Source organism: Lagenorhynchus albirostris, chromosome 3 (genome assembly GCF_949774975.1).
Source record: "Lagenorhynchus albirostris chromosome 3, mLagAlb1.1, whole genome shotgun sequence".
Lineage (NCBI taxonomy): Eukaryota > Metazoa > Chordata > Mammalia > Artiodactyla > Delphinidae > Lagenorhynchus > Lagenorhynchus albirostris.
In genome coordinates this window covers 158,950,463-159,231,589 of record NC_083097.1, presented here as the reverse complement: position 1 = coordinate 159,231,589, position 281,127 = coordinate 158,950,463, and the positions used below count along the sequence as shown (strand labels likewise).

The 281,127-nt window shown below is 51.6% G+C and overlaps 9 protein-coding genes, 4 long non-coding RNA genes and 1 pseudogene across 22 annotated transcripts in view; 4 read left to right on the top strand and 10 right to left on the bottom strand.

Annotated features, from left to right (window-relative positions):
• Nucleotides 1–19,797, bottom strand: part of FCHO1 (FCH and mu domain containing endocytic adaptor 1) — a 22,490-nt gene extending 2,693 nt beyond the window's left edge. Inside the window, exons 1-23 of the mRNA XM_060144727.1 lie at nt 19,711–19,797; nt 19,238–19,308; nt 14,614–14,705; nt 13,476–13,550; nt 12,180–12,321; nt 10,635–10,787; nt 10,290–10,394; nt 9,146–9,244; nt 8,957–9,053; nt 7,826–7,870; nt 7,634–7,712; nt 6,877–6,901; nt 6,428–6,485; nt 5,766–5,944; nt 5,659–5,683; nt 5,233–5,284; nt 4,579–4,670; nt 3,913–4,188; nt 1,931–2,043; nt 1,735–1,822; nt 1,474–1,582; nt 607–762; nt 157–289 (exon numbers count right to left, since the gene is read on the bottom strand). Coding sequence (XP_060000710.1) covers nt 157–289; nt 607–762; nt 1,474–1,582; nt 1,735–1,822; nt 1,931–2,043; nt 3,913–4,188; nt 4,579–4,670; nt 5,233–5,284; nt 5,659–5,683; nt 5,766–5,944; nt 6,428–6,485; nt 6,877–6,901; nt 7,634–7,712; nt 7,826–7,870; nt 8,957–9,053; nt 9,146–9,244; nt 10,290–10,394; nt 10,635–10,787; nt 12,180–12,321; nt 13,476–13,550; nt 14,614–14,705; nt 19,238–19,264 — 2,220 coding nt within the window. The 5' untranslated portion in view covers nt 19,265–19,308; nt 19,711–19,797. The remainder of the gene's footprint in view (nt 1–156; nt 290–606; nt 763–1,473; nt 1,583–1,734; nt 1,823–1,930; nt 2,044–3,912; nt 4,189–4,578; nt 4,671–5,232; nt 5,285–5,658; nt 5,684–5,765; nt 5,945–6,427; nt 6,486–6,876; nt 6,902–7,633; nt 7,713–7,825; nt 7,871–8,956; nt 9,054–9,145; nt 9,245–10,289; nt 10,395–10,634; nt 10,788–12,179; nt 12,322–13,475; nt 13,551–14,613; nt 14,706–19,237; nt 19,309–19,710) is intronic.
• A 14,880-nt stretch (nt 19,798–34,677) lies between these two features.
• On the bottom strand, nt 34,678–64,575 carry MAP1S (microtubule associated protein 1S). The gene is made up of 7 exons (XM_060144726.1): nt 64,444–64,575; nt 63,102–63,203; nt 61,529–61,611; nt 60,573–60,713; nt 57,625–59,980; nt 39,073–39,308; nt 34,678–38,117 (listed from the first exon to the last, which is right to left on the bottom strand). The coding sequence occupies exons 1-7, from the start codon at nt 64,562–64,564 to the stop codon at nt 37,962–37,964; spliced, it is 3,195 nt and encodes a 1,064-aa protein (XP_060000709.1). The 5' UTR covers nt 64,565–64,575; the 3' UTR covers nt 34,678–37,961.
• On the top strand, nt 42,873–44,242 carry LOC132518656 (serine/threonine-protein phosphatase 2A catalytic subunit beta isoform-like; annotated as a pseudogene).
• Nucleotides 64,576–85,127: 20,552 nt separating the features above from the next.
• On the top strand, nt 85,128–148,029 carry UNC13A (unc-13 homolog A). 4 transcript variants are annotated; one of them, XM_060144720.1, is made up of 44 exons: nt 85,128–85,149; nt 94,336–94,365; nt 94,962–95,061; nt 96,933–97,050; nt 98,702–98,825; nt 99,511–99,584; nt 100,489–100,543; nt 102,414–102,449; nt 106,217–106,424; nt 112,695–113,231; nt 113,743–113,851; nt 115,646–115,692; nt 118,144–118,222; nt 118,387–118,392; nt 118,877–118,948; nt 119,223–119,442; nt 120,025–120,252; nt 121,161–121,302; nt 121,579–121,748; nt 122,713–122,828; nt 124,143–124,306; nt 124,677–124,827; nt 125,138–125,206; nt 125,526–125,615; nt 125,842–125,976; nt 127,534–127,667; nt 128,775–128,860; nt 129,054–129,180; nt 129,839–129,935; nt 130,311–130,454; nt 131,341–131,424; nt 132,006–132,083; nt 132,339–132,427; nt 132,866–133,018; nt 134,012–134,135; nt 135,212–135,217; nt 136,754–136,792; nt 137,930–137,959; nt 139,349–139,405; nt 139,787–139,867; nt 140,769–140,916; nt 145,063–145,155; nt 145,871–146,030; nt 147,729–148,029. In XM_060144720.1, exons 1-44 carry the CDS (start codon nt 85,128–85,130, stop codon nt 148,027–148,029), a joined length of 5,133 nt encoding a protein of 1,710 aa, XP_060000703.1. The 4 variants fall into 4 exon arrangements, with proteins under 4 accessions (XP_060000703.1, XP_060000702.1, XP_060000701.1 ...); XM_060144719.1 differs by lacking the exons at nt 118,387–118,392; nt 135,212–135,217 and having other exon boundaries at nt 131,341–131,421; XM_060144718.1 differs by lacking the exons at nt 118,387–118,392; nt 135,212–135,217.
• A 14,405-nt stretch (nt 148,030–162,434) lies between these two features.
• Nucleotides 162,435–183,496, bottom strand: COLGALT1 (collagen beta(1-O)galactosyltransferase 1). The gene is made up of 12 exons (XM_060144723.1): nt 183,161–183,496; nt 181,741–181,851; nt 180,909–181,026; nt 175,620–175,754; nt 174,271–174,475; nt 172,712–172,831; nt 167,524–167,600; nt 167,345–167,451; nt 166,945–167,077; nt 165,301–165,428; nt 164,277–164,483; nt 162,435–164,049 (listed from the first exon to the last, which is right to left on the bottom strand). The coding sequence occupies exons 1-12, from the start codon at nt 183,421–183,423 to the stop codon at nt 163,782–163,784; spliced, it is 1,872 nt and encodes a 623-aa protein (XP_060000706.1). The 5' UTR covers nt 183,424–183,496; the 3' UTR covers nt 162,435–163,781.
• LOC132517463 (uncharacterized) lies at nt 178,076–179,322 on the bottom strand. Its single transcript, XR_009539748.1, has 2 exons — nt 178,445–179,322; nt 178,076–178,410 (listed from the first exon to the last, which is right to left on the bottom strand). It is a non-coding gene; the product is annotated as an uncharacterized LOC132517463 (long non-coding RNA).
• Nucleotides 183,497–184,983: 1,487 nt separating the features above from the next.
• NIBAN3 (niban apoptosis regulator 3) lies at nt 184,984–202,355 on the bottom strand. 2 transcript variants are annotated; one of them, XM_060144725.1, is made up of 15 exons: nt 202,280–202,355; nt 200,846–200,976; nt 197,739–197,864; nt 196,996–197,110; nt 194,964–195,131; nt 194,248–194,363; nt 194,060–194,164; nt 193,675–193,837; nt 192,872–193,062; nt 191,265–191,423; nt 190,101–190,217; nt 189,913–190,020; nt 189,003–189,114; nt 186,875–186,958; nt 184,984–185,384 (listed from the first exon to the last, which is right to left on the bottom strand). In XM_060144725.1, the coding sequence occupies exons 1-15, from the start codon at nt 202,332–202,334 to the stop codon at nt 185,320–185,322; spliced, it is 1,815 nt and encodes a 604-aa protein (XP_060000708.1). In that variant the 5' UTR covers nt 202,335–202,355; the 3' UTR covers nt 184,984–185,319. The 2 variants fall into 2 exon arrangements, with proteins under 2 accessions (XP_060000708.1, XP_060000707.1); XM_060144724.1 differs by lacking the exon at nt 189,913–190,020 and having other exon boundaries at nt 202,280–202,334.
• A 3,095-nt stretch (nt 202,356–205,450) lies between these two features.
• PGLS (6-phosphogluconolactonase) lies at nt 205,451–211,408 on the bottom strand. Its single transcript, XM_060144717.1, has 5 exons — nt 211,050–211,408; nt 207,371–207,478; nt 206,812–206,913; nt 206,370–206,510; nt 205,451–205,809 (listed from the first exon to the last, which is right to left on the bottom strand). The coding sequence occupies exons 1-5, from the start codon at nt 211,335–211,337 to the stop codon at nt 205,672–205,674; spliced, it is 777 nt and encodes a 258-aa protein (XP_060000700.1). The 5' UTR covers nt 211,338–211,408; the 3' UTR covers nt 205,451–205,671.
• Nucleotides 211,409–214,635: 3,227 nt separating this feature from the next.
• On the bottom strand, nt 214,636–217,182 carry LOC132517458 (uncharacterized). The gene is made up of 2 exons (XR_009539747.1): nt 216,647–217,182; nt 214,636–215,628 (listed from the first exon to the last, which is right to left on the bottom strand). It is a non-coding gene; the product is annotated as an uncharacterized LOC132517458 (long non-coding RNA).
• Nucleotides 217,183–217,374: 192 nt separating this feature from the next.
• On the bottom strand, nt 217,375–248,706 carry SLC27A1 (solute carrier family 27 member 1). 6 transcript variants are annotated; one of them, XM_060144716.1, is made up of 13 exons: nt 246,855–247,096; nt 246,574–246,741; nt 230,809–231,203; nt 230,521–230,682; nt 230,356–230,425; nt 229,515–229,567; nt 229,333–229,442; nt 222,341–222,550; nt 221,059–221,185; nt 220,832–220,969; nt 220,595–220,759; nt 220,045–220,191; nt 217,375–218,795 (listed from the first exon to the last, which is right to left on the bottom strand). In XM_060144716.1, the coding sequence occupies exons 1-13, from the start codon at nt 246,866–246,868 to the stop codon at nt 218,638–218,640; spliced, it is 1,917 nt and encodes a 638-aa protein (XP_060000699.1). In that variant the 5' UTR covers nt 246,869–247,096; the 3' UTR covers nt 217,375–218,637. The 6 variants fall into 6 exon arrangements, 5 of the variants coding, with proteins under 5 accessions (XP_060000699.1, XP_060000698.1, XP_060000694.1 ...); XM_060144715.1 differs by having other exon boundaries at nt 229,515–229,606; nt 246,855–247,095; XM_060144711.1 differs by lacking the exon at nt 246,855–247,096 and adding an exon at nt 248,565–248,706 and having other exon boundaries at nt 220,595–220,969; nt 229,515–229,606.
• Nucleotides 248,707–252,390: 3,684 nt separating this feature from the next.
• Nucleotides 252,391–253,370, bottom strand: LOC132518655 (uncharacterized). The gene is made up of 3 exons (XR_009539926.1): nt 253,266–253,370; nt 252,633–252,725; nt 252,391–252,525 (listed from the first exon to the last, which is right to left on the bottom strand). It is a non-coding gene; the product is annotated as an uncharacterized LOC132518655 (long non-coding RNA).
• A 2,399-nt stretch (nt 253,371–255,769) lies between these two features.
• On the top strand, nt 255,770–259,246 carry NXNL1 (nucleoredoxin like 1). The gene is made up of 2 exons (XM_060144709.1): nt 255,770–256,111; nt 258,916–259,246. The coding sequence occupies exons 1-2, from the start codon at nt 255,786–255,788 to the stop codon at nt 259,244–259,246; spliced, it is 657 nt and encodes a 218-aa protein (XP_060000692.1). The 5' UTR covers nt 255,770–255,785.
• Nucleotides 259,247–264,517: 5,271 nt separating this feature from the next.
• On the top strand, nt 264,518–270,719 carry TMEM221 (transmembrane protein 221). The gene is made up of 3 exons (XM_060144708.1): nt 264,518–264,845; nt 267,119–267,204; nt 270,250–270,719. The coding sequence occupies exons 1-3, from the start codon at nt 264,526–264,528 to the stop codon at nt 270,717–270,719; spliced, it is 876 nt and encodes a 291-aa protein (XP_060000691.1). The 5' UTR covers nt 264,518–264,525.
• Nucleotides 270,720–280,562: 9,843 nt separating this feature from the next.
• The window catches only part of LOC132518654 (uncharacterized), a 736-nt gene continuing 171 nt past the window's right edge, over nt 280,563–281,127 (bottom strand). The window contains exon 2 of the long non-coding RNA XR_009539925.1: nt 280,563–280,945. This is a non-coding gene — a long non-coding RNA (uncharacterized LOC132518654). The remainder of the gene's footprint in view (nt 280,946–281,127) is intronic.

The window sequence follows — 281,127 nt, the reverse complement described above, 5'->3', positions numbered from 1 at the left end:
ACTAGTGGGGGCCAGGCCCCCCTACACTGCCCACCCCGCCTACAGCTCACCCCACGGTCATTGCTATCAGCCTCCATTTCTGCTGCCTGCTCACCCTGTCCCCGTCCACCATCCCCTCCCTGCCCCCTCTGCCCACCCCCCATCCACCTGGCCCACCTGGTACCGCAGCAGCACTACGTTGTAGTAGGAGGCAGCTGGATTCTGTTCTGCCTGACGCTGCAGGGCCTCAGTCAGAGCCGCCATGTTGAGCCAGAAGTCTTTGGTCTCAGGGTCGCTCTGGGAGGGGTCACTGCAGAGACCGGGAATAATCACCCCAACCCTCGGGAGACGCCGTCCCAAGGGCCTCCAGCATCCAACCTACACCAAGGGCTTCCTAAAGATGCAGATTCCCAGGCTAACCTTGGGACCAATAAAGCATAACTCCCAGGGAAGGGCAAGGGTGGGAAGCAAAAGACAGAAGGAGAGTGAGTTTCAGAGAGGGAGAGCAGCTTGCCCAGGGTCACACAGCAAATCCCGGGAGGCAGAACAGGAATTCAGAGCCGGGGTGCTCCTCGCCCCCACCAGTCCCTGGAACCCCCTAACTTTTCTCCCTTTCCTCAACAGTACCTGAAGAGCAGGTCAGCATTGGGGTGGAAGTGCTCAATGGGGGCTGTGTGCACGAGGCGGAAGCTGAGGACCGGTGGGGGTGGGGTTCCGCTGAACACGCGCACGATACCAGCAGGGAAGGTCATGGTCAGCTCCCCAGTTACTCGAGCCAGGCAGCTGGTGGGGGCGGGTGGTGAAGGCACTGGGCGTTGGCTCAGGGCTGTGCCTGGCACCTCACGCTCCCCTCTCTCCTAGTTTCACTGTAGCCTGTGGTTCACCAGGTCCCTCAGAATCAGCAAGGCTCTGACCATGGCCAGCCTCCCAGCCCCAGCCTCCACCTCTTGTGTCCCTGCCTGGACAGCAATCCAGACACCAGGAAGAATCCACACTGGGCTGAAGGAGACAGGAACACCCCCTTCTCCAGTTCTCTTTTCCCCAGGCCACCAGGAAGCTCAAAGCAAAACATTCAGTTTTGTAACTGTCCTCAGCTTAGGTTTCCGGTCCAATACTCTCCTCCTCTTTGTGGCTTGATCTTAAGGTCTTTTCGGCTGGGCACCGCCCCCAGATTATCCCTGGTCCCTCAACTCACCCTTAACCTGCCCCCTCCACGGGCCTGGCCTCTGGTCTTGCTCCCTTCAGTTTGACGCCCACAGCAGCCTCAGAGGAGTTCCTCTAAACCGTGGCTACATCAATGCCTAGCCCTGCTCAAATGCCTTCCATGGTTCCTACAGCCCTCAGGATGGGTCTGGTTGTTTAGCTCAGTGTTCCACGGTAAAGCAGATCATGAAACCCATTTGAAAGCTGTCCCTGCCGGAACCTAGATGCACAGCCCCCAGGGAGCCCTATGTTTGCCTGTCACCATCTGCACTGTGCCCCACCACTGTGTACCTGGGGTTGTGGCCACGGAAGTAGGCGTGGACATACTCAGTGAAGGCAGTGGCCACGGGCAGGGCATCCTGGGAGCCCAGGACCACAGGGCTTGGGCCCCGGGAGACTCCTGGGGGTGGCAGGGAGGGAACGAGGGACAGGCAGAGTGAGCACAGGTCCCAGGCTCCAGAACCCGCCCTCTGCCGACACGGCCTCCATTGTATCACTAAGCCACACACCCGGATCAGAGGTGAAACTGAGGCCCAGAGAGGACCCACGTACCATGTCCTGTCTGGGATGAGAAGCTGGGCCGTTCTGGGATGGTGCTGGGGGCTGAAGAGCCCAGTGGGGATGGGCTCAGGGAACGAGACTGGAAGGGAAGAAGATAGGCCAGCCTGTGAACACCCTAGCAGCAGTGCCCCGATGCTGACCCTGAAGGCGACCCCCAGCCCGGCTCCTGCCACCCCCCCCACCCTACCAGGTCCCCGTTGCTGCGCATGAGGGGACAGGATGCTTTCCTGGAGCGAGGTCTCCGGGGTGGGGCTGCCAGGCCCTCCCTGGCTGCAAGGTCAGCAGGTACAGGCATCAAGTCTGGGGAATGAGCATAAGAACAGACACGGCTGAGCTGCTGCCTGGGCCTCTCCAACCTCCCCAGGGGAGGAACTCAGCCCCAAACTGGGAGTTGGGCTTATAGGAGGAGACCCCCTGATGGTTGGGAGTCCTAGGGCTACAGAGAAGGTGCTGGACAGGACTGTAGACACCATCTGCAACCCTGAGTCTCCCAGACACTACACTGGTGGCTCAATAAGGGGTGAGCTCCCCATCACTGGGGGTATGCAAGCAAGGGCTGGATGCTCAGGAGGTAGGCACTCTACCGGGGGGGGGGGTGAGGATTTGGCAGAGGCATTTTACCCAACATTCGGCAGTTCCAAGGGTAGTCTCCCACCCTGGCTTGCGTCTGAGTCACACCCTTCTAAATTAACTAATCATGGTGTAACACCTAGGTTCCCCTCGCTCTCTTGCTTCACTAGTGTCCCTGCTTTGCTCCATCTACAAACGCTTACTCGCCCATCTCCCCTCCTACCTACACCCCAGGCTGTGCCAAGGTTCTCAACAGGGTTGGATCCTTCATGATGCTGGGGCCGCCCTGCATACTGTAGGGTGATGAACAGCCTCCCTGGCCTCCACCCCTCAGACGTCAGGTATACCCCGCCCCCAAGTGGTGACAATCAAGTAACAGTGGTGACATTGCCAAGTGTCCCCTGAGGGGCATAACTGGCCCAGTTGAGAACCTTAGTTCTACAGTAAAGCGCAGACAACTTTATCTGTCTACACTCATGGTCTACACTCACTCCCCTGAGCCCTCCCTTGAACCAGCTCCAACCAGGCTCTTTCTTTAACCAAGGATGGTACCAAGCCCCCCACCCACCCCGTCACCACTGCTGGGGACCTCATGTGGTCACAGCCCACAGTCCCTCTGACTCAGGCCCCCAGGAGCCAACCAGTAGCCAATGCCCTCCTTCCTCCCCCCCCCCAGCCCTGCCCCTGCTCCAGCCTGGGCGCTCTCCTACCCTCTCCCTGGGCAGCCTTCCATCCCACTTCAGCTTGATGATGTCTTCATACAGCTGTCCACAGGGTGCTCCAGCCTGGCCTCCCCCATCCACCTGCCATCTAAAGGCCCAGCCTTGACACGCCCCCACCCCAGCTTCTTCCGCCCCATCTTCCCTGCTCTTTCTGCCCTTCCCTCTCCTTTCAGCTGCCCTCAGGCCCTCTGCCCTGATTCCTCTGTTCTCTGGGTCCCGTGACTGTCTTCTGGCCTTCTCCCCACTGTTACCCCATCACCACTTACCTGGACTCACCTCCCTCGTCTCTGGCTCTCATCCTTGCCTACCAAGCGGTCAGAGAGAGCCTTCAATCCGAGCAGGTCCCACCCCTTCTTTGCTCACAGCCCTCCCTCCTGTGGCTCTGACCCTGCTAGGGGTAAAACTCACATTCCTCCCTGGGACCACCAGCCCCCACCTGATCCCATCTCCCTGCCGACATCTCCCCCTCCACTCCCTCCTTCTCCCTTCATCACTCTGCTCCACCCGCACTGGCCTCCTAACTGTTCCTCAAAGGGTCTTGCCTGCTTCCACCCCAGGACCTTTGCACAGGCTGCACCCTCTGCTGGGAATGCCCTTCCCCCGCCATGTCCATATGGCTGCGTCCTCACCTCCATCAAATCCCAGCTCAGATGTTCCCTCCTCAGGGAGGCCCTACCCTTCTGAGTCCTCACCAGGCACCTGCCACCTCCTGCCTTGTTAAATATCCGTATCACTATTGTCCCTGCAAGAGTGAGGGTTTCTGCCTGCCTGGGTCCCGGCTGTGTCCCCAGCATCCTGTTCAGACCCTGGCCACATTAGGTGCTCAATCCTCCCCCAGGACTCAGATAACTCTCAGACTAGGGGTGGAGGAACTCACCTCCTCCAGCCACAGCCTCCACCCCCCAGGGACCCGGGGATGGTGCGAGGGGCTGTGGTGAGTCTGATGGCAGCAGGGGCTGCGTCCCCCTCGACTCTGGGGGCGGCACCCTACAGGTAGGTGGGCTCTGTGGGGTGCCTGGGCGGGGAACCCAGGAATCCGGGGAGGGGCCGGGTGCCACGTGGGACGGTGAGTCCAGGCCAGAGTCCTCCACGTTCTCGGGCGACGAGGAAGAGAAAGGCGAGGGGCTGGAGGTGAAGCCGAGACTGCTAGAGCCTGGGGGAGGGAAGGGGGCAGCCAGCTCCAGACCCCACTCACACGGAGTCCCGTCCATCCTCCCGCAGGCCACGCCCATGTCGAGGAAGGTCCGCCCCCATTCGATGTCTCCCCCACCCCCCTCCACCCCAGGCCACGCCGTCTGGCTACTTTCACCTCCACTGATGCCTGCCTATCCACTCATTGTCATCCTCACTCCCACGAAGGCCACACCTTCTCGCCGGCTCCGCCCATTCGTGCCATGGCCCCGCCCACCCTCACTTTGACCCACAAAGGACCCCCACAGTCCTCCGTCCGGCCTGGCCCACGGTCCTGAGCCTCCTATCCTTGCAGTGGCCCCACCCTTCCTCCTGCGGGCCGCCCGTGTCCCCGAAGCCCCGCCCCCATCACCTGTAAAATCTTCATGGTCAAAGGCGGACTCTAGGGGAGGCCCAAAGAGGTTCTTGGAAACCTGCTCGTCCGATTGCAGCTTCTCTGCACAGCTGGGGACAGGGAATGGACAAGAGGGGCGTTTCCATGCCTCCTCCCACTTCGGGACCTTTGTACTTGCTGTTCTTGGTCTTGAGCTCTGTCCCCCACGATCTCCCTGCGGCCACCTCCTGCTCCTTTTCAGGGCTCAGCTCAGAGTCCTCGCACCTCCCCTGCTACCCCTCCACCACGGCCCCAACTAAAGCCACCCACTCCTGTTTTCCATCACATTGCCTGCTTCAGTTTCTTCACAGCACTTGGAAGCATCGAATATGCTCTAACTTATTTAGTATTTAAAAAATCTGAGCCTCTAGAGTGGGACTCTGAGGAGCACCTGTCTTGGTCATTTATCTCCAGAACCCAGCATAGCACAAGTACACATAAGGTGCTCAATAAATGTTCATCAAGTGAATGACTGAGTGGTCCCTCAAAGACGGCACGCCCTTAACTCCCTGCCAGGATAAGAGAAGGGGAGTCAGAGACATGGGGAGGCAGCAGGGGAGGAGGAGAGAGGCAGGGATGGCCCTCACCTGCCCACTCACGTGGGCCCAGTGTCCCATCTCCCATGGAACCCACCTGCCAGCCCTTGGGGCAGATCGAGGCCTCTGTAGTTTCCCAGCGGTGTCCCCTGCAAGAGATGCACCTCCTTGAGCCCTTCTGTCGCCAGGCCTGCACTGCTTCCCACTCCACACACCAAGGAGACCAAGGTTTGGAGCTGTCTAGTCAGCTGCCCAAGGTGACCAGCAAATCAGGCAGAGAGGGGTTCGAACCTGAGCCCACTTGTCTCCAGTTTCTGGCTTCTTTCCCAGCCCCAGCGATCCCTTTTGGCTCTCATTTAATTCTCATAATGACCCCATTTTATAAAAGGAGATCAGAGTGGGTAAGCAGCCTGCCCCAAGTTACACAGCAGAGCTGGAATTCAAACCCACACCCACACTCCAGGCCCAGTCTCCCTTCCACGTGCTCCTCGTCAAACTGAAGACCCCTTAACAGGCTACTCACGTGAAGAATGGCGTTTCATGGTGCCCTGTGGACAAAGGGGTGGCATCAGGTCGGTGGCATCCAGCCAGCCCCACCTGCCCCACACACAGCACCTCCCCACGCCTCACCCCTGGGCCAGGAGGGAGGATGAGGCTGCCAGCTGTGGCCCTAAGCTGTGCTGCGGCAGCCTCGGGGCTGCAGGTTGGGGCCCGGGCCGGGGCGGGCTTGATGTGCACGTAGAATTTGCGGGGCTCGTCATCATCGAAATCGGAGTCGCTGGATGAGAAGCGGGAGGGCTCCGCTGTGCGTGCACTGCAGTCAAGGGGCCAAGCGGATTCTAACACGGGGTTTCCCTCCAGTCAGCCCTCAGATCCATCTCTTCCTGCTCACATCCCTTCGAGGCACTGCACAATTCCATCTCTCACCACTTGCCACCCTTGCCTTGACACCATGTATTTGCCATTCTCCTCCCCCCACAAGCCTTCATACAAGCATGCCCTGTCCTAACTAGTAAACTCCTATTCAGCTGCTAAACCCCAACACCGGTGACCCCCTCCTCCAGGAAGTCCCCTTGGCTCCCCCTCTGGGGTAACCAAGCTCCCCTCTCTCCCTCTTGTTCAGCCCTGATCCCGCAGGGGCGAGTGTCTGCATTTGAATCTGCTTGGTTCACAGCTGGAGGCTCCCCTCAGGATGTACACAGAGAGGGTTGCTAATGGTGGGCGGATCACTGTGGACAGAGCTCTGTCCTTGCTGTGCCAACAACTGCCCCCAGAAGGCGCCAGGAGGATATTGTTCTGGGTCACATCAGGCCGGACAGTGAAACCTTCTTCATCCACCTCTGGACATGTCTGGGGGGACAAGTGGTGAGTTAGTCTCTCCGGCACCAAACCTCCCATCTCACCCTGCCATGCCCCCCTCCACCTGTGGGCCCTGACTCAGACCGAGAAACAACCCCAATGGCAATAACGATCTTCTCGCAGTTCGTGGGCAGGTTCTTGGAGGAACAGAACATGCCGCAACCTGTCCTGAGGGGCAAATCGAGGCTAAGAGGGGACATTGGTCCCTCCCACGTGGTCCATGGGAGTTTGCAGCCACGGTGGAATTTGAACCTGGTCCCTAAGCTGTGCTACCTCTTGCCCCTTGAGCTCCAGGCTTGGCTTCCAGGTCTGGGCAGGGGGGCCAAGGTGGGATGGACCCCTCCCACTTGCAGCCCGGCCTGGCCCCTCCCATGGCACTCACCCCTGAATCGGGCTCCAGGGAATCTCTGGGAATGCAGAAGGAGGTGTCAGTGTCAGCTCCCCCACCTCCTCTGGCCCTCCCCTCCGCCCCCAACACCAGACACGGAACCTGGGGCCAGCCCCTGGGCTGCTATGTTGTCCTGAACTAGCCCTGCAGGTGGTGGGAACTTGGGGCTTGCTTGGGGCCGGGGCAGTGAATCTGGAGTTAGCTGAGCACAGGGTGTTCTCAGTCAGCTTGGAAGGGGAGGAACCCTGGAGTTAGTCTGAATGTAGGGCTCACCTTGGCAGGGGAATAATGGGGCTAGCCTTGGCAAAGAATCCTGGGCTAGCCTGGGCAAGGGTAATCCTGGGCTAGCCAGGGAGACCATGGGCATAGGGAAGAATGTGATACCCGTCTGGGCAGGGAGACTCTTGGGCTCATCTTAACAGAGCAAGAATTGCCAGGCTAGATTAGGTGGGGAAACAGTAAGCCTAGCCTTGACAGAGGGAGAAATCCTGGGCCAGCCGGGAAGGGGGAACAGGCAGGCCCTGGTCTAGTCTTGGCAAAAGGAGGATCCTGGACTAGCTTGGGCAGTGGTAATATTGAGCCAGTCTGGGACAGAGGAGCTCCTGGCCTAGCCTGGGTAGAGGGACTCCTGGGCTAGCTTGGAATACGATTCTCCTGGGTTACCCTAAGCAGGGGCCTTCTGGGATACCCTGGGCAGGGGGAGGGATCTTGGGTTAGCCTGGGCCAGGGCTGGGTTGGGGTGCTTCCTCACACAGCTGCAGGTGGCTCCCGCTCCCGCCGGCTCAGTCCTGGGAGACGAAAGGCCTTGGCTCCCCGCAAACGTTTCATTGCTGAGGACAGATGAGGGGGATGCAGCTGAGCCCTGGGGGGTTCCCTTCCCATTCAGCTCTGTCTCCCTCATCCCTGTCGTCCAGCCTGGGCATCCAGGCCCAGACGTACTTGCCTTCCTGCAGGGCAGCCGCACTGTACGTCTCAAAGTCCAAAGGCCCTGAGACAGAAAAGATTGAGAAACTCAGCTGGGCGGGGAGACTGGGCCTGGCAAGGGTAGCAGTATACCTCTGGCCACACAATGGCACCTGGATTTGAGCTCAAGACCAGTCAGGGTCCAGGGCCTGAGCCAAGATGCTGAACCAGCCCCAGAGATGGTCATGAGTGGGATGGGCCAAGTGTTCTGGTCCTGCCTTGGATGGTTGCCACCTTGGGATGGACCGGAGGGGGCACTGCCTGAGTTACTTCTTCTACCTCCAGCATTTCTGCGTTGGGTGGTTCAGGGGATGGACCATAAGTCTATGAGATGGGCTGAGCCTCAGGTGCCAGGATGATGACCTGGGACTCACTCTCAAGGGTGATGGGGAGCCATAGAGGGTATGTAAGCAGGAGCAGGGCATGACAAACCTGGAGCCAGTGAAGGGCAAGAGTGGGGGCCCACACAAGGAGAGGTGACCTGAGCTGGTGCTGGGCTATAGAGACAGGAGGGAGAAAAGACAGACCCTAGTGGTTGACTAGAGCTAGGGACGTAAACTGTGTACCAGCATCTACTGAGTGCCTACTATGTGCCAGGTACACATTTTGCCCTTTATCTGCATCAAATTACTGAACATTCACAACACCATTAGGTGGAGGTTATTATCATCCCCACTTTACAGGTGAGGAAACTGAGACTCAGAGAAGGCAAGACAGACGTCCAAGGTCACACAATGAGCGACAAAGAAAAGACACAAACCCAGATGTGACCCCAAAACTTTTGCTCTCAATTCCTCCTCAACTCTGTATCTGGACATTTTCAAATTGGTCTTTTGCTCAACAACCCTCAATGGCTCCCTTGGGCCCTCAGGGAAAAATCTGAAAGGCTGAGCTTGGCATTCAAGGTCCCTCTGGTATCCAGTTGTAAGAGATTTACGCATAAGATCAGGCAGCAGATCCTCTTCCTCTGTGGGCTACTGAGTTAGATTTGTCATCAGCCCATTTTTCTGATGAGGAAAACGAAGCCCAGAGAGGTTCATTCTCTTCCCTCTTGAGTCCTGTTCCTTCCCTACAGCTCCACAGCCCAACCCCCACAGATACCCAGACTCACCAGGCTTCTCCTGGCCTGTGCCCTTGCTCTCTGCAAACTTCCTCAGCAGCATCTCCACGCTGATGTTTTCTATGTTCTGCTTAAACTCCTCATGTACCTGGGCCAGGCGGACGAAGTGTGTAATCAGGCAGGGCCAAGGCCCTCTTTCCCAGAACCCCAGCTTCATTCCCCACCCCTGGCCCCACTCACCTGCCCAATCTGCACATGGGTGTCCTCCACTGAGTGAGCATAAGAGCCCAGCAGGGCCTTCATTTGCCGCAGGTGGGTCTCCTCCATGGCTTGGAAGCGCTGAGGCAGGAGGGGAGGGGCAAATGGGAAGGTGGGGCCACAAGGAGTGGCTATGTGACCCAGCTTGACCAATAAGGATGTTCCAATCCCCTGGCCTCAGTGATTGGTTTGGGGAAGAGCTCTGGGACTTCTGCTGGAACCATGGAAGAAAACACTTTCATACCCTAAGTCAATGTGTTGGTGGATGCATGTGGGGGCTGCTGGTGGCTACTTTGCAACACACACACACACACACACACACACACACACACACACACACACCCGGGAGGGTATGTCTGCCTGGGAGTAAAGCCCTCAGGGAGAAAAACAGACTTGAGAAGCAGAGAGGCACAACTTCCTGTCAATGCCATTGGAGCACCTGGATCCAGCCGTACCTGAAGCTCTGCCCCCTGAACTTTTCAGTTCCCTGAGCCTATACGTCTCCTTGTCAGTTTGAATGAAGATTTCTATCACTTGCAACTTTCTATCACTGCAAAATCAGAAAAAAAAATCTGATTCTTAATCCTGAGATCCCAATCTGCTTTTCAAACATTTGGGTAGACAGAGACCCAGAGAGGTGCAGTGCCTTGCCAAAGGTGGCAGAGCTGGGGAGAGATGGAGGCTGGACCAGGAATCCAGGCTTTTCAGCTACCATGACATGTCAGGAGACTCTTGGCTTCTAAACTCTGCACTGTCTTCTTCAAAAACCTCATCAGTGATAATAAAAATAATAATACTAATACTTCATAGAGTGGTTTCTATGCACCTGGTACTGTCTGAAAACTTCACATATGGTGACTCATTTAATCTTCACAACAATTCTATGAGGCAGGTACTATTACTGCCCCGATTTTACAGGTGGGGAAACTAAGGCACAAAACTGACTTGGTTTTTGAAATAATAATAACAGTAACAATAGCTAAGTGGCTCTAGAATTCTACGGCTTTAAGCCTGTGATTCTAAGGCTTCTGGAGTCGAGGGTTTGGAAGGTTCTGGACTTCTGGGGCCAGAGCATCCTGGGCCCAGGAATGTGTAGGTCTCTAAGGTACCGATGCCTGGTTCTTACCAGAGCTGAGTCCAGCATCTTCTGCTCGAAGTCGGCACGGGCTGAGTTGTACTTCTCCACTGAACGCCGCAGGCTCTCTGCTGCCTTCTTGGTCTTGGTCTCTGCCTAGGAGGCACAGGGAGGGGACAGAGTTGAGAGGGTGACACTCAGGGCACTTCCCCCGGCCCCATCCCCCAGCAGGTAGACTCCTTGGGGTGCCCAGCATGTATGTGGTTCATGCAGGTTCAATGACCATCGCTCTGTGATATGTTTTCACTCTCCCAGCAGGCAGCTCCGTCACCCCCGGCAAATTCCTCTGACCTGTGTGGGCCAGCGGTGGCTGGGGACCTGCAGCTGTGTGCCCACCTTGTCCATCTCCTTCTGGCTGGTGCTCTCCCTCCGCAGCCGCTCCTGGTCCATGCAACGGTTCAGGTAGTTCTCGCGGGACTTGGGCAGGAGCTGGCTGACGCCTGCAAGGACCTGCACAGCGTCCAGGGTGCCCACTGCTTCCTCTTTGCACTGTGGGAGCGGAGAAGAGCATGCGGGGCTTCCACCTGAAGCCCCTGCTGGGGTACAGGACCTGAGCAGACCCCAGGTGTATGCCATGAAATTCCCAGCTCCCCAAACTCTGTGGGATTCCAGGTCCTAGAGAATACTTTTTCTGAGTATTCTATGAATTTCAAAAATGTTAACTCTTTAAATAGGTAATATTTACACATAATTCACATTTCAGAAAGTTTTAAGGGATGAGTTCAGGTAAAAACCTCCCATTATTACCATGATACTTCACCAGAAATAACTGGCACATGGACCATCAAATGTGCCCATTTTTTATGACAAATGGCAACAGTCCATACTGTTAAACTCACTGCTTTTTCCACTTAATAATTCATTCCCAAGACTGTTCCATATCAGCCTGTAGAAAACTTCCTTGTTCCTCAATTTTTTAAAAACTGTGGTAAAATACATATACAATAAAAGCGGCCATCTTAACCATTTTTAACTGTACAGTATGAAGTACTACCAACTCCCTTTTTTTTTTTTTGCGGTACGCAGGCCTCTCCCTGTTGTGGCCTCTCCCGTTGCGGAGCACAGGCTCCGGACGCGCAGGCTCAGAGGCCATGGCTCACGGGCCCAGCCGCTCCGCGGCATGTGGGATCTTCCCAGACCGGGGCACGAACCCATGTCCCGTGCATCGGCAGGCGGACTCTCAACCACTGCGCCACCAGGGAAGCCCCCAACTCCCTTTTTAACGGGGGTTAAAAACCACAGACTCAAGACTTCCCTGGCGGTCCAGCGGTCAAGACTCTGCACTTCCACTGCAGGGAGCGCAGGTTCGATCCCTGGTCAGGGAACTAGGATCCCGAATGCCGCACGGTACGGCCAGAAAACGAAACAAAACAAAACAACAAAAAAAAACCCTGCAGATTCTAGGGATCTGTAAATGCAAAGCCTTTATGACTCTAGAATTCTAAGCTTCAAATATTTTGGGATCCTGAGAGTCTAAGGTCTGGCTCTTCCAGAGTCTAGAAACGTCAAATAACAAGATCTGTAGCCCCTGATGCTCTAGATCAGGGGTCATTTTCACACATCACAAAATATTCTTCTTTTGGTTTTTTTTTCAACCACTTAAAAATGGAAAAACTATGCTTAGCTCGAGGGCTGCACAAAACAGGTGGTGGGCTGGTTGTGGCCCGCGGGCCGTAGTTTGCAGATCCCTGCTCTTGAATTTTGAGACTGAAATTCACCAATGCTCAGGTCTGTGAGATTCTGAGTTTGATGTCGTGGAATTAACAGAATTCTCAGAGGCACACACCAGGGGCTAGAGGTTCCAAGGCCCCAGAAGTCCTGGGATCCTGGGAGCCGCTGGCATCCCGCATCCACCAGCCTTGTGGTACCCACAGCACACACCTTCTTGTGTGCCTTAAGCTGTTCCTCGCCGTAGCGGAGCACGTCCTTGATGAGGTCCTGCAGCTTCCGTGTCAGCTCCAGGTGGCAGAGCGCCAGCTTGTCTGAGGAGACTCGGAAGACCTCCCAGAGTGGGGCGAAGGTCCTGGAAACAGGTGGGGTCACACATCCCGGGCCCAGCAGGCCCAGCCCCCCAGGGACCCCTCATACAGCATGGCTGGCATTGGCTCAGGCATCTAATGTGTGCCGGGCCCTGCTAAGCATGAACACATATGAATTCATTTAATCCCCACTGCAGTTGTGTGAGGTGGGCCTGTGGCAGATGGGGAAACTGAGGCATGGGAGGCTCCATAACTCACCCAAGGGCCCTCAGCAAATGAATATCAGAGCTGGAATTTAAACCCAGGCCGAGGCCCCGCAGTCCTCTGTCTGGACTCCAGGCCCCGCCTGATACTCACAGGCAGCTGAGACTCAACCTGCCCAAATCAAGTTTGAGGGGCTTTCCCACCTCGACAGAAGACCCCTCTGGCCTCCCCACTGCCTTTGCTCTCTGCTGCCGCCATTTCAGCCCCCGACAGAACCTTTGCCCCACGGGAGCCGCAGGGAACTTTGCAATGCCAATGGAACCACATCACATCCTGGTTTAAAAGTCACCTGTGCGTTGGGGCCCTGTGGCCCCTTCCCTCTATTTCTCCCCTACTTCATCTCCACTTTGTCCAGGCCCTGCAGCCATGCCAGCCTCTTTGCTCTTCCTTGAACATGTACGGTGCGTTGCTGCCTCAGGGCCTTTGCACTAGCTGAGCCACCTGCCCGGGTCTCTGTCCCGCAGACACCCCCATGGCTGATTCCTTCGCATTACTGAGGTCTCGGCTCCAGAGATAGCGGCCAGCCTCTAAGGCTCCTATTCTGTTCTCTTCCTAGCACTTTTCTCCCTGGGAAAGGACTTTGTTCATGTTTGTGGTTAACAACCGTCTCGTCACACATCCCAGATGTACACCTATGAACAGGGCATGAAGGTGACTGGAGGCTTTATCTGTCTTGATTGCCCCGGGCCCCCTGGTGCCTTGAACAGTGCCTGGCACACAGTAGGTGCTCAGTAAATATCCAGTGAATGAATGAATGAACTAGTGAATGAATGAACTATATTCCTCTGTCCAATCAGCCCCATAAGCAGGGGGATGACTCCCTGTTCCACATATCACAAGCGTGAAGAGATGTCCACCCAAGGGCAGGCTCCTGTTGCCCCCCCGCAGCGCACCACACCCTTGGCCACTCCTGCCCCACCCAGAGCCCACTCACCCCACCGAGGTCCCGTTGCTGGCCAGCTTGGAAAGTTTTGCCATTGCCTTCGAGTAGGTCTCTTCGATGGTGGCCCTGGGTAGGAGGACAAGGCAAGGATGGGGAAGGTTCTGAGCACACTTGGGAAAGGCCCCACACCCCTGGGCCTCAGTTTCCCCATCTCAAGCATCTAAGCAGTATCTCTCCAGGAGAATGATACAGTCCCCTGACAGGGGGAGGTGTTCTGGAAATTCATGGGAGAGGTTTTAATCCTTAAGTAAAAACATCAGTAGTAGTAGCAGCAGTAGCAACAGCAGATAAACAAATTTTGAAGCACATAATATAAATGTTTTATATGCTTTGTCTCCTTTAATTGCAGAAGACAAACTCATATTTCCTCTTTCCCTCTAGACACTGCTAAATGCCTACCTAATATCCACTCACATTTTCATCCTAATAGAACCTCAGTTTTGTTTGGGGTAGCAGTGTGCCCAGTTAAAACCAGTTACCCATTGGGGTATTTTCTGAGAGAGGCACCCGTGGGGTAGCATAAGCAACAGTGGATGGATCCAGGGTCTGAAGGCCCATAAAATAAAGAGTGGCCCCTGTCCTGTATGGCTGCAACAGGTCCCACGTGACAGCCACAAAGAGAAAAACCTGGTTAATAATCCTTTGGACTTTCTGCCCAGATTTAACGGGCGTTCAGCTGCTGAGAAGCTGGGGAGCAGAGGCTGCCTTGCCATTTGAGTTTATTATGTTTTCTCAGACGTCGGAGCATTGACATGCTGAGATGCAGATTATTTCATTATACATGATTTTTCTTTTATCATACTCAGGGTCCCGAGATTGAGTTTTCAAAATTCTCCTTGTAAGTAGGTCATATTAGCGTCTCTTCAGGGGGAGGCGTTAGAACCTGGTGATCGTCATTTAAGATGGGGCATGGGGCTGATAGTGTTGAGAACCATTGGTTTGGAGGGTCTTCAAGCCCATTTGGTTCCTGGAGACCCCAGGGGCCTGGATCCTTTCTGGCAGGTGTGGTGTGGTGGAAGGATGGAATGGGCAAGGGAAAAGGGGGGCACCAGGGTTGGGGCACAAGATGAGCATGGCTGTGTGGACTGTGGGACATGGCCATGGGGTGGATGGGGCTTGGGGACCTCACCTCTCCCGGATGAAGTCAGCCAGCTCCTTGGTGGAGATGGGCCCCTGCTTCACGCTGTGGTACAGGACCTCAAAGCCATGGTTCTTCTCTCCCTGCAGGGAATGGGGGTGGAGATTGAGAAAGGGGATGGAGAGGACATCAAGGTTACCTAGCCACAGGGGCTGGGCTGACGAGCTAACCAGAAGTCCATCCTCTTGGTTGTAGGGATCGGTTCAGGCCTGAGCCAGTCAACCTGTTGCATTTCCCCCTCGTCACAAGGATTGGTTCATGGGCCTTAATTTGGTCCAATCAGAAAGAAGCCTGGGAGAATTCCCTGGTGGTCCAGTGGTTAGGACTCTGCACTTCCACGTCAGGGGGCCCGGGTTCCAACCCTGGTCAAGGAACTAAGATCCCACAAGCCACGAGGCGTGACAAATAAATAAATAAATAAACAAAATTTGAAAATAAATAAAATAAAAATTCAAAAAAAGAAAGAATCCTGGGATTTTTCTCCCATAGTTGAGGGAGAGACATTCTCACTCGCTGGTTGTCTCTCTCTGTCACTATCTTTCTGTCTTTGTGTGTGTGTGTACCTCTGCCTCTGTTTGTTCCTTTCTCTATCAGTCTCTTCCCCTGTTTTTCTCTCTCTCTTTCCATAAATGATTGTGTGGTCACAGGAGATACTGGAAACCAAGTGGAAACCATGAACTTTGGAAAGAAGCTGAACCTGAGAGGGTCTGAATAAAAAGTGTGTTGAGGAGAGTTGCTGGATCAAACCAACCCTGAAAGCCACACTACTGCACAACTTTTCCATTTTATGAACTAATATGACCCCTGTTGCTTAAGTCACTGTAGTTGTGTTTTCTGTTCCCTTCAACATGAAAACTCCCTCTCTGAGAACCCCACAAAGCAGGATGCAGGTCTGACACCTCTCTCAGGACCCAGCAATATCCAGTACAGGGTGGGGCACAGAAAGGGCATTTCAGTTTGTCGAACAGATGGACAAAGCTATTTTGCTCTTACCTGGGACTGGTGGGAACAGAGCCTCTACCCTGGTGCCTGCTGATGCCTTGCACCAAACCTCTTTCCTCCTAGTTCTGGGGTCACCATGGTGGGAGAGGCCAGGCCTGTGCTGTGTGATCCAGATCAGTCACTGTCTCTCTCTGAACCTGTAGTGGCTCCTCATTAAGATGGGGGCAGGGAGTCACCTACCTCTCATATGGGGATGAAGTAAATACAAGATGATCCACATCACGGTCCCCTAAAGCCCCAAAGGCAACCCTAGTTTCTGCTGATTCATGGTATTACTTAGTTATCATTGCTTTAAGGTTGCTCTTGTTTCTTCTCCAAATATATTGATTTAAAAGGGCAATGCTTACCACTATTCTCTTTTTCCTTTTTTTAAAAAATTTTTTTCTTATGTTTAGGCCACACCACACGACATGTGGGATCTTAGCTCCCCGACCAGGGATCGAATCCATGCCCCCTGCAGTGGAAGTGTGGAGTCTTAACCACTGGACTGTCAGGGAAGTCCCTACCACTATTCTAAGTGGAAAGCCAGGACCCCTTGCCATAATGAAGGGGACGGGAAAAAATAAGGCAACGACTATGTTTTAATGCCAGCCCGATCCTGTCACACGTGAAAGGCAACATGTCTGAACACTGAGCTGTCAGTTAAAAAGGGTGATCAGCTGTGGTCGGAGGGAAGTCGAGATATTTTAGCACCAAATGGGGCCTTGTAATTAGACTGAAAGAGGAAGCTCATGGAGGGATCCAATGTTATTTAATTCCCGACACAAATCTCTAAAGTGATCCCTTTGGGAGCACTTCACAGACCCTCTGGAAATGATGGTTTCCTCCATCCTCCTCCAACCTGAGGGGTTCACCCTCCCAGTTACCTGGCAGCTTGAAGGATAAAGCCAGAAGTCACCACCAGATGATCCCTCTTGCTGTGCAAATGGAAAAATGGAGGCCAAGACTGGGGAAGACCCAGGACAGCCTCTTGGCCTCGCCAGCAAATAGCAAATGGTGCAGACATGCTGCTCTTTCCCACCACGGTATCCTTGCTGGGGCTGTTACTGTCACCTGGCTCACTAGCCTGCAACTTCCTCAACCCATCCAAATTCTTCCACCTCTCAAGGATCACTGCCAGGCCCTCCTCCTTCAGGAACATTCTTAGACCCTCCTCAGACCCCCACTTCCCAACATGCATTGTTGATCCCTCCAGCTCCCCAGGAATACATTTTCTCTTATACTTCTTTTTTTTTTTAATTTAATTTTATCTTTGGCCTCGGCTTACGGGATCTTAGTTCCCTGACCAGGGATTGAACCTGCACCCTCAGCAGTGAAAGCACACAGTCCTAACCACTGGACGGCCAGGGAATTCCCTAGAAACATACTTTCAAGGCCCAAGTGTCAAATCCTCCTCTTATGCACTGGGTCACTCTGAGCCAGTGACTTCACCTCTCTGGGTCTCAGTTTCCTCATCTGACAAATGGGGACAATGACAGCACTCACCTCCCAAAGGTCTTGGTGAGATGAGGCTGGTACAAGACACAGGGCCTCCTGCACAGTGCTGAGGGCTCAGCAAACAGCCCCAGCAGGCCTCCGCCCACCCTGCCCAGGGGATCCTTGGGTGAGGCTGCACCAGGCACCGCCGCCCAGGCCAGCATCTGGAGCTGACTCAGAGCCAACTGCTGGCCCGTTTCCCAGACCTGGCAAAGCCCCCAGCAGTGTCTGGCTCCCCCAGGCTGGGCTGGCAGCCGAGGGTCCTGGGAGGGGCTGTCTCGGGCCTGTGTCTTCTTTCAGAACTTCTGGACTCCAATCTTGCTCCCACGCCAGCCCCAGAGAGATCTTTCTAATACAGCTTGATCATGTCCCTCTCCTGCTCACACTTCCCCCGTGGCTCCCCAGTGCCGTCCATGCCTCCAGACCTGACTTGGTCCAACAAGACTGGGGCATCCCTGTGTGGCTTGATTTCCCCTGACTGGAGCCCCCTTCAGGCCAGTCAGGGCCCCAGCGTCACCCAGCAAAGAGTCACCAATACTAACAATAGATTAAAAAAGAAACATTAATTAAAAGAAACAGACATTCCAGGGGTACTACCTTAGTCCTGGGGAAGCAGGAGTTTCATCCCTCTTTCCCAGATGCAGAACCTGAGGCTTTGAGATGCAAAGCCACCTGCCCAAGGGCTCCCAGAAGAGCCCAATTCAAATCCCAAAGTCAAAGCTCTTATCCACTGTGTACCAGGCTATCTTTGGAAGGAGGATTTGGGGGTGGCTTCTATTTTCTCTTTGCTGGTCTGAATTTTCTGCAGCGAACTTGCATGCCTCATACAATGAAAAAGAATTTAAAAGAAATGTAGGTGCCGCATGCCATTAAGAGAAATTTAAAATAAATGTAGGTGCCGCTGTCAGGGCTCCAATACTTGGGCGACCACCGATCCTCAAAACGGTCAACCCCCACCCCTTACACAGATCACCACCAGGGCCTCTGAGAGTGGCAGCACTTTGATGGGGTCACACAGCCATTCAGAGGCAAATCCAGGGACTCTGACCCTTGGGAAGGAGATGGAGGTCCGTTCCCCCGCCACCACTCCGCAATTGGCAAGGGGATGCAGCCCCTTTAAGAAAGCAAGTGCTAGTAAGAGGAGCCCCAGCTGGGGAGGGAGAAAGGCCTGTTGCCATGGGCAACGGGTTGCCTAGCAACTGAGCTTCCTCTGCAAGCTCTGGGCTTGCAACTGAGGAAGGGGCTTTCTGCCCTGGTCCTTGCCTGATTCTCCTGTTCACACATCCTCTGTGGCTCCCCATTAGCCTAGCTCTGCGGGAGGAGTCCTTGTGCCCTCAACTGGCCACCCAGTGTCACATCTCTGGATTTCTGCCCAGGCTGCTCCCCCTGCCCAGAATGCCTTTCTGACATCCTGGAAAATCAGCCTTCAAAGCCCATGGCAAACACAGCTCTGTGTCCTTGCTCCTCCTCTGGGCATACCCAAGACTGGGTTCACCTCTGACCCTACAGGGCTGGGTGTATCTTACTGGCTCTGTGTCCCCCAGACTGGAGGCTTCTCAGGGTCAGGGCTTGGATGGAATCTCTTGGGAGGTCCAGCATCTCCCAGAGTTGGCTGGGTGTGGGGTGGTGGTGACAGGGAGGGAGGGAGGGAGTGAATGAATAAAAACAAGTCTGTCTCACTTGGCTCCTTGAGTCACAGTATGTGGTCCCCAGCTTGGAGGGCAGACAGGTGAGCGGGTCCCTAGGGGTCAAGTGAAGAAAACCCCCCAACTCTCCAGGATGGGGAAGATGTGGAAATTCCCTGGCTGGAATGATCCTGGATCCTGAAAGTTCAGTCTGGCCCTGGGTTTGAGCCCTGACTCTGCACTTTCTCACTGGGCTACTTCGGGTGAGAGATTCCTACTCTGGGCCTCAGTCTCCCTGTTCAACCTGTGACTTGCCCAAGATCACAAGGCCTATGACATCTGGGGGTATAGATTCAAACCCAGCCTGACTTTTCCCACTTTAACTTCTATCCCCTGCAGATCCTCCATCTGCCCAAGACTCTGCCTACAAGCCCCCAGGTCCCTCCATCTCCATAAAAGCCCCCACAGCCCTTCCAGGAGCCCCCACCAAAGTAACAGCGGATCTTACTTACCCAAAAATACTCCCCAAAATACGACATTCTGATGGCCTCTATGGAGACCCCCGAAGGCTCTCGTCTGGTGCCTGTCTGAAGAGAGAGGCAAGTTTGAGCTGTAGTCATAGCCAGCTCGGGCCTGAGGAAGGGAAATTCCAACTGCTCTCCTTGTGGAGGAGGGAGAAAGAGGATGGAGGAGGAACCAAAAACCCCAAGGCTGGGAGTATGCCAGGGCCCCTGAAATGATACAGCTCTGGGCATGGTCCTCAAGTAGCCCCCAGCCTAGGGGGACAGAGCTGGATACAGATGCCCAAGCCCTGTTGGGTCAGACTAAATGAAGAGATACGGGCTAGGGGAGCCTAGACTAGAGGAAGGGGCATAGGGGTTGGGGTTTTAAAGCATGAATAGGAGTTCATGGTCAGGGATGGGTAGAAAAGCTCTAGGCCATTTCACATATGGAAAAACTGAGCCCTGCCCAGAGGGGAAGCTACTTGCCAAGGTCACACAGCCAGGAAATGACAGTGGATTTGCACTCGTGCCAGCTGAGTCCCAACCTGAGCACTCAGCCCCACGCTGGGCAGCTCCTGTGGGAAGAGGGTCTGGTGAGAGGTGGACACTGGGACTGTGATCGGCCACATGGCAGTCAGGGTCCTTGAAGTGCCCCTAAGGTTCCCTCGGGGTCTCCTGAATCCCTCTACAACAGTCTCCATGTCATGCACACTCCTGTAATGGACAGCTCATCCCTCGCCATGGTGACCCAGCTGACACTGGTGCCCCTATGAGTCCCAACCCTACCCCCGGAAGCCAATATGTTCACCTGGTATCTGAGTCACTGTCCAGCTCCGTGCCTCAGTTTCCCCATCTGCAAAACAAGAGGGAATGCCTAGAAGGGGTCTTGCTGGAGGACCCCAGGCCTCCCTGCAGAGGGGGCAGGGCCAAGCCACCAGAAGAGGGAGGGACACTTGGTGTCCTTGGCATGTACTTGAGGTTGGGCTTGTCACTGGAGCCCGCAAGCCTCATCCATAATTCATGACCCCGCAGGCAGCTCAGCAGCAGCTGGGAGCCCAGGAGGCACAGTAGCAGCAGGGACGGGGCTGGTGACTGTAGGATGGGAAAGCTCCCTGGGCCTCACCAGGAAAGGACTGAGCAAGGACCTTGGACAAGGCTGCCCCTTTCTGAGCCTCAGTTTTCTAATCTTGAAAGTGAGATTAATTCGACCCATTATCAGCTAGCCCCTGGTCACTTGACTTCTGTAAGTCACCCAGCACCCACCATGTGCCTACCTGGCCAGGACAATACCAGGGTCCATGAGATGATTCAGTCCTGGGCCTGCTTCCTGAGGAGCCCTCAGTCTAGGAAAACAGAGCTGAACACAGATACCCGAGTCCTGCAGGGTCAAAGCTGAACCAAATGGAGGAACAAGGACTGGGGGACCTGGACTAAAGGAGGGGGCGTGGAAGTTGGGGTTTTAAAGCATGAATAGGTGTTCACCAGGCAAACAATTATTTGATTCAACAAACATTCCCAACCACCACCCTGTGCTGGGTGATGCTGGGGCCCCTGAGAAACTCTAGCTCCTAGTGTAGCCCTTGAGGAAACCCAGTCCAGCTGGGGATATGCTAAGCTGACATCCCAAGGGGGAAAAGCCCTAAATTCCCATCTCATTTCTTAGTTCCTGGCCATGACCTAGACCCTGAGCATCTCCAAATCCCTTAGAGTTATGCTAACTGATAAGGGAACCACTAGTCCCATGTGGCAACTTAATTTTAAACTAAATAAAATTATATACAGTTAAACCGCTAGTTCCTCAGTTGTGCCAGTCTTGTTTCCAGGGCTAAGGAGCCACATGGGGCTGGTGGCCACCCAACTGGAAAGCACAGATAAAGTTCTGCTAGACAGTGCTGCTCTAGAGGATCCCAGGAGCCACCGGGCCCAAGTTCCCCAGAAACCAAGCATCTTGCTACTGTTTTTACAACTCCCATTAGATTGCCCCTCCCCCAACATACACTGAGCACGAGTGTGTGTGTGGCGCTGTGTCCAGCTCTTCACAGGTACCACACATTCATTCAGCCTTCACAACCACACCGCAAGGCTCAATCCCAACTTTACAGATGAGGAAATTGAGCCACAGAGAGGTCACTCACTGGCCCCAGGTCACTGTGATTTTGTCCCTGACCTGTCTGCAAAAGAACTCCTGTTCGAAACTTCCACACATGGCTCTGGATCTCCATCTTCCCCCGACCACCCTGCCATCCCTCCCGCCACTCAAGAGTCGTAATGGGGGTCGGGGTGGCAGAGCAAAGGGTGGCCCTGCGCAGGCCCCAGCCCGGCCCAGGAAGTGACACCTACTGTTTCTCCTGAAACCCGGGCCAGGTAGAACGGTATCCCTTCTGCTCCTGAGCGGGGCAAGGAGGGGCAATGGGGGCCTCCTGGCCTGGGCTCAAACTCACCAGACAGTGAACGGGGCCAGAGCCCCTGTCAGCTGGGGCAGGCACCAGGAGAGAGCCACGTGGCCCCTGCCACTTCCGTTAGCACCAAGCAGAGGCCCCTGTGCCTGGGGGACAGGAAGCTCACCCTGCCCCGCCCACGGCCCAACAGCCACCTCCCCTCCCCCTCCAGACAGCACCCATGGGACCTCCCTGGCACCGTGCAGGTCCTGGGTGGATAAACTGAGGCCCCTAGCCAGGGCTATTATTATCAAGCAAGTAATCTTGACAACAATTGTGAAATAATAGTACCCACAAATTGAGCACCAACCCTGGGCTAAACATTCCACACCTCACCATTCTGAGGGGGACCAATGATGCCTGCTTCACTGGGGGAGAACCCAAGACTCAGAGAGGGGAGTCCACCTGCCCAAGGTTGCACAGCCCATGAATGGGAGCACCAAAACTCGAACCCAGGGCCGCATGAGGACGCTCATAGGCCAGAGGCACTTTTGCTTTCATGGGCCCCTTCCTCCAATAAAAAAAGAGAATTTAAACTATATTTTACAATTACATTTGGCATAGAGACGAATATATTAATACCATATATTAAATGTTTGCTTTGACCCCAAAGTTTGTTTTTTTTTCCCCTTCTGATTTTAAAAGAAGTTAAAACACCTTTACAGACCCCTAAAATATTGTGCCTGAGACACGGTGGTCACTGTGTCTGATGAAGTCAGCCCTGCGTGAACCCAGGTCTCCCAGCCTCCAGAGAGCCAGGGCAAAGTCCAGAGATGGACAGGGACTTGCCCAAGGTCACACAGCAGGTTGTCAGTGGACCTGGATGTCCCCATCCTCTGGCTGCTGGAAGTGGGGAAGAGTCCTTCCGGGAGGTGGCTGACACAGGCTCTGGGTGCTGCCCAGAGATCTACCCTCCCCAGCACCAATTCCCAAAACCTTGGGGCTTCTTGCCGGTTCAGAATTAGAGCAGGTCTCGGAGCAGATAAAACAAGACAGGAACCAAGTCAGCAAAGAAGGCAGGGCTCCTGTTCCTGATGGGTTGTCTGGAGCTCCTGACCTCTCACTTGGTGGCCCTGGGCTGCCCCTGACCTCTCTGGGCCTCTAAGGTTCTGCGAAACAGGATATCATTTTGCTCCCCCTTGGACTCTTATTTGCTCACAGTAGGGCCAGTTTGGGGTTTTTCTCTTCCTTTCCTGTGATTGGCCGCTTGGCTATGCTGTTTCAAGGACCAGCTCTGTCATGTGCTTCCTCCCCTCTAAGGCTGACCACCAGGGCTGTGCCCATTTACACAATCTGGCTTGATTCTCACAATGGCACTTGGAAGCAGTGTCTCATCTCAGCCATTACCCCGATGAGACAACTGAGGCACCGGCCCCATGTCACACAGACTGGGCTGTGAACGGCATCTGAGCTTATGCTCAGGAATTTTTCAGTCCTCCCGCCCTGGTCTCCTCCCTCTCCATCACTTCACTTGGAAAACACTTCTTGAGCACCAACTGTGTACCTGACTACCGAGCTCTGGAGACACAGCAGGCAATACCCTTGCAGACTTCCCTCTCTCCTACCCCTGCCCCAACCCGAGTCAGCTGTTGACCCCATTTATGCTCACTAATATTGTAATTAGTATTATAATTACAATATTATAATATTGTATGATAATGATTGTAGTATTATAATGATCATGTCTGCACTTGCAGCACTCCCATTCTCACAGTCTACTCTGATCTTCCAAGGGGGATTCAGCCCATTTCACAGAAGAACACATCAAGGTGCAGAGGGGCAAAGCCATGCACAGGAGAGCTGGGTTTGAACCTGGGAGCGTTGGACTCCCAGCCCCACCACAAGGAAAGAGCCCCAAGAGATAGGGGTTAGACTGGCCCAGTGCCTCCCACCTCCTCCTGCCCAGGATCCTGCCCAGGTACCGGCTTTGCCCCTGGTGTGGGTGAAGGTATGTGGGTCAGGCTGTGCCCCGGGCAGTCCAGTGGGTGCGACCAGAGTGGAGGAGCCCCTGTTCTGATGATGGCAGCTTGGCAATATGTTTTATTGTCTGGCAGAGCAACCCTTCCAGCAATGCCAGAATGTGACATCAACCCATTTTGCAGTGTAGTAAACTGAGGCTCAGAGGCCAGCAAGGCATATGGGGAGATCTCCAAACCTATTGCTCTCTCTCCTCCAACCACCAACATCTTTAGCAAAAGGGTGGAGTTACATTTGGCAAAAGATGGGGTGGGTGGGTTTCAGAATCTGTAGAATACAGGCTCCAAAGCCCACTTTCAAAAAAAAAAAAAAAATCAAGGCTCAGGGAGGTCTGTTACCTGCCCAAGGTCACCAGTGAGTCAGGTCCATCCAAAGCCACCTCCAGGTCCCCACTGCGGCTGGGGCAGGCGAATTCTGGGATCTGAGGCAGATGGAGGGGCCACCCACCCCCCAACACTCCTCCGCACTTCACTTGCAGCCAGCCTCCAGCAAGATCCTAATTTACGATTTATTTTAATCCCTGGGAACAGATGCTCGCTGCCCAACCCCACTGAAGCAGGGACCACCACCAAGTCCATGCTCCAAGTCTCTCTAAGCCTGGCCCGGCAGGCAAGGGACCCCACACTGACCCCTCGCTAGAATTCCAAACTTGGGGTCCCTGCAGAGGACGCCAGTGAAAGGCCCCTCCACCGCCCATCCTTGTGCTCGGGGGGGGCTGGAAAAGGACACTCTAGAGGAGGGACCAGGGGACCCCCAGCTCCTCGGCCAGGCCTAGATCGGGGTTCATAGCAGAGAAAAGGGGTTCCTCATCTTGGTCCCCAGGGGTCTACAGGCCAGAGCTGGGAAAAGGGAAATTGGGACCCGTTTCGGCTGTCCTGGGTCCCAGGCTGGAGGGAGAGTGGCGTCCCCATCTCTGCCCCGGAACCTAGACCCAGATCCAGGCTTAGAATAAAGGGATCTGGGGAGGGGTCTCGCGCTTCATAGCTGCCCCGCTGCACGCTCCAGTTCTAGGCCAGGAGATGGAGGATTTGGGAGGGGTCTCTAGCTCCCTCCGCGGATCCCCGATTATCACGAGGGAGCGGGGGGAAGGACGGGGAGCCCACTGCGCAGCCCCCCCACCCCCTGTTCTCCATCCCTCACACCCCGCCGCGCCTTTGACCCCCGGGACCGCCGGGCTGCCAGGCGCGGTGCGCATGGGGGGCTGCGCGGGTCAGGGGGTTTCGGGGGTGTCTCGGTGGACAGCACTTACCTCCCGAGCTCGGGCCGAGCCCCGCGCCCGCCGCCACCTGCGGCTCGGTCGCTGACACGCGAGCCCGCCCCGCCCCTCCCCTCCCCTCCCCTCCCCTCCCCTCCCCTCCCCTCCCTCCGCGGTGCGGCGCGGCAGCCAGCTGGCTCCGCCTTTGGGGCGCGGCCTGGAGAGTCCCCACCTCCGCGGCGGCCTGGAGGCAGGGGCGGGCTCTGAGAGCGCGCGGCCAGCCATTGGACCATTTAGGAGGCCAGCTCCGCCAGCCCAGCGCGCTGATTGGCTGAATCGGAGAAGGGGCTCCTTTTTTTTTTAAAATCTCCATAATTTAAAGCGACAGGTCCCGCTCCTTTCACCTGAGATTGGGTGGGAAGGGTGACTATAGTTTATTGAGCTTCCCAATGTGTGCCAAGCATTGAGAAGGACTCATTTGATTCCCTCTACAAGCCTATGAGCGGGACATCATTGATCCTCATTTTACAGATGGGGAAACTGAGGCTCAGAGAAGGCTCCTGCAGGCCACAGAGCAAGTCCACAGCCTTATAAGGGCAGCCTCAGGATCTGGTCCCAGAGGTGGGGAGAACCATCCTTAAGAATGTTGTCATGTCACAAGTTTGAAAGGATCCGGTCGCCCTCAAGTGAGTCCTCATAAAATGAGATTTATACAGCACCTGCCGGTCCTCCATTCAAACCTCCACTCCTGGTTGATCTGCCTGCCCACAGGCCTGCTCCTCCACCAGCCTCCCCAGCTTAGAAAGGCCGCTCAGGAGGCTGGCCAGAGGCCTGGGAGATCCTGAGAGCCTTCTCTTCCCTTCATCATCCACACTGGTCCTGCTGGCCCTGTGTCTCTGAAACACCCCCAACTTGCTAACTTTCCTGTACCCTGCAGTGGCCTGGGCCCAGTCATCTCCAGCCTGGTTGCTGCCTGGGCTTCTACTTGGGCCTCTTCTTGCCTCCACCTCTTCCCCCGACAATCCCTGTTCCCCATGGCAACTATAGGGTTTTTTTCTTAATAAACTTTAAATTTTAGAGCAGTTTTTGATTTACAGAATTATTGTGAAGCTAATACAGAGAGTTCCTGTGTGTCCTACACCCAATTTCCCCTGTTATTAACATCTTACATTAATATGGTACATTTTTCACAATGAGTGAATCCATATTGAGACATTATTATTAACTAAAATACATACATTATTCAGATTTCCTCAGTTTCCCCTAATGTCCTTTTTCTGTCCCAGGATCCTGTTAGGGATCATCATGTCATCATGTCTCTCAGGCTCCTCTGGGCTAAGTAGTTTCTCAGAATTTCTTGGTATTGATGACCTTGACAGTTTTGAGAACTAGTCAGGTGTTTTGTAGGCTGCCCCTCAATCAGGATTTAAAAAAATTTTTTTAAGTTGAACTATATTTGACATATAACATTGTGTAAACTTCATGTGTACAACATATGGATTTGATACATTTATATGCCATAATATGCTTGCCACAATTGGTATTTGTCTGATGTTTTTCTCTGGGTTAGACTGGGGGGATGGGTTTGGAGAGGATCACAGAGTGAAACTTCCGGGGCACATGCCATCAACGTGAATTTTCACTCTGATGTTGAGATCACCTGGCTGAGGTAGTATCTGTCAGGTGTCTCCACTGTCAAGTTAGTCTCTTCCCCCTTTCCCTGCTGTACCCTTTGGAAGGAAGTCACTATTTACAGCCCACACCTAAGGGATAAGGATTCACTCTCCCCCACCTCGAGGGCAAAAATTATTTGGAATTCCTCTGATGGGAAATATGTCTCTTCTCCCCATTTATTTATCTATTCAATCATTCATATCAGTACGGACTCATGGATATTTATTCTACATTTTGGGTTATAATCCAATACTACTTTATTGATTTTCCTACTCAAATTTTTCCAGCTTTGGCCCCCAGAAGCTCATTCAGTTGGCTCTCATGTCCCTTTGACATGCCCCCATCCATTGCATCCTTGGTTTGTTTTTTTTTTAGCACTTCCCTTATGTTGTCACTACGAAATGCTCATCTGGTATATTTCCTGCCCCAGTCCTAGAATCAGCCTTTCAAGGAGCAGCCCTGGTGCCTTTCATTGGAGAATACTGTTAGAAACCAAGATCTGGGTAGTAGGTTTGCTCATCACTACTGGGGTGTAGTTGCTTCTAGGCGGCTGACAGAGCAAGGACATATATGTTTGTATACTAACCTGTGTATATACACAGATCTGTAAATATTTCCATATGTAACTGTATCTATATTAAGTTAAACATGAGTTCATACAGATATGTCTACACCTAATCCATTACCAAATGGATCCTCTTAGCCTCCTCCCTTGCCTGTCTGTAACCTCCCACTCCAGTGGTGAGAAACCTAGCTCCCACCAACCGCTCTCCATTCGCTTAATTATTCCATTCAGGGGCACAGGTATAGTGGCTTCAGGATGTTAACTTGTACCTACAGAGGGGTTTTCAAACAGAAACTGATCACCTGCCTCTCCAGCTCCAAACCCTGCCTGAGTGCCCAGCACCCTCAGTAAAGACCCCTGCCCCCCTCTCCGCCCCCGCACCAAGCCCTCCAGGCCAGCCCAGTCTGGCCACACGTCCCTTGCGGCAGTCCCACCACCATCAGTCCCACTTCAGGGCCTTTGCACCTGCTGCTCCCTCCAGCTGTTCCCTCCAGCTGGAGTGCTCTCTTCCCAGTTCCCCATCTGACTGGTAACTTAGCTCTCAGTTCCTGCATGGAAGCTCTGGTCTGGCTTCCTTTCAGCCCAGGGATAACCCCCAGGGCTGGGGCATTGTGTTAGGCTTGGCGCCCTTCGTGCCAGAAGCTGGGAGATCCATGGAGGCCCGGCACCATCCACACCAGCCAGGTGGGGGCTGAACTGCATTCATACCCCCATACAAGCCTCTCTCAAGCCTGGGCCAGGGGCAAGGTTGGGAAGGGGGCTTTGATTCTTGTTTTACAGGTGAAGGGACCAAGGCTGGTGGACAAGAGACTACTCTCTGAAGTCAGAGAGTGAAGACATGTCAGAGGCAGGGCTTGACCCAGGTGCACTGATGCCTAAGCTCTCACCTGTCCTGACCTTGGATCCCAAAAGACGCTGTGAAGATGGGGAAGGCAGGATGCAGAACAGGCCTGTCTGGGGTTGGGGAAGGAAACTCAGGTGTCCAGTCACCTCCAATACAGCCCCTGGAAGTTCAGGCCAATTTCTGAGATTGTGTGTGGGGTGGGGGGTCGGTGGGGTCCAGAGAGGTTAAGTAACGTTTCCAAGGTCACATTCCCAGTGATGCCAAGCTGGGACACAACCAACATTTCCTGAGCACCTACTATGTGCCAGGGAGGGGAATGGCACATACTGTGTAGGCGGGTGCCGACCTTGTCCTATGCCAGCAGCAACCCAGCTTACAGACCAGAAGGTAGCACAAGAGGGTGACTCACTGGTGGATAGGGTGGCATTTTAAAGGGAGTGGGTCAGGAAGAGCCAGAGAAGGGCCTGGGCTGGAGGTGGGGACCAGAAGAAGAACAGGGAGGGCTTCCTGGAGAAGGGCCCCTAGCAGGTGGGGTTTGGAAGATATAGAGGTTTTGCGTTGCTCTTTCAGAGAAAGGCTACCCCTTCCTCCTCTGTCGTGGCCTTCAAAGAGTCCACATCTTTCCAGAAAAGTGCCCTGGCCACGCCCCACGAGGGACCCGGTCCTCCCAGCCCCATCTCTGTCCCCTTGGGAACCTCTACCAACTCCAAGTGCCAACCCTGGCATGCTCACAGCTCCCCAGCTTGGACCCCTCTCTCCCTGACTCCCAGTCCTTTGAAGGGGAAGTCCCAACTGCTCGGTGGGGTGTCCACGCAGCTGTAGGGCCGGCACAGCCCCCGGCCTGCCAGTGTTCCGGGAGCTTCAATTTTCTGTCTCCTCTCGGTTCCTCTAAAAGACCAAGCCTCTGCCTCTGCGGGTCCCTCCTCCAGCCATGCTCTCTGTCATTCCCTAACATTGGCTTACTCCTTTGTATCCTCAGGAAGTTTTCCCCGACCCCCAGGCCTGGGGGGCTCCTCTGGCGCCCCGTGCCACCCACCACACCCGTCACTGTGGGTTGTTGTCCCCACCTATGAGTCTGACTCCCCTACTTGACACTGTTTGCCCCGCGAGGGCAGCATCCAGTATGTGCTGACTGATGAATGGCTAGATGGTGGCATTCCAGGGAGTGGACACCGCGGGTGCAAAGGCCTGGAGGCAGGATGTGGATGTTGAAGCAACACAGAGAAATCAGGGGGCGGTTGCGGATCGGGCTCTGGGTGAGTATCGGGGAGGGGCTGCCGACGCGCAGGCAGCGCAGAGTGGGTGCCTAGGTCAAGATCGCACATCTGGCTCCTGCCGCATGCTCCAGGGTCCCCAGGTGTTTCGGCTACTGACGGGATATTTTTAGCGCATGCTCCGCAGAGGCTGGGCCAGACAGCTGTCAGGAGGGACTGGGAGAGGAAGAAGAGAGGCACAGAGAGGAAAGAGAAAGAGAGAAGAGAAAGAGGGGGAGGGGAACTCCAGGCCCCAAATTGTTCTAGGAGGCAGATGGGAAAGAGTCAGAGTTAATGTCCTAGACCAGGAGTTGGCAAACCACAGCCCATAAGCCAAATCCAGCCCACTGGGTTCTTTCCGTAAACAAGGTTTTATTGGAATTCAGCCATTTACTTCCATTTGTTCAGCTATAACAGCAGAGTTGACGTCTGGACAGACTCTATGGCCCACAACACCAAAAAAAAAATCATCTGTGGTTTTTTTTTTTTTTTTTTTTTTTTTTACAGAATGAGTTTGCCAACCTCCTGCCAGGACAAAACTATCTCCTTGGGGGGACGTGTCAGTGGTTATTCATTGATTTTCACCACTATTTCTGATTCTCCTCCTTCCATGTACAAGGGAGGAGTATACCTTTCAGCTTCTGAATTAGGCAGAGTCATGTCACTTGCTTTGGCCAATGAAAGGAGAGTGGAAGTGGCATGGTGGAAACCCTTAGGAGCTGGTGCCTGATTTGCCATGTCCCTTTCCCGTCTTGCCACCTGATGTCCTAGATGGTGGAAGTTCCATCATGCTGGGCTGCTAAATGAGGGTGATGAGAAACACAGCACCAGCAGAAACCTGAAGGGCAGGGAAAGGTCCACCAAGTGTTGAGTGCAAAAGTCCAGACCCCCCCCTCCCCACAACACATACACAACTTATTAAAATAAAAATCAGAGTGGAGTTCTTTCTAGGAATGTAAGGATGGATCAATGTTAGAAAACCTATTAATAGATTTTTTTTTTTTTTAAGATAAACTTATTCCCTCCAGTGGTTCTTCACTTTATTTTGAGGCCCTGTTATCAGGTGCATACAAGTTTGGAACTGTTACATCTTCTTGGGGAATTAAAAGTTTTGATTTGATAGTCCTTATTTCTAGTACTATACCAAACATATAACTTTATTAGTATGGGTATATCAGCTTTAATTTTTTCTTTAGTATTTGCCAGGTTTATTTTTTTCCATCCTTTAGTTTCAAAGTTTCAGCACCTTCATGTTTATTTATTTATTATTTATTTATTTTTCACAACTTTATTGGAGTATAAATGCTTTACAATGTTGTGTTAGTTTCTACTGTACAACAAAGTGAATCAGCTATACGTATACATATATCCCCATATCCCCTCCCTCTTGAGCCTCCCGCCTCCCCATCCCACCCCTCTAGGTCGTACAAAGCACCGAGCTGATCTCCCTGTGCTATGCAGCAGCTTCCCACTAGCCATCCATTTTACATTTGGTAGTGGATATATGTCAGTGCTACTCGCTCACTTCATCCCAACTTCCCCTTCCCCCACTGTGCCCTCAAGTCCATTCTTTATGTCTGCGTCTTTATTCCTGCCCTGCCACTAGGTTCATCAGTACCGCTTCTTAAAATCCCATATATATGCGTTAGCATACGGTATTTGTTTTTCTCTTTCTGACTTACTTCACTCTGTATGACAGATTCTAGGTCTATCCATCTCACTACAAATAACTCAACTTTGTTCCTTTTATGGCTGAGTAATATTCCGCTGTACATATGTGCCACATCTTCTTTATCCATTCGTCTGTTGATGGACATTTAGGTTGCTTCCATGTCCTGGTTATTGTAAATAGTCAGCACCTTCATGTTGAGACGTTTCTTGTAAATAGCATAAAACGAATTTTAAAAAAATACAGTCCAAAAAATCTTGTCTTTTAACTGGAGGTTTTTGTCCATTTGCATTTATTTTAATTACTGGAAAATGTTTATGTATTTCCATTATCTTATTTTGTGCTATTTGTACCTCCTTCCCTATGGAAGGCTTGTTTTGGATTATTTCTTCTTCATTCTAATTTTTCCCCCCTCTACTAATTTGGAAGTTATAGACTAGTTCTATTCTCCTAGTATTTACTGTAACTATTAATATTTGGTACTCTGCTCAGCTAAGCAATATGTTACTCTCCCCTCAAACAATACAAAGATTTTAAAACCTTACTCCAATCAGCTCTTATTAGTGGCCATTTTTGCCTAAATTTCATTTAGGTTTTAATCCTACATATTGGACATTCTAATTCTTGTTAATGATGGTGATGTTTCTTTAGCTGCACCAATGTTTTTCCTGCTTTTTTGCTGTTTCCTTCTGCAAGTCAGCCTTTCCACCTGGATCATTTTCTTTCTGCCTGAAAAAATATTCCCTCAGAATTTCTTTCAATGAGGGTATTCATTTCTCTCACCCAAAGATGTTTCTGTTGCGTGAGAACTTCTTGCTATTTTCTATTAGCAATTTAGATGGTGCCTCACTGTGTCCTGAGTTTCACGTTGTGGGGCTGAGGAGCTGGCTCTTGGTCTGTTTTCTTGTTGACTTTGGTATCCTGCACTGTCATTTGTCTTTTTATATATCCTGCTTGGGATTTTGTTGGCTATCTGAATACGGGTGAATTGATACTTTTCATCAGTTCTAGACAATTCTCCGCCATTATCCCCTTCAGAGTTTGCCTCTGCTCTCTCTCCTCTGTCTCTTAATCTTTTTCTCTTCCCATGTTTGGGAAATTCATTCAGTTCCATCTTCTAGTTCACCAATTTTCTCTTCAGCTATCTCAAATCCATGGTTGACCCGATAATTTGCTTTTTAATTTCTCTTAGTTCTATTTGGTTCTTCTACAGATATTACTCTCTCTTGCTCTTTGTTCACTTTTTAAGATTAAACACAGCAAAGACACCAGGATTAAAGATACCAGGTCTTTGCTGCTGGCATTGATAGGGTGTGAGTTTTGATTCTGGCTCTAATTTCCTGGGATGTGACTGGGGTGATTCTTTAAGACTGGGGTTGAAGTTTCTGCCAGTAGACCCCCAGGGTCACCACCATCCTGGACTACTTTTTTTTTTAATGTGTTCAATAAGTATTTATTTAAAATCTATAAATCTTAAAAAGACATTTTTTTAAGCATCTTTACCAGAGTATAATTGCTTTACAATGTGGTGCTAGTTTCTGCTGTATAACAAAGTGAATCAGCTATATTTATACATATATCCCCATATCCCCTCTCTCTTGTGTCTCCCTCCCACCCTCCCTATCCCACTCCTCTAGGTGGTCACAAAGCACCGAGCTGATCTCCCTGTGCTATGTGGCTGCTTCCCGCTAGCTATCTATTTTACGTTTGGTAGTGTATATATGTCAATGCCACTCTCTCACTTTGTCTCAGCTTACCCTTCCCCCTCCCCGTGTCCTCAAGTCCATTTTCTACATCTGCGTCTTTATTCCTGTCCTGCCCCTAGGTTCTTCAGAACCCCCCCCTTTTCTTTTAGATTCCACATATATGTTAGCATATGGTATTTATTTTTCTCTGACTTACTTCACTCTGTATGACAGACTCTAGGTCCATCCACCTCACTACCAATAGCTCAATTTCGTTTCTTTTTATGGCTGAGTAATATTCCATTGTATATATGTACCACATCTCCTTCATCCATTCATCTGTCGATGGACACTTAGGTTGCTTCCATGTCCTGGCTATTGTAAACAGTGCTACAGTGAACATTGTGGTACATGTCTCCCTTTTTAAAATTTTATTTGTTTTTTATACAGCAGGTTCTTATTAGTTATCTATTTTATACATATTAATGTATGTATGTCAATCACAATCTCCCAGTTCATCCCACCACCACCCCCTCCCACTTTCCCCCCTTGGTGTCCATATGTTTGTCCTCTACATCTGTGTCTCTATTTCTGCCTTGCAAAGTTGTTCATCTGTACTGTTTTAATAGATTCCACATATATGCGTTAATATACGATATTTGTTTTTCCCTTTCTGACTTACTTCACTGTGTATGACAGTCTCTATGTCCACCCACGTGTCTACAAATGACCCAATTTCATTCCTTTTTACAGCTGAGTACTATTCCATTGTATATATGTCCCACATCTTGTTTATCCATTCAGCTGTCGATGGGCATTTAGGTTGCTTCCATGTCCTGGCTATTGTAAATAGTGCTGCAATGAACATTGGGGTGCATGTATCTTTCTGAATTATGGTTTTCTCTGGGTATATGACCAGGAGTGGGATTGCTGGGTCACATGGTAGCTCTATTTTTAGTGTCTTAAGGAAACTCCATACTGTTCTCCATAGTGGCTGTATCAACTTACATTCCCACCAACAGTGCAAGAGGGTTCCCTTTTCTCCACACTCTCTCTAGCATTTGTTGTTTGTAGATTTTCTGATGATGCCCATTCTAACCTGTGTGAGATGATACCTCATTTAGCTTTGATTTCATTTCTCTAATAATTAGTGACGTTGAGCAGCTTTTCATGTGCCTCTTGGCCATCTGTATGTCTTCTTTGGAGAAATGTCTATTTAGGTCTTCTCCCCTTTTTTTGATTGGGTTGTTTGTTTTTTTAATACTGAGCTGCATGAGCTGTTTATATATTTTGGAGATTAATGCTTTGTCCGTTGATTCATTTGCAAATATTTTCTCCCATTCTGAGGGTTGTCTTTCCATTTTGTTTATAGTCTCCTTTGCTGTGCAAACATTTTTAGTTTCATTAGGTCCCATTTGTTTATTTTTGGTTTTATTTCCATTACTCCAGAAGGTGGGTGAAAAAGGATCTTGCTGTGATTTATGTCAGTGTTCTTCCTATGTTTTCCTCTAAGAGTTTTATAGTGTCTGGTCTTACACTTAGGTCTTTAATCCATTTTGAGTTTATTTTTGTGTATGGTGTTAGGGAGTGTTCTAATTTCATTCTTTTACATGTAGCTGTCCAGTTTTACCAGCACCACTTATTGAAGAGACTGTCTTTTCTCCATTGTATATCCTTGCCTCCTTTGTCATAGATTAGTTGACCATAGGTGCGTGGGTTTACCTCTGGGCTTTCTATCCTGTTCCATTGATCTATATTTCTGTTTTTGTGCCAGTACCATATTGTCTTGATGACTGTAACTTTGTAGTATAGTCTGAAGTCGGGGAGTCTGATTCCTCCAGCTCCGTTTTTTCCCCTCAAGACTGCTTTGGCTACTCGGGGTCCTTAGTGTCTCCATACAAATTTTAAGATCTTTTGTTCTAGTTCTGTAAAAAAATGCCATTGGTAATTTGATAGGGATTGCATTGAATCTGTAGATTGCTTTGGGCAGTATAGTCATTTTCACAATATTGATTCTTCCAATCCAAGAACGTGGTATATCTTTCCATCTGTTTGTGTCATCTGTGATTTCTTTCATCAGTATCTTATAGTTTTCTGAGTACGGGTCTTTTATGTACCATTGTCAAATGATGGTATCATAGTCACTAAATAAGAAATCAACATTTTATTCTATGAAAATGGTTTTCAGTTGCAAATTATCACTGTAAAAAAGAAGAGTGAAAATTTTTCCTGTATTTGAAACTAGTAAGAGTTGTGTAATAGTAGTTGTCGGATAAGTGTTACCTTCTTGCCATCAGGATATGTAGTAGGGCTGGACATTCTTACCAACACATTTAAAACTAAACTCTTTGGTAGATCCCTCAGCACAAATGCAATCATAAATACGGAGCCCTCCTCTGATCTGTCTGTCAGTGCAGTTTTTCAGCCTGTCTCCTCAACAGACAATAAGTGTATCAGATAATCTGAAATATGCTAGTATTAACTTTTAAATTAGCATCTAATTAAAAACTAAAAATTCTCCTACAGAACTCAAAAATGCTGAAGAATGTGTTGTGTGGCTCTCAGTTTAAGAAGCACTGGCCTAGGGACTTCCCTGGTGGTCCAGTGGCTAAGACTCCATGCTCCAATGCAGGGGGCCCAGGTTCAATCCCTAGTCAGGGAACTAGGTCCCACATGCCGCAACTAAAGATCCTGCGTGCTGCAACTAAGGTCTGGCGCAACCAAATAAATAAATAAAATGTTTTAAAAAGCCATAATCATTACACATTTCACCTGACAGTGTTCTGCAGTTTCATGAGCATTTCATGTCTCTTTTTGAATTATGGTTTCCTCAGGGTATACGCCCAGTAGTGGATTTGCTGGGTCGTATGGTAGTTCTATTTTTAGTTTTTTAAGGAACCTCCATACTGTTCTCCACAGTGGCTGTATCAATTTATATTCCCACCAACAGTGCAAGAGGGTTCCCTTTTCTTCACACCCACTCATCCTGGACTACTTTAAACCATGTCATCTGCCCAAGTTTGCTTTCCATTCTTGGGAAGATCTTATTTTGATTTCTACTTCATGCTTTGAGGTCTTTACTTATCAGACACACCATCTTGAAGGTCCATGAAAACGAAGACCAAACCTGCCTTGTCTAACACAAAAGCCGCTTCCCTCCTGGGGTTTCTGTCTGCACTGGTCTGGCCTCTGACTGTTACTTATTTTCTGGTTGCTCACTGAGCAACCAGAAATTAAGACTTAACTCTTACATTATGTTAATCAAGACGTAACTTATTTTTACCCAGCAATTTTAGATGTTTTTATTGGGACTCTAGCCCAATATCTGGTCAGAAGCAGAAGTTGACAGCGTTTCTTATGCATGTGTTTGGGCCCCCTCCGTGGAGATTCTAGAACTCTAAGAAGAATCAGAATGTAAAAACAATTTTTTGTGAAGGAAAAAAGTAAAATTAAGGAGAAAGAACCTGCCTGGTGAGCTATTAAGGCACACAAAGCTATACCAACGAAAACAAGGAGATGGCCAGAAAAGTTGGCGATGGATTAGAACAGATTTAGAAACAAACAATGACACACATGGGATCTTTTTCAGGGAGGAAGGAGTGTTTCAAATCTGTACATAGCATTGAACAATCGAATTGCCCAGGTTGGGGCAATCCTTACCTCTCTCTTCATCCCAAAATTAAGTCCTAGGTGGGTAAAAATAAACAGAAATAAAAAACTCTGGGAGAATTTGTGCCAACTGTGGAAGGGCCTCTAAAAGCACAAAAGAGAGACATTTAAAGAACTGTGGTTTGAAAATCATAAAATAAAATGTTTACAGCAAAACTACTCATAAACAAAACTGAAAGGTAAATTTGGAAAAAAATGTACAATGCAAAAGTTTATTAATTGTTAAGATGGTAAATTTTATGTTATGCGTGTTTTTTTTATTATTATTTTCTTGAGGATTTTTAAAAAAGATTATTTATTTATTTAATTTATTTTTGGCTGCATCAGGTCTTAGTTGTGGCACGCGGGATCTTTTGTTGCAGTGCACGGGCTTCTCTCCAGTTGTGGCAGCAGGTTTTCTCTTCTTTAGTTGTGATGCGTGGGCTCCAGAGTGCATGGGCTCTGTAGTTTGTGGTACCAGGCTTTCTAGTTGAGGCGTGTGAGCTCAGTAGTTGCGGCGCACAGGCTTAGTTGCCCCACGGCATGTGGAATCTTAGTTCCTTGAAAAGGGATTGAACCTGCGTCCCCTGCATTGTAAGGCAGATTCTTTACCACCTGGACCACCAGGGAAGTCCCTATGTTACGTGTTTTTGTTTACAATTAAAATTTTTGACAAGTTTGTTGTCCCTATTAAAAAAAAAGGAATTATGATATATGAATGAGAAAAAGACAAATGTCTAATAAAAAAAAAGTGAACCAGCTAATTAAAAATAAATATAAGAAAATCTCCCTGGCAAGAAATGAAATGAGAACAAGGAGGCAGCACCTGTATGTACTCAACAGTTTGGCCAAGATGAAAAATCAGGGTGATACGACCTCACGTATAAACAGTAACCTATCTTGAGACCCTGGACTAAGAAGTCTCTCCTCACGGGAAAAGGGGGGTAGGTATTGAGGGGTTAGGACTTGGTCATAAGTTTTTTAAGGTCACCATTCAACCCAGTGCAGATGGCATCTTATTGAAAACACTATCTAGGTGTTTCTGTACATGCAGAATAGAGAGATCAGGGAGGGGCTTCATCAGGAGATTGATGTTTTGTAGCTTTTAAGTTTCAGATTGCTTTTTTTTTTTTTTTTGGCCAAGCCAAGTGGCTTGTGGGATCTTAGTTTCCTGACCAGGGATTGAACCCAGGCTACATCGGTGAGAGCACTGAGTCCTAACCACCGGACCACCAGAGAATTCCCTCAGATTACCTTTTAAGACCTTGCTGTAGAGTGAGACTTTCCTGCCATGAGTGCCAATTATCCCTAGGAACAGAGGGCAACTTTTATTTAATGGCTTTGGAGCACAGAGACTGGGGTTCAGATCTCTGCTAGGCCACTAAATGGTTTGTGTGGCCGGGGTCTGGCAGCTGCCTTTCCCATCTATAGAACGGGGCCCTCACGGCCGCTGGGATGGGCTGGAGGGCCATGGTCAGCAGCGAGCTCCACTGGCCAGGGGTCATCACCTGAGAGGCACTGTCGCCCTTGGGCCTGGGTTTTCCCATCTGTGACACGGAAGCCAGAGCATGCCTGACCTGGAGGCTACTGGGAACTCCCCAGAAGCTGTCTCCCCCCAGAACTGGGGACCCACATGGCAGCAATGACCGCGCGGAGTGCTGCCAAGTCTCCTGCCGGCAGAAGGAACTGAGGCCACAGCCGCGCAGAGTACCTGTTTTATTTCTGACACAGGTGCACCTCAGGACGGCGGCGGACTTGGGGCGGGGGGTGGTGCTGGGGGCGGGGCTAGAACTCCACCTTGCAGGCGGGGAAGGCCTCGTCCTGCATGGACACAGTGCTGTTGCTGCCCAGCACCGTGATGCCCAGCGCCTGGTGCCGGGCGTGCGTCTCCTCATACCACTCGTGCATCGCCACCGAATCGAAGGTGGGGATCAGGGTCACCTGTGGGTGCGACAGATGGACCAACGGTGAGGGGGAGCGCCCTCTGCCCTCCCGGCCCAGCCCCAAGGCATCTGAGGCCCCTCTTCTCCGAACGCGTTTGTCTCCGCCTCCATTACCTCTTGCCTGGATGTCTGCAGCCGGCGGCCAGCCTGTCCCCGAAGTCCCTTCTCCTTCCCATGGCACCCAAAGGACCCTTTCACAAACCGGACCACTCTTCTGCGAATTCTTCTCCATGCTTCCCGCCCACCCCCACCGCTGCCATCTCCCCCTGTTCTCTTGCCCAGGCCTCCCTCCAGCTCCCTGAATACACTAAGCTTGCTCCCGCCACTGGCCTTCGCCCACGCTGTGCCGTCTGCCCTGGACGCTCCCTCGCAGCTGCTCCGTAAGCTGCGTACAAGGCTGGGTGTCAGCACACTCACAGGCTGAGTGGGCGGCCAGGTACCTGGAGGCTCCTTCTATACAAATTCGCCTCACCCTTCAAGGTTCTATTTCAAGGCTTCCCATGGGGACAACCCCAGCCCTCAGGGTCAATTCTCAACGTTCTTAGCTGTGTAGATACCACACATCTCACATATTCCTCCTGGCTGATTCTCATAGCATTACGGAGGTTCAGTGCCAGGGGTCAGGCGAGGTGATCAAACCAGCCCCACCCTGCGACCTCACCCAGGTTTGCTGCAGACAAGGAAGTGGATGTAACAGGAACAGAGTCCCGAGAGCTGGGTGGCACTCCTGCCTTTGACCTCACTGCCGCATGGCCTTGGGGACATGGCTTAGTCTCTCTGAGCCCCACTCCCTCCTTGGATGTGGGTGAGGGTCACACCAACCTCACAGGACAGCGTGGGCTCAGCAGGAAGACACCGGGAAGCGCTGACCCTGCCCAGTGGCAAGAGCTTGGGCAATGTCCCAGTGACATTTGCTGTCATCGGGACTGTCTCACACCCGGGTCGTCACGCACCTGGAGGTCACGGTCCCACTGCTGCTTGCCAGCCAGAAGTGCATCCAGGACAGCCCGCATGCCCTCTTCCTTGTGCTGGTCCTGGCCACTGATGACGTAGCAGAGCGCACGCACCCTCCGGAAGAACTCCTTGTTCAGCAGGCGGGCACTGCCCCCGCTGGGCAAGTAGGCCAGGTCGAGGTAGACGGGGGAGCTCGGCAGGGCCAGTGACCCTCCTGGCCGACTGCCAGCTGACCCTGTGGGTAAGAGGGACGGGGTCAGTTGTGAGTTCTGGGGACAGGGAGGGGCTGAGACCCAGGGCCCGGGACAAGGCTCCCACCTCCACCTGCACCTCTCTGAGTGGCTCCCTCCCTGGCAGGAAGACTGATCTCCATTTTATGGTTGACAAGCTCTCCCTGGCTTGTCCTGCAAACACCCCAGCCAACCCCTCAGTGCTTGGACACTCCCTGGCCAGTCCCTGGACACAGACATCCCCAGGGCCTGAGGGAGAGGGCAGCCAGGGAGGGCTCCCTGGAAGTGGGGGTTTTAGAGCTTGAGTTCCTACAGCAGCAGTACCTGGAATTCTCAGCAGCACCCACCGGTTTAGTTACTCAAGGGGAGCCAATCGGGCATTTATCAAACTCTCCTGGGCACCGCACCCTGGGGACACAGCAGTGACCAAAACAAACAAAAATCCCTGCCCTCAAGGTTGACAGGGAGCCAGAGTGGGTGTAGGAAGGAGAGCTGAGAGAGGGTGACGCAGGCTGGGCAGCCTGCATGGCGCTGGGGCAGCTGCTCTCAGGGCCTTGTCCATGCCCTGAACCCAAAGCCTGTGCAAGGGGGACAAGGTCACCATTCCTGGGCCAGTGAACTCACCAAGTGATTGAGGACATAGCCAGGTCTTGGCCACAGGAAGCCTGCCAGGTGTTTGGTGTCTTAAGATCATAAACGTTGCCCAGTGCAGGGTATGGGCCCAGAAGGCTGCTGGGGCATTTGCAGAATGAATGAAATCCCCAGCTTTGGGCAAGTAGCGCCCCTCACTCATAACTGGGGACAGGGGTGTCGAGGACCCTGAGTGGTGCCCCAGGAAGGGAAAGCCACCGTGGCTGTGGAAGGCGAGAGGGGGACAGGAGCAGCAGAGGCAGAACAGCAAAGCGAAGACAAAGGGAATGTGGACGGAAGCCATGGGGCAGGAGGACAGGGGTAGAGCAGGGACTGGCAAGCTATGGCCTGTGGGCCAAATATGGCAACTGTCTGCTTCTGGAAATACAGTTTTACTAGAACACCCACTGACTACTTACTGAGCTGTTTCTGTGCTACGACACCTAGCTGAGTGAGTAGCTAGCTGAGTAGCTGAGAGAGAGACCATCTGTCCTACAAAGCTGAAAATGTTTACCCTCTGGCCCTTTAAGACAGGCTTTGCTGATACTAATGTGGATGGTTGGTTTATCAGAAGCAGTGGGAGCAGGAGACCCTGAGTGGCCAAGACTGTGGCCTTTGGAAAGAGGTCAAATGCCCAGGAAGAGAAGGTCTCAGATGATCCCCAGCCTCCGGGTGCCAGCCTTGCCCATGGGCCCTAGGGGCCACCCTCTCTCTCTCCCTGCCACTGTGCTGGGAGCCCCTGACCTGCCAAAGGTCACAAGGGCCCATCAGATGCCTCTCTTGGAATCTGCCCAGGAAAGACAAGAAGTGGGGGCTCAGGGGGGCGCTGAGGCTAGAAGACAATCAAGAGACCAGGGTGGCCAGGAGCTGAGGACAAGCCACATGGGGAGAGAAGCTGGAGATGCCTGTCGGCTCCCGGAGGGCAGGACCACCCCAGGCTACTATAATAGGGCTCAGTCCAGAGCAAGCGCTCAGTGAACATGACCTGGAGTTATTATGACTGTCATCGTTGTCGCTGCTTTCTCACCAGCCCTCTCTTGGTAATTCTAGACCTGCTCTGACCCATGCAGTGGCCACCAAGCACTGGAACGTGGTGTGAGACAAGACATGCTGGGAGTGCAAAACACGCACCAGGCTCCCAAGATGTAGTGTGGAAAGAGAAAAGGGAACTATCTAGTAATATTTTATATTGATTACATGCTGAAATATCCTTTTGATATAGTAGTATGCAGGAAAGAATGAACACAGCAGGATTCTGGGACGATGGTACAGTAGGAAGCGCCAAGAATCTGCTCCCCGTCTAGATAGTTGCGCTGGCAGCCCCTCAGCGTAAGTCTGAAGCAACTTACATGGGACTTCAAGGACTGGAAATTTTTTCTTCTTCTTTTCTTCCCCCTTCATTTTTTTTCTTTTTCCCTTTTCGGGAGCCAAATATTTAAGCACTAGGACACTCAAAAGCAACTACTATGCAGGGGAATTTAGAAAGCAACCACAGATGCCCAGCAAAAGGTACAGGATCAGAAAAGACATGAGAACACCCTAAGCTTACACCACAGACTGATCCCCAGCACAGAGACAGCCACAATAATCAAACAAAGGAAAGAGCCACAGCACACCCTGGCGAAGGGGAAATTTTGCATCTCAAGTTATCACATTATTAGATTCAAATGTACAGTTTTCAAAAAAAAAAAAATCACAAGGTACATAAACAGGAAAGTATGGCCCAGTGAAAGGAAAAAAATTTAACAGAAACTGTCCTTAAGGGAGAGCAAATGGTCGACTCACCAGGCAAAGACTTAAAAAACTATCCTAAAGATACTCAAAGAACTAAAGGAAGATGTGGAAAAAGCCAAGAAAACAATGTATGGAAAAAAATACAAATATCAATAAGGAGATAGAAAACATAAGAGTAAATGAAAAGAAATTCTGGAGCTGGAAAGTATAATAACTGAAATGAAAAATTCACTAGAAAGATTCCACTCAAGGTTTGAACAAGCAGAAGAATCAGTGGTCTTGATGACAGGGCAATGGAAATTCTTGAGTCTGAGGAACAGAAAGAGAAATAATTGAAGAAAGTGAACAGAGCCTAAGGGACCTATGGGATACTATCAAGAGGACCAACATACACATTATGGGAGTCTCAGAAGAAAAAAGAGAGAGAAAGGGGCAGAAAGATTATTTCAAGAAATAATGGCCAAAATCTTCTTATATTTAATGAAAGACATGAACATAAACATCTAAGAAACTCCATGAACCCCAAATAGGATAAAATCAAAGAGAACCAGACTGAGACACATGATAATCAAATTGTTCAAAGATAAAGACAAAGACAATCTTTTTGTGGGAAAGAACTGATAAAGGGGACGTTTATAGCTATAAACACTTTTATTAATATCTCAGATCAACAGCCTAACTTTACAAATTAAGGAACTGAAAAAAGAACAAAAGTAAATCCAAAGCTAGCAGAAGGAAGGAAATAATAAAGATTAGAGCAAAGATTTTAAGAATAGAGTAGAAAAACGACACAGAAGAAGATCAGCAAACCCAAAAGTTGGTTCTTTGAAAAGATTAACAAAATTGACAAATCTTTAGTTAGATTGACTAAGAAAGAAAAAGAGAAAGAGCGAGAGAGAAGGGGCAAGGGAACTGGGAGTGGCTGGCGGGCGGGAGGCGGCGGCAGGTGCCCATCGTCCGGCGGGAGCTGCGCGGAAGCCCCGCACCTCCCCGCGCCCTTCACCTACTCCAGGGGTGTGCGGACCAATGGGCCAGTGCGGACGGGGGTCTCCTGGAGGCCGTGCGCCCGGTACCGCCCGCGGGGCTTGGGCGCGGCGCGGGGTCGCGCTCCCCGGCTCCTTCCACTCCCGCTGGGAGCTGGCTGCGGGCGAGGGTGCTGGGGCGCGCGGGGGGCCGGAGGCAGCAGGGGAGGGGCTCGGGCCACCATGGACGACAAGGCGTTCACCAAGGAGCTGGACCAGTGGGTCAAGCAGCTGAACGAGTGTAAACAACTTAACGAGAACCAGGCTAAGGAAATTTTAACAAAAGAATCAAATGTGCAAGAGGTCCGTTGTCCTGTTACCGTCTGTGGAGATGTGCATGGTCAATTCCATGATCTTATGGAACTCTATAGAATCGGTGGGAAATCACCAGATACAAACTATTCATGGGTGACTATGTAGACAGAGGTTATTATCCTGTGGAGACACTGACTCTTCTTGTGGCATTAAAGGTGCGTTATCCAGAACATATTACAATATTGAGAAGAACCACGAAAGCCGACAATCTACCCAAGTACATGGCTTTGATGATGAATGTCTGTGAAAGCATGGAAATGCCAATGTTTGGAAATACTTTACAGATCTGTTTGATGATCTGCCACTTACAGCTTTAGCAGATGTACAGATATTCTGCCTCCATGGTGGCCCTTCCCCATCCATAGATACACTGGATCATAGAAGAGCCTTGGATTGTTTACAAGAAGTTCCACACGAGGGCCCAACGTGTGATCCGTTATGGTCAGATCCAGGTGATCGTGGTGGGCGGGGTATTTCACTACGCGGTGCTGGCTACACATTTGGACGAGATATTTCTGAAACATTTAACCATGCCAGTGGTCTCACACTGGTTTCTCGTGCTCACCAATTTGTAATGGAGGGATACAATTGGTGTCACGATCGGAACGTAGTTACCATTGTCAGCGTACCCGACGATAATTAAGTTATCGTTGTGGGAACCAGGCTGCTATCATGGAATCAGATGACACTCTGAAGTATTGCTTCCTTCAGTTTGACCCAGCACCTCGTCGTGGAGAGCCTCATGTGACCCAGTGCACCCCAGACTACTTTCTGTAAATTCCTCCTGGGAAAACCTGCCTTTGTATGTGGAAGTATACCTGGCTTTTTAAAAATATATATATATTTAAAAACAAAACAAAAAAAAGCAACAGTAATCTATGTGTTTCTGTAACAAATTGGGATCTGTCTTGGCATTAAACCATATCAGGGACCAAACTGTGCCATACTAATGATGAGCATTTAGCACAACTTGAGACTGAGGTTAGTTCAACGCTATGTTCTAGATCGGTCGGTCTTAACAGTTTGCCTGCTGTGTTTGTAGTAACCGCTTTCCTTGGGGCTGTTCAAGCAAAAAAGGTAACTAACTCCATCTCCGTTTGCACTTACTTGGAGATTTTAGTTAGAGTGTTTAACTGGCATGGATTAATAGGGTTGGATTTTTATTTTTAAGAAAAATTCATAAAGCTAACTTCCACTTAATTCATTACCGTTTATTTTATTGAAATGTATAATTAACTGAAAAATTCTTGGGCGTACGTTGTCATAACATTTAAAGAGATTTCCCTTCATTTACACTAAATTACTATTTTATGTTGATCTGCATATTTCTGTATATTTGTCATGACAGTGCTTGCATTCTATTTGGTGTACTGAGCGAATACACTTTCAATTTTAAACAAACAAACAAAACAAAATGAAAAAGAGAAGCCTCAAATTAGTAAGATCAGAAAGTGGAGATGTTACTACCAATCTACAGAAATAAAAAGCATTATGAGAGTACTATGAACAATTATGCACCAACAAACTGGATCACTTAGAAGAGATGTACAAATTCCTAGAAACACAAAATGTACCAAGACTGACTCACAAAGAAATAGAAAATCTGCATAGACTTAGAAATAGTAAGGAGATTGGATCAGTAATCAAAACCTCTGGGGCTTCACTGGGTTTCTACTAAACATTTAAAGAAGAATCATTAGAAAGGAAAAAGTAAAGTTATCTCTGTTCACAGATGATATAATGTTATGTGTAGAAAATCCTAAAGATTCCACACACACAAAAGAAAGCTGTTAGAACTAACAGATGAATTCAGAAAATAGCTGGATACAATATTAACACACACAAAAAACAACTGCATTTCTATATGCTAACAGTGAACAATTCAACAAGGAAATTAAGAAAACAATTCCATTTACAATAGCATAAAAAGAATGAGATACTTAGGAATCAACTTAAAAAGGAGGTAAAATATTTGTACACGAAAACTACAAAACACTACTGAAAGAAACTAAAGAGAACATAAATTAATGGAAAGATATCCCATGTTCATGGATTGGAAGACTTAATATTGTTATGCCACCACTACCCAAAGTGATCTACAGATTCAATGCAATTCCTATCAAAATCCCAGTGATTTTTTTTTTTTTTTGCAGACATAGAAAAAATACATTCTGAAATTCATATGGAAGCTCACTGGGATCCCAAGTAGCCAAGGAAACCTTGAAAAAGAAGAACAAAGTAGGAGGACTCACATTCCCTGATTTCTACCATTACTACAAAGCTATAGTAATCAAGGCAACGTGGTACTAGTATCAAGACAGACATATAGATCAATGGAATAGAATAGAGAGCCCAGAAATAAACTGTCACACATACGGTCAAATGATTTGTGACAAGGGTGCCAAGAATATTCAATGGGGAAAGGACAGTCTTCTCAGCAAATGGCCCTGGGAAACTGGATATCAACATGCAAAAGAATGAAGTTCAATGCCTATTTAGCACCATATCCAACAATTAACTCAAATTTAACTCAAAAAGCAAAATATAAGAGTTAAAACTATAAAATTCTTAAAAGAAAACGTAAGGCAAAAGCTTCATGACACTGGATTTGGCAATGACACCAAAAGCACAGGCAACAAAAGAAAAAATAGACACACTCAACTTTTTGAAAATCAAAAAATTTTGTGCATCAAAGGACATTATCAACAGAGTAACAAGGCAAGCCACAGAATGGGAGAAAATATTTACAAATCATTATCTGATAAGGGATTAATATCCAGAATATATAGAGAACTATCACAACCTAACCACAAAAAGACAAACAATCTGACTCAAAAATGGGCAAAGGACATTTCTAAAAAGATATACAAATGTCCAACAAGCACATGAAAAGGTGCTCAACATCACTAATCATTAGTGAAATGCAAATCAAAACCACAATGAGATACCACCTCACACCCATTAGGATGGCTACTATCAAAAAGCCATAAAATAGGGCTTCCCTGGTGGCGCAGTGGTTGAGAGTCTGCCTGCCGATGCAGGGGACACAGGTTCATGCCCCGGTCCGGGAAGATCCCACATGGCGTGGAGCAGCTGGGCCCGTGAGCCATGGCCGCTGAGCCTGCGTGTCCAGAAAAAAAAAAAAATCCATAAAATAACAAGTGATGGCAAGGATGTGGAGAAGGTGGAACCCTTGTGCACTGTTGGTGGAACGTAAAATGGTACGGCCACTGTGGCAAACAGTATGGCAGTTCCTCAAGAAACTAAGAATAGAATCACCATAAGATCCAGCAATCCCACTTCTGAGTATATACACCAAATTTGAAAGCAAGGGTCTCAAAAAGGTATTTGTACATCCAGGTTCATAGCAGCATTATTCACAATAGCCAAAAGGTGGAAGCAACTCAAGTATCCAACAATGGATGAATGGATAAACAGTATGTGGTCCATCCATATGATGGAATACTGTTCAGTCTTAAAAAAGGAAGTTTTGACACATGCTACAACATGAATAAAGCATGAGGACAATACGCCAAGTGGAAGAAGTCAGTTACAAAAAACCCCAAATACTATATGATTCCCCTTATATGATGGCCCTAGAGTAGTAAATTCAGAGACACAAAGTAGAATGGTAGTTGCCAGGGGCTGGGGACAGGGAGGAATGGAGAGTTAGTGTTTAAAGGGGACAGAGTTTCAGTTCCACAAGATGAAAGTTCTGGAGATGGATGGTGGTGATAGTTGTACGACAATATGAATGTACTTAATGCTATTGAACTGTGCACTTAAAAATGGCTTAAGGTAGTCAATTTTTTTTTTTTTTTTTGCGGTACGCGGGCCTCTCACTGTTGTGGCCTCTCCCGTTGCGGAGCACAGGCTCCGGACACGCAGGCTCAGCGGCCACGGCTCACGGGGCCCAGCCGCTCCGCGGCATGTGGGATCTTCCCAGACCGGGGCACAAACCTGTGTCCCCTGCCTTGGCAGGCGGACTCTCAACCACTGCGCCACCAGGGGAGCCCAAGGTAGTCAATTTTATGTTACATTAATTTTAGCACAGTTTTTAAAAATTGAAAAAAAAACAACAAAGCACAGCAAGCCCAAGACTGCTACCCTTAGAAAGCTGACAGGTTGGCCCTTGGCTGCCTTCTGGGAACTTGGATTTCAGAAGGGTTCCCACCATTTCCAAAATTCCAGACTCCCCAGGAAGGGGTGAGCAAGTGTACAGCATAAACTGCATTGCTGTACAGGCAGTGTAGGCATGGTGAGCCACTCTTCTTATCATTTGGGAGATGGTGGGAACCCTTCCAAATATATATATAAAATCTGATCATTCTCAGATGTATTTGGTCTTTGTCCACAGTTCCCGCCTCACACCTCCTAAAACCCTTGGAATTTTCTGATCAGTAAGAGCAATGGGAGCATCTTTTGTTACAATACTTGGTTTCTTGTCCTCAGTTCCTGAAACCACTTCAGGGCCATAAAAGTGAAATGAGTGTCTGTTAGTCAAAACAAGCCCTTTCCAACACAAGGTTTCTGCTAATGAAGACAACTTTGGATCCCACCCCAGGGTGGGGGCTGGCTGCCAGGCGAACCAATCATATGATTAAGAGGTTGAAACTTTCAGTCTTGCCCTTTGATTTTGGGGGAGGGGAGAGGGGCTTGAGGTTGAATCGATGGCCATTGGCCAATAATTTAGTCAATCACAACTATGTAATGAAGCCTCCATAAAAGCCCCAAAGGACAGCTTTTTGGCCCTTTTTCAGAGAGCTTCCACATCAGGGAAGCAGAGTGCTTCTACGTGCCACTGTGTGGGGCCCCAAGCTCCCTGAGGACATCAGTCAGAGCCCTCATTTGGGACCTCGTCCTATGTATCTCTTCAACTGATTGTTGATTTGTATCCTTTAACAGAGTTTTATATGTAATAAATGAGTAATCTAGGGAGTAAATGGGTTCTTCCTGAGTTCTGTAAGCTGTACTAGCAAATTAACCAAACCCAAGGAGGGGGTCATGGGAACCTCTGATTTATAGCTAGTCAGAGAGAAGCACAGGTAACAAACTAGACTTGCGATTGGCATCCTGAGTTACAGGAGGTCACCAGAACTCCTGGTTTGCAGCCAGTTGGTCAGAAGCACAGGTAGAAACCTGGGCTTGTGACTGGCATCTGACGTGGAGGGTGGTCTTGTGGGACTGAGCCATTTACCTGTGGTATGTGATTCTATCTCTGGGTAGAGAGTGTCAGAATTGATTTGAATTCCTGGACGCCCTGCTGGCATCCAAGAATTGCTTGTTGGTGTGGGGAAACCTACACACAGACACACACACAGTGGAACTGGGTCCAGGAACCCTTTTTGGTTGGTGTCAGGAGTGGGATTTGCTAGAATGACCCTGGCTTACATAAACATGTGGTTTTTTTTTTTGGGTGTGTGTGTGTGTGTGTGTGTGTGTGTGTGTGTGGTACGCGGGCCTCTCACTGTTGTGGCCTCTCCCGTTGCGGAGCACAGGCTCCGGACGCGCAGGCTCAGTGGCCATGGCTCACGGGCCCAGCCACTCCGCGGCATGTGGGATCTTCCCAGACCAGGTCACGAACCCACGTCCCCTGCATCGGCAGGCGGACTCTCAACCACTGCGCCACCAGGGAAGCCCCGAAACATGTGTTTTTTAAAGAGAAAGGATAAAAGGGTGGGGAATGAGCAAACGCTGATCCCCAGATAGCTACCCAGTCACCCACAGTATGAAACTGCAGCTGCACTGCAATCAGTTACTAAAGGTAAAAGTTACCAACGGAATGTAGTAATGGTAGTAGACCCAACACCCAAGGAGTTGGCTCACTGGATATATAAGGAAATGCAAAATAATAAGCAGTATGCTGAATACACAGTTTCCTGGTTATTGTTATCTCTAGTAGCCAAAATGAAAGTTAAAAAATGTGCTCACTCGGGTCTTGATGTTGAACCAAGTTCAGATTTGGGTAGATCTGAGGTTTGGTCATTAGCCTCAAAGCCGCCCAGAGAGGGAAAAATTATGCAGGGGCATCAGGAAAGACCTCTAAGGTCTCTGGTCACCAAGAAGGTAGTTAAGGTAGGGGGAGGGCAAAACCAAGAAACAACTAAAACCAGGAGATAGAGTGTAAAGAAACGGACTCACTTTGTGGACTGGTATCATCAGTTTCCTGAAGAACCTTTACCAAAATGGATCGTGAGAGTAACCAGTTTGGGGGCTGTGTCTTTGGTTTTGAAGGCTGCAGAGTAGAAGAGCACATCTGGGTTGATGCAGGACCCCAAGCTCACTACTGAACAATCACAGATTGTTCCAGACACACAGGAGGTTATTCCCGAAGGAATAACCAGCCTGGCCGACTGGATAAACGCCACTGAAAAGTGTGTTTATCCTGGGAAGGGGGGACTGCCCAACTCACCCCATAAATGCCAAGTGGGACACCCCAGATGAAGCAGCTGAAATGCTTCCTATGCAAGCCATGTGGGATTAGCTTTATAACTGGGACATTCACCCACTGAATATGCCTGTTACCCAGGTTTTGGTAAATGCTGTGATTAACGGGACCCTTGTTGCATGGGCACCCCATGGAACTTTACTGCTACAAAACTGAACAACAGTTCTAGAAGCCTTATCAGATCTGCTATCTCAGCTTCTCTGATGACACCAAGAACATTAGAGTAATTAAGAAAACGGGGAGAGACAAAGGGAAGAGTCAAGGGACTTGACCGAGTGGAGTGGTCATCTTCAGATGGCTGTTGAAACGTAGAATGAATAAAGCAGACACTGATAGAGTTGAAACAGATGAAACTGAGCAGGACCCTGTGGGGCTTCTGGACATGGAGGCCTTTCTGTGTACCCCGTTCCTTGTTTGTAGGGGACAGACTCCAGCCTCCATGACCTTCCCGGAGTCCCAAAGGGCAGATTCAAACAGTTGCTAATCAGGGAAGGGAGGGGATGCAGAGACAAGGGAGGGGCAGCCAAGAAACAATAGGGCAGCCTTGGGGCAGGGGCCTCCTTCCACCTCAAGGGATACATATTAACAATACCTTTGAGCTCTTTACAGAACTAAAACCCCCAACAAATGGAAGATGTCAGCATTATTCATCCCAGAGAACAGCATCTGAGGCCAGATGAAAGGAACCAGAGAAGCTCATCAAAAGATTACCTGAGACCGGATTAAAGGAGTACAGGTGTCCCCCCCACACACACACCTTAATCTTATCAACAACCCGCCCTTGAACCACTGCTATTAAACTCCTCACCAAATCCCCCCTGGGTTGGGGGACACAGTTTTTCAGGGGCATGAGCCCACTGTGCCCCACTCTGCCTGGCAGAGCAATGAGGTTCTTTTTTTTTTAAAGCTATTCTTTTCTAATTCACCCAAAACTCTCCCTGCAAGATTCGATGTGGCACTGGTTCACAGAAGCCGAGTTTTCGGCAACAGATGCAGCACTAGCAGAGATTGGGTGGACCAGTGCGGCCCCCAACGTTTTGTTAAAGGGCCCCAAACAAGTCCACTATTTACTCTAGTTTGGAGGGATTTCGAAAGCCAGGAGGCAAAGATTACAGTGAGAAACCTGACCAGGAATCCCCTGCGGGTGAGGATTAGGAAGATTAATGAAGATAAAGACTGAAGCAGAGGCCAGGATCTTCTGGCTCCACCCCGGGGGTGGGGACCCAAGGCCATCTGCACAGGCGTGGAGAAAACAGCCAGGAGAGGAAGGAGACCTTCCCAGGGTTCCTAGACACAGGAGCCCAAAGCACTGTGATTCCAACACCAGTTGGTGAAGTCTTAGCGGGGGCTAAGGTTAGACTGGGAGGAACTGGAGATGCAAACGTTGATGGGATGAAGGTGCACATTGGGATGAAAACTGGGGTGAGTGGACAGATTTGGTGTGAGGTGGTCACATCTCCTTTACCTGACTGTATTACTGGGATGGAGACTATGGCTGACTGGGGGTTGCCTCCCCTACTTAATATTGGAAAGCAGAGGCCTGTAAGTCCGCCCTCCGGCCAGTTTTAATTGGGGACGCCAGATGGGAGCCGCTAGAACTGCCCGAGCACACACAGGTGGCTAACGTAGAGTGATCTGGAACGCCTGGTGGACAAAAAGAGACGACCACTTTAATTCATGATATGCTAGAAGCTGGAGTGTGGGTACCCACGAATTCACTGTACCATAGCCTTGTGCGGCCTGGGGAAAAGACGGATGGTTCATGGAGACGAAATGTAGACTATCGAGACTTAAACCAAGTTGTACCACCCATCGGCTCAGCCGTTCCAGACACACAGAAAATGCAAGGAGGCCGCTACTCAGCGAGTGACCTCGTAAATGCTTTCTTCCCTGTTTTGATCTCAGAAAAGAGCCAGCAGCAGTTGGCCTTCACATGGGAAGGATCCCAAGTTACCTTTCCTGTGCTGCAACAGAGGTATCTGAACTCACTGGCTTACTGTTGTGATTTGGTCAGAAGGGACGTGGACTTGATGCGGGTCGCCAGTGTAATCATACACTATACTGACGGCGTTACGGTGATAGCGGAAACCAAAGAGCAGGCTAGGACTGATCTGAGTGCAACAGGGACGCACATGACCAACTGGGGTGGGTTAATAAATCCAGCACTGGTTCCCAGGCCTGCCCGAACAGTCAAATTCTTAGGAAGAACCTGGGCAGGGGCCACCTGGAATATTCCACAAGAGACTAAAAATAAACCGCTGTCACTGTCCTCCCCAGGACCAAACAAGAAGCCCAGCGTTTGGTTGGTTGACTTGGATTTTCATCTGGGAATGCTGCTTCCATCTGTAAGACTACCCGGAAGAAAGCTCTGAGTTAGGGACCCGAACGAGAGCAGGTTGTGTTTGAATTACAAACGGTGGCAGCCCTCTCAACTTGGCCGTTGGGCCCTGCCGACCCCCCACTCAGGTATGATTTGGGAAGTGTCGGCCATACTCTGTACACTCTGCAGACTGGAGCTTTGGGCAAAAGCCCACGAGCACCTCCCAGCAGTGACCACTGGGATTTTGGACCAGAAAATTCCAAGCTGCTACGGCCCATACACAGTATTTGAGAGACCATTAGTAGCCTGCGATTGGGCATTAACTGAGATCACCTCGATTACTGATGGACATAAAATAATCATGAAACCTGAGATGCCCATCATGTCTTGGATGATGCTGGAGAAACACTCCAATGAACGCAGTGCCCAGAAGTGTTCCATGATAAAAAGAGAAATGGTCCATCTGAGAGCACGCTGCCAGGGTAATGCAGGGAGGCACCCACTGGATCATGAGCACGTAGCCTCTTTTCCTCTAGGACCGACTTTGGAGCCACCTGAGGAGCTGCTGGAACTGACTGGCACATGGCCTTGCCCTATGGACGGCTCTCAACTGAACCACAAAGCGCGCTTGCTTTATGGATGGCAGTTCCAAGAAGAATGGATAATAACCTGCTTGGAAAGCGGCTGCATTAAAACCAGGGGATGGCGAGACTCTGATTGGAGGCAGCAAGAACAAATGGGCTCAGCGGGCTGAATTGCACGCTGTTTTCCTAGCAGTGGTGGAAGAATTGAGCAACGGTAAAAGCCCCTATGTTTGGGTTTTTACTCCTGGGCCCATGGCGTGGCTGTGTGGTCGGGCAGACGGGCAACGGAAACCTGGACTATTAAAGGGATGCCTGCATGGGGCGTGGCCTTATGGAAATCACTCTGGGAATTTAAGGGGCGTGTTAAAGTAGGACATGTCAATGCCCACCAGAAGAACCCCTTCCAGGTTTGGAAGGTCACTGAACCACCAAGTGAACGTTTTGGGAGGGCGGTCCATGAATGAGTCGGCATGGGGAGAGGGCTGCAGCAATGCAGAGCCCCACACATGGCCGGCAAGTGGATTACATTGGACCAAAGCCAGTAGCCCTGGGGCTATAAATGAGCCCTAACAGGAAGAGACACCCTGCACTGGGTTTGCATACCTGATGGTAGATGCAAATGCTCAAAATAAGACTGGAACAGAAAATACTGTAACAATTTGAGCCACTGAGTTACATTTCTTCGCACCAAGGGGTGCACTTTACAGCCCATACTGTCCAACAGTGGCAAGAGATTTCACACCAGATGTGTTGCGTATCATCCTCAGAGTAATGGTTTAACAGAACATTGGAATGGGCGGCTGAAGCATTTGCTGTCTAAAACCAGGGGAGACACAGGCTTGAGAGGCTGGCTTACACACCGTCACGAGCATGTGCTCACACTCAACATGAGCGGGGCTGAGGGCGGGTCCCCACTGGATAGATTCCTCCACTTTTCTGGGGGTGTGGGCAAGTCAGGGTGGGGGAGGATGCTGATGCGACTGTATAACTCTTCCCCGCATCACAGCAACTTTTTTTTTTTTCTTCTCCTACTCGATGCAGTGGTCCCAGAACCAGGGATGCAACTGTGGGGGCCAGAAGCAGGGATAATTCCTCAACAAGAAACTGGTAACTATACCTTTAAACCTCAGAATTCCTAAGGGCCTGATGGGCCCGGAATGTGCCTTCACCCGCCTCTGGCAAAGTTGGTGCTGACAGTGAATGCTGCCGCACTGCCTAGCAGTTGCAAGAGCCCACTGGTTCTGTACCTGTGTAACCCTACTCTAGGCGAGCGGCAGTGGACGGGGCAGGGGAGACACCTGCCAGCCTAGTTTCCTGGCAGCAATCTGGACCAGCACGGTGGCCAAACTAACGTCCCTTCCAAGAGTGGAAAAGTGTGGGTAAAGATAAATGACAAATGGAGAGTAAGAATAACAGCTGAGGGTAAAGGGATGAATAAGTGGGTTATGCAATGAGGGAAATCCAACATTTTATTAACACCTGGAGAGAGCCTCAGAGCAAGAGAATAATAGAATCTCTTAGCAGAAGCATACCAGATGCCCAGCAGGCTGAAGCTGGTCTGCTGAGATCAGCCCTGATTTGGGGACCTGATAAGATTGAACAGCAGCCTGCACAGCTGAATGGCATGGCTCTGGAAAGACATTCTGGTCCTGAGATATATTAACGAACAGGACCAACTGTTAAAAGATTAAATGGAATTCTAGCGATGCGCCCGTGTCTTCTGACTCCCATTTTTCGGGCTACATCTACTACAAAGGATAACATTTGGGAACTGTTTCCTACTGGGACTTCAAACTGTGTGGTGTATAGCTCCCAGCAGACTGATCTATGTGATCACTGTGTAACAGATCGTGACAATCAATTGCTTAGAAAGGTCCCTGGTTATGATGGACAAAGTATAACAGCAGCATGCCGAGCATGGGAGGGTGTGCTGTGCACGAGCACGTGTCATCCTGTTTTTGTGGATGGAAAACGATTCATCAAACTAGGGAAAAACAGTGGGTCCCTGATGGGATTAAAGCAGTGGGCATCACATGGTCGCTCAAGTTCCCCTGGGGTACAGCCCTACCAGAGACAAGGCAGGCCATGGGAAGCCTCATGGCTTACTCAAACTAAATTAAATTACATCTAGGTGTGCTTACCACGCATCTAAGCCTAGTCTGGGGGGCCCAAAATTTTGGGGCGCAAAGCATGCACCCTATCTGCACCCAGGCCTTTAGTACACAACGGCAACAAGGTCTCTGGTGGATTCAACAACACTGGCCCACAAGCCAGAAAGAGCCTTAGGGTGAATAGGTGCTAGCAGGTATCCTAGGACAAGTGAAATTTGCTTTTAATGAGGAGTGGCATCCAGAGGAAAAAGATTAATTAGAATAGGCAGACTAGGGGGAGTTCTCTTCCAGGTGGAAGGCGAAGGATGGGAGCCAGCCTGGAAAGAGAATGAGGTTTTAGCAAAGTGGGTCAGGCAGACTGCCAACAGTGCTGGATATGCTAGAACTAGCATTGGGACCCAACAAGGCCTCCTGACTATTTAAATACATATGCAGGTTGAAGTGGCCACGGGGCAGTGGCCCTCAATCCTAGCTGCCGGGGCTCAGGGGCGCACACACCTACGGGAATGTTACGGCCCTCCAAGCTCATGGAGGTTCTCTGGGGACATTTATAATTTACACAGATGCACCCTGACTGCTCGCACCTCCAGTAAAGCTAGAAATAAAATATACCCTGCAGCACAGTTAGTTGGGATAGGAATATTCTAAATACAACTCACGTCCTCCCCACAGAAGGGAGGTGGGCCCTGCGATACAACACACAATGGAAATCAGACTCAGTACAAGCTCGTGAACTTGTCCCTAGTTACCTTGGAATCCGGAGCTAACTGAATCGTGGCCAGTGGTCACGACCTCTGTCCTTAATACCGTCTGGTATATGGGCAAAGGCAGATTCTGTTGGGAAGGCAAAGTGAACACGTCTGTAGCTCTTACCGATTGGTTGTGTAATGAAAATGAATCGTACGGTAACCATATTTCGATATGGTGTAGCCCTGTCGCTGGTAAGATTCAACTACCTCATGTAAATGAGTCTTATGGTAACACTGATACTGATGATCAAATGTATTGAGAGCCTGAGTTAAAGCCTCCTCTGGAGGTAACACCTGTGGAAAATGACTGGCCTGAGGAGGACCAGGATAGCTAATCACCAGCTGATTTCTGTGCTGAATAGTTCTGCACAAATTGATCGTAAGGTACAAGTAGCAAATGACGTTTCTCTAAATCGATCCCGGGACTTCCCGGGTGGCACAGTGGTTAAGAATCCGCCTGCCAATGCAGGGGACAGAGGTTTCGAGCCCTGGTCCGGGAAGATCCCACATGCCGCGGATCAACTAAGCCCATGCGTCACAACTACTGAGCCTGCACTCCACAGCCCACAAGCCCCAACTACTGCGCCCACGTGCCACAACTACTGAAGCCCACGGGCCTAGAGCCCATGCTCTGCAACAAGAGAAGCCACCACAATAAGCCCACGCACCGCAACGAAGAGTAGCCCCCCCGCTCGCCGCAACTAGAGAAAGCCTCCACACAGCAACGAAGACCCAACGCAGCCAAAAATCCACCAATCCATCCATCCCTGCCCCACACAGCTTCTCCAAATGTCTGGCCTATTTATGTCGGTACTGTTGCTACATCTGTTCTAATAAATGCGACCCCAAATATAAGTGCTGTGATAGGTATGATTGCTTTGCTGTAAGGGATCTGTTCCACCAGGGGGTGGACTGCAGTACTGTGATTTACAAGAAATACATATACTTGGTCATTCTCAGATATATTTGGTCCTTCATCCACAGTTCCTGGCTCACAGCTCCCAAAACCCTTGGAGTTTTCTGATCCATGGGAGCAATGGGAGCATCTTTGTTATATTTGGTCTCTAGTCCTCAGCTCCAGAAAACACTTTAGGGCCAAAAGGGTGAAATGGGTGTCTTGTTATTAATAAGAAGCCCTTTTCCATCACAACCGGGTTTATGTTAATGAAGGTGACTTTGGATCCCACGCCAGGGTGGGGGCTTGTTGCCAGGAGAACCAACCTTGTGATTAGCGGGTCAGAATTTTCAGTCCTGCGTCTGGACTCCTGGGCAGGGGAGAGGGGCCTCAGGTTGAGTCACTCGCCATTGGCCAATGATTTAGTCAATCATGACTATGTAATGAAGCCTCCATAAAAGCCTCAAAAGGCCGCTTTTTGGCCCTTTTACAGAAAGCTTCCACACCAGGGAACCAGAACGCTTTGTGCTACCATGCAGGGTCCCAAGCTTCATGACGACATAAGATCCCTTGTTTGGGACCTCGCCCTATGTATCTCTTCATCTGGTTGTTAATTTGTATACTTTAAGAGCCTTTTATACTAAATTGGTCATCTAGTGAGTAAATGGGTTTTCCCGGGTTTTGTCAGCAGCTCTGGCAAATTAATCAAACCAGAGGAGGGGGGCATGGGAACCTCCGATTTACAACCAGTTGGTCAGAAGCACGGGTAACAGCCTGGACTTGTGACTGGCACCTGAAGTGGAGGGTGCTCGGGGGACGGAGCCCTTTACCTTTGGAATGTGACTCTGCCTCTGGGTACAGTGTCAGGATTGCGGGCAACTGCGGGACACCCGGCTGGTGTCCAAGAATTGGATCCTGGAAACCTTTCCAGTGTACGTGTGAGGTAGAGGGGGCCTGCACGACCAGCCCCAGTAGAAACCCTGGGCCCTGAGTCTCTAAGGAGCTTCCCTGACCGACGGTACTTCACACGTGTCGTCACAGCTTGGAGCTCGGGGAACCAAGCACATGATATGGGACTCCACTGCGAGGAGGCTTCCAGAAGCTTGTGCCTGGTTTCCCTGGGACTCCCCCCCATGTCTTTTGCTTTTGCTGATCCTGCTCTGTATCTTTTTGTTGTAATAAACTTATGAGTATGACCATACACCGAGTCCTCCTAGGCAATCATCCAACCTGGGGGCGGTCTTGAAGTTAATTTCACCTGTTTCTTTTTGCTTAGCGTGGCTACTGGAAACTTCACCAAGATGGATGCTGCTCACATTGCATTTCCGTTGACGGTACCGCCTGAGCACCTTGGAATTGCAAGTGCTTAAAGAGTCAGGCCAGAGCTTCCATTTTATCGGAGAAACTGAGGCCCAGAGAGGGTGGTGCGTGTGGCTGAGACCACACAGCAAGCGGGGAACAGGAGGACTTGGGCAGGGAACCCACTGCAGGACTCCAGCCCCCAGGTACTTACCGGATGGACCTCGAGTGGTTGTCTTGGGGACTGAGGGCTTTCTGGCCAGGGGTGCCCGACTTCCTTTGTCACTAGGCTCGCTCCGGGCGCTGAGTGGCCGACTGGCCCGCTCCCCACTGGCCAGCCCCTTGGTCTTGGCAGCAGTCACTGGAGTGGCTTTGGGGGCAGTGGTGCCACGGTTGGGGCGGGTAAGGGGCTTCCGGGTATGGCCGAGGCCCTCTCTCAGCCGCGCCTGCTCAGGAGGCAGCATCTCAGGGTCCACCATGCAGATACTAGGTGGGGTGGGCAGTGGCGGGGGTATCTTGAGCGGGTCAGGCAGTGGGTCGCGGCGAGGGGCCCCAAAGCCCTCTGTGTCCTCATCTGAGTCCGCGGTGCCAGGGGCGGCAGGCAGGGGGTCCGAGTCAGACAGGGTAGGCAGGGACTCGCTGACGGACGTGGGTGGTGTCTCCTCCACCCCTGGAGCACCCGCCCGCTCCTGGGACCGGGCACTACTGTCATTGGAACTGCCGGGGGACACAGGTGCCGGCGCCATGGGCACAGCCTTGCGGTGCTCAAACTCACAGGGTGATACCAGGCACAGGTCCACGTCGTGTGGGGAGGCCGAGCGGAGCACCCGAGGGCCACAGAGTGGGAGGCTCAACCCGGCTTCACTTGCAGCGGCAGCTGGTGGCGGGAGCACCTGCTCAAAGGACACCGACAGGGACTCGTCCACCTCTGTGGAGTGTGGGGAGCCCACCTCGGCAGGCAGCGAGGGGGTGGTCACCGTGGGGGACGCATCCGGCCCAGGCTCCCCACCCCGCAGCGGGCTCAGTGACAGTGGCCCGCTGCTCTCAGTTGGGCCCTGGTGGGCTCCGGCGGGTGAGGGTGTGCACGGCTCGGGGGTGCTGGTGGCCAAGAGCAGCTCCAGGGTCTTCTCCTCCAAGCTGCCGCCCTCCTCCCCGGCTGGGCTCAGCCCCAATTCCAGGCTGCTCTCCTGGCTGGGCGTGGCCACCAGCCGGGGGGCCGGGGAGCCACAGGCCTCCGTGGCGGGGCTGGCCTCTCTGCACCGGAAGCTAGGTGGGCTGCGGGGCCCATTCTCTGCTGGTGGGACACCCGGGCGGGGTGTGTTGGGTGCTCTGCGGGGCTTGGGAGCCACCTGGGCACCTGCTTTCTTGCCACTGACCACAGCGGAGGCCGCCCGCCGTACCTCCCGGGGTTGGGTCCGAGGGGCGCTCGGCTTGGGGTCCTTCTTCACCTCCCGGGAGGGCCTGGCTTCTTTCTCAGCCTTGCGAGGGGCCTCAGCCCGCGGTGGCTCCTTCTGGGCCACCCCGGGGCGCTCCTGGGCGGGCCTGGAGGGTGCCGTCGTCCAGCCCTCTCTCCTCAAACTGTCCCGGGAGCCCACGCTTTCCTTGCTCTCAGCTCGCCGAGGCCCCGCCAGGTCCTGAGGGGTCACCACAGGCTCCCGCAAGAACCCCAAGTGCTGCAGGCGGACCAGGCCATCCAGGAGGCGGGCGGGTGGCGTGCAGCCAGGGAACAGCACGCGCACCACCTTCTCGGAGGGGCCCGCGGGGTGCCACACCAGCAGGGCACACACAGAGGCCAGCGTGTGGTCAGTGGCGGCCGAGGGCGGGTGCAGCACGTACATGTCCAGCCGGCCCACACCCATCTTCTGGAAGAGCACGGTGGGCTCGGCCGGCAGCGGCCCACGGTTCAGAGGCAGGGGGGTGATGCCCAGCCGGGCCAGGAGGCTCAGGGCCAGCTCCGCCTCATCCTCCCCGCGTACCAGCCGCGAGGCGGCTGCACGGGCATTGAGGAACACGACGCCCAGGTTGGGGGAGATCAGCCTGCGCAGCCGGTCATCCCCAGAGCCCCCGCCAGCGGCTGCCTCATCACGCTCCGCCAGCTTGCGCCGCAGCAGACTGTTGAGGCCGGGGAGGCTGTCAGCGCCCGCGTGGGTCACCAGCACGGCGTCCACCCGGTCCAGGTGCCGCACCAGCTTCCAGAAGCTTGACTTGGGGTTGGAGCCACCATTGACCAGCACGGTGAAGCCATTGACGGCGAAGAAGGCAGCATCCCCCAGGCCACCAGGGAAGATGTAGCAGCAGGGCCGGGCGAGCCTGAGGAAGCCCACGGAGGCTGGAGGCTCGAGCAGCTCAAAGGGGGACAGCGGCTCCAGCGACTCGGCCACGTACTCCAGGAACTCACGCAGGCCCTCAGAAGCCGGCAGCTGCACTGGAGGGTTCAACCGCAGCTGGAGCACGCCCTGGAGGCCGGGCACTTCGGGTGCCAGCTGGGCCCAGTCACCAAAGGTCGGGCAGGTGATGGTGAGCCTGGGTGGGTCTGCAGGCGGGGGTGTGGAGGCCAGGAGATCCCGGATCTGTAGAGGGCGGAATGGTTAAGGGGTCACCTGGACCCAGGCAACACCCAGCCCCTTGGGAAAACTAAGGCCCTTTGCCTGCCTTTGTCACCCTCAGGACAAAAACCCAGCCTTCCCCACATCCCAGAAGGGCCCATCACCACCTGTCCACCTCTACCCTCCTCTCTCACTCTCCCTGCCCCAGGGCCTTTGCACTTGCTGTTCTCAACTCCTGAAGCACAGCATCCTCCAGAGAGACCTTCTACACTCACCCCACCACCACCCCTGTGTACTGGTTCTTATCAAACCAAACATGGTTTGCCAGTTTTTTGCTCATTTTGCCCCACCCAGACTAAGGGATTCAGAAGGGACCCCCATTCAGATGGGACCTAGAATCTGCGGTGCCACTTGAAGACTCTGAGACATCTGCTGATCTACAGGCCCACACACTGCAGTGGGTCATGGGACTGGGCCCAGGAGGAAGACCCGCCACCACCATTATTCCACAGAGGAGGAAGGGACGATGCTCAGGGGGACAGCAGGTCGCTGGAGCCACTCAGCCCAGTGGGGACGAGCCAGGCTTCAGAGGCAGGACGGTGAGGGGGCGGCTTACCTCTTTGTCCCCCAGGACCTGGAGGAAGTGGCGGGGTGAGAAGCCCCCTGTCTGGAGCAGCAGCTCCCCTGTCTCCTCCAGGCAGGGCCCAGCCAGCACCAGCAGCTTGTGAGAGGCAGGGTCCAGGAGAAGGTTCCGGAGCTGAGGGAGAGGGAGAGTGTTCAAGGCCCTATTCTGTGCAGTGAGATAGTCAGCACCCCTCTTTGGGGTGGTCCCCAGCCCCTAATGTATATATAACCATCCAACTCCTGTCCCCATGAGGGCCTGGCCAGTACTAAACTAGAAGCCGGGACTACAGCCTGTAGGCCTCCAGTCGGGCTCGACCCCCTATCCCTGCTCCCAACTCCTGCTCATTCTACAAAGCCCAGCTCCGGTGCCCCCTCCTCCTGGAAGCCCTGCACACCCTTTCTGGGCTCCCCGAAGCCCACCTCTCCCTCTGGCCCAGCCCCAGTGCCATGGGGAAGAGGGGCCTGTGTCTGGCTCTGTCTCCTCGAGCCCCTTCAGGGAACATTTTTGATCAGAGGAATCAACTCGTACAAGAGTATCTAGAGGGGTGTCCCAGGGCTCTATCTTGTTCATCTTTCTCATGGGAAACTGAGAGAAGAGCGCAGATGTCTACAAGCTAGAAGCATTAAGTCAGTTCAGACAATTAGCGGGGCCCAGCCCAAGGGAACGCACAGGACGCAAACATCGGTTGGGTTCTGCCCTCCCACCTCCAGCCCTTCCCTATCTCATTCCTTCCTCCCAAACTCCAGCCTTTTCTGATTCCACCCGCTCCCACCATCAGCTCTGAGGAGGGAATAAATCGAGGCTGGAGTCATCGGGGGAGGCTTCGCTGCTGCTGGGTGTCAAGAAGAGGATTTCAGGCAGCATGAAGGCAAGGACACATGAGGTGAGGCCAGGGGATGGCGCTCGTCCCAGCCGCCCGCTGCCCCCAGGAGCCTACCCTTCCCTACCTCGTCACACAGGGACTTGTCTGATGGATTCAGGAGGACCAGCGTCTCCAGGGTGTCTCCACGGTGGTGCAGGCTCCGCTGGCCTGTGGGGGAACCGGGCCCTGTGAGTTTAGGGCTGAGCCACATGCGTGGGGGTCAGCCTGTGACAAGGTCAAACCCTGCCTCACTGTGTAACCCCAGGCGGCCATGAGCCCCTCCAGGACCCCGCTTCCCAGGACCCCCAGCCAGAGGGTCACCCAGGGATTAACAGGCATGTGGTAAAGCTGCAGGTCAGGATGAGGCAAGAACAGGAAACCGCCTTGGCAGGCCTCACGCTGGAAACAAGGCCTCCACTGCTGGCAGGGCCCAATTCACAGCTCTCAGCCCTGCGGGGGACGCCACTGTCACCCTCATTTTATAATCAAGGAGCCTGAGCCCAGGGAGGGCCAAGGAGGGTAACCAGGAAAAGGGCACAACATGGGCAAGGGCCCTGCGGCAGGACTGAGCTCTCTGTGTCTGAGGATCACGAAGGGGCAGGTGGGGCTGCAGCGAGGGGCAGCAGGAGGGAGCCGAGGGCAGGGAGGCCTCATGGGCCACGGAGAGGGGAGTGGGGTTGATTCTGGGATCCGAACGCTCGTCCGTTCCCCAGAGACCAGATGTGTTTCAAATATGGAGCACCCGGCCTGGGTCTGGAGAGGCAAGGACCCTCTACTGCTGGTTACCCTTTATCAGTTTATCACGGGCTTCTTATCATGTGCGGATATTGCCCCATTCAGGTGGGGAAATTAAGGCACAGAGAGGGGAAGTGACTGCCAAGGCCACACAGAGCGGATGGCATTTCCAGCTCCCCCAAATGGTGAGCGTCAGGAAGCCACCCAGAACCACTGGGACAATGAGGTGACGGACACTTCCTTCCCCTCCTGCAGCGGCCTGGAGGTGACTCAACAGGCTGGCTGAGGCAGGGGAGAGCTGCAGGCAACACCCAGGCCCTGCCCAGCAGCTGCTCTGTTCACCCCGGTCACCCCAGAACCCCCAGGGAGCCACGGGACATGTGGGGCTGGCCCAGGAACCCCAACTCCCTCCTCGATCTTGTTTTCTCAGGTCCCCATCTATTGAGCATCTACTGTGTACCTGGCCCTGTGAAGGAATCACAGGCATAAACCAGACATAGTCCCTGCCACACGAGGCCTACACTCCACCCTCCAGTCCCGCTCAGCGGCCCCTCACTTTCCAAATGTCCTGTCCCTTTGACTGGGCCCTTCCCTCCACACTCCACACCAGCCCCAGCTGCTTCTCATCCAAAAAGACCCTCCTCGGAGGTCTCCCTGTCCCCCACACCTCACTGCCTTACCTGTCAACTGGGGACAAAAACACAAGTTCTTGCCTTGTGGGGTGCTGATGACCAAAGGAAGTGAGTGCTGGCTCCGGGCCTGCCCCTGCTCTGCACTCAGTAGATCTCAGTTGTGTTATTACTATTGCTGCTTACAGCCATTCCCTGACCCCCATGCCTGGCATATAGTTGGCACTCAAAGAACACCTGTCCACTGAATGAGCAGAAGGGGAGAGCTGGGGCATACAGGGTCCCCAGCCTCACCTTTCACAATGCTGGAAAAGGTGGCCGAGTGCCGTGACACGAAGACCTTGAGCTGCTCATCGAGGCTGCAGACGCCAGGGTCAATGTCCCACGACCGGATGCCTGGTGGGGAGAGGGGGGAAGGGAGGTAGGAAATCAGCTGGGCTTCCCAGCTCCCAGAATACTTCAATAACTAGCGGATGGCTGGTGAGGGCCGCCACAGGCCCCTCCCCTCAACCTGCCCCTGCACATGACAGCCTGGAAATTCAGAACCATCCAATGTGCCTTTGGAGCCCACTGCATCCACCCTCAAGGAACCCAAAGTGTGTATCAGGCATTTTACAGAGAAGACTCAGGACATCAGAAAGAAAGTCCCGGCCTCCTACACAGTCATCTTGTCCCCTCCGTCATCCTCCCACCCCCATCACTGGTTTCACTGTTCCTCAGCCCTGCCAGGCACAGTTCCCATCTCTGAGCCTTCGCGTGAGCTGTTCCCACTGCCCAGAGGTCCTTCTCCCCACCCTTCAGGTCCTCTCAGCCCTTTGCATCCTCTGAACACCCCTGTAACCATGTGAGCTTAAAACTTGGTCCATCTCCTCACTCACTTTGGTACCCGCCCCCCAACCAGACCCATTAGTCCTGTGAGGGCAGGACTGAGCCTGCCCATGGTCCCCACGCTATCCCTGATGCCCTGTGGGGTGACATTCCTTAATCCTGTGAACCGAGATGTTTGCTGCCGTCCCATTTTACTGGCCACAGACGGCAGGCCCTGCCGATCTGAGAGATGGGGGATGGATGAATGCCCTCCAATCACGGTTCGGGGTGCACCACGCCTGCCGGTCCCACCGTGCCAAGTGGCTGCAGGTTAACCTTGCAGGTGCACCTATGACTCATATCCCCAGGTGCCAAATCCCTTGAGCAGGCAGCACCCGCCCACACCCCAATTAGCAGTTCCTCATGGAGCTGCGGAAAGTAGGCCCTGGAGCTCCGGGCCCAGCCTCCCCATCCCTGCTCCTCCCTCCAAGACTTCCAGGCTGCTAAGGCCCGAGGATTCGAGGAGGGCCCGGAGGGCGGGAAGCGGAGCCGTTGCCCATGCTGCCCAATCGCGTGGGTCCCAAAGCCTGGGCCCGTATCCCCTCCCCGGTCTGCACCCCGCTCGAGGCGGAACAGCCCAGCCCAAACCCGAACGCTGTTTCCTCTGCGGGCACGCACGGGCTCTGCCTGCGCCCTGTGCCTAACGGTAAGGGGATAGGGGCACCGGGGCCCCCGGATCCAGCCGCCCCCCGCCCCATCCCCCGGCCCTTAGGCCGAGATGCGCCGCCGCGCCCGCCTCCCCGACACCGCGTTCCCGGGCCGGCCCGACCTCGTTCAAGCTCCTCCAGCACATAGGCTAGCAGCCCGGGGCACCCGCACTCGCCGCCCACCACGAGCAGCAGTGAACTGGGCGCCTCCACCGACCCGGACCCTGCAGCCGAAACCGCCATCTTCGCGCCGGCCAGACGCTCCGAGCGCCCGCCCTGCTGTCCCCGCCCCTTAAAGGGGCCGGACCGGAAGGGCTGAAGACCCCTCCCGGAAGCCCCTCCTCGCACGTTATCTGCCCCTTCCCGCCCATTGAGGTCGTGGGAGATGGGGGTACGGAGACCTAAGGGTTGGCCTAGCCTTGGCTCTCCACTTTGGGCACCCCTCCCAAATAACCACTGATTCATTCATTCATTCACTCAACAAGTTCTGACTGCATGCCTACTACATGCCAGTCGGAATCTCTGCCCTCTGGAAACTCACATCACATCACAGTGGGCCCAGTCAGAACCAGGTCCCAGATGGTCCCAGTTCCCCAGGTCAGGGCTTAAACAGAGAAAAGAAGGGTACCTTTGAGGGCTTTGAGGGATGCATAGGAGTTTGCAAGGTGTGGGTGATGGGACAATGACATGGGAGGCATAAGTTAGATCATGTGCAAAGTTTTAAAGATAGGAAAGTACATGTGAATTCGAGACACATTCCAGAGCACTCTGGGCCTGGAACAGGGCACACTTATTCTGCTATATGCCAGGCATTTTACTCCATTAGTTCACTGAATACATGCATAAACCTATGAATTTGGCACTGTTATTATGGTCATTTCAGAAAAGGATGGAGAGGAAATAGACTTGGAGAGATGAAGTCACCAGGTCCATAAGAGGTAGAGCAGAGATTCAAATCCAGGCAAGTCTGATTCCAGATTTAGTCTGTGGCAGAGACTGACTGCCTGGCTCACATGGGTAGCCCTCCTTACCCAGACAGTTGCATTTGGCCTTTTTAACCATGGTGGCCACTACCTGGAAAATTATGTTGCAGCAAACTTTTTGACAGTTGCCCATGTCCAGGAAGGGCTGGGTTGTCTCCCTGGGGAGTGAGCTCCTCATCTTTGGAGGTATACAAAACCAATCAAGACAAATGAAAAGATCTGCCAAGAAGGATCAGCCTCCCACTGCCCTTCATTATCTGTTCAGCACAACTTCCTCCCTGGTCAGTGTGTAACAGTCACTGGCCACGTGCCATCTAATGTCCAACATTTGGGCGCTCCACTTCCTCTCTCTCATTTTGGCCCTGGCATCTTTCCTCTGTCCTGGTCCCTCCCTCTTGGCTCCCTTCCCTGTTTCCTGCCTGCCTGTGATTTCTTCTATTATTTGTCTCAGCAATAATGGGAATGGAAGTATCTGTGTCAGGTTCTGTCTCCCCCAGCAGGATAGGAGATCGTTGGAGGCCAGATCAGGCTGAGGTTTCTCTGGGGTCCCTGGCTTTTTGCAGGACAAGGCTGAGCATCTGGGAAGTGCATGATAAAGGGTTGTGAAATGGGGGTGAAAAGCTAGTTCATCCACCATTCATCCATCCATTCATTCATTCATGTGTATTTATTGATTGGGTCAGGACTGGAACCAGGACCTTCTGCCTGCAGGCTATGCTCTTCCTTCTGCCCAAGGCTGTACGTTATGATTGCTAGTGTTCATTCTAGTTGGTCTTAAAGGGCCCTGAGGTGCCAAGATGTGTCTCTACCAGGAGATCTGGGAGCTGATGTTCTCAGTGTTCTGGAGTCCTGAGGTTTTCCTGTCCCAGAGTGTCCCCCAGTCAGGGGACCCTGGTCTGGGGAGTGTGGGGAGCATCTCCCAAGAGGTGAAAAAGCATCTGGGAACCACTTCTGAAATCCCAGGCATCAGACTCCAGTCACTGCCCTCCTGCTTCTGTCCACACCCAGCTCCATGTCTATTTCCAAGTCATCAGTCCCCAGAGGGATAAGGTGATGACATTTGTGGTGAAAATGGAAAACCCTCAACCTTCAGGACTGTTGGATGTTCTTGTGTCCTTCCCTGGCAATTCTTTTCTCTCTCTCTCTCTCCCTCTTTTTTCTTTTCTTTTTTTTTTTTTTTGGCCACACCACACGGCTTGTGGGATCCTAGTTCCCCAACCTGGGATCGAACCCATACGCTTGGCAGTGAAAGTGCAGAGTCCTAACCGCTGGCCCGCCAGGAAATTGCCCTCTTTTCTCTTTTTAACATTTTTGTTGAGGTTTAACACAGGCATGGTCAAGTTCGTGAGTGTCAGAATTGGAGGTTGATTGAGGTGATGACCCTTGGGTCAGGATATAGGACATTTCCAGCCCCTGCCAGGTCCTTGGACCCTCCAGTTGATTCTCCCCTCCCTCAAGGTGACCACTACTCTGACATCCATCACTTGGGTGAGTTTTACCTGATTCTGAATTTCACATATGGGATGGCAGGGTGTCCACTCTGGCCTCTGGCATCTCTTGATCCTCATGTTTGTGGAGCAGGCAATTGTTCCTTTTCGTGGTTACGTAGTATTCCTGGGTATCATTTCTTTCTTCCTTTTATTTATTTATTTATTTAAAAAAATGCTTTGGGCTTCCCTGGTGGCGCAGTGGTTGAGAGTCCGCCTGCCGATGCAGGGGACACGGGTTCGTGCCCCGGTCCGGGAAGATCCCACATGCCGCGGAGCGGCTGGGCCCGTGAGCTATGGCCGCTGAGCCTGCGCGTCCGGAGCCTGTGCTCCGCAACGGGAGAGGCCACAACAGTGAGAGGCCCGCGTACCGCCAAAAAAAAAAAAAAAAAATGTTTTTTGGCCGCGACGCACAGCATGTGGGATCTTAGTTCCCTGACCAGTGATGGAGCCCGTGCCCCCTGCATTGGAAGCTCAGAGTCTTAACCACTGGACTTCCAGGGAAGTCCCCATTTTTTTCTTTTTATATTGTGGTAAAATAAATATAACATATTACTTATCATTTTAACCACTGAAAGTGTATAATTCAGGGATATTTAGGACATTCATGATGTAGCATGACCCTCACTAGTATCTAGCTCCAGAATACTTAAAAGAAGACCCCATGCCCATTAGCAGTCATTCCCATCCCCCCTCCCTCCCAGCCACTGGCAACAACTCTTCTGCTTTCTGTCCCTGTGGATTTGCCTCGTCTGGACAGTTCATACAATATGTGGCCATCTCTATCTGGCTTTCTTACTCAGCATAATGTTGGGTTTTTTTTTTAATTTTTTTATTGCGGTATGCGGGCCTCTCACTGTTGTGGCCTCTCCCTTTGCGGAGCACAGGCTCCGGGCGCGCAGGCTCAGCGGCCATGGCTCACGGGCCCAGCCGCTCCGCGGCATGTGGGATCTTCCCGGACCGGGGCACGAACCCGTGTCCCCTGCATCGGCAGGCGGACTCTCAACCACTGCGCCACCCGGGAAGCCCACTCAGCATAATGTTTTCAAGGTGCATCCACGTTGCATCATGTGTGACTGCTTTATTCCTCCATGTGGATCTACCACGTTTTGTTCGTCCATTCATCTGTGGATGGACATTTGGGCTGTTGCCATCTTTTCGCTATTGTGAGTAGTGCTGCTGGGAATATTCACATGCAAGTTTTTCTTGAGCATCGCTTTCAGTTCTTCTAGGTCTATACCTAGGAGTGGAATTGCTGGGTCATATGGTAAGTCTATATTTAGCTTTTGAAGAGCTGCCACACTGTTTTTACACAGCAGCTGTAACATTTTACATTCCCACTGGCAGTGTACAGGGGTTCCAGTATCTCAACCTCCTTGCAAACATTTGGATATTTTCCCTTCTATCTTAACCACTGGGTGCCAATTTTTCATGATTTGTCCATTTTACCTGTTTGTGGACATTTGGGTTGTTTCCAGTTTGGGGCGATTATGGTTAAATCTGTTTTGAGCCTTTTTGTTCATGTCTCTTGGCAACTATACTCTTTTCTCCCCCAGTAAATGCCCAGGGGTGGAATGGCTGAGTCATGGGGTAGGACATGGCCACGCTATTTTCTCAAGTAGCCTGTGAGGGAGGTAATGCCTCCCATGTCCTGCCAACACTTAGGTTTCAGCCTTTTTTGGTTTGTTTTAATATTTTATTGAAGTATAGTTGATTTACAATGTTGTGTTAGTTTCCGGTGTTCAGGAAAGTGATTCAGTTATACATGTATATACATTCTTTTTCGTATTCTTTTCCATTATGGTTTATCACAGGATATTGAATATAGTTCCCTGTGCTAGACAGTAGGACCTTGTTTATCCTTTCTATATAAAATAGTTTGCGGGCTTCCCTGGTGGCGCAGTGGTTGAGAGTCCGCCTGCCGATGCAGGGGACACGGGTTCGTGCCCCAGTCCGGGAAGATCCCACATGCCGCGGAGCGGCTGGGCCCGTGAGCCATGGCCGCTGACCCTGCGCGTCCAGAGCCTGTGCTCCGCAACGGGAGAGGCCACAACAGTGAGAGGCCCACGTACTGCAAAAAAAAAAAAAAAATAGTTTGCATCTGCTAATCCCAAGCTCCCAATCCATCCTTCCCCTACCTCCTTCCCCCTTGGCAACCACAAGTCTGTTCTTTATGTCTGTGAGTCTGTTTCTGTTTCGTAGATAAGTTCATTTGTGTCATATTTTAGATTCCACATAAAAGTGATATCATATGGTATTTGTCTTTCTCTTTCTGCCTTACTTCACTTGGTATGATAATCTCTAGTTCCATCCATGGTGTTGCAAATGGCATTATTTTATTCTTTTTTTATGTCAGCCGTTTTAATATTTGCCTTTCTTCCCTTCCTCCCCCATCCCCCTCACCAACCCTGTTCTTCAACATTCATTAAGCATTTGTGTTGACAACACTCTAGTTCTGAGTGCCCGGAGAGGAACAAAGTCCCTGCTCCTGGGTACGAATAGCTCTCAACCTGGGACAGGAGGGAGCCCGAGGGCTGAATGCAGATATGTCAGTTCATTTCATTCTTGCAACAACTTGGGCCATAAACTCTGAGAAAACACATTTAATACATGGGAAAAAGGGATTTGGAGAGTCAAGGGACAGATCCAGTGCCTAGCACCCCAGCTGGGATATGAATCCAGGGTATGTGATTCCAGGCCCTGAAAGGGGCATTCATTCATTCATTGTTTATTCATTTGTTCATTCATCCATTCCATAAACACTTCCTGACAAGTTTACTGTGCCTCCAAGAGGTCTCAGTCCTGGTCCCCAAGGAAACCCCAGTCTGCAGGAAGAAGGGTGGGCCACAGATGCTCCCCAGCTGTGGATTCAGAACTGGGCTAGAGGGTGCACCTGGAGCTGGAGGAGTCAGGAGTAGGGCAGTGAAGGCTCTGTGTGGGGAGACAGGGAAGGTATCCTGGGACAAGGGACATTGAGGCTGGGCTTTTGAAGAGTGCACAGGAGTTCATCAGGCAGATGATGGATTCATTAATTCGACAAACACCCTCAGCCAAATCTTCTATGCCAACCTCACCTCGGCCTGGTCCCAGGGAGTCCCCAGGCTGGGGGAGACGGTGCCAGACACAGACTCCCCAAAGGGTCATGGATGGGCTGGAAGGCGAGGGAGGGGCTGGTGGTGTCCCAGGTGGAGGAACATAGAAGTTCTTCAGCGGACCAGCAAGGGTCTCCTGGGAGGAGGATGTGGCTCCAATTTGCTCCCCCAGAGCAGAAAGAGCTGATGCTGAATGTTTTTGTTTTGGAATATATTGCTTGGGTTAAATGAGGCAAAGACAACATGATTCTGCCTCAAAGAGATGCTTGGATTTGCTCCAAGGCACCTCCCAGCAGTGGAGCCTCAGTTTCCCTGAGTGAGGAGTATGGGAGGAAAAACATACAGCCCCTTACCCATGAGCCTGGCGTGCTGGTGATAGAGGAGGACCTCAAATTGTTGCCTGTGGGTGGAAGTTCATGCATTTGAGATAAACAGGGATCTGTAAATGGAACAGGGTTGTCTCAACTACACCTGAAAGGATCTAGGAGGACTTCCCAGGGGAAGTAGCGCTTGAGTCAGTCAGGACCTCAGCATGAGTATGGGACAACAAGAGGAGAAGCACGTGGAGAAGGAAGAGCATTTCCTCTGGAGGGGGAACAGCATGTGCAAAGGCCCTGAGGCCAGAACAAGCTGGCTGTGTTCAAAGACTAAAGAGGACCACAGAGTGGCTGGCTGGTGTGACAGGGAGGTGCAGGGAGGGGAAACCAGGGAGGTTGGTGGGGGGTGGGCCATGCAGGGTCACAGGAAAGGGTGTGGGTTTTACCCTGAGGGCCATGGGAGCCACGGACGGTTTGGGAGCAGAGGGGACGTGGAAAGTGAACTGTAAAAAGGACCATGAACTGATTCCAGGCATTTTACACCATTAATATGTAACTATCCATCCCATTTTACAGGTGGGGAAACTGAGGATTGCAGAGAGTAAGCCACGTGCCCAGGATCACACAATCACATGACAGACCCAGGATTTGAATCCATATGCCCTTAGTTTTAGGGGCTGGGCTCTTAAACACTACACTATGGGGCAAAAAGGAAAGAGGGGTCTGGGAGTCCCCTGACAGGGGTGGGCACTCACTTGCAATCACTTTATTCTATAAAATCACCAGGATGTGAGGTGGGGTGGAGGTTGGGTGGGATGGGGGGAGGGAGGCTCCGTTTTGTTTATAATCCAGTCCTCTCTGGGTGGGGGAGCTCTCAGCCCCTTCCCAAATCCCCCAATTAGTGCAAAGAGGCCCCCAAATGACAATAACCTCCTCTCTCCTCTTACCAGCTCAGGGTCCTGCCAAGCTCCACCTCCACAGGGGATTGGACGAGACAGCCCACTTTGGACACCTAACAGCAGCTCAGGACATGAATGCCCCCCCTTCCTCCCCCTTGGGCCACTCTAAATCTCACCTCAGGGCAGGCCCTAGATAGAGGGTGAGTAGGGAGGGAGGTGACTGGCTGGAGTGGCTTGGATCCCTGCGAGCTGCAGAGGACCATGAAGTGGAGCCATGAGTCATTGAGCACATACTGTATTCAATGTCATCCTCAGAAATGACCTTCACCCCTTCCCTCCTCTGTTCCACACACATGTATTGAGTGACAGACCAGTAATGGGTGAATCTCGGTCCTGCCCTCATCAGGAGCTTCTAGCTCAGTGCTCCCAAGAGTATTACTGAACTGAACTCGGGTCCTCTCATCCAACACGCTGCAAAGCCAGTCTACTGACACCAGGTTGTGGTGAAGGAAAGTACAGCATTTATTCTCAGGGCAGCAAGCAAGGAGAACAGGCAGCTAATACTCAAAAGACCCAATCTCTGCAATGGCTTCCAGAAAAGGGTTTTTAAAGGCAACGTTAGGGGTGAGGGTCAAAGGGTGTGTGACCACTTCATGGACATTTTTCTGATTTGTTGGTGGTGAGGTAACAGGGTGATGTTTCAGGAATCTCAATCATCCATCTTCTGCCTCCAAGCAGTTTAGGGTCTATATGTTTGTGGTCAGCAGTTTCCATCTGGTGGGGTGCTGGTTTCTGCAAAAACAACTTAAGAATGTGTGTCAGAAGATTATCCGTATCCCTCAAGGAGAAACTAGGGGCTCTGTGACTCTTTATATAATAACTCTTAAATAATAACCTATTATTTAAGTTATTGTCATTATTTTCCTCCTTGACTGCTTCTCCTTTGTCCCTGCTTTTCCACTTCTCTAATCATTAACTGCTTGAGTCTGCTCTTGAGGAAGGCCTGAGAGAGTAAACCTTTTTCTACAAGCAAGAAGTGGGGAACACAGGGGTCTGTCACTGGGAAGGCCCCACAGGGTCCATTCTGTTTCACGAGGGCTGAGAGCTCCCTAATCTTTGATACCAGATTCATTCATTCATTATTCCAGTCGACATATATTTCTTGAGCACCTCCTATACGCTAGGCAATGGGGAGACAGTGTTCTATGAGACCCCGTCTAGCTTCTAAAGAACTTGCTGCCTGGTTGGGAAACAGACAAGAAAATTGGTGTGAGAACACAGGATGCCAAAGGCCCAAGGGGCGGTCTCCACCCAGCCTTGGGCATCAAGGAAGGTTTCCTGGAGGAGGGGACGTTTCAGTTGAGAGAGGGAGAGAAAGTGGCCTATACAGGAGAAGAGAAAGGAAGGGGTGTTTCTGGCAGTGGGAACAGGGCGTGCAAAAGCAGGTAGGAGAGGCCTGTTGGAGGAATTAAAGACATTTAGGGAGGCCTAGTCTGGAGGAGGATGCAAGAGAAGGGAAGACCGGTTGCCAATCACCGGGCAAGAAGAGCCTTGTGGGCAGAGCTTTCGAAGTACGTCCTCTCATTGGCTACCAGCTGTTGTATGAAGGACTGCCCTAGTGGTTACACCTGTCCTGGTCCAATCAGCGACGGCAAACAGGGTGCAGTCAGGGGCGGAGCTACATCCTGTCAGGCATCCAGTCCAGGGCCGGAGGTGACCTGCCTTGGGTGGCTTGCAGTCCCGGGAGGAGGACGGAGAGTGGAGGAGATTGAGAGGAGTCCTGACCCAGTTTCCCACCATCGTCCAGATCTGGACCCCCAAGCGGTGCAGTGTCCTGACATCCAGACCCTATTCAAGTCAAACGGTCACCATTGTATCCGCATCTCCCGTCCTAAAAATAATGCCGCCGTGAAACACAAGCTTGAAGACAGCACAGGGATCAAGGGTGTAGACCCCAAGCCTGGCGAGGTTCAAATCCCAGCTGTGTCCCTCCCCAGTTCTTTGACCTCCCTGTGCCTCAGTTTCCCCATCAACTGAACCTGTATCATAACAGCCCCACCCAGTAGGGGCGCTGTTGGGATTAAAGGAGTTAAAACACACCCAACAAGAACCAGATGCTGTATGTGCTAAGTACTCACGCGGTTAGTTCTTTTTTTTTTTTTAATTAATTTATTTATTTGGCTGCATGGAATCCCAGTTGCTGCACGTGTGATCTTCGTTGCGGCGCGTGGACACCAGAGCACTTGGGCTCTCTAGTTGTGGCGCGTGGGCTCCAGACTGCACAGGCTTAGTTGCCCCATGGGCATGTGGGATCTTAGTTCCCTGACCAGGGAGTGAACCCGTGTCCCCTGCATTGGAAGGCAGATTCTTAACCACTGGACCACCAGGGAAGTCCACCAGTTAGTTATTCTTGTAATTTGTCTTTTTGCTTTGGAAATCGACTGGCCACACGTAGCTCTCTAGACAGCTGGAGGCCATCTGCCTGGGGTCTTCCCAGGGAGAGCATTCCAAACCCAGGCCTCTTTCCAGATGCATCGATTTTTAACCCCAATAAAGTTGACATCCTGTTCCTAAACATGGTTAAGCATCAGTTCATTTGGACTTTGCAGTGCCCCTTTTGCATACTAGAGCCCAAGTGTGTACGCATCTGGGTCTCAAACCTTTTCAAAGGACTCTGGTATTCTTGGGAGCCCTGAGCACCTGGGGACTGACACAGCCTTATCCTAGAGGCATGGCTTCGGGTCCAGCTGTACCTCATACTATCTGCACAGCTTGGGCAAATGCTTTGGCATCTCTGATCAGTTTCCCACCTGTCAAAGATGACATCATTGGGCTTCCCTGGTGGTGCAGTGGTTAAGAGTCCGCCTGCCGGTGCAGGGGACACAGGTTCGTGCCCCGGTCCGGGAAGATCCCACATGCCGCGGAGCGGCTAGGCCCTTGAGCCATGGCCACTGAGCCTGCACGTCCAGAGCCTGTGCTTCGCAACGGGAGAGGCCACAACAGTGAGAGGCCCGCGTACCGCAAAAAAAAAAAAAAAAAAAGATGACATCATTGAAGCCCCTTTGTCGAGTGTTCTCAGCCCTCTCCCCAGGCTGGGCGAGAGTCCACTGGGTCTCCAGCCAGTCTGGGGTGGGGAAACAGGACTCGGAGGGGTGGCATGAATAGGGGTGCAGCTCTGAGTTGGGGCACGTCGAGGGGCTTGGCTGGGGCAGTGGTGGCAGCAGCGGCCTGGAGGCTGGAAAGGACAGAGGCTTGGGGTTCCTGCTGGCTTCTCCCCTGAGCTGGACCCAGGCCCAACTGCAGATGAGCCTCACAAGCTCTTGGGATTTTCACTTTGGACATACATCCATCTCAACTCCCAGAGTCACTCCTTTATGCCTCAGTTTTCTTGGAAAATGGAGATAACTGTATACACCTGGAGAGATGGCACATAAGTAAGGTAAACAAGAAGAGCTCAATAATTGTTGAGAGGGAGCCCTTACTTTAAAAAAGCGAACAAACAAAACAAAAACCAAAGCAAAACAAAACAAAACTATCATTTTAGAGGATTTGAGAATGTAGGTGTTAAGGGTCCCAGCTGGATTCCCTGGGTTCACACCCCAGCTCTGCCACTTCCCTGCTGTGTGACCTTGGGTATGAGACTGAACAATTTTGCTCTCAATTTCCCTGCCTGTTAAATCAATTTGGGGATTAAACGAGCGAACATTTGTAGAGTTCTGTGCAGCACCTGGCACACTGAGGGCACTTGCCGAATAAGTTAACTCCCCTGGAGGTGGTCCCTGGCTCCGGGTGACCCCTAGCCTTAGGATCGTCTATTGACTCAGTACTGCCCCCTGCTGGTCACTCTGGGGACTTTGGGCTGAGCCCCGCCTTGGAGGCCAGAGCCCCTTCTGCCATCCTGTCTGAACCAGTCCCATTTCTTTGCCCCCTTCAAGGCCTCATCCTCTTGATCAATCCAATCACTCTCTTTTATTATCAGCACTCTCCAGGCCAATCCAATCCCTTCACTTCCTCGAGTTAGTCACGCCCCAGAGTGACACTGCTCAGGGCTGGGAATTTGCAAGGGATCAGCGCTGACCTTGTCCCATTGGCTTTCTAGGAACCAATTATTTTATCCCCATTTTATAGGTGATAAACGAAGATTGCCCTCATGGATTTCTCTTTGTTACCACCGGCCTGAAAGCCACAACTAAGGCCATCAGAAGGTCCAGCCTCAGAGCATTTGCACTTGCCATGCTCTCTGCTAGGAATGGCCTTCCTCCAATTCCACTGTGCTTAGCGAGACCTTGCCACCGTCCAGCTTCCTCTCTTCTAGGACGCCTTTCCCAACATCCCAATCAGTGTCTCCATCCCCCTTAGTCATCTCCCTTCCTTTGTCCCAGCACTGACCTCAGAGACTGAGTTCTGTTGCTCCACATCCTCCTTCCAGGCTCTAGGCAGCACCTTCACCCACAGCCCCACTCCGACCATGGACGTGGCATGAACATGAATATGGATCCAGGCTGTGTTTGTTGAATGAATGGTTACATGAATATCTGTGTTGCAGAAACAGCCTATTCTGAGAGTTGGTCCAGCCTCACTTCATATCCCAGCCTTGTCTCTCCAATCTCTCAGGAATCTCTCCAATATCTTCCTATCTATAAAAAGAGCACAGTGTTGCACCCACCTCTGGTTTCAGAGGATTGAGAGAAATAACACGTCAGGCAGGCACCCGGCACATTGCCAAGCACACAGTAGGCCTTCAGGAACCACATGAATACTCTTCTCCTCTCCAATTATGAGGACCTTGGACTCGGGACTCATGTCCTGCTTCATCTACTTCAGTTCTCGCCCACAGCCCACCCTGCCCCAGTCCCCAGGGCAAGGCCATTGACAACAGAACTGTCAGGGGAAGAAGATGAGAGCATAGGACAGTCCCAAGGGCTCTGAATTCCATGTTCCCCACATATCCCATTGCTTGCTACCTGGATAACAGGGACTGGAGTCAGAGATAGACAAACAGGTGAAGGGTGGACCCCTGGGTTTGATGTCTTGATTTTGGTCCTAGAAGCCGGGAGGCCCTTTACCCTCTGTCTACACTCTGGTCCCAAGTGGCTACACTCTATCTCATGTTGATGTCTCTTCCATTTGTATCACCAGCCCAACCTTTCCCCTGAGCTTCAGACTCCAATATCCAACAGTACTGGGTATTCTCATTGGGTGCCTTGTAAGTATCTCATATTCAGCAAGTCCAAAGCACCGGTCCCAGTTTCTCACCCTGAGATCTGCTTCTCCATCAGCATGGCAGATGATAGCTCCACCATCACCCACGTGCCCAGGTCCCAAACCCTGGACTCATTCTTGTCACTTCTTTTCCTTTACCCCACATGTCCAGTCCATTGGCTGGTTGTGTAGGCTCAGACTCCAGAATGAACCTGAAACTTCCCTGCACTCCCATGGGCCCCACTGTCTCCTGCCTGGATTCTGTCCTGGCCTTCTGCCACCTACATTCCCCTCCTGACCATCCCTTCTCCCCTGAGCAACCTCAGAAAGATTTTTTAAATTATAAATCAGATCATGTCCCTCCTCTGCTCAAAGCCCTCCCATGGCCACACATTGGCCTTCAAGGAAAACCCACAATCCTCCCTGTGGCCAGGAGATCCCATGTGGACTCTACTCCTGCCCACTACCTCCTCCCTTCCTCCCTCCCTCCAACCCTTCCTCTCTCCCTCTGACAAGTACTGATGCATTCATCTTTATGGACTTCCAACTGTGTGCTGAGACTGGTCTCAACACAGTACAGTCACCCCCCGCCAGTGCAGTTGGGGCATCAGAGAGGGGTCTGGGGTTAAGTTTAGGGTTAGAGTTAGGGGTTCATGGGTGAGGATGAGGCCTCAGTGGCCACAAGTTGCCCATGGAGCCTAGGGTCCTGCTGGGCCTATGTTCTGCCCCACAGGGCTGAAGTCCCCTGTCTCCCTCTCACTTAGTCTCCTTCTCTCAGTCTCTTTCTCTCTCTGCATCTCAGACCCCTCCCCCTATCCCCCAGGCTCCTCACAGCCTCCTCATCTCCTCCGTCTCTCACTCTGCTCCAGCCACACCAGCTTCCTCGACATTCCTCCAACACACCAGGCATGTCCCACCTCAGGGCCTTTGCATCTGCTCTGCCCTCTGTCTTGAATCCCCCTCCCCCGACTCTCCCCATGCCTGGCTCCTTCTCCTCCCTTGGGTCTTAGCTCCTGTGTTGCCTCTACCGGGAGGCAGTTACCGTCTCCTCCACCATTTCTCTCTATCATGAGACCCTTCCTGTTTTCCTCATAATTTTCCTTGATTTCCTCTGTGCGCGCTTATTTGTTTGTTTCCAACTCTCGTGCTAGGGACCATGTCACTTGTTGCAACCTGTTGACAAGAGTAGTTCCCAGCATCCAGATGGTGCTGACAAATATTTGCTGAACAAATTGATTGACACCTGATTTATATCTGTCTCCTCCATGGAGCTTTGCTCAGTGCCATAAACCTTGCATGTACTCAGCAAGGATTGGGAATTTATTTGAAGACCAAGCAATGTTGCCCTGTGTTGGGACCCTAGAAGCAGCTCCGCTCACTCCCCAGTAAAGAGCTGAGCTCAGCAGATGCTGTGGAGGAGGAACTTTCTCATCCAAAGCCCAGATGTCTCCATAGCTTCTCTTGGCACCGGGGATTGGCAAGTTTTAATAAGAACAGGGCCCCTGGGGATGGCCAGGAGCTTGGATGGCTGGGAGGGATGTGTGTGTGCATTTGGTGGAGTGGGAGGGGGGTCTCTTTGCACGCACGTATGTGTGTGTCTGTTGTACTTTTCACCAGTCTGTGCACTATCTCCCATCACCTCTCTTTCAATAATTTTTATCTGTGGATTTTATAGGATGGTGGAGAGAAAGTGAGACATCAGAAGCTAAGAGAGATGGAAAGACAGACAGACAGACAGATGGACGGACAGTCTGAGTTTGCAAAAGACATGAATGTAGATGCACAGTGAGGAGAGCTAAGGAAAGAGGGAAGAACAGAGAAGAGAGGAGAAGAGAAAACAGCGGGGCATAATTAAGTGGAGGGATGAGATAGCTCAAATAAGTAACTTTGGATTGAGCTGAGTTGTTGGTGGGAGTGAAATGGGACACTGGGACTTAAAAATTAATTGGATATGAGTGATCAGTTTATCAGGGACTTTGGCAGAAGGAAGGAGATGAGGCGTGGGTAAGAGAGAGAGAACAAGAGATAGCCTCATCCACCAGAGGGCAGACAGCAGAAGCAAGAAGAACTACAATCCTGCAACCTGTGGAACAAAAACCACATTCACAGAAAGATAGACAAGATGAAAGGCAGAGGGCTATGTACCAGATAAAGGAACAAGATAAAAAGCCCAGAAAAACAACTAAATGAAGTGGAGATAGTCAACCTTGCAGAAAAAGAATTTAGAATAATGATAGTGAAGATGATCCAGGACCTCGGAAAAGGAATGGAGGCAAAGATCGAGAAGATGCAAGAAATGTTTAACCAAGACCTAGAAGAATTAAAGAACAAACAAACAGAGATGAACAATACAAGAACTGAAATGAAAAATACACTAGAAGGAAACAATAGCAGAATAACTGAGGCAGAAGAATGGATAAGTGACTGGAGAATGGTGGAATTCACTGCCATGGAACAGAATAAAGAAAAAAGAATGAAAAGGAATGAAGACAGCCTAAGACACCTCTGGGACAACATTAAATGCAACAACATTCACATTATAGGGGCCCCAGAAGGTGAAGAGAGAGAGAAAGGACCCGAGAAAATATTTGGAGAGATTACAGTTGAAAACTTCCCTAACATGGGAAAGGAAATAGCCACCCAAGTCCAGGAAGTGCAGAGAGTCCCAGACAGGATAAACGCAAGGGGAAACATGCCAAGACACATAGTAATCAAATTGACAAAGAAAAAATTTTTAAAGCAACAAGGGAAAAACAACAAATAACATACAAGGGAACCCCCATAAGGTTAACAGGTGATTTCTCAGCAGAAACTCTACAAGCCAGAAAGGAGTGGCATGATATATTTAAAGTGATGAAAGAGAAGAAACTACAACCAAGATTACTCTACCTAGCAGGGTTTTTATTCAGATTCGATGGATAAATCAAAAGCTTTACAGACAAGCAAAAGCTAAGAGAATTCAGCACCACCAAACCAGCTCTACAACAAAAGCTAAAGGAACTTCTCTAAGTGGAAAACACAAGAGAAGAAAAGGACCTACAAAAACAAACCAATAACAATTAAGAAAATGATAATAGGAACATACATATCGATAATTACCTTAAACATGAATGGATTAAATGCTCCAACCAAAAGACACAAGCTCGCTGAATGGATACAAAAACAAGACCCATATATATGCTGTCTACAAGAGACCCACTTCAGACCTAGAGACACATACAGACTGAAAGTGAGGGGGTGGAAAAAGATATTCAATGCAAATGGAAATCAAAAGAAGGCTGGGGGCTTCCCTGGTGGCGCAGTGGTTAAGAGTCTGCCTGCCGATGCAGGGGACACGGGTTCGTGCCCCGGTCTGGGAAGATCCCACATGCTGTGGAGCGGCTAGGCCCGTGAGCCATGGCCGCCGAGCCTGAGTGTCTGGAGCCTGTGCTCCTCAAAGGGAGAGGCCACAACCGTGAGAGGCCCGCATACCGCAAAAAAAAAAAAAAAAGAAAGCTGGATTAGCAATACTCATATCAGATAAAATAGACTTTAAAATAAACAATGTTACAAGAGACAAGGAAGGACACTACGTAATGATCAAGGGATCAATCCAAGAAGATATAACAATTATAAATATATATGCACCCAACATAGGAGCACCTCAATATATAAGGTAACTGCTAACAGCTATAAAAGAGGAAATTGACAGTAACACAATAATAGTGGGGGACTCTAACACCTCACTTACACCAATGGACAGATCATACAAACAGAAAATTAATAAGGAAACACAAGCTTTAAATGACACAATAGACCAGATAGATTTAATTGATATTTATAGGAAATTCCATCCAAAAACAGCAGATTACATTTTCTTCTCAAGTGCTCATGGAATATTCTCCAGGATAGATCACATCTTGGGTCACAAATCAAGCCTCAGTAAATTTAAGAAAATTGAAATCATATCAAGCATCTTTTCTGACTACAACGCTATGAGATTAGAAATCAATTACAGGAAAAATGGAAAAAATGTAAAAATGTAAAGGAAAAAATGTAAAAAACACAAACACATTGAGGCTAAACAATACATTACTAAATAACCAAGAGATTACTGAACAAATCAAAGAGGAAATCAAAAAATACCTAGAGACAAATGACAATGAAATCACGACGATCCAAAACCTTTGGGATGCAGCAAAAGCAGTTCTAAGAGGGAAGTTTATAGCAATACAAGCCTACCTCAAGAAACAAGAAAAATCTCAAATAAACAACCTAACCTTACACCTAAAGGAGCCAGAGAAAGAAGAACAAACAAAACCCAAAGTTAGTAGAAGGAAAGAAATCATAAATATCAGAGCAGAAATAAATGAAATAGAAACAAAGAAAACAATAGCAAAGATCAATAAAACTAAAAGCTCGTTCTTTGAGAAGATAAAAAAAATTGATAAACCATTAGCCGACTCATCAAGAAAAAGAGGGAGAGGACTCAAATCAATAAAGTTAGAAATGAAAAAGGAGAAGTTACAACAGACACTGCAGAAATACAAAGCATCCTAAGAGACTACTACAAGCAACTCTATGCCAATAAAATGGACAACCTGGAAGAAATAGACAAATTCTTAGAAAGGTAAAACCTTCCAAGACTGAACCAGGAAGAAATAGAAAATATGAACAGACCAATCACAACTAATGAAATTGAAACTGGGATTAAAAATCTTCCAACAAACAAAAGTCCAGGACCAGATGGCTTCACAGGTGAATTCTATCAAACATTTAGAGAAGAGCTAACACCCATTCTTCTCAAACTCTTCCAAAATATTGCAGAGGAAGGAACACTTCCAAACTCATTCTATGAGGCCGCCATCACCCTGATACCAAAACCAGACAAAGATACTACAAAAAAAGAAAATCACAGACCAATATCACTGATAAATATAGATGCAAAAATCCTCAACAAAATACTTGCAAACAGAATCCAACAACACATTAAAAGGACCATACACCATGTTAAAGTGGGATTTATCCCAGGGATGCAAGGATTCTTCAATATACACAAATCAATCAATGTGATACACCATATTAACAAATTGAAGAATAAAAACCATATGATCATCTCAATAGATGCAGAAAAAGCTTTTGACAAAATTCAACAGCCATTTATGATAAAAAAAACTCTCCAGAAAGTGGACATAGAGGGAACCTACCTCAACATAATAAAGGCCATATACAACAAACCCACAGCAAACATCATTCTCAATGGTGAAAAACTGAAAGCATTTCCTCTAAGATCAGGAACAAGACAAGGATGTCCACTCTCACCACTATTATTCAACATAGTTTTGGAAGTCCTAGCCATGGCAATCAGAGAAGGAAAAGGAATACAAATTGGAAAAGAAGAAGTAAAACTGTCACTGTTTGCAGATGACATGATACTATATACAGAGAATCCTAAAGATGCCACCAGAAAACTACTAGAGCTAATCAATGAATTTGGTAAAGTTGCAGGATACAAAATTAATGCACAGAAATCTCTTGCATTCCTATACACTAATGATGAAAAAATCTGAAAGAGAAATTAAGGAAACACTCCCATTTACTATTGCAACAAAAAGAATAAAACACCTAGGCATAAACTTACCTAGGGAGACAAAAGACCTATATGCAGAAAACTACAAGACACTGATGAAAGAAATTAATGATGATACAAACAGATGGACAGATATACCATGTTCTTGGATTGGAAGAATCAACATTATGAAAATGACTATAGGGCTTCCCTGGTGGCACAGTGGTTGAGAGCCCACCTGCCGATGCAGGGGACACAGGTTCATGCCCCGATCTGGGAAGATCCCACATGCCGTGGTGCGGCTAGGCCCGTGAGCCACGGCCGCTGAGCCTGTGCATCCGGAGCCCGTGCTCTGCAACGGGAGAACCCGCAACAGTGAGAGGCCCGCGTACCACAAAAAAAAAAAATAATAATAAAATAAATGAGTATACTACACAAAGCAATCTACAGATTCAATGCAATCCCTATCAAATTACCAATGGCATTTTTTACAGAACTAGAACAAAAAAATCTTAAAATTTGTATGGAGATACAAAAGACCCCAAATAGCCAAAGCACTCTTGAGGGAAAAAAATGGAGCTGGAGGAATCAGACTCCCTGACTTCAGACTATACTACAAAGCTACAGTCATCAAGACAATATGGTACTGGCACAAAAACAGAAATATGGATCAATGGAACAGGATAGAAAGCCCAGAGATAAACCCACGCACCTATAGTCAACTAATCTATGACAAGGGAGGCAAGGATATACAATGGAGAAAAGACACTCTCTTCAATAAGTGGTGCTGGGAAAACTGGACAGCTACATGTAAAAGAATGAAATTAGAACACTCCCTAACACCATGCACAAAAATAAACTCAAACTGGATTAGAGACCTAAATGTAAGGCCAGACACTATAAAACTCTTAGAGGAAAACATAGGAAGAACACTCTTTGACATAAATCACAGCAAGATCTTTTTTGTCCCACCTCCTAGAGAAATGGAAATAAAAACAAAAATAAACAAATGGGACCTAATGAAACTTAAAAGCTTTTGCACAGCAAAGGAAACTATAAACAAGACGAAAAGACAACCCTTAGAATGGGAGAAAATATTTGCAAATACAAAGGACAGAGGATTAATCTCCAAAATATATAAACAGCTCATGCAGCTCAGTATTAAAAAAACAAACAACCTAATCAAAAAATGGGCAGAAGAACTAAATAGACATTTCTCCAAAGAAGACATACAGATGGCCAAGAAGCACATGAAAAGCTGCTCAACATGACTAATTATTAGAGAAATGCAAATCAAAACTACAATGAGGTATCACCTCACACAGTTAGAATGGGCATCATCAGAAAATCTACAAACAGGGCTTCCCTGGTGACGCAGTGGTTGAGAGTCCGCCTGCCAATGAAGGGGACATGGGTTCGAGCCCTGGTCAGGGAAGATCCCACATGCCACGAAGCAACTAAGCCCGTGTGCCACAACTACTGAGTCCACGTGGCACAACTACTGAAGCCCGTGCACCTAGAGCCCATGCTCCGCAACAAGAGAAGCCACCACAATGAGAAGCCCGTGCACTGCAATGAAGAGAAGCCCCCTCTCGCTGCAACTAGAGAAAGCCCGCGTGCGGCAACGAACACCCAAGGCGGCCAAAAATAAATAAATAAAATAAATTTATATTAAAAAAAGTCCACCAACTGGAAAATAGATAATCAAAGATGTACTAATTCAAAGGAACACTATACAGCAGTGAAAAATGCATGCATTACAGCTAACCACAAGAAACTCAGATGAATAGCAGTAAAACCATGTTGTGCAAAAAAACCAAGTTATAACAATGTGAATGTTTTATTTTAGTTATGGACAGCTCAAGAACACACAAAACTAAACCCTGTACTGTTTGCTGATAAATATGTGGTAAAACTCTAAGGAAAAGTAGGGGAATGAAAAACAAAATTAGATGTAGCTCTTCCTTCAGAGGGAAGGGACAACCGATTGGGGAGGGACAGTGGCCTATGGGGTCTACCATTATGATGGTATTGTTCTTTATTCAAGCCTGTCATTGCTGCTTCTTACTCCTTACCTATGGTTAATCAATATGTAATAAAAATTTTAAAAGCAATGAGAATCTCAACAATGGTTGACATTATACATTACTATTCCAAGTGCTTTCAGGTGTTAACTGATATAATAACTCCTGCAACTCTGCGAGATAGGTCCTGTTATCTCTGTTTTACAGGCAGGGAAACTGAAGCAGAGTGGTCACATGACTTGCCCAAGGTCATGCCAGTGATTAGAGGCAGAGTTGGGTTTTGAACACATGCCTCCCTTGTGACTAACTCCATATACATCTTGTGTTTATGAAGCTCCGTCATGTGTGCTGGGGACTCAGCCTCTGGGACTGTTCTAGGTACTGGAGATAAACAATGAACAGGTTTGTGTATTAGGTGTGTTAGGGCACCGGCTCACACGGAACTGCCTGGTTAGATGTGTGGGGAGGGGTGGTGAGCAGAGCTGTGTTGGGGTCAGGGTCCAACCAGAGGAAGAGTTGGGGTCTGGGAGAGTCCAGAAATGTGGAGTAAGGTCTCAGTTTGGGGGAATTAGGTAAGGCTTTCTGGAGAAGAGTATATTCAAACTGGGCATTGATTGATGAATAGGAGTTTGCCAGTTACACAAAGGAGTGAAGGGTGGAATCCAGTCCGAGTGTGTGCCAAGATCCACAGGCTGAGAGAAACAGGGACAGAGAGAGACCTAAACAGATGTGGCAGAAACACAGAGAGATTGAACGGAGAGAGGCTCCGAGGGAGACACATGACCGAGAGAGACAGGGAGACAAAGAGTCAGGGGAATAGAGAGACCCAGAGAGAGAGACAGAGAAACAGAGGCAAAGAGAACGAGACATAGCGACAGAGGAATAGAGATACTCAGGGAGAGCAGGGAGACAGCAAACGACTCAAGATTGAGAGCTAAAGGAGAGACGAAAACACGCAGAACCAGAAGGGAACCTGCGTGATGGCTGCCCTCAGCTCCCACCCGGCTCCGGCCCTTTAAACCCCACCCTCACCCCCGAGCTTGCAGCACCCGCGCCCCATCAGGCTCCGCCCACCAGCCCCGCATCAGCCCCACGTCAGGAGCTGTCCGCGCCCCCGGTGCTGAACCAAGATGGCAGGCGGCGGAGGCCGGGCCCCGGCGTGAGCTGAGCGCGGGCTGCAGCCCCCGCCATGCCCCAACCCAGCGGCAGCTAAGGCCGACCTGACAGAGCCGGCCCGCCGGCGACTCTGGAGACATGTCTCTACTATGCGTTGGAGGTAAGAGGCGAGGCTGCAGGGCGGGGAACCGATGTGGACCAGGACTGGGCTCGGGGTCCGTGTGGATGCGGCTGGGCTCCTGATGGGGTGACCCGAGTACACGCGGCTGGGTTTTGAGGGGGTAGCCCTTGTAGACGCGTCAGGGCGCCTGAGAGGGTGATCAGTGTAGATGCAGCTGGGCTCTAAGGGGGTCCTGGTTGCCGCTACTGGGGTCGTGTGGACACGGCTGAACGCGGAGGCCCGTGTGGACGCGGGCAGGGGTCTGAGGCTCCATTTGGAAACGGTCTAGATTGGGTCGTCTGTGTAGAACAGGTTATTAGCGGGTTCGTGTGGAAGGAGCCGGGCTGGGTAGTTCAAATGAATCCTGCAGGGTGCTTGGAAGGAGTCTTGGGCTGTGAGCTGGGCTGCAGGCAGGGCTCGGAATTCGGAGAGGAGTGGAGGGGGAGAGGTCTCCAAGCCCTGAGCGTGTAAGATCTGGGTAGAGGGGCTTGGTCATTAGGACTACCGTGAGCTCTAGGAATCCCTCACCCTGGGAGCGGAGAGGACTGGGGTGGGGGAGACCCCTTCCAGCATTATGAGAGGGCTGTGATTGGGGGGTCTGGGGGCACTTTTCCGATTAACTCTTTGCCTTCTCTAGTGGAGGCTGGGGCAGTCGCCCGAGGGCCTCCCCCTCCCCGCCCTCTCTGGCCCCTCCGCATGCAAATCCGGCCTTCTCCGCAGGGAGCCGACCCTTTGGAAGTGCAGTACCACCCTGCACCCCTCACGACCCATCCTCACCTCACCCACTTTGCGCTGGAGGGAGGAAAAGAGAGGTGGGGTGGAGCTATTTTGGGGCCGGAACGCCATCTGCATCGAGGCCCACGCCCAGGCCCACCTTCTGCATTGGGGTGGGTGGAGGGAAAGAGACTCAGGAGGGGCATGACTGCCCCCCCCTTCACCCCTGAGGCAGGGTTGGGGGAGAAGCCAGCCCACCTGGACCAAGGCGTCTGGGGCAATTCTGAGTTCTTAGCAGGAAACCTTGGCGGTAGGGGTGGTGGTGAAACAGGGCTCAAGGTTTATAGAGGTCTCAACCTTGGGTTTTAAGGGTTGGGGTCCACCCCTTTCGCCTCTACTCCCTTCAAGAAGGTCTGGGGTGGGAGAAGGGGTGTATCCACCAAGCCTGAGATGGCAGGCTTAGGGAGACCTCAGGCAGCCGGGAGTGTGCTGTTTGTGTGTGTGTGTGTGTGTGTGTGTGTGTGTGTGTGTGTGTGTGTGAAAAAGAGAAAAATTGGGAGAGAGAGAGAGAGAGAGAGAGAGAGAGAGATGAACCCCAGCCTCCTCCTGGACCCGGGTGGGCAGGCCCAGGAGCCGGGAACCTCCCCCACTGCCCCTCCCCCTCCCCCCTCCTCCTGTGTCTCTCCATTCACAAACCCAGCCCCGCCCGCCCGCTCCCCGCCGCGGTGGCTTCCCGTGTGCTGCTCGCGCGGGGCTGGGCCGGCGTGGACGCGGGTGTTCTTAAAGGGACAGGGGCCTCCTTTCCTTGAGCTCGTTCCCAACGGTCGGGGCTGATGGTGGGAGAAGGGCCAGTAAGATCAAAAGTCAACTCATTCAGCCCCTAGCCTAGGGAATTAGGGGAGTCAGGAGGTGGAGTGGACCCCCATGAACCCCTCACAGACTAGGCCCAAGGGGAGGGGGAGGTGAACGTCTAACCCCCCTCCTGGCCCCTCCCCATTCTCTGAGCTGCCTAACACTTGGGAGGGGATAGCACTGGAGGAGGGGACATGTGGGTTGCTGGCTGACTCCTCCAAGCTTGCTCTCCTCTGCTCCTCACCCCCGTCTTCGGAGCTGGGCTTTTCTAGAATCTCACCCTTAACTCTGATGCACACTGGAGTCTTGGCTGCAGGGGTGGTGTGAAGCGGAGGCAGTAAGTGGGGTGAGGCTTCCTAAATCGGAGGCCTAGGGGAGGAAGAGTGTGGGATGATTTTGTGGAACTTCTAGAGAAGGAGTCACCAGCTGAGTAGAGGGGTGTCGCTGGGAAGAGCAAGACTTGGGATGAGGTGGGAGGTAGAGCCCTGAGGTGTAAAGGGAGCAGTGGATGCTGGGAGAGGCTGGGTGCAGGGAGATTGGGAGAAGTGAGGAGAGGGAAATGCTGAGAAGTGTGGGGGAGATGCCCAGAGTGGGAGGCCTTGAGGGCTGAGGGGGAAAGAAGAGGGAGGCAACTAGGATGAGAGGGCTTTTCTTGGATCTGAGTTTATCCTTAGAGTTGAGGAAATACCTGTTCCCGAGCCAGGGACGCACCCATGATTGCCCACATCTGCATACACTTGGACTGGAACGTTCAGAGTGTATGGTGTGGACAGAAAGGCTCAGAATTCACCAAGTCTCTATGAAGACCACTTGCCTCTGACTGCACATTCATGGACACATGTACAGGTTCACATGCCCATTTGAACACACACACATACATATATACTGGACACAGTCACCCTGCGCCATAGACATTGTCCCCACAATACAGGCATGTGTGTCTGCACACATGCACACACACGGATATGTGTGATTAATGTTCACAATAGCCATGTCGCCTAAAGATCTACCCATGCCTTACCCCTCAGGCATGTACATATATATATATATATATATATATACCTGTTAGGGCCCTGAATCCCAAGAAACACATGTATACACACAATCAAATGCCAAGGCCATATATGTACACACATGATAACACTTGCCTGGACACTCAAAGCAGTCACTTTGAATAGGTGAGTAATGTTGCACACATGAGTGTGTACATGTATGCAAGTAAACAAAAATACACAGGCTATACAACTGCATATCACACACCCCAACATGTGTCTCTACCTAACATATCACTCAAATACCTGCACGTACCTAAACTCACACAAACCAGCATGTCCCACATACAGTCACACCCCACTCCCCAGCACATACGTGCAGACCCTCACCTGCACTCAGATGGTGCACATGAGTACATGTCCCTCTACACATGCACACATACACCCATATACACTCACTTGCCTGCACTGGTAACACGAGCAAATACACATTCAAGAACACACAACTGTAAGTTCTTGTGTGCATATCCTGCACTAACACATGGGAGACCACCCTGTACAGACCTTCCTCTGCCCCCTCTCATCTCTTTATCTATGTGGAACCCCATTGCCCCCCCCACCTTAATCCACTTGCTAAGTTTTGGCAGAGTTCTGAGGCTGCTAACAGCAAGTACCACCTTGATCCTTTGTGAATTCATTCATATATTTACTCAGCAAGCATTGAGCACCCACTATATGTCAGGCACTGTTCCTGGCTCTGGGGACCAAACCTTACTCCTGGCCTCATGCTGGTGGAGTCAGAGTGGGAGAGATGGGGAAAGGCTGCGGGAGATGGAGAGGAGCGTTTCTATGGCTCTTTTCCTCTGGGAAGCCTACCCTGTTCCCATCATCACCATTTGCCTGAGTCTCAGAAGATGAGGGGGAACTGAGCAGAAGGGATACCATGCTCTAGGTGGAGGGCACAGCAAGCCCAAAAGCGTGGTGGCAGGGATTTTGTTGTAGACTTTCCTACGTGCATCATGACATTTTGCCAGGCCACTCAATGTTTAAAATGTTCCATAAATATTTGATGACTGAATATTGCATATAAATTAGCAAATGCGTTTGAGAGTGAGTTTACCGCACAGCTAATAATAATATCTACAACAAGCTCCATCTATCCAGCATTCTATAGGCACACTGTTGAGGACTATTATGCCCATTGCCCTCTTTAATCCTCAGAGCAACCCATTTTAGAGATGAGGAAAGCCGAGGCTCTGGGAGGTTCAACAACTCGCCTGGTGCCACAGAGCCAGAGGTGAAGCTGCCTGACTCCACAGCCTACTGGGAGTGAAAAGTGAAAGTCGAGCCTCCCCTCAGCCCCCAGAACCTGGACACCCTACCACGGGGTGAGAATCTGTCCTGGGATCACCTTTTTCCTTCATCCACTCAGCAAACAGACATATCACGATCTCCCCATTCATCATGGCTTTTCCCCTGCTCCTCTCCCAGGAAGGCTTCGCAAATCCCTCTGTCTCTTACTGTTTCTGATACCACACAGCCAGGGGGGTCTGCATCTGATCTTTGCTCTCAACAACCTCATAGGATGCCTCCGGTGTTGGCTCTGATTCATCTTCAGGGCTGCAATCTTAGCCTCCCTATCTTGCACCTCACTTGCCTCCCACACACAATGAGCTTCCTCTGTGAGGTGTGAACCAGGACATCCTGAGTCCAGGAGGTCTGGGTTTGAATCCCTAAATCCACCACGTCCGGAAAAGTCCCATATCTTCTTCCTTCCTCAGTCTGTCCATCTGTAAAATGGGCACACTAATAGTGCCCGCTGCCTAGGTTTTCTGGAACTCTCCAGTCATATGAGGCACGCAGAGAACTTGGCATGATGCCTGGCTTGTGGAAAGGGTAAATATGTGTGAGCCAAAGACAGGAGAAATCTGTGATGGTGTTTTTATTAATGGGGACTAAAAGTTTTCTGGAAAGAGGTTCGTGAGTGTAGGACATTTCCTGAGAGCTCACTGCGTTCTCAGGCCTGAGGAGGGCTCAGTAATACATAGGGCGCAAAAGAGGTGCCAACTCTTTGGAGGTACGTGGGCAGGGATGAAAAGTTCAGCACCGTGGACAGTTCAGGGAGGAGACGCTGAGTTCAGCACAGTGGACAGCGCCCGCTCCGCGGGACCCCGTCTTCGCGTAGGGCTGCTGGAGGAGGCAATGACGTTATTCCTTCAGTGAACACTATTTAATGGGCAACTACTATATGCCAGGCCTAGTTCTAAGTGGTACCTGGAAAACAACACAGACAGAATATCTGTCAAGTTTCTTGGTGTGTTTTTTACATCTAAGGCTTCAGTCTGGCCCTGGCTTATTTCTGTCCATGGAGGATGAGAGTCCTCATTTATTCTCTCCCAGATGCAAAGCCAGAGAGACCAATATCCTTACCCCAAAGCCCTTGTCTGCTATCGACATCACATATTAAATACCAAACATCCTAGAATCTATTTCTGAATTCTCTATTCTTTCCTTCCACCACTTGTAGTGTCTTCTGACACCTGATAAGCATGTCCTGTGGGTGGGCTTTCAGCCGCTTCCCCTGATGGCTGGAGTTCTCTATTCCCCCACTCCCACTCCCAGGACTGGCAGGTTATGGACCAGATGCCCCAACGACTGGAGTCTACCTCAATTAGTATCCAGGGTCGTCCAGGCCAGGAGCACACTTCGAACTCAACCAAATAATAAAAATAGTAATGATACTAGTAACGGTAATGATAATCATAGTAGTAATAACAGTATAATAATGCTGATGTTAATAATAATGAAGAAGGAAAGGGAGAGGGAGGAAGAGGAAGGAAGAAGGGAAGAGAAAGGGGAGAAGAAAGTGAGACCAACTAGGCTTGCCTTGCCCCATTTCCCAGATGCAGAAACTGAAGCCCAGAGCCTGGCAGCGCCAATGAGCCCCTGCTCTCACTTCCACCGATTCTGCCCTGGGCCACAACTGCCTGTGCGACCACATTAATCAGCCAGAGCTGATGGGGGCGGGGGGTGGGCGGGGACCGGGGAGGCCGCGCAGTCTGCTGACCTGGCGTGACGCGGTATCTCCTGCCCGTCCGTCAGTGGGCACCTCCCCCACTCAGCACTCCCCGCGGTCGCGTCGCTCACGCCCTCCGCGCCCACGTTATAAATAGCTTCGTGCTTGTGACCAGGAGCTCGCGAAGGAGGGGCGGCGCTTCCGCCCTGGTGACCCCGATACCGCAGGCAAGAGGAAGGCAGCGGGGCGGAGATGTGATGACGATGACGGCGGTGAAGGCGACAATGACTCGGGTTCCTCTTGCTGACGGGGAAGAGAGAGGCAGAGAGAGACTCGGCTCTTTCTCTGAGCCCCATCCGCCCCCCACCCCGAGCCCCTACCTCCAAGCCCTCTTATCCCCTGAGCCCCTTCCCTGAGGCCACCCACCCTTCCTGAGTCCCCTCCCCCGTCATGAGCCTCCTCCAAGCTCTCCGAGGCCCCTTCCCTTAGTCCCCTACCACCCTCCTCCTTATCGCACACCCTATTCCCCGCCATGAGCTTCCTACTCTGAGGCTCCTTCCCTGACTCCCCATTCTTCTCTGAGCCCCGTCTCCCACCCTGAGTCTGCCCCTCCCCGCTCTGAGTCCCCAGTGATGAACATATATTGATGTCCTCACCCTGAACTCTCTGAAGGGGCCCGGGGGCTCACTCTTAGAGCTAGAGCTCTCCGGCAATCTCCCACTGCTTGTGGGCCCCAACTGAGCCCATTACCCTCTGGCCCAGAGAGACTTAGGGAGGAGGAAAGGGGGAGAGATAAGGGACTGGGAACAAGAAAGACAGAGGCAGAGGAAGGAAGGGAAGAAGAGAGACAGAAAGACGTGACAAGGGGATGACAGGGGTGGAGAGAAACAGAATCAGAAGGAAGGAGACAGCGAGAGACCTCCTCCCTAGAGGAGAGGATGGACGACAGACCTTGGACAACTGGCTTCCCCTCTGAGCTCTGCCCCTGGTCTGTAAAAAAGGGACACAGAAAGGGAGTTGCAGAGTGGGGCCCAGGTTCGGTCATACCCCAGTGAGTCCCTCAGATCTCCCAGGGCCTGGCACCTTCCTCCCCTCTGGTTCCCACCCCCAGCTTTTCTCTCCCAATCCTGCCTCTCCTCTCTGCAACATCTTCCCTGCCTGCCCTCCCTAGTGAAAATCTGTGTGTCTCTCTGTGTCTCTGACTATCATGTCTTATCTCCCCTCACTTCTTCCTCCCTCCTTTTCCTTTCTCTCCTCATGTTGGTCTCTCCATGTATGTGCCTTTCTGAGCCTCTGTGTCTCTCCCATCATTCTCCCTCCCCGCCCTCCCCCTGCACCCTCCTCCCCCTTCACAGAGTCATCAGGTTTGCAAGCTGGAGGTCCCCCAGGAGGGAGGCCTGGAGCTACTGCTGGACACAGTCCTAAGTGCCCATGAGCCTCACTCAGTCCCAGAGATGAGGGGCTGGGTGGCTGAGCTCTCTGTGGTCTGGGTGGGGCTGAGACTATGAGAGGGGGCATGTGGGACAGGGGTAGGGACCCTCTCCCGCAAGAGTGGGACTTTTGCATGTGCAGTCACGTGCCTTGAATGGGAAGGTGGGGAAGACAGGACTCGATGACTGATTTTGGATGTGGGGGAAAGAGAGAGAGACAGAGATGGAAGCCCAGAGAGGGGGGTTCACTTGCCCAGGGTCACACAGCACCATAATCTGAACCCAGCTCCACCTGACTCCATGCTGAACAAGGGCTCACCTTTCCCGATGACCAGTCAAGGGGTCTTTCTGCATTCTACCTCCCAAACCCAAACCCAGGTATGGCGGGCATAATGCCCAACCCATTTGCATTTAAAATCTGGGTCTTGGGGTGGTGGTGGTGTTGGCATAGGAAGGCACTCACTCCCTCTTCTGCTCTGCAACTCTGGGGAGCTCACTCAGTGCTTCTGGGCATCAATACCCACCCCCAACCTCATCCTCCCCACAGTCTGTCTGCAACAGGAAAAAATAGTATTTACTGACAAGTGTTTAGAACCACTCTACTTCCCCCACCCTTGATGAGAATTCTCTCTTCACTGGCTCCATTCAGGTGCTTTTTTGAGGAAGAAATTCAAGTGGTGAGGACAGAGAAATGAACCCCATATGGGAGGCTGGATCCCAGATAGGAGGCTGTGGCACTTGCCCAGAAAAAGGCTGAACTGGACTCTCAAAAAAAAAGAAGAAAGAATAGAAACACAATTCTGATTCTAGGAATTTATCCTTCAACTTACTTGCACACCCTCTTTAAGACATACTGAGAAAAAGAAAGGTTCTGCAGAGGGTGTAGAATGCTACCATTTGTGTAGGAAATAAAATAATGCACATGTGCACATGATTGCCGATGCATCTCTAGTACCACAAGGAATTGGTACTGTTGATCGCATCCAGGAGGGAGAGTGAGAGCTGGAGTAAAAAAAGCCTTATCTTCATTGTATGATCTTTCCGTTGCTCTGGATTTTGTAAAATGTGGGTGTATTGCCTACTCAAACAAAAATATTCATTTGAAAATGTTAAAGGGAGAAGAAATATAGAAATCGAGAGGTCTCAGTTTGGGAGCAGGTTTCAGGTGGGAGTAGAGAGTAATGGTAGAGAAATGCATTGGGGGCAGATGCAGAGTTTGAGAGGTAATGAAAGGGAAAGTTTAATGTCCTGTGAGAAAATCTAGTAAAGAGTGGAATTGCTTTGAATCACTTGGGGTTGTGGGGTTATGTGAAATACGAAGAGATTGGACCACGTGGAACCCTGAGGTATATTTGGGTTGCACCTTTCACAGGCAGGTTGGGCTGGACAAGCTCTAGCAACCTACTGGCCAGGACTGGGATATCTCTATGTGCACTATGGAGTCAGCTCTCTGGGTTGTTTTTTCCCACCGCGCCCAGTCCCCTTTGAATATGAGACTCTAAACCCTGGAAGCATTCAGGAGGACAGGCTGAGCTGGACAATTCGCGGAGAAGTCTCACTGATCTAACAAGGGGATGGGAATCATTGGCTGTTGTTTTCTCCTTTCTCCCCTACCTCCTCCTCCCCAACTCCCCGCCTCCTTCTGAAGCAATCCTGGAGGACTTCCTGTAAGAAGCCTCTCCTGCCACCTGCCCAGCTTCTTCTTTTGAATCTTGTTCAATTTTGGTGAAGTCACAACCGGAGGGAGGGAGCTATAGGGGAGTTTGATGGGGAGGAGGGTGGGACATGGACTGCTCCCAAGGTCCAAACTTCCTTCCACCCCAGGTCTGCCTATGCTTATCTGTCTGATGGCTTCTCTCTCTCTCCCTCTCATCCCTGCCTCCCTCCTCTCCCTATTTCTCTTCCTCTCATTGTCTTTGCCTCTGTCTCTGATTTTGCCTCTGTCTTTATCTTGGTTTTTTTTGTGGTGGTTATTTTGTTTTGTTTTGTTTTTTAAATCTGTTCGGTCTCTTTATTGGCCTCTTTTGCTCTCTACTTTTTGCCTCTCTTCTCTCTGTCTCTTTCTTTCTGTATCTCTCTCCTCTCTCATTATGTCTCTCTTTTCATGTGTCTCTCTGTGTCTCTTTCTCTCCTCCCCAACTCTCTCCCCGTCTCCCTTCCCTCTCTCTGTCTCTCTCCACAGTCAAAAAAGCCAAGTTTGATGGTGCCCAAGGTAAGTGGCCTCTATTCCTGTCCTCTCCTGTGTTATCTGTCTGTCTGTCGGTCTCTTGGAGAGACGGGAGAGGGTGTCTGAGCCAGGGACGGGGAACTTGGGCTCTTTGTCTGCTGAGCATCACAGAGCGTGTCAGACTTGCTCTAGGGTCCCAGCAGTCTTCCCAGCCATCCCCTGAAGACTCCAGTGGGAGTGGGGCTCACCCTGAGCCAATGGTGCTTCCCAGGATCCTAAGAGATAGGGTGGGGACACTTACATTAGGCTGCAGGTGAGAAAAGTGAGGTTCAGAGAGGGAAAGGAAGTTTCCTATGTCCAAGGACATTAGACGTAGTCATTTCTAAGCACCAGGATTAGTTATCCCAAAACTCCACATCTCCCTGCACCAAGGCCCCTCCCTAGTGCTCTGAGGGGCTGGGGGTGGGGCTCTGGGGGCTGGTCTGGGAGTGGAGGCACAGAAGCACCTCAGGGTGTTGGACCTGGGGTGGGCCCAAGAACTCACAGCCCCTGAGGGATCATAGGGGTGTTATCGAGAGCTTGGGAAGGGGTATGGGGGAGTCCCTGAGCCCTTGCACTGACCTCTTCTCTCACCGCCACAGAGAAATTCAATACATATGTGACCCTGAAGGTGCAGAATGTCAAGAGCACGACCATTGCCGTACGGGGCAGCCAGCCCAGCTGGGAGCAGGATTTCATGTTGTGAGTCTGCAGCGACTGGACCTGAATGGCCACACCCCCTGGCACAGCCAGGCACTTTGCTGGTCCTGCAGGGCACAGCCGGACACCCGGGTGTCGTCTGGGACTCCCTTCGCTCTGCCTTCAGCCTTGCGTCCAGCCATCAGCTTTGCCTCCAAAGCACTTCCCGAATCCAATCGCTTCCCTTTATCTCCGAGGCCACCAGCCAAGTCCTCTCTGCCCGCCAGCCTCCACCCTGGCCTCCTGCTGCCATCCACCTCCTGCAATCTGTTCTCTAGGCAGCAAGGAGGATATTTTTAAAATTGCAAATCACATCCGGTCACTCTCCAAACTTGCCTGGGGCTTATGGCTCATCAACCTGAGAGCAAAACCCATATCCGTCCCTACAGCCCCCCAAGGCCCGGCCCCTGGGACCTCACACCAGTATCTTGCTTCATCTCTCCTGTCTCACCTGCCCCAGATACACCCACCTCTGCACTGTTCCTCCAACATGTCCAGCTTGTTCCTGCTCCAGGACCTTTGCTCTTGTTCTTCTTTCCCCCTCTCTCCCCATCCCAGCTGACTCCCTCTGTCCTTTGGGTCTCAGCTGTGTCACCTCCTCAGGGAAGTCTTCCCTGACCACCACCCTCAAGCTGCAACTGAACAGTAATTTCAGGCCTTGTCACCAATTGTTATTCTATTTATTTGTGTGATTTTTGACACCTTTCTGGCCCCTTCCCCTGGACTTTGAGCTCCACGTGGGTAAGGCCCTATTGGTCTCTGTCCCCACTGTGATCGCCATGCCAAGCACAGAGCCTGGCACACAATAGGTGCTCGATAAATATTTGTCTAATAGCTGAATGAATTCATGACCTGGACCCTCCCCTCAACCTGGAGCTACTCAGGGACTCCTATTACATCCCACCTACTCTGATGATGGCCAACATGTGCCATGCCTTCTTCTAAGGCTTTGATTAAATCAATTCTGCTTATAACCCTGGGAGGGAGTGTGCTAACATAATCCTCATTTTACAGATGAGGAAACAGAGGACCAGAGGGACAAAGCCACCTGCTCAGTGTCATACAGCCTGTGCATAGCAGAGCTGGGATTTGGACCCAGGCAGCCCTCAACCCCTGAGCAGAGCCTGGCTGGGGACTGTCACTAGTAGAGGCCATGAGGGAATCCAGAGCTGGGATTCTGGAGCAGAGGAGCACTTGGGGAAGGAAGAAAGGAGCTGGCTCTACAATTCTAGGAAAATGTGAAGGGGGCAGGACAGAGTGGTCCCCAACTCCCCCTAAAGCCAGTTACTGAATGACCAGGTCACGGTCAACAGATACATTCAAGAACATTCCTTAAGATAAACCTTTGGTAAATTGGTAGATTCAGTGAATTGGACATTCACCAAGGTTTACTACCAAATCTGCATATTTCCAGGATGGAGTCTGCAGGGAAAGTGCTTAGAGGTGTAATCATTGATATGCTCAAGGGTGTCCTCATATGATTGGTTAGAGATGACCCTGGGAAGGATGGAGGCAACACAAATGCCCTTATCTTGGGGTAATAGGGAGCCATGGAGGGCATTTGAGCCTCTTCCTCACTTAACCAGCATTCTCAGGGTCTGAGGGCTAGAGGAAGGGCCAGGTGATTTGGGGTTACAGGAGACATGGGACACCTGTCCCCATTCCTTCTTTCTCAGCTTGGAATCCTGGTTCTGCTGTGATACCCTGAGCATGTAACTTAGTCCTTTGTCCTCAGTTTCCCCTCTGTAAAACAAGAACTACTGTGTTACCTTCCTGACTAGGACTCACCCCGGCCTGGGTTTGAATTCTAGTTGGTCATGTGTCCAAAGGCGAGTGAACTGACTTTTCTGAGTCTTCATTACCTCTCTCCACAGCGAAATTAACCGCCTGGATTTGGGGCTGACGGTGGAGGTATGGAACAAGGGTCTCATCTGGGACACGATGGTGGGCACTGTGTGGATCCCTCTGCGGACCATCCGCCAGTCCAACGAAGTGAGTGGTGGGATGATGGTTGGATAGGAGTGCCTGGGAGGGGCCCAGAGGCCAGTGGTCTAAACAAGATGGACATCTATCTCCATCCCCTGACAATGTTCATGTAGACATCCAGGGCTGCAGTGGCAGCTCCAGTCGACAGGGTTTAAACTCCTTCCATCTTGTCGCTCTGCCTTTCTCCTCATGTGGCTTCCACCTCATGGCCCAAGATGGCTGCTCAAGGATTACCATTACATCTGCATTCCAGTCAGGGGAGGGAAATGTAACAAGGGAAGGGGTTTGCACTCCTAATTAAGGGCCCAAACTGGAAGCTGGCTTTCATTGGCCAGAACTGTCATGTGGCACCACCTACCTGCAAGGGAGTCTGGAAAATGTAGTCTTAAGCTGCATAGCCCTGGGTCCAGCTAGAAATGCATCCCTATGGAAGAAAGGAGAAGGGATATTGCAAGCAACTAGCACTTTGTGCCCAGATGGGCATCAGGGAGTTTACGCCAGTCCCGAAGAAAATAACCTTGGCCTCCTCTCTAACCTCCTGGCCTTAAATTTCACCCTCTCCACTTGGCACCTAAGATCCAATTCTGCCCTCCCTGCCCATCACCCTTGGGAGGCCTTCCAGACGGCACCAACCCACTTTGCCAGCCTTATTTCCCCCACACCTCAACCTACACTCCTCACAGGGCCCAGGGATAGCTTCTGAACTTTCACATATGCTGTTCCCTGGGTTTCAAGTGTCCTCCTTTCCATCACCCTTAAGCCCAGCTCCCATGCCCTCTCCTCCAGGAAGCCCTCCCTAATTCCCACCTGGATTCCTCACATCCCCTCCCTCCTTCTGGCCTGGCCCTGACTTCATGGTGTTGCGGGTGTCTGTGTCAGGCTCTATCTCCTGTGACTGTGGGCTTCTCAGGCATTGCCCAATGTGGACCAAGCTTAGAGCAGGCACCAGGTAGGGCTTATTTTTTAATGAATAAATGGAGATGGAGGAAAGAGGCGCAATAGTCCAGGCGAGTCCAAAAGGAAGGCTTGTGGGTGACCCAAAATTTCCTCAGTGACCCTCCAAGTGTGAGGAAGGCCTAGTCACCTGGGACAACCATGACCTATGCAAGGGACCCTGGACTACTCCCCCATCACTGCCAGCCTTTCCCTGGGGCTGCAGAAGGAAGATTCTGCAGAGCATCATTCTCATTTCAGAGATGAAGAAACTGAGGTTCAGAGTGGACCCCAGCTGCTCAAGGGCTCATTTCCCTGAACCAAGGGGGACTGGTTCATTCACTCAGCGGGTATCCTCCCTGAATGGTGGGAGGACCATGCCTTTTATCTGAAGTCGGGGCCCCATAATCCCTCGTTAGGGATGAGGAGTGCTGTGCAAGGCTGGGACCGCCCCTACCTGACCCTACAGGTCTCTCTCTCTGGGTCCTTGCTTCTGGGTTCTCTGGACCCACCATGTTGCCCTGGATTGAGAACTTCCTTCTCTGAGTCTTGGTTTCCTCATCTAAAGTGGGGACACGGCCCTTGCTCTTGGGGTAAGGGTAAGATGGGGTGAGGGAGACATTTCATTTGAGAATAGGGAGCCTGTTGGTCAGTGTGCAGCAGATACGTTACCCGCCACACCTCACCCAGAACCCTAACCCCTGTTACCCAACCCACACCCCAGGAGGGCCCCGGAGAGTGGCTGACCCTGGACTCTCAGGTCATCATGGCGGACAGTGAGATCTGCGGCACTAAGGACCCCACCTTCCACCGCATCCTCCTTGACACCCGCTTTGAACTGCCCTTAGGTGAGTGTGGCGGGGGCTTGGGAGGGGTGGGACCCTCACCCAGCCCCAGGAGAATGGTCAGGTCTAGCTGGGTCCAGACAACACTTTATTCTGAGGATGAGGTTCCCCCTCCCAAGAGGAGAGTCTCCTGGGCTACAGCAAGTCAGCAGAGATGTACGCCTGCCCCACGCAGAGTACAGTCCAGCTCCTGCAGGCCACCAGGGAGCTGCAAGTGCTTTTCAACCGACGGGGCTCAGGCCTGAGCTGTCTTAGCTGGTCCTTGGTGAGGTCGTAAGCTGCAGAGGTGAGCTGGATGTGGAGAAGACACAGACAAAGGCAGAAAGACAGAGACAGAGAAATGGAGAGAGAGAGAGAGAGACATGTAGAGATCAACAAAGGCAGAGACACAGAGAGGCCTCTTTACCTTTCCTGGAAGCAGCTCAGTTCTTCCACATCATCCTTCCAAGAACCCATGATGTCCCCGTCCTGGTAATGCTAGGATGCAGCTCCTCTCCCATCCGCCACCCATTCCCAAGGCAGTTCTGGGTGTGTGGTGGAGGGGGGGGGTTGTCAGGGGTGCCACCTCCTCCTCCCTTCCTCTCCCCCACCCACTGGAGACCAGCCCCATAGGCCTGCAGCATGCACTGGCTGGAGGCTGAGGGGCAGGGAGGGGCTTCCAGGCTCACGGCCAGGTCTCTGCTTCCAGACATCCCTGAGGAGGAGGCACGCTACTGGGCCAAGAAGCTGGAGCAGCTGAATGCCATGCGGGACCAGGATGAGGTGAGCGTTGGCATGGGGGCTCTTTTCTTCCTCTCTCTCTCTCTCTCTCTCTCTCTCTCTCTCTCTCTCTCTCGCCCTCTCTCTCCGTGTCTTCCCCTGTCCTCCATTATCTGTCTCTGTTTCTCTTTCCACTTGTCTTTCCCTGTGTCTGTGTCTCTAACTCTTTGTAACCTGACTAAATCACTGACCCATGTGGTCCAGTCTCGAACCAACGATGGCGTCAAGGAACATACGGTCCACCAATGACACGACAATTTCAATCGAGTCAAGTTGTGTATTTACCAAATACCATCAAGGAGATATAGAGGCCCTGTAACAGTTCTTACACCCCCTTTCTGCCCCTCAACCCTCAACTCCTTGAGTCACACTTTCAGGCTTTCTTAAAAGTTCTCCTCCCCCACTCCCAGCCCTAGCCTCTGTACCTCTGTTCTTCCATGCCATCCCCCTTCTTCTACACTCTATATTTTCACAGTTCAAAGACCCAGTGTGGCCCTGAAGACAATCTTCAGAAGGTGAGGGCAGGGAAGAAATAGCAGGCAAGGCTAGAACACCCTTTAGTGGGAGGTGGAGGGCAAAGGGGCAACACTCACATGTTAGCAATTTTTGTCCAACCTGAGTTCTCATCACCTTTCTTCAGCTCCCTGCGTCAGTGTTTCCTCTCTCTTTCCTCTGTTTCTTTCCCTCATCTGTGTCTCTTTTTCTTTTTGTATCTGTTTCTCATAGTCTGTGTTTGTGTCTCTCTCTCCCTCTTTCTTTCTCTGTGGACATCTGTATACTTCTCCTCCAGAGGGAGAGGATTTAGGAGGCGGGGGAAGTCAGGATAGAACAGAACAGAGGACCATCTTGATCCCCTGGCTTCTGGCACCCCCCTGAGACACACCCTCTCTCCTTCCCTCCCCCTCAGTATTCATTCCAGGATGAACAAGACAAGCCTCTTCCTGTCCCCAGCAGCCAGTGTTGTAAGTACTTCTCAATTCCTTCCCGGGCTTCAACTGAAGCCCTCATCCATCCTCTACCCCATGACTGTCCTGTGTAATGCATGGGTCACTCGTCTCCAGAGATGAGTCCTAAGAACATACAGTATCCCCTCACAGTGTAGTGGAAAGAAAAAGGGATCTGGGACTTGGGTTTGAGTCCTGCCTTACTGTGTGGCCACAAGCATGTCCCGACCCCTCTCTGATCCTTAAAGCCCCTCTCTTTGAAACAGGGGCACCTGACAGCCCCCGCATTCTGATGGTTTTTGGAAGGACCCAGAACATCTGGAGGCTTGAAAAACACTTTGCAGACTCTTCAATTCCATTCATTAGATCCCGGATGAGGACTTATAACTCATTCATCAAACTTCCATGAGGCCAGCACAGACCCGCAAGCAGCCCACACTCAGATGGTGCAGACAGACAGTCCTGCCAACACATGTATAATAGGCACCCATTTATTTAGATAAAGAAGCCGAGGCCCAAGGGGAGAAGGGACTTGCCAAGGTCACACACCTGGCAGGAGGCAGAGCCAGGGTTTGAACCCAGGTCGGAGGGACTACAAGTTTGCTTCTCTTTCCAGTGTGCTACATCTATTAATTATGATGAAGATCACCATGTTTCTCTGTATATTGTCCCTCCATCAAGGCAGAAATTTTCAAGAGTGTCTATCCTCCCGTGGACACTGAGATGCCCCCAGACCGGGTCTCCACGGGTCTAGATGACTTTCTCCTAAAAGTGCCCTCCAAGTCGTCTGAAGTGAGGAGGAAGTGAAAATCATACAGTCTCAGGACAAAACCCCCACCCATGACACTTGGTCCCTACCCCACACTTCAACCTCTTTCTCCTTTTCCATCTGCTTCCGCATCCTCCTTCCCCCCCTCTCACAGTCTCCCCTGTATCCGTCGTCCACCTCCCCCCACCCCCATATGCCCAGGATATGTGATGATGGAGCCTGGTGGAGGGAGGGGCTGAGGGATTGCAGTTGGGAGACCTCATTCCTAACTTGGGGTGTGATATGGAGAAAGTCCCTTATCTTCCCTGGCTGGGGAGGGGTCATCACTGCCCTGAAGAAATTACAAACCCCCTCTCTGGTGAATGGGGTCATTGAAGGATTGTGGTGGGGGCAGAGACAGGCACGGCGGGGGCAGGAGCAGATGACAAACAGCACCTGGGCAGGTGACCTGAAGCAAGAGGTGGGTTCAATTTGAGAATGGAGACCTACCACCCAGCGTTTACCTCCGAGTTCTCTTGGGACTGTCTTACCACCCCCATTTCACGAAGGAGGCAGCCAAGTGTCAGAATTCTGGTCAAAGTGGTTTTTCTGAGATGCCAGATGCTGGGGATGAGGCGATGAAGATGTAGTTCTCTCCCTGGTCCTGATGCTCAGGCTGTGTGACTTTAGGCTTTTCACTCTACCTTTCTCAGACCTCTTCACCTATAAAAGGATAAGAATGATTAAAAATAAAAACCCACCCAACAGGGGTGTTTCAAAGTTGAGGATTTCCAGTTCAGTGTTTCTTTCATTATCTGGGGGATGGGGGAGGGAAGGAATGAGGAGTGCTGACCCCAAACTTCAGAGTTGGAAAACCCTGGGTCCAAATGCCCTCTTTGTTACTTCCTGGCTAAGCCTGTGGTCTTGTCAAAAAATGGTGGTATCCTGCCTTCCTCCCAGGGTGGTGAGTGAAGGTATAACAAGTCAGTGGTTAAAGTGATACTCGGGGAAGATACACAGGGCAGAAGGGGATGGGGTCCTGGGCTGGAAGAAGGAGATGGGGAGGATGGGGGAGCCCCCCTCCCCATGCCTCCCCCTCTGCCTTCTCCCTTTTATTATCTCTGCCCCTTCTTTTTGTAGGCAACTGGAATTATTTTGGCTGGGGTGAGCAGCAGAGTAAGTATTCAACTTGATGTTCTGGGAGGCCATGGGGAGGTGGGCACCTCGGCGACCCTGAGGCCCCCGCCCCATTGCTCAGGGAAATGGGGAGCCTGTGGCTGGCACATTGGGGCCAGAGGACTGGCAAGACCCCACTTGTGCCCTCCTGCCCCCTGATCACTAACATCTGTTTGAGGGTCCTGCTCTGTCTGGTGGGGAGTGGGTAACATGACTCTGGGTGGGAGGATTCAGCTGGGAGGAGTGGGCATATAGACAGGAAACCTGCCTGTCTCCAGCTGGGCACTGTGAGCCCCCCACCCCCTTGCTCCCCTTGTATAACCTTATCTCCTCTCCTGTGATTCCTTCCTCTTTTTATCTCCCCATCTTCCTCCTCTACCTGGAGCCTTCCTCCAGCCCCAATGTCCCTCAGAGGCTGGTGGGCAGGGAGGGAAGAGGGTCTCAGACAGAGCAGCTGAGCAGAGACCCCCCCCCCAGACAGATATCACTCTGGAGACCTCAGCTCCCAAAGCTCCCCCAACACACACACACATCTTCCTCCAATTTGCCCCCAGGGGAAGAGACAAGCTACCTCCCCCCAAAATTGGATGACCATTTTTCTCCTTAAGGAATAACTCCCTTTTCCCCATGCCCTTTTCAGAGAAATCCAGTCCTTTAGTCTAAGCGTGAATCTATCTCCTAATCTCTACTCCATCAACTGGGGGGCCTTCCACCCCACCCCCATATCCTGATGGACAAGTTGCACCCCACCCTCCCTCCAGGAGCAGGAAAACTGTTTACAAATACAGTTGGCCCTTGAACAACATGGGTTTGAACTGTGCGGGTCCACTTACATGTGGATTTCTTCAATAAATACTGCTACGGGACTACACGATCCCTGGTTGGTTGAACCCATGGACGCAGAATTGTGGATACGGAGGGCCAATTATAAAATCACATATGGGTTTTCGACTGCACGGAGGGTTGGAGTCCCTAACCCTTGCATTGTTCAAGGGTCAACTGTAGTTTGATCCAAAAGAATTTGTCAAAAACAAGTCAATCGGAAGCAAAGTTAGCCAAAATAATCATTTGACAGACAGCTAGGCTTGATCAAAACCAGTTTGCGGGCTTCCCTGGTGGCGTAGTGGTTGGGAGTCCGCCTGCCGATGCAGGGGACGCGGGTTCGCGCTCCGGTCCGGGAAGATCCCACATGCCGCGGAGCGGCTGGGCCCGTGAGCCATAGCCACTGAGCCTGCGCGTCCGGAGCCTGTTGCTCCGCAACGGGAGAGGCCACAGCAGTGAGAGGCCCGCGTACCGAAAAAAAAAAAAAAAAAACAGTTTGCCACAAATAAACAATACAGTAAAAAAAAAAAAAAGACATTTTGGATTAAAACCAGTTTAGCAAAAGCTGATAATTGGGTGAAGAAGAGCAAAGACAATTAGGCCCAAAGCAGGCCATTTTGTCAAAACAAACGTGGCTGAAAATGCCTTATCCAGAAGCAGGCGATTTGGTCAAAAACTATTTGGTAAAAAGCAGAGTCTGCGTAAAAGCAGAAAGAATCCAAGAGAAAGCAATCTGCCCCTCAAAAACAGATAATTTGTCAGAGAAAATTAATTTGGTGAACAGGCACAGAGCCTCATGTGATTTGGTTGGAAACATCTCAGTCCGGTCAAGGACGATACAGTAGGCTATAAACCCCAGTAATTGGGTAGAAAACAACTTGGTCAGAGGGGCAATTTGGTGATATTGACAAATTGTCCCCAGTTTCAGATCCCCCCACTTTAGGCCCTTTATGGCTTCACGGTTTCACCCTGACGCCCACAGATCTAAGTTGCGGAAATTCACAACTGCTTCTGCCCTTGATGCCAGCACTGTCAGCGCGCAGCGCATCGGAAGGTGGCCATATGGCAGGGACAGGATAAAAAGCGTGCAGGTCACAATGGCTCAAGTCAAATGAGAAACTAGGAAACCAGAGCTACTTTGGTAAGGCCGGCTTTGCTGGCTAAAAATGAATTTGAGGTTTTTCTGAAGGTAAAATAGGGAATGAATCAAATAGCTAGCTCTACATGAAGTATGAAATTAATTTTTTAACAGTTTACCACATTAAATTTTTTGACCTATTTTTTTAATATATAGAAATAGACTCTATGAGTGGGAAAAGAATTAGAAAGTTAAAATAAAGCAAAAATATTGGGAAAAGAGCAGAAATACTTAAAGGCATAAAAGTACAAGCCACCCCCTTGGTGTTTAAAATCACCAGTAAATTGATACCACAGCTGCGCATACCGTGGGCTTCCCAATCGGCTGGTTAATTTAGGGGGCGCTCACTTCTTTTCAGCTCAACTGTTGTTTTCTAAATAAATTCAGTCTTTCCTGTTCCCACCACAATACAACGTCCTTTGAGACTGTTTTCTTTTTACTAAGAAAGAAAATCTGTTTCCCATTTACTAAGGAAAGCAAATCGAACTGAAACATCCTTTAATTCTTATGAAACACTTGGAGTTTGGCAACCCCTCCCTGTTCCATTAGAGCGATAGATTCTGGGCATGTGGTAGTCTTGCCAACTGAAGAATCTGATCTTTTTGAGGAAGACAGCACCTTGGTAGAGCCCCTTCTTTGTTCCTGCGCATGAGAGTTCAGGGCTGGGGTCCCCATCCTCGGATATTAAGGAATCTCTGAGGGTTAAAGGGCATTTATATTCTACCTTGTCCTCTTGATCCTCCAACTTCCCCATGAGTATCTGTGTGACTCCTGTTGTGGGAAGGCTGATGGAAAAACCAATATTGTTTTCAGAGACCCTGGACTTTAGTCAAAGTCCATTTTCACATTTGAGCCAAAAGACACCTTCCAATTTGTCCCTGTCCTCCTCACGTTGTACGACCTACCATGGACCCCGGACTCTAGGTCCAGTTTGACCCACATACAGCAAAGCAGGGTTTTCACTTCCCTTCTCCTTCTTTTTTTTTTAATAGATCTTTATTGGAGTATAATTACTTCACAATACTGTGTTAGTTTCTGTTTTATAACAAAGTGAATCAGCTATACATATACATATATCCCCATATCTCCTCCTTCTTGCGTCTCCCTCCCACCCTCCCTATCCCACCCCTCTAGGTGGTCACAAAGCACCGAGCTGATCTCCCTGTGCTATGCGGCTGCTTCCCACTAGCTAGCTATTTTACATTCAGTAGTGTATATATGTTGATGCTACTCTCACTTCACCCCAGCTTCCTCCTCCCACCCCATGTCCTCAAGTCCATTCTCTATGTCTACGTCTTTATTCCTGCCCCATCACTAGGTTCATCAGTACCTTTTTTTTTTTAGATTCCATGTATATGCCTTAGCATATGGTATTTGTTTTTCTCTTTCTGACATACTTCACTCTGTATGACAGACTCTAGGTCCATCCACCTCACTACAAATAATTTCGCTTCTTTTTATGGCTGAGTAATATTCCATTGTGTATATGTGCCACATCTTCTTTATCCATTCATCTGTCAATGGACATTTAGGTTGCTTCCATGTCCTGGCTATTGTAAATAGAGCTTCAATGAAGACTGTGGTACATGTCTCTTTTTGAATTATATGGCTTTCTCAGGGTATATGCCCAGTAGTCACTTCCCTTATTCGAAAGCCTATACCTCTGTTAAAATGACCCAAGATCCTTCATTCATTCTGGCAGATTCCTCTCCTTGGGTTAGCCATCAGTGAAGACCCCCTAAATCTGAGAGACTGTGTTGGCCTCCATTGCGTGCTCTCTCTCTCCCTCCCCTCCTCTCTCTTCCAGATGATGACCCTGACAGTGCAGTAGATGATCGTGACAGTGACTACCGCAGCGAGACAAGCAACAGCATCCCGCCACCCTATTACACTACGTCCCAGCCCAATGCCTCAGTCCACCAATATTCTGTCCGACCACCACCCCTGGGTTCCCGGGAATCCTACAGTGACTCCATGCACAGTTATGAGGAGTTCTCTGAGCCGCGGGCCCTCAGGTAGTCACAGTGGAGTGAAGGATTCGTGTCTGTGTGTGTGTGTGTCCACCTCTTATCTCCTGGAGGGGAGAGAGGAATAGGGGGTTGGAGGGAGCTGGGGGTGGAGGTAAGTGGGTTCTAGGAAAGCAGCATCTATACTTTCTTATAGGCAGTAAAACCTTTTCTTTACCCAAAATCTTGCAAGAAAACTCTCCAAGCTTGATTAAAGAGGGTCTGCTTTGGCGGAAGAAAGAGACGGAAGTCAGGAAGCCCCTGAGAGGTTCCCCTGAAATAGGTGGGCTCTTTGGCACTCCACTTAAAAGCCCCTGGTCCCTTTGTACTCCCTAACTGTTCAGGGTAGGAGGTGAGAGGAGGAAGAGATGAGCGTTAATAGGGGTGGGAGGTGAGGCACAGTGATGTTGGAAAGACTCCCAGCAAGCAGCTGACTCGTGGTGCTGGAGTGGTCCTACCTAGCCCTCCTGGTGACCCCTGACTCTATGTTCCTGACCAGCAGGCATGGGCACAGTGACTTGGGAGCTGCCCCTGATCAGTCCAGCCACCATCACTACTCTTTTCAAAGTAGGCTGTCCCTAGACCTACCCCATAGGTGGGTCCCCTGGCTTTCAAGGGTGCAGTGTGTTGGTCCTTGGGCCTGTGAGACTGAAACTTGTGCCTGCTGCTGCCCCCCCTGCCCCCCGCTCGCTGACCTGATCGCCCCAGTCCTGGTTTCTTAACAGAACAATAGCAAACATGATATTAAACAGGTTGGATATTTGTAAAGCACTTAGGGTGGTGCCTGAAAGTGCTACATAGTGACTGTTAGATAAACAGCACAAATAATAGTATTCGGAGCTAACTATGTGCCCAGCTCTGGTCCAGCGTCTTCCCTTCATCATCTCATTTCATTCTCTGGTTGGGAATATTATTGGTTCCATTTGACAGATGGGGAATCAAAGCACAGAGGGGTTAAGTCACTTGTCTGAGGTCACACAGCTGGTAAATCATCATAAGGACTAGTGTTTATGGTGAACCCACTGGGTGGAAAGCAGTGGCCTGGTGAATTTTTTTTTTTTTTTGATTGTTTTGATTTTTGGCTGCGCTGGGTCTTCGTTGCTGCTTGCGGGCTTTCTCTAGTTTCAGCGAGTAGGTACGGGGGCTACTCTTCATGGTGGTGCCCGGGCTTCTCATTGTGGTGGCTTCTCTTGTTGCAGAGCATGGGCTCTAGGCGCGCGGGCTTCAGTAATTGTGGCTCATGGGCTTTAGAGCGCAGGCTCAGTAGTTGTGGCGCACGGGCCTAGTCGCTCCACGGCATGTGGGATCTTCCCCGACCAGGGATTGAACTCGTGTCCTCTGCATTGGCAGGCAGATTCTTAACCACTGCGCCACCAGCAAAGCCCCACCTAGTGGATTTTTGGTCATGGGTCTTCTTGCAAAATGTTTGCTCCCCAAAGAATACATTTCCTCCATTAAAGGATAAGCGGGATGAAAATTTTCAGTGCTCTTTACTCCCTTGATGTTGAACCTATACTTCTATTAATATGACCCCCCAAATCTCTTTAAGATATTAGGCTCAGTTCACACATACACCAGGGCCTCCTATTTGTGTGAAACCTTGATATACCAGAGTTGGAGGTTAACCCTATAACTTAGGTCCAGGACTAGGCTGGGGCGAGTGTGGTATGCTTGAAGTTGCCTCAAGTACAAAACTTAAGAGGGTGCCAAGAAACTCAGTCCTCAAGATAAATAATATATTAATGTAATATTTTTAAAAATCAAAATGGATGCCAAAAACATCCATGAAAAAAATGTCACCAAAATGTTCCTTTGTAAGAGTAGATTTTCTTGTATGTAAGTTATACTTCAATGAAATTTCTAAAAATCCATGACTAGGAAAATATACAAATTTAAGTTAAAACATGATCTGACTCTGCACTTGCAGGACTCAGCCTCACTTACCTCATTCTGATCCTGGTCCTGCTATATCTAGTCTATAAGCAAGAAAAATAATGATGGTTAATTGAGCGCTTACTATGTGCTAGGTATTCTAATGAGTCCCAAATAATGTGCTTATTCTTTACACCAGTCTCATGAGGTGAGAATTTACTTCTTCACCTCCCCGTGGTTTTGTAGATAAGGAAAATGAGGCAGAGAGATTAAGTTACTTTCCTGAGGTCACACAGCTACTAAGTGGCTGAGCTAGAATTAAACCTTGTCAAGCAGGCTTCTGAGTCCACAGCCACGACGCCACACTGCCTCCCAGCCCTATAAAAAGGCACCTGGGAACCTGCAAAGTTAGCCTCCCAAGGTCCTACAGCTGGACAAAAGTGACGTTCCCTCTACATCATCAGCAAGGACTTCAACCGAGCAGATTGTCCATTCTCTGTGTTCCCAGCAGCATCTCAGAATCACCCCCGTGTCACCCCCCATTCAAAAATTCAGGGGCAAACTCACTATTAAACATAGCTATCCAGGCTCCCGAATTGCAGGCCTTCTCCAATTCTTGATGAAGAGATCAATTACGCAAACAAGTGTTTGTATCTGGTTGAGATCTGGAGAAACCCTCAGAAGCGCTTTATTTCTAGTGCAGTAAGAAGAGAAATTTTAAATGGTTTCTCTTTGTACCATCGAGGTAAATGAGCTTTCAGAGCTGTGCTGTCCAACATGGTAGCCCCATGGGGCATTTTAAAGTTAAATTTAAAATAATTAAAATAAATAAAATAAAATTTCAGTCCCTCCATCTTCCTGGACACTTGTGCTCAGGAATCATGCACATGTGGCTGGTGGCTACTACGTTAGATGATGAGGACAGAAAACATTTCCATTTGCTGTGGAGAGTTTGGGTAAAACATAATTTGAAGAAAACCTTCATAAGCTCCCTACTCAGTCTTTACCATCATCCAATATAATATTTTTTGGCAGGTATTTGAACAACTTTTATTTTGAATTTTCCTATGTTTTGTATATACCATAGAAAGTTTGGATAGTTTATAGATGGAATGTTTTAGCAGGAACTTTTTTTAAAAGATTGAGCATTTTGGATGCAACTAGAGATTATCCTATTAAGTGAAATAAGTCAGAAAGAGAAAGACAAATATCATATGATATTACTTATATGTGGAATCTAAAATATGACACCAATGAACTTATCTACGAAACAGAAACAGACTCGCGGACATAGAAAACAGACTTGTCGTTGCCAAGGGGGAGAGGGTTGGGGGAGGGATGGAGTGGGAGGTTGGGATTAGCAGCTGTAAACTATTATGTATAGACTGGGTAAGCAACAAGGTCCTACCCTATAGCACAGAGAACTATATTCAATATCTTATGATAAACCGCAATGGAAAAGAATATTTTTAAAAAGAAGGTATAGGGGCTTTCCTGGTGGTCCAGTGAGTGGTTAAGACTCCACGCTTCCAATGCAGGGGGGCGCGGGTTTGATCCCTGGTCGGGGAACTAAGACCTCTCGTGCTGCGCGGTGCGGCGAAAAAATAAATCAATAAGAAAGAAGAATATGTATACAGTATAACTGAATCACTTTGCTGTACAGCAGAAATGAACACCACATTGTAAATCAACTATACTTCAAAAAAAGAAAAAAAATTGAGCATTTAGTCTAGCCTCTTTATTTTTTAGGTCCAAGGAAGTGAAATGCCATACTCAAGGTAAAACATTTAGTGGCATGGGGGGAGTAGAATTAGTTTTACCCTGGATTTATTCTAGCATTCTTCATTCAACTCCTTTGTGCTTGTGCTATCCTGAAAGCAAAGAACTAGATCCCTTTCCATTTGTATTCATGACTTCCTTATTCAAACTATCTTCAGAAGCACTCCTGTCTCCCTAACAGTTTCTCCTACCATTTTTGCGACTGCTACAATTTGTGAAGCATCATTCATTTGCACGTTCAAGGTGGCTCAGACTTAAGCAATTATTGGAACAAAGTTTCAATGCACTGGAAACAGTTGAAAGGAGAGTAAGACATCAAATATTAAGAAAATATTAACTCTTTCAGTAGATGGAAAAGTCTTCTCTCTCAGAAGAAAAGCAGAAGAGTGCCCATCTTACAGATAGAGAAACTGAGGCTTAAAAAGTGGGAGCGAGTTGCTTGAGTCTCAGAGCAGGATGTGCACAGAGCTGGTCCCAGATTGGCTCCCATCCTGTGTGCCTGGCCGTGTCTTGTCCTTCTCTGGCTTTGGGTGTGTCTGTCTGTCCTGGGGGCAGTCTATTTATTGTAAGCATTCCTGGGATGGAATGGGGGAGTGGAAAAGGAGGAGAACTCTCCACTCTCACCATGAACAAGTCATACGGTGGGGAGGGGATGCAGAGGCAGAGTTCCCCTGAGAGTGACTCAAGCCACCATCCCAGGCCACCCTGGCCTTGCTGCCGAGTGCTGGATGATGCTGGGCCCCCAGAGGGACAGGCATTCCATCCCACAGGTCAGGATTTGACTGGGGGAGGGACACAGCTGGACACGCTGGCAGAGGGGAAGGGCAGGGAGGGTTTCCTGGAGAAATGTGCCTGGGAGCCAATGCTTGAAGGATAAATGAAGAGTCTTAGGAGAGGAATTCCAGGCAGAGAAGACAGCTCAGCTAAAGGCTGGAGAGGTGAACGGGGCCAGATCATGCAGGGAGGCCCTTGGTGGCTAACTCGAGGACATGGCATCCAGGGGAGGCATCTGGGGTCAGAGCTGTGTTGGACCCCAATGTCAGAGCTGTGGTGGGAGGAGTCTCGGGGTCCACTGGGTCCCATGCCTGACCACTGGGGCAGTTTACGTGGCGCCCAGGGTCACAGATGGACACATCCAGGCCTGTGTGGAGATCCCAGTCCTAGGCTGCCCCCCTCACTTGGGACCCCAGAATGTGCTGAGGTGGACTTCAGGGGTATTCACCAGCAGAGGGAGTTTGGAGTCCTTTCCAGGCAAATAATACCTGCTGATCCCCCATCCCAGCTGTCTACAAGGACAGGCACTAAAAAGCAATCAACCATATACATAACTTAGCAAACAAAGACTAAAGGACTGTAGGAATCAAACCCCTGTTTGATTCCTACAGCATCCCAGGGCCTGGCCAGGGAAGAGGGTTCCAGTCACTGAGAGTGGAGAAAGTAGGACAAGGAACGCTGTTTATTGAATGACTGAATGAGTGGTTAGAAGGGGGATGAGAGGTGGCCCATGTGTCATGCTGTCTGCCCTCACGCAGAGACAGATATTTCTTCCTGGTCGTGTCGAGTGTGAACCAGGGTGCGTATAAGGAACATATAATGTGGGTGGGTGTGGGCTTGACCTGGCTGGAGGGTGGGGGAGACTCACTCAAAGAAGTGCTATTTCAGTGGGCACCAAAGGATTCTTCCAGATAAAGCAGGCAAGAAAGGATGTTCCTGGCAGAGAGCACAGCAAGTGCAAAGGCCCAGAGGTGGACACAATTTAGGGTGTTGGAGGGACAGCGAGGATGGATGCTAATGTAGTTGGAGCAGGGGGAGAGAAGGGAGGATGGAAGGAGATGGGGATGGAGACGGAGGATTTGGGCCACACAGGGGTGCAGAGCACGGCACAGAATTTTATTTCAAGGGAGGCGTGGTAGGGTTTGGAACAAGGGAGGTCCATGTTTGGGTTTATGATTCCAATAAGCCCCTTTGTGGCTTCTGTGGAAAAAGGTACTGTCCAGGAGAGAAGTGGATGTTGGGTAGGGCAGCATCTAGTGGAGATGGCGGAGCCTGGACTAGGGTGGGGCCCAGGGTGCAAGGAAGTGGATGCACTGCACGTATGTTTAGAAGGTGGAGCTGAAGGGACCCGCCGCAGGATCATCTGTGAGTGGAGGCAGGGAGGCCCAGGTCCCTGATGAACGGAGGGGGCTTGGCAGTGGGAGGACCAGGTTGAGGCCGAGGGTAGGGGGTACATCAAGAGACAGGGGCTACTATGTTTGTTTCAGGAGCGCTAGGTCTCCAAGGGGGCTGTGGCAGGGACACTGATTCGGGGTCCCAGACATGTGGGTGAAGGTTTTGCAGCCTCCACAGTGCATGGATAGGAGTGGTGCACGGTAGGTCACGGATGATCACTAATGTCACTGATCTGGTTTTATTGCCTGCCCCCCAAGATGGTAAATGCCCCAAGAACAGGTGTTTTTGTCTTTTGTTCACGGCTGTGTTTCCCTGGCAACCAGAGGAGCTCCACCAGTGCTGGGAATCCAGGGAATGACCAATGCAGGGAATGACTGGGTGATGGAACCTGTATGACCGGGGCTGGGATGGGCAGTGGGTCTGTGCCCCAGCCCCTGAGCCCTTGGCCTGTTCCTGTAGCCCCACAGGCAGCAGCCGTTACGCCTCCTCAGGGGAGCTGAGTCAGGGCAGTTCGCAGCTGAGCGAGGACTTTGACCCGGATGAACAGAGCCTACGGGGCTCTGAGCTGGAAGACGAGCGGGACCGGGACTCCTACCACTCCTGCCACAGCTCGGTCAGCTACCATAAGGATTCGCCACGCTGGGACCAGGATGAAGATGAGCTGGATGAGGAGCTGGACGAAGAGCTGGATGAAGACCTGGAGGACTTCTTGGAGGAGGAGGAGCTGCCTGAGGACGAAGAAGAGCTAGAGGACGAGGAGGAGGTGCCGGATGACATCCAAGGCTACACTGAGCGCGAGGAGGTGGCCGTGGCCGAGCCCAAGGACTTCAAGCGTGTCAGCCTTCCACCCGCCACCCCCAAGAAGGAGGACAAGGCCCCAGCCGTGCCCACCGAGGTCCCCGACATAGCCAAGGTGGCCCCTGAGCCAGCCGCCCCTGAGGAGGCACCTGCAGCTGAGCAGGAGCCTCAGCCTGAGCCCCCCAGGGCTGAGGAGAGGTAACGGGAAGGTGTTGAGGGCCTGTCACAAGGTCACAGGGTCAGTGGTGCCATGATGGGGTCAGTGTAGACCTGGGGAATGGGGGGAGAGGTTGTCACAGGGTCCTGGGTTTATTGAAGGGATCGGGATGCGTCTAGGAGGTCAGAAGTGGCTCAGTGGGGTCAGAGGGGGTCAAGCAGGGTCATGAAGGAGTCTTAGAGGTTGTGAGGGGCTGGAGGGTTTGCCAGGGTTGGAGAGGTCATAAAAGTATCAGAAGAGTCCTCGGATAGGGTTACAAAGTTGCAGAGGGGCCAGGAAGGTGGCAAAGAGACCCAGGAGACCTGAAGGTGTCAGAGACATGATGGGCATGTGGGAAGGGGGGAGAGGATCACTGAGGCTGGTCAGAGGGGTCACAGGTGGGTCATTGTGTCTTCGAAGTGCCAGGGAGGCCATGGAGGGCCCAGCATCGCTCGGAGGGTGGAGGGTGGAGGGAGTGCTGGCCCCGGAGCCTCATAAAACCCGTTGCCTCACTTTCAGGCCACGAGAAGATGGGGAAGGCCAACAGGGTCAGGACTCCATGTCTAGGGCCAAGGCCAACTGGCTGCGAGCCTTCAACAAAGTGCGGCTGCAGCTGCAGGAGGTGAGTGAAAGCAGCAGTGGGCTCACCCCCAGCCCGGCCGCGCCCAGTGCCCCACCCACCCTCATTTACCCACTCCTTCCATGGCCCAACCCACTCTGGTCCTTTCCCTGGCCCTGCCCACACTAGCCCATGCCACTCATGAGCCACCTGGCCACGCCCACTTTGCCACCCCACCCACCACCATGCCTCCATACATCCTGGTTCTTCTATGGCTCCGCCCACTCCAACCTGTTCCCATCCGTGCCCAGCCTGGCCCTTCCTTAGCCCCACCCACTCTTGCCCTGGCCCCAGCCCCACCATTCCTGGCCCAACCCCTGCCCAATCTGACTCCTCCCTGGCCCTACCCATGCTTGCCTACTCTCCCCTGCAACCAGCTGGCCCCACCAAGGTCTAGTCCAGCCTCCCCCAGGATAGCCTGGGATTTCTAAGTGGGGAAGAAGGAGAGGCGAACTGGAACCTAGAGCTGAAATTAAGCTGAGGTCTTGGCTATGGCCAAGTTCAGTGGCCAGGTTCATGGATAGGGATAGAGGTTAGTGATAGGGTTATAGGTCAGGGTTAGGGCAGCAGTCAAAGATCAGAGTTCAGGGTTAGACTTGGTGATAGAGGAAGAAGTCAGTGCTTGTGCTCACAATGGGTGTCAGAGTTGGGGTTTGGGAAAGGTCTGAGATCTGGTCAGTATTGCAGAAGAAATTCGGTGAAAAATAGAATTAATGTCAGAGTCAGGATGACTGTTCAGATGGGCAGCAGGAATGAGGCCGTTCATTCATTCCTTCATTCACTCAACCTGCTCTGGGCTGGACACCAAGCAGTGTTATTATCCGGGGTGACCTTCCAAACTGGGGTGAGGCTGGCAGGAGGAGATCCTAAACAGACTTCCAAAGTCTTAGACCATCAATTACCAGAGCCACAAAAGTTTCAAATCAAATTTCTTATCAGCTGTACTGTAGAATTTTCTTTTACTATACCGTCTCATGGTTCTAGATTCAAACAGTAGAAGAAAATATACCGTGAAAAATCTATTGAATAACTTTCACTAAGTCAACAAATTAAATGAAAAAGACAGCAATTACCCTTGTAATGGAACTAGCAATATGACAAGAAAAATAAACATGAGTAGGATCTCTGGGTTTCATAGAGGGGGCATAAAACTAATCCAAGGCAATCAGGAAGACTCACTGGAGGAGGTGACACTGAAAGTGAAGTGATATCCATAATACTTAAACAATATTTCAGAAGAAGGTGTCAGACCCTTCTCCCTGTCCCCACCACCACCATGCCACCCTTTAGTTGCATGGTAGGGGGTGTTGACTCTGGGTCCACACTGAGACCTGAATGATAGATGGAGGCTGGTCGGGTGCAGAAGGTGGGAGAGCATATATACAGGTGGCACCGCTCGGGCAAAGGTCCTGGGGCATGAGATCAGATAATCAGGTGAGGCAGGGGGAGTTTAGTGAGTGATAGGATCTCATGAGTATTGAGCCAGCCTCTAAGAATCGCAGGACTATAGAGCACGAGCTCTTGTTCGAGATGATGCTAATGAATTCCCAATTTTGACAGACAAGGAGACTAAAGTTCACTGAGGTTGGCGTCAGAGAGTATCTCCTTTCTTCTCATTTTACAGATGGATAAACTGAGGCCCAGAAAAAGCCAGTGGGCTCCCTAAGGACACACAGTGAGGACTAGGACCCAGGCCTCCTGTCTCCCAACCCAAAGGGGAGACAGTTGTGGGTGTGGTACATGTGCTGCCCTGGGAAGGGGCAGCCACACTGACCTTATCCATCTTCTGTCCTGCAGGCCCGGGGAGAAGGAGAGATGTCCAAATCCCTGTGGTTCAAAGGCGGGTGAGTATCAGATCTTGGGGGTGAGGGAGAGGAACTTTTGAACCCAGAGCCTGAGGCTGGTTCGCACCATAACCTCAGCCCAGCCAGGGCAGGGAGAGGTTCCATTTAGACAGGGAACAGATTGCACATGAGTGAAATAATGTAGCCACTGTAATAAGGCACTCATGACCAGAAGGAGCCAAAGATAGTAACACGTTGAATCCTCACCACAAACCCACGGGAGGCCCACTACCCCTATTTTCCAGATGGAGAAACAGTCCAGAGAGGCCTTGCTCAAGCCACTCATATAATTCAAGAACATTTCCCCCTAGAAATAAATGTAAGGTAAAGAAGAAACCCATTTCCTGCACGATACATCTGCAACCCTGGAGTGAATTTTTTGCTTTGATTCTGCTTTTATATTTCTCAGATTATTGCTACAGTTGCTGGCTGTTTCATAACGATAGTTGTTCGTCTTACATGGAGCATTTGTCATATCTAATTTCTTAAGTTATTGCTTTTCCAGGGTGTTTTTTCAGCACTTGTGTAGTGAGGTGAGAGGATGCAAAAGATATTTGTAAATTACACTAAGGTTTTAAATAACAGCTGGAGAGTGACTGCCTTCCCTTGTACATCCTTTTCAAACAGAGGCAGGGACACAGGAGCTGTGACTCCCAGACGGGCAAGTGTCCTGTGTGGGGAGCCCTGGAAGTGGGGTCTGAGATGGGGGCTCCTGTGTGCATGATTTATACAGGAAGCCTGTGAGGGCTTCCCTGGTGGTGCAGTGGTTAAGAATCCGCCTGCCAATGCAGGGGACACGGGTTCAAGCCCTGGTCCAGGAAGATCCCACAGGCCGCGGAGCAACTAAGCCCATGCGCCACAACTACTGAAACGCACGTGCCTAGAGCCCATGCTCCACAACAAGAGAAGCCACCACAATGAGAAGCCCGCGGACCACAACAAAGAGTAGCCCCCGTTCGCCACAACTAGAGAAAGCCCACGCACAGCAACGAAGACCCAATGCAGCCAAAAATAAATAAATAAACTTATAGGGCTTCCCTGGTGGCGCAGTGGTTGAGAACCTGCCTGCTAATGCAGGGGACACAGGTTTGAGCCCTGGTCTGGGAGGACCCCACATGCCTCAGAGCAACTTGGCCCGTGAGCCACAACTACTTAGCCTGCGCATCTGGAGCCTGTGCTCCGCAACAAGAGAGGCCACGATAGTGAGAGGCCCGCGCACCGCGATGAAGAGCGGCCCCCGCTTGCCACAACTAGAGAAAGCCCTCGCACAGAAACGAAGACCCAACACAGCAAAAATAAATCAATTAATTAATAAACTCCTACCCCCCAACATCATAAATAAATAAATAAATAAACTTATAAAAAAGAAAAGAAAAGCCTGTGAGGCAGGCGGGACCAGGTAGGAGAAACAGCCAAGCAGAGACGTAGTTCAGGAGTCACCAAGCCTCTGCCTGATCCCGCAGGGAGCGCTGGAGCATGAATAACACCCCAGGGCTTATCAGAGTCACTGGCTGCCAGGCATCACTCTCATTGGCCAATGAGAACTTTCTGGAGAGGAGCCACACCTGAACCCTCTCTGGGAACACCTGCACCTCTCAGTAAAGTAGCTTTGGACAGACCACCGCAGCATCTGCCACAGCCCTCCTTCTGATTAGCCAGCTCCAGCAGAGCTGCCAAGAGGCAACAGCACACATACAACTTCCAGTTCCCTCTTTCTCATGGGCTTTGAAATCACTTCTTCCAGGATAGACTTTAAATATATGCAAATATTTCCAATTTTGAGCATAACGAAAGATTTCGCTGATATTTTATCATATTATTTAGATTTGCCTTCATTCAAACTTTCACTAAACGTGGGCAACTGTATCATCTCCCCATTTCTCAGATGAGGAAGTTGAGGCCCAGTGTCTTCATTTCTTAGGGCCGCCATAACAAACTATCACAAACGGAGGGCTTAAAACAACAAAAACGTATCTTCTCGCAGTTCTTGGAGGCCAGAATTCCAACACCAAGGTGTTGGCAGGGCCACACTCCCTCTGACTTCTGTAGGAGAGAAGCCTTCCTTGCCTTTCTAGCTTCTGGTAGTTGCTGGCAATCCTTGGTATTCCTTGGATTGTAAACGAGTCATTTCAATCTCTGCCTCTACTATCATACCACTGTCTTCTCCCTGTGTGTCTCTCTTCTTATCAAGACACCACTCATATTGGATTAGCAGCCCATCCTACTCTAGTATGAGCTTGTCTTAACTAATTACATCTGCAATGACTCTATTTCCAAATAAGGTCACATTCTGAGGTACTGGGGGTTAGGACCTCCATGTATCTTTTCGGGGGACACAATTCAACTCTTAATACCTGGGGAGATCAGGGGTCCTGCCCAGGCCTCAGGAGATGTCTGCTGGAGGAAGGGGAACTTCCCTGGGCCCTTGACGTCCCTGGGTGTGTCTTGCAGCCCTGGCGGTGGTCTCATCATCATCGACAGCATGCCAGACATCCGCAAGAGGAAACCTATCCCACTCGTGAGCGACCTGGTGAGCACCTGTGCCCTCCCCTGCCCAGGCAGAGCAGCCCTGCCACAAGCAGTGTTCAACCTGTACAAACTGCCCATGGCAGGACTGGGGCTGGGGACTGGCAAGGCATTCTCTGGGACTAATGTGATCTAACTTCTACCCTGCGTGCTGCGCGGACACTTCAGGCCATGGTGAGTGATGGCGACCCAGGCCCTTGAATCTCCTCCCGAGACCTCTGACCCCGACTGGGATCTTCCAAGTGGTCCCCATCCCATGGGTTCTGGGGAGGGGACCTTGCCATGTCCAACAGTTCACGGGTCGGGAAGAGAGCAGGTGACTGCCCACCTTGGTTCATGGCCTGGCTGGTGGTTTTGCTCTGTGGCTGTTGACCATGGCCAAGTGCAGTTCCCCAGTCTGGTCCATGGTGGTGGGGAATGGGTGAGTCAGAGGTGTGGGGCTGCTCCCTTTCCAGAGTCTCTTCTAACCTGGAGCCTCTGTCATCTCCCAATTCTTTTCTGGTTCTGCTCCCGCTGCTGTGACCCGTTTCCTATTTGTGGCTGTGGCTTGAATCCGTGGCTGGCGGCCCCAAACCATGGCTGGGGATTCTGCTCGCGGTGACAACCCCCCGGGTGCCAATCGACCCCTCTGACTCCCTTGGTGACTTCCCTATTCCAGTCTCTGGTGCAGTCCAGAAAAGCAGGCATCACCTCGGCCTTGGCATCCAGCACTTTGAACAACGAAGAGCTGGTGCGTGGGGCACCTCCCCCTCCCCATCTTGGAGGGTGGGCGGGGCTGGGGGGGCTCCTGGAGGAAAGGAAGCGGGTGGGGCAGAGACAGGCACTCCTCGCTTTCCAGAATTCCGACAACGCAGCCGCCAGCGAGCACAGTCTGTGCACAGGAACCCGTGGATTCCGACAGTGTGGGGCGGGGGACGGGGCGGGGCGGTGGGATGAGGGCGGGGCAAGCCAGTGCCCCCAGGTTAAGGCTCAACGCCCATGTCGCATGCCCTCCCTCCCCGCAGAAAAACCACGTTTACAAGAAGACCTTGCAAGCCTTAATCTACCCCATCTCGTGCACGACGCCGCACAACTTCGAGGTGTGGACGGCCACCACACCCACCTATTGCTACGAGTGTGAGGGGCTATTGTGGGGCATCGCGCGGCAGGGTATGCGTTGTACCGAGTGCGGTGTCAAGTGCCACGAGAAGTGCCAGGACCTGCTCAACGCAGACTGTCTGCAGCGTGAGTGCCGTGCTCCCGCTGGAGCGGAGACGGAGGGGCAGGACTGTTACTGGTTAGGGGGAGGGGCTCTGACGAGGAGGAGGGGGCGGGACAGGGGGCGGGGCCGTGGGACGGGATGGGAGCGACAGGAGGGGAAAGGAGAAGTGAGAGTGGTCCTAGAGGGGTGGGGCGGGACTCAGGGAGGAGCTAAACTGTTCAAGGGGCGGGCTTAATGGGAGGCAGCGGTTTCGACGGAGAAAAATAGGGTTAGGGTTAGGGTTAGTTCAGAGGCGAGAGGGGGCTCAAGCTGGGGAGAGGAGTCCGAGGAGGGGAGGGGCTTGGAGAGGGGAGGGTGTCGGAGGGGAAGGGGACTCACGCGGACTGGAGGGGCTAAGACAGGGGTGGGAACTTTAGGGGGAAAGGCCTGGTTGGGCGAGGATTCAGAGAGCAGGTAGGAGCTCTGGCAGCTCTAGCTTTGGGGGCGATGATTCACCTGAACCCCGTGTCCGTGACAGCAGATGAGGAAGCCCTGGAGTGGGAATCGGGGTTCTCGCTCCTGGCAGGGAGTGCTCTGTGTACAGTGACGGCTGTCTCTGTGCGCAGGGGCGGCGGAGAAGAGCTCCAAGCACGGGGCGGAGGACCGGACGCAGAACATCATCATGGTGCTCAAGGACCGCATGAAGATCCGGGAGCGCAACAAGCCCGAGATCTTCGAGCTCATCCAGGAGATCTTCGCGGTGACCAAGACCGCGCACACGCAGCAGATGAAGGCCGTCAAGCAGAGCGTGCTGGATGGAACGTCCAAGTGGTCGGCCAAGATCAGCATCACCGGTGAGGCCGCGGGGGGGAGGGGGAGGGACGGCCACGGGGGTCCCTTCTTCTCGGCCCCCTGTGCTCCCTCCCACGCCCCTTCCTTCCCTTTGCTGCACGTATTTGAGCGTCCCCCTGACTTTCTCATGTCGGTGTATATACGTTTGTGCCCACAGCCTGGGCATATATGCCTCCAAACGTGTTGCATGAAACTATCTGGGTGCATCTCGCTTGGTAGCCCCCAGAGCCAGACTTCAAGAACAGGAGTTGAGGGCACACAGTTTATCTGGGAAGTGGACCCAGGAAGCCCCCAGGGGTATTGGGAAGTGAGACCAGGAGGGAATAAGCCACCGAGCAGGCGAAGCAGTGGACACCTTGGACCACTGGGGGACATTATTGACCTCCCAGGGCTGAGAGGTCCTTCCCAGGGGTGGGGGCCTTGTGGTGTTTATCCATTCCTCATCGTCATTGGGATTTCCCTGAAAACAGACTCCAAGATGAGGATTTCAGGGCAGATGGGTATCCAGGAGGTGGTCCCAGGGAGTGCCAGTGGGAGGTGGAGACATGAGTTTGAGAGCCGGGACGTAAAGAGCCCCGCGGAGGATGCCCATGAGTAGGTCCTACTGTGGGCAACTGGGGGCTCAATCCTGCTGGGGACCTTAGGGGGACATTGTAGAGCACACACCCGAGTGTCCCACCCCAGGGGTGACCCTGGGGCACCTTCATATTCTTCATTGGGTGAGGGTTCCCTGGATGTTAACTCTAGCAAGCCGAGCATGCCCAGTGGGTGTGTCCATGGGCTCCTGTGGCCAGAACAAAGCCCTCAGTCCTTGTCACAGGCGTTCCCTGTGGAGCCTGTGACAGTGTCTGTCCTCGGCATGCCTTTGCTCCTTGAGCCCACATTTATATTTGTTCTGTGTGTCTTCCAGTGGTCTGTGCCCAGGGCTTGCAGGCAAAGGACAAGACAGGATCCAGTGACCCCTACGTCACCGTCCAGGTCGGGAAGACCAAGAAACGGACAAAAACCATCTATGGAAACCTGAACCCCGTGTGGGAGGAGAACTTCCACTTGTAAGTGTCTGGCTGGGCCCCCAGCCCCCTATATGGAGCTCCCTGTTGGAGCAGCTGAAGGGTGACCTGCCCTGGGACTTCCCTGGTGGTCCAGTGGTTAAGACTCCGTGCTCCCAATGCAGGGGGCCCGGGTTCCAGCCCTGGTCAGGGAACTAGATCCCGCATGTGACACTAAAGATTCCGCATGCAGCAAAGAAGATCCTGCGTGCCGCAACCCGGCACAGACCAAAAAAAAAAAAAAAGCCCCCTGCCCCAACCTCCTCTTCCCCCCTGCAGTGAATGTCACAACTCCTCCGACCGAATCAAGGTGCGTGTCTGGGATGAGGACGATGACATCAAATCTCGCGTGAAGCAGCGGTTCAAGAGGGAATCCGATGACTTCCTGGGGCAGACGATCATCGAGGTGCGGACACTCAGTGGCGAGATGGACGTGTGGTACAACCTGGGTGAGCAAGGGTGGGGTTCTGCAGGGGAGAGGGGAGGGGGTCCCGGGGAGCCAACCAAAGTGGGGAACCCAGCTGGAGGGGAGAGACAGTGTCAGCAGGAGTTAATCTAGGAGCCCAGTCTTACAGAGGAGGCAGAGTCTTGAGCCCAGTCTGATGGGGACAGGAAGCAGCAGGCTGAGACGGCGAGCAGAACCCAGGACTCTCTTATTTTGGTGTGGGAGAGTGAGGGAGGGACAGACTTTCCGTATCTCATTCTGACGGGGAAGGCAGGAAGCAAGGCCTGAGGATCCTAGTGTAAGGAGAGAGGCACAGACCCAGGAATCTAACCTAAGAAAGGAGATTGAACTTTGAGAATCCAGTCTAAGGGAAGAGGTAGAGTTTGGGATTCCTAATCTGAGAGGGGGAGCTACAGACTCAAGAGCCCTGTCTAAGAATGACGAGTAGAATCTGTGAGCCCAGTCTGAGGGCAGAGGAAGAACCCAGTCTGAGAGGGGTGAGCAGAGTCTAGGAACTTCTTAGTTGGTTAGAGGACATCTAGATATCCTATTCTGATGGGGGAAGCAGGAAGCAAGACCTGGGGATCCTAGTCTGAGGAAAGAGGCACAGACCCAGGAATCCTGTCTAAGAAGATGGGTAGACTCCGGGGACCTTGATCTGATGGGGGAGGCAGAGTCTGGGAGCACAGCCTGGGGAAGAAGCAAGGCTCCTAGTCTAAAGAGGGAGATGCAGACCAAGGAAATTAATCTGAGTGAGGAAGGAAGATCTGGGATCCTAGTGAGATGGGAGAGACAGGGCCTAAGAATTCTAGCCGAATGGAGGAGACACAAGTCTAGGAAGCCAAGCTGAGGAGAAACACCTAGGCCTTAATTCAGGGAGTCTGACCGGACTGCAGTTACGCGTATGTTAAAATAGTCCAGGGCTATATTGGGAAGTTCTGACACTGCCATCCCTTTCTGCCCTGCAGACAAGCGGACTGACAAGTCTGCTGTGTCAGGTGCCATCCGGCTACACATCAGTGTGGAGATCAAAGGCGAGGAGAAGGTGGCCCCCTACCACGTCCAGTATACCTGTTTGCACGAGGTGAGGCCCACGGCTCCACCCTGCATTTGAAGTTCACCTTCGTCTGCCACGTTACCTCCACTCACCCTTCCTGCCTGCCCTACCTCCTCCTTCCTCTTTCTGACCACACCATTCACATTCCCCTGGGCCTCTGAGACTGTCCCCTATGCCATTTCTCTGTGCTCAGAAAACTCCTCCCCGTCAATCAGGGTCCAGCTTCAGGGCCCCCTCCTCTAGAAGCCCTCCGTGACCTCCAGGCAGACTCTCACTACAGAGATCCAGGTCTTCCAACTGTCCCAGCCCTGAACACTCAGGGTTAGGTTTTTGTGTGCCTGGGTTTGTCTCTTCCAGCTGCCTAGGGGTTCCTGGAGAGAACTCAGTATGTTGAATGAATAAGTGATTGGACGAATGAGTATTGAGTGAATAAAAGAATGGGTGGAAAGATGAAAGGATGGGTGGATGGATGTGTGCTTGATCTATTGGAAGTATAGATGAGTTGGATGCGTGAATTGGGGGTCGTTGGGTAGATGGATGGGTGAATAGATGGATGGACAGATAGATGAAGGATGGAAGGATGGATGGATGGATAAATTGGTGGGTGGATAGATAGGTGATGGATGGATGGTTGAATGGGTTGATAAGTTAGATGGACAGATTAAGCTGCGGGTAGTAGATGGGATAGATGGGCATGTGGTTGAATTACTAGACAGAAGGATGAGTGGATAGGTGAATTTGGGGGTAGTTGGTATGGTGGGTAGGTAGGTTGGTGGATAGATGGATGGATGGAAGAAAGGGTGGGTGGATGGATGTATGGTTGAACCATCCACAGATGTATGGATGGGAGAATTTTGGAGTAGTTGGATAGGTGGATGGATGAGTAGATGCATGGACAGATGGATGATGGATGGGTGGATTGATGGTTCATTGGGTAGAAGGATGAATTATTGGATGGACAGGTGAAGTTGCGGGTAAATGTATGGGATGGATGGATGTGTGGTTGAATTACTGAAAGAATGGATAAAGTGAACAGGTGGATTTTTGGGTAGTTGGATTGATGGGTAAGGGAGTAGATGGTTAGAGGGATGGGTGGGTAGATGGGTGGATGGACAGATGGATGGATGGATGGGTGTGTAGTTGAACTATTGGGAGGATGGATGAGGGATAGCTGAAATTTGGGGTACTTGGATGGATGGATGGGTGGTGGACGGCTGAAAGGGTAGATGAATGAATTAATGAATAAACAGATAGATGGATGATGTAAGCCCTATACTTGGGATCTCTGACCCCCGGTGTCCCTTTGCACTCTCTATGACACCTTCTCCCTTGTGGTGGCAGAACCTGTTCCACTTCGTGACAGACGTACAGAACAACGGGGTCGTGAAGATCCCAGATGCCAAGGGTGACGACGCCTGGAAGGTTTACTACGATGAGACAGCCCAGGAGATTGTGGACGAGTTTGCCATGCGCTATGGCGTCGAGTCCATCTACCAAGCCATGACGTAAGGCTGCAGGCTGTGGTGGACATGAGGATGAGGTGCAGGAAACTGGGGGGAGGGGTGGTTACCAAGTGGACACTGGCAGATCTGGGGTGGAAGGGATTCTTGGGAGGAGGAGCCAGGGAGGAAGTGAGTGTGGTGGGGGTTATGTAATTTCCCTGGAGGTTAGACAAGTGCCATTGCTGGGGGCCAGAGTGACAAGGATGAGAGCTGGAGATAAGAGGCAGAGATAGGGCAATTCAGAGAGGAGACAAACTCAGAGGACAGAATCAAGAAGAGGAAAAGGGGACAGTTTGGGGGGTTGTGAGGGCTGTCTTAGAGGCATTCTGGGGGCTGGACACCAGACCCAGTACTTCCCATTCCCTCCTACCAGCCACTTTGCCTGCCTCTCCTCCAAGTACATGTGTCCTGGGGTGCCTGCCGTCATGAGCACCCTGCTTGCCAACATCAACGCCTATTACGCGCACACCACCGCCTCCACCAACGTGTCTGCCTCTGACCGCTTCGCAGCCTCCAACTTTGGGGTCAGTCCCAGGGGCAGGGGCCTGGAGATGAGGGAGAGCTTGACCCTGTGCTGGTCACATCTCGTGTGATTTCCAGATCCCCAATCTGGACCTGACTTGCTGTGTGACACTGCACCAGTCACTTCCCCTCTCTGAGCCTCATTTTACCCCTCTGTTGAATGGATGTTATGAGGGGTCAGTTCAACAACGGATGGGGTACACTTAACGTATACCAACCACTCAGCCAATGTGGCGGCCACCCTTAGCTGCTACACTTGATCCCCAAGTCCCTGCTTTCATCCAACCTTCTCCTCCTCCTCTGCCTCCTCAGAAAGAACGCTTTGTGAAGCTCTTGGACCAGCTGCATAACTCCTTGCGGATTGACCTCTCCATGTATCGGGTGAGAAGAGCATTAATGATGATTTGCTCACCCCATGCATGTGTGTGCCTGGGGGGGACAGCTGCCAGCAGGCATGCACATGGGAGGACCCATCTTAACATGTAGAATGTGTTCCTCTGACACATGTACACATATGTGGGCAGCACCTGCCCAAAAAGATTGGTGCATCCAAGCAGACACCCCAAGTTACTTCAAGGTGTTCTCAGGACCCCTAACACACCTCCTGAAACTTGGAGGCTCTTGTGTCTCCCCTAAAACGCTGTCTCCCATCATCCCCTGACCTTCTTCCATAACCCCACCTCTCTTCTCCCTTCCATAGAATAACTTCCCAGCCAGCAGCCCGGAGAGACTCCAGGACCTCAAATCCACAGTGGATCTTCTCACCAGCATCACCTTCTTTCGGATGAAGGTTGGAAAGGGGACCCAGTTCCATTAGCTCTCCAAGGAGTATACTCCAGGACTGTTAGCTCCTAAATGAGTAACATTTCTCCTGGAAAGCAGTGCCCTTTCTCAGTGACCCTCTGCTTTCACATTGCTACAACATTTCCTTAAAACCAGCTCCACTTGTAGTCACTTCCTGGGTACCTCCTGTCCCAACTGTGTACACCCATGTCCATCTCACTTCCTCCTGCCAGGTGCAAGAACTGCAGAGCCCACCCCGAGCCAGCCAGGTGGTGAAGGACTGTGTGAAAGCCTGCCTCAACTCCACTTATGAATACATCTTCAACAATTGTCATGAACTCTACAGTCGAGAGTACCAGACTGACCCGGTGAGGACCCCAGATGAGGCAGAAGGGACTAGGGGACTCCAACCAGACCCTGGTCCAAGTCCCAGATCTGCCCCTTCGCAAGTGATTTAACCATTCTGGGCCTCAGTATCTCCCCCTGTAAAATGGGGTCATAAACCCACATCTCAGGATTAAGGAGGAGATTCAATGAGATACAAGCTTCAGTTAAGTGCTTAGCACCTGGTACACAGTAGGAGCTCAATAAATTTGGTTTTACTTAAACTTAGTTGAGTCCGGCATTATACAGTGTGCCTAGAATAGAGTCCCAGTTCAATAAATATTGAGTTGAATTGAATTTCTTCAGTTCAGTCTTGAACTCAATTTATTTGAGATCTTTCAACACGTTGTTTACACGTATAATGTCCCAGGATTGTCAGTAAGGTTTCCAGGAGCTTATCCTCTATTAGGAGGGAAAAGTGTGTAAATTGGGAATTTACAACCTGGGGTGATTAGCACTGGGATGGAGGAATTGCAAGAGGCTGTGGGAGCTGAGCCCCTTCCTCAGCTTGGGCTTCAGATAGGAGATAACACATTAGCTGAACTCAGTTCAATTTTATTTCATTCTGTTCATTTACATTCAGTTGAGTTGAAATCAAATCGCTCTTAACTGAACTGGGTTGAGATGAAGTAGATTAAACTGGGCTGGGTTTAGTTCAACTATGATCAGTTTAGATCTATTTATTTCTGTTTGCTTGACTTAAGTTAAAATTGCTCTAGGCTAATTAGTGAGCATCACTGAGTTGGACTGAGTTGACTTTAACTGAGTAAAAATGTATTCATCTCCATTCAGTTTACTTGAATTGAAATTGTTCTTGACTGGGTTGAGTTGGCTTGAGTTAGGATGAGCTAGGTTGTTGGATTAGGTACCGTTGAGTTCAACTGAGCTTGGTTGAGTTGGACTTATTTCAGTTGAGTTTAACTATTTTCATTTCCATTGATTAACTAAAGCTGGATTGAGGTGGCCTGAGTATGTCAGGTTGAGATAAGTAGGTGGAGTTGGATTGGGTTGACTTGGGTTGAGTTGAATTAGATTACGTTGGGTTGGGTTGAGTTCAAGGTGATTTATTTCCGTTATTTTGATTTAGATTGATCTTGATCTTGAACAAGTTGATTAGGTTCAATCCAATTGGGTTCATTTGAGTTTAATTCAATCCAGTTAAGTTTAATTCCACTAATTCAGTGTAATTGGCCCAGTTCCACTGAATTAACCCTGAAAACTGCCATCTGTTAAGCTAAGTGGTCCCGATTTGCATTCATTTCAGTTCTGTTTGGTTTAGCGGGCTTGAGTTTGTTCAACTAAATTCAGTTCCATTCAGTTTTATGAGTTGAGCCTAATTAAGCTTCGTTGAGCTGTGTGGACATGAGCTCTGTTGGGGCCAGTTTATGTGAGTTTAGTTCCTTTTCACGCAGACCTCACACCTGAAACTTACATATGTCAATGGGGCCCTTCCTCACTAACCTCCTGGCCCTCGGTAATGAAATGTCTGAGCTCCCCACCCCTGGATCCTTTGTGGCCAACGTCCCCACTGTTCTTTCCAGGCCAAGAAGGGGGAAGTTCCCCCAGAGGAGCAGGGCCCCAGCATCAAGAACCTTGACTTCTGGTCCAAGTTGATCACTCTCATAGTGTCCATCATTGAGGAAGACAAGAATTCCTACACTCCCTGCCTCAACCAGTGAGTTCTGTGTCTGTGCGGTTAATTATCTGGAGGTCGTCGTGAATGTGTGTCACAGTTTTGTGTCTTGTGTGTAAAGGCAATCGTATCTAATTACATATGAAACGTTGTGTATGTGGGGGCAGTTGTGGGTGTGGTTGTGCATGGATGAAATATGGCATAATTGGCAAACAAACAAAACTGTGTGCATGTACACAGCCACTGGTCTAATCAGACAGGTATTTTGTATGTGTTGATTTGTGTAACTGTGCACATATGTATGTAATTTTATATGTGTCTGTAGGTTCGTAAATAACAATAGATCGTGTTGTTCAAGTATTTACTGTGTTAGATACTCTACTAAATGTTTTGCATGTACATCACGCTATCTCTTACATGTGTGCATATAATTTTGTGTATAGTTGTGGTTTATGGATTTAATCGTTATTTGTGTACAATTGTGGAATGTACTTTAATGTGCAATGTGTGTATTGTGTGAATGTGTGCACAGTTTTGGTTTGTGGCTTTACATGTCTGTAGAATTTTCGCCTGTGTTAGCCGAATGAGCTATTGTGTTTTACTGCTCCCTGAGGTGAGCGCTAGAAAGGCTCCTGTCTCTGGGGTGCCAGCATCTCTTGGTTACTTAGATATCGAGTTAAGATGAGGGATTTTGGATGGATGGACCAAATGATGGATGGATGAATGGAGATGGATGGATGAATAGATGGATGGATGGATGGACAGGTGGATGAATGGATGGATGGATGAAGAAGTGGATGGATGGATGGATAGATCGGTGGAAGGATGGGTGGGTGAATAAAGGAATGAATGCAGGGAGGGATGGATGGAGAGATGGACAGACGGGTGAATAGACAGATGGGTGGGTGAATGGATAGGTAGATAGATGGATGAATGGGTTAATGAGTGAATGGAGGGATGGGTAGGTGGAAGCTCAGAGAGAAGCAGGGCCCCAGTGCAGAGTCACTCAGCAAGTCAGTAGCTATGAATGAACTTGAATCCAGATCCCTTGTCTGTCCCGCACTACCCTCTGGGGCTGGGAAGGCCAAAGCATCCTGTACCATCTGGCTTCTGTCTGCCAAGGTTTCATACTTTCATGACCTTCACCAGGTTTCCCCAGGAATTGAACGTGGGTAAAATCAGCGCTGAAGTGATGTGGAATCTGTTTGCCCAGGATATGAAGTACGCAATGGAGGGTGAGTCCTCCCACCCCTGTATCTCCCAGCCTGGCTACAGCAGGTAGCTGTGCCTCAGTGTCCCCTCTAAGGCTGTGAGTGCCCTGGACCCTCATACCTGAGGTCAGACATCAGTGATGGCCAGAGTGGGCACTACCAAGACAGAGAGTGGCAGACCCTCCCGGCTAAGCTGCCCCCTTGCTTCCCCCACCAGAGCACGATAAGCATCGCCTATGCAAGAGTGCTGATTACATGAACCTCCACTTCAAGGTCAAATGGCTCTACAATGAGTATGTGACAGAGCTTCCTGCCTTTAAGGACCGAGTACCTGAGTATCCTGCGTAAGTCCTGTGCCCTGAACCCAAGCCAGAACTGTAGCGCTGACAGCTAGACTGAGGTCCAGGGTGGGAGGGTTGACCTCCTCAGAGTTCCCTGGGCATCAGGGGCACAGGTGGGGTACAAACCCAGTGTTCTCCATTCTCAGCCATTGGACTATGGACAGTTGATGATCACATGTATCAGGAACCGTGCTGAGCAGTCCCACTTGTCTTTTCTCATTTAATCCTTTCACCAATTCTACGAGATGGGAGTGTTGTCATTCCCACTTTGTGGATCAGGAAACAGAGGATAAAATGCCGAAGGATTTGCCCAAGGTGATGTCTAATTCGTGACGGAGCCGGGATTCGAACTCGGGATGTCTGACTCTTGGGCTTCGTTGGAGAGTGGGATGACGATCACCATTGACCAAGGACCTACTGTGTGCTGTATCAGGACCTCAGAGAATAAACCCACTTGCCCAGGGGCAGTTTATCAACAAGGATTTCCACATGTCTGGGCCTTGCTCTGACAATAGTCACATCCTTCATTTCAAGGATGAAACAGCCAAGGCCTCGTGCAGGAGGGGAGCTGGGGAGCGGCCACCCAGGCCATAGCGTGATTTTGAGCAGAGGGTTTGGGGAACAGGAGACGGCAAGGCCACATCCCTTCTCTCCATTCCAGGTGGTTTGAGCCCTTCGTCATCCAGTGGCTGGACGAGAATGAGGAAGTGTCCCGGGATTTCTTGCACGGAGCCCTGGAGCGAGACAAGAAGGACGGGGTAAGAACACTGATCCAGCACCAAGGTCCCAGTCTGCTCACAGCGGCCTCACTACTTCTGGGGTCCATTGGGATCCAATCTGGGGGCAAAAAATGCCCTTGGGATGAGGCCAGTCTCTGAAAGGTGCCAGCCATGTTTGTCTTGTTCACAGTGTTGACGGTCTTTTGTTCATCCAACAAACGAATGATGGTTTATCAAGCCCGACCCCTGCTGTGTACACCTCTAAGTCTTGGCTCTAAGGTCACCTTGCACACTGTCCATCCCATTATCATCCCAGGGCATTCTGGATCTCTCTGTGGAGAGCAAGAGGGTTGGGCTCTGGGAACTGTCTGGCTCTGACCTCTCTCCTCCCTCCTGTCCTCCCTCCCAATGCAGTTCCAACAGACTTCAGAGCATGCCCTGTTCTCTTGCTCCGTGGTGGATGTCTTCTCCCAGCTCAATCAGAGCTTTGAGATCATCAAGAAACTTGAGTGTCCTGACCCCCAGATCGTGGGTCACTACATGAGGCGCTTTGCCAAGGTTCGGGATTGTGGATGGGGTCCAGGTGGGGGATGGAATAGGGTCAAAGTTGGGGTTGGAGTTGAGGTTAGGATTGAGGTCAGAGTCAGGGTTGATACTGAGGTTGGGACTGAGGTCAAGGTTGGGGTTGGTGCTATCACTGGTATTAAGGTAGGGGTTGAGGTCAGTGTTGGAGTTGGTCATGCCATAGTGATTGGAATTGTGGTTGAAGTTTGAGGTTGGGATTTGAGGTTGAGGTTTGGGTTGAGGATAGGGCTGGTGATATCATTGGGATTGGAGTTGAAGTTGGGATCAGGGTTTGGGCTGAGGTTGAGTTTGAGGTTGGGATTGAGGTCAGGGTTGTGTTTAAAGCTGGAGTTGAATTTGGAGCTGGGGTCAGGCTTAGAGATGGGGTTGAGGTTGGGGTTAGTTTTAGGGTTACTATTAGGACTGAGATTCAATTGGGCATTGAGGTTGGAGTGAATGTTAGGATTTATGGAGAATGTGGGTGGGTGTTGGGGCGAGTTTGAAGGTTGGGACCATTGGCCTGGGATTGAGGTTCAGATGGGTTGACTTTAACCTGGGGTGAAGTTGAGGATTGCAGATAGGAATTGGGATTCCATTTGGGACTGAGTTATGCTTGTGTTTGGGGCTGGGTTAATGTGATTGTTGGTTGCTCTTGAACCCAGCTTAAAAAAGAGCTGGGTCTATGTAAAATAATCATCTTCATCTGGTGGTGTCTCCCGTTGGCCATGATGGTCATCCTGAGTGGAGAATTCACCCAGCCCCAGTGGTCCATCTTAGGTGCTAGTAGGAGTTTGGGTTCATCCCTGATCTCACTAGTGGCTCTTGATGGGCCCATCCAAGCCCAGCCCCTTGTCTCACCCACCCTCTCTGTCCCCCCCAGACCATCAGTAATGTGCTCCTCCAGTATGCGGACATCATCTCCAAGGACTTCGCCTCCTACTGCTCCAAGGAGAAGGAGAAAGTGGTGACCTGCGGGGATCCCTGTCCTGTTTCCTCCTAACCCCATTCCATACCCCCAGAGGTCCATCCTTCCCTGGGCTCTGATACCTGTGTCTGCATGTGTGTCCAGCTGTGTGTGTCTTTGTGTCAGACTATGTGAGTCTGGGGGTATCTGGAGGCGAGGGGATGTGCCTTCATGTCATTGTCTGGTTGTTGTGAATGAAGCCTTCAGGGTGTATGCTTCGGGGTGTAAGCTCAAAACTTTGAGCTTACAAAGTTTTGAGCCCATGTAGAAGAATACTGGTATGTGACAAGAACTCCCCTTCCTGCTACTCCCAGAGGTCCAGCCCCTCTCCTGGACCCACCAGGTTCAGCCCACCCAGGGGGAGTCCTCCTTCCCCCTGTTGGTCCCCAGAGACACCCCCACCCAACACTCCCAGAAATCTGATCCCAAATGCTGTCTTCCATTCTCAGATGACCCTATGGGACCCCAGCTTCCTCCAGACCCAGACCCTGTAACCATCTGAGGTCCCTGGCCACGTGGGGGAGGGGAGGCTCTGGGGAGAGGTCCTGAGCACTGACTCCCTGTTCTGTCCCCATCCCTAGCCCTGCATCCTCATGAACAACACTCAGCAGCTGCGAGTTCAGCTAGAGAAGATGTTCGAAGCCATGGGAGGAAAGGAGGTGAGGCAGGGCCCCCGTGGGGTCATCATCATCCCCGTGGCCCTGCAGGCCCCAGAGCTTGTACCCGATGAATTCCACTTCAGCTACTCCGTCAAACCCAAACAAGCGGCTTAACTGTCTGGGCCTCAGTTTCCTCTCCAGCCCCTTGGGATCCCTTTCCCTGGATTGGATCCCTTTCCCTGGGTTGGATGGGAAAATGCCCCATCCGTGTGGATGCGCTATAAACCTGACCTGATGTCCCTTCTCCCTCCTCAGCTGGATGCTGAGGCCAGTGACATCTTGAAGGAGCTACAGGTGAAACTCAACAACGTCTTAGATGAGCTCAGCCGGGTGTTTGCTACCAGGTGGGGGCATCTCCAGGGCTGGGAGCAGAAGGGAGGGGACAGCTCTCAGACCTCTGAGCCTGCGGCATCTGGAGACTCAGCAGATGTAGTGGCGAAGATCTCAGGCTAGGAGTTAGATGAAGTTGAATTCAATGCGGGCTTCACTGCTTACTAGCTGTGTGGCCTTGGGTGAGTTGCTTAACCTCTCTGAATCTTAGTTTACCCATCTGTAAAGTGGAGATGATGATAACAATAGTGCCTGAGTAGGACCGTGTGATGAAATAAACAACACAGGTAAATATCTTAGTCTGATGTCCATTTCTGCTATTAAATCCCGCCCTGGCTGTTATATGCCGTGGCTCCCCGACGCTGGTGATAAAAGGTCCACAGATCAGCCTCATCCTGCCTTTCTTCCAGAGGCCAGGAGAGTCTGATCTTAGCTCCTCTCTGTGTTCCCAGCTTCCAGCCACACATTGAAGATTGTGTCAAGCAAATGGGTGACATCCTTAGCCAGGTGAAAGGCACAGGCAATGTGCCAGCCAGTGCCTGCAGCAGTGTGGCCCAGGATGCCGACAATGTACTGCAACCCATCATGGACCTGCTGGACAGCAAGTGAGCCAGGCTAGGTGGACTGAGTCCACCAGGGAGGGCTCCGGGGTCGGGCCTCAGAAACGGGGGCTGGCATGGAAAGGACACTCAGGGCATGTTTGCTGGGTGGTGGTTGAATGGTTTGGACGGGTGGGTGAGTGGAGGCATGAAGGGGTGGAAAAATGGGTGGGTTAATGATTGGAAGGATTGGTGGGTAAGTATTTGTATGGGTGAATGGATGGTAAATGACATGAGGGATGGGTGGGCAGATGGATGTGTAGATTAAAAGATAAATGCTTAGAAACCTAGATGGAGGGTATATGGGTAGAAGAATGGTTGGATAGATGAATGGATGGATGGAAAGTTGGGTAAATATTTGGATGGATGAATAACTATTTGGAGGATGGGTGGATGGATGTCTGGGTGTGAGGATGGAAGAAAGGAAAGAAGGAAGGTAGGGAAAAGTGATGGAGGAAGAATTAAAGAAGGTTTCCGGAAGGATGGTTTTGTGGATGGGTGGGTCAGTTGTCGGAAGGATCATGGTGGATTGCCCTCTCTCAATCCCACACAGTCAATCATGAACTCTTTGTTGCTTTCCCTCTCATTCCCTTCCTCTCCCTTCTGAGTGTGGCCTCAGCCCCCTCATAGTCCCTGGTCTCCAAGCTTCCTATTCCAGATCATCTCCCACTATGTTCTTTCAAACAGGAGAGTCTGGCTGTGTCTCTTCTCTCTTAAACACTCTCCCCACTGCCCTCATGCTAAGGCCCAGGCCTCCTTCCTAGACTTTGAGGCCCCTTCCAAGTCTAGCCCCTGCTCACCTGTCCAACCACCTTTCACTCTTCTCCCCATGCGTCATGCATCATAGCCCCATCAGACCACCCAGGGGTCCCTGTACAGGCTGTGCGCCCTCTTGCCTGCCCATGGAATGCCTTCCCACCTTGCCCATGTATTGAGGGGAAGGGGCTTCTCAGGTTAGGTCCATCTGGGCGCTCTCTCAGGCCTGTCCCTTGCCCCCAGCCTGACTCTCTTTGCCAAAATCTGTGAGAAGACGGTGCTGAAGCGGGTGCTGAAGGAGTTATGGAAGCTGGTCATGAACACCATGGAGAAGACCATCGTCCTGCCACCCCTCACTGACCAGACGGTGAGGCCCACAGGGGGCCAGAGGGGACACCTGGGCTTCCTCCTCTTTGGGAGCCCGGAGAGCTTGGCATCAAAGGCATTGGGGGCTTAGAGGTCATCCAGGCACAAGGGCCATCTGAGGGTATAGAAGCCACTGGAGGTCAGTGGGGCCATTCAAAATTCAGAGAGGTCACACATGGGTCAAAAGTCATCAAAGAGGTCATTTAAAGGGCAAGTAAAGAGATGTCTAGGGGACACAGGGGTCACATGTGGGTCACGAGATTATTCAAAGGTCAGAGATCACCCAGAAAACAGAGAGGTCAGCTTGGGGATCAAGGCCATCCGTGGGTTACAGAGGTTATAGGGGCCAGTGGGTTCATCAGGGGGCTTTGGAGGTCAATCAAGAGACAAGGAGAGGAGATACCCAGATTTCAAAGATCAGAGACCAATAGAACAGAGAGCTCCAGGAGGTCAACCAGAGGTTATAGAGAGCACCCAAGTTCGTAGAGGTCAAGCAGAGGTCAGTGGTCATCCAGAGACCAGGACCGTGCCTCTGGGACTCTTCTGGGAACAGCCCAGAGATGGTGATCTGCAGGGTTGGCGGGTGGGCGGGGGTGGGGGTGGGGGTGGGGGATGGGGGTGGGGTGGGGGTGGGGGGTGGGGTGGGTGGGGTTGGGGGGGAGGTGGGGGTGGGGGGGTGGGGGGGAGGTGGGGAGGGAGGTGGGGGTGGGGGAGGGCGACATCTTCAGAGGGGTGTGGCTGGGCGTGGGTTCCAGCGGGGAGGTGTCAGTGGCCTGAGGACATTGATAGCATGCGGTTGATGGCACAACACATAATGGGAGGACATTCCTGGGTGGATGAGGGAGGCTTGGGGGAGGGGCCGCGGAGGGGGCCCGCCTAGAGGCAATGATGGTGGGGGAGGCTCCGGACCTCCCGCTGCCTGCCTGTCTCCTCTGGGCTGCTGGGCTGGGCTGGGGCACTGGGTCCGGGGTCCGTCCGTCCCTCGGTGCCTTCTCCGCCCCTTCCCTGGCCTCCCTGGAGACTCATGGTGACTTATTCCCCCCTCCCCCACCGCCCTACCCCCATCACGGCTGACAGATGATCGTAAGTAGAGGCCCTTCTGTCCGTCTGTCTGTCCATCCGCTCTGTGTCTGGACTCGGCCCACCGCGTGGCTGCACCCCCCCCACCCAACGCCCCCTCCTCACCCACTGGCCCCCCATCCACTGTCCCACCTCCCGCCTAGATGTGCCTGTGTCTGTCTGGGGCGGAGCATGGGGAGGGGCAGGGCCGGGAGGGAGGGAGGCCACGCCCACCCCCAATTATAAGTACGAAGGAGGGGCCTCCCTCCTCCCAAAACCTCGGCCCAGCACCTTCACATCTGCCCACATCTTTTAGTTAGAATTCGCCCTTACTCCCATGCTCAGACACCACCAGGATATCTGGGTCCCCGAAACTAGAAGGAAGTTCAAAGTCAACGGAGCTCCTCTGACCTCTCTTTTCAGCTCTGAACTGTTAGTAGCCACCCAAAATACAGGTCCTCACCACCCCGGTCTGTATAGCTGATCAGTCCAGACCCCACCACCAGCCCTGCTCACCCCACTTCCACCACACATACTAACACACAAGAATCCCAGACACACACCCAGGCACCCAGGTGGGGGACGATGTTGTGACTCCTTGGCGTCAGGCAGACTTGGCATCAAATCTCAGCCCAGCCATTCTCTCTGTGACCTTGGGAAGTCACTTCACCTCCCAACCTCCATTTCCTTGTCTGGAAAAAGAGGTTAATTGTAGCAGCTCTCTGAGTGTTGTGAGAACCAAATAGGATGATGCGTTAAAGTGCTCGACTCAGTGACAGACTGAGGCAGTGCTCACTACATTAGAGCTAATGTTATTGGTGGTGGTGGTAGTATGTAGACACACAGGAGGGCAGAGATCAGTTAAAACCACTTTAGAGTCCTCTTTTGTAGGCAAGACAAGGCTGTTACAAGATTTCACCTTGTCAAAAGTTCGCTAGTGCTCATCTCACTTCTTGGGGCTGCAGTGTGGGTCTTTGGCTGTAACTACATGGTGGCAGCGTACCCAACTACAGACAATGCATTTGTGGGTAAAGAGCTAAGAGAATTCACATTTATTGAGGATTTCCTGTATTCCAGACCTCATAGCTGTTGTTTCAGCTCACCTTCATGACAACCCTTTGAGTAGGATGGATGTTATTATTCCCATTTTACAGATGAGGAAAGCTGAGGCTCAGAGAGTCACTTGCTCAAAGCCACATAGTACATGTATGCCAGAATCAGGATTCAAATTTAGGTCTGTCTGAATATGGAGACTATTTGCTTTCCTGTTGACTCAAGAACCAAGAGCCTCAAATATACAGTAAATGTAAATGGATTATATTTTGGCAGCAACTTCTCTCTCTCTCTCTCGGGCTCTTTCTCTTTCCTGTCTGACTCTCTTGCCCTTTTTAAGAGTCAGTCATTAAGGCACACACACAATCCCCCCGGCAACCCTTTTACCAGCCCTCTGTGCCATGCAGATGCCCTTTACTTCCTGTCCCCATGAGTATGTGTTGTTACTCTGGATTCCCATCCCACACAGCTTGCTAGGTTGATCACCTTGTGACATTGTCTCTGCAGGGCAACCTCTTGAGAAAACATGGCAAGGGATTAGAAAAGGTAATGAGGGCCTCGTCTACACTGAGGTCCCAAGCTCTGGTGTCTGGGTGTGTGTGTGTGTATGTGTGTGTCCATTTGCATGGGCAGAAAGGCCAGCTGGGGGTCATGGGTAGGAGGAGGGTGTCCTAACGAAGTCCCACAAAACCAGAAGTCAGAGACAAAGTGATTCCCCAGGGACGTGGCTTAGAGTGTGTGCGCGTGTTTGTGCGCAAACGGCTCCTGCCCTCTCACGACAATACCCAAAGGGCTTATCCCAGCCCTGGGCTCAGCTGAAATTCTGTGGCTTCAAGAAGGGCCCAGACACTGGACAACTGCCCTGGACTGAGACATGTTTTGTTTTGTTTTGTTTATTCTAATGGGTGTTTGTTATAAGGGAGATAGGAGCTGTGGCAACATGTGAACAGTTGCCCTTGCTGTGCAGTCATACAGGAGCTATCATGCCTGTGTGAGCACAAGTGGGGTCGCCACTTCATGAACATGGGTTGTAGGGCTTCCCAACTCATTCATCCAGCCCTTTGGGGAACACATGCAGTATGTCAGGCACCATATACATGTATGTACATCCCTGGGGGGGTGGAGAGTGCATGGGTTTATGTGTGTAATTGTGCACATGCGTGCAAGTGTTTAGTAGTACACGTGTGTATTTTAGCTTGTGAATTCTGCACGTGTGTGTCTTCGTATGTTGATCTGGGGGTTTGTGTGTGCATAAACTTTCTGCACACCCATGGATGTGCCTGGGTGTGTGTCTGTGTGTTGAGTGAACCGGTGATACCCGTTAGTACGCTTCTTTTAGAGTCAGGCCTGCTGGGGTAAGGTCTTGGGAGTTGGGGGAGGAGAGACTCTGAGCCTTCTCTTCTTTCCCCTCCCCAAGGCACCCCATCTTGGGGCAGGCTGACTGTGGGATTGGACACCTGTCCCCAGGTGATGGGCTGATTCTAGCCTCCTGACAGTCCAGAGTCTGGCCCCAGGTCCCCACCAGAGGACAAGGGAAGGTGCCTAGCTGGGGAGGGGTTCCAGCATTAGACCCAGAACCTGGGAGGGAGCTCGTGGGCTGTGCTTTGAGGGGGCAGGGAAGTCCCACTGAGTATCCTCTCAGCAGCCACCCGAACTCTGACCTTCGCCTGATTCTCTCCACAGGGCAGGGCGAAAGTGCCAAGCCACTCAGATGTAAGACCAGCCTCTCCCTGTCTGTCTGGCTCCCACCCCACCCCCTACCTACCCACTACCCACCCCCTACCTTCTTCCACCTCTGTGATCCGTGCCATCGGGGGTGTACCGTGACCCTGTCTGTTGGTCTCTTCTTCCTTTGTCTGTCTGGCTTGCTTGTGAGGGGTGGCGCGGGAAGGGTGGCAGGTGGGGAGGAGGGTGCTGCAGGGGAAACCAAGGTCCAGGCTGGGCTCCCGAGTAACTGTGCCTTGTGACAGCCTTGGGGAATCACGGACAAGGAATAAGAAGAGTAGCGACAGCCAGGACGCTAATAATAATACCAGTAGCGGCAGGGTGACCAGATCCCACTGGCCAGCTTGGAAAAGCATCAACGTGATTCCAAACATGCCAGCTGCAAATGGCCCTCCTCCCTGGCTAGCCCTGCCTAGGACCCCCAGACCACCCCAGGACCCAGTAATTCAGGACTCATAACTTCACTGATACTCAGCTCCCACCACAGCTGTTATCCCCTAAGCTAGTGTAGGTGCCCCTATTAGCCAGGGGAGGAAACTGAGGCCCAGAAAGGGCCAAGGACATGCCTCAGGTCACCCAACATAGTGATGGAGGAGGCAGGACATGTAGCTTCCAGGCTACGACCCCGTCTCCCCTAACACTGCCCGTGACCTCGAAACCAAGTGATAAGAACTGTGAACACTGAACAAAGACATGATTAGTCCCAGCTAAGCTGGGATATGATTTCCCCCATCAAGATGGGGAAACTGGGGGTCAGAGAGGTTAAATGACTTGCCCAGGGCCACATAGCAGAGCTGGGATTTGAACCCATGCCCACCCGGTTCATCGGAGCCATAACCAGGATGTCATATTGCTGATGTCTGTTTGGGGGGCGGGGTACTGAGGTGTGTGTTAAGGGGGAGGATTCTTCCTTTAAAAGGTCAGATTAACAGGCCCCCCAGATTACTGGGGAAATTCTTCTACAGAGGGAATGGGCCCATGGTGGGTAGTGGTTTTCACTACACAGAGCCCACCCCATAGTTTGCTCAAGGCTCCAAGACTTGGGGCTGCCAAGCCCCACCCATACCCGCAAACACCATCACAGCCTGCTCTCTGTTTTCTTCTCTGTCCCCCAAACCTGGGGTCATGGTGGAGATGGCAGGATGGGTAGCACCCCACGGGACTGAGATTTCTGGAGAAGAGGTCACCATCTCCTTCTCAGCACTTCCTGGGGGTCTCCAGACCTCTGTCCCCAGGACACAACCATTGCCCTGCCCAGAGCCTTTGGACAAGAACCAAGATGGCGTCCAGGGCTGGGGTGTCAGTGGCAGCTTGGGCACTGGGCAGAAGGACCCCCCCCCCCACCCTCACCGGGGTTATGTCTGTTGTTACCTACAGGGAACCCAGATGATCTTCAATGCAGCCAAGGAGCTGGGTCAGCTATCTAAACTCAAGGTGAGGCCAGGGGTGGGGGCAGGGCATTGGGGTGGGAGGCTTCTTGGGGAAGAGGTCCCAGCATAGTGGCATGCTTTGCAGGCTCAAAGGACAGACACCCTACTCAGACTGGCTTAATCACAATGTATTTGCTCAGTGTATTGAAAAGAGGTGCAAGGTTCAGCTTCAGATACAGCTTGATCAAGAATACAAACAATTTATTTGGCAAATATTTATTGAGCACCTGCTGTGTGCCAGCCACATGCTAGGCACTGGGAACACAATGATGAAAAGACAGACCCACTATCCAACTCTTCAGAGTTTAGCAAGAATGAGACCCATAGGCAGATTCCCAAGGCAGAATTTGCTCTGCCCACGTGGACACTCTCTCCATCCATCCAGGACCACATGGTACGAGAAGAAGCCAAGAGCTTGACCCCGAAGCAGTGTGCAGTTGTTGAGCTGGCCCTGGACACTATCAAGGTGAGAGGCCACACCCCTGCCCATCCCAGATGGGGCAGGCAGAGGGTGTGGCTGGTGTGGACATGGACCTAGGCTCAAACCCACCTTAATTCATTCCATTTATAAACACTTCCTGATGACCCTTCTATGTCAGCTCCAGGCTGGCTGATGGCAGGGACTTGAGGAGCCCCAGGCTGGATGTCAGTTGGATGTAGACATCCCCAGCCTTGTGGGGTCAGGACAGGGTAGAAGAAAAGATGGGAGAGCCCAGGGAGGGGGCAGCAAGGGCTTTCTGGATTAGAAGGCATGTGGGAGGTGGTGGGGTTTGAGGACTGCATAGACATTCACAAGGCAAAGCAACAGCATTCTAGGCAGGGAACCAGTCCATGCAAGAACATGGAGACATGAAAGGGGCCGTGGTCTCCATGAAATAAAAAGCGTGAAAACTACTCTGAAGGAAATGTTTTGTTGAAATGGAGAATTACAGCACAACAGGGTTGGCAACACATGTAGTTGGGGTGGTTAAGGAAAACTCCTTGAAACCTTAATCAAAGAAAGACAGGGAGCCAGCCGTGGCAAAATAGGGAGTGGGAGTGGGGCTGGGAGGGCCTTCATGCCAGTGAGCATAGTAAGTGCAAAGGCCCTGAGGCAGGTATGTTCTAGGGAAGACTTTTGGAAAGAAGGCTGGGAGGGGTGCAGGGCATGGGTGTTATTCTGAGGAGGCTGGGAGTCCACAGGCGTGTTTGGGGGCAGGGGTGGAGGTGAGGGAATAGCAGGACCTGGGTGTTCTGAAGATCTGCCCTGTTATGGCATATCACAGCAGAGGGCAGTGGAGTAGGGGAGGGAGAGTTGGGGCTGCCCAGCCCAATGCGTGGGTAGGGGGTCCCGCCAGCCTTACCTCTCTCCACCCTGTTCCCCACAGCAATACTTCCATGCGGGTGGCGTGGGCCTCAAGAAAACCTTCCTGGAGAAGAGTCCAGACCTGCAGTCCCTGCGCTACGCCCTGTCCCTCTACACACAGGCCACCGACCTGCTCATCAAGACATTCGTGCAGACGCAGTCGGCCCAGGGTAAGGAGCCACTGGTTAACGCGATGACAATCCCCCGCCCGCAGGGGCAGCGAGCCCCTCTGACTCACCTCCTCTGTGATGTCATGGGTCTGGGCCGAATTAACAGCTCCGGGGCGCACCTGAGCTCCATGGTGTCACCAGGCCAATGAGCAATCTACAGCTCGTAGGGGCGGAACCTATGACGTCATTGGGCCAGGAGGGGATGACCTCTCCGGGGAAAATCCATGACGTCATGGTGTCAGGATGTGATTGAAAGCTGTGGGGAAGGATCTCTGACAGCCAGGACTAGGGAGTGATTGACAGCTCTTAGGGGCGGGACCTCGACGCCCTGGTTCCGGGGAGTGGTTGACATCTCTGGGGGAGGGACCTGTGACGGCAGTTGACTAAGGACTGTTTGACAGCTCTGGCAGAGGCGGGACCTCTGACGTCATGCGGCCAAGGAATGATTGGCAGCTGCCGGGGAGGGACCTCTGGGGGAATGGTTGAAAGTACCCCAGGGAGGGACCTCTGTACTGTCAGGGGCTAAGGAATGACAGCCCCAGAGATGGGAGGGACCCCGACCTGGAGAGGGCGGACGGAGAGGGAGTTCTCATTTCTCAAGTTCTCTCTTTCTCTCTCTCTTCTCTTGCCTCTGTCTCCTGTCCCTCTCTGAGTTCGCACACAGCAGCTGGGGCTGGGGGGGCAGAACTCCAGGGTCCTAGTTCCCCTCCCTGGGGACCACCCTTTTCAAAATTGGCCCTAAGAGTGCAGACAACGGAGAGAAGTTTGGCCGCTGACCCAGGTTTAGTTCCGGCAGTGAAAGAGGAATTCGGGGTGAGGGGTGCTAAACCCCGTGGCCACAAGCGGCCCCCTTCCCCCCCGAGTCAGCCCAGGGCCTAGGGCCCTCGGCTTCGTGCCCAGCCCACGCTGCTGCTTTTAGTGTCCCTGGTGTGCCCCCGAAGCAGGAGGCTGTCTGTCTGTCCGTCTGCAGCTGACGTTTCTCTCTCTCTTGTTTCTCCTCCCTCTCACTCGCCGCCCCCTCTCCGCGCCTACCCTGCTCCCCGTCACGCACACTCGCCCTCCATCCTCGCCTTTCGCTCGCTCGTCTCTCCCCCCACCACTCCTCCCTTCCCTCCTTTCTCCACCTCCCCACCGTGATTAGTCCATGGTGGAAAAGGGACTAGGTTTACCCTTAGTGAAGACATTTATCCTGAGAAGGGTACGTGCTTCCGCCGCCCACCCGCGCCCGGTGCCCGGTGCCTGCGCCCCTCCCGGCCCGGCTAGTAAAAGGCCCGTCCTTCCGTCTCCCAGGCCTGCGGGGCCCCGCCCAGACCCGACTGGCTGCGAGGGGGCCGAGGCGGACAAGGGGGAAGGACGGCTTGCTGGTTCCACGTGGGGAAGGAGAAGCGATTCGAGTCGCAATTCGTTTCTCCCTAGGTGCTTCTCTTAAACCAGATCCCGGGTCCCCCCAGACAGGCGCCTGCCCGGTTAAGAGCGGGCTCAGATTACAGCTCTGCCACTCCGTGGCTGGGCGCCTCTGGCAACAGGCTGCCTCCCTGAGCCTCAGGTTTCTCATCTGTAAAATGGGAGCAGTCAAGGACCCTAATTCATAGGATTATTTTTAGGATTAGGTGAATTAAATTTAGCCCTGAGACTTTCCTGACAGGAAAGTTCCTGACGTGTACTAGCTGGCAACAATTGTTAATTGTTTTATTATTATTGTTTATATGATTATTATTATTATTGATGTCACTTTTCTAAGCATAGAAAACCAACATTTTTTAGGCTCTAACTCTGGGTCAGCCCTTGTGCCAAGCATTTCTCAGGGACTCTCGAAAACATTCCTCCTGGTCGCTCCACAGGGCGTCCATCATTCCATAGATGAGGAAGCTGAGTCTCAGAGGAGATTAAGCCCTTTGCCCAAGGAACCTTCCCCTGTAGGGGGTGTCCGGGACTTGGGGAGTGGGGATGGGGTTGGGGAAAGCACAGAGAAGCCCGCGAAAGACCCTTCCCCTTGGAGCCAGCAAACCACGGGATGGGGGTGCCCAGCACTGCCCCCCTCCCCCTTCTTACTAGCTTTGGCCATGATCTGACCCCTCACCCCACCCACCACTGTCCGACTCTCCCCTGGCACCCCTCAGTCTGGCCCGGATTGAGCTTGCTGTGAAGCATCAGCCTGGGGGTGGCGGGTGAGGCTGAGCATGTGACTGGTTGGGGGAAGGGGGGTGGGAGCCTGAGATGACAAGGAAGGCAGCCTGGGGTGGGCAGCGAAGATGAGGGGGTGCAGGGTCTTCAGGCCCCTCTGCCCCCTGAGCCTCGGTCACTTTCCGCCCAGAGACAGGTAACCCGGTCAACCTTGGACTGACCCATTCTCCTTCCCCACACCCACCCCTGCCTTTCCCCCTGTTCCTCCCCCCATGCATGGAGTGCTCCAGGTGTGGGGAGCTTCCTGAGGGGCAGGGGAGGGGACTGGTGGGGGTGCTGACGGTCACAGGTTCCCAGGCCCCACAGGATGCCCTTCCCAAGAGTCACAGAGGGAGGAATGGGGACAGAAGCTTTTAAACTGCTCCTTCAACGATCCCCATCAGAACTAATCAATCAGGATGCTTGTGGTGGCCAGAAACTGAAGCGTACCTCACCCTGACTCGGGCAGACTAGAGAATTTGTGAGCCTGTAACTGAAAGATTAGGAATTGATTTGGCATCAGTAATAGCTGGATCTAGAGTCTCCAACAATGCCATCGGTCACTGGTCTCTGTTGAGACCTCTGTGAGGTGGACTCTCCCCTCATTGGGTAGAGTCAGCCTTGCCAGCCTAACCAGAGAGAGACTCTTTCCTAAGAGTTACAGCAAAAGTCTCAGGGCCAATTTCTATTGGCCCAGCTTGGGTCACATGACCATCCCTGAGCCAATCACTGCAGCCATGGCTAGAGAATGCTCTATTGGGCACCCGTGGTTCGTTTAGCCTTACCTGAAGTGTGAGATGGAGCCACAAGGTCTGAGGTGAGGTAGGGACATTTCTCAATGGAAACTTGAGATGGTCTATTGGAAAAGGAATGGCAGGGAAAATGAAAGATTTCTCTACAAGCTGTCACTTCAGGAGAGCTGAGGATTCTGGGTCATGTTATCACAGTGTGTTGGAGGAGTAGTGAGGAAGCCTGTGAGGCTGGAGCCAACGTGGCAAGGGTAAGAGTGGAGGGAGGTGAGGCAGGAGAGGTAATAGTGACACATATCAGGAGTGACACTGCAGGCCACAAAAAGACTGATTATTTCAGAGTGAGATGGGAGCCATGGGAGGATTTTGAGCAGAGAAGGGACATGATCTGAGTTAGGATTTCTCTGGCTGGTGTATTGAAAGAAGCTGAGAGGAGGGTGCAGGGAGACAGGGAGGAGGCCACTGCAATATTCCAGGTTGGCCTAGTTGGCCCAGGGACAACTCCTATTGGCCTATCTTGGGTCACATGACCATTCCTGAGCCAGTCACTGCAGCCATGGCCAGGGAATGCTCTGACTGGGCAGCCATGGTTCATTTAGCCATACCTGAAGTGTGAGATGGAGCCAGAAGGTTGATGGGGGCTGGACCAGGATGGAGGCCAAGGAGGTGGGCCAAATTCTGGATGTATTTTAAAGGTAGAGCTGACAGGATTTTCCACCGTACCGGTACTTAGGGAGGAAATGAAAACAAAAAAGGGGTTGAGGACTAAGGCACCGCCTGCCCCAACAGCTTGAAGATCAACAGAGGAGGAGGAAATGGCAAAAGAGGGTGAGAAGGAGTGACTAATCTGTAGGATGAGAACAGATTGGAGAGTGTGGCCTTGTTGCAGCCAAGAGGAGAAACTGAGGCACAGGAAGCCAGGGTATCAGATGCTGCCAAGATGGTGTGAAAGATGAAGGCTGAGTTTAATGACAGGGAATGAGAAAAAGGACATTAGGCTCAGAGAAGTTAAGAGATCTGCCTGAGATCACACAGTGAGGCAGTGAAAGGCTAGAACCCAGGATTCTTGGCCTCCCTAAGAACACCCATCTTCCCAGCCCACCCTCAGTGCCACCCTGTCACGGCTGATGACCTGGTGCCGCCAGCACATGGTGGGTGGGAGGCAGTCCAGGTCCTTTCTGGTGGGTGGGAAAGAATGAAGCTTATGCCAAGCATCCTCCCCTGCCCCGCCCAGGCTCGGGTGTGGAAGACCCTGTGGGTGAAGTCTCCGTCCATGTAGAGCTCTTCACTCATCCAGGAACTGGGGAACACAAGGTCACAGTGAAAGGTGAGTAATCTGAGGTGGGAGGGAGAGTGCCTCAGCCAGGATGCACTAGGTTCTAAGACAGAAAACCAAACTCAAACTGGCGTAAGGAAGAAATTTTTTTTCGTTAAAAAAAATCTTTTTATAAAACTGAAAATTCCCAAAGTCACCACCTTCAGGCATAGCTGGATGAAGAGGTACAAAGAGTGTTACAGACCTCATTCCACTTTATCTCTCAGCTCTGCTTTCCTTTTGTTGGCTTTTATTTTCTAATTAGAACACAGATTGGGCTGTCTTAGCCAAGGCCTAAAATAACAGTGGCTTAAACAAGATAGATGGAATAAAGCTTTCTCTGAGGTAACTCCGAGGACAGTCAGCCCAGAATTGATGAAGAGGCTTCACAGTGTTGGGGATCCAGGCCCCTGACATCTTTTGTTGTACTTTTATCCCTAATATGCTTTCTTCCTCTGTAGGGTCCCAAAGAACTCAGCCCCCCTCAGCATCCCACCTTGCAGCTAGGAGAAGGCGAAAGTTTAGGGCATTCTCCCTGCCTTTTAAGCCACAACCTGAAAGCTGTACGCATCACTTCCTCTTACATCTCATTGGCTGGAAGTTAGTCATATGGCCACACTTGGCTACAGAAGCATTCTGGGAAATGTAGTCTTTCAGACAGGCTTTGAAAACCACAACTGTGTACTGGGGGACCCTAACCAACCTTACCTTCTAATTCCCCCAACAGTGGTGGCTGCCAATGACCTCAAGTGGCAGACTTCTGGCATTTTCCGGCCATTCATCGAGGTCAACATCATCGGGCCCCAGCTCAGTGACAAGAAACGCAAGTTTGCGACCAAATCTAAGAACAACAGCTGGGCCCCAAAGTACAATGAGAGCTTCCAGTTGTAAGTCTGGGATGCTTAGGGGAGAATGGCAAGGGGACATGTGCTATATGAACCTCAGGGCCCACTAGGCAGGAGGGATGTCTGGTGGGCCAGTGGTACCTAGGGACAGGAACAGGAGAGATCACATCCTAGGTGGGTATGCTGGGAAGAGAGGCACCTTAGTGCAGGAGTGACATCAGTGAGGGAACACCAGGATGGAGGTGACCATCTTGGGGGGCAGACAGGTCCCAGAGGACAGTGAGTGTGATATAACCTCATGATGAGGGCTCATGAAGGGGAGGAGTCTGGCCAGAAGGAGCGTGTTGGGCAGGGGCATTTCCAGGGCTGGAGATTCTGGTCTGTTTAAGAGGCGTGGTTGGTCATGATGGGGCAAGAGGCTTGTGGGTGAGGGGCTGAGGGCATAGGCATGGACCTCCTCGAGTCAGCAATGAACTTTGTCAGGGCTATTGGGGCAGGTCATCTGGAGGAGTCTGCTCTGGGGGACAAGAGTGGAGTGTGGCTTGGTCCAGGTCATGGGGATATGTGTCATATGGGTAGGACTGTGGTCACATCTAGGTGGGGCTCCCTAGGTCAGGGGCATCAGGGTCTAGAGGAGCAGATGATTTATGGGGAACATAAACAAGTCTGATCAAGGTGTACAGAGGGGTTCTCTGGGGTGGGGGTGAGGGTCGGCGGATCTTTGGATCAGGTGTGAACCTCACTGGGGCAGGGTAACATTGGGGGTGTTCTTGGGGGACAGAGTACAGTGGGGTAAGGGGACATCAGAGCTGGGGGGAAGTGGAGGCCCCTGAGGGACAGGAGCCTGGCCAGTCCTGTGAGGGGAGAGCTCTTGGTCAGAGGACTTTGGAGAGCTAGGTCACCTGAAGCAATACCTGCGGACAAGAGCACCGCCTAGGAGGGGGCAGATGTCTCCTGGGGTGGCCCAAACTAGTTGAGGGCTAGGAATGTAGCCTGGGAAGGAGATGCAAGGGATCGGTGTGCATGTAGCCTGAAAGAAATGAGTTCTTGACTAGCCAGCATCAGGCCGCACTGGCGACTTCGTAGCCTTTCGTAGCCTGGGGGAGGGGGAGGAGCGCTGGAGTGGGTAGTCACTCATGGTGAGACATCTTGGCAGGTTACATGGGCGTACGAAGAGTAGGCTAGGGAGCAGGGGGGAGGGGCCACGTCAAGGGGAGAACTTGAGTTCAGATGGGAGCCTGGTAAAGGGGCTTCTTGGTGTCATATCTGGGTAGGGTGGTGGAGGCAGCAGCTCAGCTGGCTGAGAGTGTGGGTGCTGGTATCACAGGGTGGGAGCATGGCCTAGCCAGAGGACTCTGGGGGAAGGGTCTCTTGGGGGTGGGGATGTGGCTTGGCTGGGGGCTGGGAGTAGTCTGATGGAGGCGTCCTTGGGTGAGGAAAAGGAAGAAGGGAAGGAGAGACTTGGCAGGGACAGTGCTGGGGATGGACATTGTCAGCTGATGTGGGCGTGTCCCAGCGCGGGGCTATGGGGCCGGACATCTGGGTCAGGGGTGGGGCCCGGCCTAAGTGGAAGGTTATGAAAATAGGAGGCCACTCATTATGGGAATGGCCCAGCTCAGAATGCCCCAGCACAGAATGCGCGGCTGTGGGCGTGACCCGGGGCAGGGGAAGCGGGGGTCACCGGTAGGGGCGTGGCTGGTCAGTGGGCGGGACGTGTCCTCACGCCTAGCCTTCCCGCAGCACGCTGAGCGCCGAAGCGGGCCCGGAGTGCTATGAGCTGCAGGTGTGCGTCAAGGACTACTGCTTCGCGCGCGAGGACCGCACAGTGGGGCTGGCCGTGCTGCAGCTGCGCGAGCTGGTCCAGCGCGGGAGCGTCGCCTGCTGGCTGCCGCTTGGCCGCCGCATCCACATGGACGACACGGGCCTCACGGTGCTGCGCATCCTGTCGCAACGCAGCAACGATGAGGTGGCCAAGGAGTTCGTCAAGCTTAAGTCGGACACGCGCTCCGCCGAGGAGGGCGGGGCCGCGCCTGCTCCATAGCGTGGGGCACGCAGGCGGGCACCACTGCGCCTGCGCAGAGCGCACGGGGTGGGGCGGCGCCCGCGAGCTGGGACCTCCCAGGGGGCGAGTGTCCGCGCTCTGTGCTGAGGTTGGGCTGCACCTGCGCCCTGGATTTAGTTCCCCCTCTGGGGAAAGGTGAATGGCAACGCCCCGCCCCCTCAGGAGGCCACGCAGTGGGGCGCGAGGAAGGAAGAAGGCACATCCCCCTACTTGAGGCCACTCCCCCATCGTCTAGGGGGACTTTCGAGCTGGGATGGGAGGAAAACCCACCCCCTAGTAAGGAGGCCAGGTCCCAGGGCTGTGGTACCGGGAGGCTCTGTCTCCTGCCCCCTGGGGAAGCCATAAGATGGGTCCCCAACCCCTGGGGCCCAAGATCAGTTTGCCCAGTATGGAACTCTCAGCTCCCTCGAGGGGCGGGCTCTGGGCAAGGGGCAGGGCTTCCTGGAGCGCCTCCTAGGGTGGTCTGGGGCCTGGAGGGACTAGGGTGGTGATTGGAGGGCCCCCCGGGTCAGAGTCCCTTTTGATGTTTGTGCAAAAAATAAACAGGGAAGGGGGGAGGATGGAATTTCAAAAGCACATGCGCCCTTGGGCGCCCAAACCCTGGGGACCAAGGGGTCGGCTTTGGGGCTCCCGCGCCGTCCCCACTTCCCTATGGGGGTTTGCCTCCCTTTTCCCCCCCACATACCCAATCCTCATATCGTAGAGTTCAACCCACCCATTTGACGACGAAACTAAGGCCCGGAGAGCTGCCTGAGACAATGCCGAGGGTCCCAGTGCCACACCATCTCCCCATTCCCTTTGGCCTGTGTGCCCCATTGAAGGGTGGGCTGAGATCGGATGACCCGATACAGCTCCCCATTGCTGCTAATCCCCCTTAGGGGACCTCCCCCAACCCTTAAAGGGATGGGGGTCCTGGGCCAAGACCCCCAGTGCCCCCTCCCATCTCTGGTTGCCAAGCAAAACCCCTGCCCTCAGCACTTTCCAGTGGGACCCCACGGGGAGATACCCTGAGAACTCTTGACCTGCCGCCAAAAAAGCGTGAAGGTTTGGGATTCCCTGGACCCAGTCCCCTAAGCCAACCCCTTCTTCCTTCCCCAGAATGCTCCAGTCAGGAAAGAACAGAAAGAGACCAGAAACTCGAGGGTGTGTGTGTGTGTGTGTGTGTGTGTGTGTGTGTGTGTGTGTGTGTGTGTGTGTGTGTGTGTGTGTGTGTGTGTGTGTGTGTGTGTGTGTGTGTGTGTGTGTGTGTGTGTGTTGGGAGCTTCCTCCCCATAATCCCATTCATTCATTTAAACACACAGGTCACAGGATACCCCGGGGGGGGGGGGGGGGCTCTAGCTGCCTGAAACTCTTCCTCCTGCAGGGATGTTGGGGCAGTTTGGCCAGAGTCTAATTTCCCCATTTTAGCGCATGCAGGCATTTTGGGAAACATTTTGGGAAAGGTTGGCAAGGCTTGTCTTTGCCCAGAATCTGCTTTTCCACGTTGGACCAGTGTGTATGTCATGGGATTTTTTTCTGCCAGGTTGATAAATACAGGATTGTGCTGTGCTAGGGAGAAATTAAAACAGAGGGATGAGATGAGGATTAGCTGCGCTCTCGGAGTGGTGGAGCCTACGTCAGATGGGGAAGGTGAGGGAGGGCTTTCTCTGGAGGTGAAAAGTGAGAAGGAACCACCCATTGGAGAGAAAAGAGCTCCAGGCAGCAGGAACAGCAGGTGCAAAGGCTAGGAGGTAGGCTGACTTGAAGCACAGCCAGGTCAGCGTGGCTAGAGCTGAGCCAGCGAGTGGGGTACTGGGGGATGGTGATGAGGTTGGGGACACCTGCAGAGGTATCAAACCAGGTCTTGTACGCTGCCCTGGGGAGTTTTGATTTTACCCTCAGACGCTTGGGGGCCCCAGGAGATTTTAAAGCTGAGGAGGGTCTGATTTCAGGTTTTGAAATCTTCCTCTGGCTACGTCATGAAGAATGGACTGATGGTGGGGGCGAGAGGACAAAATGCTTTCAGGACACTGACATTAATTCTTGGAAAGACTTTGGAGTATATATTTAAAACTCTGCCTAGATGAGCCCCAGGGTCCCTGGGTACAGATGTCCCAGTTGTGCACTGCCGAGGGGTTGAGCATCTCTAAGGAGGCCGTGTGCAAATTGAGTGTTGTATGTTTATGATAATGGTTTCCCCATCCGTGAACAAGAGTCTGGAAGAAGCGACACTGTTTTCTCATCTACCCGGAAGCATTTGTGTGTTCCTCTAAATTCAGGCAGGTTGAAGTGACCGAAGGTTCTGAACCAGAGATTAGGACGAAAGTTCTCCTTCAGGATGGTGGGGAAGGTGGGCCCCAGCCAGGGGCAAGGGACAGGCTGAGAGGTGGCTTGGGGAGAACGTGGAGTCTCCACCACAAGGACTGAGAGGCAGATTTGAACTTCAGACCATCCAAGAGGTGGAGGTGCGCTGGGCGGTTCACTTGGAGTTGAAAACGCCAGCAACACCCAAAGGGGAGGTAATCTGTGATCTGGGGTGGGTTCTGAAAGATTTTTTTGATGACTGGCAGGAAAAGGGGGAGCTGAGCTTCTGCCGGAGAGAGCCAAGGTATTTCCCAAAAGATTCATCGGGAGGCTCTCTGGTCAAAGCGCGCGCGTGCGTGCGTGCGTGCGTGCGTGCGTGTGTGTGTGTGTGTGTGTGTGTAGGATTCCCCAGCACTGGCCCAGGCACATAAAGGAAGCCTCAGGGAGTATTTGTCAAATGACACTCTGACTCCCAGGCTAGAACTGTTTTGGAAATTTCCTCCCTCTTCTTTCTCCCAGAGAACTCCTACTCATTCCTCAAAACTCATCACAAATTTTCCCTTCTGTAGAAAACACTCTCTGATCCCCCTTAGGACTTCCCCAGCCTCTGTCCCTCCTCCTCTGTCTGTCCCTTCCCCAGCCTCTGTCTCTGATGCCATGGGGCTAGGGGTGTCTGTGAAAGGCTCTCTGGGCACAGGGGGATGGCAGGGAGGGGATGCCTAGTTGAACTATGTCTCGGGCAGGGGGTTCTGTGTGTGCCCATGCATCCACATGTGTGTCTGTCCGTACCAGCCTCCCCCTCCCACACAGATCTGGGCACTCAGGAGATCTTCCAGTCAGAGATGGGGAGATACAGAGACAGAGAAAGGAGAAAAAGCAAAAACAGGTTTCTAGAAGGAAGAGGGTCCCCTGCTCTCTCTGGCTGTCACCAGTCTGTCCTCGAAGGATTTACCTAAAATGAGGAGGCACCCAGTCGCATCCCTCAGTCCTGATTCTCAGGCACCACAGCCTGAAACCTCACCATGCCTCCATCACAGATGAAAAAAAAAAAAATTAGCCAACTAGAAATCCTTGGGACCTCTCTCAGCTGGGACCTCAGAGACCTTTCTGTCCCCCCCAGCGCTGTCCATCTTACAGGTGGGAACACTGAGGCACGAGGCAGAGTGGAGACAGCCTGGAGTTGCCCCAACTCTGCTGTGCAGGCAGAGAATGGGGGAGCTCACTGGGGGGCTGGTCCACATCATGACCCCTGCTGTCCCCTGAACATCCTTTCCTAAGAATTGTCAAGGACCAAAGTCGTTTTCATGGACACGTGTTGCTCTTCTCTTTGCCTTTTATTTTTTTTTAAGAGAGAAATCAAGTTGATGGTGTTAGGTAAGACCCCCTCCATCTTCCCCCTGCCCCCCGCCCAGCCACAGTGGCTCTCTCCAGGCACAGGTCACAGGCAGAGGGTCCCTATGCATCCCCGGCCACACGGCCAGGGGGATTCAGACCCCAACCCTGGCCCCGGCCCCCTAAGACCCCCCACCCAAACCCGGCCACGCAGTCCAGGGAGGTTCTTCCTCCACACAACTTCTCTTAGCATGTGATTGCAAATGTGAACTCAAGACGCTGTTTGTCTGTTTTAATTCCATCCCGTTGGTCTGGCATCTGCACAGATGCCCCCATTTCTCTGTAAATATGTGACTTGGAACAAATGTTTAAAATCAACGAGAAGTGGTCATGAATGCATGGTGTTGAGATGTTTTGCACTATTCTGAATTTTTGGTCTCTGTAAAAATATTTTATTAACAGCAGACATTAAAAAAAAAAGAAAAAGCACACAGCCTCAGATGTATGGTGGCCTCCTTCCCTCCCCTATTGGCAAAAAAATCACGTAGCATCTACCATGAGCGGCTACTGCTGAATACACTTCCTGCCCACGAACGCAACTCATTACAACTACCATGGTCCCATTTTACAGAGAAGGAAAACAGGCCCCAGGGGCAGAGCCAGGATCTGAACCCAGGATACTGGGCAGCTGTTGCTCTTAGCTCAAGCAAGTTAGGACATAAATGCCAGGGACACACTCAAATTCCACCTACACCCCCATGTTTGGAGGTTTTTTGTTTTGTTTTTTGCTGTAGCAGGTGAGAATCTCATTTCATAAACTTGGATGTGCAAAGAATGAAGCTTCATTTTTCTACACCTGAATTTGAATTTGAATTTCTGCTCCACCAGGAAGCAGAAAGGGAATCTTATTCAGCACAGGGTTTCCTCGGTAAAGTCAGGAGTTTCCTCCTAAGGTTTCTACCTTACGTTTCCTCCTAAGATCTGGAGTTGTTCCACATTTGAGTGGTCAGGGCAGGGGCCGTGGGATCCATCACTGGGAGTGAGGTTTTTTTGGGGTTTTTTTGTTTTAATAAATTTATTTATTTATTTTTGGCTGCATGGGGTCTTCGTTGCTGCATGCAGGCTTTCTCAGTAGCAGCGAGTGGGGGCTGCTCTTCGTTGCAGTGCGTGGGCTTCTCATTGCGGTGGCTTCTCTTGTGGAGCACGGGCTCTAGGCGCATGGGCTTCAATAGTTGTGACACGTGGGCTCAGTAGTTGTGGCTCGCAGGCTTTAGAGCACAGGCTCAGTAGTTGTGGCGCACGGGCTTAGTTGCTCCGCGGCATGTGGGATCTTCCCGCACCAGGGCTTGAACCCATGTCCCCTGCATTGGCAGGCGGATTCTTAACCACTGCGCCACCAGGGAAGCCCGGGAGTGAGTTTGATGAGTGCGTTTGGCTGCAAGTAAGAGACACAAGGACTAAAAGAAAGGGACTTTCCTGGCGGTCCAGTGGTTAAGACTCCACGCTTCCACTTCACGGTGCACGGATTCAATCCCTGGTTGGGGAACTAAGATCCCACGTGCCACGCAGTGCGTCCAAAAAAAAAAAAAAAAACTACAACAAACACAGGGATAAGCCATAGCTCAGCAACTCTGCCCTCAAGAGACTCTCGCACCTGGGTAAGACTGGAAGCAGCCTCAACGTCGTGGTAGCTTCACAAAGGGAGAATATGATACAGGTGTGAAGTGGATAAGCCATAGGTGTCTGCATGACGTCAGAAGAGGCAGCCTGCAGGTCCTGAGCATCCCTGCACATTCTTGCTGACTGTGCCAGCCTGCAGACCTGTACTTCTCCCAAGACTAAGCAGTTTCCGTAGCTAAGCACACAGGCTACTCAGCATGACTTTCTTTTTTTTGCCGCACGCTGTGCAGCATACGGGATCTTATTTCCGCGACCAGGGATCAAACCCGTGCCCCCTGAAGTGGAAGCGTGGAGTCTTAACCACTGGACTGCCAGGGAAGTCCCCCGACAGCGTAACTTCTGAGTAACTGTTTGATCCCTGATGGAGGGAAGCTGGCTTGTTTGCTGCTTCCTACAAAAGGTGCTCAGCCCTTGACCCTGTATCCCTCAGCATATGGGGTCCATCCTCAGCCCTTGACCCTGTATCCCTCAGCATATGGGGTCCATCGTGTCACCCATGGGGCTTGGGGACTGAGGCTCATGCTGCCTGCTGCCCTGTGAGGAATAAACCATCTTGCTCTGATGCACTGAGTCCCACAGTTGACTCCACACCTATGGACGAGGGACAGGCTTACTTCTCTAGGAAGTGAGCTTCTTCATTCTGACAAATGACATGAATGAAGTGTGATGTTGAGTGAAGAAAAGTCCCAGAAGGCTTCAAAGAGCATTACACTACGTTTATAAAGCTCAAAAGACATACAAGATACATCCACAGAGATTTTGTTTAAGGATAATTGTGTGATTAATAAAAAATAATAAGCATAAAACTAACGGTTAAAAAATTGAGGATTCTACCTCATACACATCAGGCTACTATCAAAAAACAAAATAAAACAGAAAACAAGCATTGGCAAAGATGTGGCGAAATTGGAACCTCTGTGCACTGTAGGTGGGAATGTAAAAGGATATAGCTGCTGTGGAAAACAGTATGGTGGTTCCTCAAAAGATTAAAAATACGGAATGTAAATTGGTGCAACCACTATGGAGAAGAGTATGGAGGTTCCTTTAAAAACTATAAATAGAGTTACCATATGATCCTGCAATCCCACTTCTGGGCATATATCTGGAAAAGACAAAAACCCTAATTCAAAAAGATACATGCACCCCAGTGTTCATAGCAGCACTATTTACAATAGCTAAGACATGGAAGCAACTTAAATGTCCATCAACAGATGAATGGATAAAGAAGATGTGGTATATATATACAATGGAATAGTACTCAGCCATAAAAGAATGAAATAATGTCATTTGCAGCAATATGGATGGACCTAGAGATTATCATACTAAGTGAAGGAAGTCAGAAGTAGAAAGACAAACACCATATCATATCACTTATATGTGGAATCTATAATGTGACACAAATGAACTTATTTACAAAACAGAAATAGACTCACAGACATAGAAGACAAACTTATGGTTACCAAAGGGGAAAGGGGGGGGATAAACTGGGAATTTGGAATTAAGAGATACACACTACTAGATATAAAATAGATAAACAACAAGGACCTACTGTGTAACACAGGGAACTATATTTAATATCTTGTAATAACCTATAACTGAAAAGAATCTGAAAAAGAATATATATATATATATAAGAATATATATATATAACAGAATCACTTTTTCTGTACACCTGAAACATTGTAAATCAACTATACTTCAATTTAAAAAATTAAAAATAGAATTAGTGAGTGATCCAGCAATTCCACTTCCGGGTATATGCCCAAAAGAATAGAAAGCAGGGTCTCAAAAAGATATTTGTGCACCCATGTTCATAGCAGTGTTATTCACAATACCTAAAACATGGAAGAAACCCAAGTGTCCAGCATCAGAAGAATGGATAAGCAAAATGTGGTCAATGGAATATTATTCAGCCTTAAAAAGGAAAGAAATTCTGCAATATGCTACAGCTGGATGAACCTTGAGGACATTATGCTTAGTGAAATAAGCCAGACACAAAAAGACAAATCCTATATGATTCCACTCAGACGAGGTAGTCAAGAGTAATCAAAATCATAGAGACAGAAAGTATAATGGTGGTTTCCAGGGGTTGGGGGAAGGGGAGAAATGGGAGATAGTGTTCAGCAAGTACAGAATTTCGGTTTTACAAGTGAAAAGAGTTCTGGGGATGGATGGGGGTGATGGTGGCACAACACTGGAATGTATTTAATACCACTGAACTGTACACTTAAAAATGGTTAAGACGGTAAATTTTAGGTTATGTGTATTTTAACACAATTTTTAAAAATGAAGGATTGAAAAAAAAGAAACACAAAACCAAGGGCAGTGATTGCCTCGGGGAGTGGGGGAGGCAGGGAGGTGGGAATAGGGAGCAGGAAAGTGTGTGTGATGATATTGATGAAGATCTAGTGCCTAGTACACAATGCCATGTGGGCCTCTGCACAGGACAGCTCACAACATGGCAACTGGCTTCATCGGGGAGAGAGAGAGACAGAGAGAGACAGAGAGAGAGAAAGAAATCCCAGTCCTTTGTAACCTAATCCTGGAAGTGACATCCCATTACTTTTGTAATCATCTATTGGTTAGAAGGGAATCACAAAGTGTAGCCCACGTCAAGGGGAGAAGATTACACAAGGGCTTGAAAACCAGGCAGAGATGATTGGAGGCCATCTTGGGGGTTCCCTAATTATGGCCACATTCCCCTTGATTTCAAATTCCTGCCCTAACCCTGAAGCTTACAGGAGTTTGGTTTCTGAGCCTGAGGCATTTTGGCCTGCTTTTTCTGCTGGAACAAATGCATTGGAATTGAATGACAATAGAGAACAACCCCCATCAGAAATAAATTGGAAAGATAATCCTGCTACAGGTTTACAAGGGCTCCACTGATGATTTTCATAAAGAAAGAAAGAAAGAAAGAAAGAAATGGGGTTTCTGTGTCAAAAAATAAAAGTAAAGCATTTGAGGATCCTGGCCTACCCAACATGAAACTATACACCAAACCCAACTCTGGGCGTATTAAAGATTTAAATGTGAAAAGCAAAATGATAAAGATTTTAGAAGTCAATGTAAGAGAATAGCTTCATGAACTTGACACAAGGAAAAACATTTAAACAAGACACAAAAAGCATAAAAGAAAAATACAGGAAAAGATGATCAACTCAACACCATTAAAATGAAGAATTTCAGTTCATCGAAACACTGTGAAGAGAGTGAAACAACAAGGCAAATACCGGGAGAATATATCTGCAACACATGTGACCAAGAAAAGAATAGTATCTGTAAAGAACTCTGAATCAACAAGGGGCAGATCACATCCTGTAGAAAAATGGGCTAAAGCACGAATAGGCATTTCCTGAATGGAAAACTTGATAGCTGATAAAAATATGGAAGGACACTCCTGGTAATCAGAGAGTGAAAATGAGACCCACAGTGAAATTGTATTACCAGGGCTGACGTGGCCGTATGGGACCATCTTTCCATCTTGCTTCTTCCACCTCAGGGTCCAAGATGGCTGCTCCAGCTGGCGGTAAAAGGGAAGGGTCTGAGGGGGGCAAATCTTGTCCCTTTAGGTAAGACTGAGAGGCTGTGACCATCACCTCCACTAGGGGTCGTCAGACCAGAACCTCATTACTGCATGTGCCTAGTTGCAAAGGATGCTGGGAAATGTACTCTTTGCTCTGAGCAGCCATTTTCCCAACCAAAGTTATAGTTCTATAGGAGAAAAGAATGTTTATTGGGGCAAAACTAGAAGTTTCTACATGGTCCTACTGTATAGCACAGACAACTATATTCAATATCTTAGGATAAACCACAATGGAAAAGAATATTTTTCTAAAAAGAATGTGTGTGTGTACATATATATATATATATATATATATGTATATGTATAACTGAATCACTTTGCTGTACAGCAGAAATTAACACAACATTATAAGTCAACTATATCTCAATAAAAAAAATATTGATTAAAAAACAAAAACTAGAAGTTTCTGCCAGAGGACCCAGCTCCCAAACTCATCCAACCAGGAGTCAACAAACTTTTTCTGCAAAGAGCCAAACAGTAAACATCTTAGGCCATACAGTTTCTGACACCACTCTTCAACTCTGCCGCTGTAGCATGAAAGCAGCCACACATAAATGAATGGCAGGGCTCCGTGCCCAAAAAACTTTACCTGGAAACACAAGCAGCTATAGTCAAACAAATCCTTGTCCACACATGTTCAAGGCGGCACTGTTCACAATAGCCAAAGGTTGGAAACAACCCAAATGTCCATCAACAGATGAGTGGATGAACAAAACGCATTCCATATAGTGGAATATTATTTGGCTTTAGAAAAGGAACGAAGCACTGATGCGTGCTATAATGTGGATGAACCTCAAAAACATGATGAGTGAAAGAAACCAGACACAGAAGACCACATAGTATATGATTCCATTCATATGAAATGTTCAGAGGAGGAGACAGAAAGCAGAGTGTCAGAAGCTGCAGGGAGGGGGAACTGGGGAGTGACAGCTAATGGGTACAGGGTTTCCACTGGGGTGCTGAAAATATCCCAGAACTAGACAGAGATGATGGTTGCATAATTCTGTGAATGTATTAAATGTCACTGAATTGTACACTTTAATTGGTTAATTTGACATGATGTGAGTTTCACCAAAATAAACACTAATAAATAAATATATTTTTTTAAAAAGACGTGTAGCAGCTGTGGAACACTGGATGAGAGTTCCTCAGAAAATTAAACATAGAGTTACATATGCTCCAACAATACATTTCTGGGTGCATACCCCAAAGAACTGAAAGCAAATATGGAACAGACACTTGTACACCTACGTCCATAGCAGCTTTATTCAGTATAGGCAAAAGGTGGAAGCCATCCAAGTGTCCACTGGCAGATGAATGGATAAACAAAATGTGATCTATACTTACATGCAGTGGAATTGAGGCGGGAGATAGACGGGCCCCAGGCTGAGCAGCTGAAGTCTGTCCCCTGTGGACAGATACTCTAAGATAAAGATAATGGCAGGGGGAGAGAGGAGCTGAGTCCTGCCTGGATAAAAGATAAAGAGACCACATATTTCCCATTCTCGAGGTCAGGGAGAACTTCCCGACTACACATGCGCAGAAAGGCTCCTTGGGGGCCAAAAAAGGAGGGGGGGCGCCACCCCATATTAGATGGTGTCAATCTTCCCACAGGCCTCTACGCTGGAATCCATCTTGGCTAAGAGATGCGCGTGCACACAGGGGAGGACCCTGAGTTATACCAAATACGGACTCAGAGCCAGGCAAAGCGAGATGATTGACCAGAGGAAACCCAGAAGAAATGCCCTGTATAAATGATTTGAACTACCACGAAGGCGCAGCTCTCCCTCTGAGCCCACCCATGTGTGTCTATTCACATGTACTCTTTTTTCCTCCTAGTAAACACTTCACTTTTTTCCATCCCATTATTGAAATTCATTTCTACAAAGCAGACAAGCCAGGGCCTTGTCACTAGCCACTGGCCCTCGTAGCCTGGTAGCTAGGATTCAGTGCTCTCACTGCTGTGGCCTGGCTTCAGCCTCTGGTCGGGGAACTGAGATCCTGCTTCAAGCCACTGGCGGCCGAGGCCACCCAAGAGCAGAGTATTATTCAGCCTTAAAAAGGAAGGAGGGCTTCCCTGGTGGCGCAGTGGTTGAGAGTCCGCCTGCCGATGCAGGGGACAAGGGTTCGTGCCCCGGTCCGGGAAGATCCTACGTGCCGCGGAGCGGCTGGGCCCGTGAGCCATGGCCGCTGAGCCTGCGCGTCCGGAGCCTGTGCTCCGCAACGGGAGAGGCCACAACAGTGAGAGGCCCGCGTACCCCAAAAAAAAAAAGAAAAGGAAGGAGATTCTCGCTCCTGCTACAACATGGCTGAACCTGGAGGGCTTTATGCAGAGTGAAAGAAGCTACATACAAAATGACAATTACTGTATGATTCCACTTATATGAGGTCCCTAGAGCCATCACATTCATAGAGACAGAGTGACAATTACTGTATGATTCCACTTATATGAGGTCCCTAGAGCCATCACATTCATAGAGACAGAGAGTGACAATTACTGTACGATTCCATCACATTCATAGAGACAGAGAGCCATCACATTCATAGAGACAGAGAGTGACAATTACTGTATGATTCCACTTATACGAGGTCCCTAGAGCCATCGCATTCATAGAGACAGAGAGTAGAGTGGTGATTGCCAGGGGCTGGGGGAGGGGAGAACGGCGAGTTAGTCTTTACTGGGGGCTGGGTTTCAGTTTGGGAGGATGAAAAAGTTTGGAAATGGATAGTGGTGATGGCTGCACAACAGTGTGAGTACATTGACTGCCATGAGATTGCACACTTTGATATGGTTAATTTTACGTTACCTGAGTTTCGTCTCAATAAAAAAGACACTTTTTTTTTAAACAACAAAACATGGCTGGCCAGATTCAGGCCATCGTTTGCCAACCCCTGACTTAATCCATTCTTATTCAACTTCCCCTCCTCTTTCTCCCCACTTTTCCCAACCTTAAGCTAAACTCTAGCACCGCCCTTATGCTCACCCCACCCTCCAGTCTCACCTGAACCCTCTGGTTCGGCCTCCCCCCCTTCCCCCACCCGCCTTAAACTACCGTAATCCCGCCCCCACTATTTACCCAAGCCTCCTTGTCACAACACCTGCCAACAGGGCAGGACCATCCAGGGAATGTCAACAAAATGCACAGTCAGTTCCTGGAGGTTGTAACACAATTATGTGACTCATGACCTACGTAAGATTACATTTCATTCCATAATTTGTTATATTGCATTATCATTATTCTGCTCCTAACCCTGCAATTACATGGAATGGTTGCTATGATTACGCAGCCTGCAATTACACAATCATTCTTACCATCACCACAACGTACAGTCATAAACGAGGGGGAGTGGTGGGTTGATATCAGCACCCACTCCCACCCAACCCCTTTCTGGGCAGAAGCTGCAAAGCCGCAACCTCGCTGGAAGAAGTCCCTGCAGCTGTGCCTGTGCTCCGGTCCACCGGCCAGAGGTGACCTGGGGGCGGTTGGGAAGGCAGAAGAAACCGGAGCTGTCTTGGTTTCGCTTCCTCTTCCCTCTGCCGGAAGCAGGGCATGGAAGCATCTGATATTTTGGAATCCAAATTCCCTTGTTCAGTGACAAGCTTGGAGGGCACTGAAAAGCAGTTGTGATGGAGGCAAAGGTAGCATCCTATTCCTGAATCACAGAGACAGGGTGTGTGCCCCAAGTTGGAGGTTTCAAGGACCTCCCGACTCTCTGCCTTCTGTGAGCGTGGGGTGCCTCAGTTCCCCCGGTGAGCCAGTTCTGTGGAGTCATTCCTGTAGGAATGTTCTGGAAGGAAGGATGCGGTTCTCCCGGATGTGCAGAGAGCAAAGGGGAGATCAGAGTTAGGTAACTGGATGGGGGCATCGAAAGAAAACTCAGGTTCCCAGGCACCACCTCCAAACTTCTGACCCCTTCCGTCTGGAGGCAGAGCCTGAGAATCTACGTTTGAATCAGAGACATTTCATAGCAAAGGAAATTTCACTCATGCCACGAAGAAGACTCTTCTAGAGACTTCTGTCCCCAAAGGGCTGAATGGAATTGGGTGTAGGGACTGTGGACTTTTGGGGCCGGATCATTCTTTGTTATGGGTCCCCCCTGTGCACTCAGGGAATTTAATTTCTGTCCACTAGATGGCAGGAGCACCCACCCCCCGTCATGACAACCAGAAACGTCTCCAGACATCGCCAAATGTCCCTGAGGGACAAAATCCGCGCCCCCCCCCCAAATTGAGATCCACCAGGTTAAAATATGATTTGGAAACATGGCATGTAACGGTAACACATGAGAAACGACTCCAGTGTTCTACGAGAGGGGACTGGCTAATGAACTGGGATCACCCACCCTCGCGGATACATGATGAATAACTAAGATTTAACAAGAAGAGAAAACATGGCAGCCTCTACTGAAACTTCAAGGGTGCATTTCTGTTAACCCAGCAATCCCACCTGTAACAACTTACCCAACTGAAATAAAAACTCCAGGAGGAAAGATGGATTGTGTAACACTGTTCATTGCCAGGCTGTGATATTCTTCCATCAGGATGATTGAATAAATGCTGGTCCATCCTGATCGCAGCCTATTTTAGTGTATGTAACAATCCAAAAAGAGCTGGTAGACAACTGCGCTGATTAGAATGTCTACAATATGTTGTTAAATTTAAAAAGAAAATTGCTGAAAGAAATCCGGGTACAATTTGATCCCGTGTGTATGAAATTAAAATGGGTTGTGTGGGAGAAAAAGAAAAAAGCAGGTTGTAACAGAGTTTATGTAACACGAATCCTCTTTTTCAAAACATGTATATATTTGTACCAGGCAAATGGGTAAGACTGAAAGGTTTGTCACTAAAAAGTTAGGAGTTGTTGTCTCTCAGGACGCGTGATTTAATTTTGCTTTTTTTGGTTTGCTTAGCTGTATGTTCTCATGTTTCCCCAAGGATCACACACCATCTGTTATTTTGTAAAAGCCTAGGGTATATGCCTGCACACCCTAAAAGGGCTTGACAATCTTGAGAACCCTTATTTGATCCAGAAAATTCAAATGCTGTTGAGGGTGGATAAATGCCCCACCTCCCCCGCCCCTGGGGTGGGACCACTCTGAGGTGCATGCTCTATGCTGCCCCCACCCCGCCGAGTCAATTGCTCACTGGCACCCCCTGGAGGGCTCCTTCCCTCTGCCTCACGTCCCCACTGCCATCAGGGTTTCCTGGGGTCACCTCTCGGATAATTCAAATCCTCATCTTGGGGTGTGTTTTCTGCAGACTCCAAACTATGACAGCCCCGCTCTTCATTCTGTTATTTGACCCCGCAGGATAGAGTGAGGTTGACCATCTGTCGTCCCCGGGCTATTTTGGGGAAGTTTTATGGGGCACACTGGAATCCCGGGGTCTCACTCCCCCCGCCGCACCTGGTTTCCTCCCACATCTTGGCCTGAAGCGGAGGGGTGGGGAATGTGGGTGGTACATAGGTTGTGAGCAGAGCATTGGGCCAAGAAGGGAACACAGATGTATGTGAAAACCAACCAGCAACATTTAATAAAAAAATAAGCAAGTTATCCGGGACCCGACCCGGACAGCAGTTAGTTATCCCTCAGAGAATGAGGCACTACTGGTGGGCTCTGACATTCGTTTCAGGCTGAAGACACAGCGAGTCCTCCAGCCTGTGCCGGGGGACGTTCTGCCCAGGCTGTGGGTAGCGCCCCAGTGCAGCGGAGCCCATGCGAGGCCCCAGACGCGTGATCCCACCAAAGGCTTGGACAGAGGAACCCCACCGAGCAGGCAGAGACCACACCTGACGTGCAGGGCAGGGAGGTCAAACAACTGAGACCAGGAGGGGGAATGGGAGACCCCGCCCCCAGCTTCACCCCTCACCCCCTCCAGGGGGGCCGGGTCTAGCAGGGGGGCCGGGTCTAGCAGGGGGGCCTTGCATGAGGACATGAGGCTGCTGGAACCCATGGCTGCCCCTGGCAAGGGAAGAGCCAGCCCCTCTCCTGGGCGGTGGACAGGGGATGTTATCTGCACACGGCTCGGGCGACGGGGGGTGAGGGGAAATGAGGAATCAAACTCAGTCAACCCCACTGGGAGTCCACGAGGTCAGGCACACAGCCAGCACTCAATAAATGCCTGCTGCATGAAGAAACGAAAGGACTCCTTCATCTCTGTTGGTGATCAGAAGCTGACTGAACAGCTGTCATCCTATTTTGTATCACCAGGGCCCAGCACACAGGAGATGCTCTCTGGATGTGTGGGGAAGAAACCACTTAGGAGTGAAAAGCACCTTGTTTATCTTCAGCCCTAACACAAAGCTCAGCTCCCCGCACACAGCAGGCACTCAGCAAATGCACCGAGTCAGTAAGGACTTTTGTGTCGCAAGTACCAGACACAGAGTACGTGTCTGAACACATGAAAGTTTACCTCACTAGTCCCAGAGCCTGGAATGGTGCCCAGCATACAGTAGGCACTCAATAAATACTCGAATGAATTCAAACAGTGAGTGTGTACCACTAGCGCCTGCTTCTTGATGGGGGATCAGTAACGCCTGACGACTGGACCCATCACCGAGGGAGGGAATAGTCATGCCTCATTCACTGCCAGAATACAGGAACCTGGTACCCAGTACTCGCTTAAAGTGTTGGGCGCACGAACTGCTGCCACCCGATCCACCTGCTCCTGGCATACAGTAGGCACCTCCGTTAATGCTGCCTGCGTGCACGTGACTGCTGAGCATGGGCTGGCTGGACGCCGCCCTGTGTGGGGAGCCCTCCTTGGCCTGCCAGGGGTCGTCCCCGGCGGGCGTGCGGGGGCCGGGCCAGCAACAGGCTGCTTTGGATTCATGGCCACCGCCCCTCAGAGCTCTCAGAGCTCATCCCGGGCAGCGCTGTCCAGGGGGGACTGCAGCACATCAGAGTTCTTGGCCTCGCGGCTCAGGGCCTGCTGCTCGCGCATCTTCTGGGATTTGGCCCGGTCCCAGTCGGTCTTGACGTGCTCGTTGTTCCACACGACCGAGGTCTCCGTGTCGCTCACGTACCCGTCGTCCCCTGTGTAGTGTGTGGGGTAGACGAGCAGGGGCTCCACGGAGAAGGCGCGCAGGTCCCGAGGGGAGAAGTGGGCCTTGTATTCAGACCTGCAGGGGAGAAGGGGCACGGGGGCCGCGGTGGGTTGGGGGGTAAGAGGCGAATGGAGACAGAAGTGGGTGGCAGGGGTGGGGGAGGGCGACGGCGAGGGACCAGATGGAGGAAGAAGCAGGCAGAGGAAAAGCCACCTCCCTGGGACCCACGAGCCTCAGGCCCCCACCCAGGCCAGCTCCACAGCGAGACCCCAGCCCGCCTGCCCACCGCCACCCCCTCTCACACGGGGTGCTTGTCGAACATGACCGGCAAGAACTCGTCCACGGGCAGCATCTTGGAGAGTGGCCGGGCAGCCAGCAGCTTGCGGGCGCCTTGCAGGGAAATCACGTAGGCCAGCGTCCAGTACGAGTAGTCGGCCTCCACCAGGTTCCTCACGCGGGGCACAGCCTTTTCGGGGTGCTCCACCTGCATCCGCTTCCGGCCCACGTAGCTGGGGTGCAGAACGGGGGCCCAGTCACCTTCCTCCCGCCTGCCCACGCAAGAATGCTGACGCAGAGAGCCCCGGAGCCCCTGTCAGGCCCTGGGGGGTGGGGAGCGATGAGGAGGCCGGCGTGACTGCACTGGGGTGAGAGCAGTCCACAGGGGCCTGGGACCGCAGGGAGGGGGTGGGCTTTTTCTGAGGGCGCGAGGGAGGATTTGGAGCTGGGGAGGCTGTGCCACGGGAAGGAGAGCGGAGCTGAGAGGGGAGCTGCTCTGGGTTCAGAGGGCTGTGAGGCAGGCGGGCAGGAGTGAAGGGGAGAAGCTGCTGCTCCTATCGACAGCACGGTCCTGAGTCTGAGGCCCAGAACCCAGGTCAGGGCCCCGCACGTGGCGCTAGGGGCAGGGGTGGGGTGGCGAGGATGAACCAACCCACCTACATGAGACTCCAAGGGACAGTTCCAGAAATAGGCTGGCCATACCCTACCTAGCACTGCTCTGAGACCCAGGGTCCCGTGGGCGTGGCCCACGCAGCCAAGCCCCCAGGCTCGATCAAACCCACCGCAGGCCACACCCCAAGTTCTTTAGCCACGTCCCCAGTCTTCCGGGTCAAACCTTAGCCTTATTCTCTACCCCACAGGCTCCAGTCAAGTCTCCAAACCCTGGACGAGCTGGCAGGCTTCCACCAGGTCCCTAGACTTCTGGGTCAAGAACAAGTCCTCCTGCCAAGCTCCCAAAAGTTGGCCCAACATATTAACCTGCAAAGGCCCTCCGACCTAGAGGCTCTGGGCCACACCTTTGAGCTCTGGCCCCTCCCAGGCTCCACTCACATGAGGTCCCAGTCCAGACCCTCCCGCTCCACATCCTGCATAAGGTTCATTAGGCGCCTCTTGAAGAAGATCTCGAAGCGCAGGTCGTCCTCGAACACGAGTGATTTCTGCAGCCTGCGGTCCACAACCTGAGGGAGGAGGCCCTGCTGAGATCTTGGAGAGATCAAAGCCAGGCCTGACCCCGAAGCCAGTTCTGCTTAAAAGCTCTGGGGCATCAGGAGAAAAGCAAACTACCCCCCCCACACACACACACACACACCACCACCACCACCAATTGTTTTTTTTTTTTTTGCGGTACACGGGCCTCACACTGTTGTGGCCTCTCCCGTTGCGGAGCACAGGCTCCGGACGCGCAGGCTCAGCGGCCGTGGCTCACGGGCCCAGCCGCTCCGCGGCATGTGGGATCTTCCCGGACCGGGGCACGAACCCGTGTCCCCTGCATCGGCAGGCGGACTCTCAACCACTGCGCCACCAGGGAAGCCCACCACCACCAATTTGGATCTACCTCCTGGCCAAAACTTCCTCCTCACAACTTGGCAGCAGAATCCACAGCCTCACCTCAGCCTGGCTGCTCCTTCCCAACCCAGGGCCTGGACGTACGCTGTGCCTTTGACACAGAGCACCCTTCCCCCACACAGCAGCAGGTAGGTTCCCTCTCACCCTTCTGGCCTTAGCTCACCTGTCACCTACTCAAGAGGTCCTCCCTGACTATCACCCAAAGCTGCCAGTTGAGGATAATTCATAACCCTGGGCCTCTCCTGTAGTTGCCTCTCACTTATTTCATTGCCATTCATTTCTTTGTGGATTCTCATCAGTCTCCCCACCTCCCAGGGCTGTGAGTGCCCTGAAGGGGGCTGGGTCTATCTTGGTGGCTGTCGTGTCCCCAGCACCAGCATCAGGCTGGGCACACAGTAGGTCCTTGACAAATGTTCCCAGAATGAATGAACTAGCAAATCTTCACAACTGCCCCTGAAGTTGTGACTCCATCATCTGGGGAATCTGAGGCTCAGATTGGGAAATGCCTTCCTTGCTCACAGAGCTCACCCCTCTCAGAGGCAGGGCTGGACTTGAACCTGGATCCCCTCTGGCTCTACAGCTACCTGGACACCGCAATCCCTGCCCCATGACCTCCATGATGAATATCAGAAAAGGAGGGCAACCTGGCTGAGCACCTGTCGCCTCAAACACCAAATGCCCCATCTGGCCTCACGCCTGCTGGTCCCAGGTTCCAGTCCGTGCCTGGCATCCTCGCCCATCATAACCTTCCCTTCCAAGGGTGTGTGATGAGCCTCTGGGGCTAACGGGGTACCAACGTGTGGGGTCTGCATTAGTGATCGTCGCCATGGCTATTATTCCTACTAGTAAGCTATGAGCACGGTGCCCAGGCTCTAGATATTTGACAGTGGGTGCACATGAAGAGGTTTCTCCTGGAGGTCCTGGGCCTCAGACCCTACCTGTTTCTAGAGTCAGGCTTAACCCTCCCCGGACTCAGGCTCCACGTCTGCACAGGAGAAGGACAGCCTCACCCACCCAGGGTTCAGGTGACACATTCACTAAAGAGAGAGGACTGTCTGGGATGCAGGTGATTCCCTTCTTGAGCTATAAAGAAGGCTGAAGAGGGGCCTGCCCCGCTGCGGGACCCACCTCTTTCCAGATGTTATAGTGGCTGAGGAAGCAGCCCAGTTCACCCTTGGTAAGGGGCCGCCCGTGGTAAGGATCCCGGTAGCCGGGCAGCATCTGGATGCCCAGTGCCTCTACCTGGCTAGTGTTCATGGCTCTGCAAGGGGGGACAGGAGGGGGTCAGTGGAAGACTCTCTCTGCCCACAATTCCACCATTAGCGACATTCCCCCTTGCCACCCCGCCCCCCAACCTGCACGCCCCTCTTGGACCCAATGTGGGCTGCCAGGGCGTGGTCTACACTATGTGCGTAGACCTGCCAGCACCCCGCGCGGGGCCAGACTCACATCCGCTCCACAGCCGCCACCCACCAGGTCCACATACCCACACGTGGAGCCGCCCCTCCCCCACCGGGGTGGGACTCACTTGCCGTCCACAGCCTCCACCAGCCGGCACTCGATCTCCTGCTCCTGCAGCGCGCGCAGCATACGTTCCCGTCGGTCCTGCCGCCGCTTCAGGTTGATCATGAAGACCTGTGGCCCAGAGCTTTGGTTGGACCCTCCAGGTCGGCCCCCGCCCCACCCCTGAGGGAAGGCCCAGCCTACCTCGTCAAAGCCCATCTTGTCTGGCGTCTTGGTGGGCACCGAGATGAACCGCGAGGGCTCCGCGGATGGGTGCTTCACTGGGCGGCAGAGAGAAGCCGAGGGGTCACAGGGGTCATTGGGAAGTCGGGGGGTGTCCAGCCTCTTTCCAACGCCCCCTCCCCACCCTCTGCGGGGCTCCCTGTCATCCCGAGCTCCTCAGCTTGGTGCTGGAAACCCTGTCCAACACAGCCCCGCTCACAACATCAGTGCTAGTCTCTCTCCTCCGCCTCCTACCCACTCTGGCTGTTGGCACTGCTCCAAACTTACCCATCCCCCATTCCTCTGGACCTGTGCACACGCTGGGCCTCTACTGAAATACCCTTCCTTCCTCCTCTCCTCCCCCTGAGTTATCAGCTAAGAGGCCTTCTGGGATGGGGCGGGGGGTGGGTGGGTGGCAGCAGAGGAGTCTCCTGACCTCCCCAGGCTGTCAGGTACCTCTTTGGGGGTCCCCACAGTGCCTGCGCTTCCGTCAAAGCCTCATTCTGCTGTCCTACCTCCCCGGCTCCCTGATTATCTCCCATGAGCTCTGCCAGACGGATACCAGGTCTGTCCACTCACACTGGCTCCCTACGCCCAGCACACAGAGCTCGGCACAAACTCATAAACTGAACAAAGGAATGACTTTCCTCATCTATAAAATGGGCTAATAAGTCTCTCAGAGGTTTATGTCATGATAAGTTGCCATGAAATCACACACATTGTTTTGGGTTAAACTGTATCCTCCCCAAAAAGATACTTTGGCATCCTGACACTCTGGTACCTCAGAATGTGACCTTATTTAGAAAATAGGATCTTTAATGAGGTCATTAGGGTGGGTCCTAAGCAGTTTGACTGGGGTCCTTATAAAAATGGGAAATTCAGATACAGAGATACACACAGAAGGTAGACGGTGTGAAGACATACAGGGAGAAGATGGCCATGTGACTGGAGTGACACATCTGCGAGCCCAGGTATGCCAAGAATTTCAGGGTGTTCGTGATCGGTCCCCTTTTAGCTGCTGTGAGCAGTGCTCAGACCATATCCCCGGGGCCCTGTCTTGGTACATCCCTGACGGTTTCCCACAGAAGGATCAGATCCAAGGGGACTGGGAGCCTGGTGAGGCTCCTGGTCATCTACCAGGCTGGCCCAGAAAAGGCGAGTGTGGCATCCGCCTCCCCAAGAACAAAGGCCCTGTGTGAGCTCAAAGGACAGACACAGGCCCCTCTGTCTGGGAGAAGCCTGGGCGAGGCCCAGGGTCAACCTGGCACCTCCCACCTCGCAGCCTGGGCCTCCTCCAGGGACACTGTGCCCTGGGGTTTCTTCCTATCCAGGGCCCGTCACAGCTCCCTGCCACCCCCTGTCCTCCTCAGGGGAGCCTAGGACCCAAGGGCAAGGCTTTGGGATCTGAAGACTCAAATTCAAATCCCAGGTGCCCTTTCCCTCTCTTTCTCAGCCTCTGCCTGCCCGCTTGGGTGTGGATGGTGAAAGGACCTGCTGATGGGAAGTGGGGGTATCTCTTCATTCTTTCTTATCAGTTCTGGGAAAATGGAGCATATTAGGTCCAGAAGGAGCAACACAATGCAGTCTTTCCAGAGAGCCACGTCAAAAAATGTAACACGGGCTTCCCTGGTGGCGCAGTGGTTGAGAGTCCGCCTGCCAATGCAGGGGACACGGGTTCATGCCCTGGTCCGGGAGGATCCCAAATGCCGCGGAGCGGCTGGGCCCGTGAGCCATGGCTGCTGGGCCTGCGCTTCCGGAGCCTGTGCTCCGCAACGGGAGGGACCCCAACAGTGAGAGGCCCGCGTACCGCAAAAAATAAAAAATAAGAAAAATAACACCCCTTAGACCCATCATAGGGTGAAGAATTAAACTTGACCACAGAGAGGTCTGGCCTTTGCTCCCAGATCCTGGGAGGCTGAAGCCTTGGAAATGTCTTTGTTTATCTCAGGGCTGGGGCCATACCGGGTATGTATGCCAACAGTGTGATTCAGGGTGGAGGTCTTGGGCTACTTGGTATTGGCTCAATTTCTGCAGGGCCTGGAGATGGAGGTTAGCCATGTGGCAATCATCTGTATCTGTGTGTAGGAGCCCCAGTAAAAACCCTGGATGGACATGGAGCCTTGGGAAGCATCCTGGTTGGCAGTACACCATGCATGTTTTCACATACTAGTTCTAGGAGAAGCAAGCACTGTCCGTATGACTCCACGGGAAGGGACAGGGACAACAGGGATCTCTGTGCTTGGAACGCTCCTGGATGCTGCCCCGTCACCCTTTCCCTTTGCTGATTTTAATTTGTGTCCTTTGGCTGTAAGAAATTGTAACTGTGAGTAAAACAGCTTCCAGTGAGTTCTGAGTCCCTCTCGTGAATTATCAAACCTGAACGTGGTCTTGGGGACCCCAGATTTTGCAACTGGTGTAAGAAGTGAGGGCAACCTTGTGGATATTCCCTAACTTTGCACCCACTGATGCATGTCTAGAACTCTCTCGCACATGGCAATGTTGGGGAAAACGGGAAATGCCCCCCATGCCGCTCAGGAGAAGACTGGTAAAGTGACACATGACACAGCCAAGAGTGAATAAATCTGTGGCTGAACATCTAATGGAATACTACGCAGCAAGACGAGAGAACGAGCAGAGCCACACGCAGCAGCCGGTGACAGCACAGACGCGGACACTGGGCAGAAGGCACCGCACTTGCGCAGCTTGACTGATGTGAAGCACAAAAAGGGAAAAAACCCGTCAGCTGGTGGAATCACAACAGTGGGGGACCCCGGGAAGGGCCAGAGCCTGGCCCGTGTCTGGTGACAAGGATATTAAAAACAGAGAACGGCGAGCTCCGAGAGGGAATGCGGGCTTCCTCACCGTTTTCCACATACGTTGCCCTATGCACCTCTTGCATCTGCCTGTCTCTCAGTTGTTTGCTTTTAGATAAGGGTATTTTTTGGTTGTTTATTTTTTAATTGGGCACAGATTGATCAATAAAAACATGATAACATTGAAAAAAATTTTAATAAAAAAATTAAAAAATAAAATAAAAACAATCATCACGCTGCCCACATATGACCTGTCACTGCTGTGTATGCTAAAACTCAAAGAACAGGATTTACACTGAGCCAAGTTTATGGGGCCAGCTGGGAAAGACACCCCATAGTCCATGAGCAGGTAGGGTAGGAAGTTGCTGGATTCCCCACACACAGAGAACAGCACTCTGAGCTTTTCTGTAAGCCTGAAATTTCGTTGTAAGAAAGATGTTTTTCTTCTTTGGGCCATACCGCGTGGCTTGCGGGATCTCAGTTTCCTGACTAGGGATCAAACCGGTGCCCCCTGATGTGGAAGCGCAGAGTCTTAACCACTGGACCACCAGGGAAGTCCCGAAAGATTTTTGAACACATGAGAAATCACATACACAGCCCGGGGACAGGTACCCACACAGAGGTGGAGAAAAAGGTGGTTTTCACTAGAACTGTAAGGAAGGATTTGCACAAATATCTGAGACCTCCAGACCCTCCTTCCGTCTGTTCTGTGTGATTTGCTCTGGTGCTTGAGAAACAGGAAAATATTCACGCTTCTGTTGTGCCTTCCATTTATAACGGCAGCGTAAACAGTCTTCTAGCCAAAAATAACGACGGAAATATATGTGAAAAGTTAAACTAGGAAAACTATGGCAGCCTGGAGAAGCCTCTCGGGGTCCGCTCGCCCACAGGAGTTGGCAAGAGGCAGAGACCCACTTCTTAAGACTACAGCTTGGTGGGTTTGCCAGGCTGAGCGTGGGCAACTACATGGGACAGACACTTGGGGGTTGCGGGGGTCTTCACCCTGATGACCTTGCAGCCTCCAGGTGTCACCTCAAAAGACCCCAAAGCCCTCACAAAACAAAGGCTGGGTGTCGTTCCATCTTCAGCCACAAGGGGGAGCCATAGCCAGAAACGGATCAGAGCCAGGCGGGGGGCGGGGGGGTGGGGGGCGGCACGGACTGAACCTCAGGGCAGGGGCCTGGCCCTCCAAGGCCCTCTCCATCTGTGCAGTGGGAGGTACAGCCATGCTGCTTCACAGGCCTTCACAGGGATGTGGTCAGCACAGGGCAAGGCCCCCATGGAAGAGGACGCCGTACCACTGTCCGGTTGCTTCAGAGACCCTCAGCCGGAGCAGAATCCCCTCCTCAAGCAGTATCAATGGCAGCTCGGCCCTATGAGTTCAGCCCACCTCACCTGAGGGACAGCTGCTAGTTTAATAGTCTACGGATTTATTTGTATATGTGTTAGAGAGACATGAGTTTGCTACCACGGTAAAAATATGTAGTCTCCTTTTTAAAATGTATTCAAGTTAAAAAAAAAAAAAGTGGGCTTCCCTGGTGGCGCAGCGGTTGAGAGTCCGCCTGCCGATGCAGGGGACGCGGGTTCGTGCCCCGGTCCGGGAAGATCCCACATGCCGCGGAGCGGCTGGGCCCGTGAGCCATGGCCGCTGAGCCTGCGCATCCGGAGCCTGTGCTCCGCAACGGGAGAGGCCACAACAGTGAGAGGCCCGCATACCGCAAAAAAAAAAAAAAAAAAAGTGTCCGTTAAGACAGATATTAAACAAACAATAGTGTGTCTGGAGGTTGGCAGGGACATGAGTGACAAAATGGCCCGAAATGGCTGTGTCCTAGATGCTGCCACGCACATGCAGAGTCATCAGTGAAACCTGCTGCCCTCACTGCTCCTACACCCTCCATGGCTCCTGACTGCCCCGGGGGAAAAGGCCCACTCCCCAGCCGAATGTCTGAGGCCCCCGCCCTGGCCCTGCCTGCCAGCCCTGCCCAGCTCACCAGCCCCACTTCTGTCCCGCCGACCTCACCTGTTTCCTGAGCTCACAACCCCTCCAGCCTCCCGGCCTCCGCATGTGCTGCTCCCTCCGGCTGCAATCCTCTTATCGGCTAACTCCTACTTACCCTGCATCTTAATGCCACCTCCGCCAGAAAGCCCACCCTCATTTCCCCGAGCACGCCATGCACAGCTGCTTGCAAGCCAGCACTCTGTGAGAGGGGGGACAACCGTCCACCTGTTCATGCTGGGTTCCCAGTGCCCGGCAAAGAGACTGGCGCCCAGCAGACACTCAGTCAGTGTTCACAGATGCAAGATGGCAGCGAGAGGGAGGCGACTCAGCCCTCCCAGGTTGGCGCAGGCAGACTCACCCATGACCTCCAGCTGCACGTGCATGAAGCTCTCAGCCTCATCCTGGAGGGTGCTGTGTGCCCGCAGTGGCACCGGCAGAAAGCCATACACCTCCTTGTTGCAGACGTACATCTGGACCTCTGGGGCCAAAGAAACAACAATCAAAATTGAAAACAGAGCAGTAAGGCAGTGGAGGCAACCTCTGAACAGAGCATAAGCCTCACAGCCCAGCACGGGGCCAGAGCGTAAATGGGTCCAGCTGTTCCCAGCAACCGGCAGAGAACCCCTTGGCGCTCCATCTGGGAACTGGAGCCAGAACAGGGGTTCGCAGTGCCAAAAAACTCCAGAACTGTTAACGAGCGCCTCGCACCAGTACTGACTCAGTCCCTGCAGGATTCCATGACAAAGCAAACCACAAAACTGCGGGTGAACAGTAAAGATGCACATTTATGCACAAAAATGAGATGCAGTTGGACAAACCATGAGTTACATTATCTCTGTGTTAGTCCTTTTCTGAATGGTTTCAAATTTTAAAATGAGTATGTATCTTTTTCTAAAGTGATAAACCCAACGAAAACGATTTTCATTGAAGGGCCAGACAGTAAGTATTTAGGTCTGTGGGCCAAACAGTTCTGTCTCAACAACTCAAGTCTGCCTTTGGACCGTGCCCAGAGAGGGCGTGGAAGCTCTGCGCCCCTTCCCCCAAACCTTGCCCCGTGCATCTCTTCCTCCGGGTTGTTCCCCAGTTATATCCTTTTATAATAAACAGTAACCTAGTGAGTAAACAGGTTTCCCGAGTTCTGTGAGCCGCTCTTGCAAATTAGCAGAACCCAAGGAAGGAGTCGCGGAAACCTTTGGTTTCTGGCCATTTGGTCAGAAGCACAGGTGACAACCTGGACTTGCAATCAGCATCTGAAGCAGGGTGGGGGACATAGTTTTGTGGGACTGGACCCTTAACCTGTGGAATCTGAGGCTATCTCCAAGTAGACAGAGCCAGAACCGAGTTGGAATTGAGCTGAATTCTCAGACACCCTGCTGGGGTCCCAGAATTGCTTGTCGGTGTGGGGAATACACCCCCACCTCCAACCTACACACATAGGAATTGGGTCCAGGAACCCAAAAGACATTCTTAGCTTGCATCCATACGAAAACAGATAGTGGGCCAGATCTGGCCCGTGGGACATACAGTTTGCTGACCCGTGGTTTAAAAATAAATGACAGGTCAGCATATGGCTATGTTCTCTTCCTCTCTAAACTTTTTTTTTTTTTGCCCGAAGTATACAACTAGGGAACAATTATGCTCAACCACAGATATCTGGGGGAACAGAGGAAAATATCAAGATGGAAATAACTTTCAATAAACAGATCTTAAAGACCTGGGGAGTGAAGCCCCCCAGCAAAGCCAGGGCTGGAGAGAGAACGGGTCCTGGGGATATCATCTGAACACCTGGATACAGCCGCACCTGAAGTCATCGCTGCACCCTGCAGTTCTGGTTCTGTGAACCTTCTGTGGGCTCAGCACTGGTCCCAAAGAAGCAGAGAGAGACACCCCATGATGGCAAATCCCCTGTGGGCTCACCTGCCTGTTTGCAGGAGAAGGCAAAAACAATGATGTCATCGAAGGACCAGGTATAGTCAGGGTGGGGAGGGTAGAACGCCAAGTTCCTGGAGGCCGCCTTCCTCAGGTCAATCAGGAAGGTCGAGTGCACCATGGGGACTGCAAAGCAGCCCCGGCGGTCCCGCTTGCGGATGGGGATGTAGGCAGGTGTGCGCTTGTAGTAGCCCTGTGGGGAGGTGGGCAGAGTTTTGCACGGGGGTCCCTAAAGGTGAGGCTGGAGGCCCAGGACAACAGGAGGCACAGAACACCCGGAGAGTAAGACTGGGTGCCAGTTTGTGGCTATGGTGGGTATTCCCTGAGCACAGGGCTCTGAGCAGGGCCTGTCAGTCGCCAACCCCAGAGCCTCAGTTGCTGGGCAATGGCACAGAAACCCAGGGAAACAGTCAGTCATTTGCAGACCCAGCTCAATACTTCTGATCAGAAAAGCAGCATTTGAGAAAGGAAATTAAAAAACTGGAAAAGGGACTGGATATTTGAGATCCTTTGATTTTAAAATTAAACATCAGAAGTGGGACTTCAAGAAAGTCGGGGGGCAATCTTTTAGAAGTTTTAAAAGCTTCTGGAACAGTCCTCTCCCTTCCTCCTATCCTTTACGAACTGGAATTGTTAGCATATGATATTTAGATTTCTATGACATACTTTAAAATATAGAAACCACTGAATTATTCACTTTAAAATGGTGAACTTTATATTTTGTGAATTACACATCAATTCAAAACAAAAAGATAGGAGGAGATAAGATGGGTCAGCATCCTGGCTCTAGCCACCTAGCCCCCTTCCCCTGGCACAGCCCTGCTCCATCACCGGCCCCTCACTCTCCCTGGCTTTGCCTAAAACCCCACCCTCATCACTGGGTGGGACAATCAGAGCCTGACATTTTCCTGACTTCAGTAATTGGTTCAGGGGTAGGAAGAGACTGGACAAGGTTCAATCAGAGTAGACTCTGGCTGAATGCTGCTGAGCTCATTCCCCAGGAGTTTGAAAATGAAGCCACGCAAGGGATGGAGGAAGAGGAATATTGTTTGAACACCTGGATCGAGCTGTGCCTGAAGTCCTGTCCTGGCATCATCATGTCATAGCTATGTGAGCGCAGGCAAGTCACTTCCTCTCTCTGCATTTGTGCTTCTGCCTCAGTAATGGGTGTAGGGGCAGGGGGCACACAGTCGTAGACCCTCTCTCAATGTCTATTTAAGGATTATCACAATAGTGTTTATCAAATGCTCACCATAAGGCAGTGTGAGGCTAAGTTAGACTCCAAATCCAGCCCCCAGCACCCCCAGGCCCCTGCCCTACCACAGTAACCCCCTGACCTGGGAGGTCATCCCACACCAGAAGTTGGAGTATGCAGCCCGGGAATCCAGCATGGGGGCCACCACCGTCTTGTTCTCAGCGATGAGCAGGGTCAGCGTGTCAGGGTTGAGAATCAGGTTGTCCGCATCCACAAACTGTAAAACACCCGACATGGCATCAGTGTGGGCCGCCAGAGTGAGCCGGGCTAGGCCACAGCTTGGAACAGCTGGGGCAGAGGCCGGAGCCCTGGGGAGGGGGGCACCTGGAATAGCACGTGCGGCCCTGGAAGCCACCTGCTCCTCAACGGACAGCTCTGCCCTAAGTCACCAGCAGGGTTACGTTCACACAATGAAATACACGACACTGCAAGAGAAGGGACGGACCACACAGCACGAAGCGACACAAATGGGTCCCACACACGGTGCTGGCGAGCCACGGGAAGTGACAGTGGGTGCATCACGTGGCTCCTTTTTTTTTTTTTTTTTTTTTTGCGGTACGCCGGCCTCTCACTGTTGCGGCCTCTCCCGTTGCGGAGCACAGGCTCCGGACGCGCAGGCTCAGCGGCCATGGCTCACGGGCCCAGCCGCTCCGCGGCATGTGGGATCTTCCCGGACCGGGGCACGAACCCGTGTCCCCTGCATCGGCAGGCGGACTCTCAACCACTGCGCCACCAGGGAAGCCCACGTGGCTCCTTTTATGGGAACTTTTAAGATGGGCAGCACTGGTCAGTGAGGAGGACAATCGGGGCTGGGAGGACCACACTTTCTTCTATGTGAGTGAAGGGCCAACAAAAAAATTCCTAAAAATAGGATCTTTACATAAGGCTTTTTTTTTTTTTTAACACCTTGAATGTTGGGGTAAAAAGATGATAACTTGTTTGCTGCAGCCTGGAAGGAAACTCACCAACCCATGAACAGGGTCATCATGGTGGGGGGTGCCTGCTTGTCCCCCCAAAACCGTTATGTCACCAACACCTTCCAGAAAGGCCACACCAGAATATTCATGGCAGGGTTGTTCATCACACAAACTGGGAACGACCCAGGAGTCTAGCAGTGGAGAATCAGCTACAGAAACTTTGGCCCTGCCCTGCTGTCCCTTTGCAGAATGTGTCGAGACAACTGAAAAATCAAGCCACAGAAAACAATTAGGTAAGGACGTTCCTGTCTACCGGGATGTGAAAACACACCCAGCATGATATATTATACAACTATTAGGAGGTGGGTTTTTTTTTAATGCATTTGGTCCACAGATATGCTTTCTGTTACCCATGCAGGGTTTTTCTGTGTTTTTTTTAAATTTATTTATTTTATTTATTTATTTTTGGCTGTGTTGGGTCTTCGTTGCTGCACGCGGGTTTTCTCTAGTTGCGGGGAGCGGGGGTTACTCTTCGTTGCGGTGCACAGACTTTTCACTGCGGTGGCTTCTCTTGTGGAGCACAGGCTAGGAGTGTGGGCTTCAGTAGTCGTGGCTCGCAGGCTCAGTAGTTGTGGCTCCCAGGCTCTAGAGCGCAGGCTCAGCAGTTGTGGCGCACGGGCTTAGCTGCTCCGCGGCATGTGGGATCTTCCCGGACCAGGGCTCAAACCCGTGTCCCCTGCATTGGCAGGCGGATTCTTAACCACTGCGCCGCCAGGGAAGCTCCCCATGCAGGATTTTTAGAACGTATGAATCACTTGCCATAAACAAGAGCAAAAACCAGAATCCCTGCCTTCTCCAGCAACGTGGGAAGGGCATTCCCACGTGGCAAGCCCCAGCTGGAGACGGGAGGTGGCTGCCCCTTGGGACAAGCCATGCGCTCCTGTTATGTTCCTGCCCAGACCCCTGTGGACATCTGAATTGGTGACCTTGGAATACAGATGCAGTGAAAACAGCCAGAACAGTCTGGCAGTTCCTCAGAAAGTGAAACATGGAGTTACGGCAATTCCAGTCCTAAGTACAGACTGAGAGAACTGGAAACGGGGACTCAAACAGACGTCTGCACACCATGTTTATAGTAGCCTTATCCACAGAAGACAAGCTGTGGAAACAACCTAAGCGTCCACTGACGGATGAATGGATAAACAAAACGTGGTCCATCCATACAACGGAATATCACTCAGCCAGAAAGAGTGAAGCGCTGACACACGCTACAACCTGGATGAACCCTGAAAACATCAGGCTGAGTGAAGCCAGACCCAGAAGGCTACATGGCGTATGATCCTGTTTATGTGAAATGTCCAGAGCAGGCAAACCCACAGAAACAGACAGCAGATTAGCAGTCACCAGGGGCTGGGGGCGGGGATGCAGAGTGACTGCTCACGGGCACAGGGTTTCCTTTGGGGCGATGGAAACTAGTTTTGGAAGCACACAGAATGTAAACACACAGCCAGAGAGCGAGCCTCTCTGGGAGGTACGACTACAAGGTATGATTTTTTTCTTTCATTCCAAGCTTCTTGTTGTTTCTTGTATATTTTCTTACAAGTAAGACGCACAGTGTTCGTAAAAAGAGAAAAAAAGAGGCCATTTTAATAATAATTTAAAAACACGAGACAAATGATTTCACATTCCAATATGGATTACTTAAGTCCCCGATTGCAAAACTATACGGTATGTCAAAAGCTGCTTTGAGTTCTGAACCAAAGCCTTGAGTTCCACCCGGGTTTGCTGAGAGAAAAAAGTGAAAACCACTCAATGTCAAACAATGTAAGCAAAACCCAGGGAAGCAGACAAGGTGGCCCTGGGCTGGACGGTTCTGGGAGGTTCAAGCCCCACCTCTGTCTTCACTGTTTCTGAGACCCCACCCAGCAGGCTGTCACTTCCCTCTCCAAGCCTCCACTTTCCCATCTATAAAACAGTCTGAGAAGCCAACTCACAGGGATCCCAGGAGGAGCCTGTTCCATCCTTCCTCCTCCCAGGAGATGGCTCCGTCCTCCCCACAAGGTTCAGGCCAGGACGTGAGGTCCTTCCGGCACCCACACATCCAGCAGGGCCTGTCCCCTTGGCCTCAGAACGCATCCTGAACCCACAGCCCCATACAGGCCCCCACCCTGGCCTCCTGCTGCCCCCCTCCTCTTGCCCCACGGCAGCCACAGGGACTTCAGGAAATCAGAAATCAGAACCTAGCCCTCTCCTGTTCACACACCGTCCATGGCTCCCCATTACCTTCAAAGTAAAAGTCACATCCCTCCCTTGGCCTGAATAGTCCGGCCCCCACCTACCACCTCAGCATTACCCCCGCCATCACTCCACTCTGGTTACACTGGCCTCCTCGCCAGTCCTTGAATGCCCCAGGCTTGCTCTCTGCTCTGTTCCCTCTGCCTCGGACACTGGCCCCCAGCTCCCGCTGAGGCTGGCTCCTTGGCTCCTTTAGATCTCTGCTAGGGCCCCCTCCTAAGGGAGGCCCCCCAAGCCCTGGTACCTGTGGTCGTGACCTTATTTGGAAATTGGGTCTTTGCAGATGTAATTAATATGTAAATTAAGATGGAGTTCATCCCTCCTACACTGTTGATGGGAATGCAAATTGGTGCAGCCACTATGGAAACCAGTGTGGAGGCTCCTCAGAAAACTGAAAATAGAGTTACCATATGACCCAGCAATCCCACTCCTGGGCATATTCCCAGACAACCCTGTAATTAAAAAAGATACATACACCCCTATGTTCATAGCAGCACTATTTACAATAGCCAAGACATGGAAACAACCTAAGTGTCCATCGATAGATAAATGGATAAAGAAGATGTGGTATAAATACACAATGGAATATTACTCAGCCATAAAAAAGAAAAATAATGCCATTTGCAGCCACATGGATGCAACTAGAGATTACCAAACTAAGTGAAGTAAGTCAGAAAGAGAAAGGCAAACACGTATGATATCACTTATACGTGCAATCTAAAATACGGCACAAATGAACCTATTTACAAAACAGAAACAGACTCACATATATAGAGAACAGACTTGTGGTTGCCAAGCGGGTGGAGGATGGGGGAGGGAAGGACTGGGAGTGTGGGATCAGCAGATGTAAGCTATTATGCATAGGATGGATAAACAACAAGGTCCTACTGTCTAGCACAGGGAACTATATTCAACATCCTGTGATAAACCATAATGGGAAAGAATATAAAATAAATAAACAAATAAAACAATAATTACGTTAAAAAAAAGATAGGGTTCATAGTGGATTAGGGTAGGCCCTAGATTCAGTGACTGGTGACCTTATAAGAAGAGACCACGTGACCACAAAAGCAGGGACTGGAGTGATGCAGCCACAAGCCAAGGAACACCTGGAGCCCCCAGAAGCTGGAAGGGGCAAGGAAGGATCCTCCCCTGGAGTGCAGCCCTGCCTGCACCGTGATTTACACTGCTGGCCTCCAGAGCTGCAAGACAATAAACTTCCATTGTTTTAAGCCCGCCAGTGTTGGTGTGTTGTTATGGCAGCCCCAGAACACTGATATATCATCAAGTGCCTTTCACAGCGCTGGCCGCCTTCTGGTATTTCCTCATGCAGTTTTGTTTGTTTTCTGGTCACATCCACCTTTCCTGGGATGCTAGGAAGGTGGGGCTCAGCCTGTGTGATCCTCACTGTGTCCCCAGGGCCCGGCACGAGGAGGGCATAGGGAGTGGACGATAGGTATATGCTGATTAATAAATTAAGAAGGTAGAGACCAAAGCTTGAGGTTTGGCACGTAGATGGAAACCCGCCGCGGGCACTGTCAGGCTGGCATCACTGCATTCAACCTCCATGGCGAACCAGGCTCAGCTGTCAATGCCCTGCCCATCGCACCGGGGGAGGGGACCATGCCCAGGTCAAGGAGCCAGGCTGAAGGAGCTCACAGGAGACCCGTGATCTGTGGGCACGTAACCCAACATTGCATTCAAAACCTCAACCGGCCCCCTCTTCCCAGAGGCCCAGGAGGAGGAAGTGAAAGTCAGGGCTCAGCAGCTCAGTGTCGCCAGCATCCCCCAGCCCCCGCCCCATCCTCCTGCTTCTTGGAGTGAGCCAGAGGTCATCATCGTGGTTGCAGAGAGAACTCACATCACTGGTGATGCTGAGAAAAGTGGAGATGACCCAAGTGTGCAACTACAGGGGTCGGCTGGGGACACAAAAGCCCACTTGTTCCTGATGATTAAGAATCCAGGTGGCTGAGGATCAAATCCCAGCTCCTCCACTAACCTGCTGTTACCTCTGACAACTCACTTCCCTTCTCAGAGTCTCAGTTTCCCCTCTGTAAAATGAGGTTAAGGCTGGTCTCCAAATCCCGCCACTCTGCCTTCCCTTGGATACCCCAGACCTTCGGCTAGGGATCCATGGGTTGGCTGGCCAAGAAACTCACCAGGATGTAATCGGCCCACATGTCCCGGGCCGATTTCAGGGCTGCCTGGCGTAACTTCATGATGTGCTCATAGCGTGAGTCAGACCAGTGTTTGGGGCCCTCCTCATCTGGGTAGGACCTGTGGAGAGGCAGCTGTGATGTGGGAAGCACAGGGCATTCTTGGAGCCCAGAGAGGTTTGAGCTGGCTGAATGTGGGGTGGTCAGAGAGGGCTTCCTGGAAGAGGGGATGTGTAAGCTGGATCTGAAGGCTGGGAAGAAGCAAGGAGAAAATAGAGAACGGAGGTGTGTCCCCAGTAGGGGGTACAGCATGTGCAAAGGCCCAGAGGGGAGGGGAAAGGGCCTCTACTGCCTTGCAGAGACATCCCTGAGGGTGAAGGGAGCCACTAGGAGAGAAGACCCAAAGACCTCCCAGACTCCTAATCTCGTCTGGGCAGTGGGTGGGTACAGAAATAAATCCTGAAAGAGTGAAAGGAACCGAAGTCCACATCACTCAGGAGCTCATGGGGACGCTAAGCAGCAGAGCTGATGTTGCAGCTGAGTGACACAGGGAACAAAAAAGTGGGCGTCCACCACAAAGACCAAGGAATGAAGGAATTCCAAGTGGAGCGAACGGCGGGGCAAAGGTCCAACGGGAGGCTTATGACCCACTGGTGAAGCTAAGGTGGGTGAGAGTAGCCACAGCCAGCGCTGAAGGCTGCAGAGCTGGGCTACAGCATCAGGGACTGGGGGCTGGGGGCTGGCCCAGGATGATGGGGAGTCATGGAGGGTGTGTGAGCAGGGGCACAGCCAAGTCCAGCTGGGGGCAGGGGGCAGGGCAAGGCCTGGCACTCACTTCGGCTCCTCTGCCGGCCGCCACTCCACAGAGTGGTACAAACTCTTCATGGCCACCAGCCATTCCCGAAGCACGGCTGACGTGTTGTCTGAGTTGTGGTCCGTGGCCACCCTGCAGACAGAACAGGCCAATGAGTGAAGTTAGGGAGACCAAGGCAGGATGAGCAGCAACAAGGCAACAAGGGCTCCCACGACCTGGCTGGGCCTCCCACCAGCTATACAGCCCTGGGCAAGACACTTCCGCGATCCGTGCCCCAATTTCTTCATCTGTGACACACGGGGTGAGGACAGGGCCCACTTCACGGGGCTGCAGAGGGGATTAAAACAAGCTAATTTTGGCAAAACACATTAGATGACGTTCGTACTATGGGGCATCAAGGATCTTATAACCACATTCGCTACTAAATATGTGAGATTTAATTTTAAAAAAAAAATATATATATATATATATAAATATCATGCAGCCCTGCCCCACCTTCCTCAATTCTCTCCTGTGAGCACTACCACTTTGGAGTGGGCTGTGGTCACTCGTTCATTCAACAAACATTTCTTAAACACCAACTGTGTGCTTGGATTATCCGGCCTGGAGGGAAAAGGAATATTTGGAAGTCTAGTTTGACCATCAGCTGAGAGTTATTCTCCCAAAAGAACTGTTATTTAGTCAACAACAAGGATAGCAACGATGACAATAGTAACAGTAATGATAATAATAACCACAGCTCTGGTCACTGATGCCAGGCGCAAGGGCTTCACACTCAGTAACTTGTTCATCTTCAGAGACAACCCAACTAGAATTATATTAGTATCCCCATTTTCCAGATGAAGAAACTGAGGTAGGAAGCGGTAAGTCACCAGTCAGGCTTGTTCATGGCCCTGCCCCATTCTGCTTCTAGGAAGAATCCACTCCCCGCAACCTTCCGCCTTCGGTCCCTTACCCCACCCACCCACTCCAGTAGTCACAAGGCAGGAGGTCCGATTCAGGCTGGGTTCAGGAAGCAATACGGCAGCAGGAGCGTAAAAACGTTCAGTTAGTAGAAGTGCAATGTGGGCCGCTGCAACGCCCCAACTGGGGGTGGGGGCGGGTTCTCAGGCTTCCCTTTGAAGCTGTGTGTGCACGGGCAGTGCGCACGGGTGATCCCGGATATGCCCTAATGCGGGGGCCAGAAGGCAGAACTGTGGCCCGCCCCACCCTAAAGAGGCCAGCAGGCAAAGCGCCGTTCCGGCTGGTGCTAATGCGGCAGGGGGAAAGCAAGCAGGAAGGCACGCGTGGGGTTGGCCTGCCCTGATGGGGGACAGCAAGCAAAAGGCACGCGTAGGGCTGGCCCGCCCCGCCCGGTGCCAGGACAGCAGGCGGGGCGCAGCGTGGACCCGCCGGGATGGGGACAGCAGGCCGGATGCGGGGCCGCGGGCGCCGCGCTCACCACAGAGCTGTGCGGTCCCGGGGGTGCCGCAGCCGCTCGAGCGCGCCCAGCGTGGAAGGCAGCGCGTGGGCCGCGTTGCGCGCCAGCAGCGCGATGAGAACGCGCGGCGCCTGCAGCGGCGACTCGGGGCTCCAGCGCTCCTCTGGGAAGTAGGCGGCGGCGCCCGGCGGGCCCTCCAAAGGTGGCAGCGCCAACAGCAGCAGCAGCAGCAGCACCGGGAGGGGCCGCCCGTGCCCCCGCCATGCGCGTGGGGTCGCCGCCATCGCGCCACGCGTCGCCTTTAAGCCGCTTTTCTGCCGGCGGACGCGGACGGCGCCTTAAAGGGGCCGTGGGGACCCCGCCCCTGCCGCGCGCCTTAAAGGGGAGGAGAGCTCCTGGCGGAGTCAGCCGTCAGGGCCCGCCTCCAAACGGCCTTAAAGACACAAAGTGCCTCCTACCCTCCTCAACGGCCCGAAGTGACGTCAATCTGCAGGCCTGCCCGGGAAGCCCAGCCTCCCCCGACCCCCCACCCCAAGACGCTGAGCGCTCTGAACTTGGGTCTGTGCGATAAAGCCGTCAGACCTCAGAATCTGCCCTGCCACCGAGCAGCTGCTCTCGCCAGGATCCCAGCCTGATTCGCCATCCAACTTCCATTTGTATAAGACCGGCTGTGTCACGAGTCGAACCTGGATAGTCAGGATCTGGTTTGGGACTCAAGATCTGAGCCTCAGTTTCCTCTGCTGCGACATGAGTTTTACCACTCTAGTTCTCGACCTCCCTGGGATGCCCTCAAGGGTTGTTGAGTACCAAGCGCGTGGGCCCTGGCGTCCCCAGACCTGGCTTCAAATCCAGTCCCCAAGTGGGCCGTCTGTGTGAGCCTAAGTTTGTCCATCTGTAAAATGGAGTCAACGACCCCGCAGGCTTGTGTGTAGATGGAACGGGAGGGAGGTGGACGTTTCCAAAGAAATGCTACGAGGGGGCTGTTTTCCAGTAATCTAATGTGTTTTCTAATTCATCGTTTTTGTGATGCTCAGATATCTATTTATTAACGTGAGTGGTGGGGGTGGGGGCTCAATATTGTTAAGTAAAATTCAGGGGACAGATCGTGTGTCCTCAGTGTGTGCAAGAGACAGTAGGGCAAAAGTTAGGAAGTAAAGGTGAAGAAAATCTCATTCTCTTGGGGGAGGAAACCATGGAGTGTGCATTACTCCCCTCTGAAAGCTGAACTGAGAAAAACACTGGGGAAGTCCCTCCCAGAACCTACTCCGGAAGCAGCTGGAAGTCTTGTGATGTGAAGCTGCCAGGCTCCAGTGGACAGATGGCTTTTCTGGCAAACAGAGGAAGGCAGTAAAAGCTCTAAGCTGGGAAACTTGATACTAAGGTAAGAATTTGGAGCAAGTAAACAAACCCAAAGGCCCACAGCAAGCTGAAAAAAAAATCTGTGGCGTATCAGAAAGTGTTACTCTCCTTAATATACAAAGAGTTATTAGAGATCATTAAGAAAAATATAAATTCTCCTGAAGAGAAAAGTAGGTAAAAGCTATGAACAGGCAATTCAGTAAAAAAGAAAAGAAAAGAAAGGAAAACACAGAAACACAGTGGTAAAGAATCCATCTTCCAATGCAAGGGACACGGGTTCGTTCCCTGGTTGGGGAACTAAGGTCCCACATGCCACAGGGCAAATAAGCCCAGGCGCCTCAACTAGAGACAGAAAACCCTGACGCCACAACTAGAGAGAAACCTGCGCGCCACAACAAAAGATCCCGCATGGCACAACTAAGATCCGACAAAGCCAAAAATAAATAAATAAATAAGAAACACACAAACATATTAATGGTCAATAAACATATTTTCAGGTTCAATGTAGTCATCAAAGAAATTTTAAATAAAACAATGCACTCTGTGTGTGTGTCTATCAAACTGGCAGTTTTTCCTTTTATGAAAATTCCTAGTGTTTGGAAAAGAGAATACGTATAAATGCTGCTGGTGAGAGTGTTAAAAGGCATAGCCTTTCTGGAGTGGAGTAAGGCAGAGGTGTGGGGATTATACAAGCCTTGAACTGGTACATATGCTTTGACTCAGAAATTCCACTAGTAGACATTTATCCATTGAGAATGACGATGAATGTGGGCAAAGCTTCAGCTCTGGAACGTCCCTGGAGGAGGCAGTGGGCAGAGTGGCTAGACCTCGGTGCTGGAGCCTGGTTGCCTGGAGCAAGTGCCTCTCTGAGCCTCAGTTTCCACATCTGTAAAATGGAAAGTGTCATAAGGATGCCAAAACATTTGGACACATCAAATGCCTGGCACATAATAAATACCCAGTAATTGGAAGCTTAGCGAGAATAATTTAATAGAAATGCAAAAGCACCCAGAAGATAAGTGGGCCACAGAGAGAAATGGAGGTTCACAGAGAAGCTCCTAAACACATGAGAAGACTCTCCACCTTATCCCCAATAAGACATGCTCATTAAAATGATGCCAAGACCACATTTTTTACCCAGAAGATCTGGGAAATCCCAAGTCGGCTGACAGCCTGTGGGGAAATGGGCCACCTCCACACAGATGAGTGGGCACCAGGTGAGACCACTCTGATGGAGAGCACTCTCAAGACTGCTATTGAAATGACAAACATGCATGCTCTAAACCCTGAGATTTCACCTTGGGGGATTTACCCCCTTGCACGAAAAGTATGTAAAAGGTCGTTCACTATGGTGTTAGCTGTTAGTGCAAAAGATTAGAAGCAAAACCCCATCATCAATTAGATTCTGGTTAAATAGATTAAGGAGCCCATCCACAATCCTTCATCCCCAGTTGCAAATCCCCAAATATTATGACACCCAGAAGTCTTTCTAAGATTATTTAATCTTCATGTATCCCAGTGAGTGTGGATATTCATCAGTTTATCTGCAGCAATTGACTAGGAGATGCTGCCCCCAATCAGCTAGGGAGTGTATTAGTTAGCTATTGCCACATAACAAATGACCCCCAAAGTTAGCCACTGAAAACTATACACGTTTATTATCTCAGAGTTTCTGTGGGTGAAGAATGTGGGAGCTGCTTAGCTGGGTGGATTCACAAAGCTCTCATAACAATGATACCCAAGGGGGCTGAGGAGCTGAGAGCTGCTCCAGAATACCTGCATCTGCCCTGGGTCCTGAACATCCAGATTATAAACATCTTGCCCGCTGGTCCGCTTCTAGTTGGACCAGTTGCTTTCTGTCCCATTTCAGGGAAGTCCCCATGAAACATTTCCGTCTTAGGGATGGAGTTCAGGATCCCTGCACCACCAGCAGTGACAGCCTCAGCCCTACACACATTTACTGCTGCAACAAGGAGGTCTCTGTAGGGTCCTATAGTAGGAGGCCAGGCTGCCCTGGCCCTGAGCACAGCTCCATGCACCCATTGTTAAGGTGAACCCAAGGCTCCCATCACCACTATCTCCCCCACCAGTGCTGGGAACTGGTAGCCGTTGGGAGAGGCCCTATAGAGGTCTGGCAAGAAGAGATGGGACACAAATTCATATGCATGTCAGAGGATACCTCTGACACTCAGGCACACTCCTTGGCTCCCCATCGCCCTAGTTCACCATGAGCTTGGCCAACCTGGCCAAGTCAGGAGACAAGGTGCATACTGTTCCATCCCGGAACCCACACTCACAATCCTCTTGTATACCCCACACAGGCCCCCCGACCCTGGCAATTCACTGGCATGGGCCAAGAACCTGTGAGGTCCCCACCTGTTTCTCCTTGGTCCCATGGAAGCTCCGAGCAGCCATCCAGAGTGCAGGACATGTTGCTGGCACCAAGGGCTTTTTTCAATTCTAAAATAAGAGATAGAGACTTCCCTGGTTGCGCAGTGGTTGAGAGTCTGCCTGCCAATGCAGGGGACACAGGTTCAAGCCCTGGTCTGGGAGGATCCCACATGCAGTGGAGCAGCTGGGCCCGCGTGCCTCAGCTGCTGATCCTGCACTCTAGAGGCTGCGTGCCACAACTACTGAAGCCCACGCGCCTGGAGCCCACGCTCCACAGCAGGAGAAGCCACCACAGTGAGGGGCCCACACACTGCAGCAAGGAGTGGCCCCTGCTTGCCACAACTAGGGAGGGCCTGCATGCAGCAACGAAGACCCAATGCAGCCAAAAATAAATAAATTTAAAAATAAAATAAAGAGATAGGGCTTCCCTGGTGGCGCAGTGGTTGAGAGTCCGCCTGCCGATGCAGGGGACACGGGTTTGTGCCCCGGTCTGGGAAGATCCCACATGCCGTGGAGCGGCTGGGCCCGTGAGCCATGGCCGCTGAGCCTGCGCTTCCGGAGCCTGTGCTCCACAATGGGAGAGGCCACAACAGTGAGAGGCCCGTGTACCGCAAAAATAAATAAATAAATAAAAATAAGTGCTCCACAATGGGAGAGGCCACAACAGTGAGAGGCCCGTGTACCGCAAAAATAAATAAATAAATAAAAATAAAGAGATAAACCCCTGGATACACCTGGATAAGCCCCAGAATCCCAGGGCTTCCATGAATTTTCCCAGAGAGGCCACAAGAGGGCAAAGCATGGAAGAAATGTCTCAACCAGGAACCCTAAACAAGTGGCTCACATGAGCCTCTCTCCACACCTGTGCCCATGGCAGACATTGCTAGCCGATCCCCACACCTTCACTGAGCCTGGATGCTACCTACCCCACCTTCCAGCACAATGCTTCAAGCAGACATCACAAATCAACTGAGGATGGAAACACCCCACCCCCACCCCACCTTCAGTACATGTAGAACTTCTAGGAATGGAAACCTGTTTCTGAAAAATTTTTTCCAATCAGAGGTTAGTCTTTTTCCATTTAAAATGGCCCCTATTCTAAAGGAACTCGGTTCTTTTTGTTTGGCCTCAAGGACACTTCTCACCCTTACTTCCTGGCTCCCAGAACACTGCTATCTCTGGGTTTCTCCCACCTCTCTGACTACTCCTTCTGCATCCCTTCTTCCTCTTTGTGTCCTTCAAATCCAGGCTCTTTGGGACTCCTCTCCTTTCTCTCTACACCATCCCCAGAGTTGTGGTCCCTCCCATGCACCCAGTGACACCCCAGGCCAACAACAACCTCTGACTTCCGTCTCATCCTCATGCCTGGGCTCCGTCCCCTTGGTTGCTGCCCCTGCTCGAGTCCATCCTTTGCCCCCCAGGACCAGGCCCTCAGCCTCCTCCCTGGCTTCCAGTCTAGCCACTGTTGCCCTCTTGCTCACACACCCTCCGTGGCTCCCTATTGCCTGCCACAAAATGTCTAAACTCCTCTGCCTGTCATTCAAGGCCCTGCACGTCTGCCCTGGCAGCCTGCAGCCTCCTCTCCTTCCTTCTGTGTCAGCTGTGACATTCCCTGAATAACCATTACACATTGCTCATTCCCCTGTTAGTACACGTCTCAGCAGTCATAGGCATTGGGTCAGGAAGGAACAGACAAGGCAGGAGGGAGAAGAGACAGTCAGGAGCCTCCTTCCAGCCCAGGAAATCCTAAGAGGCCTACCCCAAGTCCACGTACTCTCGAGGGCTCAATGCCAGCCCAGAATAAAACATGGAGAGGTTGTTGAATGAGTAAATGTAAATGTCTATCCCCAGTTTTTAAATTTTGCCTCCCTTCTCTCATCCTAAGAACTCCTGCATATCCGTCACAGCCCCACTCCAATGCCCCCTCCTTCAGGGAGCTTCCATCACTGCCCCTCTAGGCTCGCCCACCCCAGACCCCCTCTGTCCCAGTCCTGGTCCTTAGTCAAAGGATTAGTGTTCACAGGTAGTGAGAGGCGATGGGGACCCTGGTAGGGCTCAGTATACACAGCCAGGGGTCACCAGGCTCCCCTGAGCCATAAGGGGTGGGGCTCACCTCGATTGATCCTCTGCAGCAGGACCCCCCGGATGACATCCTCATAAATACCCTCAATGGTCAGAGCAGGGCTGCCCACAGCAAGGACGTCCCCTTCGAACTCAGGCAGCTCCTGTAACCGAGGCAGGTGAGGGGCTGGGCTGGAGGGGTGGGCTCTGTGTGACATGGGTTTGAGCCCCAGCTCTGTCACTGATTAGCTAGGAAAACCTGGGCCTCAGTTTCCTCATCTTTAAAATGGACTCCTTGACTCATTATTCCCTCGGGTTGTTGTGAGAACTGGTGAAACAAAGCACATCACACCTCAATGGGAATAATACAGGTGTTTCTGCTGGGACCCCTCACAGTCACTTCCTGCCTGACCCCTGATGCAGACCCCTTCATGGTGCCCCTAAGCCTGCGTAGCAAGGCCCCTGGGACCTCTCCCCTCGTCTACTTCCTACCCCATTGTTTGGTAAGCTCCAGCCACACTTGCCTATTCTCTGTTTCTCCAACACACCAGGCACAGACCTACCTCAGGACCTTTGCACATGCTGTACCCTCTGCCTGGAATACTCTTCCCCAGGACATGGCTCATGCCTTTAGTTCACTGCTTCTCAAGCATCATCTTCTCAGAGACAGCCCCCCTAACCACTCAGCACCCTCACCATACACACACATACACTCCCCCTCTGCCTCCTCCCTTCTCTGAAGCCTGTACCACCTGCTGATATGTGATGCATGGGACCCCATGCCAGCTCTGCAGACACAGCATTGTCATGGGAGAAGCAGAGGGCATCATGAAGTCCCAGAAGAGCCATCCAACCCAGCCCCTGGGCTCAGGGAACAAAAGTCTCTAATCATCAAGGTGGCTCTATGAGCCTTACAGAAAGACGCTTGGTTGCTCTATAGGACCCGTCCCCCATCAGCTCACCGCTTTGCAGCTCAGCTCCAGCTGGCTCAACACGAAGGGCAAGAAGATGCAGAGCAGCCAGCCATGGATGAACCGCCTCCGCGCTGAGCCACTATCCGACTGGAATTTCTGCATGACACACACGGCAACTGGTCTCACAACCACCCGAGCACCCAGGCCCGCTGCCATGCCCTCCCCGCAGACCTCACCTTCAGCACGCGCCCCCTGACTTTCTCCAGCTGCTGGGCAGCCTGGTCACAGTCCAGAGCCGTGGTCAGACATTGGTCAGCCAGCTGCAGGAAGGTAGCCACGGCGTCAGCCATGAGCTGTGGGAAGAGATGCTGGGATGAACCCTGGGAACCCATGCTCTTTCTGGGCCCTACGCCTGCTCGGTTGAACCCTCCTCAGCATCCAGCCCGCCCTGACCAACTACTTCCCTCCAACCTCCTTCTTGTCCCAAGAAACAGCACTCTCTTCCTCTCAGGACTCGGGGATCATCCATTCAGTGCCAGGATGCCCAGCATGGGGGTCAGAGAGCTGTCCACAGTCCAGGCTCCTTGGCTGAGCACCCTTGTGCAGTGTACAAACTGAACAACCATGCCGCGCAGCACTGGGTCTTCTCAGTCCCCGTCTCTTTCACTCACCATGTCCATTAGCACGTCCCAACCCCTTGGCTTTCAAAACACACCCTGCTCCTCTCCACCGACCCATTCTGGCTCAGACCTCCTCCCTGCCTCCTCCACTTCTGCCCCCGACAGCCCCTGCTCCCCAGGGCAGGCAGGGCTTTCTAAAAAACCTTGAATCTGGCCATGCCCCTCCCCTGCTCACACACCTGCTGTGACTCCTGTTGCCCTTGGACAGAGCCCAGCCCCCGGAACCCCAAACTCAAGGCCCTGATCCACCTGCCCCCCAACCTCGCTGGCATATCTCCCACATCTATGCCCTCCCTTGAAATCTACAAGCCAATGTCTCTAAACTGCTTCACTTTCCCCAAATGTGGACACGCTCTCACACCTCCCAGGGCTTATCCACACTGTTCCCTCCACCCAGCACATGCCCCATTCCCATTCCTCCCCCAGCTGCCCCAGCCTGGCAGTCCTCTCCTCCTGGAAGCCTTCCCAACCCTGGAGATGGATCAGGTGCCTCCTCAGGGTTCCCGTAGCACCTTGTGTGTCCCCATCACAGCCCTGTCCATCATGTGTGATTACTGCCTGCCTGGTCATGAGCTCATGTCTGCATGACACTGGGGAGTCCAGCGAGGGAGGGCCAGGTCTGTCTGGGTCATCGTGGTCTCCCTGGCACACACTCGGCACCTACTCATTGGAGGCTGCCATCCTTGCCTCACTTCCTCCCAGCCTCCCACTCACCCTTACCTGCTGTGCGAGATCCTGGGCCCCAAACACCAGGCTCTGAGTTCCAAAGAAGCCAAATGGTTCTGCCAGCTGCCCCAGGCGCCCCCGGCTCCGCTCCGCCTCTCGGTAGCAGGTCTGCATCAGCTCTGGGTCCCATGGCATCTCCCCAAATGAGTAAACCTGTGTTCCCATAGCAGTCAGGTAAGAAAAATACCACCAGCCCATGGAAGAGCAAGGCTAAGGACCTCATAGACAGTTCATCGAAGGAGAAACACAAATGGAAACACATCCCGCCTCAGTTGTCACCAAAATAATGCATAATAAAAGTAACTGTGAGGTATGGTGTGATGGACATAAAATGGTAAAACTTGAAACCAGTGATAACATGTGGTGCTGGCGTGGCTGAGGGGAAATGGGCACACTCAGCCCTTGTCCCACCTGATGTTCTCTTTGCGCTGGATCCTGCGGCTGCAGAAGTGCAATAATCCAAAGTGGTATTTGCCCTCAAACTGCTCACAGAAAAGTTGGAGGAGACAGAGTGTAGACAAACAACGGTAGTGGTGAGTTAATACTCCTGTGAGGAGGGAAGCACGCGCAGCTGCAGATGCAGAAAGGACCAGGGAAAGTTCCTGGAGGAGGTGATTATGAAATGGAGATGTGAAGATTAATAAAGGGAAACCTCATTTAAAATAAAGTCATGGGAGTTCCCTGTTAGTCTAGTGGTTAGGATTCGGAGCTTTCACTGCGGTGGCCCAGGTTCAATCCCTGGCCGGGGAACTGAGATCCCACAAGTTGCGTGGCTAAATAAATAAATATGAAATCATTAAGCCCTGAAAGGGGCGGGGGGGGCGCTCTCGTGCACTGCCACTCCTTGCCCTCTGCAGACCCCAAACTGGAAGAAGGTTACTACTTTACCACTCCAGCAGGAGAAAGATTTTCTCCTTATGCAGTAACAGCCCCAACCAATGAGAAACTACCACCACTCAGCCAATGAGAAACTGTCACCACCCTGAACTCTCGCTTTTCTTCAATGGACTTTCCTTGAGAGCTGCCCCTCCCAATTTTTTCCTTCTTCTCTATAAAGTAATGTTCCTCCCCTTCGTTTGCCAGACTTGCCTCTGGTTTTGCCATAGCTTGCACGTCCCGAATTGCAATTCTCATGCTAACCTCCCTTCCCAAAATGTTCTGCTGATAAAATAACTGGCTGTTTCATTTTAAAGGTCAACAGACACTTAACGAGTGGAAGGTTTCTTGGCACAGAGTATGCTCTCATTTAATATCAGAAGAAAAGAGCTGACCTGCGTGTTGCAGAATTCTGTCCCAGGGAATGGGGTGGGCTGTGGCCAAACAAGGCAATGGGAGGAGGAACAATTTGTAGGGAAGGTGACTCCAGATTGATGTTACTAAAATGCTAATCTTGTCATCTTACTCCTTCCCCCCATGTTATAAACCGCGCCCCAGTGACCATAGCATAGTGGACCACCGTAAGTAAAATGCAGCTTAGAAGAAAGTTCAGAGATTTTTAAGAGAAGGTTTTCAAACAAGAAAGATTCAAGGTGCATGCAACTCTTCTATAAAGTTAACACACTGCCCATAGGCCCGATGAAACACGACCCACTGGACCTCACCTCCTTCCGCAGCCGGGTGCTGGAGGGGCTCCCACGCAGGTGGCGGGACAGGCGGTCCATGCCCTGGGTTAGGAGGGTCTGCACTGCCGTGAGTTCAGCTTCCACGGTGCTCAGCAGCGTCTGCGTGACCCGGGGCAGCTGCGCATCCACCTTCCTGCGCAGGCACGACTCGAGGGGACCCTGGACGTTGGCTGTGAGTGGAAGACACTGGCCTGGATCTCCTCCTCGAGGTGCTCCGCAAATTGGGAGGTGGGGGGGGGGGACGGAGTGAGGCCATGGGCTCAACAGGGTGAGGTAGACAGGAGCGCTGACTTTGAGCCCCCTCCTCTACCCCATTATACAGAATAGAAAACCGAGGCCAAGTGCCATGGGGATCGGCTCAAAGTTGCACACAGAGGCAGAGTTAAGATTCCAACTCTGTTCTCTTTGTTACTGAGCTGAGTGAGAGCTATCTCCGCTGTCTGACTGGACAACCCACAACTGGACTCAGGCCTGATACCGCCAACGCCTCTGCCCCTCTCCCCACCCAGTCTTGGTCTCCGGGCTCACCAGCTCCATCCCTGGCCTTCCCGCCTCCCAAGCACCCGCCCTCCCTCCTGACCCCGCCTAGAGACCTAGTCTCACCACCAAAGCATCAAGGCCTCGCCCATTTTCCCACTTAGGCTCCACCCTTTTCTTCTCCGGCCCTACCTCCACCGGGTCCCAGACCTTGGGCCCCTTCCCTTACACCCAAGCTGTTCCCCTTCTTCCTCTCAGGCTCCCGGCCCCGCCCCTCACATCCAGGCCACGCCCCCGGACCTCACCCTGCAGCCTCCCTAACACGCGCTCCCGCAACTTCAGCATCTGATCTACGTCTGGGCGGATAGTCTTCTCCAGGGCGGCGAGCAGCTCCTCCTTTTCGGGCTGGAAGGCGCGGAGCCCAGTGGAGGCCCCGGCCAGGACTGCAGCGTGGACGGCGTCCAGTAGCTGCCCAGATCAGCCGAGGGGACCCCACACGGGCCAGGGACGCGGTAGAGAGACGAGATGGGGCGAGAGTAGGAGGACAGAGAGAAGACAGACGCACAGAGATGGGCGGAGAGGTTGGGCGACAGTCGCAGGGAGGGCGAAGCTGAGCACCCAGGTCCGGCTCCTATCCCCATCCGCGGCCTCCCGCGTGTCCCTGCCCCACCTCCGCCACCGCATGCGTACCTTGGCCCAGGCCCAGGCCCGAGCGCGGCCGGCCCCCCGCAGGCCGGGCAGGGTCTGGGCTCGCAGCGCAGGCAGCAGCTCCCGCATCAGTACCGCAGTCAGCACCTGCGGGAGAGGTGACCATGGGTGCTTCGGTGGGCCGAGAAGGGGTCAGGGGGGTCCCGGGTGCGGCCTTGCGCGGCACTGACCTCGGCGTCCGAGCCTAGGGTCACGTCGTCGTCGCCAAAGTGGCCTTGCTGCTGCCGGTAGAGCCGTATGGCGTCCAGGAAGGCACGGGCGGCTGGGGCTTGACTTCGCTGCAGGACTGAGGGGCGGCTCCTCAGTGCCCGTCCACCCCTGCCCTGCTCTCAGGCTGCCTGGCTCCCCATCGCCTGAGAAGGAAGCCCTCCGCCTCCTCGCCAGGTCCCAAACAGCTAAGACTCACCCACTTCCAGACCTCTGCGCAAAGGAGTGCCCTCCGCCGGGAACACGCTCCCCTACGTTTATCACCAGCCCATAAGGGGCCTGTGTACCATTTTGGAAAAGGCATCCCGGGCAGGCAGTCACAGCCCAGATCCCACTGCGGTCTCCAGTTGCCTCTCCAGTTAGGTACGTTTGTTCAGTCAACAACCTGCCCAGATGTGTCAGTCCTAACTCCTCTTCTTCACCTGGCTGGCCCCTCATCTTTTTTAGGCCCCAGTTTGGACATCCCCTCCCTGAACCCCCAGGCTAAGCTCCCATGGTGCTGTGCCCTCATTACAGCCCGGGCCATGCACAACTGCCTGTTTCCCCTCTGTCCTCCCCCACGATCCATTTTATAAATAAGGAAACTGAGGCTTGGAGAGGATCCCACAGCCAGCAGGAGCGGAACCCTCCGACTCCAGACTCTGTGCTCCACCACTGCCTGCCCTTTCCCAGGACCCACCTGTGCCTCGAAGCCGGATGCCGCCCTGCAGGGCTAGCCTCCAGGCACGCTGCACCTCCGCTGTGGCTGCAGAGAAACAGAGGTGCCGGCGGAAGGGGTGCTGCAGGAACAGGGGGAAACTGACAGGCATTTCCAAGAGGGGGTCAGGCTCTTCCTGTGCATGGTGTCCTGAAAGCAGAGGAGGTCGCATCTTCATTCATTCATTCACTCTAAAATCATTCATTCACTAGGAGACAATAACCATGAAATGTGTAGAGAACCCTTACTTCAGCTCAGTCCCAGGACGAGGTGTGCCCAGGGCAGACATCAGCAATCCATCCCAGCACTGTTTCCCAGCCTCAGCAACATGCTTAACACAGCAGCCCTAGGCAGCCACCAACAATCTCTCCTAGCTGGCATGTGGTCTGAGCCCTGCTTGCTGTGGGGTGCTGGAGTCAGCTAGGCCCAGGTTCAAACCTGGCCAGACCATTTTCTAGCTCTTTGCACAGATTTTCATCTCCCTGAAAAAACCTCAGTTTTCCTACCTGCAAAATGGGCTAAAAAGTGATACCAATGACCTAGAACTGTTGGGAGGACAAAAATGAGTGAATTTATTTTGATGAATTAAATTGGAGTCTCCCAAATCCTCAGTGGTTTGTTCAGATTTCCAGAGTGATACATACAGACTGCAGTAAAATGCAATAATGCAGAAAGGGCTTCCCAGGTGGTGCAGTGGTTAAGAATCCGCCTGCCAATGCAGGGGACACGGGTTCGAGCTCTGGTCCGGGAAGATCCCACATGCCGCGGAGCAACAAAGCCCATGCGCCACAACTACCGAGCCTGCGCTCTAGAGCCTGCGAGCCACAACTACTAAGCCCACGCGCCACAATTACTGAAGCTCGCGCGCCTAGAGCCCACACACTGCAGCAAAGAGCAGACCCCGCTCGCCGCACCTAGAGAAAGCCTGCACAAAGCAACGAAGACCCAATGCAGCCAAAATAAATTTAGAAATAATAATGCAGAAAAAGGTGGACGTCCCTTTTCATCCAGCCCTTCGATAGCAGCCCCCAGAGATGATAATAGCTGTTAACAGTTTGGGGGACATTATTCCAGATTTTAAAATCTGCACAAAGCTGTATGACGTGCTTTTGTTTTTTAACAATGTGGAGTTTTCTGGTTTATAACTGGCCTTTGGGCTCCTGCATATGTCTGGGACACCTTCAGAGGCTGCACAGCTTTCCTTCCTGAGGGTCGGCTGTAATTTATTTAATCAACCCCAAAGGATGCGTATGTGGGTGGATTCCCATGTTTTCGACATCATCAGCATTTCTGCAGATGGTTCTTGTTGCTACATCTTCGCATGATTAAACAGCAGGATAGCTCTGCAGTGAAGCAAAAGGTGTAAGTTCTGGCTCTGTCCCTTACTAACTGTGTGACGGCCCTTGGCCTCAGTGTCCCCCTCTGTAAAATGGGGTGGTTAGTGATGGGGCTGCCTCCTGGGCAGATTCAAGGAGATGATGCAGGCCCTCATCAGATGCATGCCAGCCCACTTACGCTGCTCCTTACCTATTCAGAGAGAGAAAGAGGAGGAAGAGGAAGGGGAGGAAGGGGAAGGGAGGAGAACCATCCTGGAAACACTGGACGGACCAATTACACGCTGTAACAAGTCTGTGCAATTTTCCTGCCCACCACTGTCCATCTCCCCACATGCTTACTGACACCATATTTTATCGTTTTTACCCTTTGCTGCTTTGATTCTGGTCCGGTGACCTAACTCCTTCACCCTGACAAGAATGGGTGTTTCTCTTTCTAGAGCGAGGCTGCTCACCCAGAGGCAATGCTGCCCCCAGGGACACTTGGCAATGTCTGGAGATATACTTGGTTGTCGCTCTTGGGATGCAGAGTGCTACTGGCATCTGGTGGGTGGAGGCGAGGGATACCGTTCAGCAACCTGTGAAGCACATGGTGGCCCCCACTGCAAAGAATGATCTGGCCCCAGTGTCAACAGTGCTGAAGTAGAGAAACCTGCTCTTGGGGTCCCCGGGAGTCTTACCTGAGGGTTCTGGGCAGAGAGTATCCAACAGGTGGAGATATTCACTCTGGGAAGTCAGGACTGTGTACCCTGTCAGGACCACGGAGCCCAGGGGACGGTCCCCATTTTCATATTCCTGCAAAAGGCATCCAAAGAACCGTTTCGGGACAAGTCTAAACTGTGGCTTCCATATCCCAGTGTGGGATCAGGGGAAGGTTTTGGGTTAACTGGGGAAATCCTCCACCCTACCTCCCTGCCTCCACCCTCCCTCCTTCTGTCCACCCCTCCCTCAATCCCTCCTTCCTTCCCTTCCCCATAGTGGAGCACCCAGCACCTGCTGTGTGCTAGGCCAGTCCCAAGTGCTATATGAGGACTAACCCATTGAATCCTTACAGCCCCATGTGGCGTAGACCATCATCATCCCATTTCACAGAGGTGAAAACTGAATCCCAGAGAGACAAGTGACCTGCCTGAATTCCTCAGTTGGAAAGCAGGGCACAGGCGGCATGTGCAAAGGCCTTGCATGGTTTCAACCTCAGCTCTGCTGATGACCATGAGTGAGCCCCTACCCCTGGCCTGGGCCTCAGTTTATCCACCTGGCACAGCAGGAGATGTTCGCCCACCCAGGACCAAGCTTACAGGCTGGCCCTACTTGATGACTGAAGAAAGGAGGGGGGATATGCTGGGAACTGGACCCCAAACTCACACTGGGGAGGGTGGGATGGAGACGCCAGAGGTAGATGGGCTGCAGGCCACTCACTCACCTCCCTGTGCCTGAACCACTCCAGGCGGCCGTCCCCACGCAGGACACAGAAGATTGGCTGCCACTGAGGTGGGTGGCCCTGCAGCTGGGTCAGGGGCCCTCGGTGCTCCCGGACTCGGGGCAGCTTCTGTGGGAGGAGGGGCGGGCGGATGTCAAGAACATGGGCCAGTGTCCCGGTGTCCAGACCAGCTGGACAGCTCCTCCTGTGTCCCAGGTGCCACCAAGTACAGTAAGTCCCCTACATACAAATGAGTTCCGTTCCGAGAGCAAGTCTGTAAGTCCAATTTGTTCGTAAGTCCAACAAAGTTAGCCTAGGTATCCCAACTAACACCATCGGCTATATAGTACTGTACCGTAATAGGTTTATAATACTTTTCACACAAATAATACATAAAAAACAAACACACAAAAAAAAATAAAACATTTTTAATCTTGCAGTAGAGTCCCTTGAAAAGTACAGTAGTACAGTACAACAGCTGGCATACAGGGCTGGCATCGAGTGAACAGGCAAGAAGAGTTACTGACTGGAGGAGAGGGAGGAGGTGGGAGATGGTAGAGCTGAAGGATCGTCAGCAACAGGAGACGGAGGGCAAGCTGCAGTTTCACTCACGCCTGACGCTGATGGAACGCCCATTCACATCTTTGAAAGTTTGCAACTTGAAGGTTCATATGTAGGGGACTTACTGTACAGGTGCTTGGGCCCTGCTGGTGTGGTGTTATATTCTTTATCAAGCACGCTCACAGCCTGCACTTCCAAATATGAACTGAGGCAGACACTTTTGTTATCTCCTATTTACTTGCAAGTGGACCCTTCCCCAGTTGAGCCTCAGATGAGACCCCAGCCCTGGCCAACATCTTGATCGCAGCCTGTGAGAGACCCTGAAAGAAAGGACCCAGCAAAGCCCCATCTAGATTCCTGACCCACGGTAACTGAGATGACAAACGTGTTGTTTGAAGCACTGATTTGGTGCTGTATTTTTACACAGCATAGCTAACTGATACAGGTGGGATTGCTAGGTCATGGAGCAGGTGTAGTTTTTTTATTTTTGTTTTTTTTTTCAGGTGTAGTTTAACGTTATGAGAAATGGCCAGGCCTCTGCCCACAGACCCCTCCCTCAGGCAAGATGGGACATCACCTTGTTTCGTTTTCTTTGTCCCTCTTCTCACTTCCTGGCCACCTGAATTGTGTGCGTTTGTTTCACCAATGGTCCCAGAGTAGCTCCTGCTACACAGTTGGTGCTCGGTAAATATCTGATGACTAAATAAACAGCATTTGTGATGTTCTGATTCTTCAGCGGGTAGTGGGAACTCAGAGGTTTATTAAATGATTCTCCATCTCTCTTCCTAAGTCTGAGATTTTTCATAGTAATAGTGTTAAAATGTTATAATAGAAATGATATACATAATGCAAGTAGATAAAACTAGTATTAAAGAAAATGTTTCAACTGAAGCGAGGGGAAATCCCTCCACGCTGCTTGAACCCCAACGTCAGCTGTTCCCTGGCCCAGGGGGTTGGGACCAGCAGGAGACAGAAGGTGCAGGTGGAGGCGATGCCCAGGCCCCATGATGCCCCAAGCGGGACAGGGGGAGTCCCAGGTGGCAGGGGGCTCTGTCCATGGTGCCACAGAGCCCCCACCCCAGGGCAGGCACAGCTGGGAGAAGGGGTGTCCAAGAGAGGAAATCTCAGAGCCCTGATCGGGACAGGGGACCCAGTATCCCTTGTAAGGAGTCTGGGCTCTGGGTTCAAATCTCGCCTCTGCATCTTGCTGGCAGTGTGACCTCAGTCAGGTCACTTCACCTCTCTGTGCCTTGGTTTCCTCATTGGTCAAAGACCCATCCCCTGGGCTAGTGAGAACTAAGTTGTACAGGGCACATGGAGATCCTGGACACCATTTGCCAGCTCAGGAGACCTTTGGAGCTGGGGCTGGGCAGCTCCAGGCTATTTTGTTCCATCGATAAGCCCTTCCTGAGCCCCTACTAAGTGAAGGCACCATGTGGGCACAATGGGGTCAGGCGGAAGGGGAAATAAGGCTTGGACCCTGTCCTCACAAAGCAGACAGATGGAGGTGGCAGACGTGTGAGCCCGGGCTGCGTCGGAGGAGCAGACAGACAGGGGTTCCAGAGGAGGTGCCCGACTCAGGTGGGGGTAACAGTAGTCAAGGAAGGCTTCTTGGAAGAAGTAGCAGACGAAGTATGGGATAGAATGGGGAGGGTGGCACATGCAAAGGCTTGGGCGTCCAGTGGGCATGCTGTGCCCTTGGGTGATGCACTCAGCCAGGCCACACCTTTTCCAACTTCAGAGCTTTTGCATTGCCTGTGCCCTCTGCCTAGAATGCCCTCCCACTCTGGGCTTCAGGTCTGGCTCCTTCCCATCCTTTATGTCTCAGCTCAGAAGGACTTCCTACACCCCAGCTTCCAGCCCCCAACACCGCCCTTCATTTTGTCTTCCTAGCACCTGTCAGAAGTTATCCTGCATCATGATATGTTAACTTGACAACAAACTGGTCATTTCCCCCAATTAGACTGTGAGCCCCGGAGGGCAAAGCGGGATCTGTCTCAGTCACTACTGTGTCCCCAGCATCCAGCCAGGGGTGTGGCACGCGGTAAATGCCCAGTGAATGTTTGCTCGAAGAATGAATTTTGGGGACATCCCTGGTGGTCCAGTAGTTAAGACTCCACGCTTCCACTGCAGGGGGTGCGGGTTCGATCCCTGGTCAGGGAACTAAGATCCGGCATGCCACGCAGCATGGCCAGAAAACAAAAAATGAATGAATTAAAAGCAAATTTTAAGCATTTATTATTATTTTATATATTATATATATATTTTTATTTGGTTGCGCCGGGTCTTAGTTGTGGCAGGCGGGCTCCTTAGTTGTAGCATGCATATGGGATCTAGTTCCCTGACCAGGGATCGAACCCAGGCCCCCTGCATTGGGAGCTCGGAGTCTTAACCACTGCACCACCAGGGAAGTCCCAGAATGAATTTTTAATAGTCACCCCAGGTCGTGGCACCAGCAAGGACAAAGGTGTGAGGAGGGACCCTCAAACGAACGAACGGCCTCCCCAGCCTCACCCACTCTGCACCCCCTCCCCCTTTGCGGCACCCACTTTGCTGTGCAGCAGCTGGCATCCGGCTGGCTCCTGGGGGCCCAGCTCTCGGGAGATCTGCCACAGGACCGAGGCTGCCAGCTGCCCGCGGTAGCAGGGCAGGAAGTTCCTCAGCAAGGTGTCTACCTGGCCTGCAGGGACAAAAGGATGGTGAAGTGGCTGAATCAGGTCCCCCCTCAACCTGCCGTAGGTGGGGGCAGAACAGGCAGAGAAGCCACTTACGGATTCCTATCCACACCCCAAAGTTGCCCCAGAAGACATGCTCCAATTCCATTCACCCTTAACCCTCCATTGCCTGTTTTTATCCACATGGGGGTTGGTGGGGGGTGGGGGAGTTAAAGGATTCAGGATTAATTTATAAACGATGTACAACACACCTTAAATGTATAAAGCATAGAAATGAATGAGTTTGACACATGTACACACCCGTGACACCATCACCGTGACCCAGATAAAGAACAGATCAATTGTACCTGAAAGTTTCCGTCTGCCCCTTACTGGGGGAGATTTTCAAAATCTTTTAAAAACGTCACCCAGCACAAGTGAACTTTCTGGGGTGATAGAAGTATTCTGTATCCTGATCTAGGAGGTGATTACACAAGTGTTAAAGTTCTTCAAGCTGTTCCCCTAATATGTGTGCACTTGACTGTGTGTAAAACACATCTATCTTGCTGCCTGGAATGTGGATCCGATGACTGGAGCTTCAGCAGCCATTCTGAGTCATGAGGTGACCTCAGGCACAGAAGCCACGCATGTTAGAACCATAATATGGAAGGGGACGGGTTGTCTGACTTTTATCAGGCTGCCTGCCACTGTTCCCCTCTATAGGAGAGAGAAACAAACCTTTATCTCGTTTAAGCCACTACAGAAAAAGAAAATTCCAACACTTTGCAGAGTAGCTTATTGAATCCATTCACGTAATGACAACTTGGCCTTGTTTCTTAGTCTAGATCATGAGCCCCCCCTCCATATCCCCAGTGCCCAGCACACCGTAAGTGCTCAACTGTGTGTGTGGAGGATGGAGGACACTGGCCCTTCTTTGTCTCAAATCAAGAACTGTGACTTAGTCCCTGGGGGTCCACACTGAGGGGCCTACTGGTCCTTGCCCACCTGGGAGGATCATCCCACAAGATCTGGCTGGGTTTGGGGCACTTCCCACCTGGCCCTATGCCCTCCACCCCAAACCCATGCCCTGAGTAGGTTTACCAGATTTACCAAATAAAAGTATATGACGCCAATTAAATTTGAATTTCAGGTAAATAACGAATACATTTTTAGCATACGTATGCCCTCTTGCAAAATTTGGGACAGACTTATACTAAAAAAAGTATTCATTGCCTCTCTAGGATTCACATTAATAGGTCATCCTGTGTACCTGACAACCCAGCCCTAAACCCCACCCGCCAAAATCTCGCTCTATCCCAGTCCACTCACCCCTCAGGTGCTGCTGCTGTCGCTTGTCCAAGGGGCTCGAGGGCCGCCCACCCATCCTGCTACTGTGTCCTGGGCTCCCCTGAAAGTGAAGTAAACACCCCCCTCCTCCCCACAACCCCCCAGTTCCTCAGCTCAGGGGCACCCTGGGAGCAAGGTGACCTGAGGGGCCTGGATGCTGCAGAGACCAGTGCCTGGGGTCAGAAGCCAGAGCATGGTCCTGGTGTGGTGTGGGATGCCTGCTCCCCACCCCACCCCGCCCCTTGCCCCACCCCACCCTGCACCTGTGTCCTCCCAGTTCCCCTGTGGCAAAGTGCCCTAAACTGGTGGTTTCTGTAGGGGCTGCCCCGGGTTGGGGGGGCACGGGGTCGTGGGAGACAAAAGTCCTAGCTGGCCTCGGAGGACGGATGCAGGGCAGATATCTGGCAGGACCTGAGAGCAGTTGGTGTGGGGTGGCAGGGAAGGGGGGCTGGGCAGAGATGGGGCAGCTAAATCCTGTACCTACCCCTTGCCGGGTGACTCTGGATCCCAAGAGGATCCAGCCCAGGCCCAGCACCAGGCTGGGAAGACAGAAGCGGACTGACACCCCGGGCCCCTGGGGTCAGTGCCGGGGTCGTGGGAGCGGGTGGGGAGCCGCTGCTGTGCCGTGGACTCGTGGGCTGTTTCCCTTTGGTTCCTGCTTTGCCAGTCCATTCTCTATCGGCGCACAAAGCCCTGGACTGGATAGGATTAGTTGGGTCTTCCCACTAGTGGCACCTGCTGTTGCCCAAGCACGGCCAGGCTGCTTTCCTTCCAACCCTCTACTCTGCTTTTCTCAATCTGTTTCCGCTCAGCCCCGCCCCACTTCCTCACTCTCACATCTGAGTGATCAACCCAGACAAGACGTTGAAGGAAACTTCGCTTTCTGTGGTTTCACCTTTAAGGTTTCAATTCCCACGTGCCTCTCCCACCAGCCTCCCCTGGTCCCTGGAGCCGGGCAGAGCTGATGGGTGGGACATGAGCAGACGCACTCTGGGCCAATGCTGCAGTCCTGACGCAAAGCAGCAGCACCTCGGAGCATTCAAGGCTCTGAACAGGACTGCAGCATGGCCAGGTGCAGAGGTCACGACTGGCCCTGGGTGTGCAACGGGAGCTCAGCCGAGTGAGTGGGGCAGGGGATTGAACTGTGTCCCCCAAAAGGATATGTCCACAGGTCACTATCAAAAAACAGAAAACAGGGGCTTCCCTGGTGGCGCAGTGGTTGAGAGTCCGCCTGCCGATGCAGGGGACACGGGTTCGTGCCCCAGTCCGGGAAGATCCCACATGCCGCGGAGTGGCTGGGCCCGTGAGCCATGGCCGCTGAGCCCGCGCGTCCAGAGCCTGTGCTCCGCAACAGGAGAGACCGCAACAGTGAGAGGCCCACGTTCCACAAAAAACAAAAAAAAACAAACGAAAAACAGAAAACAAGTGTTAGCGAGGATAAGGAGGAATTGGAACCCTTGGGCACTGTTGATGGGAATGTAAAATGATACAACTGCTGTGGAAAACAGTACGGAGGCTCCTCCGAAAATTAAAAATAGAACTACCATATGCGCTATGACCCAGCAATTCCACTTCTGGACGTATATCCAAAAGAACTGAAAGTAGGCTCTCGAAGAGAGATTCATCCACCCGTGTTCACAGCAGCATTATTTACAATAGCTAAAACACAGAAGCAACCCAACTGTCCACTGACCGGTGAGTGGATAAGTAAACTGTGGTACATCATATCTTAAAGAGGAAGGAAGTTCACACACACTACAACATGGATGAACCTGGAGGACATTATGCAGAGTGAAATAAGCCCGTCACAAAAAGGCAAATACTGTATGATCCCAATTACACGAGGCACTTAATAGTAGTGAAAATCATAGAGACAGAAAATAGTATGGTGGTTGCCAGGGCCGGGGAGAGGGGAGCATGGGGAGTTAGTGTTTAATAAGTACAGAGTTTCAGATTTACAAGATGAAAAGAGTTATGGGGACGGATGATGGTAATGGCTGCTTAAAACTGTAAATGTATTTAATACCACTGAACTGTACACTTAAAAATGGTTAAGATGGTAAATTTTATGTGTATTTTAACACAGTTTTAAAAAAAGAATATGTCCACATCCTAACCCCTGGAACCTCAGAATGTGATCTTATTTGGAATAGACATCTTTACAGACAAAATGAGTTAAGGATCTTGAGATGAGCTCAGCCTGGATTTAGGGTGGTCCTATATCCAATGACAGGTGTCCTTATTAGAAGACGACAGGAGGGAGGGCTTCCCTGGTGGCGCAGTGGTTAAGAATCCGCCTGCCAATGCAGGGGGACACGGGTTCGAGCCCTGGTCCAGGAAGATCCCACATGCCGCAGAGTAACTAAGCCCGCAAGCCACAACTACTGAGCCTGCGCACCACAACTACTGAAGCCTGCACGCCTACAGCCCATGCTCCGCAAAAAGAGAAGCCACTGCAATGAGAAGCCCATGCACCCCAACAAAGAGTAGGCCCCGCTTGCCACAACTAGAGAAAGCCCATGCACAGCAACGAAGACCTAATGCAGCCAAAGATAAATGATAATAAATAAAGTAAATATTTTTAAAAATCTTATCTATAAAAAAAAAAGAAGAGGACAAGAGGGAGCTCCCTGGTGGCCTGATGGTTAGGATTCTGGGCTTCCACTGCCGTGGCCCGGGTTCAATCCCTGCTCTGGGAACTGAGATCCTGCAAGTCGAGTGGCATGGCCAAGAAAACAAACAAAAGAACAGACAAAAAAAAAAAAAGGAGGACAGGACACAGAGAAACACACAAAGAGAAGACCATGTGACAAAAGAGGCAGAGATGAGTGATGTATCTACAAGCTAAGGAAGGCCAAGAATTGCCTGCAGCTACCAGGAGAGAGACCTGGGATAGATTCTCCTGCAGAGCCTCCAGAAGGATGTAACCTTCCTGACACCTTGATTTTAGACTCCTGGCCTCATGAACTGTGAGACAATAAATTTCAGTTGTTCGAAGCCACCTGGTTTGTGGTACTCCACTATGGCAGCCCCAGGACACTCATCCAGGGGGCCCTTCCCTGCCCTCCACGTGCTGGGATGAGGGCTGCAGGTCAGGCCCTCCACCCGGGGACCAACAGTCCCACTGCCCACCAAGGACCACGAGACAGCGGAGACTTCAAAGAGATGTTCCTTTTAATAACTGAGTCACCCAGAGCCACGGCCCATGGGCTGAGCCCCTGGGCAGGGCTGGTGGCCAGACCCTATCGGCTTCCAGTGGCACCACTCGGCTTTTCTAAAATGAAGCCTGGAGTGGGCTGGCAGCGGGGCCCAGACTGGGAAGATCCCGGCCCATCGGGCTGTGCGTGGTCCCAGCTGTAGCATCTCGGCACCAGTTACAAAGTGGAATGCTTCTCGAAGGGCACAGTCAGGAGTCGGGCTGCTGCCTCGTCCAGGAACCAGCAAAGTTTCCCAGTGCGGGGCTGGACCAGGGCGGCGGGGAGCGGGTTTTCCTCCTTGTCCTCCAAAATGCGCTGTGTGGAGAGGGCAGGAGCGTGGGACCCTGCCCACACCCCAGCACCCTTGGACCTCTCCTACCCTCAAGTGGTGATATCGCCCATCCCGGATGTCCTAGCTTCAAGCAATCAGGAGGGATGGGGTCTCTTCCTTTTTATCATGTGACTGTTTAATATGGGGGTCAGCACACCTCTTCTACAAAGACCAGAGAGTCACTATTTCGGCTCTGCAGATCACACCCCGTCTCTGTTACAACTACTCAGCTCTGCTGTTACAGGGCAAAAGCAGCTTTCTAAAGTGCTTGATTTCTTTATTTCAATTGTTTTTTATTTAACAATTAAATATATATGTATATGCATTAAGTGCTACGAATTTACCTCTGAGCAGTTTTGGCCTCATCTCATCCATTTCATTTCATAATTGTTAACTCCTAACTACCCTGTATTTGCAGTTTTCATCTCCCCTTCAACCCAAGAATTATTGAAATATACTGGGATCTGGTGCTTTCAGCACAGTAGTGTCTAGGGCCATATTCTATGCCTACAACCTTCTTGGGAAGGGGGCCCTCAGCTGTTACCTTCAGAACAGCTGCCTTGCCTTCTCCAGTTGCCACAAAGATGATAGTTCGAGCTGCATTCAGCACGGGAAGTGTGAGGGTCACGCGCTGTGGAGGTGGCTTCGGGGAGTCGCTGATGGGGGCCACAATCTTCTCCCGCTCCTGGGGAGGGAGGCCCAAGGTAGAGACAGGCAGACAATGTCACTTGACCTCTTGAGTACTCACACATGCCAAGCACTGTCCATCCATCGTTCCATCCCGCCCTACTAATCCCGTGGTACTTGATTTAAGGTTCCTGTTTTAAGGTGGGTGAACTGAGGCTCAGAAGGGTCAAGCCCAGCGGGCATGCCTGTTGGCAGAGGCTGACTCACACCACGCTGTAGGCACCTTCCAGCGCTCTGGAAGCCCCAGATGGCAGAGGCTGGGGCTCAGACATGAGCAGGGCCTTCGTGGGTGTGCTCACCTGCAGGAGGGGGTGGTCTGGGAAGAGTGAGCAGGTGTGGCCATCGGGACCCACACCCAGAATCAGCAGGTCAAACACCGGGATGGAGTCCCCTTGGAATGCCTGGGTGAGGAAAGAAGACAGTCCCAAGAAGTTGTGAGGGAAGGGTGCAGAGGACACAAAGAAACAGTTGTCAGAAAAACAGGTCGCTGTAACCCAGTGAGAAATGCTCAGTCTCACCTGCAAAAAAAGGAACTCTAATCTACAAGGTTCCACATTTCACTGTCCACCTGGCTGACAGTGTGGGTATACAACTGTCCCCAAGATTTGAAGACCCAGGCCCACTACCAGGGTGTCAGAGACCAGGCCACCTTTGGGGTCCCCCAGGGCAGGGCTGTGGCCTCTCAGAGGGGGGATCCTCAAAGGGGGCTCTGCAGGGTGAGGCTGGGTTTGCTGACTGCCCCCAGGGAGAATTTCTGCCAGTGCTGAGCACACAGTGCCCCCAGCAGGGCGGCTCCGGCACTCTGGGAGAGGCCATCGGATGGAGGAGGTCTTGCTGCAGCTACTCCGAGGGACTCACCTGTCTCAGCTTCTTGGCATAGTCCTCAGCTGCCTCCTCCACGGGCAGCTCGGGGTTAACAGTGATCACCTGGCTGTCGGGGATCGGCAGCCTGGAGAGCAGGTGGGTCTGCAGCAGACGGAGGCACAGTGTCACCAACAGAAACACACAGTTTGTGGTGGCATGGGACCTGCACCTATGACTACCTGGATCCTCCAGGTGAGGACTGACTGTCATTATACCCACTTCCCGTGTGAGTGAGGATCCCAGTGGCATTCTGCCAGGGGTCTTTCAAGTCCATGGTGCTTGGGGGCCTCCCGGCTCCAGCCTGCACCTGTTTGGCCATACCACAGCCCTGTTTCTAAACCCCCAGGGTGGGGAAAGGGGGGTGTGGGATGAATTGGGAGATTGGGATTGACACATACACGCTACTATGTATAAAATAGATAACTAATGAGAACCTCCTGTATAGCACAGGGAACTCAGTGCTCTGTGGTGACCTAAATGGGAAGGAAATCTAAAAAAGAGGGGATATATGTGTACTTATAGCTGATTCACTTCGCTGTGCAGCGGAAACTAACACAACACTGTAAAGCAATTATACTCCAATAAAAGTAAACAAACAAACAAACAAACAAACCCCCAGGGTCCTTTGGCCTTCAGGATAAAACCTAGCTCCTCTCTGCCCTCCACGAGGCCCTGCTGACCTTCCTGCCTCAGTGGGTACACCAGCTGCTGACCCTGCCTGGGAAACTTACACATCCCTCAAGCTGCCTCGTCTGAGCAGCCACCCCTGCCTGCACCTCCCCCGTAGTGCTGCCTGGTGGCATGACATATAATTGTGAAAAGCACTGATTTGTCTTCTGGGCTGCCACTACGGGGTGAGCGTGCCCAGCACATAGCAGGCACCCCAACCTAGTATGCGTGGGTTTAATGCAGAAGCACCTGGAATCAGGCCTCCCGCAAGGCAGAGGGCTCTAGCCCTCGCCCATGGAGATGAGCCCCAGGGCCTTGGATCTGCCCTGGGATGGATGCTGGCAACCCCCACCCCAGTGCCTCCTTTTAGGCAGGGACTAGCTCAGCCGAGGCAATGCTGAGCTGAACCACAGAGTAAAAGCAGGTAAACAATACAGTTTTTGGAGCAGTGGGGGAAGGCGGCAGGGACATGGGACAAACCCGCCAGACCTTATGGCGCTGACCCCCCTGAATGCTGGCCTGAGTGTGGGCTCTGTGTTGAGGGTAATGGGGAGCCAAGGAGGGTGTATGAGCTGGGGAGGGGCACGATCAGATCCATCGTTGGAAAGACCTGCTTTGTCCAAGGTCCCCATCTATACACACCCTTGGGGATTGTACTGAGCAAAGCCGGATGGAGCACGGGTGCCCCATTTCTGTCACCTGAGTCCCCTCCTTAGCTACCCTCCCCCACAGGGTCAGAGCCATTCCCTCCTCCTCAGTTTGGGCTTCCAGGGAGCCCAAGGCTGGGCATCGGTTGGGCAGGTTCCTGGAAGTGGAACTGCTGGTTGATCGGGTGGGCTCTCTCTAAACACTTTGTAGGTGCTGAGGAACCATCCCCGGGAACGTGGCCCCAGCTAATCCCCCCAGCCTGGACAGCAGAAGGCCCATAGAACAGGGTGAGCCATTCATGCTTAGAGAGCCCCAAGGTGGCGGTCCATCCTCAAGGAGAGGAATACCTCTGCATCCCTATACCAGGTCGCTTAGTGGCCCCCCCAAATTCATGTCTACCCAGAACCTCAGTTATTTAGAAAGAGGGTCTTTGCAGTTGTCATTAGTTAAGATGAAGTCAGTGCATTAGGATGGGCCCTAAATCCAATGACTGCTGTCCTTATAAGAGGAGGACACAAAGAGAAAATCAGAGGAGAAGATGATGTAGAAACAGAGGTAGAGGTTGGAGTGATGCAGCCACAAGTCAAGAAACGCCTGGAGCCACCAGAAACTGCAAGAGGCAAGGAAGCCTCCTGCCCTAGAGCCTTTGGAGGGAGCATAGCTCTGCTGAAAACACCTTGATTTTGGACTTCTGGCCTCTAGAACTGTGAATCAACGCCTGTTGTTTTAAGCTACCCATTTGGTGGTACTTTGTTACGGCAGGCCCAGGGAACTAATATGATTCCCCTCACGGGGAAACTGGCAGAAGCAAATCCTCGCCCCACGTTTGTTCCCACCGCACAGCTTTTGCCTCTACTCTACCCTCTGCCCCAGCTCCCCAGTGGCGGGCTCCTCACACCTTCTGGTCACAGCCCAAACGTCACCTCCTCAGAGCCCCCCAGTGCCCACCATCCTGGCTGAAAGATGCTCCCCCCTCTTCCCTGGCACTTTCTTTCATCTTACACTACTATCTTTTGTCCAAACTGCATTACGTTATGGCTCAGGGTGGATTTCCCTTATTTATTGCCCTGTGTGTTGGTACCCCTTGCCCCACAATGAGCCCTGCGAGGGACCTGTCCCTAGTGCTGGATACATGGACACGCATTGAATATCCGTGCAACTTTCTCTTTGACGGTTCTGTTAGAATTCTGTTACTTGAGCAAGTACGGCTTTTCTAATTAAAAGTCTTTCAAAGTCACGCAAAGTAAAAAGAAACAAGAGCCCACTTTTAAATTAGGCTCTGGGGGAAGACACACAGGAAAGCAGACTGAAGGGTGGCCCCTGTCCCTGCTATGGGTCCCAGGTGCTATCTGGGGGGCTGGGCCAGGCAGGTTCATACCCCGGCTCCCTCACTGGTTACCAGGTGACTCTCCTCTTCTGGCCTCAGTTTCTCCATCTATGAAATGGAGGTACTAACAGCCCCCACCTCATAGGCTATTGTGGGGTTTCATGAGATGATGGATAAAGCGCTTGGTAATCAGTAAACCTTCCTGCTTATTACCAAAACAAACAAAACAAACAAAAACCCATCACCTCAAACTTCTTTGTGAAGAGAACTTAACACATCCAGGACCTGAGCGACCTGAGCCTTCTGGCCAAACCTGCACCTCCCACACTTCCCTGGGTGGGTTTTCCTCCTCCATCCATGGCAAGAAGAGTTGACTGAGACGCGGGGGGCTGTGGGGGAGGCGTAGGCACCCAGCTCAGACCAAAGATCCTCCAAGCCTCAGTTTTCCTGCTTGTAAAACGGCGGGCAGGGGGTCCCCTGATTCTATAGGAGTCTGGGGCCCCAGGCCAAAGATAACCAGTCACGGAGTCATCAGCGCCACAAGCTGTGTGGAGACCACCGAGAACTCGTCCAGGTTACAGATGGGGAATCCGAGGCCCAGGTTCCACACCAGATCCCTCCTAGGGGGCTCTTCCCTAACTGCCTTTGCACGCTACGAGCCTGCGGCGCCTGACCTTCTCTAGGTCCCTGGAACGGACCACTCTGTTTCACCTCCACGCCTTTGCCCATGCCATTCCCTCTACCTGGCTACCGGATAAAGCATCAAGAGAGGCTTCAAGGTCCCCACTTTCCACCCGGGTGGCAGTGGAGGTGCAGCCCAGATGGGACCTCAGGGCACCCAGCAGACCATTCCCGGATCCAGTCCAGATAGAGGCAGAGGGCACGGTGTGACCCTGCAATACCCCCGTAGCCTGGTTCAGGCGGTGGGCGCGGCCTTCTCGAAGTGACCCCCGGTGGCCCCCGTAGCCGGGTTCAGGCAATGGGTGCGGCCCTCTCGACGTGACCCCCGGCGGCCCCCGTAGCTCTCACCCGGTAGAGGCCGTACGTGCTCTCGGCGTGCTCGAAGGGCACGAGCCGCTCGTCGCAGAAGCCCAGCGTCCAGCGCGCGAGGCTGGCGGGCCCGGCGGGGGCAGCGGCGGTGGGCAGCTCGCGGGCCAACATCGAGACGAGGCTGCCGCCTGACAGGCCGAGCGTGAAGCGGGCGCGGGCCCCCGCCAGGCAGCACGCTGCCTGCTGCGCCACCAGTTGTGCCAGCGACGCGCCCAGCTCTTGCGAGCTCGAGAAGACCGAGATGAGGCCGGGGGCCGGCGCGGCCATGGCGACGGCGGCAGCAGGGAGGCGGAAGCCCTCCCGGCAGCCGCCAGTGCGCCTGCGCGAAGCCTGGTCCTGGTACACAGCTCTCGGTGCCTTTGGGCGGCTGCTTATAGCACATGCGCAGTCCCACAAGTGAAATCCCGGCGGGGTGGGGCAGCCGGTCCGGCGGCGCTCATTGATTCTTTGCGCGCTCATCGAACTCTTTCCTGGGCTGCGGCAGGCGGAGCAGGTGCAGTTGCGCTCAACCTCCCGGTATCAGGGCGGGGCCCGAGAAGGGAGCTCAAAGCTTCCAGGCTCGGGAAGAAGGGGACCTGGGGTCGGGTGGAGGGAGGCGATTTCCTGGAGGAGGGCGCATTTTGGTGGACTTTGCATTCCTGAACTTATGTTTGTCTTGCTGGTATTTGTCGTCTCTCTCTTTAATTAAAATATAGACTTGATGAGGACAGGGATATTTGTTATGTTCACCGAATCCTCCAAAGCCCCCTGAATTATGGCACAGTGTAGGGGCTGAAAATACACTTGTTGAATTGCTCCTGCATTTTCTCTCTGGAGACCTCTGTGTCTCTCTGAGGACTCAGAGAGTCCTCCACCCTTGGCTCTTGCCTGGAGAAGCTCCCAGACTGAGGCAAATGGGCCTTGGCTGATAAGATAGAATATTCAGGAAATAACATGGGCAGGGAGGACTGGAAGGGGCAGGAGGCCTGGTGGGTCAAGCAGCTGGACCACGTCTCAGAAGCAGAGAGTTTAGGAGAGTGTAGTAAGTGCAATGAGATTTGCATAGGTAGTGCATCTTTAAAAGAAGTGGCAAGAAAACAATTCCATTTACAGTAGCATCAACAAGAATAAAATGCTTAATAAGTTTAGCAAAAGAGGTGCAAGACTTGTACACTGAAAACTATAAAACTTAGCTGAAAAAAGTTGAAAGATGATCTAAGTCAATGGAAAAACATCCGATGTTCATGGGTTGGAAGATTTCATATTGTTAAGATAGCAACACTCAGCCAATTAGTCTATAGATACAATGCGATCCCTATCAAAATTCTGAGAGCCTTTTTTGTAGATATTGACAAGCTGACCTCAAAATTCACATGGAATTGCAAGGACCCCGAATAGCCAACCAATCTGGAAGAAGAACTAAGTTGGAGGACTCACACTTCTTGATTTCAAACTTACTACAAGCTACAGTGACCGAACAGTATGGTATTGACATAAGGATAGACATATATATCAATAGAATAGAACTGAGATGGAAAACAGCAACAACAAACTGTATGTCTTTGGTCAGTGGATCTTCAACAAGGGTGCCAGAACTATTCAATGGGAAAAGAATAGTCTTTTCAACAAATGGTGTGACAGACAGTCACATGCAAAAGAAATGAAGTTGAGGGACTTCCCTGGCGGTCCAGTGGTTAAGACCCTGCTCCCAACGCAGGGGCATGGGTTCGATCCCTGGTCGGGGAACTAAGATCCCACATGCTGCATGGTGCAGGCAAAAAAGAAAAAATATATTTTTTTTTTTAAAAAAGGAATGAAGTTGAACCTTGTAGTAGGCAGAATGATGGTCCCCCCCCCAAGGTGTCCACACTGTAATTCCCGGAACCTGTGAATATGTTAGGTTACTTGGCAGGGGGGAATTAAGGTTGCAGATGGAATTAGGTTGCTAATCAGCTGTCCTTAAAAGAGATTACCTGGATGAGCATAATGTACTCACAGAGGTCACTAAAAATAAAAGAAGGAGGACCAGAGAATTGACAGCATGAAAAAGACTCAACCCACTGTTGCTGGCTTTGAAGATGGAGGAAGAGGCCACGAGCCAAGGAATATTGGCGGTATCTAAATGCTGCACAAGGCAAGGAAATGGATTCTCTCAGAAGCCCCAGAAGGAATGCAGCCCTGCCAAACCTTGATTTTAGTCAAGTAAGATCCATTTCTGACTTCTCACCTTCAAAGCTATAACTGGCGTTATTTTAAGCCACTAAATTGGTGGTGATTTGTTACAGCAGCAGTAGAAAACGAATACAGATCCATACCTCCTGCCATATACAAAAATTTAAATGGGTCAAAGACCTGAATATCAGAGCTAAAACTAAAAAATTCTTAGAAGAAAACAAATGCAAAAAACCTTTCTGTCCTTGGGTTAGACAATGATTCCAAAAGCACGAGCAACAAAAGACAAATACATAAACTGGACTTCATAAAAATGAAAACCTTCTGTGTTTCAAAGGATACTACCAAAAGAGTGAAAAGACAACCCTTGGGGTGGGAGAAATTTGCAAATCATATATCTTATAAGGGTTTAGTATACAGAATATATTAAGAACTCTTACAACTCCAAATAGACAACCAAATTAAAAATTGGGCAAAGGGTCCGAATAAACACTTCTCCAAAGAAGGTATACAAATGGCCAATAAGCACATGAAAAGATGTCCTGTTTATTAGCCCTCAGGGAGATGCAAATCAAAACTACAATGAGGGGCTTCCCTGATGGTGCAGTGGTTGAGTGGGAAGATCCCACATGCCGCGGAGCGGCTGGGCCCGTGAGCCATGGCCACTGAGCCTGCACGTCCGGAGCCTGTGCTCCGCAACGAGAGAGGCCACAACAGTGAGAGGCCCGCGTACCGCAAAAAGATAAATAAATAAAATAAATAAAATAAAACTACAATGAGATATCACTTCATACCTACTAGAATGACTACAATAATGAAACAAGTAGTGCTGATTAGGGTGTGGGAAATTGGAAACTCACACACTGCTGCTGGTGGGGATATAAAATGATGCAGTCACTTTGGAAAACAGTCTGGCAGTTCCTCAAAAGATTAAACATAGAGTTACCGTGTGACCTAGCACTTCCACACCTAGGTTTATACCCAAGAGAATTCAAGACATGTTCGCACAAAAAACATTTGTGTGAATGGTCACAGCAGCGTTACTCACGATAGCCAAAAAGTGGAAATAACTCAGTGTCCATCACCTGGTGAATGGTTAAACAAAATGTGGTCTCTCTTTACAATGGTATATTGTTTGGCCATAAAAAGGAATGAGCTACAACTTGGATGAATCTTAAAAACATATTGAGTGAAATAAGTGAGACGCCAAAGGCCACATATATGATTTCATTTCTATGGAATGTCTAAAACATATCCATAGAGACAGAAAGTAGTACTTGCCAGAGGCTGGGGAAGGGGAACGGGGAGTGACTTCTAAGGGACATGAGATCTCCTTTTGTGGTGATGAAAATATTCTGGAACTAGACAGAGGGGACAGTTGTATAACCTTGTGAATATACTAGAAGCCACTAAGTTGCACATTTTAAATGTTTTTTTATTTTTATTATATTTTAAATTTATTTCATCTTATTTTTATTTTTGGCTGCGTTAGGTCTTCATTGCTGTGCGCGGGCTTTCTCTAGTTGCTGCCAGCGGGGGCTACTCTTCGTTGCGGTGCGCGGGCTTCTCGGTGCGGTGGCTTCTCCTGTTGTGGAGCACGGGCTTCAGTAGTTGCGGCGCATGGGCTCTGCTGCTCCGCGGCATGTGGGATCCTCCCCGACCAGGACTCGAACCTACGTCCCCTGCATTGGCAGACAGACTCCTAACCACTGCGCCACCAGGGAAGCCCTCAGTTGCACATTTTAAGAGGGTGCATTTTATGGTATATGAATAATAGCTCACTTAAAAAATAAACCAGTGATTCAGGCACATGAGACAGCAGGAGCAAAGGCACTGAGGCCAGACACAGGCTGGAAACAACCATCTGTGGTACAAGGAAAAATGCCTGCAGGATGACAGTGCTAGCCAGAGCCTGGAATCTTCCCCAGAGTGATGGAGACCCTCAAGGGGTGTGGGGCAGGGATTCAGCCTGCAGCCGCCCATCCTCAGGAAGCTCTTGGCCCCCAACTCTCCTCCTCCATGTGCCCTCTCGGGCAGCTGCTGCTCCTTCCTGGTCCTTCATGCACTTCTCAGCCCCTGCCTCTCACAGTGTACTTGCCAACGCCAGGCTGGGGCGTTTTTCTTCCCACATCACAAATAAAGACATCCCCTCTGTGCACATCCTTCCAGGGCCCCTCCACAAAGGAGAGGCTCAGGGCACAGCACCTTCGGATCCTAGCTCTCTTCCTGATTTACCGAGGGTCCCGGGGGCAAGTCACAGAGCTTCTCATTTGGTATAAAAAATACAGAGCTATCGAGCCACGAGAAGGCATAGAGGAACATCAAATGCATCTTGCTGAGAGAAGCCAGTCTGAAAAGGTTACACATCTTGTGATTCCAAGTCCATGACACTCTGGAAAAGGCAAAACTCTGGAGACAGTAAAAAGATCAGGGGTTGGGGTAGGAGGAATGAAGAGATGGAACATGGGAATTTTAGGGCAAGAGAAACTATTCTTTGTGATACTGTAACAGTGGATGCATGTCTTTATGCAATTGTTGAAACCCACAGAATGTATAACAGAAGGAACCCTAATGTAAACTGCGGACTTGGCTTAATAATAATGTATCTACATTAGCTCATCAAGTGTGACAAATGTAGCCCACTAATGCCAGATGTTAATTATAGCGCAAACAGTGGCGCAGAGGTGAGAGGGTATATGGGAACTCTGTATTTTCCACTCATTTTCCTGTAAACCTAAAACTGCCCTAATAAGTAAAATCTATTAATTTTATTATTTTTAATAAGTTTATTTATTTTTGGCTGCGTTGGGTCTTCGTTGCTGCACTGGGGCTTTCTCTAGTTGCAGTGAGCCGTGGCTACCCTTCATTGCGGTACACAGGCTTCTCATTGTGGTGGCTGTCTCTTGCTGCGGAGCACGGGCTCTAGAGCCCAGCCTCAGTAGTTGTGGCGCACGGGCTTAGTTGCTCTGCGGCATGTGGGATCTTCCCGAACCAGGGATTGAACCCGTGTTGCCTGCATTGGTAGGCAGATTCTTAACCATTACGCCACCAGGGAAGTCCCCTATTAATTAATTTTAAAAAGCAAACAAACGCGGACCCTGATCCTAAGAGACATCAGGATTATTTTCTTGCTGGTCTGGAGAGAACTTCTTACTGCTGCAACTAGTGTCACAGGCTTTGCAATGAGAAAGGTCCCCACTGGGCCACTTTCTCACCAGAGCCCCTGACAATGAGTTCATTCCCCTCCCTGTGCCTTCAGTTTCTTCATCGGTACAACGGGGACCATGATGATACCTTTGGAGGTGGTTGGATGTCTGAAGGGATGTTACCCAGAATACACTTGCTTATCAGCACACCAGGGAAGCTCCATCCCCACCAGCACCAGATCCTTCTCCCACCCTCACTGGGCATCTCAGAGGCTATACCTTACATCCCCCTCTTTGCAGTGTGGGCAGCCAAGGACCAGCTCCACACATGAGTGGTTCATCCATCCTTGAGCTGGCCAAGGACTCATCCACCCCCCATCCAACCCCAGGGTCGCCCCCTGGGTGCTCCCTCCTAGCAAATGCTCCGTTGTCATAAGACTTTCTTCCTCTGTCCCTTGAAATGGAGACGAGACAGACATTATAATTCTGGAGGGGGGACAGCTGAAGGTGGGAGCTGAGAGTATGAACTCTGGAGCTCAATGTCCTGGGTTCAGATCCCATCTCAGGCAGCTGCCCTTGCAGGCTCAGTGGTTCTCGCCCAGAGCTATGGCCTTACGTGCTGACACCACACACAGAGGGGCTCCCTTCCTGGGGCAGCCGGACATGCCAGGACACACCCTCTGTCCCCGGCCATCCTGTGCACCTGCCGGAACCCAAGGCAGATAGGCTGTCCCTCTCCCGGGACCACCAAGGTCAGCACGGGGCTATGGGAGGACCCGGAGGCTGCAGGGAGGTGGCAAGAACGCTAACCCATGTGCCCCCCCCGCCCCCCATCCCCAGACCCCTGAAGCCTTGCAGGTTGGAGAAGAGGCAACAGGAGCTGTAAGTAAAGGCTGAGTGTGTTTTGCTCATGTCTGGTGACTGTGTGTTCCCCGGTAAGAGGCCTAAAACTGACAGGGTTCTGGGCCACGTGGGGACAAACGGTGAGTGACTGAGTTCCCATCAGGCACCAGACACTCTGCAGGTTTATTTCTTAAATTCAGCTAGGAAACAAAATCTCAGTGCTTAGAAAGGCCCGTGCAAAACAGCATGGGGTCACCTGCTACTGGCCTTGCTGTTCTAGGTGCGGGACGGTGCTGCCGGAGGCAGGGACAGAGGGGCGGTTTTGGTGGCAGGCCCCAACGGTGGGTGTCCAGGCTGAGCCATCGACGAAGCTGATGGGGATGTCCGAGCCATCCTGGCAGGGTTGTCTCAGGATGTCACCAACCCAGGGTCCGAGCTGTCACTAGCAAGGCTAGCGGGACGTTCAATAGGCTGGAACGCCTGAGGCCCAAGAGGCCATCTCAGACGCCACCCCTGGCCTGGAGGCTTCTCTCAACCCCACTGCTGCCACTGCCGTGTGTCCCTCCAGCAGCCACACCAGGTAGGATCCCCAAGAGGCCTCTGCCAGGGTGAGCATCTGAGCAGTGGGCTGAGCAGCCCCCCAGAGCCATCTTCAGGGCCCCTCCAGCAGAAGCTCCGTGGAGACGCCTGACAGGGACATCTGGGCAGGGGAAACATCCAAGTGGTCACAGTCAGTTCCAGAAGTTTCTGGGGTATCAGGAAGGGCAGGCAAGGCAAGGGAGACCCACCAGGGATAGGAAGTGCAAAAGGCAATTGGCCCGGCCGGGGAGAGATTTCCCATTGACCTGCACCCCTGGCCGAGGCCCCCCTGCTCCCGGGCTGGCCAGGCAGACACCCCCGGCTCCTCAGTTCAGCAAGGAGAGTGGAGGGCCTGCCTGGAGCTCATGCAGTGCTACAACGTCCAGGAATCTAGCAGCCTAGGGAGGTCTGGGCTGGGTGGGCCTTGTTAAGGCACAGCTGAGAGGGAGGTGGAGAGGCCCCACTCGGGTTTACCACCCAGTGGGGAGGACCCGCGGAGGCCCCCAAGGCAGCTGGGCCTCCGCACAGACACCAGCTCCCAGGAAATGTCTGTTCTACTTTCGGCAGGAAGAGGGCAGGGGAGGAAAGATGGAGGAGAGAGGTGAGCGCAGTCAGGGACAGGAGGGAGGCCGAGAAGCAGGGCGCAGAGACAGACACACACACAGACACAGGAGTGGAGGACAGGCAGGGGGCAACCAGAGGGGGAGAGGAGGAGGGTGAAGGCGGGAAATACAGGCTCCTCCTGGGATCCAGTTTCTCTGCCCCCAGGACAGGGCAGGGCTGTCTGGCTCAAGCCCCCCTCGCTTGCTGGGCCTGCTGCAAAGTCTCTGGTGGGCCGAGGAAGAGCGTCAGAGGGAGAAGGCGCCCGAACAGATGCGGGTGTAGACACCCTGATCCAGAGGCAGGTAGTGGCCCTGCTTCAGGTCCAGGAAGAAGAGCCGGTCTGAGGTCTGGCGTGGGTCGAAGCCCTCGTGCTGCAGCCTCGTCTTCTGAATCTTGAAGGTGCCTGTGGGGATGGGGGTGGGGGTGGAAGTGGGGGTGGGGTGGAGACTCGGCAGGGGGATTCCAGGAATCTCCCCCCCCTCAACTCGCCATCCTGTCCTGCACCTCCAGGCCTCTGAAGAGGCCTCTGCTAGGAACATTCTTCCCCATTTTGCCTGCCTGACTCCCCCCTGGCCTTTGGATCTCAGCTTCATGCCCTCTCCTCCAGGGAGGCCTCCCTGACCACCCTCATCATGGCCTGAAACTCTGTGTACCCCCTGCCTGGTCACGTGCCGACCCCCCACAAGACCAAGAAGGTGACAGGGCTGGCTCTGTCACACAGTAGGTCAGGAGTCAGCAACTTATAGGCCCATGGCCCACCCCACGGGCCAGATTCGGCCCACCATTCGAGGTGGGCCACGCCCATTCACGTACACACTGTTTACTGTTGCTTTTGCCCTACAGCTGCAGAGCTGAATTATTGCTGCAGAGGCTGTGGCCCACAACTGAAAATATTTACCATCTGGGACTTTAAGAAAAAGTTTGCACTCCCTGCGGTAGACTATTAAAGGAGGGTTTTGTGAAAGACAGGGTTAGGGTTGGTACAAAAAAAATGGAGGGAAAATCCCTGTGTGCTCTAGAGTTGGGAAAGTTTTTTTTCCTTTCAAATGAAACTTCAAAAGCACAAACCTGTGTGCATTGGTGGCAGAGTGGTGAGCATAGCTGCCTTCCAAAAGCACAAACCACAAAATTGAAAAAGCAGAGGCGGTAGTGGTGGTGGTGTTTAAGTTTGTATCAAAATTAGAGGCTTCTTTTCAATAAAGGGCACCATGGACAGAGTTAAGAGATTCCAAAACAGAAGAGATGTAGAAGGTCTGAAACCACTAAGGAATTAACATTTAGACTATTACGGGAAATTTCCGTAAATCACAAAGAAAGATGAGGCAATACAAAGACGGGTCAAAGATACGAAGGGTGATTTACAGCAGAGGAAACCTCAGAGGTGTGAGATGATTTGCTCAAATTTCCTAGTCATCAGAAAAAATGCTGAATATAAAGAAATGCACCCAATACTGCAGGATACCCAGTGGGAGTGCGAGTGAGAACCAGAAAGAAATAAGTATGTAAATAAAACAAGAAAAGGGCTTGGCCCACAGTGCCGGCTGGCCATGAACCATTACGTCGGACCTGGCACAGGGACTGAACTAGGACAAATAAGTAAATGACTGAGGAACTAAAAGACAGATGGATACACGAAGAGACGGGGGCCGCACCTGTGGTGTCCACCTGGGGCAGGAGGCGCAGGAAGATGGGCCGTGCGTAGGGTGCCAGCACCTTCTGCAGCTCCTGGTACAGGGCATTGGGGCTCAGCTGGCCGTGGGGGTCCGCAATGGCCGCCATGCCTGCTTTGCCCTCCACCCCTGGAGACAGAGGTTTGCCTGAGACCACCACCCTTCGCCCCTCCATGGGACCAGATCCACCCTCCAACGGTGGCCCCTGGCTTCTGACCTCCAGTCCCTTCCACCTGGAATAATGCTCGCCAAAGCAGCAAACATTTTATGGAGCGCCTGCTGCACTCCCTGCAGCCCTGAGCCACAGCTGATTTCATGAGCCCATTTTCTGGATGAGGAAACTGAGGCTCAACATCAGGCATGAGGAGAGATTCCAGACCCAGGCTGCCACCCTGTCGGGTGCAGTTGTCCAGGTTGTTCACTGCTTTAGGTCCTGCCTACAAGGGTACCTGTACCTCCAAGCTCCTCCTGGCTGGGCTCCTCCAGGACTGCTCCCAGGACCCTAGAACCACCCCCAGAGCCCCCAGCTTGCCTGGCACGGCCACCCCGTACACGGCCACGTCTGTCTGGCCCAGCAGGCGACTCAGCACGCCCTCCACCTCAGTGGTGGAGACGTTCTCCCCACGCCAGCGGAAGGTGTCCCCGCTGCGGTCCCGGAAGTACATATAGCCCAGCTCGTCCATCACCAGCACGTCGCCTGGCAGAGAGGAGAGGGGGAGGTAAGACGGCGACCTGCCATCCCCGCGGCCGGCCCCCAGGGTCTGCACACCTGAGAGGTAGGCGCTGTCCCCCTTGCGGAAGACGCTGTGGGTGATCTTCCTGCTCGTGGCGCTCTCACTGATGTAGCCATCGAAGCGACGCAGAGGGTCTTGCTGGTTGATCTGGCCCACGAGGAGGCCGGGCTCCCCTAGGGAGGAGGCGGCGCTCGGGCTGTGCTGGGCAGGCAGGAGGCGGGGGGCCCCGGCTCCCCGGGGGACTGGGCAGGACCCTGCTCACCGGCCTGGCATGGGATGCAGAGGCCCTGGGCATCCCGCAGTAGTTCCATGGTGTCCTCATTGACCTTCACCAGTCGGATGGGGTACACATTGGGCAGGATGCGGCTGTTGAAGCCACAGGAGCCGACCTGGGATGCGGCCAGCCGAGTCAACGAGGAGCCCCGGTGTGACACGGTGTCCTCCCCCCCCACACACACACACCTTGCCTCTCCTGCCCCAGGGCCTGGAATTAGCACTCCCTAGTGTCACCCAACTCTGTGACCTTGGGTGATCTGAAAGAGGGGGGTATTAAGTGCAGCATCCTGCCAGGAATCGTGCCCCCCTCTCCCACCTTCCCAGCCTCCCTTGCAGTCATGTGAGGAGACCTGCCAGCCGGCCGCCACTTCCTGGTCCTTAAAACTTTCCAGGCTGGCAGGAAGTGGATGGCCAAAGTGATCCTGAAGCCACGTAGGGACACTGGCAGAGCTTCTGCCCGCTGCCCACTGCATGTCACCCTGCCTGGCTCAGTGCTATGAGCAGAAAGGCCTAATGGGTTCCTGCCGCTGCACACGGCTGGGTGTATTTGTTAGAGCGGCAACCTCTGCTGGTACGGCCAGAGTGTGCTCTGGGGCTGTCCGTTCAACAGACGTGCATGGTGGGGACTGTGCCTTGTCCTCAGGTGCTGGGGACCCAGCAGCGAGAGACAGAAAGAACCCCTACCCACTAGGGCGATGTATTATTCTTCTCGTTCTCTGTTCCTGACTTTGGATGGGAAGGGCTTAAGAAGGGAGAAGGAGGGTCCTGAGAGGGCAGAGTGGAGATAATAATTATTAATCATAAAAGCATCTGTTTGCAGAGTGCCTACTGCACGGGGAAGGGGTGCTGTGCTGAGCTCGTGATGTTGGGTGATTAGAACAAACCTGATAAGTTGTTAACCCCATTTACAGATAAGGAAACGAAGACCCAAGGAGTCTGAGTGACTTGCCCGGTAGGAGGAGATCAGCACGCCATTTCTGGCCCTGGACCCCCCAGAGCCTTGCTCTTCCCTGCCACCTCCACTGCTACAAATTGAGGCTCAGAAAGGCTGAGGTGATTGCCCAGGGCAACAGTCACGCTGTGAATTTGAACTCAGGGGCGACAGTCACATGACTGGACAAGCCAGAAGAAAGCATCCGAGTGCCCTGGCCGAACTGCCCACCACAATCCAGGCTGTTCTTTGGGGACACGGGGCCGGCGAGGCATAGGTAGCAGCGATCCCTGAACCCCGAGACCTGCCCGGGCCGGGCCGCCCCGCCCACGCCCACCTTCCCGTCCATGTTGGCGATGCTGCAGTTGCACTCGGTGGCTCCGTAGAACTCGCCGACCTGGCGCACGCCGAAGCGCTCCGTGAACTCCTCCCAGATGGCTGGCCGCAACCCGTTGCCCACCGCCAGGCGCACGCGGTGCCGCCCTTCTGCCTCGCTCACCGGCTGTTTCAGCAGGTAGCGGCAGATCTCCCCGATGTACTGGACCACCTAGGTGGGTGGGAAGTGAGCAGTGGGCGCCTGCGCTGGAGCAGAGAGGAGCCGGCTGGGGGTGGAGGCTGCCGCGGGCCAGAGACCCCCAGACCCAGCGACCTCCCCCACTCCAACCTGGGCGCTAGGAACAAAACGGCCTTAAAGATGATAATAGCAAGGAAACAGACCAGGCCTATCCATTCCCTCAATCCCCAACACTCCTTCCACCTGAGTGGATGCATTGCGTCCCCCATGCCCCTCCAGCGGTCCCTCTATCCCCTCCGCTGCTTTCTTGGGACACCACGTGTGGTGCACGCAGGCCAGGAAGGTGAGCCGTGGCGTTGGCACTCCACAGGGCAACCCTCAGCCCAGAGGCGATGTGCTCTACACTGTTCCCTAGAGCCCCAACCATCTGAGCTCGGGGCGCCCACAGTCCTGATCCTGGGGTGGGACCACTCTCAGATGCATGCTCTTCGCTGCCTCCCTGAAGTCACAGCAGGGACCCAGCCCCAGTTGCCCATGGAGTCACCTACTCACTGCCCCCCGCCGCACCGCCCCCTGGGCTCCTTCTCTCCCTGTCTTGTGGCTCCACCCCCTGGGGTCAAGTCCCAGATACCCCAGGTGCCCTTGAGTCCTCATCTCCAGGACGGCTTCTTAATGATACCCTCCCCATTTTACAGATGGAGAAACTGAGGTTCACAGACAGTAAGTAACCACCAAGGCTGATAATGTGGTAAAATTTGTTATGTATCTGGGCATCCTGGCTCCAGAGTCTCAATGAAGCAGTTACATGTTCAGAATTAACCACCATGGCCATCAGTACGGCTTCAAAGTACTCACTAGATGGAGTACAAAATTCGACCTGTGATCAATTCCATGTGACCCTGCCGCCCTCACTGCCCCCTGTCCTTCTAACTCCTAGGCTCACTCGGCTCTGCCACGTGGGTCTCCTCCTCAGGGCCTTTGCACATACTGTGCCCTCTGCCTAGAACAATCTTCCCCCAGATGCACCTGGGTCCTCAGGTCTCGGCTCAAATGTCACCGTGACTGAGAGGTATTCCTTGAGCAGGACTTAATAAGTATCTGATAAATACGAGTGCATTGAGCACTCGCTACCAGCCAAGCGGAGAGCTCATCTGTTTCATCTTCCTGAGACTCCATGTTGGAGAGGAAGGTACTGAGACCCAGAGAGGGGACACAGTTGGCCCAAGATCACCCGCTGCTGACCAGGAAGCAAGCCCCAGGCAAGGCAAGGTCAGAGACCCTGATGGTTTCTCTCCCTCTGCCCCCAGGCTCCCTGATGTGCTTTGGGTGTGGCCCAGCCCACCCCATCTCCAGGATAGAACAAGTCATACGGCCTGGCCAATCATTCCAGTCCATCCCCAGACACTGATTGGTTCAAGGATAAGCATGTGACCACAGCTAAACCAATGAGAATCAGCCCTGAGACTTTTAATGGACTGGTGGGAAGACAGGCTCTTTCTCAACTAGAACTGCAGGGAACACTCCTGGAAAAGCAGGGCTGGGAAGGAAGCCACCCACTAAGGAAAGAAGAAAACAAGAGGAAAAGGAAAACAAGAAAGAGAGAGAGAGAGAGAGAGAGAGGCCTTCCTTGATCAAGGTGTGCCTGAAGCTGTCCACCATGTGGCCTCCTCGGTTCCAAAAGCTAACAAATCCCTTTCCTCAAGAAAGCCAGAATTTAGGTTAGGGCTGGGTTTAGGGTTTTGGCTTTACCTGTCAACTGACAAAGTCCTGCCTAAATACATAGCTGCCCTCCAGACCATCACAGGTAGACACAGCCACACTCTGAGCAGCTCGCAGATGTCCTCTTCAGAAACCAGGCTGGGGAAGGGACAACACAGCCACAGTTGAGGCCGCTGAAGGTTTCAATGACCCTGTGGCCCTGAGGCCACATCTACATACTGAGAGCCAGACAGCTGATCTTTACTCTGGCCTGGACCCTCGGACAGACCCAGGGCTGAGGGAAGACAACTCAGGTCAGCTCAGAGAGGCAGACACCAGGTGCCCCAGCCGAGACCTCCTGCCTGCAGGGCAGCACCTGGAAAGAAGCTGGCAGTGAACTGTCAACCTGGGACCCCCACTACAACTCCCGAGTCAGGGTGACCTCGTACACCAAATGTGCACACCCAAGTGGGTATGGGGAGACACAGGAGCTATACACCCATGGATGGATATGGGTTAACTTACCTGTCGCCTGCCCATCTGCTTTATGCGCTAGAAAAGGGGAGTTCTAGATTACAGCCTGCTGCCTCCCATGAGGATGGCTGGGCAGTTGATCTGGGCCATGCCCACTGCTGCAAATAAAACAGCCACGCAGTTTCCCCCATCTTACAGCCAGCCATGAGATGGGATTTCTAAACCCAAACGCACGCTCTTAAGTCTTTTTGGCATCCTTGTTAAACTTGACCTTTGAGGATTCCACCCTCTACTCCTTAAAGAGCCCCTCAGTGCCTTCTCTTGGTCACAGAAATACCCCTTCAAGGAAACAGAATGGAATTTCAGGGGCCCGGAGACAGTGAACAAAGCCCGATGCAACACAGCATGTCAAAGACAAAGAGAGGGACCGCCAGACACCACAGGCCTCCTCGTGGAGGACATGACATCACCCACAGGGAACCCTTGCCAAAAAAGCAGAACTTGAAGCGATCAAATATCTAGATCAGCGGTTCTCAACCACAGTCAAGACCAGACTGACCAGACAATGTCTGGAAACATTTTTAATTATCACAGCTGCGAGGTGCGGTGCTAGTGGCATCCAGTGATTTTAGGCCAGAAATGCTGTTAAATAACCTACAGTGCACAGGACAGTCCTCACCACAGAGAATGATGCAGGTCCAAAGCCACACTGCTGTGGTTGAGAGATGCTGTGCTTCCACTACGGAGAACAGTATAGAGATTCCTCAAGAAACTAAACATAGAGTTACCATGTGATCCTGCAATCCAACTCCTGGGCATATATCTGGACAAAACTCTTCACTTGAAAAGATACATGCACCCCAATGTGCATAGCAGCACTATTTACAGTAGCCAAAACATGGAAGCAACCTCAATGTCCACTGACAGAGAAATGGATAAAGAAGATGTGGTACATATATATACAATGGGATATTACTCAGCCATAAAAAAAGAATGAAATAATGCCATTTACAGCAACATGGACCGACCTAGAGATTATCATATAAAAAGAACTAAGTCAAACAGAGAAAGACAAGTATCATATGATATCACGTCTATGTGGAATCTTTAAAAATGACAGAAATGGAGCTTCCCTGGTGGCACAGTGGTTGAGAGTCCGCCTGCCGATGCAGGGGACACGGGTTCGTGCCCTGGTCCGGGAAGATCCCACATGCCGCGGAGCGGCTGGGCCCGTGAGCCATGGCCACTGAGCTCGCGCGTCTGGAGCCTCTGCTCCACAGCAGGCAAGGCCACAACTGTGAGAAGCCCGCGTACCAAAAAAGAAAAAAAAAAAGATAGAAATGAACTTGTTTATGAAACAGAAATAGACTCACAAACTTAAGGTTACCAAAGGGGATGGGTGGGAGAGATAAATTAGGAGTCTGGGATTAACATATATACACTACTATATATAAAATAAACAACAGGACCTACTGTATAGCACAGGGAACTATATTCAATATCTTGTAATAATCTATAATGGAAAATGGAAAATAATCTGAAAAAGAATATATATATATATATATATATATATATAACTGAATCACCTTGCTGTATATCTGAAACTAACATTGTATAAATTAACTATATGTCAATTTTAAAAAGTAGTTAAAAAAACCCGCTACGCTTGACCCTACTCCCAAGGTACAGGAGGTGCCAGGGAGAGAGAAGCATGTCAAAGGACCTCCCAGCAATACCCAGACTGGGAAAACACTACAGGCCAAACTTCATTTCTTCAATAAATAAATTACAAGGAGGGGTGGGAAGAGAATGAGGGAGAGACAAGGGGCACCTACAGATGAAAGGATTCTTATAGGAAACATCAACTAGTTGCAATGTGTGGGTCTTACCTAAACACTGATTTAAAAAAAATACAGAAACAAACCCCCCCCCCATATTTTGACATGGTAGAAACACTGGGGATCAGGCCACTGTCCGGATTCCTGATAATTGAGAAATCACTGGCACTTTTTGGCTGGGATAATGATACTGAGGTTATGTGTTTGTGGGGTTTTTTCCTTCTTTTTGACTCTATCTTTTATTGGGGTAAAATACACACAATATAAAATTTACCATCTTAGCCATGTCTTTTCCATCTTAGCCATTTTTAAGGGTACAGTTCAGTGTATTAAATACATACACATTGTTGAGCAGCCATCACCACTATCCATCCCCATAAATTTTTTTTTTTTTTTTGGCCACACCACGTGACTTCTGAGATTTTTTTTAGTTCCCTGACCAGGGATAGAACCCGGTCCCTCAGCAGTGAGAGTGCCGGGGCCTAACCACTAGACTGCCAGGGAATTCCCCCCCAAAAATATTTTTACCTTGTAAATCTGAAACTCTATACCCAGTAAACACTAACTCCCCATTCCCCACTCCCCTGGCCTTGGCAACTACCATCCTACTTTCTATGATTTTAGCTACTGTGAGTACCCAATATAAGTGGAATCATGCAGTATTTGTCTTTGTGCAATTGGCTTATTTCATTCAGCATAATGTCCTCAATGGTCATCCATGTTGTAGCCTGTGTCAGAACTTCCTTCCTTTTTAAGGCTGAATAATATTCCACTGTAGGGATGAACCACATTTTGCTTATCCATTCATTCTGTTGCTGAACACTTGGATTGCTTCCATGTTTTATTTATTGTGAATAATCTGCTGTGAACATGGGTGTACAAATATCCTTTGAGACCCTGCTTTCAAATCTTTTGTTTCATTTTTTTTTAATTAATTAATTTATTTATTTTTGGCTGTGTTGGGTCTTTGTTGCTGTGTGGGGGCTTTCTCTAGTTGCGGTGAGCGGGGGCTACTCTTTGTTGCAGTGCACGGGCTCCTCATTGCGGTGGCTTCTCTTGTTATGGAGCATGGGCTCTAGGCACGCGGGCTTCAGTAGTTGTGGCACGCAGGTTCAGTAGCTGTGGCTCCCGGGCTCTAGAGCGCAGGCTCAGTAGTTGTGGTGCACGGGCTTAGTTGCCCCATGGCATGTGGGATCTTCCCGAACCAGGGATCGAACCCGTGTCCCCTGCATTGGCAGGCGGATTCTTAACCACTGCGCCACCAGGGAAGTCCCAAATCTTTTGTTTTAAAATCAGCCCTCACCAGACACAAAAGGCCACACAGAGATCCCATTTATAAGAAATGTCCAGAACAGGCAAACCCACAGAGACAGAAAGCAGATTCATTGCCAGGGGCTGGGGGAAGGGGAATGGGGAATGACTGCCAGTGGGGACAGCATGTTCTTTTGGGGGTGATGGAAATGTTCTGGAACTACACAGAGGTGGTGACTGTACAACACTGTAAATGGACTAAGTGCCACTGAAGTGTCCACTTTAAAACAGCTAATCTTGGAGACTTCCCTGGTGATCCAGTGGTTAAGACTCCGCCCTTCCACTGCAGCAGGCACGGGTTCCATCCCCCGCATGCCGTGAGGCGTGGCCAAAAAATAAATAAATAAAACTAAATAGTTCAAAAATTGAAAACAAACAAAAAAAAGCTAATCTTACGTGAATTTCACCTCAATTGGAAAAAAAAAAAAAGACCAATCCTCAGCTTTCAGAGGTTTTACTGACGTATCTATGCAGGAAACACACTGCTATTTGGGGCTGCTTCACAACAACACAGAAGGAGGGACGTGCTGGGGGCGTGGAGGGGGCAGGAGAGGGTATCTGATGTCCTCTGGAGCCGAGTGATGGATACCTGGGAATCCCCTAAACTTTTCTGTCCACATTTATTATATTTGCAACTCTCAAGAGTTAAGTTAATAAACGGACTGTCTTCTATTTCAAGATTCAGATTAGCAGTTTTCCCCAGACCACCCCCCACCACCCCAAGCAGAACATAAAATCCTCAAAAGCACAGCAGGGCAGAGTCATCGCCCCGAGAGATCCCCCAGGATGCCCGGCCCAGAGCCCCCACCCTGTCCAGCTGTGTGATCTGGGCAAGTGGCTGTACGTCTCTGGGCCCCACCTGTTCAAGGTGGGGTCAGCACCTGCCAATTTGCCAGTCCCTGGACACACCCCCTTCCCTCCCCTCCTCACTCCTTCTTCCCCCTGGAGGAAGGTACTAGGCACCTGTATTTCCACCCCCATCACAGCACTGAAATCCTCGGCCTGCTCTCCTCTCATTGTGGAGGGGAGAGGAGAGGAAGGGATTTGTCTTAACCCCTACCTGCTCTGCAGGACAGTGGATGCCCTCCACCTCTGCTTCATGCTTATCCCACCAGGAAGCCCTGGGCTTTGTGGCCTTAACCAGCCCAGCGCGGTGACTGCACCCATTTTCCTGCAGCCACCAGCAGGGAAGACCTTCGGGGCACAGGGAGTAGGGAAGGCAGCACCTTAGGGATCTCAGGCAGTCTGTGTCCAATTAAAAGCCTCAGTTTCTCCACCTGCAAAACGGGTATGAGGCCTTTGCACGCTCCCAAGCAGCTGTGAGGTTCCAATGAGTTTACATGTTGAAGGTTTAGCCTCGGGCTGGGCCTTGAGCACAGAAGCACTGACTGCCCCCTCCCAGCCCCACCGAGTCCCTGGGAGGCAGCCATTCAGAGCCATATACTTGGAAGGGTGGGCGGAGGGCTGGAGGTGCGAGAGGGGGCGGGGCCTGACCGTGCAGTTGTACTTGACGCAGTCATCCCAGAAGCGGCTGGCTGAAAACTTCTTGCGGAGGACCACAGTCAGCCCGTAGATGAGACACTGACCCACGCCAATGATGTTCCCTGCAGAGAGTGGACTCAATGAGGGGTCCCCAATCCCCCGCCCCCTCCCCCGCCCAAGCTTCCCTGTGGTACCTGCCGAGTGGTACAGGGGCAGACAGTCGTAGAGCACATCTGCCGCCTGCATGCTGTAGGAGTGGTGGGTAAATGCCGCTATGCGGTAGTACCTGCAGGGGCAGGGAGTGCAGGGGCTGGGACCCACACCCCCGAAAAAAGCATGGCGTGGGGGGAGCGAGCTGCGTATTGAGGCAGAGCCAGCCCAGCTCATAGGGGCCTTATAGGCTGGCAGGAGAGGAACATGCAACAAATAAAATGGTGCTTGCTCCCACGAGGGATATAATAGAGCAAAGGGATAGAGAGAGGCTGAAGGGGACAAAGCCAGGGAGGGTGGGGTAACCTGCCTGGGGAGGTGACACATGAGCTAAGGCCCGGCAAGAAGGTGCTGTAGGGTGAGCTAGGGAAGGGCACCCAGGTGAAGCGCAGAGCATATGCAAAGGTCCTGAGGCCAGAAGGAGTCTGGCAGGTTTGAGGAAGTGTGAGGGGTCGAGGAGGGAGCGAGCGAGAGGTGGAGAGGAGGAAAATGACATCAGAGAAGTGGCGGGTGCCGCACAACACAAATACGGCTTTTATTCTGAGGGCCAAGGAGGGTACGGGGAGGTTTGGCACAGAGGAGGTCTGACTTAGGATTTTAAACCTTGCTATGGTCACTGATGAGAAGGGGGCTGTTGGGGGCAGGAGTGGGGACAGGAGGAGACTGAGGAGGGGCAGAGGGCAGCACGGTGTCCTGAGATGGGCTGTGGGTTTTACCCAGTTGGGATCAAGATGCCCACAAGACCCCAAAAGGAGCTGGGGGTTGGGGGGATCAGGCCATAAAGAGGCTTTCCTGCGCTGGGGGCAATGCCCACGGGCCCCTCACCTGCTGTGCACGACGATGGCAGCCTTGGGCAGCCCCGTGGTCCCTGATGTGTAGATGTAGAAGAGTCGATCTAAGAGAGATGTGGGTGTTGGGGACCGGAGGCTGGCGTGAGCGGGACGAGGGGACTGGGTGGGCATCGGCAGGGGGGATCCCACCTGGACTCACCATCCATGCCCTTGCCAGGGGGCTGGGCTAGGGGGGCTGTGGAGGCCTCCTTCAGCAGCGGGTCCAGGAGCTGGGTGTCCGGCAAGACACCCTCGGGCCCCACGTCTCCAGAACAGAACTTGACCAGGCTCTTGCCCAGCTGTCCACTCACCTCGGCCACCACTGCGGCCCAAAACATATGTCACGGTCAAGGACGGGTAGGTCCCCTCCCAGGGCCGGGGAAGCACCATCTCCCTGCCCTGGGCGGCCCCAGGCCCCCACCGAGATGCTGCCCACACCCGGCCTCACCCGCTGCCAGCTCCCGTCCGAAGACCAGAGCCTTGGCGCCCGAGGTGCCCAGGCAGAAGATCAGGGGCTCCCGCCGCAGGTTAACATTGAGCAGCGCGGCCTCCATGCCCGCCTTGGCCAGACCCAGCCACAGCCCCACAAACTCAGGCCGGCCCTCCAGGAAGATGGCCACCACGTCCCCTGGCATGTAGCCCAGATGGCAGAATAGGTTGGCCACGGCATTGGAGTAGGCGTCCAGCTGCGCGAAGGTCCAGCACACGCCGCTGCCCGCGTCCACCAGCGCCAGGTGCTCAGGCTGCCGCCGTACCACCTGCTGGAAGATCTGCGGGATGGTGTGGCGGGCGCGCTGGTGCCACCGCAGCTCCAGGCGCACGCGTATCAGCACGAAGAGGCCGCTGGGAGGGGGGACGAGGGCACGGTGTCACTGAGTGTCCTGCCCGGCTTCCAGGAGACCACCCCAAGCCTCAGCATCCCCACGTGGAGAAAGCGGAGGAAAAGGTCCCTGTGTTCCCAAGGGTGGCAAGTGTTCAGAAGGACCCTTGGGTTGCTGGGTCTCTTGGAGAAACTAAGGGCAAAGGGCCATTTACCAGTCAGCCCAGAAGTAGGCAGGTTCTCACAGCTGGCCAGGCCATGCAGTGGAAGTCAGAGTCACCCTGTCCTCCTCCGCCACAGCTTGCTTGGTGACCCTGAGGGAGCCAGGCCCAGGCCTAACCTTGTTTTTCTCTCCTGGGGCAGCCCAAGTGCCCCATGCTGACCCCCCACTGCCTCCAGCTTGGACTCCTCATGCCCCGCCTGCCTCAACCGGGCCCTGGGGTCCACCCCCTGAGCTGGGGGGGGCTGTTCCACTCCCAAGTTACTCAATGGCACTAGGCACAGGTGGCTGAGCCATCCAGCACGTGTGCCCCCACCCAGGGTAGGAGGTGCCTCTCCCCCAGGTGAGGCCAGAAGACAGGCTAGCGAGAGGCCCTGATGGCAGGTGTCTTGCTCCTCTGTCTTCACCTGCTAGTAGAGACAAGGAGATCAGAGGGCCCAGGGGAAGATAGAACCCCAGTAGGAAGGAGCCAGGTTCCTGAATGACCCTGTGGAGATGAGCAGCCATCACTGATGATGCCAGGCTGTCAGATGAGTGAGACATGAACTTGTTTGTGTTGTTTTAAGCAAACAGAAATGGCTTTAGATCACAGAACCAAGAAAGCTAGAATTTCTCAGTGCAGGAGCTCAAGAAACAAGTGGTCTTCTGGCTTTACCTGGCTCTCTGCCCTGCCACCTGACTCTGAGAGGTAACTTTGTGCTGGGTTAAGCCACTGTCAAGTGGAGACCTGTTTGTTACAGCAGCTTGCTCTGCCCTGACCGAGACAGGTGGTCCTCACTCTGCCCCCAGGAAGGTTACCTGGGTGTGGTTCCCCAAATCCTAAATGAACACTTAGAACAGGTGCATTTTATTATATGTAAATTACACCTCAAAAACAACCCATGAAGACAGAGCAGATTGGTGGTTACTAGGAGCTGGGGGAGGGAGAATGGGGAGTAACTGCTAATGGGGACAGGGTTTCCTTTTGGGGTGATGGAAATGTTCTGGAGCTAGATAGAGCTGATGGCTGCACAACACTGTGAATGTACTCAATGTCGCTAATGGTAAATTTTATATTATATGTGTTTTACTACAATAAAAATGAATGAATGAATGAAACTCATGAAGACTGTCTGTGGCAAGGTTAAAAACAGGAGTCCTTACCTTCCAGATGTACACCCTGGAAAACTAACAGATAGAAAGATGTGCCACTGAGATTCAGACACAGGAGGAAGTGGGTGGAGATGAGGAAACAATCATATGAAGATCACGGAAGCTGGGGGATGGTCACATGGGTTTATTACATTATTCTCTCTACTTCTGTAAGCTTGAAACTTTCCATAGTAAAATGTTTTTAACACAGATTTTTTAAAAATAAAATAATAAATTTTAAAAATAAAAAATATTTGGGCTTCCCTGGTGGCACAGTGGTTGAGAGTCCGCCTGCCAATGCAGGGGACACGGGTTCGTGCCCCGGTCCAGGAGGATCCCACATGCCGCGGAGCGGCTGGGCCCGTGAGCCATGGCCGCTGAGCCTGCGCGTCGGGAGCCTGTGCCCCGCAACGGGAGAGGCCACAACAGTCAGAGGCCCGTGTACTGCAAAAAAAAAAAAATTAATTAAAATTTTTAATTTAAAAAATTTTTAAATAAAATTTTTTTTATTTTTTAATTTTTTTGGCCGCGCCGTGCAGCTTGCAGGATCTTAGCTCCCTGACCAGGGATTGGAATGGGCCCCCTGCAGTGGAAGTGTGGAGTCCTAACTACTGGACCGCCCAGGGAATTCCCTAAATTTTAAAAAATTTTTAAAAAAATCAAAAATCAAAAAAGTTTTTTTAAATAATGTTTTAACCCTCCAAAGGCTCCCACTGTTTTTTCGATCAAATGCCTTCCCTGTGGCCTGTGAGGCCCAGCACGGTCCAGCCCCATGCATCTGGCCACCTCATCACCCTCCATTGCCCCAGCTTGCTCTTGCCTCCTTCCCTGATCTTCAGCAGGGCAGAGGTTCCTGCCCCAGGACCTTCGCCCAGCTCCCACTGCCTGGAATACTCTGCCCAGGCCCCTCATCTCAGCTCCTTCTCATCCTTCACCTCTCAGCTCCAATGACACCTGCTCAGAGGGGTCCTCCCAGCCCTGCCCCGCTTGGATCAGTATGGCTATTTTAAAATATCCCTGCAAACTCTTTGACACTCCTCCCTTCGAAAGGTGGGTTCTATTTCCCATCCACTTTAGTGTGGGCAGACTGAGGGGCTTGCTTCTAAGGAAGAGAATGTAGCAGAAGTGATGCTATGTGACTTCTGAGCCCAGGGCACAAAGACAGCACACCAGCACGCAGGAGCCCTCATGCCCTCTCGCTTTCCCTCTCTCTCAGGACACTGACCCTAGGAACCCAGCACTGAGCGGTAAGGAAGCCTAGACATAGGAGATGATAATGATCATTTTTTAAGCCCCTAGTTAAAGGGGTAATTTGTTACACAGCCATAGGTAACTGATACATTCCCAGCACCCACACTCCCCCCCACCACCACCACCATCGTTTACTTCCTTCAAAGTGATCATCACAATCTAAAACTGCCATCTTCCTTTGTGGGTTTCCTGAATTCTTTGTCTTTTTCCACGAGAGCAGGCACCCTGTCTATCTGTCTATTGTGTCCAGGGATGTAGTCCCAGCACTAGAAACAGGGCCTAGAATGTAAGGACGATGCTGGTGTACCACTGGCTCAAATGCAGCCCAGTCTCTTCTGCCTGTGTGACTGCAGTTGTTGAAGAGTGTCTCCAAAAATTCATGTACACCCAGAATCTCAGACTATGACCTTATTTGGAAACAGGGCCTTTGCAGATACAATTAAGGTAAGTATGAGATGAGGTCATCCTGATTGCCTAGGTGGGCCCTAAATCCAATAACAGGTATCTCTACAAGAAGAGAGAGGGACTTCCCTGGCGGTCCAGTGATTAAGACACTGCACTTCCACTGCAGGGGTCGTGGGTTCAATCCCTGGTCGGGGAACTAAGATCCCGCATGCTGCACAGTACAGCCAAAAAGTAAAAAAAAAAAAAAAAAAGGAGAGAGAGCACAAAGACACAAGGGAGAAGGCTCTGCGGAGACAGAGGCAGAGACTGGAGTGATGCAGCCACAAGCCAAGCCAAGGACGCCTGGACCCCCCAGAAGCTGATCTGGGGCTTCTGGTCTCCAGAACTTTGAGACAACAAACTCCTTTTGTTTTAAGCTACCGAGATTGTGGTAATTTGTTACGGCAGCCCCAGGACACTCATACAGTGGGCATGGGTGGGTCCATCCCTCTCTGGGCCTCCTGGTTAATAGGGACAATAAGATCCCATGCCTTCCAGGTCATTAGGGGACAAAAGAGATGGATGGAGACTTCTAAGGACAGGGCCTGGCGTGTCCTACATTCTCAATAAACTCTGTTGCTATCCTCTCCCCAGGGAGGTATGCACTGTCAGTAAGAAAACAGAGTTGAATTAGCATTTTATCTGCCCAGCAACTTGACTCATACCTACCCTGTAAGGAAGAAAGAGGAACAAGCAAGTTCCAAGAGCGGGGGCCAGCCCAGGAGGTCCCCTGGGAGTAATGGTCCAGGGGAGGAGGCAGGACATGATCTGAGGGCCTTGTGCAAACACTGATTCCTCAAGTGTCTGTCCCGGAGCTGTGAGCCCCAGCAGAGCCCAGAAGAAAGAAAAAGTGCCCTGGAGTCAATGGCCTTGGTTCAGATCCTACTCCACCGCTTACCAGCTGTGGCACCTGGGCAGACCCTGACCTCTCTGGGCCTCAGTTTCCTTACTTGGAGTATCAGGAGACTGAACATAACAAGCTCCAAGTGTTCTCCAGCTCAGCAAAGTGTAGGTACTGCCATTGTCCTATTTACAAAGAGGAAGCAGGGCCCACACAGCAGTGCATCTGTAAATGGGGCAACAGTGCAATTCTCAGCCTAATACCTGTCAAATGCATTAAGTGCCCAACCAAGAAGAAGGATTGAAAAAGAGGGATTCATCGTTACTCTGCCCAGGAGGGTCGGGCCCTGCCTCTGGGCTTTGCACCTGCTGTTCCCTCTGCCTGGAGAATTCTTCCGTCCCCCAGGTCTTTGCACGGTTGGCTCCTTCTCATCTGACCACCTGTGCTGGATGCCCCACACCTACAGCCCTGGCTGCAGTAGTCATGCACTATCCTTGCCTCTCCCCCACGTGCTGTATTCTTCTTGTCACTTTCTGATGTTTAAATTATTTCCTCATTTCCTTCTCGAGCATCCTTCTCCCTCATTAGGCTGTGGGCTCCATAGGACAGGAAAAGCATCATCTGGTGCATTCATGGCGTGTCATGGTGACCATGGCATCCCCGAAGCCCAGACAGGGTGTGGGGCACAGGAGGTCCTCAAGGATGGGTAGAACAAATGACTTTCTCCAATGCAGACTAGCTGGAATCCGGTTATCTCACAAGCACGGCCTAAGACCCCACCGTCACAAGCCTGAAACGGTGCAGTCACCTCCCCCTGGTCTCCCGCCTCCACCCTGGGCCAGGCCCCATTCTCTGTGTAGTGGGGTCAATGGTGGCCCCAAAAAGATACATCCAAGTCCTGATCCTCCAAACTTGTGAATGAGCCCTTATGTGGAAAAAGGGTCTTTGCAGATGTAATTAAGTTGAGGATCTTCAGATGAGATCATCCTGGATTTAGGATGGGCCCTAAATCCAATGACAAGTGTCCTTCTAAGAGACAGAAGAGGAGACACAGGCATAGAGAAGAAGGCCATCCGAAGACAGAGGCAGAGATTGGGCTGAGTGATGCAACCACAAGCCAGGGAACTGCCGAGGATTGCTGGAAGCCACCAGAAGCTAGGAGAGAGGCATGGAACAGATCCTCCCTCGGAGCCTCCAGAAGGAACCAACCCTGCCCACACCTTGATTTCAGACTTCAGGCCTCTACAACTATGGCAGAATACATTTCTGTTGTTTTAAGTCCCCCAGTTTGTGCTTCATTGTTATGACAGCCACAAGAAACTAACACACTCTGCTTCATCTCCAACCTTTGTCTATCTTCCTTACCGCTCTCACCCCAGTGCCCCATTCAAGGGGGTAGAGGGGGTGTGTCTCCATTCCCACTGTATGGGAACAAGTGCATTTCCTGCCTGACTGCCCCAAACCCTCCTCACCAAGCCACCCTCTTCCTCCATGCAGGCCAGCCTAGCTGTGCTGCTTCCCTGCTCAGAACACTTCCCTGGGAACATAAAGACTGTCTTCTGCTCAGTGTTCAAAGCTCTGGAAATCTGGCTCTAACTCCAACACTGCCCAACTCACAGACCTCCTGCCATCACAATAGCTCCTTTCACACTCCCTGCAACACGGGGCCTGATAGTCCCATGTTCACTTTCTTCTATCAGCATGTGATGGCTGGAGCCACAGCAGCCAATATGAGACCATGAGGGTAACTAACAGGAGACGCCAAGCCTTTGAAGCAGAAAGGCAGAAGGAACTTGGGCCAATGATAACATGCTGAACACAAATTGATCAGCCTGAAGCCACCTCATGTCCCAATACCCCATTGCACATGGCTATAAATGTGCTTTACTGTTGATGCCACTTCTAGTTGGGATTCCCACTACTTGCAGCTGAAGCCTCCTCGTGGAGAAACACCTCCCCAGAGGAGCTGATCCACAAGTGCAGCACACCTCCACAAAGTACCACCACACGCTGGACATCATGACAGGAATGGGGACACACAGGTGACCAAGGTAGGCGTGATCCCTGCCGCTATGGGTTTACAGTCAATAAGCAAGGAGAAAGCAAACAAAAACAATGACAGTTTTATACGTTTCCTAAGAAAAAAGCAACAGGATGATGTGATCAAGCACGACCAGGACAGACTTCACCCACGGGGCAGGGGAGCCTTGTCTGAGGAAGCAGCATTTGCACTGAAGTTTGAAGGATGACAAGGAGCCAGCCACGCGTAAAGCTCGAGGGGAAGTATTCCAGGTGGAGGGCACCACGAGTGCAAAGACCTGGAGGCAGGAAGGAGATTGGCAGGTTTAAAAGAGAGCAAAGGCCAGCGGGAGGAGAGGAGTGAGTGAAGCAGAGTGAATCGCTCCGCCAACTGGTATACTGATTTTGACACATTAAAGTCACACGGGGGAAATGACGGCACATTATTCATTTGTAGCTTCCAGTGAGCAGAAGATGGGAAAGAATCCAAACATCCTGCAGTAGGCTTGGGGTTAGATGAACAACAGCTCGAGCTGAAGCTTACAACAAAAGGCTGCGCACAAGAACGGCGCCCCCGCGCTTCCCTGGTGGCGCAGTGGTTGGGAATCCGCCTGCCAATGCAGGGGACACAGGTTCGAGCCCTGGTCCGGGAAGACCATATGCCACGGGGCAACTGGGCCTGTGAGGCACAACTACTGAGCCTGTGCATCTGGAGCCTGTGCTCTGCAACAAGAGAGGCCGCGATAGTGAGAGGTCCGTGCACCGCGATTAAGAGTGGCCCCCGCTTGCCACAACTAGAGAAAGCCCTTGCACAGAAACGAAGACCCAACACAGCCCCCCCCAAAAAAAAAAGAACGGCGCCCCCAATGCAAGGGATGAGGAAGGACCCTAAAGGTAAATGGGGAAAGTTACTGCTGACCATGCGGCAAAGATGGCAGATTGAGCACTCAGACGCTGACTGTTGACAGTGCCTCCCAAAACGGCTAGTAAAAGGTCTTAAGTGTGAACTCACAAGGACTGGGAAAATGGAAGTGGAGACCAAATCACCCCACTTTGGGAAGCTGGGCAGCAGCACAGGAGAGGCGGAGGCCCCAGGAGGAGGGGGAAAGCAGAATCCTGGGCTGCAGTGGAGGATGGATGGAAATCTGTTTAAGAAGCCCCCTCTGTGAAATAAATGTCATGGGGACGTAATGTACGACATGGTGACTATAGTCAATAATACCTCATGGCATATTTGAAAGTTGCTTAGAGAGTAGATCTTAAAAGTTCTCCTCACAAGAAAAAAATTTTTGTAACTCTGTATGGTGATGGATGTTAACTAGACTTACAGTGGTGATCATTTCACAATATACCAGTATCCCCCACTTTTCAAAAATTCACTCTAATGCCGCTTCTCTTTTGTGAAAGACCAAAATTAGCACCTGTTTTTGCTAACCGAAAGAAATCCAAAGAGGATTTTCGCTTTAACAATGAAAGGCAAAAAGTAAAAATAGCGTTCGGTGTTTGCTCTGCAGGGAGCTGTTATAGGGGCAGCGCGCACCCAAAGCAGTGAGAGAGGCACTGCCAAGCTCCTTCCCTGGGAACTACACTCAGCATCCCAGCATCAAGCTGCCATAGCTTTGAACTGTGTCTGTGAGCATCTGAACTTTATCTCAATTTATTTTGTGCACCCATTAGCAAGATGCATCCTAAGGTAATTGCTTCTTCCCTTTACACCGTTTAGGTTTATGAAAGGTTTCAGAGGAATGCTCTATTTTCGGGTAGCAGGAGAAACCTTTATGCAGATAGCAAATCATTATGTTGCCCACCTGAAACTAACAGAGTGTTATATGTCAGTATCTCAATTGAAAAAAAAAAAAAGTGGCCACCCAGGAGAAGATTGAAAGTCCATCCACAGGAGGGTTTCTGGGTGGGGCACCTCCCTGCAAGTGGGTGTTAAGCGAATGTTTACTTGCCAGATGCCAAGCCTCCAGCCCTCTTCCCCGCTGTGTTCCTGGGATGCTGCTGGTGGGGCCTGTGCCCAGGCCTGGAGGGAAAGACCCAAAGACACTGCACTGGACTTTCCCCAAAGCACCACCTGGCCAGGTGACCCCATCATGAAGCTCAGTTGACAAGACCCCCTACCCCCTACACATATCCATGCTGAGAGCTTCTAATTGGCTTTACAGCCAAGGACTACCAGACTCCTGGGGATTTCCTCTAATAGGGATGATGGAGACTAAAATAAACAAAGAAGAAAATCTTTGAGGAAAAAGAGATTGTGCAAAGAGAAAAAAACTAATAAAGTCATTAATATCCTTGAAAATGTACAAAGATATACTGCATCCATGAAACAAGAATAGGATGCTATATAAAAGCTTTCAGGGAATGGAAAAAAAAAATGATCCAGGAAAATTTAAATGTGAGGGCACAAAGAATGTACAACATACACATGAACCCTAATGAAAAATATGGGGCTTGGGGCTTCCCTGGTGGCGCAGTGGTTGAGAGTCCGCCTGCCGATGCACGGGACGCGGGTTCGTGCCCCGGTCCGGGAAGATCCCACATGCCGCACAGAGCGGCTGGGCCCTTGAGCCATGGCCGCTGAGCCTGTGCGTCCAGAGCCTGTGCTCCGCAATGGGAGAGGCCGCAACAGTGAGAGGCCCGCGTACCACAAAAAAAAAAAAAAGGGGCTTAGTTAATAATCATGTATCAACAATGACTCATCAATTGTAACAAGCGTACTACACTAATAAGAGATATTAAAAACGGGAGGGCTTCCCTGGTGGCGCAGTGGTTGAGAGTCCACCTGCCGATGCAGGGGACACGGGTTCGTGCCCCGGTCCGGGAAGATCCCACATGCCGTGGAGCGGCTGGGCCCGTGAGCCATGGCCGCTGAGCCTGCGCGTCCGGAGCCTGTGCTCAGCAACAGCAGAGGCCACAACAGTGAGAGGCCCGTGTACTGCAAAAAAAAAAACAAAACAAACAAACAAAAAAAAACAGGGGAAACTGCAGGGGAGAGTAAGGGGGTATATGGGAACTCTCTGTACTTTCTGCTTAATTTCTGTAAACCTAAAACTGATAATAAAAAATAAAGTCTATATAAAAAAGAAAAAACATAATTAAAAATCAATTAAAATAGTCTATTAATTTGAACAAAGAATCATAATAAAAAATTTTAAATGTGAGGGCATAAGTTAAACATTAATAGAAGGACTGAAAGATATATTTGAAGAAATATCATAGAAAGTAGGATAAAACGATAGAGATGGAAAATAAAAAAGATAAGAAGATAGCTGATTCACTTTGTTATAAAGCAGAAACTAACACATTATTGTAAAGCAATTATACTCCAATAAAGATATTAAGAAAAAAAAAAGATGTGAAAATTATAGAACCAGTCCAGAAGATCCAACGTCATATTCATTCAATAAATGTTATCAAGCTAGACATTGTTCCAGGCACTCAATAATAGGAGTTCAAAGAAGAACAAAGGAAATAAAGGTGAGGAAATCACCAATGATAACATCAAGAAAACTTCCTTGACCTGAAACCCACCAACAGATCATACAATGGATGGAAATAACCCACCATCTTGAAAAGATCCCACAAGCTTCCAGAAGGAAAAAAAAAAAAAAGAAAAAAAAAAGTCACTGCAAAGGATCAGGAATCAGAGAGTTTTAGTCTTCTCAACAATAACCATGATGTGAGAAGAAAATAAGAAATGCCTTCAATTTTGAAGGAAAATAATATCCAACCTAGAAGTCTATACCCAGACCATCAGTCAAGTGTGAGTGTGGAAATAAAGATATTTTCATACATGGAGGGTCTCAAAAAATTAAATTTCTATACATGATTTCTCCCAAAGCTAATGAAGATATGTTCCAACTAATTAAAGGAGTAAACCAAGGAAGAGGACTATCAGGGACCCAGGAAACAGGGTATCTATCCAACCCAAGATAGAAGTGATGCTAATCCTCAGGAAGATGGGTAGGAGCAAGCCTGGTGTAATGGCTGCCCACCAGGTAGAGAGAGCAACTAGACCAGCCTGGACAGATTGGAGGCTAAAAGAGAGACTTCTCCAAAAAGATGAAACTGAAAGCCCATCTGATGCCATAAATATTAGAGGAGAGAGAGACAAATGTTGTGGAGTTTGGCTTTGAAGTAGAGATAAATACATAGAAAACTAACCAATACAAAGGCAATCAATAACTCCAGACAAAAATACATAAAGTTGTTTAATTCGTATTATAAACAAGCATCCTTTTGGCTGTCTATTTAATGCCACATTTTTTGGTGTCTTTGTGCTTTTTGTTGTTGATTTTGCTGTTTAAAATGGGCCCCAGGCATAATGCTGAAATGCTGTCTAGTGTTCCTAAGTACAAGAAGGCTGTGATGTGCCTTACGGAGAAGATACACATATTAGATAAGTTTTGTTCAGGCATGGGTTATAATGTTGCTGGCAGTGAGTTCAACAGTAATGAATCAACAATATATATTAAATGATGTGTCTCTAAACAGAATACACACGAAACAAGATTACGTATTGACTGGTTGATGAAAATGTGATCAGAGGCTTGCAAGAACCTAACCCTGTATTTTCCCTAGGAACAATGGTTCAGTATTTGCTAATTCAATGTTCGCAGCAACTTTGTAGAACAAAACTATCACAGGGAATTCCCTGGTGGTCCAGTGGTTAGGACTCCATGCTTTCACTGCCGAGGGTGCGGGTTCAATCTCTGGTGGGGGAACTAAGATCCCGCAAGCCTTGCAGCATTTCCAAAAAAAAAAAAAAAAAGAAGAAGAAAAAGAAAACTACCACAAATAATGAGAATCAACTGCAATAATATTGGGACAATGAAGAGATGGAAGAACATGTGTGTCTGTGTATGTATGAGGGTGGGTATGTATACACCATGCACAGGGACAGGAAGAGAGTGAGGACAGGGGGATAAAGGGATGCCAAATCCTCATCTTCCATGGTGTGAGATGACAGATCTAGTCTCAAAGTGAAAAAATGCAGATGTGTCATATAAACCATTTAGAGACGTGGAGGTGAAGTCCAAAAGATTCAAAGGAGAGGTAAGAATCACTCCTGGAAGGGAAGGGAGAATGTGGGTAGAGGGTGGGGCTAGCAGCTGCCACTTGAGGTAGAAGGCTAGAGTCTTTCATCTCGAAGCCTGCATGACTTTAATAAAAGCAAAAATTTCAAGTGAAAGTGGAGAGAAGAAAGAAAGCAGGAGGTGAAGAATATGATGGAGAATGTGTGGCCATTTGTGAGCACCAAGAACAAGAAGAGGTCTACATATATTTCTTGGGAAAGAGACACAAGATGCCTCTGAGGAGAGGAACTGCAGGGCTGGGGGCAGTGGAGAGAGGGCAGCATTCACAGCAAACCTCTCTCTAACATTTGAATTTTGTACCTGTGTTATGTATTAACTGTTGCAAAAAAAATAACTGAAAATGTAAAATGTTAAAAGTTAGCTGTTTATACATCCACCTCCCTGGTCGGATCCTGATATCTCAACCATTCAACGAATAAATAGAGTTGCTACGGTGAACAGCCTCAGCGTTTACTGAGCTAACCTTACAGCCACCCTCCAAAGTAGGGTTCTAAAATCCCCATGTCAGATGGTGGATGAGCTGGGAGCTCAGGGAGATGAATTACACACCCAAGGTCACACAGCAAGTAGAGGACAGAACAACACAGACCAGGCCCCCTGGCAGGGTCCCTCTGTTCCTCCTCAGGCCTGCTCCCAAACACTCACCACGCACCACGTGACAGAACAAGTGCCCGTGCTGCACACAACAGGTGCTCAATTCATGTTTTCTTAAAGAAGAGAGGATGCACAAGGTGTACTCTTAGAGATGAAGGAACTAAGACTCAGAGGGTAATGTTTCATGGGCTAGCAAGGCGCAGAGTGAGGGCCACAGCTAGACGCTCCGGCTCTAGCCACCAAGCACCTGACCTCTGAGGTACCCACTGCTGGGTGAAGGCGATCAGCACCCACAAGTCTGGGTGCCTACTATGTGCCCAGCTCTCCTCTAAGAGCTTCAGCAGAGCACCCCAGGAACCCCATGAAGGGATGCTAGTGTTACAGCCATGGGGAGAGGGCCATCAGCAAGGGTAGGACGCACAGGAAGCCGCTCCCGCAGGGGTGCTCCCCGTCCACAGACAGCACAGCAGAGAAACTCGACTGAGGCTGCAGTGGCTCGCGCTCAGGTTACTGAAGCATTCACAATGGGGCCCAGTCTTCACGGCCTGTCCCTCCCGCCCTCGCCCCCCGCCTCTCTGGAGCACACCCACACGGGCGGGCAGTGGACTCCAGCCACATGTCTGGGCCACATGTCTGGGCCACCCCCACCCTGGCAACAGCACAAGCCACCCCCACCCAGGGGACAAAGAGGCCACTGTCCACCTTTGGGTCCTTCCTGAGGCCTCTTCTTGCCCCTCTGCTCCTTCTGCCCCTTCCTGCTTTCACCCTGAGCTCTAGGACACCGGGGCAGGGAGAAAGAAGCACAGATGAATGTGATCGGATTTCATGAGGAAAACAGAAGACGAGTTAGAAGAAGTGAGGCTGGGTGCTTAAATATTTCTGAACCTAGGTTCTAAAGGCAGCCGGCCTGCACCACCACCCCAGCACAACACAGCAGCTAAGAACACGTACTCTGGAGTCCTGCCGCTCCTCAGCTCTGTGTTCTTGGGCAAATGACCTCCCCTCTCGGTGCTTTGGTTCACCAACCACAAAATGGGATTAGTAAGCATTCCTTCCTTACAGGACTGTGAGAACACTAGAACAAAACCTGGTACAGAGGTGGGTGGGTGTTACATAAGCTGCATTAGTTAGCTATTGCTGTGTAACAAATCGCAGCCAAAATTACTAGCTGAAAAGAGCAAACACTGATTATCTCACAGTTTCTGTGGGTCACAAATCCAGAAGCAGCTTAGCTGGGTGGTTCTGGCTCAGGGTGTCTTGTGAGGCTGTAATCAAGGTGTCAGCAGGGGCTGTGATCATCTCAAGGTTTCACTGGGAGAGAATCCATTTCCAAGTTCACTCATGTGAGACTCTCCACAGAGCTGCCTTACATGACAGCTGGCTTCCCCCAGCGGGAGTGACCCATGAGAGAGAACCCAAGATGGAGGCCACAGTCTTTTTTATTACCTAATCTCAGAAGTAATATCCCATTGCTTTTGCTGTATTCTGTTCATTAGAAGTGAGTCACTAGGTCCAGCCCACACTCAAAGGGAAGGGATCATACAAAGGTGGGAAGACTGGGAGGTGGGCCCATCTTCCAGGCTGCCTCCTACAGAAAGTGTGTCAAGCTCTGTGTTGGGGACTTGGAGTGGACCCAGCTTCTGTCCTGTCCCAGGGGAGACAGAGCTGGTCACAGATATCCCCTTCCTTGGGCATGAAGACCTGCCATCCAAAAAATATATCCTGTGCTCCTGTTGTGTGCCGCCCTGATGGAAGACCAGGGCCACAGGAGCACAAAGTCCAACACGGTCTCCATCTGTGCTGGCCCCCCAACAGGGCCCACAGTTTAGTGGGGGGAAAGAGACCCCAAAATTAAAAAGCAAGAAAGCAGACACATATGATAATTACAAGTGACTGATGCCACTAGTGGTTACAAGTCAAGCTCCAGAGCCACACTGCCTGGGTTCAAATCCTGCCCCCACTACTGGCCAGCTGTGTGACCTTGGGCAAGTGACAAAACTATGCTGTGCCTCAGTTTGCTCATCTGTAAGATGGGACAAGAGAGTTCCCACCTCTCAGGGTGGTTGGGAGGACTTGAAGAAGTCATGCTTAGCATAGTGCCTCACACAGAGGAAGCCCTGTGTAAATCTTGGCCATTCTGCCAGAGAGCAACAAGGTGGGAGGGTCTACAGCGACAGAGGGTCAGGGGAGAGCTGTCTGACAAGGTGACATTTAAGCCATGGCATGATGAAAATGAAGAGCAGGGGAAGAGTGATCTGGGCAGAGGGTATAGCAAATGCAAAGGCCCTGGGGCTGGAATAAATACGAGTGTGTTTAGGAACAGCAAGGAGGCCAGTGTAGCTGGAAGAGTGACAAAGGAAAGGACAGGAGGTTGGGAACATGGTCAGAAACCTCATGTGGTCTAGATTCTAAGAGCAACAAGGAGCCATGGGAGGGTGCTGAGCAGGAAAATTCAGCAAAGGGTCCCCTGAGGGAGGCAACATCATAAGGCGTTGCCAGGCAAAAGGAGGGCCAGTGTATTCCAGACAGAGGAAAGCAGCCTGAGCCTGACAAGGCAAGTTGATCTGGGGGCCAGATGAACCTATGGAGAGGTGGGGAGCGGCGAGTGGGCAGGCAATAGATTGTCAGGACCTCAAGTATCCAGCTGGAGGCTGAGTCTTTTCTACTGCAGAGGATGGAGGTTGTGGAGGGTGTCCGAACAGAGAACACAGTCCAATCTGCATGTCAGAAAACCAAGGGCAGGGACAGGGGCCAGGGCGTGGAAAAGAAAGGTCAGGTTCTAGAAGGTTCAGAACCAGTCAATTTGCAGTGGAGGTTTTTCCAGCTGCACACCATCCCTGCTGCTCACAGAGCCTCAGTTTCTTCACCCTTACAATGGGTTAGTCCTCCCACCTCCCCATGGGCACCAAGACTGGCAGACCCATAGCAAGTGCTCAGGGACTTCCACATGGAGGCTGTTCCTGAGATTTGCTCCGGTGGTAATGCCCAGAAGCACTTGTTTCACCCCCAGGAGGACTCCCAACAGCTTCTCTGAGGAAGCCCCTAGAGATACCGCACAGACCTTCCAAGGATGCCTGCAAACACCACCAGAATCCCCTCCCCAGAGATTCTCAGTCACCAGAGACCCCTAAGCAAATCTTGGAATACACAGCAACCTCTCCACAGACTCTGAACCCCCAAAGTCACGCACAGACCTCAAACTCTCAAAGAGCACCCCGACCACAGAGAGACCTGTAAATGGCCCTGAGGAGACAAACACCCTTCAAAGGCTCTAAAAGCCCTTTACACAAGCCCCAGGAAGCCCTTTCATTCTCCCTGAGAAAGTCCCCCTGAGAACTCCTAGGGACCTACCGGAGTCCCTGAAGACGCCCCAGATCCCTCCCACAGTCACCAAAGCCCCACAGAGACCCCCCCCAAACACGCACGGCCTCCCAATCAGCCTCAGCTCTCTGGAAGTCCTACTCGCTGCCCTAGTACCCCCAAGTTGCCGTCCAGAACCCTGAGGTCACCCACGCAGGCTCAAGGACATTGAAATCTACCCATCTCCCTCCAGGGAATCCCTCAAGATGTCCCCTGCTGGTGCCCTCAGAGTCCCCCAACCCACTCTTTTCAGGTCCAAGCCCCGCCCCTAGCCCTGCCCTCACCCAAACCCCGCCCCCAGTCTCCAAAACCTCCCCTCTCCAAGCCCTCAAGGTCCCCTACGCTGCCCTTTCAGCCCCCTCTGTTCGCCCCCCTGGGCGCTCAGCCCGCCCCCGACCCCAGCCCTTGTATGAGGCCCGGGCTGCACTCACAAGAGGTCCCGCCTCGCGGTTTTGCAGACGATGCGCAGGAAACGCCAGCCGCCGCCGCCTACGTACACGCCGAGCGCCACCGCTGTGCTCCAGGTCCACGGCAGTCCGAGCAACCACAGCAGCACCAGTGAGGCCACGGAGGCCGAACCCGCACCTGGAGCCCGCATCCTGGGGAGGCGGAGAGCTGTGAAGCCACGGCCCGCCCGGGCCCGCCCCACGGCCAACCCAACCCCGCCCAGATGTCGCGCTCCGCTCCCGCTTGGAGCCGGCCCCCCCCATACCTGGGATTGGGCATGTCTCAGACAGGCTCCGCCCCATCCCAAAGTGGGCACAGGCCTCCTTGCTCCTAGCCCGGCCCAGGCTTTTCTGCCAATCATTAGTGTATCTCTACGCCCCCAGGCATAGCTCTTCCATTCCGTCAGTCACTGGCAAGCCCTATCCCATGCCTCGACTTAGCAGCTGTACGCTGGACCCAAGCTCCATCCTAACGACTTGGCCCCCAAGCCTAGAGTCCACCTTGGCCCCACCACAGACCCAGGTCCTGGGCTTTCCTCCAGGTCCCACCTCTATCCGCCCCACCTCCACTGGCTTGACCCCGCCCCCAGGTTAGGTCTCCGGCCCCGGCCGTAAGCACAGGCCCCATTCCGGAGCCCCGCCCGCCCTGGACCAGGTTCTGCCCCTAGGTTAGGCCTATGGCCCCGTCCACAAGCACACGCCGCACCCACTCTGGGCCGCAGTAGCTCAGCCCCGCCCCCAGTCCCCGGCCTAGCCCGTATTCCCAGGCCCAAGTTCCACCCCGGTCACCGGCCCCGCCCTCAGGCTTTGGCCCAGTCACCACCCTCCGCCTCACTCCTAGCACCCTAGGCCCCGCCCCACCTGCCCTCCCAGGCCGGCTCTCTTCCGACCTGTCTGGCTTAGAACCGCTCTGCCGCACAGCCGCAGAGCCGACGCCCGCCCCCTTCCGGAGGCCACGACCATAGAGAGGCCACCCTGGCCAGAGTGACGACGGCCAGCGAGACCCAGGGGCTAGAACGCCTGGCGAGGAAGGCGGCTGTCTCCATGACAACCAAACTTCGCCGGCCTCCCAGCTCCCCCGTCCTATCCCTGCCGGCGATTAGGAAACACGTGCGTCCCTCAGCCAAGAGAGGTTTGGCTCCTGGGCGCTCCCGGCCCAAGCCGTAGATGGAAACCAGAATTCCTACCCCGGGGGACTAGCAACTCTCAGTTCACATTCAGGGCCTACCTGTACTGGGTTCTTGCCCCAGTTTATTCTAAATCCAATCCCCAAAGCCTCTTCGGACTCCAGGGACCTGGGGAGTACTAAACTCACAGCCTAGGGGCCCCCAAATATCCAACCCCTACCTCAGTCTTAAAGATATATTCCAATGGACTTCCCTGGTGGCACAGTGGTTAAGTATCTGCCTGCCAGTTCAGTCGACACGGGTTCGAGCCCTGGTCCGGGAAGATCCCACATGCCGCGGAGCTGCTGAGCTCCTGCACCACAACTACTGAGCCTGCGCTCTGGAGCCCGTGAGCCACGGCTGCTGAGCCCACGTGACACAACTATTGAGGCCTGTGCGCCTAGAGCCCGTGCTCCTCAGCAGGAGAAGCCATCGCAATGAGAAGCCCACGCACCACATCAAGGAGTGGCCCCCAGCTCCCAGCAACTAGGGGAAGCCCGCGCTTAGCAACAGAGACCGAACGCAGCCAAAAATAAAAAATATAAATAAATTTTTTTTAAAAAAGATATATTCCAAGGACCCAACTAATCCCAAATCCATATCCCGAAATCTTGTCAGTTAAGTCTCACCGCAGCAGCCCAGGGAGGGCAAAATCCACACACCAGTTCCCCACCCTTCCACAGGAACTCCACAGTCCCTTATTTGCATCCCAAGGTCCTAAATGCTAACCTAGAGACCCTAAAGCCCTCCCCCTGATCAGGTGCGGGCCAGTGCTGGCCTCGCTGCCCACCACCCTGTTCCCTGGCTGACCTGGAGCCGCTCACAGACCCTCAGGCTTTGGCTGTTCTGTCGAGGGTTACCAGAGCTCAGGCAGCGACAGTGAGTACAAGACAGAGGACTCCCCTCCGGGGCTTCTGCTTCTGCAGACTCCTGGGACCTGCTCTGACTGCGTTGTGCCCATGTGGGCTTCTGCTTTGGCTCCTTCTCTCCAAACTCCCCTTTCCTCTGCCCCTCTGCGCACCCCACCCTGCTTGTTTTCTGCGCAGCTTGGCCGACCTTCTCAGCACTCTCCTTGGGAGGTGGCCAGGGCCTGCTTCCAGCACCATTTAGAGGACAGAACCGGTCAGGCGCTCCCCTCCACACACACACACACACACACACACACACACACACACACACACCACACACACAGGTGCGCGTGCGTGTGCGCTAGTGCACCCATGCTGCCATTGGTCCCTGTGGGCCACCTAGGGTGGGTAAAATGGGGATGAGGAGGCAGATCTGAAGGACAGGCCCAGAGCCAGTCACTGATCCCCTACTTTCTCAACCGGGGGTCAGTGGAGTCAGCAATGCCCAGTAACTACAGCAGCACTCTTATCCTGCCAGGTAGCACTATTGCGATCACCCCACTTTACAGGTAAAGAAACTGAGGCCTGGAACTGTCACACTAGCTGGAGTTGAGATTCATTCATTCACAAATGTGGGCAGACAGCTTGCTCCCCTTCCTCACCCTCCTCCTCCCCTTTCACTCTTCCTTAAACTTCTCCTCCCTCTTCTCCATCTTGCCCTGATTCCCCCTACTTCCCCCCTTCCTCCCTCTCTCCCCCTCCCCCTTCTCCTTCCCCTCTTCAAGGCTCCCCTTTAGCCTTCTTCCACTTCCCCTTTGCTCACCTTCTCCCCCTCCTCCACCCACTCCTCCTTCCCCTTCCCCACTTCCTCCTCCCCACTACTCCTCTTCCCCTTCTTCCCCCATCCTCCTGCCTTCCCTCCTCCTCCCTTCTTCCTCTTTCTTCTTCCCCTCCCTTCCTCCCCTTCCCCCTTTCTTCTCTCTCTTCCTCCCTCCATCTTACCAAGTTTACTGAGCCCCGACTAAATAGTACACGTGGGGGCTTCCCTTCCCTGGTGGCGCAGTGGTTGAGAGTCTGCCTGCCGATGCAGGGGACGCGGGTTCGTGCCCTGGTCCGGGAAGATCCCACATGCCGCAGAGTGGCTGGGTCAGTGAGCCACGGCCGCTGGGCCTGCGCGTCCGGAGCCTGTGCTCCGCAACGGGAGAGGCCACAGCAGTGAGAGCCCCGCGTAACGGAAAAAAAAAAAAAAAAATCGTACACGTGGGACTTCCCTGGTGGTCCAGTGGTTAAAACTCTGTGCTTCCACTGTAGGGGACGCAAGTTCCATCCCTGGTCAGGGAACTAAGATCCCAAACGCCGTGCACGGAGATACTCTTCTCCTCAGTCAGCAATCCCCAAATCCCCCAAAAGGCTCTGCAAACCCAACTTTTTCTTAAGGTACTGCCAGTACTCCGGCGGAGGGACCACTTCCGCGGCACTGACCCTGGCTGTTTTCAGTGATCAATGATCCCTTTTTACCCCTGTTTATCCTTTATTTATCCCTTTACATAGGGGCTTCCCCATACCCCCCCAGGGACATCACACAACACATGGCAGCTTTCGCCCTGTTACCTTCCTAAGATATGAAAAATTTCCAATTCCAAAAACGTTACTGTCCCCAGGGATTTCAGATGACTGGTTAAGGAACGATCCTATCCCTGTTTCACAGGAGTGGAAACTGAGGCCTGGACAGAGGGACAGAACTCAGCTTTCAGGGCCAAAGCAGGCTCTGAGCCTCTCCAGTTGGGTGGCCTTGGGCAGGTCACCTCTCCCCTCAGCACACTGTTCGCCCTCTGGGTGGTAACGCCCACCTCCCGCGCCCGCTGTGCAAAAAGGCTCACCAGGGGCTTCTGGTCTGGAGAGGGAGCAGGCACACAGTAGGTGGGGGGCACAGAATGATGGGTATCTCCCTTCCCCGGCTGACCACATGGGTCTGCAGGCCACAGCAAAGGGAGTTCTTGGAACTTTCTGGAAGAACAAGAGGAATGAAGCACACGTTGAAATAAAATAACCGGAAGATCAAAGCATGGGAATCGCACTATCAGAAGAACATGAGCGCCGTGTGGGTGGGAGCCATTTCTCTGCGCCAAATTCAAGTGCCCACTACAGTAGGGGTATTAGTTTATTGGGGCTGCCATAACCAAATACCACAAACTGAGTAGCTTAAAATAACAGAAAATGTATTGTCTCTCAGTTCTTCCTGAAGCCAGGAGTCAGAAATCAAAGTGTCAACAGCCTCATACCCTCTGAAAGTTCCAGGGACCCTTCCCTGCCTCTTCCAACTTCCGGTGGCTCCAGGCGTTCCTTGACTTCCGGCCATATCACTCCTATCTCTGCCTCTATCTTCACATGGCCTTCTCCCTGTGTGTGTGTGTCCTCTCCTCTTCTGCCTCTTATAAGGACACTTGTCATTGGATTTAGGACCTACCTAGATAATCCAGGATCATCTCATCTTGAGATCCTTAATTTAATTACATCTGCAAAGACTCTTTTCCAAATAAGGTCACAGTCACAGGTTCTGGGGGTTAGGGCTTGGATATATCTCTTTAAGGGCCACCAGTCAACCCAATATAAGCAGGGTGATCAGTTAGAGCGGTGATTCTCAACTAGGGGGCAATCCTGCTCCTTTGGACACTTGGTGACACCTGGAGACTTTTTTTTTTTTTTTTTTTTTGCGATACGCGGGCCTCTTACTGTTGTGGCCTCTCCCGTTGCGGAGCACAGGCTCCGGACGCGCAGGCTCAGCGGCCATGGCTCACGGGCCCAGCCGCTCCGCAGCATGTGGGATCTTCCCAGACTGGGGCACGAACCCGTGTCCCCTGCATCGGCAGGCGGACTCTCAACCACTGCGCCACCAGAGAAGACATTTTTAATTGTTACAACGTGGGACCGGGTGTGGTGGGGATAGGGGTGTTATGGCATCTAGTGAGTAGAGGCTAGGGATGCTGCTAAATGTCCTGCATTGTTCAGGACAGTCTCACACCACAGAGAATGACCTGGCCCCAACTGCATGGGGGCTACAGTTTGGAAATTCTGGGATAGTTGAAAGGCCCAGTTAAGTTGGAAGGGACTCTGCAGCCTGACAGGCATCATTTGCTGGGTGACTTCTCCCAGGCTCTGTGCTTCACCTGCAAAAGGGAGTAAAACCATACAGGCCTTGTAGGGCTGTTCTGAACACACAAGCCTGACACCTATGTTGACCTGAAAAATAAAGTTATTCTACCAGCAAAGATGGGTTTATGGGGAAATAGCATGGAATTACAATTCAGGACAAGCAACCTACAGCGAAAACCATAGACAAGTCCAACAACAACAATGACAATAAAAAGGAGAGGAACATTATTTTATAAAGAAAAAGGAGGGGGGCTTCCCTGGTGGCGCAGTGGTTAAGAATCCACCTGCCAATGCAGGGGACATGGGTTCGAGCCCTGGTCCGGGAATATCTCACATGCCGCGGAGCAACGAAGCCTGTGTGCCACAACTACTGAGCCTGTGCTCTAGAGCCCATGAGCCACAACTACTGAGCCCATGTGCCTACAGCCTGTGCTCCACAACAAGAGAAGCCCACCCAACGCAACGAAGAGTAGCCCCCACTCGCCGCAACTAGAGAAAGCCCGCACACAGCAACGACGACCCAACGCAGCCAAAAATAAATTAAAATTAAAATTTAAAAAAAATTTACTTAAAAAGAAAAAGGAGGAAGTTGAGAGGCACTGTTTGGAAGGAAAATCCACTGGAGAAAACTGAGTGTTCAGGGTGATGAGAGTTTCTCATTGGCTGAGTTCCTGGGGTAGTTGATTTCTTGTAGGAGATGCAATGTACTTCCTTTCTTTTGGTGCCTGTAATTGGTGATTCCTTCCTATTGATGATTCTTCTGTCCGGGCCTGTAATTGACAGTTCTTCCTGTAATTGACCTTGAGTAATACTGCATGAGAGCTCCCCCTCTGGCCTCCCAACTCCATTTTTGTGAGGTTTCCCTTTATTTTCATACCTTGTAAACATCTTAGAAGAGTTCTCCATTGTTGAGATAATTTTGCTCTCAGTAATCTCTTGAATTCACAATAAGTTGGGACTTCCCATGGTTCTGGCGGAGGGAGGAAAATCTAACCAGGAAATTTTAAAGGGAATTGAAACCGCACACCTCAGATGGGACTCCAACCCACAATCTCTGGCAGATGGGACTTGAACACACAATCTCCCAGCTGGAACTTCACGCCTGGTCTCAGGGCTTACTGAAGTTCCAATTCTTGTGTCTTGGTGCAGAGAGAATTCAACGAGAGGCGAAGTGATAGGTAAGAAGTGGGGTGGGTTTTTTTTTGGTTGTGCCAGTCTTAGCTGCTGCATGAGAACGCGGACTTCTTAGTTGTGGCATCCATGTGGGATCTAGTTCCCCGACCAGGGATCGAACCCAGGCCCCCTGCATTGGGCGTAGCAGAGTCTTACCCACTCCGCACCACCAGGGAAGTGCCAAGAAGTGGATTTAATACTATAGGACTCTTGCCAGCAGGCAAGGGAGCTCTGCTGTCCTGAGAACAAAGGTGGCTACATTTTCATAATCAAAGAAAAAGTAGGTAGGGAAGAATACCCCCTTCTTCCTCATTCTTGGGTAGATGTCAAGGCTTACCTCATTAGCTCCTCCTTTAAGCTTGTATGGTCTAATTGGGACTGTCATAGCGCTACTTAAATCATATGTATTGGGTTGGCCAAAAATTTCGTTCGGGTCTTTCCATAGACTCTTACAGAAAAACCAGAACGAACTTTATGGCCAACCCAATATATTAGTAAAAAGGTGGTAACATATACTAAAATATGCTAATTTATCTCGGGTTTCAGTATAATGTCACCTTTCCCCTAGTTTCTTTCACCTTTCCCCCATATTCCTCTGTAAGCTACCAGCCGGAATGCAGTTTTTCAGGGCGGGTTATCTTACAGACCTCACAATGCCAAATGCAGGTCTTGTATCCATTTTTTCCGTGGTAGTGGCCTAAGTAAGTGTTTAGTTTCAAAATGTTCTGATTTAGCTGCCAGATGACCTGGGCATTTCCTGGTTGGTGTCTAGTTTACGGGTGGCCTCCTGAAGTCCTTCTCTATCTTCCCCTAGTGGGATTTCTAGCTGTGTGAGTATCTTACTCTACCCCTATCAGAATGAAAGGTGGACCCATCAGGGATGGGCCCAGTCACAAAGCCTTGACAAGGTAGGTTAAACTCTTGAGAATGAGGATTTTGTGGTTTTCTTTGTTATTGTTTAAAGCCAATACTAAGTTTCTTTCCGTCTCTCACATCTCCCCAGGTCCAGAAAAGTCCTCAAGACCTGGTGTTCTGGGTACCTATTGCTGTATAACAAATCCCCCCCAAACTGAGTGGCTTCATCCAAGGCTAAGCAGCTATTTCTCAGGATCCCATGGGTTGCCTGTGAGACAGGCTGGGACCTGGGACCTGGGACCCTTTGCTGCAGTGCTTGCACCTGGACAAAAAGTCTCCTCAAGCAACAGAATATGAATACAAAGAAACTATAAGGGACTAAAAAGAACTGCTTGCACGCACGGTTAGGGCAAACTATGGACAAGATACAAAAAGACCAAAAAACCCCAACTGCCACTTCTGAAGAGCTGGGAGCAAAAGCGGGGTACTGCGCATGCCCCCTGCACACACCACCACCAAAGGGGTGGGCAAACCACGTAAGCCGCCCCTCCGACCCAACCCCTGGACACACCCCTCCCCTCACCCCATATAAGGAACCAGCTCGCCCCCCACTTGAGCAAGCAAGCCAGCGAGGGAAACTGTTACTGGTTCTGCAAGTAGGGGCCTGCAGCAGGGGCCCCAGTAAAGCCTCGCCTGAACTTCTTGTCTGGCCTCTGATCAATTTCTGTTGATTAAGGAGGCCAAGAACCCTGGTCAGTAACACCTGGGCGTCCCTCTGCTGGTCTCACCTGGCACAGTCACTGTGCTACATTCTGTCAGTGGCTGGGCTGGAAGATCACACGTGTGGCAGTTGGCTGGGCATCTAGCTCTCTTCCATGTGGCCTCTCAACCAATAGGCTAGAACGGGTCGTAGGCCAAATCCTGCTCACTGCGGGCTAAGAATGGTTTTTCCATTTTTCAACGGTTGAAAACAAAATCGAAAGATTGATGTCTCACGACACATGAAAATCCTATGAAATTCAAATTTCAGTGTCTGTACATAGAGTTTTATTGGAGCCCAGACACATAAATTAATTTACATATTGTCTAGAGATGGTTTTGCATAATAAGAGAATTCAAAGTTGTAGCAGAGACTCTATGGCCTAAAATGTCAAAAATATTTACTCCCTAGCCCTTTACATAAAAAGTTTGCCAACCTCTGGGCTAGATCAGCTTCCTTACATGGGGCGTCTGGAGGCCACATTCCAAAAGAGTGAAAGTGGGAGGTGAGAATAAGGCTTATCCTGCGAACTCACACCTTCCACCACATTCTATCGGTCAAAGCAAGTTAGGAGCCAACTGGCTTCAAGGAGAGGAGAACTAGTTCCCAGCGCTTGGTGGGAGAGGGCCGCAAAATACTGTGACCATGATTTTCACCCTTACTCACCATGGAATCTTAAGGTGGGCTGTTCAGACAGAATTCAGGAGGGCGAAGGGAAGAAAAAAAGTTTATTCTTATTAATTTCTAACTGGAATTTAGCCTGTTTTCTCATGTCCTATCAAAGCAGATATTGGCCAGCTCTGTGACTTTGTCACCAGTGTAAATCAAAGATAATTTCACAGGACATCCTGGTCATGGCAGGCAGACACCTTGACATATCATTTATGCTCATCTCGACTTAGAAATCACTGTTATTAATTAGTCGAGCCCTGTGGTTTAGGATTACCGAATGCATTCATGAAGAGGCACGTATCTTTTTACATCACAATTTAACAAAATATTTTCACACCAGTATGTCAGCCTGTTTCTTTAATGCCTTAGCAGCTGTCTGCTGAGACAGGCCCATGAGCAGCTGACCCCCTGCCCTCAGAGGCAGCAAAGAATCAGGTCGAGGTTAGGCAGATTAGTGAGGTTCTAAACTGGCCTCCTAAAAATTCCTAATCCTGGGACAGCAGCCAGTCAGCAGGCTCGGGGTCACACAAGGTCCTTGCGCCCTGTCCCCAGCACCCAGCCAGGGTTGTCATGGCCTGCCTGTTCTCTGGCCGTGTCCTGATCCGAAACAACAGTGACCAGGATGAGTTGGACACGGAGGCTGAGCTTAGCCGCCGGCTGGAAAACCGACTGGTGCTGCTGTTCTTTGGTGCCGGCTCGTGCCCGAAGTGCCAGGCCTTTGCACCCATCCTCAAGGACTTCTTTGTGCGGCTCACGGATGAGTTCTACGTGTTGCGGGCAGCCCAGCTGGCTCTGGTGTACGTGTCCCAGGACTCGACAGAGGAGCAGCAGGACCTGTTCCTCAGGGACATGCCCAAGAAGTGGCTCTTCTTGCCCTTCGAGGATGACCTGAAGAGGTGAGGTAAGAGGAGAGGTCAGGGAGGGCTTCCTGGAGGAGGGGCTGTTTCTGCTGAAAGTGAAGTATTTGTTTACTGAGGTATCTGTTCCATCTGAAGTTGATGAGCACCCTCTGTAGGCCAATCAGAACAGAGAACTGGGGGCGAGGGGCGGGGGAGGGGTACATATGCCCATTTCCATCCAGCTCCCTGGGGAGTTTACAACCTGGGAAGGGGGGAGCACAAACGTGAAACAAAGACTCAAACACTCAGATAAATACATAATAAAGAACTGCAGTAGTTCCCAAGGACAAAGGGAGGATGTCATGAAGAAATATCATGGGGAGACCTTGCTGAGATTTGGGGGTCAGGGGATGCTTCCCAGAGGAAATGGCTTTAAAGAGAGACACCCCACCACCACCACCACCAAGGACAAGGAGGATAGGAGGGTAAAGAGTGAGGAAAGGGAAGGGTTTCCAGGCAGAGGACATAACCCAGACAAAGGCTTGGAGGAATTCAGGGAAAGAACAGCCAATTCAGGGAACAGTCATACCAGGAGTAAGAAGGCAGCATGTGGAGCAGCGCCCCAAATCCCACCTAATGAGCGTGGATGTGATCCTCAGAGTAGCTGGGAGCCATGGAGGGCACTGGAGCTGAGAGAGAGAGATGGTTGAGTTCCAGCCGTCCAAGGAGCTGCCCAATAAACAGTGTGATCGTTTGTGGCTATTTGCAGACTTTCCCCTTTTCAACAGTGAGACTTTCATTCTTTTTATTTATTTATTTTATAAATTTATTTCTATTTTATTTCCTTATTTTTGGCTGTGTTGGGTTTTTGTGGCTGTGCACGGGTTTTCTCTAGCTGCGGCGAGCAGGGGGCTACTCTTCGTTTTAGTGCCCGGGCTTCTCATTGCGGTGGCTTCTCTTGTTGCGGAGCACGGGCTCTAGGCACGTGGGCTTCAGTAGTTGTGGCTCGCAGGCTCTAGAGCACAGGCTCAGTAGTCGTGGCGCACGGGCTTAGTTGCTCCGCGGCATATGGGATCTTCTCGGACCAGGGCTTGAACCCGTGTCCCCTGCATTGGTAGGCGGATTCTTAACCACTGCGCCACCAGGAAAGTCCCTCATTCTTTTTAAACCCCAATTTTTTACTATGAAAAGTTTCCTGCAAGCCGTGTGGCATGGCCAAAGGAAAAATAAAAGAAAAATTTCAAAGATACCAAGAAGTTGGAAGGAGCACACAATGAAACCCTTGGGCATTTTTGCCATTTGCTTTATCTCCATGCACGTGGAGTTTGTGCTGAACCATTTCAAAGTGAGTTGCAGACTTTGTGCCATTCTACTGATGTCATCAATTTTGTTACAGAACTTAGAAGTTTCTGGTCATGGAGACCTTCATCCCCACCCAACATTATCAGAGTTGGCACACTTGCTCACTCCCACAGCCTTCTGCAGCTGAGGAGGTTCTTTTCCCCAAATGGTGAACATTTCCCTGCCCTGGGGGAAGAAATGCCAGCTGTAAGGGGATCATAGCCAAACATTGACCTTGTTTGAGGCAGGGTCCTCTCCACAAAGCCTTCACCCAGGCAAGTATCCAGACAGTGTGAGCGAGTCCCCACCCCCTACCCCTCCCACACACAGGGTTGCCAGATAAAATACAGGACACCCAGTTGAATATAAATTTCATGTAAACAATGAAGAATTTTTGAGTATAACTGTGTCCCACGTGATGCAGGGACATACTTATAAAAAGTTATCTGTTGTTTATGTGAAGTTCAAATTCATTCACACAGGGTGTCCTGTATTTCTAGTTGCTAAGTCTGGCAACCTACTCCGGTGGGATTTTGCAAGTATCAATACTATGTGTCTCTGTAAGGAGGCCTGGAAAAGGGCCACCCAAGAACCCCGTGGGTGGAAGTTAAGAATCATGGGTGATGGGACCAGTCTGGTAGCCTACTTGACTCCATGATGACCGTGTGGGGCTTTGGCCTAGATGGGAGATTTGGTCTGGGGGTCTCCTGTGGATGGCTTTTCACTGGCTCTCTCTCATACAGAAAACAAAATCAAAAACTCCTTACCATGGCCCTGCAGGGCCTTTATGATCAATGCTGCACTCCAATCTCCCTCTGACCTTCAGGCTTTTGCATCAGCTGTGCGCACTCTGCATGGGAAAACTTTCCCCAGTTCTCCCCTTCCTCTTCCTGCAGATTTCAGCTCCAGGGTCACCTCCTTAAAGAGGTCCTCTCTGACCGTAAGTCCTTTACTCAGTTTAGTATCTCTTTATGGAATCTGTCAGTGTTTATTCATTCATCCCACACACATTTCCTGAGCATCTACTCTGTGCCCGGCACTGTTTCGGGCACTGGGGACACTCGTGAATAGGGACAGAAAGTAGCCCTAGTGAAGCTACTTTCTATTGTGGGAGAAAGCTACTTTCTATTGTGGGAGAAAATGACAAACAGGAGAAATAAACTATGCAGTGTGTTGGATGCTGAGAGCCACGCATCAGCAGAGAGAAAGAGAGGCGTTGAGATTTAAGGTTAGGTGTCTGCAGCATACAGGGTCTTAATCCGCAGATGTCTGGAAAGAGTGCTCCAGGCAGAGGACATGGCCAGTGCAAAGGCCCTGTGGTGGGAGCATGTCTGGGGTGTTGGAGCCAAAGCCCGAGGCCAGTGCGGCCTGGCCTGTTCTGGTTCCTGGGCATCCCCAGAGGCCGGCATGGGACAGTACACACAGAAGGCGCTCAGTAAGTACTGGGAGGAGGGAGGTGGGGCTCCTCAGCATAGGGTCAAGGACGAGGGTCCGACCGGACTGACCCGCCCGCCCCGCAGGGACCTCGGGCGCCGGTTCTCCGTGGAGCGCCTGCCGGCGGTCGTGGTGCTCAAGCCGAATGGGGATGTGCTCACGCTCGACGCGGCCGACGAGATCCGGCGCCTGGGCCCTGCCTGCTTCGCCAACTGGCAAGAGGCGTCTGAGGTGCTGGACCGCAGCTTCCTGCTGCCAGAGGACCTGGACGACCCCGCGCCGCGGAGCCTCACCGAACCACTGCGCCGCCGCAAGTACAGAGTGGAACCGACTGCGCGGGGCGTACGAGGCCGGGGTAGAGGGGGCGACCCCGGGCAGGAGAGCGGGGCCGAGGGCGGGTCAGTGGGGCTGTTCTGACCCTGGAGGGGTGGACCGGACTGGGGGGGTCCATGATGAAACCCCTGAGGAGGGCGGGGGCGGGGCTGGGGCGGAAGTGGGCTGTTCTGATCCCTTTGGTGGGAGAGGACAGGGGCGGGTCTATGAGGAGTCCTTCCCCCTCCCCTAGGGTGGGTGGGGCTAGGGGGTGGGGGTCTGCTCTGAACCCTCCGGTAGGACAGAACAGACAGACAGGGGCGAGTCTGTGATAAGCCCTCATCCCACCCCCACCCCCCCGACCTCCCGGTAGTGGGCGGGACCGGGGGGCTGTTTTGAGGCCCCATGGTGGAAGGCTGACGGTTAGAGCAAGCAGAATCTCTGATGACCCCCAGCGGGACGGGAAGTGGGGTCGGGGTGAAGGGAGGGGACCATTCTGAGTTCAGGCCAGGAGGAGGGAGGGGACGTAGCGTCAGGCCGGAGCCGCGGGCTGGGGAGGCGGTCTGTATTCTGAGCCCAGCCCGAAGAGCAGAGGAGCGGTGAGGGTGGAGCTGCTCTGAGCTCCCCGGATGCAGAGTAAAGGCCGAGAAGTGGGGAGCAGGAAGGGTCTTTTTTGCGGCCCACCCTCCACACCCTCAGGATTCAGCGGGGGCGAGGGGCTGTGTAATGAGATGGCGGGGGAGAAGCAGGGCGGGACCTGAGGTAGTTCGGACGCCCCACCCCCGCCACAGGTGGAGGGTGAGACCTAGCGCAGGGCCGATGACGGAGGTTTCTGTGTGAGGCCTCCCTCCCCCTCCCCCCCAGGACCTGGCAGGCCCAGGACCTGTCTTGGTTCTCCAGCGGCCGGGGTGGTGAAGCAGGGAGAGCTTTTCAAGGGCCTCTAGAAATATCTTTAAGACTTGGGGAGGAGGGGTGGTTACAAGTTCCAAAATGGGAAAATGCAAACCAAAATCAAATGATGGTGCTGAGAACCCTCGGCCCACCGTGCACTAAACGGCGTTGTTCACATGCTTCATGCGCAAAACTACAGCAGTCCTTTAACAACAGATTTGTAGTTTGCACGGGATGCAGTTCAATATTTGGTGTCGTGTGCGCTGGGTCCAGGACCTTCAGCGAGGGCTCAGAGTCTCCCTGTCCCTGGTGAACCCTGGGGATTCACGAGGAGACAGCAGAATATAGAAATCAAAAACCCTAGTCTGGAGCCCCTTCCCGGCTGTGTGACTGTAGGACAGTCACCTCCCCTTTCTACGCCTCCTTTCTTTCCTCTGGAAAATGACAGTAAGGCAAGGTCCTACCTGGCAGGTCAGCCAAGGACCCAGAGCCGGAGCTCGCTCCGCGCGTGAACCTCTTCGTTTTGCCTCTGGCGTCGCCTGGCGGCGAGATGGGGAGGTGCGTCCTAGGGGAGGGGCCAAACATGCAAATGAGGTGCAGTCCACACCTGTTCCCAGTCTCCGGAAAGGGTGTGCTAGGAGGGCGGTGCGACTCCGGGATTTGGGAGGCCCTGGAGGCCTAGGGACTGGACAAGTGCCTCATTTCTTGCTCACCCCTAACCCCCAATCTCCAAGTGAGGAAATTGAGGCTCACGTCGGTGATGCCACCTGCTCTGGTTCCAGACACATCTTGCCCTTCATTGACCTTAATTAGGCCTATCTGTGAAATGGTTGTGTTAAACCCTGTGATAATGGCTCTTAAATTCTTAGGTCGCTGGCTCACCGACAGCCTTTAAAAGAAGTTAAAAAACATCCTTCCCGAGAGCAAACCACAGGACACACATCCCATCAATATCTTTACTATTTCAGCCAGCACGGAATGAGAGTGGCCAGGTTTTGCCCCCTGGGCAGTGAGGTAGGGAAGTCCGCTCCCTGTCCTGTCAGGCTGTGTGATGTGGGCAGGTCACTGGCCGTCTCTGAGTCTCCCTCCTGGTAGATAGGGATCAAACCTCCCATCCCCATCTCTACTCCTGCTTGTCACAGCTAAGGTGAGGAAGGGACACCTTGGCGTCTGGCCAAGGCAGACAAGATCACTCTCAGAGTGTCACCTACAGAGTGTTGCCAACTTGCAGGGTTAAATTTCCAAATTGAAACCAGACACCCCCAAACCAGAGAATCACCCCCATATTCAAAGGGGGTGCCAGGTTGTGGTATCTGTGACACTACCGCCCAGCCTCCAACAAATAATTGTGAAGTCTAAGAGAGGGCTGTAATGACCTTTGGCCATTGCATAGAATTGCCCCTTTATTTGGCTGGTTTAGCGTGTGTTTTCACCTCCTCCCCAGAAGGGCAAGCTGGACCTGCCTTTGTCACCACTGGGTCCCCAGAGCCAGGGGGGCACGGGTCCCCATCAATGTTTTTTGAATGAATAAATGCCACTATCTTACATCGGTGTATCCCCAACACCCAGAACAGAGCAAGGACTCTGTTCCAAACAAATCGCTGAGCCCCAGCTATCCCAATGTGAGACGTTTTCTTACCTGTAAAACATGGAAAATTCACTCTAACTTTGACGATGAAGAAAAAGGCTGGGTGTGTCGGGCCAAAGCCTGGTGAATAAATGAATGAATAAACTGATTCCTCTTATAGATGAGGAGGCCCAGAGAGGTTAAGGGATTTACCCAAAGCCACACAGCAAAGGAAGAAGCCACCTGTTGCTGAAGGGTCACCCTGTTCTCTCCCCTGGGGTCATTTTACCCATCCGGCACTGGGCTGAGGGCTCAAGGCCCACAGACTTTTCCCAGAAGACCCCAAAATTTTGAAACCTGAAAAAAATGGCTCCCCAAATTAGAGAAGAGACCTGGAAATTCAAAACCAGTGGGATCTATAACATTTCTGTGAAGCAATATAAAGCAGTGGGTGGGAGCTAGGCTGTCTGTGTTTGCTGCATGACCTAGGGAGTTACTTAACCTCTCTGTGTCTCAGTTTCCTCATCTGTAAAGCCTAGGTGATGACTATGCTGTCTTTCAGGCCCAAATGCATTAAGACAGAGATGGCTTGCAGGAGGCCATGTCGACCTCATTCACTCTTATATTCTGGATCTATCAGGAATGTGTTAACTTTGAAACCATTTTCAGTTTTGATATTTCAAACTTCGCAAGAATTACAGAGCAGGAGTACAAAGCGATCCGTTCACTCATGCATGCAACAAGCATTTATTAAGAGCCTACTGTGTGCGAGGTGCAGACCCAGACACAAAGGGGACACAGCAGTGGACACTTGAAGCAGACATTCTACGGTCTGAAGCAGCCACCCCTCCCCCACTACCGGGCCACACATAGTGGGAAAATGCACATGGTGCGCTGCCAGAGATGTAAAGTGCTACAGGAAAGCAAGAAGACAAACAATCCAAATGAGCGAAGGATATGAAGAGACATTTCTCCAAAGAAGATACACAAATAGCCAACAAGGGCATGAAAAGACACCCTACTTCAGTGGTTATTATGGAAATGCAAATCGAAATTGCAATGAGATACCCATTCACACCCTGTAGAATGGTTACAAAAAAAAAAAAAAAACAAAAGAGAAAATAACAAGTGTTGGAAGGGAAATGAAGAAATTGGAAGCCTGGTGCACTACTGGTGGGAATGTAAAATGGTGCAACCGTTGTGGAAAACAGGCAGTTCCCCAATAAGTTAGAGAGTTACCATATAACCCAGCCATCCCACTCTAGGTGTAGACCCAAAAGAAATGAAAACAAGACTCAAACAAATCATTGTGTGTGCATGTTCTTAGCAGCACTATTCACAGTCAACAAAAGGTGGAAACAACCCAAATGTCCATCAAAAGATGAATGAGTAAATGTGGTCCACCCATGCAATGAAATGATATTCAGCCATAAAAAAGGAATGAAGCATGGGCATATATACACTACCAAACATAAAATAGAAAGCTAGTGGGAAGCAGCCGCATAGCACAGGGAGATCAGCTAGGAGCTTTGTGACCACCTAGAGTGATGGGGTAGGGAGGGTGGGAGGGAGGGAGATGCAAGAGGGAAGGGGACATTTGTGTATGTGTAACTGATTTACTTTGTTATAAAGCAGAAACTGACACACCATTGTAAAGCAATTATACTCTAATAAAGATGTTAAAAAAAAAAAAGGAATGGAGCACTGACACGTGCTACAACATGGATGAGCCTTAAAAACCTTATGCTCAGGGAAAGAAGCCAGACACAAAAGGCCACATATTGTCTGGTTTTGTTTATATGAAATGTCCAGAAAAGACAAATCCATAGAGACAGACAGTAGATTGATTTGTGGTTACCAGGGGCTGAGAGGGGGGAATGGGAAGTGACTGCTAATGAGGGAGGGGGGGGAATGGAAATTCCAGAACTAGATAGAGGTGATGGTTGCACAACGTTGTGTATGTACTAAATACCACTGAATTGTTCACTTTCTAATGGTTAATTTTTTTTTTTTTTTTTTTTTTTTTTTTTTTTTTTTTTGCGGTACGAGGGCCTCTCACTGTTGTGGCCTCTCCCGTTGTGGAGCACAGGCTCCGAACGCGCAGGGTCAGCGGCCATGGCTCACGGGCCCAGCCGCTCCGCGGCATGTGGGATCCTCCCGGACCGGGGCACGAACCCGTGTCCCCTGCATCGGCAGGCGGACTCTCAACCACTGCGCCACCAGGGAAGCCCCTCTAATGGTTAATTTTATGTCGTGTAAATTTCACCTCAATTTTTAAAACTTAAGAATAAATAAATAATATCCCCCAAAATGTGCCGTGGGAAGAACAAAGGCTAGCAGCGAAGGACAGGTGTGCTGCTTGGGGAGGGGGTGCAGGAGGGCCTCTCTGAGGTGGCTGACGTTTCTGAAAAGCCTTGAAAGAAGGTGAGCCAATTGCCGGATCCGCGGGTAGAGACCACATATCAGAGCGAATTATTTAAAAATTCGTTCAAGTTTCTTTTCTTTCTTAAAAGACAGCAATGAAACAGGTGCTTGGGGCAGCGGGAGGGGAAAATGGGGCACTTGAATGAGTTTATGGATCTGTGAGGCTCTCTGGATCCCGCCACGGCGCCCTTATCCCACGTGGGACCGCCTCCGCCCCTTCTTCGCCCCGCCGCCCGCAGGCCCCGCCCCTCCAGAAGTCTGAGGTCAGGAGCTGTCGCTCACAGAGAAAGAAAAGACTTTGTCTCAAGTTTTCCCAGAGCTTTCTCGTCCTCACCGCCACTGGCATCCCGAGCCCTCTGCGGCCCCGACAATATTCAGAAACAACCCCCCCTGCGGCCCCGCCCCCTCTGGACCGCCGAGGGCCTCGGACGCCCCTCAACTCCCCTGCCCCCTAAAATCTCTTTGATTCCTCAACTGTCCCATAGGCCCGCAGGACCCCTCCATGGCCAGGTCGTACGGCGGCCGGGTGCTGGCCGCGATGATCCTTTTGGGCATCCCCGCGGCCGTGCTGGCGGCGCTGGGCGCGCAGCTGCTGTTCCAGCTGCAGGCGGGCCGCGCGGAACTTCGAGGACCGCGAATCGACGTGGTGGGCCCGGAGCTGGGCGCCGGCCCTGGGCTGCCGGAGGACGCGGCCGGGGCGCTGCTGCCGCTGGCAGCCGCGCTCGCCGCGCTCGCCCTGGTGCTGGGTCTCACCTGTCTGCTTCTTGCCGCGCTCTGCGGCCACCTGGGCGCCGAGATGGCGCGGGGACCGGGCTCCGGCAGGTAGGAGGACCGGCCCCTCTGCCCGGCTGGGGGCTGGACAAGCCCGGGGGAGCCGCTTCCCTTCTCTGGGCCTCAGGTTGGGGGAGAGTTTTCCTTCCTCACTCCCTCCATCCATCTTTCCCTTCCTCCTTTCTTCCGTCCCTCCCTCCCTCTCTTTCTCCTTCTCTCCATCCATCCCCTCCCTCCATCCTATATTTGTTGAAAATTTACAGCAGGTACAACTACAGCTGGGACCCCCTCTTAAAAGATGTGGCAACAGGCTCAGAGAGGGCCTGGGGTCAGTTAGCCCCAGTGTTGATAGCGTTTGTCATTTATGGAAACCTAAGCTCTAGGTGCCCCCCACTTAATGTGGATTAACACAGTGAAGCCCCCTGGGTGGCTGGCGCTGTTATTATCTCCCGTTTTAACAGTGTGTTAAAAAGAGTCTGCTCTCTCTAGGCTGCCAGGATTGGAAGGGGGTGGACTGGATTTGAACTTGAATCTGGTAGAGCCAAAACATGTGCCCTGGCCCTGGGTGGGGTTCCTTGTCAGGCACCTGAGCTCGGGGATATGGGCACTGGACAGGGCGGCCGGCGGGTGCATGTGGAGTGCGGAACCTTCCTTGAGCCAAGGACTTGGCTGTCCCATATCTGAGTGTTTCCTTCCAGGATGCTGGGGGAGGGGAGCTGGGATCCTTGTCCAGGATTCCATGGATCTGAGCGGATGGGAAATTCCACCATCTGATCCCATCCGAACTGTGCACCCTCCGTCTGATAGTTCAAGGGGTGCTGAAAAGCATGTGTTCTGTCAGTTGACAAATATGCGTTGGGCACCTGCCGGGGGGCTGAGCCGAGCATTGGGTATTGGCGACCCAGCAGGAACCAGGCGGACCTGGACCCACCTTCATGGGGACACAGATAATGAAGATACAAAACAGATCAGTAATGTCAAATGGTGATGAATGCCGGAAATGGATGAAAATGGGGTGATGTGGTGCAGGAGAACAGGGTGGGGGATGAGATGGGACCATCAGGGGAGGCCTGTGTTGAGACTTGAGGGAGGAAAGGAGGCAGAAGATCTGGGGACTGTGATCCAGGCAGAGGGAACAGCATGTGCAAAGGCCCTGGAGCAGGAAGGAGCTTAGGGCGTTAGAAGGTGTTAGAGGTGATTGGTGTGGCTGAAGGGTAGATAAGGAAGATGAGGGCCAGGAAGTGAGAGGTACTGGATTTTTTTTTTTTTTTTCCGCATGTGGCATGCATGCTCTTAGTTCCCCAACCAGGGATTGAACTTGCCCCCCCACCCTTGCAGTGGAAGCACGGAGTCTTAACCACTGGACCACCAAGGAAGTCCAAGAGGTACTGGATTATATAGCGCTTCCTGTGCTGTGGTGAAGCCCTTGGGGTTTTCTCTGACTGAGAGTTGTGAGCCAGGAGGGATGTGATCTGACTTAAGTTTGAAAGAACCCACTTAAGTTTGAAAGAACCCACTCTGGCCACTGTGCAGAAAAGGGGTCAGGAGGGGAGTTGGAAGGCAGACCAGGGAGGAGGCCATTTCCATGGTATTGGTGGGAGGTGAGTGATGATGGAAGCTCTCCTTTTCCTGATCTCACAGGACTGGAGAAGGGCATGCACCCAGCGGAAGCACTTAGCAAGGCAAGGGGCTGGGCTCAAAACTAAGTCCTCAATCCATGTCAGCTCTTGGGAATCTCTGTTTCTATTGTCACTGATAACAAGTTAGCCTCAGTTTTCTCACCCCCAAATAAGCTTATGGTCTGTAAAATAATGGAGGTCAGATGTTTAGCAAGTGTCTGTACACAATAGCTGCTTCATTAGTGTTGGGTGTTCGAATGGACTGATGTATATGGATGGGTTTTGGGGGAGGGGAATGGAATGGCTAGTGACTGGATGGATGAATGGACAGATGGTTGGTTTGCTCGATGGATGGTGACTGGGAGATAGACGATGGATGGATGGGTGGGTGGGGGTTGGATGGATGGATGGATGGATGGCAGATGACAAATGGATGAATGGATAATGATGGATATTTAAATAAATGGCTGGATGGATGAACAAAGCATGGTTAAATGGATGGATGGCTGTATGATTGAATAATTGATGGGGACGGGTGGATGGTAAAGGATGAATGAGTGGGGGGAAAGATGAGTGGATGGTTAGGTCCTCACATAGACCTCCAGTTCCCCAAAGCTGGACCACTCCCCCTACCTCTCCTCCCCAGCCTTATTCCACCAGCTCTGCCTCCTGAGCCCATTTTCTTCCTGCCCCCCTCCCTGCCAGGTCTGACTGGTTTCTCTATGACTGCCGCCTCCTCAGACATGTGGCCCTCGGCCTCTTCTGTTGTGGGGTCTCCGTCTACTTAGCAGGTACGTGCTCAGGATAGAACATGGGGTGTAGGGCCCTGGGTTGGGGTGACCGGGGGTAATAGCCCCACAACTGGGGTCAGCTCCAGAGGCAGCCTGCCTGTTTCACTCTTGGCTCCTACACTCTAGCCCATGGCTGGCATCTGATCCCAGTGGGGATTCCATAAATGGCAGCTGTCTTCAGAACACCTCTGATTCATCAGTTTTCTACATTTGGTTTGAATAAAAGTTTCCAAGTCCTTGGTGGTTTCTGGAGATAGTGTTTCACAGGTTGGCCTTAGCAAAAACTGTTTTGATCACAAATATCTGAATCCAGCTCAAGAAGGGCTTAAGAAAAAAAAAATACGCTTCATAAACCAGAAATGCAATTTTAAATCCCAAAACATGAAGCAGAGTAAAAACTAATAACCTGAGTGCCCGAGGGACACACTGCACTGTCTTTCCTTCCCCGACTTATAACTCTTCTTTGATCAACATTCTCTCACCCACAACATGCTGGTAAAGGAATCCAATCATCCCCTTTCTTAAAGAGACTCCTGACATCTTATATTTTGTTCTAATCTTGAAAAATATGTTGCTGGTGCTGGAGACTCAGCGCTGAATCATACATAGATCCTTGGCAGCCTTATAAACAACCTGTTTCACTGAAAGAAAAAAAAATCAGCTGACTGAAAAACAAGGGATTTGCTATTACTGTTTTTCCTTAGTACCATAATAGAGAAATAGAAGTTTACAAGATATATTTAAAAGATTTATTCATGAGATATGAGCCTAGGGTTCATTGTGGGAATTTGTATGTACAGTGCAGCGAACTCTGCATAACTCTTGTTGTTTGACTTCATAAAATGCTCTGGATTTTATTAAGTGTGGAACTTCCCTGGCGATCCAATGGTTAAGACTCTGCGCTTCGACTGCGGGGGGCGTGGGTTCATCCCTGGTCAGGGAACTAAGAACTAAGGTCCCACGTGCCACGTGGCCAAAAACAAACAAAACAAACAAAAATGCTCTGGATGTGTGTTTTTTAAAAAGGAGAGTGGATGGAGTGACTCGTGTATCTGAAAAGATCAGGGGTTATTGGCCTCAGGTGTGGCTGGATCCAGGCACTCCAATGAGGTCTTCAGAAATGCTTCTCACTTCATCTCATCACCTGCCGTGCCCTGAGAAAGAGGCCTGTCTCTGTAAGCGCTTTCAACACAATACCTATGACCTCAAGCCTTTTCATAAGCCAACAAAAATGTTGGAGACTTGGAGAATAAAATATTCTTATTCTAAAATACACGAAAACTCACAAAGGGCAAACAAAGGTAACTATGTCAGCCTCATTAAGCATTAAATTAAGAATTTGTTCAGCTCCCATTTAGATTCTTTTTGAGGATAGGTGACCTCACTCAGCAAGAATTCCTGAGCATGTCCAGCCAATCATTCATTCATTGCTAACCAGAGCCAAAATAATAGTTATGAAGATCTTTCAAAAAAAGAAAAAAAATGTTTAGGGCTTCCCTGGTGGCGCAGTGGTTGAGAGTCCTTCTGCCGATGCAGGGGACGCGGGTTTGTGTCCCGGTCCGGGAAGATCCCACATGCCGCGGAGCGGCTGGGCCCGTGAGCCATGGCCGCTGAGCCTGCGCGTCCGGAGCCTGTGCTCCGCAACGGGAGAGGCCGCAAAAGTGAGAGGCCCGCGTACCACAAAAAAAAAAAAAAAAAATTTTAGAGCAGGGACTTCCCTGGTGGTCCAGTGGCTAAGACTCCACGCTCCCAATGCAGGGGGCCTGGGTTCGATCCCTGGTCAGGGAATTAGATCCCACATGCTGCAACTAAGAGTTCGCATGCCGCAACTAAGACCCAGCACAGCCAAATAAATACATAAATAAAAATATTTTTTAAAAATGTTTAGAGCAAAAAAAGTCCTTGGCCTCGCCTTAATATGTCAGACATGATGCATTGTGGCATCTTCAAAAGCAAGAGTACAGAGCTGGAGAAAGCATTAAAACAGCCCACAAAGTGCCAAGAAGTCCTTCATCAGCTCTGGGCTTCTCTCCTACCAATTCCCTAATGGCTGCAGTTAGAAAATAACCCTGTCCTCATAGGCCAAGCAAAGGTCCCAGGGCTGACTCTGATTGGCTGAGCTTGGGTCATGTGATAGCCATGCACCAATCACTATAATCAGGGGAAGCAGTGCTCTGATTGGCCTAGAACCATACATGTCACTGATGCCAGAGTGGTGGGTCAGTCCTTCTAGACCAGTGACCAGGGTAGGGGTAGGGACTGGACCAGCACTTCTCAATGGGAACTGATTCTGCCCCTGAGGGAACATTTGGCAATCAACATCTAGAGACATTTTTGGTTGTCACGATAGGGCCGGGGGAGCGTACTACTGGTATCTGGTGGATAGAAGCTGCTAAATGTCCTACAATGCACAGGACAGTCCCCACCAAAAAGAATGGTGGTGCCAACTGGACATCGGACAGGGCAACAGAGAACCAGTACAGGTCCTCAAGGCCAGGTCATCAACTGTCTTTTTTGATTTTTAAGATTTACTTTTATTTATTTATTTTGGCTGCACCAGTTCTTAGTCGTGGCATGTGGGATCTTTTTAGTTGCGGCATGCGGGATTTTTAGTTGCTGCTCCTTAGTTGTGGCATGCATGTGGGATCTAGTTCCCTGACCAGGGGTGCAACCCAGGTCCTCTGCATTGGGAGGGCGGAGTCTTACCCACTGGACCACCAGGGAAGTCCCCGCCAACTGTCTTGTTGTTCAGATCAGCAAACGGAGGCCAGAGAGGGACTGTGATTCACTCAAGGTCAATCACAAGGATTCAGAAAGCCTGAGATCTGAGTTGTTTCAATCGTGGTAAAGTACACATAACACACAATTTACCATTTTATAGTAAAACAGATGTGATGATGATGTATTTGTCGGGTGTGAAAGGGTTAGATGAGTTAGTCTATGTGCCTATCATAATGTACAGTTTTCTATAACTGCTCTCCATGTGGGGGAGCTCTCCCAGGGGTGGGAGAACAGACGTTGACTAAGAGCCGTTTCCTTCCCCAGCACTATCCATCTACGCCCTGCTTCTCTTCGAGATCGAGACGGGTGCGGCAGCTGCCTCCATCCTTGGCTTGGGTGCTCTGGTCCTGGTGGCGGCGCTGACCCACACTCTACTCCGGGCCGCCCGGGCCACCCGCCGTGGCCTCCATGAGCTGTCCCCACCGCACTTTGAAGACGACCCTGTCTGCCCTTCTGAAGTCTCCAAGGCCAGCTCCAGGGCTCAGCCCCAGCAGGGTACCCATCACTGGACCCCCTACTCATCCTACCCAAAACCTGGGGACTCCCTCAGATCCATGGTTACTGCCACAACACCTGCAGCCATAGGGGGAGGCCGGGAGGGCAGCCTGCCTGCATTCCGCATGCACCGGACACTGTCTGCCAGTGAGGGGCACTGGGAAGAGGTCACGCATGAGATGCGTAGCATCCTGAGCCACAGGCCAGGGGGTTCAGGGAAGGACTCCACTCTGGTGTGAGCCCAAAGGCCAAGGATAGAGACCTAGGGTCAGGCAGCAGGAAGAGGACTCTTGTAGAGATAGCTCCAGGCTCAACCACAGTAGCAGTATAACTTGATTTCTCTCTCAGTTCACAGCATCCCTGATGTGTGTCCTCAAGGTTGCCTCATGGCACAAAAAGGCTGCCAGGGCTCCAACCTTTACCTTTACCTCACTCAGAGAGAAAGGCAGAGGGCCAGGACTTCTCAGGAGATTTTGGAAGTTTTCCTGGGAGGCCTTGGGACACTTCTGCTTATACCCCATTGGCCAGAACAGAGTCATGTGGCCACGCTTCAATACAGATGAGACAAGGAAATGTAGCTGCCCAGAATGAATAAGATTCTGGTATAGGCAGGAGGGGAGGGGACAGCTCAGGCAGCATTTCTCTAAACATCTCCGTCCATTTTACAGATGAGGAAACCGAGGCCCAGAGAGGGGCAGTGACTCACCAAGGGTCCCACGGCCAGTATTGAGCATCAGAGCCAGGATTCGAACCCAGGTCCTGTAACCCCCATGCTGCTGATAGTGCAAGTCTCAGACTCTGCGACTCCTTCCGGGCTGTGAGCGTTTGAAACCTGTGTGTGCGGAGCTCAGAGCAGCCCAGGGCCATGGACGCACCTGGAGGCCTGGACCCAGACTCCTGGCTGTGGGCCTGTGGCTGAGGGCTTCACCGCTCTGTGTCTCAGTTTCCTGGTCTGTAAAATGGGAATGGAAGCGGTCCCTCTTCCTAAGGCTCCCGTGAGACTCCGTGTGAGCCATTCCAGGGGCCTGTGCATAGCAGGTCCTCAAGGCGTGTCAACCTGTGCTTCTGTCAGTCGGGGTGCCTGGTAGCAGGAAAAGGTGGGTTGATGGCCAGTGTCTGGGACTCTTGGAACTGACAGGGCTTGGAGTGGATAACTCAGAGCCTCAGGGGGTCTCCGGAGGCCCTGGCCCCACCCCTGTCCTGCACAACCTGAAAATAAACTCCATGTCACTATTTCCATGTCATCTGAGCCATGTCCAAACGTGCTGCGTGGCCAAGTGCAGACCCAGGATGAGGGGTGGAGGGAAAGGAGTGGGGGTAGAAAGGGCAGGAGTCAGGGGGCAGAGAGTGTGCCCCTTGTAGAGCCAAGTCTGGGACCCATGCCCCACAAATCTTCACGCATATACATTTCACAGGGTGCGGGGATGGCCTGGTCCCTGCCCCCACCCCAAATGGACAAATGTCCCCAGAAGTCTCCCAAGCCGTCCCTTCCTGGGCCACACAGGGACTCGGGGTGGAGGAAGCTCGGCCACACAGTGGCTTGAAGTCCCCCAGGACCCATCTCCATGGGCAGAGAGGTGGCAGCACCCAGCAGGGAAGCTGGTCCCCAAACCTGACCTTGGGTAAGGATTCTGATGATCAGGTACAGAGTTGGGTGCCCCATTGGCTTGGATCACCTCCTTCCTGAGCCCCTGGGAGGCTGCACAGACCTCCTCCTCCCATATGGCACCTGTCACAGGGGTGCCCAGGAAGCATAGGCTCTCGGTGAGCATGAAAATATCATTGAAGAGGATCGAGTCAGAATGAATGTCGTGTCCCATGCCTAGTACTGCAGACACACACCAGGCACTTCCGGCTTTAGTTAATCCTTAGGACAACCCCACTCACAGATGGGCAAACTGAGGCCAGAAAAGCAAGGCCACTCATGTGAGAACACACGGCGATGGTGATGGCTGGAACCTCATAACCCTGTCACGTAGGACACCAGGGAAGTTAGTGCCTGGGAAACACTGGAGACTCCAGTTTCTGAGAGCTCTCTGGAATGGGGGAGGCCCTGGGGACTCTGAGGGTGGGCAAGAGAGTTGAGGAGGAAGGACCCAAGCTGGCTGTGTGCGAGGAGTACCGGGTGGACTGGTCAGGAGAATTAGAAGCTAGACGTCTAGGCCTAATCTTCAAGGCCAGGACTAGGGTGCGGGTACAAAATTTAAGGAGGCTCTAAGGAATTGAAAACAAGGGTTCAGACAAATCCTTGTACACGTGCATTCATAGCAGCGCTAGTCACAAGCACCACAAGGTGGAAACGACCCAAATGTCCATCAATAGATGAATGAATAAACAAAAAGTGATCCATCCATACAGTGGAATATTACTCAGCCATAAAAGGAAGGAAGCTCTGACACATGCTACAATGTGGATGAACCCTGAAAACATGATGCTGATTGAAAGAAGCCAGACACAAAGGCCAATGATCCCATTGATATGAAATGTCCAGAACAGGCAAACCTATAGAGATATAAAGTAGATTAGTGGTTGCCAGGGGCTGGGGGAGGGGGAATGGGGAGTAATGGCTAATAGGGATGACGTTTCCTTTGGGGTGATGGAAATGTTCTGGAACTAGATAGAGGTGATGGTTGCACATCGTCCATGCGCTAAATGCCACTGAACTGTACATTTTTAATTGGTGAATTTCATGTTGTGTGAATTTCACCTCAACTTAAAAAAAAAAAAAGAAAATTTAAGGAGGCACTCACTCTCAGGTTCCTTACGTGCAGGTGGGCCCCAAGTTTGAAGCGAGCACCTCCTTAAATGTGGGCCCTACGTGCTCACTAGCCTCATCCCAGTCTGATCTCCGCGTGTCCTCCTGGGACCAAGAACTGGAGCCCTGGAAAGTCTGCAAGGTTACAACGTGGGAGGCTGGCTGGAAGCGCTGCCCACAGTCCCTGCTGAAACCTGGCCCTGTTGTCGACACCGCCCTGGATGGGGTGCTGAGCACCTTCGTATTTTGATCAGAATCTGGCGAGCAGGGAAGAGGCTGGTCCTAGGGCTGGAGCCAAACGCTCTGGTTGCTCCCTGTCCCGGGCACCTGATGAGGGTTTTGTGTTCCAAGAGCCAGCTTGGACAGACCTGGCTCAGGGAGCAGTCATGCGACCTGCACTTCAGTTTCTTTCTTTATAAAATAGGGCTAATCCCCCAATCCCATCATAGTACAGCTGTGAGGACCAAATCGGAGAGTATCAATGACTCCGTTAGCTCCACGGGCCTCACCGACATAAGTAGCTGTCGGCATCCTGGTACATTTTGAGGTGTAGACACATCTGTTAAAGATGCTGCCTTGGGGACTTCCCTCGTGGTCCAGTGGTTAAGAATGCGCTTTCCAATGCAGGGGACCCAGGTTTGATCCCTGGTCGGGGAACTACGATCCCATATGCCGTGGGGCAACTAAGCCCATGCGCCACAACTACTGAGCCCGCACGCTGCAACGAAGAGCCCGTGCACTGCAACGAAAAGATCCCGCATACCACAATGAAGATCCCGCATGCCACAACTAAGACCCGACACAACCTAATTAATTAATTAATTATAAAAAAGATGTTGCCTTGGTTTAGGGTCATCAGAACCAAAGGCTGAGATGATTGCCAAGATGTGGTTTACCTGGGAAATGACCCCAGGAAGCCCCGGAACCCTGCAGGGTGCGCCAGTGGGCAGATGGTGCTAAGGGCAACGGGGGCTCGATCCCCCTGGGCACCCCAGGGAGACAGTATAAAGCACACATGGCAGTTGGTCCCAGCCCAGGGGTGAGGGGGCTGGGATATTTATCCTCCTATTTCCATCAGGCATTAGCTGAGAGCTGTTCCCAGAGGGACTGACCCCTCACACTTCTAGCCTTCCCTGTGCACCAGCTAGACACGCTCCTCTGGTCACAGGAGGCCCCAGGCAGGGTCACAGGTACTTGCTGTGGAGGGGAGGGAGGCACAGATAGCATCTGCTCCAGCTTCGTGGCATTTTTGCAACAGCAGGCATAAATGGGATATTGAAAGCACTTAACTGTGCTATTTGTGGTTGAGAAGAGCTGTTGGTTTTTGGATGCCCACCATGTGCCAACACCCTGCCTAACTCACACAAGGGTCACCACTGTTGCCCCCTCATCACACCTACTGGTCTCCCATCTTTACTTCTGCAGGTAAAATCTTCTGAAAGTGGCAGATGGAGTTGGGGTCCTCTGTGCTGGTGACATTTAGAACAGAAGGTCAGATGCCACCTTGAGGGAGATTGCTCAGAGCAAACAAGGGGCCCCTTTCCCCCAGAGAACACTTTATTAAAAACACTTTAAGGGCTTCCCTGGTGGCGCAGTGGTTAAGAATCCACCTGCCAGTGCAGGGGACATGGAAGGGTTCAAGCCCTGGTCTGGGAAGATTCCACATGCCACGGAGCAACTAAGCCCGTGCCCCACGACCACTGAACCTGTGCTCTACAGCCCGCGAGCCACAACTACTGAGCCCGCGTGTCACAACTACTGAAGCCTGCCTGCTCTAGGGCCTGTGCTCCACAACAAAGAGAAGCCACTGCAATGAGAAGCCTGCGCACCGCAACGAAGAGTAGCCCCCACTCGCCACAACTAGAGAAAGCCCATGCGCAGCAACGAAGACCTGATGCAGCCAAATATAAATAAATAAATTTAAAAAAAGAAAAAAAAATGATTCAACCAGGGTAGGATCTGCTTTCAAGTTCACTTTGTGGTTGTTGGCAGGATTCAATTCCCTGTGAGCTGTGGAACTTAAGTCCTTGGTTCCTTGCTGGCTGTTGGCCAGAGGCTGCCCTCAGTTCTGTGACATGTGGGCCTCCTTATAGGGCAGTGTGCATCATCGTAGCCAACAAGAGAGAGTCTGCAACAAGATGGAAATCTTGTATTTTAAACCTACTCACAGAAGTGAAGTCCCATCACCCTTACTGTATTCCATTGGTTAGAGGTGCGTCTACACTAGACCCAGCCTGCCCTCAAGTGGAGGATTACACAGGCCTGAACACCAGGATACCAAGACAAAAGATTCCAAAGAGAACCATCTCACAAGCTACTTAATGTCTTGTAAATTCTCTGTGGGCTCTTCCCCATGACAAATAAAAAGGGCAGGTGGATAAGGAAGATGAGAAAGGGGTGTTTTCTATACAGCACGGGCCAGCTTTTTCAGTTCAGATTTCTAAGCTGGCAAGAGTGTACATGATAGCTAAGAAATTCAAACTGGTGAGACAAATGGACAAAATTAACAAAACTGACAATGCCAAGTGTTGGTGAAGACATGGAGCCACTGGAACTCTTATTTGCTGTGGGTGGGAGGGTAAATTTGTGCGACAGTCTTAGAAGTCTGCTTGGCCGTATCTGCTTAAGCTGAAGATAGGCCTCCCTTACCACTTAGAATTTCCACTCAGGGTATTTATCCAACAAGAATGAGTGTGTATTCATCAATCAGGCTCCCTGACTTCAGACTATACTACAAAGCCACAGTAATCAAGACAGTATGGTACTGGCACAAAAGCAGAGATATAGATCAATGGAACAGGATAGAAAGCCCAGAGATAAACCCACGCACATATGGTCACCTTATCTTTGATAAAGGAGGCAAGAATATACAGTGGAGAAAAGACAGCCTCTTCAATAAGTGGTGCTGGGAAAACTGGGCAGCTCCATGTAAAAGAATGAGATTAGAACACTCCCTAACACCATACACAAAAATAAACTCAAAATGGATTAAAGACCTAAATGTAAGGCCAGACACTATCAAACTCTTAGACGAAAACACAGGCAGAACACTCTATGACATAAATGACAGCAAGATCCTTTTTGACCCACCTCCTAGAGAAATGGAAATAAAAACAAAAATAAACAAATGGGACCTAATGAAACTTCAAAGCCTTTGCACAGCAAAGGAAACCATAAACAAGACGAAAAGACAACCCTCAGAATGGGAGAAAACATTTGCAAATGAAGCAACTGACAAAGGATTAATCTCCAAAATTTACAAGCAGCTCATGCAGCTCAATATCAAAAAAACAAACAACCCAATCCAAAAATGGGCAGAAGACCTAAATAGACATTTCTCCAAAGAAGATATACAGAATGGCAACAAGTACATGAAAGAATGCTCAACATCATTAATCATTAGAGAAATGCAAATCAAAACTACAATGAGATATCATCTCACACAGGTCAGAATGGCCACCATCAAAAAATCTACAAACAATAAATGCTGGAGAGGGTGTGGAGAAAAGGGGACCCTCTTGCACTGTTGGTGGGAATGTAAATTGGTACAGCCATTATGGAGAACAGTATGGAGGTTCCTTAAAAAACTACAAATAGAACTACCATACGACCCAGCAATCCCACTACTGGGCGTACACCTTGAGAAAACCATATTCAAAAAGAGTCATGTACCACAATGTTCATTGCAGCTCTATTTACAATAGCCAGGACATGGAAGCAACCTAAGTATCCATCAACAGATGAATGGATAAAGAAGATGTGGCACATATATATAATGGAATATTACTCAGCCATAAAAAGAAACAAAATTGAGTTATTTGTAGTGAGGTGGATGGACCTAGAGTCTGTCAAACAGAGTGAAGTTAAGTCAGAAAGAGAAAAACAAATACCGTATGCTAACACATATATATGGAATCTAAAAAACAAAAATGATCATGAAGAACCTAGGGGCAAGATGGGAATAAATACACAGACCTACTAGAGAATGGACTTGAGGATACGGGGAAAGGGAAGGGTAAGCTGGGGCAAAGTGAGAGAGTGGCATGGACATATATATACTACCAAACGTAAAATAGATAGCTAGTGGGAAGCGGCCACATAGCACAGGAAGATCAGCTGGGTGCTTTGTGACCACCTAGAGGGGTGGGATAGGGAGGGTGGGAGGGAGGGAGATGCAAGAGGGAAGAGATTTGGGGATATATGTATATGTATAACTGATTCACTTTGTTATAAAGCAGAAACTAACACACCATTGTAAAGCAATTATACTCCAATAAAGATGTTAAAAATATATATATATATATGACGAGTAAGAATCAAAAAAAAATGAGTGTGTATTCATCAAAAGACATGTACAAGAGTACTCAGAGCAATTTCTTTCAATGGCCAAGAACTAGGGACAATCCAAATGTCCATCAACAGATGAACAGACTGTGGTACATCCATACAATGGAATACTACTCAGCAATTAACAAGAGGGAATTACTGATTCAGGCAACACAGATGAGTGTCTCAGACCTAATAGTGAATATAATTAGCCAGGCTCAGAAGAGAAGAGGACTCGTTTGGGCATTGCGCTTGGATCAAGTTCAAGAACAGGCATAATGGAATTCCCTGGTGGTTCAGTGGTTAGGACTCAGCACTTTCACTGCCAGTGGCCCAAGTTCAATCTCTGGTCGGGGAACTAAGATCCCGCAAGTCAAGCAGCATGGCAAAAAAACAAAACCAAAACAAACAACCAAACAAAATAGGCAGGATGAATGATGGGGTAGAAGCCAGCAGCTTTTGGGGGTTTGGGTGGGAGGGTGCCCAAGGGGATGCTCAAGACTGGCACAGATCATTCCTCTGATCTGGGGGTGGAGAGAGCAGTCGGGGCCACATCTGGGCTCTGGAACACTTGAATACAAGAAGTGTGGGGTATGCCACTAGTAGAAGCCAGACTAGTAGAAGCCAGTAGAAGGCGACTTTGGGCTGCAGAAGCCTTCCAGCTGAGAACTTTGAGAGCCAGGAAGAGTTTTTGCAACAGTCAGCAGAGGCAGCGGAGAGACACAGCCCCACAAGAGTTCTCCCTCAGAACTACCAAATGAGGTGAGGACCATTGAGATTCCCATTGTAAAGATGGACAGACTGAGGTATAGAGAGGTTAAGCCACTGCTCAGGGTCACCAGCTAGTGAGCATTGGAGCTGGGACCACATCTCCCCAGAAATGTCCCTCTCAGTCCCCAGGACCCTGTGATGCCCGGGTCTCAGCGCCTCAGAGCCGGCTAAAGGGAGAAGGATAAGTCTTCCTCTTCTTCTCCCTTCCCTGTAGCCCAAGAGGATGTAAGCTTAGTTGGAGCTGTGAGGATTGATGTGGCCCAAGTCAGGAGTTGGGGGCTAAGGGGAGAGGCTCCATCGGGACTTTCCTTTGTGAGGCTGTTCCCAGGCCCTGTTGCACTCAAGAGAATTGGGATTTTGCAGAGTGAGTGACCTGGCAATGATGGTTGATCCAGTCGGACCCAAGGCCAGTATGGGTCGTCCGGGGGCCCCTGGTCACACACAGATGCCCTGGAAAGTGATCTGGGGCTGGTTTCGGGGTGGCCAAGATCACAACCAGAGAGAACAAACAGGCTTTGCTTCCCAGCTGGATCGGATTCCATGGCCGGCGCCAGAGCAACCTGGGTGGGACCTGGCAGGTGCTGGCTACGCCCAGAGTGGAGAGATCCGGGGAGATATCTTAGCATCAGAGGCCTAGTTTTTCCAAGGCAGCTGAAGTGGGGTGTGGGGAGGGGGTACCATCTCCCCCCACCCTCCCCTCCAGGATAGTTCACTGTCTCCGCCCTCAGACTCCCAGGGCAGAGGACTCTTTTCCCTCAGATCCCTGTGCAGAGCAGTATCTCCCCCTTCAGGTCCCCAGGCCAGTGTCGTTAGACACAAGTGCCTGGGTGGGTGGCACATCCCCTTGGGACCCCGTGTGACCCCTTCTGGCCAATGAGCTGTGAGCAGAACTTTGACAAGGCACTTCCAGGCCAGAGCACTTGACAGCGTGGGATCCTTGCCACTACGACGAGCAGCCTGTTGCCGCCCTGCCATGGGCACGTGAAGTGGATGAGAAATAAGCCTTAAGCCTTCCTACGCTGCAGAGATCTGGGGAATGTTCCTGACCTGGGCCACCCTGACGCTATGGGTACCTGGGGAAGAGAGAGCAGAAAAGGAAGCACACGCGTGGGAGAGACAGTGTGAGCCCTGGGGTGGTTCATTTCACAAATAGTTTGTGGAGTCCGTATTCGCCAATTCTCCTACTGGCTCAAATCTGTGACCCCCAGATCGATACTCACAGGGCTTTTGTGGCTATTGGTGGACACGCACAGTGCCGGAAAAAATTTGAGTCCTCAGAGGTGCGTGTTCCCAGCTGTGGTAGGACAAGGCGATGTCCTGCCTTCCTGTTCCAGCTCTGACTGTAAACAGGCATCCTTCTTGAGGTCTAGCCAGGGGCCCATTTTGCATTTTTGTGCTTTTTCATTGGTGAGTTTTGCTGTTTGCAAAGGCCCCCAAGTGTAGTGCTGAAGAGCTATCTAGTGTCCCCAGGTGCAAGAAGGCTGGGATGTGCCTCCGGAAGCAAATACTCTCCGATGAGCTTTGTTCAGACGTGAGTTCTAGGGCTGGTGGCCGTGAGTTCACCGTTAACAAATCGGCAGCATGTATATTAAACAAGGTGTCTTGAAATGCACAGAAAACAAGGTTATGTATTGATTACTTGACCAAAATGTGACTAGTGGCTTACAAAAACCTACCTGTGTCTCCCCGAGGAATACAGTATTTCCTAATTCAGTTTTCACGCTACTTTACAAGAGGTAACTACCGCAATTCATGAGTATCCACCGTTTGTGTCTACCACACAGCGGAGGAAAAGGGACGCACAGAACAGAACAGCTTGGTGGTTAAGAGAGCAGGCTCTGGGTTGGAATCCCAGCTGTGAATTTAGCCGCCTCCTGCTTCGGTTTTCCTATCTGTGAAATGGCCACGCAACCAGGGCTTCCCACTGAGCTGGGGGAGGACTAAATGAGATACTGTACATCAGGTGTTGGTGAGAAGGTCCTCGAAGTATAAACGGTAGCTGTTACTATTATTACTGTTACGCGCAATGATGGAGGGGCGGGACCCGGTCTCCTCTGTGATTCGGAATCCCGGCTCAGGCACTCGCTGAGCCTCAGTTTCTCCCTCTGTAGAATGGGAGTGGTGGCAGCGCCCCCTGCCCTCCGGGATTTCACCCGCTTGCTGGGTGTGCGTCCGTCCCTGGCTCCTGCGAGCCACAGAGACCCACAGTCAGAATGGAGACTACAGACGCCCCGGACAGCGTGGTGTTTTATTTCCTGGAGGGAGGACGCCCGCGTGGCCTCCAGGCACCAGAGAGTTTTGACACAAATGACTTGAAGGCACTGGTTTCCGTCCAGCCCCTCCCCCTTGCCTTGCCCATCACGGCCCGGGGGGCAGGAGACCCATCACCAAGCAGACCGCTCCCGGCCCCTCCTCCAGGGCTGCTGCTCCGCTGCGTGGCTGAGGGTCCATAATGCCTTGAGCCGCCAAGGCTCCCAAGATTCAATGCGGTGGGCAGCTGCCGGTCCGGGGCTGTCAGGCAGGGGACTCTTCCCTGGGGCCGGTGAGGGGCTAAGAGACGCTAGGGGGCAGGCGGGCAGCTGCCGTCTTCTCCACCACGAAGCCGTAGTTGTACTGGGGGGTGGGGAGTGGGGTGAGCGGAGAGCACAGAGCGAAGGAGGAGCCACTGGGGTGCCCGAGAAATGGTGGGGCAGGGGGATCTGGAGCTCTCGAGGTGGGTTATAGCTGGGAGAGAAGAGGGACCCAGGGGAGACTGGGGGGGCTGCACCCCCCAACCCCACCCCCTCCCCTGCACC

Coding starts and splice junctions, on each gene's coding strand:
- NXNL1 (XM_060144709.1), top strand. CDS start 255,786: ATGGCCTGCCTGTTCTCTGGCCGTGTCCTGATCCGAAACAACAGTGAC. Junction 256,112..258,915: donor TTCGAGGATGACCTGAAGAG/GTGAGGTAAGAG, acceptor CCCGCCCCGCAG/GGACCTCGGGCGCCGGTTCT.
- MAP1S (XM_060144726.1), bottom strand. CDS start 64,564: ATGGCGGTTTCGGCTGCAGGGTCCGGGTCGGTGGAGGCGCCCAGTTCA. Junction 59,981..60,572: donor AGGTCCTGGGGGACAAAGAG/GTAAGCCGCCCC, acceptor CGCCCTCTACAG/ATCCGGGATCTCCTGGCCTC. Junction 39,309..57,624: donor AACCACTCGAGGTCCATCCG/GTAAGTACCTGG, acceptor TCTTACCCACAG/GGTCAGCTGGCAGTCGGCCA.
- NIBAN3 (XM_060144725.1), bottom strand. CDS start 202,334: ATGGGTGGGCGGCCCTCGAGCCCCTTGGACAAGCGACAGCAGCAGCAC. Junction 200,977..202,279: donor ACAGCAGCAGCACCTGAGGG/GTGAGTGGACTG, acceptor TTGTCCCTGCAG/GCCAGGTAGACACCTTGCTG. Junction 186,959..189,002: donor GCTGCAGAGGATCAATCGAG/GTGAGCCCCACC, acceptor CTCTTATTTTAG/AATTGAAAAAAGCCCTTGGT.
- TMEM221 (XM_060144708.1), top strand. CDS start 264,526: ATGGCCAGGTCGTACGGCGGCCGGGTGCTGGCCGCGATGATCCTTTTG. Junction 264,846..267,118: donor CGGGGACCGGGCTCCGGCAG/GTAGGAGGACCG, acceptor CCTCCCTGCCAG/GTCTGACTGGTTTCTCTATG. Junction 267,205..270,249: donor GGTCTCCGTCTACTTAGCAG/GTACGTGCTCAG, acceptor TTCCTTCCCCAG/CACTATCCATCTACGCCCTG.
- UNC13A (XM_060144720.1), top strand. CDS start 85,128: ATGTCTCTACTATGCGTTGGAG. Junction 98,826..99,510: donor CCGCTTTGAACTGCCCTTAG/GTGAGTGTGGCG, acceptor CTCTGCTTCCAG/ACATCCCTGAGGAGGAGGCA. Junction 120,253..121,160: donor GGCCAAGATCAGCATCACCG/GTGAGGCCGCGG, acceptor TGTGTCTTCCAG/TGGTCTGTGCCCAGGGCTTG.
- COLGALT1 (XM_060144723.1), bottom strand. CDS start 183,423: ATGGCGGCGACCCCACGCGCATGGCGGGGGCACGGGCGGCCCCTCCCG. Junction 181,852..183,160: donor CGGGACCGCACAGCTCTGTG/GTGAGCGCGGCG, acceptor TTCTGTCTGCAG/GGTGGCCACGGACCACAACT. Junction 164,050..164,276: donor ATGTTCGACAAGCACCCCGT/GTGAGAGGGGGT, acceptor TCTCCCCTGCAG/GTCTGAATACAAGGCCCACT.
- PGLS (XM_060144717.1), bottom strand. CDS start 211,337: ATGGCCGCGCCGGCCCCCGGCCTCATCTCGGTCTTCTCGAGCTCGCAA. Junction 207,479..211,049: donor GCACGTACGGCCTCTACCGG/GTGAGAGCTACG, acceptor CGTCTGCTGCAG/ACCCACCTGCTCTCCAGGCT. Junction 205,810..206,369: donor GCAAGGCAGCTGTTCTGAAG/GTAACAGCTGAG, acceptor CTCTCCACACAG/CGCATTTTGGAGGACAAGGA.
- SLC27A1 (XM_060144710.1), bottom strand. Junction 230,426..230,520: donor CCCTGGCAAGGGCATGGATG/GTGAGTCCAGGT, acceptor CATCTCTCTTAG/ATCGACTCTTCTACATCTAC. Junction 229,607..230,355: donor GCCATCGTCGTGCACAGCAG/GTGAGGGGCCCG, acceptor CTGCCCCTGCAG/GTACTACCGCATAGCGGCAT.